General features: G+C 43.9%; 2 protein-coding genes across 6 annotated transcripts; one reads left to right on the top strand and one right to left on the bottom strand.

Moving 5' to 3' along the window:
- The first annotated feature begins 32,266 nt into the window (after window positions 1-32,266).
- On the top strand, window positions 32,267-219,627 carry ARHGEF4 (Rho guanine nucleotide exchange factor 4). Of its 4 annotated transcripts, XM_036388449.2 has the most exons (14): window positions 32,267-32,444; window positions 82,654-87,414; window positions 91,172-91,504; window positions 96,732-96,861; window positions 163,578-163,717; window positions 201,662-201,841; window positions 205,181-205,363; window positions 206,333-206,512; window positions 207,099-207,331; window positions 209,256-209,385; window positions 210,179-210,310; window positions 211,219-211,462; window positions 212,096-212,173; window positions 213,814-219,627. In XM_036388449.2, exons 1-14 carry the CDS (start codon window positions 32,406-32,408, stop codon window positions 213,969-213,971), a joined length of 6,921 nt encoding a protein of 2,306 aa, XP_036244342.1. In that variant the 5' UTR covers window positions 32,267-32,405; the 3' UTR covers window positions 213,972-219,627. The 4 variants fall into 4 exon arrangements, with proteins under 4 accessions (XP_036244342.1, XP_036244343.1, XP_036244344.1 ...); XM_036388450.2 differs by lacking the exons at window positions 32,267-32,444; window positions 82,654-87,414; window positions 91,172-91,504; window positions 96,732-96,861 and adding an exon at window positions 105,124-105,582; XM_036388451.2 differs by lacking the exons at window positions 32,267-32,444; window positions 82,654-87,414; window positions 91,172-91,504; window positions 96,732-96,861; window positions 163,578-163,717 and adding an exon at window positions 181,492-181,997.
- Window positions 219,628-222,017: 2,390 nt separating this feature from the next.
- FAM168B (family with sequence similarity 168 member B) lies at window positions 222,018-247,164 on the bottom strand. Of its 2 annotated transcripts, none has more exons than XM_036388453.2 (7): window positions 247,052-247,164; window positions 240,436-240,516; window positions 236,438-236,521; window positions 231,209-231,351; window positions 230,125-230,302; window positions 228,263-228,392; window positions 222,018-226,958 (listed from the first exon to the last, which is right to left on the bottom strand). In XM_036388453.2, the coding sequence occupies exons 2-6, from the start codon at window positions 240,503-240,505 to the stop codon at window positions 228,280-228,282; spliced, it is 588 nt and encodes a 195-aa protein (XP_036244346.1). In that variant the 5' UTR covers window positions 240,506-240,516; window positions 247,052-247,164; the 3' UTR covers window positions 222,018-226,958; window positions 228,263-228,279. The 2 variants fall into 2 exon arrangements, with proteins under 2 accessions (XP_036244346.1, XP_036244347.1); XM_036388454.2 differs by lacking the exon at window positions 247,052-247,164 and adding an exon at window positions 246,933-247,028.
- Between the last annotated feature and the right edge of the window lie 14,030 nt (window positions 247,165-261,194).

Raw genomic sequence — 261,194 nt, 5'->3', positions numbered from 1 at the left:
AGGGCTGTTCCTAATCTTTGATAATTGGCCCAGCTGCAAGTCCTTAGGGGTAAGATAACTTTCTACACTATCTTTATTTTCTTATTTTCTATCCTCCTACAAGTAAGGAATTGTTATAAATGCTGAGAGGACTTTTAAAAAAGCTATTATAGAGTGACTGTATTTTGCTGCCAAGTAGGTAGTGCATTATTTTGTGAGATTGGATATCCTTTCCTCTTTGTTACACTGAGTTGAGCAACCTTGAAACTCCAGCTAAACAAGTCTCCAGTCTTTCTGAATTTGTGTGGAATGACTAATCTTTGGCTGAGAGTTTTCTGACATGGCTCAGTCTGTTCATGTCTTTTCCTGGCTTCCTTTCTTCTCTGTGAAGGGCAAGCTCATGAGTAAGATGACTGGGAAATAAGAGCCAGCAACTTTTATATAATTACATGAGGAGTAACTCTGCAGCTCTTATGGCAAGGTTTTAAAGAGTTGCCATGTAATCACTCTTTTCAGAGCCAGCTCCTCTTTGAGAATTCTTGGGATATGCTCTAAGATGCTAAACCCCAAGGGCCCAAGTGAGGCGGAGTTTTTGGCTTTTCTAGTGAGAAATGGCTTGGTTACCTCCCCTGTCACCTGTACACACTTGTCACTGGCTGCTCCCTTTTATATTGCATCCATTGTCCCTTGAGCAGTGGCCAAGAAAATGTGGGTGTCCAGCCCTTTCTAGAGGCAGGTGCCTCTGTTTAGCTGTAATTACTCATCTGTGAACACTCTTCAAGTGACACAAGCCTGATAGTTTTCAATCTTTATGCAACAAGCATGCAGAAAAGAGCTGCCTGAATTTTTGCTTTTATGGTCTCTACCTCTATTGTAACTGACAATAATAGAGGCAAACTTTGGATGTAGAATAAATTTTTAGAACTAGGATTACACAGTTTAGAAATCTTTCATTTTGCTGTTAAACTATCCAAATGTGGTCTTGATGTATGCACTTTGAAGCTGTTTTGTTCCATAGCCCACATTCAAAGCAATTTGACATTGTTAAGTGCTATTTTTAGTGTGTTTTGATACAGGTCAACTTCTATTACATCTTCATTTCCAAAAATTACTTCTATTAGAACCCAAACAAACCTAAGACTGTGATTTTGCAGCAATGTAGGTTATATGTGCATACAGGTGGTCCAAGGCAGAATTTACTACAACCCTCTGTCTCTCCACCAACCTGTGTTCCCCCTTGCTTGCTACCTCTGTCTGTGCTTTCTTTCCAGACCAGTCTCAGCTTCCAGCCCTTGAATGCCTGCCTGCCCAACCCACCTGGGTGCTGATTATCTTAAAGAATTTCCTTTTTCCAAGTTCTTATTTTCAGACATAAGTACTTCTATACAGGGTATGGATTACACATGTTCTGGTAGCAGATTCTGGACTTCTAAAAGCAAAGTTCTCAGCAGAAATGTTATATTCTGCTGGACTTAATTACATCCAAGGCAGCGCTAGTACATTCTTACAAGAAAACAGATTTTTTTCTCAGAGAATGACTTGCACCAGGTACTGCCAAGCACTTTAAGCTGATCTGCTAAGCAATAAAGTGTTTAGGACTCACTTATGATCTGACACTAGAGTTTTCTAATGCTCACAATTTAGGGAGTTACACCTGACATATCACTATGAAGTCAGATAATGGTTGGCCATTTATATAAAGTTAGCCTCAGAGAGCTTCCAAACTGAACTTTTTGTTTTAAAAAATTCTTTTGAATCCCCATCCAGAGTGAGGTTTTCAAACGGGAGCACCACATAACATGGTTATTACAACATGTTTTAGAGGGTGTGTGATCCTAAAAAGAAATGGAGAGGATATTAAAGCACACACACTAACTGGGTACTGGTGGGCAGGAATTCTGCTCCCATCTTTTTTTTTCCACTGTGTATAGCTAGTTTCCTCTCCTCCCCCTTACACTGAGCTCCTCTCTAAGTAACTGCTTAGGTTAAGTTGGGTTTTCCTTTCCTGTTTTAACTGCTAGCTTGTCCCTCTCTTCATTTAACCCACCCTCTCAGAAAGAGTCCTGAATACATAAAAAGCTTTTGCAGTGTGCCCTGAAGCATGTCTGCTGATGAAGCACATACAGTGTAATTATGGATAGCACGATGCAGCATCATGAAGTGCCTTTGTTTACAACTTCTCTATCAGGAGAGTATAATGAATGGATTCACTGAGGAAATGCAAAAGCAGATGCCTTTGGCTGGCTCCTGTTGTTTTCTTTTTGGCAAAGACAGGGGGACGAATCTGCTCTGGGACAACCACACTGAAGTCAGATGAGTTACACCAGGCAGAAACTGGAACTTTTCTTTTCTTCTTCTTTTTTTTTCTTCTTTCCAATTTTTTTTTTAATTTTTGTTTTGTTTTGTGGGTTTTTGTTTGTTTTAAAGAACATAGTTTCCAGGTCTCTTTTTCCTGACTGTCACAATTTCTCTTTCCACAGAAAGCCTATGAGAAAAGACTGTCTGCTTCTAAAAAGGTAGGATATCCTCTTAGTCACTAATAACTAATTTCCACAGCTGTGTACATTCTATATATATCAACCAATTGATGTAATAATAAAATTAATATCTAACTATTTGTATTAAAAAATACTAAAAAGCTAAAATCTTTGTTACTGGGTGGGACAGTAAGAACAGATTGTGCTGTGAGAGGGATGCAGTGCTAACACACAGCTGTGCTGCTTCAAGGGCATGAGGTGTGCTCAGAGCTGGCCTAGGCCAGGTGTGGTATCACCTTGAATGTGTACTCATACCTGGCATGTACTGAGGTGTAACACTGGGCAAAGCTTCTGAGGGCAGGTGCCTGTGAAAGCACCCCCTTTCACATGGTGGAAAACCTTGAGGGAAGAGAAACCTGTGGCAACTCGTGGTATCTTGTATCTTGGCAAGGAATAATCTTTGAAACAGCTTTATTCAGGTAAACCTGGAATTGCACAGTGTAATAACAGAAGTTAGCAGGACTGCTGCTGCCTTCTGCCTGCTCATGCAGTGACCATACTTCTGGGGTTTTTTCTCCCACTGGGGGCCTGAATGGTGCCTCTCACATAAAACCTGCCATTTACAATTTGCCTTTTGCTGAGGCTCCCTTTGTGCTCACACAAGGCAGCTGGCAGGAGTGCTGACCTCCCTGGAGCAGAGCTTGCCAGCAGTGGCTAATCAATATTCAGTGGGGCTGGCTGCTCGTTTCAAAGCCATTGATTATCTCTGGAAGGTTACTCCCCCTGGGTGTCACTTTTCAGTCTCTTGCCTGTACCTCCCCTCCACCCCCACTCCAGGCTCTCAAGAGGGAAAAGTGCTGGGATAGAAATGAGGTTCCCATTCAGGATCTGAATACTTTGTTGTCAGATGTCAAAACAGTCTTTCAAAAGAAGGTGACTTCCTCCCTGCCAGTTTTTTGTTTACACCAGTTTTGTACTTTTAATTTCTGGAATACTTTTAATGATTAGAAGCTGTGGCACTTGAGGCATTAGTTGTATTTGACTCAGGCAGGTTGCACTAATCCTTGGTTTGCTGTGACCAAAGGAAAAAAACTCACATCTTTTGCACAGCTGTAGGTGACCTGTCTGAGCTCTTGTGTGGAAGGGGAGAGCCATGATTTCCTATACCATGCTATTGAAGAGTAAATGAACAGGGAGACTCATGAAAATGTAAAAACATGACACACACCCCTATTTGCTGGTGTGCACTGCTCAAAGCACACCCAATTCCTCTTTTCTAACCCAAGAAAGGAGGTCAGTGAGGTTTGTGTGGCACAATACCTGGCCATTACTCTAAAGTGTTTGGTAAAAATCATATCAAAGTCTCTCCTTTAGATGTGAATTGTCCAGTTAAGGCTGTATTCCGTCATTAACACATCAGTAGAGATCTGTGAAATAAATCTGCAAGTCTAAACACTTGAATTCATTAGGAATAATAAGAGTCCAGGTATATAGACTGATACTAAAGAGTTACTGAAAGAATAGTTTGATTTGGTTACTTTGATTATAAATATAACATTTACAATCACAGCAGAGATTACAGGGAAAAAGGCAAGGTCAGAGGTCTCAAAGGAGGGGAGTGGACAGGTGGAGCTAAGAGTCAGAAGGGTAAAAGAAAGGCCTTTGGCACAAAAGAATTGTATTCCTGTGTCCATGACACTGCCCAGTTCAAATCTGTGCCCTTTGCAAAGAGCAGAATTGCATTAGCAGAAGAACTGTGCTTGCAGCTGATGGGTAGTGATTCAGTGTCCAGCTTCCTGTTTGTATTAGGAGATTGAAAGTCAGTAACTCTCAACTTTATCCTGCTCGTCTCTTCTCAGTTTGTATTTGAGGTATCACTAAATCCAATCTAGACACCTCTGTCTGAACAGGAGTAGAGTCAGCAATGCAAGGCAAGGCCCAGTGGGAGTTACTAAGTCAGGGAAGGTGAGCATCTGTTCTTCTCCTGCCCTTAGCACCGGGGGAGGAGCTGTTGCTGCATGGGGAGCAGGCTGCTCTCTGCCTTTGTACTGAATGCTCCTGCAGTGGCTGCCAGGTTCATGGAACAGCACCTGGGCCACACCTGGCCAGCACCTTCACTGCTGTGTCTTGGTTCATCCCACAGAGTGGCTGTGCTTTGTCAGGTGCTGATGATTTAGCCCAGGTCCCCAAGGGCTTGTTCAGCAGCCAGCACTGTGACCAATGCCAGCAATCTGGTCCTGTCCACTGCTACAAACCAAAGAGAACATGACAGAGATGTGAAAAAATGGCAAGCTGGCGTTAACTGGGGCTTGTTTAGCCAAGGGGGTTTCCTGTCAGCTCCCCACCTTCCTGAACAAGACCTGTGACACAATGGACCTGCCTGAGTGCCAGAGAAAGTTTGTTTAATCATAATTAAGCGGTTAAAGTGAAAGTGGAAAAGGGAGAAACAGTTCCTCAGCTGACAGAGGGAGCTGTCCCTGGCACAGCAGAAGAGTGATTCCACATGCCATCCTTTTTCTCAGGAAGTACTTTCATTTTGGTGCTAGTTGTCAGCCCTCTGGCATTAGTTAGTGTTTTGGCTATTGTCTGTAAAAAGGCTGTGTTGCTACTAAAAGGAGTAGATCCCTGAGACATGGTTTTGTAGTAAGTTTGGAGCCAATGACATTTACATCCTGTTTGTCTTTCAGCTGTCTTTAACACACCTGAGATACACTTAAAGAATGAGGTGAAGGGCTAATATTATGCCATGGTTAGAGAATATTATTATTCTCTAATATAAATAGTAGAGACTATATATCATATATATTCTAATATATAAATTCTATTCTATAGAAATTATGAGACTATTACAAAGGAAATCTTAACAGAGAGCTTACAGCTCCCATTCCTCTATTTGGCAGAACCTTCCTGTCCCATTTACATTTACATGACTCTGTAGCAATCACTGCAGTGCTAGAGGGAAGTACTGAATGCACTGTGTTTCTAGCTATAGCTGCTGATGGAGCAAAGTAAGTCAGCATTTTGGGACCAAACTGGTCATACCAATCACCAGCAAATCTATCTGATATAGCAGGAATATCTGTCCTGTATCTCCTTTCCACTTGTGCTTTAGGATAGTGAGTGTTTAGGGAACCAGAGCTCTCTTGGGGCTGCAGTGACAGCCTGTGGGTTAAAGAGTAGAGACCTCATGTGAAAAACTGTATGAAACATCTTCAAAGAGACATGAAATGCCCCTGAAGCCATCTTTTGTGTTTGGCAAGTAAAATATAATTGGAGTACACTCACATTTCTCTTTCTGGAGTCTTCATTATGCTGATTATGCCTACGAGCTGCACAGGCATTCAAAGTGATAGAAAAGAAAGATTTCATGATGGTGACTGAGAATGTATTATGTTAAACATGAGAACTCTACATTTGTTTCAAGCATGTTTTTTTAGTGGAGAAGAAGTGTGTGTTTCTGTCCTGGCAACAAATGTGGAAGGAGAACACAGAGGTTAACTGTGTAATGACTTTTTGTAAAGTCCCATGTCAGTGTGGCCATGAGGACTAACTAACTGTAGGAGTGACTTCCACCAGTGGCAGGTGCAGAGCACAAGTTTGTACATTCAGTGTAGTGAGTGAAACATCCTTTGGAATTCATGAGTGTCAAAAAAAATTTGAAAGATCAAGAAAACTTTAACACTGGCAACAGTGTTACACTTGAATTTTTTAAAATCCCTCTCTCAAACAGATGTGAAGTAATGGCTGATATTTTGGGCTATGTGGATTCTCAGAGCAGCTGTAGGTCAGTGGCTGTCTGCAGACTTCAGACTGTTGTGGTGTAGGTTTAAACAAGGGATTCAGTTCATATTGGAGATAGCTGCAGCCTCTGAACACATATGGACCTCATTTTGTACAGGACTCCATAAAAAGCTTTAATACAATACTTCCTGTAAGTAATAAAACTCCAGCATCCAGAATTGTGTGTAAGGCCAGGCTTTTATAGCAGGTATATTGTATGTAACATACTGTTACATGTTACATGTCCTGACACTGTTCTGTACTCACCTTTAAAAGGACTGGGCAGAAAGTATTTTCTGTAATCCTTGTCCCCAAGCAGTGGGCTGTGCCAGCTGTTAGTGCAGAAGTCAGCATTTCCCGTTATAAACAAAATCTATGTCTAGTAGATAGAGATAAGCTCTTGTCCTGCATTACCAGACACTGTCTTTGATTAAATACTACTAAAAATGCCCACTAAATAATCTGCCTTGTGTGTTTGTAACCTGAATTATGGTAACAAAAGTGCTACAGATCCTTGTTGTCTTCCATTTTGAAGTTGTGCCAAGTATTTTCTCCTGAGTTGATGCAGTGTAGTGTTGGTTATTCTCTGTTGCTGTCAGTGCAAACTCTGCAAACAAAGGGAGAATCTGGGCTCATTTGTGTGCAGTTAGAACTTGCTTTCCTCCTGGTACTTCAAAGACTGATGTAGGAAGAGTGCAGAGGTGGTATGTGCATCTCAGTTCACAACAGGTGCAATTGTTACCATGCAGTGATTACACATCTCAGGTATTTTCTCTGCAGTCAAGAGAATGAGTTTGTTTCATTGCTCAAATTTAATTTTAACATGACATTGGTCTGTAATAAATTCACTTTTAGCTTTCTGATAACTTGATTAAACTTTCAGGGTAAAGCAGACTTAGAAGATGACTAACTACATCCTTTGCAATGAAGGAAAAGAGAATGATAAAAAAGCATTTGTTGCTTTGTAATTTTTTAGTGATAAATACCAAACCCCAAAAGATAATGCTATCCTAACTCTCTATAAATTATGTGCTTTTCTCAAAGTTCAGGAAAGCACATAGTTTATAGAGGATCAGGACAGCATTATCTTCTCTTTCAAAGATGCCTGTACTTCTTTGTATAGAGTTGTGGGTTTTTTTGTATAGAATTTATCACCATGGTGTCTGAGTGCCTTCTCCATGCATGTAGTTTTCCAGTATCTTTTTGTGAGGTAGCAAAAGGAGAGTGAGAAGTGAATACAGTGAATTATTTGCTCAAGGTCATTCAGCAAGTCTAAGGCAGAACAAGGAACTGAATGCAGATAACCTAACACTCATATATTGTCTATCCTTTATTTTAGGAATGAATGGATCCCAAAGATTGAAAGAAAACCACAATATTATTTCCTATAGCTATTCTCAGTCTAGATTGACTCAGACCCAGGCTTTTCCTTGGCATCCATTGGAAGTAGCAGATAAAAGGCAGATGTGCTCAACAGTGAGCCCCTGTTTACAGCATGACATTTGAGCTTGCATCACTGTTGCCTCCTTTTTGTTAGAGCTGTTCCTGTGCAGTGTCCTCTTTGCCTGCCTGGTGCAGGGAATCCCTTTCTATAGAAACTGGCTTGTAAACTGCTGGGCTTCTGGCCAGTGGGGACAAGGGGTTTGCCTGAGGGCAGCACAGAGCTGCTCCCTTCCCACACTGCTGCTCTGGCTTCCTGCAGCCATTTGGGAGCTGCTCCCCCTTGTCACCGTGTATGCAAACAGGAGCTGCTGCTCAGGGTGCTCCTCCTGAACCCAGGAGCTCCTCCTGGTTCAGAATGGGAGTAAAATGCATTTCAATATCCCCACTTCACATCAGCTTTGACATGTCTGTCTGTGGCTGTTGTAGTTGAGGAAGAGACAATACAGACCAACACACTCCATTTTCAGAAGGCTTCAAACTGGTTCTATTCTAGCATGCATGCTTTTTATCCATTCTTACAAAACTCCTAAGTTTATACTTTACTCATTGGTCAGGAGAGACAAAGTGCTCATTGGAATAGGCAGTTGCAGGTTTCTCTTATTTATCCTTCTTTCTTTCTTGGTTTCTATGTCAATGACCTTGGTAGAGAATTCTTTCAGGGGTAAACATGGATCCTCTTATCAAACTGCTCTCTGGCTCACAGAAGTGGCTGTAAAACCTCCTCCACATGTGGCACCATATAAAGAGCTTTCTTCCTGGGAGATGCCAGCTTTCTTCTTGGGAGATGCCAGCTTATGGTGGTGGTTTTCTCACTCTCTAGAGTTTGTAGCAAAAGTGTGGAGGTCCAGCTTGTTCATCTTTCCTTTGTGGTGTCCCTCAGTGGGAGCAGAGTGCATGGCCTAAAGATCCCCCATCCCCTCAGTGCTGTGCTAGCCCGGGACACCTAAGTCATTCTTTTCTCTCTGCTTGAACTCAGTTCCTGTCTTTCTTCAGGTGACAAAGTGAAAGATCCCTGGGGAAGTTGTGCTCCCATCAGGTACTTTACCTGATTCAGTATGATTCCAAATCAGAATTTGTCCACTAGTTTTAAATTTAAGTGGCAAATCACGATGCTAAGCAATGTGACTGCACTGTACCTGGATCCTACAATTTCCACCTGTTGACCGAGTGACATAAAAATCTCAGCTTCAGTCTCCCTCTAAAATAAAACTGAAATTCGTTTGTGGCTTGCATTCAGGGAAGAGGAATTGCATTCAGAACAGTGAGGAAACAAATACCAGAAATTTCTCAGTTAGGTGAAATTGATGAATAATTTCATACTCACTCTCAGCCGCAGCTGGAGTGTCTCATGGCAAATTCAGGATCATAATTAAGACGCATAATCTGTGGGATATATTGCTTTAAAAGTTACATATATGAAGTTATTAAACTACTATTTTCACCAGGTTTTCCTGGAGAAATATTTTCTGAGACTTTGTACTGTAGACAGCATGTAAAAATATATGAGGTACTTCAAATTATAATAAGGAAAACTTGAGCTCAGTTTTTGGAGGATGAATTGCTAAAGCACAGATTTCATATTAAATTTGCTTGTTTGTAGCAAGAATGTTGCAGTTATCATCTATGTAATTATTCACACTATATTGCAAAGAGAATGAGGAATCTGCTTTTCAAACACAGATTTACAGTCCATTAAAGACTTCTGGTTTAGTGTACAGCAGGAGATACATCAGGAAACAAAGCTTAATCATCACCATCCAGACAAAAATATTTTGAAGGGTGGAAAGTTCAGAAGAGCCTTAGATGTGTTTCATTGTTGAGACTTTGGATTATATTTGATGTCACCACTTTGCAGCTCTGACCTGGAAGGTTCTGTGCAATCACCTGTATCTGGTGAGCATACTCATACTTTTTAGACCTTGTTGATGTTTCTTCATTACATGCTGATGTCTGCAGTTTATCTGTGTAAAAAATGAATTCAGACTGAGTTCTTGCAGTAGACACTGCAGAAAATATATGAAGGTCTATAAAGTTGACTCTCTCAATTATTTGACTAAAAGAATCCCTAAGAATCCAGTGCTCTCTTCCTCCAGCACCTAGATTAAAATATTATGTATTGAAAATGGCCACTGCCCAGCCTTTCTAATTCACATACTAGGCACAACACAGACACTTTACAGATCATTATACACCACTTTCTGCTCTGCCAAGCTTCCCAGTAATTTATTGACACTTATTGAAAGTGTTTGGGTGCTCAGAGTTCAGCAGGATTTTCTTTTCCCATGTGGGGTTGGAATAGTTTTTATCAAAATCTGCATCCCAGGAGGGTATGGATATGTTTCTGTCCTTATGTGCATACCAATCTATGAAAAGTTAATCCCTGCTGCCATCACATCTGTGAAAGGAATGGGTTATTGGGAGTCCTGACTATCCCAAAATGGGCAGAGGGGGAATGCAATCGTAGCAAGGGTCAGCATTTACACTCCAACTCCTGAAATAGCAAAGGACCATCTTTTACAGTCCTGAAGATCTTGAAAAGTCACTTTTTAGAAAGGTTTGAGCTCATTCCTAATGAAATGAGGCAGCTGAGAGGTCTATGTCTGTTTGTTTCATTGCACATACCGTTTGAGATTACTGACAGTTTTTAACCAAATTTAAAAGAGAGGTAGTAGACTATCAAAGCTTTCTGCAAGTTTTATAAACACTGGCAGTTAAGTAATCAAGGAATATTCAAATTAGTGGTTTTACCAAGGGAACTCTCCAAATATGTGTTTTTAATGACAAGCTCCAACTGGTCAGGCAGCATTTCTGGGTAGGAACAGAGCTAATGTGGTGAAAAAGTGTATATATATATATTAGGGGGCAAAAATCTGTAGGAAACCGGGCTTCATCAGTTCTGTCTCTTGGGGAACAAGCTATTGTATAGCAGAGCACTGAGATGCTGCATAGATGTAAAATCTCAGTTCCAGTTTAGCTTTTGTCTTTCAGTAAAAGAGTGTGATGTGTAGAGATTCTTTCAACATTTGGACAGTGGAGCTGAACAAAACAGAGACCATTATATGCAATTTCTGTCAAGACTTGTGAATGGTCTGTGTTAGCCTGCCAAATGCAAATGAGGATTATCCATTCATTTAGTCCAAGAGAGAAAATGATATAACTTCTTTGCTTCAATTACTTTATTGTGACAAATAAACAAGGAAGAGAGGACTCCAATATGGCAAATGGTCAACTTCAGATAGCTGTAAGGGCTGTAGAAATCACACTGCTCTGATAGTAATCCTTATTTTACATTATTTGCTGAGACATAGTCCTTACATCTTCAAAGTGATTTATATGCTCCCCCCAGAAGTAGAAAATCTTGAAGAAGAATTGAGACCCAAGTCTCACTTATTTGCCTTGGACTTTTAAGGCAAGGATCTTGGTTGGAATGTGGGGTGTTCTCAAGCAGCCTGAGCAATCCTATTTTCTCTCTGCTGTATTTTCAGTCAAGGCACTAATGCAGTTTTGTACATCTCTGTCATGAAGTAGAGACATTCCACTATTTCCAAATGCTGGTCATGAGTGGGAGGGAAAGGGATGTAGAGCTGAAAAGTGCTGGCTAGTTTCCAGCATGTCAGTCCCAAGCACTTTGCAGAAAGAGGCCACAAGGAAAGGGTTCAGCAGCTCCTCTGCACCTCAGCCAAGTGTGTGAGACTCACCTGAGGAGTTGATAAGGCTCTGGGAGAAAGGTGGGTGGGCTGAGGGGAAGCAGCCATGCATTTGTGGTTGCTGATAAGGTTGACCCTCTCAGAGATAAACACAGTACAGAACAGCTGGGCACCCCAAAGCAGCAGGGTGGATGCCAGGCTGGTGCACTCTCCTGGCTGCTCTCTTGCCCAGAGGGCAGTCCCGTGTCACTGTGGGGGCTGAGGTGACAGACTGTGCCTGTAACCTCCAGGCAGTGGGTCCAACTCAGCCCAGAGGCCAACAAACTGCTACAAAAGCAGGCTCTCACCTGAGTGACCTGCCCTTCAAGCTGGAGCTTTCTTGGCAAAATATCTGTGCTTCCTGGCAAAGCCTCATGTCCTCAGCAGCACCACATTGTGGCTGGTCACCCAGGAGAAAAACCTCTAGTGCATTATACAGAGAGCACTGACCTCCAGTACCTGTAGCTTCAAGCAGGTTTCATCAGTACCCTTTCACTGCAAGACTTAGTTTAGAAAGTAAAAAGTAAGATTTGTTACCTTTGTCTCACAAGGATGTTTTTTTGAAAGATAAAGGACTATTTTGGTTTAAATATTTATTCCAGAAGCCTGATTTGGAGGGACACTTGGTTTGTGGTTCATCTTTCTTTCCCAACACTGGTGGGTTAGTGTCTTCCTCCAGATCTGTCTCCAAAAATGGTCAGATATTTTTGAAGGAAATGAAGTGGGGGCAGCTTGCCCTCTGCTGGCTGCTGGCACCCAGGCGTTAGAAGGAGCTCCAAACAGGGACTTTGGGAGTTGAACTCGTGATCTGCCTAATTCTGCTGGAATATAAACTGGTTAAACCCAGATGGGTGTTGACATAAAAGCGCCTTCTTTAAAGTGACTGCCATTGGAAGTGGAGTTGTCTCTCAGCAGCCAGCATGAGCAGTAGCATAATCATCCTCTGACTTGAGCTTGAACCATCAGGTGTCAGCCTAGTTCTGTCTCCAGGATTTTCAGTGCTGAGTTACAGCAGTTATCTCCTTTCCAACAAGCTCCCTGTCTCTGCCCCACCATGCACACAAGAATGGGTTCCCAGTGAAGTCAACAGCACCTTCATATTCCCTTGGAGAGGAAAAATGAAGGGTCAGATGGGAAGTCAGTAATGACTAGTACTGCTTCCTGCATCTGGCTGTCTTTTATGAGATGGTACAATGCACACAAGCTGTGTTCTCCTCCTGCTCCCTTGACCAGTTGCAGGGAAGGTGACCAAGGGTGGCACAGTGCATCCCAGGGCTCCAGTGTGCACTCAGGATAATATACAGCTTGTGCTTCCATGCTCAAACTTGTCTGCCCTACAGCTCCTCTGTCCTTGTGAGCTGGTTCTTCAGCTGCCCCAAATTTGTTTTGCCATGACCTTCTGTCAAAAAGAAAAGCTGTTTCTATAACTCTCATATTTCATGCTTTAATGTTAATCCTGAAATTCTTTACCTAAATCCAAATATGCATTGCTTTAACAATTTTAAAGGAAAAATACTTATCTTGGATCTTAAATGCCTAATTGCATCTGACTAAACAAGGCCACTTTTAAATAGACCCCAGGAGGAAAAGATCCAATTGTTGACTTGTTAAACACCAAGTTAAAACAAAACCCTGAAGAAATGGAGGGGCGGCAGTCAATGATGTTACAGTTGCACAGTGACTGATAGTTAGAAATGTGGCATACATCCAGAAGAGGCCCACAACAAAAAAGAGGGAACCTGGCTCTCATGGAGAGTGGGATAAGGTACTGCAGAAGCTGATTTGTATTTGCAAATGAAATTTAAGGACAAGTGTGTATATACTCTCTAGTTGGAAGACTATTCATTAAATGATATGAAAGAAAGTGAAGGAGAAAGTAATTATGATGACAAGAAAGAATGCAAAACACTACTGTAATTTTTCTTTAGCTCCCTGAAGACTGCAGGCTTTGTGTTTCAATGCATGAGCTACTGTTTGGCATGTTTCCTGAACCACTTTGTCTATTCACTTCTTGCTAATGTGAAAGTGCCCAGACTCCCTGGAAAGGCAGCTTTGTTGGAAACCTTTCATTATCAAGGATTAGCTGTTTGGTAAACCTGTGTCCCCTTTAACAGTTTGACGGGAAGTGGCGACTAATGAAGGGCTCATTGTGGTGCTGCTGTGAGTGTGGGACTGGAAGCTGTTTTATTGCTCAGCTTGCAAACCAGGGTCCTTTGTGCTCCCAAGGACTAAAGGGAAACTGAGTCATGCCCTTTGATTCTGCTGAAAACATGTGGTGAAAAATATGCTTTCCTTTCTTGGTGCTCTTGCCTTGTTTGTGGTCTAAAGGCTTTATGCATTTTGGGAATTTTGTTGATATGTCACAGAATTGTGTCTGTAGATTTAAAAAGGCCTGTATCAATGCCTAGGTACAGCTTACCTGAAACCTCTTCTTATAACACCAATACGAAAAACTGAAATACAAACTACTAAGTGCCTTTATCACCTCAGAGTGTAGTTGAAAAGCTTTTTAAAGAACTAAATCTGACATCCTCATCCCATCTCTAGTTGGACAGAAGGCATGGCAACCAAATACAGGATTTACATCTTCACTGATAAACTTCCATATGTGTGTTACATCTCAAGAGAGATTTCTTGAAATCTTTTATAAAAGTAATGGACTAGAAATCATTTTGTATGAAAAACATCCAAGTACAACTTAAATCATAAAGAAATACTACTGAAAATAATAATCAGAGTCTGTGATGTCAAACAGGATTCTTTTATCTCTACAATAAATCTTTCTTATTGAAACTCCCACACCACTCATAACCCCCAGGATGCCCAGTGCCTGCAAATGCAAAGGAGCAAAGAAAGGCAGCTCTGTAAACCACATGGGCAAGAAAACAAAGCCCTACCCACAGCCCCAACCAGGCTCTGTATGTTTGGGGAGGTGAGTGTGGAAGCACCCAGGGAACTGTTAAAGGTCCAGAGACTGTTAGGCACCAGTGCTGTTGGGTGGAGGGGCCAGGTCAGTATGGTACTGCTTGTTTTCAATTGAGAGAAGGTCCCAGGAATATGGCTTGGAAATTCTCTTCCCCTCTGTTAAAGCTAAGCAGGCCAAGTGCAGGGAGTGTCCCTGCTGATCCAGAGCACAGGTGACACAAGTGGTTCCTGCCAAGGGAAGTGGCTCTGGGTGGCTGTTATTGGCTCTGTCTGTGCAGAAAGGGCAGTCAGGTAACCCAGGGATGTGTGTGTGTGAATGGGGGAGTCACGGAAGAGATTGTGAGCTAATGCTGAGTTTTGAACTCATTATCTGTCCTGCACTCAAAGGCTGCAAGAACACTCATCATGCACATAAATGTGTGTGGTGGGAAGTGGCTGGAGAGTGGCCAACAACACAGAGGGTGCTGCAGCCCACATCCCATGGTCTCACTTCCCAAGCTGTGCCTGACCTCTGAGCTCCACACGGCTCCCATCCACTTATACAGAACTGTGTGAGCACATAAGGACTGTGTAGCTTTCTACTGGTGATCCTCAATAGTTTTCACTGCAAGCTTTTTATGCATTGATGCCAAAGTGGCTCCATACCATTCATAAAGAGAGGACATATGGTGCTCCTTTTATACATTTTTGGTGTAGGTATAGAAGGGAGCTTTAGGACCCCAGTTCCCAGCACAGTTCAGGGCTTTGTGGTGGTGCAGAGGGACAGGGCAGCACCAGAACACAGGACAGGAGCTGTGGCACTGCTGGTGACTGATGACAGCAGGGCAAACCAGGCTCTCCATCTTCAAAATTAAACACTGACCTGCCACACTGAGTTCCATTTGAGCTGCCCCCTCACTGCTGGGTCTTTTCCTCTGTCTTGCTTGGTCTTGGCTCTTTATTTCTATGGGGATGGGGGAAAGGAGGAAATGACTTCCTGCCCCACACAGCCCAGCCCCTCAAATGTTTGTGTGCCAAGTTTGAGCCTATTGCTTGCTTACCTGTCCTTGCTGTCCTGAATGATCAATCCTTCACCTTGTGTGGCCATGACTTTTGCCTGCAGACCTGGCATGGCCCTGGAAAGGGCTTCTATCCTGGTTTTTATCATTTCCTCTGTCACGGACTGAGCTTCTGTGGGCTTCCTGAGAAATGACTCCACAGCCATTACCTGTGTGCAGAAATTGGGGGTGGACTGGTGAGTGACTCCAGTGTAGGGCACCAAGCATGGAGCTGCCCAATTAAAGATTCCATTGGTCTCTCTGGAGATGAAATAGTGCCAGCAGGTAGCCACACTCAGAGAGAAGGCAGTAAAAAAAAAATCTATTGAATTATTATAGTAATTACAACTAGAGAGCCCCTCTCTGATTAACATGGAGATTAACCTTACTTTAAGGTATTGCAAACACAATCCTGGTCAGTTTTAGAAGTACTGAACATAAATACAGCAAGTGCTGAAACCCACTTGTCAGAAACCTGGTGACCACATAAAGAGAGCTGCTGCACTAAAGGGGGCTCAACCACTGTAGCTCAGCCTCAAAAACTCTCCTGCCTCTGAGCAGGGGGCATCTGCTCCGGGGTTGTTGATCCTAATTTGGTCCTTCCTGGCTTAAGTCACAAGTTAACTAAACACAACCAGCACTAAGATTTTCCTGCTCAGGGCTCTTCTGCAGAGCCTTCCACCAGAGGGCAGCTGGGGAAAGGAATGTGATGGGTTTGCCTGGCTCAGGATGAGAGCAGCTAATTTGATGCTAATTATTATGCCTGTAACTTCCTCCCTAACCAGATGCAATCCCCTTCAGCCATTTCCAATGGCATTATGCTTAGGGAATGCTTCCCACAATAAAAGCAAAGGCAGTGTTCTTTCCCAATTGCCCCAAGATCCATTCTCAGACGTAATCTGAGCTAGAAACAGTACAATTAGTTTTTTGTGTTCCTGAATTAGCAAAAGACTAATCTTTAAAAATCCAGTAATGCCTCTGAATGATGTGTTTGCAATCAGTTTATCCCTGAGCTCCATTAATTGCAGATCTGGTACATTTGGTACAATCTAAGGTGAGAAGAGCAGAGGAGTCAGCAACTTTTTACTCAGCACGGTATCTCCTCTCTCTGTGATCGATGTGGACACACTTTGGAGCCACTTCTAGATATAAAGAGCCTATGGTGAAAAATTATTGAAGGATCACAAGTAAAAATAAGTGACAGCTGCTGCCTGGTGTAGTCATACATGAAGAATATAGGGAATGGAGCAAAACTACTTGTGCTAAGTACTTATTTTACCTTTCCTTGTGATGAAAGAAGCTACTCAGCTATGAGACTTGGTATCCATCTGCACTACCATATCCCACACTCCCTGTGGCCATGATGTGTGCTTTAACTGTTACATCTTACAGATAATCACTGAAGACTGAAACAAAAGATTCAGTGTTTTTCAAACAGAGACAAGTAGCAGCTCTGACCACCCCCTAAGGACTAATCTCAGTCTAATTGTTTTTTTTCTTTTCATACTTTCTCTTTTACACTTTCTCTCATTTGGTGTCCCTTTTATTTATACTGTTACTTTCTCTGGGGAGAGAGATTTGCTCCTTCATCTCATGTTGAAGCTGAATTCAGCTAAAGTCAGTAAGATCTCTACTGCACTAATAGCAATTCTTACTGTGGAAGTGAATTGGACTTCAGAGAAGCTGCAGCTAGATGATGAATTGAAATATTATTTCAAGGTTTTCATGTCTCATGTTGTAAATGAGAAGCCACATCACTGTATTCATCTATCACAAAGGTAACAAAAACCTCTTAGTTATGACAAATTCCTCTCCCTCCAGAGATACACCCATGTTAAACCTGAATGTTTGTTATTTCCAAAGTTTTAATGAAGACCTTGCATTGAACTGAGATTAGGGTATGTACTCCCAGAGCTGAAGACATTCTGCCACTTGTTGCCTTCGTTTTAGGTTTAACTGGGAGCTTGACATTTGCGTCTTAGTTTGTGTGGCTGGTGTCTGATGGTCAGGACAAACACAGGAGACAGTTGGCAGGAATATCATCCCCAGATAAAAACAGGTTAGAGACAGATGGATTTGGAAAGAGTAGGGGGATAGGAACCTAAAAGAAAGAGCAGTTAACCTCAGAGGCATGCAGAAGAAGTAAGAAACTTGTTCCTGCCAGTTTACCAGACTGAGAAACAGCAGAAGATTCTTTCCTCCTAGAAACCCATGGGGTGCTCAAATGAGGCCGTAGGTTCTGCAATGGCTGCCTGCTGGCAGGGGAGCATGGGCTGTGCAATTCTCCACCAGCCTGCCCTCACTTCTCCATGGACACAGGGCTCTTTTGGTGCCTAACACAGTTGCTTGCTCCCTCTTTGTAACCAAAAGACAATAATAAACTCAAGTCTTAAATGAGTTCTGTCCATCTCTGTGTTAAGTGAACCATGGGACTTGTGAAAATCCATTTAAGTTATATAGTTAAGGACTCTAGTCAAATACAGAATGTCACACAAGTCAACTTCATTCTGGTGATTCTTAGTGCCTGAGAGCCTCATTTTGCAACCAGTGATGTTCCTTTAGCTCTAGTTTCCACGAAGAGTTTTCAGTTAAATCAAGACAGCTTTTTTTTCCTCATGGGCAAGTGGACTGAATCAATTGTATGGGTGACTCTTTGTTTTCTAAAGGTCAAACTGGCTTTTGAAAATTTCTTCCTCTATCTCTGCACAGGAGTGCCAAGGAAGTCCTGTAAGAAGGACTGTTGGAGAAACAGAAGAGAGAACTTCTGAGAAGACACAGTGCCACAGTGAGGTCAGAGCCACTTCTGTTTGAGTTGGGATTGTGCTTTCATTCATGGTATAGTCAGAAGAGCTCTTTGCAGGGACTGTAATCATCTGTGTTCTAACACTTTAAAGCAAATTCTGGCTCCTTTACATGGGGATATTTGAGCATCACAAGAAAATGTTCAGGAAAAAATATATTTCAACATGATCCATATCAGCTTTAAAAGTGGCCAGTTGTCTTTAAAGAAATTTTGGAACATCCTTCAGTGGAAAACTAATTTTATAGCATAATTTTTCTGTCAAGCTCTGACAATACCGAATACACAAATGTAAGTTCACTCATTCCTCATACATATTATGATATTGTATTATGATATTGAATTATATGATGGTACAATAAATTTCATGTACAAGTGTAACAAAAGTTAATTTATTGATTCATCTGAAGACAATGAACTTAAAGTTGTCCAGCCCTTCCTAGGATTGTCTCCCACATAGGTACAAAAACTACAGCTCAAAAGTTCAAAGCAGCAGTGAAATATTTTTTGCATGACTATGAGCTATGGGGAATTAGCTGTTGTTTGCATCTGTCAAACAATAAGATTCTAGAACTGAATCCTTTTTTTCATATTAAATTGAATTGGATAAGTCAGTGTCTCAAGCCTTGTACCTGGAGCCCTGTTTGATGCTGGTTTTACCAGTTCATTTCATTAATTTTGGTGGCATTATGTAGCCCTGTTTTATGAAGGTTCATAATGCTCCCAGAGCACTCACACCCTTCTGTGTAATTTGTGCCTCCACTGCCATAGGATGTAAGTGCCTTCTATTCTTTGTGTTTGCTGTTCTACTACAGCAATTCAGGGAAGCATAATTATCCTTGGGGAAAAGTTGAAGGGAGGTGCAACATCTATGATACAGCTTGTCTCTGCTCTCTTTTCACATAATTGTTCTATTTAAAGCTTGGTGCAGTTCTTCCATCTTGCTTCTTCTCTGTTTCTTATTTACTACTTCTCAGTTCTTCCCAAAGCCATAAAGTACCTCAGGTTCCATATGTGTATCTTTCCTACTTTCTCTAATTTGGCTTTTGTCTCTGCTGCCAAAAGGGTGGTGTAAAACTAGAGCAAAGTTTCCAAGGTATAAAGGATACTTACAAGAACATCTCATCAATTGTCCTTCTAATTTGACATAAATGAAATTTACAGCACACAAAATGAATGTGGTGATGCAAGTGGGACCATAAAAGCATCTGGCCAGGGAAGCTCCTTTCTGCCACGTTCCCTTCCTGCCCATGGAAGAGTTCACACTCTCTGTAGCTAAAACTGGCTCAGCTTAAAAGGCAAATTCTCTGTCTGGGGAGGAAGAGGTCAAAGGGCTGTACCTGCTCTTGTGTGCAGCTCTCCCAGGGAGTCTTGGGGGGACACCTGAGAAGTCCAATTTAGAACACAACAAAAAGTGAAAAAATAAGCTATTCACTGAATTCTGGGTAAGACTAAGAGGCAAGCCTTGTCAGCCAGTGCTGTCAGTGGTCTGCTGGCCTGCTTATGGCCTTTCCTAGCAAGCACCCATTCAAAGTTATTAATATGCAGTCTCTTCATTTGAGCAATTTTCTGTCAGTTTAATATTTGTGTATATTCTCCTAAACTCAGGAATTTTGTGGTGCAGATGCATAAATGTGTCCCCTTTCCTGTGTTCTCCTCACAAGAACCAGGACATCAGACAACACCCTGGACACACTTACCTTTGAAAAGGCAGAATGGTAAAACTGGTTTCATAGAGTTCCTGTCTGAGAGAATACCACTCTTCAAGCATCCTGGATTTTAAATGTTTCTGCTGCTCCCTGGGAAAATAAGTAGTAAAACAAGCTAGTGTGGATGTGAAACCAGTTACAGAAATAAGTTACTTACACATAAACAGTCTTAAAATGTGTTTTTTTTCACATAATGAAGTAATTTCTGTTTGCTTTTAACATGAGAGCTGATGATCCTTTCCTGTTGGAAAGGTGTAGCGAGTGTTTGGGAAGGTGAGGGCCTTGGTGTTTCAGTAACTGAGCAGCTTCCTTTGAAACCTATCATAATTCAGCTCACTTCCTTTGCCTGATCCAGAAGGTGCTGATTTACAAGCAAGTTCAGATCTTGCAAGCAGCACTGAGGATCCCTTGAGCTCAAAAGGAATATTCACATTTCTGGCATGTCAAGAGTGGAGAAGAACACTGCTTCTAGTGAAAGCTGCACACCATATTTTAAACTTAAACAGTTTATGAGTCCTGACCCCTGTTTGAAAATAGGGGTCCTAAAAGAAATCTGTGAAATGACAGCTGAGATCACCAGCCACTTTATAGAGATTAAAGAGCCTGTCTCTAGTGGTCCTGTTTCAAAAGTTTGGATTAGGTTTATAATCTCTGCAGGTCCTTTCTTCACAAAATGAAATTAGTTATTGATTCAAACCCATCATGGGCATTTATGGTTTACCAAAGTTAGGACTCATTGGAAACATTGCTTTCATTTATGATTAGAGCTCCCTAAGCTAGCAAATTTTCCTGGAATAATGCAGATTATCAGTGGAACTCATAAGAAAATTTGTGTTTCCTGAAATCATATCTCATATCCTCATAGCCCTTTCATTGATTTGCAGGAAATGGAAAGAAAGGGCTTCAGCAATAACTCAGAGATGAGTCACCTAGGCTTATGTGATAAAGGAAAAAGCTGTGGAGAAATTCAGATTGTTTTTCAATCCTCCTTTTCCTAGCTGTTGTTCAAGCAGATGTTACCTACAAAACCTGGGATCCTTGGAAGCAGAAACACAAATACTATTACTTAAAATAAGAATTGCATAGAGTTTAAATGGAACCAAACCAGTCTTGTGTGTGGTTTGAACTACTGGTAGGAGAATCATAATCCATATAAAGAGCTGTGCTGCAGCTGCTGACATGAAAATGATCAGTGTATAAAAATGTGTAATACAGACAGCATTAACATTGCCTTAATTAGAAGTTCCTTACTTGGAGATAGCAGCTAAATATGTTTCTTGAAGATTAAAAAAAAAAAAAAGCAGATTTATGCAAGGAAAGAGCTGTCCAAAGCTAAAATGATTTACCTGAGAAAGGGTCCCAGCATTACATGATTGGAGGTTATTTAATTTAAAGAAACAGAAGACAAAGATATTTCTCTGTGTGGATGTAGGACCGTAGTCAATTAAAAAAAACAGAAATTAATTTTTCCAGATTGAACTGGAAAGATCTAGAATTCATTTAATCCTGAATAACTTGGATCAAATGTATGGAAGGCTTTTATTTTCTAGTACACAGTACTTCAGTACAATAGTTGAGAGAAGAGTTTCAAGTATTATTATTTCAATAGTGTTGTCAAGACATGAAGCAACATAATGCTTTCCTGGTCTGTCAACAGTGTCCTAGGTAGTGTAAACTAAAGTGAACTTCTATTTGTAGGAAAGATTGTTGGGGTAGATTTTCCTAGAAACCAGCATATAGCTCAGATGAGAAAAAAAGTAATAAAATACTGTTAGCACCAATTTGCAGTGAAGGCAAGATGGCAGATGGAGAGCACAGCAAAAAGGAAGTTGGCTGCTTTCCATGGCACTCTACAGCTTTCGCTGTCCTGGGGCTGTGCAACTGGTTTTCTGTGCATGGAGCAGATGGGATAAACAGGCTTAATCTTGTTTTTCTTGATGTTGTGACTCACCTGAGCTTTAGTGTTTGCGATTTGGAGACCATGGTTAAACAGCAAGGGCTGAGAGGACGTAAGGATTGAAGACACCCTGTAAGTCAGGGGACAAAATGAGGCACCCTGTAAGTCAGTGGACAGTCCAGTGTGGTCTGGTCCATAGCTGAGAGCCTGACAAAAACAGCTTTTCTAATTTGATAAATTCCACAAGCACATGGCTGTTTGCTCACAACCATTTTCAATCTGTATCACACTCTGTAGGAAAGAACTGGTTTTGTGGGGAGCCAAAGGGAGCATCTGGCAGGCTATGAAACTGGTAGCTAACCCTTAATGACTCAGAAGAAAGCTTTGTGTCCTGCCTTGACTTAAAGCTAAATCATAGACAACCAAGCTGGTCTCAGTCCAATTCCTAATGCCAGGCACACACAAACAACGTAAAGCTTGGGATGCAGTGACATCTTCCCAGTTTGAAACGTTCACATTTCTTGCCTAAACTGCACTTTTTGGGACAGCATTCTCCCTTATCCTGATCTGCTCTGCTTTTACGCTGATTGGAAAGAGATTTTTGCAGGTTACTTCTGCAAGATAGACTCAGTGCAGTGGACGGGAGAAGTGATGATCAAAGCGGGTTTAGTGCTGACAGATGAACATGTACAAGCTTGAGCTTGCAAATGCTTAGAACTACCTTGGTGCATAGGCAAAGGCAAATCAAAATATTCTCATTGTCTGATATACACACTGGGAAAAGTTTGGCCTATTATTGTAAAAATGTTTTAAACTATTCTTCATGGCTGAATTATTTTTTTTTTACTTTTGCCTTGAACTCTCAAAGGGATCTAAAATATTCTATAGCAGTGTTTCCAAAAGTAAAAAATCATGAATCCTCTACAATTGGCTCATTTTAGAACATAGATTTTCCAGATTTTCAGCTTCTTTTGTGAGAAAAAATCAAGGGTCTAGCCAGAGAGCCTCATCTTCCATTTTTTTACTGACATTGGTGTTTGGGTTCTCTGGGACGTGCAGACAAAATAACCTGGCAAATGTGAATTCATTCAAGTGTAAAATGCTCTGCATCTCTGACTTTCTCAATTGCTGAGGTTGTCCAGGTCTGGTTTTCCTCTCTGGAGATGTGGTAATTATTTTAGTTTTACCTCACTGTCAACTTCTCAGACATTTTCATTTCTTGTTATGGAAGGCTCTTATGAAAAGGTTTCATAATGATAATGCAATTATTGTAGCTGCTTTGGGAAACCAGACATGAAGGGTTTTGTAGGTTGAAAAATGAAATTAGTTTTTTAGTTTTTATAGTTTAAAACCTTTCCCTGGGTTACTCCTGAGTACTTCAAGCTGAAGGACTGTTCTTGGAAAAGTTAAAACACTGTAAATGAAATTCTGTCATGCATGAGTCTCAGTGAGAACAATTAGTTGGTCAACCTAGTAAATTACTGGGCTGTTTTTTCTCCTCTGCTATGCTGAAATCCACCATTATTGTAGAACTGCTTATCTCAAAGAACAGAAATGGTTATGATATCCCTTTTGCATTGTCCCTCACTGTTTGTTGGGACATCCTGCCATTGGGCTCTTCTGGACAGGTTGTTCAGGGTGTTGAGAACACAGCATAGCAGTTGACATAAATTGTACCTTACTCAGTCTTGTCATTGAACAGTGAGCAAATAGTTGGAGTTCCACAGAACCCAGAAGAAAGAATGAATGTTTCTGGCCCTCTGGGTGTAGTAATTGTCTCCATTCAAATAGTGAGAAAAGCTTTAGAAGCTTTCAGGAGCTGGGGGAGATGTTGAAATTTGAACAGCCAGGTTTATAGCTGTATATTGAGTGAAACATGCATATTACTGAACATGGATCTCTGACAATTGCAGATGCCTTGGGCAAGATTTTGTCCTTCTCTTGAAGTCAGTGTGACAAGCCTGGGTATTTGGCTTCTTGGTATGTCACTTGACATGGCATATGTGAAAAATTCCCATCCAAAATACCTCAGATGAATGAGTCTGAAAATATATTAGTGTCAATTAACATAATGAGCTCTTATGGTCACCCAAACTGTTTCTGTTCACCCAAGCTTGCAAATACTTTACCAAACTGAAACTAATAAAACTGTCCCAGAGAGGAAATGGGGGAAGAGTGAAATTCCTGGTGGGATTGAAAATGAGCAGCATTACATGGTTATGATTAATCTCTTCCCATTCTACACGTGTGAGGCTTGTTAATACTCTGAGTGCACATGGACTTTGGTAATCTCCAACCACATCACTCCAGTGGATGCACAAATGCTTTAGGGCACAGCAGGCAGCAAATCAGCAGCAGAGATGCACCTCCAAGAGCAGTCATTTTTCCCACTAAGAAATACATTGCAAGTGTGTGGTACTGCTCAGTGGCTAAGGGTGACTTCTTAGATAATAATGTAATACATATCAGCTGCAGCATCAACGCACACATGGTTAATCCTTGGAACACATATTAAATATATGATGGTGACTTGGAACTGCTCAAAAATAAAAATCATGATGTTTTGGAGCCTGAGCCAGAGATCCCAACACATGGTGTGGTGCAGTATCAGTTCTGCAGCTGTAACTGCAACTTTTCAGTGTTGTGCATACCTAGAGCTTTATTTTTGTTTCACAAATTCATTGACTTGGTCTTGAAAGCAGAGCTGAGGAACTGATGCTACAGGAGCAAGTGAGGCTGGCAGTCTGTGAGCTGACCCCTCCCTTCTTTCTGCACTCTGCAGACCCAGCCTGCAGCAGCCCCTGATGTTGCAGCTGTCACTGCCTGCCTGCTGCCTCAGACATTTGCACTCAACAGGGTGCATTACACTTCTGTGACATGACCTAGTGAGGGTTGCCTGGGACTGTTCTGATGCCTGACCCATTCAGAATTCCAAGATCCTCAAGTTAGTGTGGTTTTGGGAGCTTTTGACTCCTACCCATGGAGGTGTTGCAATTTGCCATTTGTAGGGTGACTCAAATACCAGCTCTTGGCTTGCAATAACAACTGGGAGTAAGTTGCTGGAAGGAATTAATACTAGAACTGTTTGTCTTTAATTCTTGCCAACTGCCATGCCATGCTAGTAAAGAGATGTGTATTTCTTGTTTAATCTGCCATTTTCTCTCTGTAATGGACTGTTTGTGTCTGGGGAATTTACAGGAAAAGAGCTCTTGGTAGAGGCTGAGCAACACCTGGGTTTTGCAGTGGTGGGTAAGTGCCAATGCCAGCCAGGGAGGATGCAGCCAAGAGCTGGGTGTGCCCATTCTTAGACATCCAGCTAGTTCTGTGGAAGGGTGGAAACATGTATTGCTTAGCTTCTCTGTTAATAAAACAAACTGCTGAGTTCTCTTTATAAAACAAACTGCAAGGCAGAGTTTTAAAGATATTTGTGAAAAAACTACCTACTCAAAAGAGCTAAATCTATCATGAAGAAATAAAAATCAGAAAAGCCAGAAAATCATCTGGATGGTATAAGGCTGCAGGAAGAACACATGCAAGAGGGCAGACACAGTGAATGAATATTGCTGTTAGTCTAGGAGATGTATACAGTGATTTCTTTGAAGATTGGTGCCATATCAACAAAGCAGGAAGCAGGAAAGCAAGTTGGTCATCAACCTCTATTCAAGGAATACAGAGCACTATTGTTTCTTATGCCTCTATTCACACTTAGTGCTTACAGACTCAAAGCCTTGATCTGCATTTATATTTTCACTGTAAAGTGTAGCAACAGATGACAATAATGCCATATTTGTCTCTGAATATACAATCTATTCTGTGTTATGTAGATATTGTCTATGTGTACATGATCTAATTACTTGGCTAGAAGTGACAGCATACTAATGCATGTAAGTGTTGACACCTTGGTTGAAAATATGCTGGTTAACAAGAACAGCATTTACATGTTAATCAACGGAATAATTGTACCAAAAGTACAAGTACTTCAGGTTTTTTTCTCAGTTTTGAAGTATTTCTTGACTGAAGAACTAACCCCATCTTGAATAACTAACCTTGTGATGTCACCCACTCAAGAAGAAAGCTCTAGACTTTCTCACCCCACACCGATCAGCTGTGGGATCTCATCAGAGACACAGCAGTTTGTGGGAATTTCTCTGTTGTGTGTGCACTGTCTATTCCTGGAATGGTTGTCAAAGTGCTTTTCCTACAGACAAACCTGTCCATAAGCACTCTGCTTCTGCCTCACTTACTAAACTTTCTGGATTAGAAATCTAAATGTTATGAGCCTTTGAAATAGTAACATTGTCCTAACCAGAATATATCACCTAATAAAAGAATATTGTCTCATTCCCTGTCTTATTGAATCTCCCTGGAGGCTTTCTTTGATCAACTTCAGAACAGAATGGCCCTCAAAACAGGACAAGGACTCTGATCTGAAAGCAATCTTTTAGCAGCCTTGATATTGGCTGGCTTGGTTTTCATTCTCCCATCAGACTGGCAATACCTACTGCTGGGTTATGTCTCTGTGTGTCCATGTTCCTGATGCCTTGACATTTGACATTGCAGACTTATGACTACTGCTGTGTCACTGCCTCTCACCTTCCTGTGGGTGCCAGCACTTCCTCTGTACCTGGGGGGATGCAAAGACACAGAAATGGATTTTATGTCCCATGCAGGGTAGATTTGGGGTGATGGCTGGGACTCTCATTTGTATGACAGTAATACTTCCATCCAGGCAGAGAAAGTTTCAATGGCACACTTGAATCTGATATAATGGTTGTAACTCTGAGACGGTTGTCATGAGTTCCTGAATAACTGAGAATAAAAATACTGGATCTCTGCTTCATTATGCCCTGTCATTTCCATCACCTTCATGTGATAAACACCCCTCTGCCATTCACCTGGCTGGGACATTCTGGAGAATGGTGGGTGGAGAGGCCACTCGTGCTGCTTCTTACTGTCTGACCAGCAGGACTTCTCTCCAGGCACAGGAGAAATCACAGAAGCCTACTTCTACACTGCATTGAGCTCTCCATCTTTTTGACTTGTTCAGAGTGTATTTAGGGTAGAATTATCATTTGGACCTCAGTAGTTCTACTCTGGACTTCCTCTGAACTCTGCCAATTCTTCTAGAAAATCTGTTTGGAATTAACTTCACTGGCTTTATTAGGGCCAAAGGCAACTCTTGACCAGTGGCTCATTTTATCTCTTTTCTGCAAGGGATTTTTAAATGGACATGAATAAGATCTTTTCTAAATCCATAGCATGAGCTCCCTATTGGACTAGACTAAGAGGCATCTAACTCCGTGTTACCCATGCCTCTAATTCAGAAAAGAACTCCAGAGATCCAACCAGCTCTGAATTAACCTTGCAAGATTCATAGCAAGGCTCCTGGGTCTCCCAGCCTGGGCTCAGTCTTGAGTGGAAGTATCAAACTGGAGTAGAAATATCTTCATCTTCGTACCCCTGTGTGTAGGGGCTTGAGGAGGTAGAGACAGCAGTGAGTCCTCCTTTTGGCAGCACCAGCAACTCCCTATACATACTTTGACAGAACAAACTCCAATCAAGCTTTGATCCATGAGTTTTGATTTTTGCATGAGAAAATTTGATTTTTGCATGAAATATTTGATTTTTGCATGCTAAGATTTCCTTTATTGTTTTTCTTCAGAAGCTTATAATTCAAATCCTCTCTTAAACTGTCCTATCATTTAGAGCATTGTCCTAGGAGTTCTAAGTTAGCTGATTTCCATAAGAAATGGGATTTTGTTGGGCAATGGTGGCCAGTGTTGCTGTCCAGGGATTTAGTTTAGCAGCACAAATGTTCATCCAGCTGAGAGCTGAGGCTGTGGTAAAACACAGAAATAGCTGTCTCAGCTCCCAAAAGCTCAGTTCCCCATTATAACCCAGAATCTCTTACCTTCTATGAAGACAGAAAACGTAAATGCTTTGATTACAGGAGGGAAATTCAGAAGAATTTGAAGAGTCCTTGAACCAACATGTAAGGCTACATCAAGAGGTATATTTTTATGATAATGGTAATCAAATGAACTGCCTGAGGGAAAATAAGCAATTACAGTGGAGATGAAAGTGTCTGCCATGATCCTTCAGAAATTAGAATACCTGTTTGGTCACTTAAATCATCATGTGAAGATGCTTATGATGGCTGCCTGCAGCATGTCCCTTCTGCCCAGGTCGGGGTGACAGCTTAAAGCTTTCACTCTTGGAGCTTTTGATTTCAGATTGCAGTATTTCAAAACCTGAGAGTCTCTGGACATAAATTAATGTTCCACTGAACCATTTTTAATGCCTTATTTAATAGAGTATGGTTATGCCTTTACTGTCATGAAAACAATGAAATCTCTAGGCTTTGTCTTCCAAGGGAAAGGCAACATAGAGCAAAATTGTTCCTTGAAGGAATCTTGCAGGGGATATGGTGCTCTGAGAAGAGGCAAGAAGGCAGGCTCAGTCTCCATCCTCACTTTTGAGCTCTGCATAATGCATACAAACCTTGTCACATTTGGCCTTTGCAGTCATAAAGCTGGAATGATTTCAACATATTTTCCATCATTTAGTTTGGAAGTCAGCCTCACACAATCTACAGAATACTCAACCATGTCAAACTCAGTGAATGTTACATCAAGTAATCAAATAGTTGAAATGAGGGGAAGAAAAGCCTTCTGCTAGTGCAGCAGTGGAGTTTCAGTGTCATTGGCCTGCCCTCAGAGAATCCTGGCCTCAGTGTTCTGCAAGGTTTAGACAGGTGTTTTTGGTTCAGGCACTCCATGGAGTTGCTCTGCTGAAGGCAGTGTCACTTTAAATACTAACTTTTGGCTGTGGTGGCAAAAAGCAAAAAGGATATTTTGTTCTGAGTCAGGGATAGTTTTCAGCTGCTGTTCTTTATAAAGCAGAAAAGGCACGTGGATTTAGATAGTGTATCAGCAAGGAAAACGTCAACAGGAGCTGGCCTTGGGCACTTGAGGATTAACAGCTCTGAGCCTGTCCCAAAGAGAATAAATCCTCACTGACCAAATGAAACCTCAGAATCATACACTGAAAAAATGATTGCCAGTTTTGCAAGTGAAGCTCATGGTGAGTGATAAACTCCTCACTCTGAAAATGGACATGATAGTAGGGAACTCCAGATTGTTTGCTTTTAAAGGGAGGGAAAAAATGTGAGATGTTAGCTAGGAAAAAAGCTAGTCTATCAGCAGTAGGCTGAAATTCTGGAAAATATAAAGTTTTGGGCATCAGAAAGATTTTTATAGATTTGCAAATCAAAGTTATTATCAAGGACTTCATTAGATGTAGGATTAAGGGGGAAAGAAGATTTTTTAGGTGTTTGCACATGTTGTAACCCAGATTAAATAAGGTTTCAGGTGCTCTCTAATGCTTTGAGGTTTGTGTGTAGTCACAGTGCATGGTGGGTTTGACATGGGCCAGCTGCCAGCTGCCCACCCTGCCACCCTCTATCTGCCCCTCCTCAACAGGAAAGGGGAGGAAATAAGAATGGAAAAGCTCATGGGTTGAGATAAAGACACTTAACAATTACCATCATGGGCAAAACAGACTCAGCTTTGGGAAAAATGGTGAGATATGATGAGAAACAAAGTGGAAACTCCTCCCCCCACCTCTGCCTTGTTCCCCCCAAGGCTGATGTTCCCTCCTTCACTCCTGGCTTCTCCAGCTCTCCCCTGACTGGCCTGAGGGAACTGGGACTGGGGTTTGTGTCCAGCACAGAGCAGCCCCCTCCCCTCTCAGAGACCCCAGGGCACCTGGTCCAGCCAGCGTTTTCCAGGGCTGTAAAAGGATTTAGGTAGCTCCACAATGATCTGCTAAGATGCAGAATCACACAGGCCTGACTGTTAGAAAGCTTATTGCAATTTTCCTGGAGTTTTGACCAGCAGAGTTCAAATTGTGTTCAAGGAATTGCAGATTAAGGGAATATTGTGCAATTTGCACATCCTGTGTGGTGAATTAAATCAGCCCAAGAAATGCACCAGTCTGAGGGAATGGTCCCAGCTGCTTTACAGAAGGAGCATCCTTATTTCCAACCCATGAATTAGTAAAGAATGGAAGAATAAGAGCAGTCGAACTTTAATTTCAGAAAAGATAACCAATGGAAAGGGGAGTCAAGTCCTTTGGACAATGGCCTGCTTTGGCATGTTGTTTGTAAGAGACATTTCTGTGTAAATTAGAAATACTTGTAGATAAAAATCAGGCAGCAAAAACTTCCCTTTCAACATCTGTAGATTCTTATTTAAAACCCCTAATTCAAATATGAATAAAGCTTTATTTTCATTTTCATTTGGGAAAAATAAATGCCAAGGCACCACAGAGCTGGGCTTTTCTCAGTGGGCATTTCCCTGCTCAGAGTCTGATGTCAGGGCTTGGGCAAAGAATGTTTCACCTGAACCTTGTGAGCACAACCTGCTCAGTCAATACCAGGAGAGGCATGCAGGAAATAGAAGTGTACCTGCCACTTCTCAAATGAGCAGGTTTTAAAAGAGTAATTTCAGATTAAATGATAAAAAGTATTTCAAAATTATTTAAACTTAAATATTAACAAATCAAAGCATTGAAAATTCACAAGCCAGGCACAGTTTCCTCCAAGGAGAATTTTTGAAAACTAACATTGGATTTTTAGTTGTTTTGAGACTTTTTAGAATTTTTATCTGGAGTTTTCCTTCCATAATTTGGGCCAAAAAAATTCTGACAAAGATTGCTGTGGGTCTATAATATTGACATATGCCTATATTTTAGAGCTAGGATTTAAGATAAAACACTCCTTTTGCCCATGAGATTATAAGAATTGAAAGGACCAAACTTCACTGAAGCAGTATTGCCATTTGGCAGATGATATTGCATTTGTGCCTTGCGTTGCAATTTAGAAATTATTGGCCTGGTTTCTAACTACTTGTAGGTGTATCATTCTGTGTGACTGTGGATGTTTAACTCATGCAGTTCCCACAATGGCAGAAAAACTCTGCACATGGCCAATTATGGCTTCCTGCTGTGAAATATTTGATTTTTGCATGAAAAAATCTGATTTACATGTACCACCCAAACATCAGAATACCTGTCTGCAATGGACTAACCAGAAGAGTGGCTGCTGGGGACTACAGAGGGGTTTGCAGTACAGCAAACCCAAAGCAAAACCCAAAGTAGGGCTGTGCTTAGGGGGTGCTGGCCCAGAGATCCTGCATTGCACAGGGCAAGTCAAAGTGTGGCCACATTTCTCTTCACAGGGAAAAGCAAGGCACAACTTCCCAAGGATTTTCTGGGATTCACGTTCTCTGAACCTCAGAGAAAGAAAAACCAATTCTTAGCTCAATTGTGTTGTTCACAAGTGGAATGCATTGTGTAAGATTGCTCACCTGAAGGGAATTGGTGATTGGATTCTGGTGTGAGTGTTTTGATTCACTGAACAATTGAATCCAGGTGTGTGTGGGGACTGTGGGCTGACAGTCATGAGATTCTGGGCAGTTGAGTTGGGTACTTGTGCAGATTCAGTTTGGATGTAATGTAATATAGTATAGAATAATATAGCACAATAAAGTAATGAATTAGCCTTCTGATAAGATGGAGTCCTCCTCATCATTCCCCCTGTGCAGGGTTGCCTTGCTTTAGTATATCAAAGAGCAAATCCAGCCTCAGAGCTGGTGTTAGCTGTGGCTGTGCACTGGGGCACCAGCCATGCTGGGGGATGGTGCTCCCCTCCCTCCTTGCTGTGCTGGGGCACTGCACATTTCTCTGTTTCCCTTCCTTGTGCCAGCAGCGTGGAGCATCAGAAGCTCCTCTGGAGCTGCTCCTTAAAACACCTCTTCCTGGTGGCAGGATTTTGGTAGTTCACACACAGGACACAGCTAGATTAAAAATAAGTGAAGGCTTGCAGTGTCAGGCTGTGCCTGAGAGTTGCTGTACTGCAGAATGATCCCCCTCTGAGAACTTGCTTGCACTCTGGAGTTGTCTTTAATTCTCAGTGCACTGTGTGAGGAGGCTTTGCATAACTCTCAGTCCTGGCCACTAAATGTCTATAGATTCTTTGCTACGTGACAGAAGTTGCTTCTCTGTGCTGCTGAATGTTACTGAAGCACAAATAAATTTAAGGGACTTTATTGTTAAGTGAGAAAAAAGACGAAAGTGAAATTACATTTACTTTTCTGCACTTCAAAAGACTTGTTCTGCAATTTTTCTTCCCTTTAAAGATAGCAACTAGAAAGCTCCTAGTGTGGGAGCCTTTGCTTTTAAATGCTGCAGCAAGTGTAATACTGGGTGAACTTGGAGTTGGCAAAAGCAAGGGCTGGGGGGGATGTACGGGAACATGTGCTGTCCTTTGTAGTTCCAGTTCTTTTAGAAGCACTCACAAATAGCTTTAGTTTCTTTAGCAAATACAATGGCATCATTCTGGGCATGCCTAGTGGAAGTGTTCTGGGGCTAGTAAACTGTGAACAAACCTGTTTGCATTGCTGCACTGCACAGCACAGCACAGATAAGCCCTAATTGTTATGCAACTCCTTAGCATAAGCTCCTGGCATGGCTCATATGCTTCCCTTGTACTAAGACTGTCCAAAATAGCAACAAGAAAGCATGTAACTAAAGACACAGCAGGAGTGTAGGAATTCACCCAGGCCTTGGATGTTGTAAAGATTGAACAATTCTTCATTTCAAACTCTCCAAAATGCTAAGCATTATGTATTTTCTTCGGAGCTTCTTCAAGGTAAGCACTTTCAAACTTTTCCTGTTTGTTTGGTTTAGTTTTGTTTTGACGAGAGAGAAACTTGGATTTGAAGACTTTGTGCAGGAGTGTAGAAAGTAGTTTTCTTGAGAACTGATGCCCGGGAAGCAAATGCACTCACCAGATTTGCAATTTGCTTTGCTGTGTTAACATCTGATTTGTAGACGGTGCTTGTTTGCAGCTACCATAAAAGAGAAACACTTGTGTGGATTTGAAAGATCCTCAGAAGATGGAAACCCTGAAATTTATGGTGTAAGCTACATCCATCAACTGGGAATTGTTAGCAGTGAAAGATGCATTTTATGAGACAAATCCAAATCTTAACATCTGCTTTTATTAGGACTTCCTGAAGTGTTTTTTGTATTTTAAATGTGCCAAAATGAGCAATCGAACACTAACATAATTAAAAATATTTTAGGTACAAAGTACACTATAAATGGTTGTCAGTAAATGTAAGTTCATATGAAACAACCAGACAAAATATCTAATATTCAGTGGTGGGTATGCAACTCTCTGGGGACAGATTCTTTTTTGTGAGCCTGAGTAAGTTTTGTGGCAGAGGCTGTGCTGCTGCCTGCTGTTGGGCTGCAAGAGCTGTGTGAGATCTGAGCCCCAGCTGTGCCTGTCACCCTGCTCAGAGTCACAGCACGGGCTGCAGGTTTTGGCAGAAGTGTGCACTGGGAAATGCAGAGGTGATTTGGAGAAGTGTGCAGGGTCAAAGGAATGAAAGTTTAATCAGATTAGAGAATATTGGATTATTCTGAGATCTAAAATGTTAGAATTTGAAGCTCAATAGAGAATTATGCTAACTTAGAAGAAAAATACTTAAGAAATAGAATAACTGTAGTGAGATGAATTCCAGATTCTCATTGTGTTGTCACTTGCACATTTGCATGCCAAACTGCTTCTTGATAAAGTATGCTGCAGGACTGCAGCTGCAGTGCAAAGCCAGCAGTGAATCTAACACAGAATTGTTCTGTGGAGAGCAACTGTGTTGGAAATAAATATGAGAAAAAGCTTAATTTTGCTCCTAAGATATATAGCTACAATTAGCACGTGCAACCACCTGATTGTTCATGGGAAACAAGTAGCACTCCTAAGGAGGTGAACCCCATTTTCTGCAGCATTTCTTGGGGTCATTGTATAGAACTGATTATAAAAAATTGCTTACATTTTGTTTGAAAATATCTACTTAGTTTTTTCTGAATTACAGTGCTACTCTAAACACTGAATTTGAGAGGTAAAAGTGAGGCACAGGAAAAATACAATGGGAAGGTTTTTCTCTGTCACTGGGATATGGCTACTGACTCATCATAGTTGCATACTTGCTGTTTTATCACATGACAAACCTTGACTTTCAAAAATTTTAGCATAAATCATGCTGCTAAAGTGTATGTAAATATCCTCCTTCACATGGGAGAGTATACACTTCTCAGCACTTACAGGAGTATATTTCTCTATAAAGACCAGTCATCTACAGTCATCATTTGGAGAAAAACAGGACTGAGTAAAACTGTTAGCTGTCAGCTGTGTTGTGATGATGACTGGATTCATCCTGAATCATTTCAATGTAGCAGCTTTGTGCCATCGCTGTTGGTTTCAGTTTGAGAAAGGCCAGCTCATTTCATTCTGCATTCATTGACTTAAATCTAACAGTCAGCTAAGCAGGTCAAACTATGTCTGAAATGGAGGAAAAATTAACACCATTCCAATGCCAGTTTCTTCATTGTTTTCTGTTAAGTTTTCTTGAAATAGAAAGCTCTTAATTGAAAGCTGGCCAAATTACAGTGTATCTAGAGCTGTGTTTTAGGGGTCCTGTGCACACCATGCTGCACTCTGATGTTCTTGTGACGTGGTAGAATGACCCAAATAGCTTGAAATGCAGCCTGAGGCCTCAGCTATGTATCTCATTAGGATTTTAGCTACTAAAATCCCTGTGTCCATGCCTGGGAACTTTAAAAGTATCACCCTCATCTGACCGGAAAAAAAAATAAAAAAAGTAGGCTGGGCCAAATAGCAATAAACCAATAAACCTATAAACCTTCCCTTGGCTTTGGGATAAATGCTGCCATGGGAGAGTTACTGTGGTGCCTCTTTCTTCCTCTGGAAGCTGTAGCAGCACCTTTGCTGATAGGAGGAGCAGGAGGAAGTGGAAATAGCATAAACCTGTAAATTATAAAAACAATTAAAAAACAATAGCATAAACTCCCTAGAGCTGGGGGCAAGACTGTGGGGCAGAGCTGCTAGGAAGGAGTTCAGGACCCTCAGTCTCCCCCTGTTTGTGTCTGTTCAAGGCTTTCCTAACACAAGACTGAGTTTGCAGCACACAACTCCACCATGGTGCCTTCCAAGCAGACACAAAATTGCATGCACATCTCATCTTAGCAGGTTGATTGTTACATCTTGGCCAATCAAGTTTTTTGTCTCAAATAATAATCGATTTAAAGGCCTCATATTTTTTTTCTTTGATTCCAAGAGAAATGGAAACAGGTATTGGAGTTGTTGGCAATGTGTTACTGCATGTGTCTGAGCTGCTGGTTTTTCTCACTTATTTAAGTAATTCTCTAATTAAAATATTTCATGTAACTGTTCACTGAGTATGAAAATATTTGGTTTTGACTGAAAATATGCAGAAATCAAAGTGTAAGACCTTATTGAAGGAAAAGCCATAAATGGCTCACATGAGCCATAACTGGTTTTTTGAGAAGTGTGACAACAAAGTTTATGGAAGCAACTTCTTGCTTCCTTTAACTTTAAAACGAGAAGATGCTGATTAATACTGCTGGTTTTCATAATGATGGCCACCATAAGAATCATGTTTTCATATGGCAGGGAGCATTTCAAAACAGGCAGCCTGTTGCAGTCATTTCCAATTCCTCTCTAATAATGCCACTGGTACTGCAGTAAACAAGGCACGGTGCAGATTTGCCGCTAATACCTTTAATGCCTCTAAAATAGTACACCTATTGTTCTCTCTGAAGCAAAGCTCCGGGCCACTAATACCAGCTAAACAGTTCCTGGCCACTTGAAAAGGCCAGTGTATGCCTCAGCAGGACGGCTGTGTCACCAATGCAGACAGAGATTTTGGGAGCCCTGCTGCTGTCATAGGAAGCAGCATTGCACAGCTGTGGAACATCCTACATTTCTATCAGATTCTGCATTCAAAGTCTTGGACATTTCTCTCTCCTTGGCCATAAATTTAATTTAATTCTGCTTAGAATTAAATGAACATCATTTAATGATTAACCAGGGAAAATCGTCTCCCTGGTTAGATTTGCAGCCCATCCAGCTTTGACTTTGGATCTGAGCCAGACTCTGCTGGTTTTCTCTTTAAGCAATGTGCCAAACTTGCATTTACACAAATTGAACTGAAGAGTTTGTTCACAATTTATGTGTTTCTCTGAAGGAACTTTTGTTCTGATTTAAGAAATCAAGGACCTTATCAGTACTAGTTTTAGATCTTGCATGCATTTCACTGGTTATTCACCAATCCTGAAACTTTACGTTCCCACCTAAGCTTTGTGGTTTAGTTCCTTTTTTGTGACCATCAGTCTTTTTCCTGGGCTAATCTTTGTTAGTCTCAGCCTTGGCACCTGTAAGATAACTGTGAAAAAATGAGCACTAAAATACTGTCTGGTTACTCTGCTGCTGCTTTTTCCCTTCAAGTGAAAGAGCAGAGATTTCTAAAACACAGTCCTGATTTTGGTTGGATCTGTGCCAGACATTTAACAGAGGCAGGGAGCCTGCTGAATGGACATGGCCTTGGAAAGTCAGAATGTTTCTCATTGAAAATGTACCTTGTTATCTGCAGAAGCTTTGGTTCTGTTGTGTGCACTTGTAACATTGCTGCGTGGGGCCATGTCTTCACTGTAACAGTTTTGGCTGAATAATGACTGTGGATGTTTAAGGTTTTGTGTGGATAATTCAGGTTTTGCCTAAAAATTAGTTATGAGTGTAACTGGAGCTGTTCTGAACATATGTTTATCAGTTGTTTGTGATCTAATCTTTATGGTGTGGTGTATTAATGTGCTGTTCCAGTGTGCTCAGCTGTCAGGCAGGCAGATGCCACACAGGTATCTTAACCTGATCTTTGGCACCCTGTGAGTGTGTGGAGGTTCCAATCTCCTGGCCAGCGAGGTCACTCTGTACTCTGGGATTTCTGTGCACTGATGCTGCAGCTTTCTAAATAGCAACAAAAAGTATCAGGAACAAACAGAACATTTCAGCCGGCTGGGAACTGCTTTCTTGCAAAACTGGCTGAAGAAGACTGTCAGTGCTTATTTAATGAACTTCTTGTAGCATAAATTAAACCAAGAGAGCGTTGAGCTGGAGCTAAAGTGACAATCCCAGAATGTCAGCTTAGATCTTACAGTGATGTCTGCAGCAACTCACACTACCTGAGAAACAACTCTGCAAGTAATACCAGCATACACGCCTCTTCATTGAAAACTTAAAGAGGGTTGCTAGTGTCTCATTTAATATGCAAAACAACAAATTTGAATGATTGCAGATATGGTTGTAAGAACCCCCAGGATATATTGGCATGTAGAATGGGTATTGCAGTCAATGCTGTGAGTATTTGTTCTTGCAAAAATACAAAGTGAATTTTACTGGAGTTTTTAGGTGCTTTTAAAAAGACAGCTGTTTTAGGAGCATAGATTCGTGTATAAAATGCCTCTGTGAAGATCCTGCTTTCAGGGGGACTGAAGCAGCTGTAGACAAATACTTTTCAGCTGAGGTAATCATGAACTCTAAATTTTGCCCAAAGAAAGTAGCATGCCTTGACTAGAAGTGTTTTCCACTCAGACAAGCAATATGATGGCCAGAGTTAAATTTTCAAATAATATTTTTGATACAAGGAAGAATGGAAATTCACACATTTTATCCTTGCAATGGCTTCCCTCTAAAAAACACTGGGTCCCAGAACTGAATTAAGGGGCAAAGTGTATGGCAAATCATCAGGATTGGGAATTCCTCATCACAAACTGTTATGTGGTACTTTCTTAAACCAAAACTGCTGTACAGTGCATGGCAATGGGCAGTTTTCATGCAGAAAAAAAAAGCTGTAATGTGGGAAAGAATGTGATACCAAATGAGGGTACAGGAGACATCCGCTTCTGTATCAAAAGCAAATAATTTGATGAAGTTTATCTAAGAGTTCCCACATCAGAAGATTAAAATTAGCCTGAAAAGACTATTGACTGAAAAAATGGATGAGGTTTGGATCAATTGTAGTTACTGGGTCAGGAAACAAGATGTCAGATGAGCTCTGACTGTTTTAAGGAAGGAATACATTTTGCCTGGAAGAGGCTTAAGGACATACAAAGGAAAGCTCGTATTGCTTTGTATGCAAACTACCTGAATAATGAAAAGACAGAGTCTCTGAAGCACTAATGCATCTTTGAGAGTAATAGAAACTGGAATTTATGACAGCCAGGTAATTCCTGATTAACCTGCCTGCATGTATGTACATTAAAAGGGTGATGCACACACATTCTTCCTCATATGAAACACTGCTGCAGGAGCTGGGTTGTCTTCATCCTCAGTACAAGAGTGCTATTATTAGTCTAGGAGAGTGGAAGCAAATTCTGTATCCAAATTATTAACATTTGCAATTAATATTTATTTCAGTATATATTAAGGACTGTCAATTTTAAGGCAGGACAGATCCATGACTTACATGGCAGAGAATAGCCACTAAAATATAACAATGATTGAAAATGTAACAATGGTTACAATTCTAATGCATCCATTGTCAGGAATGAAGAGATATATCCATTTGCTCAGACCTTTAACTGAGAATCACTTTGACTTCTTGGCCACTAGGATCAGTTGCATTTTGCACCTCTTTATGTGACAACACACATTGTTTGTAGCCTCCACAAGGATTATCAAGCCCAACTCAGAAAAATACCCCCAAACCCAAAAACCAACTAACCAACAAACAAACTTGGCCCATTAAGAGAGTACATGGGAAAAGTGATATCCAAGAGGGAAGAATGGTTTGCTTACAGGTAAAAGTGGAGGGAAGGTCCTGAAAGTCTTGGTCAGCTTTTGTGTAATCAAAGCTTGTGTTATGTTGAGATCAAGATTTCCTGCAAGGTAGCCTTTGATGCCTTTTGGCCATTGGTACAATTTCCCAAATCACCAGAATGATGACATTGATGGCTCTGTTCCAAAGAATTCAGGCTGCTTGAGAGTCACAATTTTCTTTTGCCTTCAGAGATGGAATCCTGCACAGCTGGAGTAGGTCTTGAGGCTGAGAAACTTCTAGCAACATTATTGAGGTCATACAGATGAGTGTGTAATTACTTAGATAAACAGAGTTTCAATTAACATGATTGCAATCTAGTAGCACTTAAATAGTGTTCCTTAAGAAAAGGATTTCACCCTGTACACAGCCTATACATGAAGAATGAGACTCTGTGTGATTAAACCACAGCACATAGTTAAACATTACTAGAACCTATACATAGCCTTAGGTTCAACTTTTGACCCCACAAGAGTTATTGCCTGAATGAAAATCCCAGGAGACAAGGCAGGAATTTGCATCAGATTAATTGTCAATGACAATGTTTTTGTGGTTTTATGCAAAATGCAAGAAGATTAAAATAATGCACAGAGCCTTGCAACACGCCAGGTCAGCCTTCTTCTGGCACCTCAGCCAGCTGGAGCTGGGGCCTCTGGAGGCATTGTGGATAATTAGCTGAGCTGCTTCTCAGCTGAAGCAGCATCTTTCAGATTACACACATAAAACTAAGGTGAAATAGTGATTCTCTCTCTTCAGACTCCTCTCTTGGCAAAATTGAAGGTGGACATTCAGGCAAGCCTTGCTCCAGCAATGAATGACTCCTCCTTCTCCTCCTTCTTCTAACATTGCTCTGTGTCAAACCCCTCTGCTGAGCCAATTTTCTACACTGGTGCTAAATAGGTAGGGGCTAATGAGCAATCTGTTACTCTTGGAAATCTCCCATGGTAGGCATGCCACAGATACACTTGGCAGGTTGAGGAAACTGTTTAATTCTGAGTGAAATGCTACCTGGTCATATATGTGACCTCTCTGTAAAACAGAGCAAGTGCTCTTCCTCTTCAGTGCAGTCTCACAAGCATCTTTGCTTCCTGGTACAAACAAATTCTCCTTTTAAAACAGTTTTGTGGTCATGGAGGGCCTCAGCCAAGCCTTGCTTGCAGAGCATGGCTCTCTCTGCTGGCTGAGATTTAGCATTTTCAATAGACAACTTTCTGATCAAACTTGGGTTGGGGCCAGTTTTCAGTACAACTTCAACAAGTCTCTTTGTAGCAGGTGAGCATCAAGCCCTCTGTATTCCCTGTGGCTTATTAAAGAGGTCAAGTAAAATAATTTAAGAAGGAAATAAACAATAGTATAAAGAAACCAAAGTTTGAATAAAAATATTTTTTTGAAAAACAGCAGCAACAACAACAAAAAGAATTTGATGTACTTTCAGATGAATATTTAGAAATTAAGGAATTAAGATTGGGTTAGAAATGAGTATTTCTGCAGTTCTGGGACAGGAAGAAATTATTTCCTTCACAGTGTGTCCAATAGTGAATGCAAGCTGCTGCAGTATACAGAAGGATTGAATTCTTGTCTGCTTCTCAAATTCTAGCTTATATTATGGAGATATATATATATATATATGTATTCCAATTTTTTTTCTTTGACATTTAAATGGCAAATACATGTCATTAAATGGTATTTGGGATATTCTTTATGTATTTTCATGAGAATTAAGTTCCATGAGTTGAAAGTCTTAGAGACCTCTATAGTAGGAATGGTATAAAATAATGGAAAGGCATTGAGATAATTTCAATCAAGTGTAAGGGTAATAATATCTTTTCAAAGTCAATCTTTTGTGAACAGGATCCCTCTGTTGTTTTCTTTATTCTAGATTTCAGTTAATCAAATGCCATAATGCCATGGCAATAGAATCTTAGCAGACATCCCATGATAAAAAGATTCATTCTAGCCTCAGGAGACGCTTTTGAGACAGGTGGCTTTACATATTTGTCACCAATTACAACGGAGACAATTCTGTTTTCAGAGGGAGTGTCTGTTCAGGAGGTGCAGACCCTGCAGCCACCTCTGCTGCCCACACTGAGGGAGAGTGGGACAGTCAGGGATTGCTGGCCCAGCAAAAGCTGCTCCTGTGCCTGGGTAGAGAGAACCGAGCCTGCATGGAGCCACTGCTGCCATGCGTGTGCTCCCACCCTGCTGCCACCCTGCTTTTGGCTTGTGTCTGCAACTGGAGCAAGTAAAATTAGTCTGAATTTTGAAATTAACTCTCCTGAATCAGCATTTTATTTTATTTTATTTTTAAATTTTATTATTATATTTCATTCCATTTAATTTCATTTTGGAACAGCTGGCTGATTTATTTGAGAAGATATGTAAATGCTACCTTATTTCAATTTTGATTACCTTTGGAAGAATCAAGCTACTTGATTACTTTTCACTCATTTATAAAAAGAACTAGTTTTCTGATCCACAATAGAACATTTAATAATCCTGCAGGCAATGCTATGTGGCTCCTGAATGAACATGGAAATTAAAATTAAAACTTGTAAAATTCCCTTTATAAGTTTATAGCAAAGCTGGCCATTCTGGGCTGCTATAACAATATACACATAATAATGTGTGTAAATATGTAATTACATAATGTATACACTCTTACATTGCTGTAATCAACCACTGCATCCAAATAAAGTTAAAAGTACAAATCCTGTCTGTCCATAGGAAAGCCAGAGCAGGGGCCTTGCAGTCCCACCCTGGCAGCTGTTGATGATGAGCAGCCATGGCCTTGCTGCACTCCACAGGCTGGGATTTTGTTTCTGGTTTACTGCCAGTAAACAGAGCTGATAACACCGTGTTAGAGGAATCAACCAGATGCCCGAAAATTTTGTGCCTCTCCCTCTTCTTCTTCCTTTGATTGTCCTCTCTGAGAGACAACTGCTCACTTTGAACATTTAAAAAGGTTTGTTAAACCTTAACAAAAATACAACAAAGGACTACATAAGGAAAAGGCTGCAGTGCTGGGAACTGCCCCTCATGTACACCACACTGGCCAGTTCATCTTCAACATGGATGCTCAGTGTTTTATACCCCTGGGGTTGCATCAGCCAGCCCTGGCCCCTCCCAAAGGCTGTCACTCAGCTCTTCTTTGCCATTTATCACTGCAAACTGCTTTCTTGTAACTGCATTGGAGCTCAGGTGTTGCCATGCCTCACCCCCTGAGCACCCCCAAGCTTTTCCATTCCCACCTGCCCCGTGCCAGGGACACCTGTGCAGCTTCTTTGTACCTGTCCTGAGACAGCCCAGGCTGTCTGATGGCAACAATACAGGGGGAAAGGGAACTGTGGGGAGAACAGAGGACATCTAAACTGCAATAACATAACTGTACATCACTAAAGCTTTTCTTAATATTCACACAATAGTTATCTTGTAATTGTGAGAGCCAATCATCTCATTATCCATCTATAACACCCTCCAAATGCAACAGCTAATGGAGAAGAGAGCCCCATGCAGAAATCAGATGATTTGCTTCTTCAGCTCTTTTTTATCTCACTGGGGAGAGCTCAGTGCTGCTGGCTGCATTCTGCCAGCTCGGCAGGTTCAGCTGGAGCCGGCAGGCTCGGGGCTGTCCCTGTGCTTTGTTCAGCTCCATCCCACTGATGCCAGGGGGTGTCTCTGTGCCGGGACATCAGCCTCTGCATCTTCCTTCTCCTGGCTCTGAGGAGTAAACTCCTGGAACATGTGCTGTACACAGCTCTGGAAGGAGGAAAAGAAGCCAGTCAGCTTGTGCTCCTAGAAGCCTTACTTGATGTGAAGAAATCATTTAAGGCTGTTGCTAAAATCCATGGCCTTCTCCCCTGCACCTGGCCTCTCCCTGGTAATGCATCACGCAGCGGGCGGTAAGAGCAGGGGCCCTCACCCCTGTGTTTGGAATGCTCTTTCCTTCCTGCCCTTGCTGGGTTGATACTTTCAGCTGCCCATCATTCAGGCACCATAAGGTAATATAGCAGGTCTCTGCCAGAAAGCCTGAAAGAACTGTAAATGTTGTTGTTTGCAGTGTCTTAAACTTTTTCTAATTAATTTCTATTTTTTGTCCGTTTGTTCTTGAACCCCTGTGGCATTTGTTTCTCAGCAGGACTTCTGAAATAGGCCAAATTTTACCTAGCTTACTGTTTATTTATCCAAATCATGATGAAGGCTTGTGTAAAAGCAATTTGTATCTGATCTTGGTGTATCATTCATAGCTTTCCTAAGGCTGAGTTTCCATGACAACTAATTAATAAAGATTAGCTTTTCTTATGGAGCGTAAGACTCAAGTACATCTTGTTTTGTGATGTAGATAATCTCTCTATCTTGTTTTGGAGACTGAGTCTTGTCACAGAGATGCCACAGGCAATCTGTTCTGATTTACAGCCAGACTTGGATGACCATTAGGGGTGAAATCTTTCAGACAGTTTTTATTTTCCCAGTTCTTGCATTTGTCCACTTGCTCATTTGTTTACCTGTCCTGGGTAGGTGAGAGTTCCACAGCCTCTTTTGGTTTGAAGGACAGAGAAGGAAAACACACTTTTAAACTTTTGCTAATTTTAAATTAGCTGAAGAACATTCTAGATCTACAGGCAAATTATGTTATAACAAAGATAGTTAGTTGAAATACATGCAGCTATATTGCTAATAATATAAAAAGGTGTCATACTCCAGTGTAACATAATCCATATATTTCCTTAAAATAATTCTTAATCTATAACATACTTGCTATATCATCAAAATGTATTATTGGAACTTCAAAAACAGGCTGGATTTTGAATTGCTTTCAGTACTAAGAAGCAAATTTCATACTTAAACTTTTCTCAACTGTGAAGTTGCTGACAAGGCTGTTATTTTTGTTTCATGGGAAAAGGGAAGACAGGGATCAAAGCTTCCTTATTCTTAAGGACTTTTATGATCAACTGTGCTTGGGCAACATCTGCTGTGTGTTTCAAACACTCTTGAGTGACATTTGCCTGAATGGGAACCCATTTGTTTTTTTGTAAGGGTGAGCCAGGGACAATCTGATGCTTTACAATTGATTTTACTCAGATATTTGACCAAACTGTTTGCTAAAACAAAGAGTTTTAGCAGAGGAAGGCTTTAGATGAAATCAAAGATGGTGTGCTTCTATCACACAAGAATATAACCTTTTTGTCCACACATTTCTTGTCTTTCTGGATCAAAACTCAACCAAACTAATAAGAATGTCTTAAGCTTTGGGTTTGATCTCCCTTTCTGTCTGTGCCTTACCTTTTTGAATCAGTGAAGTACTTGGCAGCTCTTGAGGTTATGTCAATCCCATGTTAAGCCATGAGAAAATTCTCCCAGTGAAAACAGTGCAGGGCTATGTAGGAGTGGAGCAGCTCTCCAGTGACTACTCAAGAATTACCTTCAGCAAAAGGCTTTGCTTCATCTTGACTTGTGTACCTCCTTATTGGGCAAAGCATTTTCACAAGTGAAATCCTTTTAACTGCTGACACTGAGTTCTAGACCTGTTGGTTTGGCTTTCAGCAAGCCAGCAGGTACCTGGTGATGTGCTCACAATAGACTGAGTTGCATTTATCTATCATAAACCCTTTGGCAAAAAGCCAGTCTTAAAAAGATCTGAAAAAATCTCTCCTGAATAGATTTATTTTATCCTTCCTTTGAAAGAGCAGGCTTTCTCACTAGGCTTGCAAGCAATAAGCAAGGTCTGACTGATAAAACACTTTTCCACATAGCCTCCCTGCAGCCATTCAGTGCTGCATCCTATTTGCATGAACAGTGCCAAGTACTTTGGTGCCCTACAAATGAGGAGCAGGCCCTTCAAAGCTGAGACATGAGCCAAGACCACCCACATTTAGGAGGAAACCTGCATTTGCAAGCTGGAAATGAGCTGATGCAGCATATGTCATCATGGGGCAGTGCATTGGGCAGAATGGTGATGATGTGGAAGCTGGCCTGAAAGGCAGTAGGGAATGGGACTGTGAGAAATCCATGGAGAATCAAGTCATGAACTCTAGCAAACTTGCCAAATTCTCAGCATCTGTTTGCTAATACATCAAATTCAGTCTCTTCTTCTTTGTATCAGTATTTAGACACTACCAATAAGCAACTGAGTAGTAGCCAGGGTTGCCTTTGTGCAGATGAGCACAGCTGGATTGTGTCCTGCAGGGGCAGGTGAAGCTCCACTCCAGAGCCTGTTCTAGCCCTGGGTTTTGGGAGGGGAGTGATGCCAGGGGATGCCATGGTGGCTGCAGGGAGGATGCCATGGAAAACAGCTGCAATACTAGAGAGAGAGCAGGGCTAATCAGCACCCAGACCTGGACCCAGCCCAGGGCAGGGCAGCAACAAATCTGCTTTTACTTCCAGCTGCACCCTGGATGGACTGTGCTCCAGCCTGTCTCATTCCCTGCTGTGCTCCCATTGCCTAAGCAATACCTCTAAAATCCCTCACTGGCCTGCTGAATATTTGCATGTCTTGCCAGGAGAATTAGATGTCAGTGTAGAACACAATTATCCTACAGGGAATTTAACCCCTCATTTATCCTAAAACTCACCTGTGGAACTGCAATGCAAATAGTGGCATATGGTCTGTCAGTCAGTTGTGTTTGGTCTGGGTTTGTGACACTGGGTCTGTGACACTGGGTCTGGGCTGATCCTCTGTGAGCTGTCACTTGAAAATACATGAATTCTACCTTTGCTTCACAGTGTCAGTGACAGTCATCCCCCTGTTCCCCTCCCTCATACTTTCTGTTTCTCTTTTGATACATCTCTGCTGTTTTAAGGGCAAATTTCCACATGTTTTTGACTCAAGGAATTTGCTGTTTTAAAGGAATTGATTCCAGTGCTTTGTGCAAAGAACCACTAGATCTGAGATTGCTGTGCAAGGCCAGAGATTGCTTTCTGAGTAAGAAATATGCAGGAAATGTTTGTTGTTGGCAAGATGATGTTCACTACTGTTCTGGAGAGCTCATTCCCAATATTTTGCACTGGAAATTTTACAGAGTTAGAAGTTCTGCATCAGATTAGTTAGAAGAGAGGCTTTTCCTCATTTTGTAGATGAGTGTACTTATTCTGCCTTTTCTTATGATGAGAGATACATAACTCCTCCAGCTTTAATAATTTTAGACTTTTGGAATGTGTCCTGCTTCTTTATACAGGGACCTTTTTTCCATCAGACCAGTTTCTTGAACAAAAGTAAATACACAGTTTTGGGCATGAGGAACTAATGCTAAGTTGAAGTAAAGAAAACATCTGTAGGCACAAGTATCTTGCTGGTATGAAATTTGACCCAAAGTTTGTTAAGAAAGAACAATTTCTCCTGCTGAACTATTTAGACAATTTACATATGATTTTCAAAAGAGACTATTTTCAGCAGTGGGGGACTAACAGGCCTCATTTCTATGCTTCGTTCATTCTCAGTGTCAATTTATGAACAGCCTAAATTATTTAAACATAAAAAGCTTTGACATTAATCACAACAAACAGCAAATAGAAAAATTGCCAAGTGTTCAGTATCAGCACCAATAATTGTCTTCTGCAGGTCTGGCACCTCACATATTATCTCACCCTTCAGAATACCCTGCACTTGCAACCAGGTCCTCAGATACCCTGAATCCTCAGGACATCCTGCTCCCCTGAGGACAGGGAGGAGCTGGATGAGGCCCTTGGCAGTGGGTGCTGCTCCTGGGTACTGGGACCACATGAATAGGTGAACACAGAATATGGGCATGTGGAGCAGGGGCCATTGGGCAAAAGGTCTTTGAAGGAAAACATCTTTTTCTTATGCATTCTTGTACAGCACTACTAAATCTAAGTGATGTTATTATCGACATTTAAAAATGTATTTATCATCTTTAAAATTGCAGCATATTTGCAGGTTTTCACAGGTAATGTTTATGGAAAAGTTTGACATTGACAATGGAATTTCTCTATGCCACTGTTTTTTTCTGAAGGAGACTTTTAATCATGGAAGTAGAATAACCTTTGCTCTCTGAGAACAGTATTCATCCTATTCCAGTCCTTCTCATAAATGAAGCTTTCAAGAAAGAAGAAATAAGACTTTAATTCTGAATCAATAGGGACCTTTTTTGCCCCAAAAGTAAGGGGAACAAAAGACAAGGCTGTAGTCTTGCAAGTGGGATACTATTAAACCCCACTGAAGCAAGAATTCAGCCTTGGAAACAACTGAACCTTTTCAGATCTTGCTCTTGGTCACTTTCAGTCTTTGATACAGAGGTATAACATTTTTTTAAAATTATTTGTAAATATTTAGGGCTTGTTGTACAACACACACATTATACAATATGTACATTGTATATTTAAGCTGATTTCAGGAGAGTTATTTTTACCATGCTCTTGGAGGACAAGTCCCCAGACTCTGTAAAAGAAAACTTCAAAACTGTAATAATCTAAAGGAAGAAAGAGAAGAATTTGAAAACTACATTTAACTGCTTAAAATTACCAGAACTGTGTGTTTCCCTGTGCTGGCTTGTGTGTATGTTGTACTGGTGTGTTACCAGTTTCTTGGTGTCTATCCCTAAGGCAGAAGTTGCTCTGATAAAGTGTGATATTGGTGCTCTGCCCCTTTGGCATTTCCAATTTATGCTTGCAAACGTGAACTCATTGAAAAGCTTTGTCTCCTTGGCAGCACCAAATGGGGAAAAGGTGTTGGGAATGCCTTTACAAGCAGAGAGCTGCTCTGCTTCTGCACATCCTGCTGCAGCCAAAGTTTGGGGTGACTGTGCCCTCTCTGTTCTTGCTGAATCATGGCACAGGCCTGGATACTCCAGCCAGCCTTTTCCTGCATGGACAGAAACCACTGGGCCAGTTCTGACTCTGGTGATCACTGAGATGATAACAAATAGGGTAAATGTAAAATAGGCTCTCATGTTTTGAGCAGCAGAGGACACTGAATCTACTTGTTGCTTTTGAATAATATGAAGGAGACTCTGACTAGATATTTCATGGGTGTTTCAATAGCAGATCATGCTCTTCAGGTACCTGGCTTTTAGGTCATCTTTCTCTTCTTGCTGTATAGACAAACAGCTTTATCAAAGATGACTTTTGCATGCTGCTTGTTATCAAGCATATCCCTGCAGGAGATGCCTGTAAAGGTTTTCACCTATATGAAGTCCTGTGGCTTAAAACATAACAGGGTTGGTAAAAGGGTTCTACTTGAAAAGCAGTGGCTGCATTTGTTTTATGTCTACATCATTGCTCAAAGTGAGAAGCTCCAATATGCTCAGTGCCTTTTATTCTGTTGCAAAAAAAGTTCTGTGTTCCTCCTCTGACTTTAAGATCCTCAATTACTTTTGCCAAGAACAGTATATTAAACTGCTCCTAATCCAGATAGCTTAAAGACAGGTCCTTAGAGGACACAGTGCACATGTGCTGGAGTTTGATGTACCAATTTGTGTCTCTTGGTCATGCTTTTCAGTCCCACAGACAACCTGGCCTCAGTTTTGCAGCTCTGTGAGCTGGAAGTGTGTGACACATTTCTGTCAGAGAATCTCCAGAGAGGTGCTGCCATAAAGCTGAATCTGAACTGGTGTGTCCTGACTGTAACCCAGACAAGTGATGCACAGCTATTGGCACAGAGAACACATGGAGATGAACGTGAAGTTCATCCTATGAAGTTTGGACAGAAATGTAAGGTTACTAATAGAAAGCACTGACAGGACTTGTATCTGAAATCCCTCTTCCCTCCACTTTGAAACTGAAGAAAACAGTGGAATAATGTGATGTTTGGATTTTCATTTTTAGATTACTCCTTGAACTGTTTGGATTTTACAGTCAAAACCAAGGCAGTGGCAGCCCAGCTGCCAGAGGGAAACCTTCAGTGGGATGTGGTATCCTCTTTAGGAATGTATCAGCTGCCTGTGTCCTTTGGGTACAATTCTTAATTTTATCCTTTTGCAGTCATCTTCCTTGCTCTGTTCCTGTTGTCAGGGGTGTTGTGGAGATCTTTTAGGACAGCAAGGTGTTCTTAGTGTTGCCCCTTCAGTTACAGACAGCTCCCTGTGTCTGTTCTGGGTGGTTTGTGAAGTGGGATGGTGAGAGGATGGATAAGTGGACTCATTCTGAGTATAATGAAGTTTTAGCTGTTGGGGAATTGATGGGTTACAAATGTTAGTGATTTCAGTATGACATAGTAGTAAATATTGGATAGGAGGTGATTCTTGGTGTTGCTCTGAGGAGCTGCTGTGGTGACCCTGATTGATAGAAGTTGCAGGGGCATATTGGTACATTAAACTAGCAGAGGATACTTGGAGTAATCTACATAATGCAATAGCTGAGACTTAATGGCCTCTGCTTGGAACAGGAGAAACTTCCACTGGAACAGCATCACTGATGGATCACTTCAGGAAAACAGAACTGTTTATGGGGTTGTGGAAGTGTCAGACTTTTTGAGGAAGGATAGACTAGAGACCAAATATAACCCTATGGCTGTTTTTGTTTAGCCTAATCTTTTAAAAACACAATAGAGAAAACAGGCAGATGCTTCCTTTCTGGTTTGGTAAATATGGTAAAACCAGGTGATGTGTTGGCATAGCTGCACTTCTGGAACTCATTTCTGCATAGCAAAGCCACCCTACCTGCAGAAAAACTAGAGGGACAGCCCATTTCTGCCAGTCAAGGCAATAGATAGGAATCTGTTCTTAAATCCTGATGGAAGAGCATCCCACATGGCAGCTGTCCAGACACAGTTAATCAAATAGCTAATTAGCACCATCATGGTGATCAAGCAGTTGATTTGACACAGAGCAATAGGCTGAAACTTTGAGTTTTGTTTTGGAGCTTAGAGAAGCTGTGAAAAAGAAAAAAAAAATAGAATAGTTTGGAGGAGATCCAGGGGAACAGTGAGAGACAGGAAGTATCAGCTTTAGCTGCTCTGGGTTGAAGCCAGAGGAAGAGGTACTGTTCCAGTGCCTCCCTTGTGACAGAGAGCAGGGGTTTGGATGTGTGTGTCAGCCCATTCCTGAGAAAAGCACTGCAGAGCTGTGTGTGAGCTGCTCAGTACCTGTGCAAGAGGAGTGATGACTGACAAAAATGTTGCAGTGGTAAAAATGGTGCTGAGTTGGCTTTGGCTGCAGAGCTGTCCCTTGGGTTGTGATGGAGCCCTGCAATCCCAGCCACTGGGCATGTGGTTTGCCTTGGGGCTCCTAACTCCCTCAGGATGCCTGAGGAAAAGCTTCTGTTACTTTATGACTTCCTGCTGCCAGTCCCAGCTGGTATAACGGGCACAGTGCAAGAAAAGAACAAGGCTGGGTCTGCCCATGAGAATGTTTTTTGTTTGGATTTTTGTCTAGTAATAGAAAAGAATATTCCTGCTGCTGATAAATTACTGGAAACCAAAGACTACATAGACTCTTACTTGGAAGACCCACAAAAGAAGTGAATTTGTCAGAGAAGTTGAGGAAGTGTTTTCTGGAGTACTGTTGCATAATCTTGCATGTTTTTACATGCTGTATTTTGACATACACTGTGCTTTAGATGATTATTACCCTGTGTTGAATTTCAACTTTATGCCCAATACAATTCACCTGGAGTTGAATGTTTGAGCACATGAAATTCTGCCAGATCACTTGTGACTTGCAGAGATCCAGTCCAAAGCTGTTTCCCTTCTGCCAAGCCCCATCCTTCAGTATGTCAGAAAACTTCATGTTTTTTACTCTTTTGGAGGGAAAGTTATTATCTCAGTAAAAAATAGCTGGGAGATTTGGGGAGAAAAACAGATAGCCAGTCCCTTTGTCAGCTGTGACTGGGGAAGTCTGGCTGCACCTTCCTTTGCCTTACATCTATTCCCCAAGTAGCAATAATACACATCAGGATTTGAGGGCAGTGGGATTCTGAGGATGAGCTCTGCCCTGAAAGCAAAGCTGTGCAGCAGCTGTTTCTGGCCCAGCTGGCTTTGGAAGCTGTGTGTGCTCACCTCTGCTGGGAGGCAGCTCCAGTGTGGTGCAGCCTGGAGCTAATGAACTTCTTGGGGACTGAGTGAGCATTGGGCTGTGTGGGAGCAGTCCCTGCTCAGCTTTCTAACCTGATGTCCCCATATGGGTCACAGTTCCCAGTGAAAACCCAACGAGGGCCCTTTGTTGACTTTTCCTTTCTAGGACCAGGGATATTACAGTCCTGTTTCATAAAGTCTGTAAATTTGTCTGTGAAGTTTTATGAGGTGACTGACTTCCTTCTCAGCTGTGAGGGTGGTGAGGCCCCAGCACAGGGTGCCAGAGAAGCTGTGCATGTCCTCTTCCAAAAAGTGTTCAAGGCCAGGTTGGATGGGGCCAGGAGCAATCTGGTCCAGTGGGTGACATCCCTGCCCATGGCAGGGGAACTGGAACTAGATGATCTTTAAGGTCTGACCCAAACCTTTCAATGATTCCTTAGCTCCTCTATCTACTTTCCTTGGCCTCCTGAAGGGAGAAAATTTGTGAATTTGGGACAACAGCTCCCTTTCCCTAATGGGCTGGTCTCATTCCACACATAAAGTGTGAGCCTTTATGTGTGTGCAGGAAGGTTCTGCCTGCCTCTGTAGTGGGGGAACCATGCTGCTGTCTTTGCCCTCTGGAATCTACTCTGGGGTTCTCAAAAACAACTTGCTATGGCCAGGGCTTGCATTAATTTGTTCCTGTATCCTGTGTATGGATATGTGTTGTACTACTGATTGGTACTATTCTAATAGTGACAAAACCTGAGTCTAACCAGAAAAAGCCAAATATAGAACAGAGTAAGTTCAAGTACCTAAGTTCTGGCAGGCCAAGAGCCCTAATGTCTCTGTAAGAGCCTCCCAGGACTTCCAGGGGTGATGAAAAGCTGCCACTTCTCCTCAGCATGAAGAAGGCTGGGAGAACACTAGCCTGGCAGCTGAACAGGGACTGAAGAGTTGCCTGATTCACTGCAGGAGGGGAGCAAAGGAGCCTGAGGTGGCCTGCTACGAGACAGACTAGGGATAAAGAAAATAGAGACATATAGGGAAGAACAGGTGAGGTGAGGTCCAGAGAGCCTAGAGCAGCTCCTCCCTAGCTGGGAGGGGGAGGAGGATAACGAAAGGATTGAGTGCCTGGTGTGACAGAAGGTGCCTTTTTCCTTCTGTATGTCTTCTCATACCCTGGAGAGCAGCTCTGTCTCTGTGGGGGATGGCTGGTTGTAGAAAGCTTATGCTTTCCCCTGGGAAGGGCAAAAAGAGCAGGTTGAACTGTGCTTAATAGCTTCAATAAACAGGTTTTCCACTCTGGAGATTCCATCTGGAGCAAGCCAAGATAGGCTAAGATAGGATTGACTCTTGGCTTTTCCATGCATCATCAGGTTGTCAGGTGGGAGAACCATCTAGTCCTGGAGGGACCCCAGCATGGGGACACAGCTGAGCACAAGGTGTGAGAGGGACAAGGACTTTTCACAGTCAGTGTTGACTTCCTTTTCCTCTTTGGTCTAGAGCTCAGGTAGGGAAGTCTTTCAGGAGGGTTATAGATGGATAATGAGATGATTGGCTCTCACAATTACAAGATAACTATTGTGTGAATATTAAGAAAAGCTTTAGTGATGTACAGTTATGTTATTGTAGTTTACATGTCCTCTGTTCTCCCCACAGTTCCCTTTCCCCCTGTATTGTTGCCATCAGACAGCCTGGGCTGTCTCAGACAGGTACAAAGAAGCTGCACAGGTGTCCCTGGCATGGGGCAGGTGGCAATGGAAAAGCTTGGGGGTGCTCAGGGGGTGAGGCATGGCAACACCTGAGCTCCAATGCAGTTACAAGAAAGCAGTTTGCAGTGATAAATGGCAAAGGAGAGCTGAGTGACAGCCTTTGGGAGGGGCCAGGGCTGGCTGATGCAACCCCGGGGTATAAAACACTGAGCATCCATGTTGAACATGAACTGGCCATGTGGTGTGCATGGACCCAGCACTGCAGCCTTTTCCTTATGTAGTCCTTTGTTGTATTTTTGTTAAGGTTTAATAAATCTTTTTAAATTTTCAAAGCGAGCAGTTGTCTCTCACAGGAGAGAAATACAGCATTCATGATATCAGGTCTGAAATGTTCTCCAGAGGTTCTGGTCCTATAAATTTCAAATGTGTATGCAGGTAAATTCTTATCTAAGTAGCCTGAATCTCTTTTATGTCTGAATTGTTGGCTGTAGTCCTTGCATAGCTGTTGAACTTGGGAGTGAGATTTCTGGCATGTCTGAGGTTGGCTACAGGATTTTTCCTTCTCGGCTCCACACAGTTCTAGGCCAAGTTGTGAAAAACACCAATCACTTGTTTTTTAATACTTTAAAAGTTTACTAGTAATAAAATGGTTATAAAAATAGTAATACAATTAGAGTAATAATAATTTGGAAATTTGAATTAGGACAATATGAGACAATAGACACAAAGAGTTAGGGAGGTCTGGGTACCTTTTTCTGGGCAGCATAGGCCCAAAAACGGACCCACATTAACAGAGGATTAACCCTTAAAAGCAACAGCCTGTTGCACATTCATAAAGCTCATACAGGATACATTAATTCCATTCAAACACAGGATTCTGCCTGGGCAGTGTCAGCTTCTTCCTCCGAACCCTGACAGCATCTTCATGGCTGAGCAAGGCAGGAAGAAGTTCATTTCTTCTGCTAAGGGAGCAATAAATTCTCTTTCTCTGAGAGATTGAGGTGTCCTGTGGCTGCTGTCTCGTCGTGAATCCTTTCTTTAGGAAAAAAAAAGTATCCTACATAGCATAGTTTCTATTTTAACCTTATGTTATAACCTAAATCTATATTTACACTACTTAGGAGAATTAATACAGCATTACTTTCTAACACAACACATATAATATTCATCTTAATTTTTGTGAAAAGCCAATCATAAAATACGCATTTTTCACAAAGTGAACACAATTTTACAGTGTCAGAATAATCCAATTCTTCACTTCTGCCTGTCAGAATCTGTAAGAGGGAGTCTAGAGTTAAGAGCATCATTTCCCCGGCGGGAGCTGTGGCCGGGCTCCACCTGCTGCTGGCCGGGGCTCCCTGCCCGGCGCCGCACCCGCGCCCGCTCTCCTGTGCACCGAGTAAAAACCACGGCAGAAGGGAAAACTGAGTCCTTCCTGCCCTCAGCTGGCTTTAGGGGTTCTCCCTTGCGTGGGTGATGCGAATGTGTCGTGGTTTCTGCACATCAGTTGTCACCTGTATGTGTTAGGAAGATTTGTACCAGGTCAAGTGCCTGCTCCTGAAAACTGAGCTTTGGTTGTTAGCAGTCAGTCATCAGAGTTAAATTTTTGAGGTTTCTGCTACTGGGTGTGGAAAGATAAAGCTGAGCTCAGTATATTTTGAAGCATCAGTCAGTGGTTTTAATTAGTGTTGTTAAATAATATTGGTCTTAATACTTCTGTAGTTCACTGCAAGTATTCTTCAGAAGTGCTCATAAAACACTTGGTGCTGAGCAAAGGACACTCTAAAGAGGAAAACAGGTAAAATGAATCATTCTTTTGCTAGCATGATTTTGCCAAGAAGGAAAAAATGTCCTTAAATATTAACTATTAGTCCTTAGGGAACTCAATGAAGTTGCATTACAGTTCAGGCTTTGTGCCCACTCACAAAGTGTGAGATGGGCTTTCCATTTTGATTTCTTATCAACTCTTTCTGCTGTCTCTGCATGGAGTATCAGGACTCTGGATTATGAGAGTCTGGAAGCTGTGTAAACTAGATTGATGCATTGAGCAATAAATGCCATTTCAGACCACAAAGTGGCAGCATAAGCAATTTTATTCTCTCCCTCCCTTGTTCAGGTTTTTTTTTTTTTTTTTTTTTTTTAATTATGCTACATTGTGCTTTTAATCATAAGCAGAATACTTAATGGTAGCAGACTGGGCTGTATACACCACATCAGGTGCTGGCTGGACTGCTCACACATAGCTCAGGACTGAAATATTTTCAAAGCACTCACACTTGTTCTTCCAGTTCTGGGACTTGTTTGGGCAGAAATTTCTGCTTCAGTGCCGTTCTGGGTTCCTTTTGTGAGGGCTATGAGTGAACAGGACAAAATACTCACATTTAGTTTTCTTTGAGATGGACTTGGGCTTTGAATCCAGCTTTTAAGAAAGGAAAATCTGGTGCATTAAACTCTGAAGTACACAACATCCTCCAATATTGTTTTTGAAGAGGAACATCCCCTCTCTTCCCCCCCACTCCCAAAACAGAGTATATGTGAAGTGGGAAAGGCTGAATATGCCTATCAATGGAGTTGACTTATGTTCCTTAAGAAAAGTTCCCTTTGCTTCATGCATTTGGTACCAACCAAATAACACATTCCAAAGCTGAGAATTAGGATATGACAGGTAGAATGGCAAACCATAAACATTCTTATTTTCTTACTGCTGTCTGCTCCCAGTCCCTTTCTTATTTTTCTGCTTTCTGAAGTATGAGCCACTTGTCCCTGGTTAAAGGACTTTTCCTCTGTCCCCTGTGCTGTCACAGTGCATTCCAGTCTCTGCTGTGACCAAGTGCTCCAGCTGTCCCTGGAGCTGAGGAGAGCCTGGGAGGAATGAGTGCTTCTGGTTGTGAACTGCATCACTCCCACCCCTAAGCTTTAGTCCTTATTTTGGAATTTATTTGAGAATTTTACTTTCTCTCTTTTATCTCTTGGTGCTTCAGCATATCCTCTTTAGACCTTCTCATTATCTCCTGAAATTGCAGAGTTCAGACAGATAATCTTATCCCTTGTCCACGTCTCCAAGAGGAAAGGGGGCTCTGGGGCAGCCTGAACACTGTGGCACCCTCTTGGGAATGGTGGAGCAGCTGATCAAACACTACCACAGAAGGAATTTGGTTTTCTTTCCTGCTGCACTCATCTTACATTTCCATTTCTCAGCTGAACCGCTACCATTTATTTTATACTCTCCAGTCTAAACAAATATTTCAATTCAAGTGGTTTTAAAATTTGGTTTTGTTCCCTGAATAAATGAATATGGACAATTAATTATTATCATTTTAAAATAAACCACAGTTGAGGCTAGGATTGCTTTTTGTCCTTGACCAGCAAAGCTGAGTTTCTATTAATTTTGAGCCCTTGCCAGTGTAATTCTGTCACCTAAGAAAACCTAACTTTCAGAAACCTGGCTTTGCATAAAGAAGTTATGCAAAGAGCACCTTTGCAAAAACCCAAATTGGGAGTTTATTAACCACAGGAATTATGAGTTATTGTTGCATTTTCATGTAATCTCAAACTTGTGAGGTTTCCAAGGAACTGGGTAAGTGTCTTTGGGTACATACCTTTAGCTCAGCTCAAAAGTAAAATCACAGCTGCAGTTGTGGAGGATGAGAGCTGAAGGATGGCTTCCAGAGACCAGGCAGCTGCACTTTGCTTTTGTTCAGTTCCCAGTTAGGAACACACAAGTGGCCAAGAGCAAAGAGCAACAAAGAGAGCAGTCCATAAAGGTGGAGAGGACAGTGTCCTTCTCACCAGCCTTGAGAAGTTGCAAAAGCCCCATTTGGAGACAAACTTTCCATGGAAACTGCTGCTGTGAATAGAGCAGATGACTCTTCTGTTTCTTGAGGATGTGTATCTGTACTAAGCAGGGGTAAATCAAACTGCAGGGGTGCTGGCCTTACTTGTTCAGTTGGATTAATGTAGATCTGGTCTGTGGGTATGGTTCCCCAGAGCCAAAAATAGTTCCTGGCAGGCCTCATTCCAGAGGGATGGGAGCAGGAAGATGCCATGAGCCTCCTCCAGGGGTGCCAGCTCACTGACAGCCCGGTGGGGCAAAGCAGGGCTGAGTTCAGAGCATGTCACCTCTTGTACCATGCCAAGTGATGAGTCTGTGTCTAAGCAGTTTCCTCTGACTCATCACTGCTTTTTGTTGTAGGCTAAAGATAGTCCTTCATATAGAAGCTCAATTTGGAGATAAAAAGTTGTTTGCCTTTCTCTCTGGTTGCTTTTTAGCTTCTGCTGTTCATCTCCTAGCAGTTGTCACCAGCTGCTAGTTTCTCTCCTCTCCCATCCTTATCACTTTCCTCCTTGCCTTCTGAAGGGTTCACCTGGGAGGAACTCCCTCCATTTCCCAGTGCTGATTACACAGTGCTACTCACTGCCAAACACACCACATGAAACCTACTTGAAAATTACCATGGAGCAACCCCTCTGCATGTAAACATGAGGTACAAATGTGGGATTTTCTCTTTTAGCATTAAATCTTCCATTAATCATAGGTCTTCCTATGAAGAATCCCTGGTTCAGAGGCTCTGTTGTTTGACTGGAAATTGCATGATGAAACTCCTGAAGGGCAGTTCCTGTGATTCAGGGCTCTGTGCAGGAGTGATTGAGAGGCAGAGGCTTTGGGGACAGCATTTGTGGGCTCCATGCATTTGTGTGGTGTTTGTAAGGAATGGGTGGCTGTGCATATGGAATGCGGATAAAGCTGCTTAAAGGCCATGGGCAGGACACAGCTTTAGATGTTCAGGTTTCAGAGAAGCCACAGAAATCTGTAGTAGCAAAAAATATGGTTTAGTGTGCCTTTATTTAAAGCAGTGGCAGCAAGAATGTAGAGGCATTTTTAAAAGTAATATTTGCCTGAAAGATGCACTCCAAACCTTCCACATTTGTGTTCAGGATTGAATTATATATCTGAGGTTTCTTAAAACTATTTCTGTCTGACAACAACCATTGTGTCTGAAGATCCTTTAAAAAATCTGTCTTATGCAGTAAGGGTAAGTCACTATTCTGGTAGAAGAGAAACTAAGTTGTAATAAATGCACTCAAACTCATTTTTCAATGATGCTTTCAAAATTAGAAGCTGCATTTTGCATTGCAGACTTCAACCTTAAAAGTCTAAAATACAAGGACTTTACAAAAAAAAAAAAACCAACTAAGGAGAGCTAACAAAGACTCATCAAGAATCTTTTGAAAAGGAGAAGTTATTTCCATTTCTTTTTTTTTTGACAGGGATTCAAATGTTAGCATCCACATTGGGATAAAATGCTTTTGAAGAGATTGAGGAGTAGCTGTAGTGCCAAAAAATTAATATTTCTGTAAAAAAATGCTTAAGTAAATATATACTTAATATTGATTTAAGTATATACGGATTTAAGTAAATTTCTGAAAGTGAATATGTCTAAAAGTATGCTGTGGCATGATTTATAAAGTTCATGCTGTGTTTGGTTAGCATTGTGGATTCATTGTGGTAATTCACCTTGGATTACTATACAAGGGCTATAAATAAGATGTGCTTCCCTCAATCAGCTGTCCTGATTAATTATTAGTAGGGCAGTAATTGATTTGGCAATGTTTTCTGTTATTGCTGACTACTATCCAGTTTTCCTTGTGTTTGCATTGTTGAGGCTTAAAATTTGTATGACACAACTAGATGCCAAGTCAGCACATGCTTTCAGTCTGCCTTTATAAAGTTGTGCCAGGCTTCCCTTGCTTTTATAGGAAAGAAAAGAAATAATAGTTACATGGTTACTCACTGGGCTGGGAAGGTTCTCACACTCCTGTTTCTCAAGGGCTTTTTTCCCAAGGAGACACAACTTAAAGCACAGTCCTGTCTTGCAATACTGAATTTGGTGGAGTTTTTAAGGCTGCTTGAGAAAGGTAATTTTGTTCAGCTCTCAGTCTGTGAGGGTCCAATTGTCTCCTCTTCCTGTGCCATGCCCTCCCCAGCAGCAGGAAACATTTCAGCACTTACCAATGGATCCACTAAATTTTCTGCAAAACACAATCCTGACTTTAATCTTCTCAATACTCTGGAAGCAGAGATGTTCTTGAAGCCTTTCTAACCTTTGCCCCAGCCAGAGAAGTCAACCAGGTCCTCAAGAGTGGTGATTGAAGGAGTGAGCCTTAATCCCTGGGCTTCTCTTGCACAATGGCATTGTTAGCCATGAAGAGGGAAAAGAAAGGTATCGGTCTCTGATCACTTAGGAGACACAAATCCCCATGTACACATCAGTCATCGGCCTTTTCCTGAAAACTGCCCCTGGCCTCTGACTTCTCCTGGTTTGGGAATAAAAGGAATGTACTTGGATCTGGTGCTCTACAGGAAATGTGTTTCATCTCTCCAACTGCTGGCTTGGGGCACAGCTAAGATTTTTTTTTCCCTCAAATGAAAAGAATGACCCCATACATTTCAGATATGTGAAACTTCTGATACCAGACTTTTGAGAAGAAATGTTGCAGCGTACATGTCATATCTTCTTTTCTTCTGTGAGTTCTAGCAAGAACTTTACAGCAAAGGACTCGTTCAAAAATCCAACATCGGTGGAAATGAACTCTTTCAAGTTTCAGTTTTATCTTAATTCCTCATGCTTGTTTTACACCATATTAGATAAAGCTGACAGCACAAATTCTGCAGTTATATCTTAGATAAGGTGAGAGTCCAATGTACACTTGACCACACTGTTCTCAGAATCAGCCCTGCACTAGGGACCAGCTGGGTTCAAGTGGCTGCTGATCTTGCCATCAATCTGGTTAATTTTTATATTAATTTCTATATGAATATAATTCTATTTTTGGGTTTAACTTTTGTCTTGCACACTACAACCTAGAGAACATCTCCTAGCTATATACCTTACCCTCTCCCTCTTTTTAAATTTTTCTCATTCTCTTTTTCTTTCTCTCTCTTTTGACAATGCGAGATTTTTTTTCCTAGGGAAACATTTAATACAATTTTTGGCCTGTAGAGAGTGAAAGCAATACTTTTTTTTCTGTTTTCTATAATGGGACACCCAATAAGGCTGAACAGTGAAGCTCTTTTGTCTTTACCTAATGAAAAAAACCAAACAGGAAGATCTTCAGGTTTGCCCTCAAACCATTACCATTCATCAAAATACCAGTACAAGCACATCTAAAATATTCCCCTTCTATGAGCAGTTTTTGGCATTTGACTGTTAAAATCTTATCCCTTAATATTCCAATATTTCAGCCCTACTACAGCTGCTATGAGGGCAGCTACCATTCCTTCATGGTCAAGGTTTTTTCCGGCTTCTTGACACCTAAAGTAATATAGGAGAAATATGTACAATGGAGGAAAGAGACAGGGATATTCAGGAGATCCTCAGAGCACATCCAGTAATGGTTATGTCTTTAAAAAAGTAATTCTATTTCTGTTATCCTCTTATTTCAAAGGGCAGTGAATACCAATGGATTTGCACTCGCCCTGTGTTTGTGTTACAGATAGAGGCATTATGGCATAACATGTGGCAAGCCAAGGTAATGCTGGAAATCTGGCCAAGTCCAGCTGAATTTGTGTTCTTTAAATTGCCTTGGGTCCCAGAGGAGAGGTTAAATTAGAACATTGTTTATCTCAGCTTGGTACAGAGAGTGGAGCAGTGAAGCAGACAGAGCATTCTGCTTTGGAAATAAGCCATATATTCCAGTGACTAATGAAAACCAAAGAGAGCAGGGGTAAAAGTAGCAATTAGGACATGAGAAAATGTGTGGTTTGTTTCAGAGTGTGAGGCTTCACTTGTACCTAGTTCAGTGCTGCAAGCTTGGTGCAAATGTCACTGTACAGTAACAAACCTGAACATTTGCTTTACCTGAATTTGTGATCATATTTCTAGCACCATACACATTTCAATTGAACACCTCCTTAAAATTGTGCAAGGATCCTTGGTAAAAGCAGGCCTCAAGCAATTTCCTCACAGTTCTTTTTTGGTTTTGTACAAGTAAAAGAAGGGTCTTCTCCTAGCCCAGGAGGTGTTTCAGCAGTGCCCAGCACTGCAGACTCACACTTCTTGTAAGGTGTGCTCACTTCAGAAACTGAGGAGCTCCTGATGAGTAATGAGCAGGATTTTCTCAAAGCTTCTAGGCAGGACTGTTGGAGCCACATTCTGCCTGCCTCATCAAAGAGCCTTTCTAGTGAGCAGCATGCTCCTGGTGATAGCTCAGTGAAACCCAGCTGGTGGCTGAGGAGTGCTTCTCTGGGGCACTCATTTGCATCCAGTTTGCCATGCTGTCTGTCTCTCTGAGGTGTCTAATGAGCATTTAGCACACTGGGGCCAGCAGCCACTGAAGAACTGGGACAATAATCTTCTTTATCAAGGAGGTAGGTAGAAATAGAATTAATAAACTCCTCCTCAGCAGTAATTAGTGTTATCAGCTCTCATGCTGCCTGGGCCTGATCCATGATTTGCTTGCTGTCAGCAAGGGGCAGGAGGAAGGTGCATTGCATGGGAAGGGTGGCTCCTGTCCCCTTTGTCTGATGCAGTGACACCAGACCGAATTACTGCATTAGGTTAATAAGTCATTTAACAGATACAGATCTTCATGGGAATGTAACATTCCTGGGAGCCAGCTCCATGTATTTACAGCCTTAAAACTGAAGGAATTCTTGCAATTACAAAATAGGTGAGGCAGGTTTCCAGTGCAGACTGTTGAATTGCTATGGTGCTGTAGCAGCTCCTGCATTTATAGCAAGGTAGGCATTTCTGAACTGCAACCAACAGAACTGATCTCCTCTTGTGCTGTGCTTGGTTGCCAGCTGGGGTGAAACCATGACAGCTGTGAATGTGGGAATTGTTCTTTCCAGGAGGTTTAGATCATTAATATTAAATGCTTTGATATCTTACAAGAAAATCTTTATGGGACTGCAGTAACAGTCATGTTCTTAGCGTTACAGCTCCTCTAGTGAATATCACAATCATTTTGTGATGAAAACAATTTTGTGATAAAAAATTAATATTGCAAAAAAAATTAACAAGAGCACATTTGGAGAAGGCTGCCATTGTACCTGGATCTAAATAAACACTGGGATGTGGAATAAACAAACACCTGTCAGGCTCACAGAGACCAACTCTATAGTTTACATTTTGCCAATTCCTTGTATTGGTGACTTCAGCTCACTAGGGACAAAGTTCAGCTCCTCCTGAAAACAGTGGGTTTAAAAAGGGAGGTTCTGACAAGATCTAGAGTGATATATGAGTACGTATAGAGAGTTCTATGTATATTTCTAATTTAAAAACATAAATTGTGCATCTCAGCAAAGCAGGACTTGTTCTTCAAGAATGCTGGGCATTGGAAACAATCTACAATCGCTTTGAGTTTGTCTGTTTTTTGGGCTAATCTGAGCTTTCTTGGCTTTAAGTCATTGGGTTTTCTGGTTTATATTCCAATACCACTGAGGTTTCACAGTTTACACCTGATTGAGGGCCTGTCTGAAGGAAACCTGCTGGTAGATGTGTGTCATGGCTGGCTCGGGTAACCCAACTCCTCTGTACCTGATTAAACCTGAAAGGACTGGATAAATGTTGCATTCTCAAAGTCTGGCAAGTACTTCACTCCTTGACTGTTGAATTCAGAAAGGCAATAAATGGGAAAAGCAGACAGTGAAAAATTAGTCTGTGCCATGAGCAGAGGAGTTACATACCTCAGAGATATTTCTTTATACTATTTAAAATGAAGAAAACCTTGATATTAGTCTGTAGATTCTGTGTCATCCTGTCACCACAGAGACTGCAGTGCTTCTCAGAGAATGAAGTACTTTGGAAGGAGAGATCTGCTTACTGAGAACCTTGGAATGAGCATCTCTGAAAATCAACAGCTCTATTTCTGAAGGCTTAAATCTGTCTCAGGGGAATATTTGTAATAATTTTGGTATGGAATCCAAGAGAAGCCTTATGCATTTTTCCACATCCCACAAATACAAGGGAGCTTTTGTCAAGCTGTGAAAGCAGCCAATACAGAAGCAAACTTTGGGCTGGGCAGAGCTTTTTTTGGTGCTCTCAAAGTACTTGGCCTTGAAGTTGCACTGATAGAAAAAGTTTATCTAATTGTAGATCCTGGTATAAGTTGATACAACAGGCTGCCCAGCTCTCCGCCATCTGGAATGTTACTGGGAGCCACAATAAACTGCAGGGTAGTAATTCTTTCAGCTAATGTCCAATAAAGAGGGAATTTGGCCTCATGGCGAATCAGACTCTTAATTTTAGTCTGAGACTTCTTGACTGAGAAAGCTCTGTTGCTATTACAAGTCACATGGAATCCTAACACTGTTTACAGCAATGATCTTTTTCATTCCTGAGCAGGAATACATAATATCAACAGGGTTGGTTGGGAATGGATCATAAGGGCAATGATCTTGCAAATACTACTCATGTGCTGTGTCTTGGGACAAAACCCCAGGAGAGCAGCATCCCTTTCTCCATTGCTCTGAAATGTGCATGAGTACTGGCTGGATGTGATGGCATTTGGTACCAAATCTGTCTTCCCTGAGGCTACCCAACACTGGGAGCAGAGGCACAGAGACATTTCTTAAAATAATAGGCTTAGCTGATGTGAAACCCATATTCTGGCTTCTATAATGATTGAGTAGCTAATGCAGCAAGCTAAGATGGGAAATGGCTCAGAGCCTGTCCTGCAGAAGACAAAAAGCCAGGAGAATGTGGTCAGGATTGTTTCAGTGGTGCATTGCTAAGCCATTGAGATCCAAATGTCCTTTGGTTGTTGGCAAAGGGAAGAGCATTCTCCAGAGCCAAACTGCTTGAAGGACAGGCTTCTGCAGTGCATGAAATACCTGGGGTTACTTGGCCAGAACTGGAGAAATGCTGCTAACACTACTACCAGCCTGTGGAAATGTGCAATTTATAACCAAGGGGACTGCACATACATCCTGTGACAACTCCAAATGAAACGGCATTTCAGTCCACCTCCCAAAAGTAATTGGGTGAAATGGGGAAAGCGGATGAAATAAAGAGGAAGATGAAAGAGGATAAAATGAAATCAATTAAAAAATAAGTGCAGATTTTTTAGTGAAATGTGCTGTGATAAAAAAATCCATGTGGAAATTTTCATGCCCAGCAGGTCCTGTGATGTACAAGCTAGTGCAGGATTTTCAGCCAATGTGACAGCCAGTCTGTATGACTTGCCCTTGCCTGATCATGTTATAGTCATGAGCCTTGTTTAGTATGGTCAGACCCCATAGAGCTGGAAATCTTTAAAAGGAAAAGTGTTGTTCTTCAATTTTCTTTCACAAACCTATAAAATCCTAGCACCTTATTTCCAGGGAGGGCAAAAAAAGAGCTGTGTCCTTGGTCGTAATCAGTGTCAGCAGAGCTGAGTGTTTCTGGTTCCTCTAGTCCAAGTGTGATGTCTCCTGGTGGGTGAGCAAGTGTGGAGTCACTCTTGGAAAAGGAACAGAACTGGGTCAGCAATGACAGAAAATACCTCTTTATGCAGGGCAGCTGTAATTAGTGTTGAAAACTTCATGTTCAGTCACACCAGTGCAGGGCAAAGTAATGGTTACAGAAAGAAACTTGATAAAATACCATGTTTGTCATTCAAGATAGGTTTTTTCCTTCTTTGTAATGTGTTTGTTTATATTGCCAAGTCAACAGAGGTCAGGGTATGATGGAAAGCAGGAATATCTCATCTGCTTGCTTGGGTTTGTCATGTGGCATCCTGGTTTGTAGATGAGAAGTATGAGAGAGGCAGCAGTGCAGTGTTTCTAATCTTACCCAAAGCTTTTTGCATGTGTCTGTCCCATCAGGATTGTTACCCTGCAGAGGCATGAGGTGGTTTAGCCATGCTTTAACAGTGAGGTCAGAGTAACTGAGGCTGAGGATGAACCCAGCCCTTTGTACTTGGTCAGTGCTGTACTGTCCATGAGCCCCAGTGTCCCAATGTCAGTGCCATCCCTCCTGGCTCCCAGAGCTGCTCCTGACACTGGGAGTATTGGCAGTGACAGCCTCTGGGAACTGGGGGCACTGCTAGCCCTTGTTTCACTGGGGTTGATCACATCACCAGGATGTCCTGGGATTTGGAGTCAGACCCAGGTCAGATGGCACATGACCCACTACAGTGCAGCGAGGGAGAGCTCTTGGTTTGAGGAGCTCATGTAGTTCACACAAGGTCACTCTGCAATGTCTTTATTTCCTCTTAACCCCTGTTACTTTACTTGACTTTCCATGGTTCACAGTAAAAAGTTTTGCATATTCATTTTTATAGGCAAGTTTTCCAAAAGAGGCACCAAGATTCAGGTCTCCATGATTAAAAATCTGTCCTTAAATTTTATAAAGAAAGTTTCTTTTTGACATCATCCTATTTGAACTTGTTTTCTCCTTTGTGAAGTTAGAAAAAAGCAGCTGCAGTGGACAGATGGATCTATAATGTGTTCCATTTAGCTCAATATCCTGTCCAGGAACAGGTATAAAATTATGGCAAACATATTGTGAAGCTTCTCCTGAGCATTCTGTCTGCTCCTCTTCAGTCAGAGAGGCCTTTTAAGTAGGGTTGTTATTAAATGCAGGGCTGGCTGTCAGGAGCTGGGCTGGCAGTAGCTTTGGATTGCCTTTGGACTGGAATGTTTGTTTTCAGAAGCAGAGCTGGGGGAAGGCAGTTGGGTTGGTGAGCTGCTGAAGAAAGAGGCAGGGGATGCTGAATCCCTAAGTTCCTATCCTGGCTTTGTCAAAAGCAGATTCCATGGTGTCTCTGAGCTCCTTTTCTCTGTGTGAAAAGGGGAGTACTGATCTAGGGTGGAAAGAAGCATGGTGTGAAGATGCTTGATATGTTAAAGATTGTCTTGTTCAGTCCAGAAATAGATCTGTAACAGTAGGATTCAGAGTCCATCCCCTCTGCCTCCCCTCTACAGGATTATTCTTCTAGGTAATCTAATTTTTTAGGAAAGGAACCTTGTCTTCATATTCCTCCAATGGGCATGAACAGCAGTTTCCACCGAAAGAAAATCCTTAAAAATGTTGTTGAAACTTCACAATACTATTATTAATAGTATATTATTACTATTAATGTACTATTAATAATATAATATCTAATACTAATATTAATATACCATTAACATTATTGTGTTATTATTATAGAATACTAGTATTATCTAATCATATCGGTGTATTTCACGGATAGTTTTCTCCAGCTCTAATAAAGAGCTGTTATTAAGAGTTCTACTTCACAGCATTTCAGACAAAAATCTTGTGAATACAACACAACTGTACACTGGAGTGCTCTGAGCAAAGCCATTAAGGCACTCTGGTATTTTCCATTTTTAGCTTTTTGGGATGTTTACCTTCATCTCCTTTTTTCATTTAGCTTCCTACTTTCAAGTCAGCTGGCCCCATAAAAATAGAGGACACTGAAAATTCTGAGTGGCAGAAAGTTATGCCCATGGGGTAATGTTTGGAGTTCTCTTATGAAAATAACCAAAATCTGTGTAATTACAGAATCACAAAACAAGCTGTGTTTAAAGGGACCCTCAAGGGTCATTGGGTCCAACTCGTGGCCCTGCATAGCACCATCCCCCAGCCACAATTAATCTCTGTACAGTAAATCTTATTGCTAAAAATGGGTCTGAGACTCTCCAGATTAATTTGAACTTAAATCCTCCTTTAATAAATTGCTGGGACTATACTTTTTAAACCTCTTAAAGTTCAAGTCTTTAAAAAATGCAAAAGGTTTTAAGTATTTCAGCATTCCACCTCCACCTAAGCTTGTTGTGTGACCTAGACTTTACTGGAAAATCTAGTATGTTCCTGCTAAGGGGCACGGTGAGGCAGTGGGAAGGTATAAGTATATTTGTGAGCTTCTCCAGTGTTGCTCAGGAATAATTTTTTAGCCAAATAATTTCTTTTATGTTGCCATTATTACAAAATTGATCAGTGCTCCTGACTCAACTAATGGAATTGGCTGGTTCATTGAGAAAGGGTATCTTAAAAATGTGATCAGCTTGGTCTGTGTAGGGATTTGCTGCAGAAAACCATTTATTCTCCCTGATTGCAGGATGGGGTGCACAGACCCCTCCGGTCTCTGGCTGGGATACACCAGACACCCACAAAAGTATGAAAAAAGCCTAAAGGAATTTTTAGTACCACACATATTCACAAACATGCAGAGCATCAAAGCCATCTTCTTTCTCATCATCTTTCTGTAACACATACTTACAAGCTGCAGTGTTTCCAGTTGTACCTCCTGTGTGATTTCTGAAAAAAGCTGCAAAATTTCGGCAGCTGCAGACTCCATCCTGAGAAAGAATTGGTCATACAAAGGTGCTCTAGGGTTGTGCTGCTCTTCCACACTGTGGGTCTGCTGTCTGTCATTGCCGCTCTGGTCCTGCACACTCCCCACACATGTCCTGCTGACATGAGGGATTGTTTTGCTGTGGACACTGTGCTGTTAATTATTGCAAGTAATGTGTGTAAAACCATTATATATAAACCATTTATATATTATATAAACCAATACTGGGGTATGTGTTTGATTTCCAGTAAATATTTGACGAGCTTTAGTTTTAGGGCATTCAGCAAACATTCCTAGCAGGGGAGACAGACTTTCCATATCATCTTCTTATTTCCTTCCCATTTAATTGTCTCTTTTACTCACCTGCCCCTACCCTTGTTGCCTGCATGGGAGGAGCACTGTATTTCCTGCCCTGCCAGACAGCCTGGGCTGGAAGGCAGGAGCCTTTTGGGTGGCAAGTTCAGAGGCAGTGGGAATACGATTGGAACTTACACAGCTGTGGCATTGAAGACTGGGGAGCTCCCATTGCATCTTGCTGGCAGTTTTCAGTCCTGGAGCTGTGAGATCTCTCAGGTTCCCCATGCCAGTGGCTGATGGTGAGATTTGGCTGATGCAGATGACTGAAACCTGAAGGTTCTCTGAGAACTGTTCTTTCACTTTGGATGTGAAAGCTCAGAGGATTTTTTACACCTTGATTTCAGCTACCTCCTTTGAAGAAAAAATGAAGAAGATTTCAGGGCACATTAAGCCCACACAGAGTGTGGTTTCACAGAGGTTCCAGTTCAGGCAGAGGGAACAAATGCCAGGGGAAACTCTCACAACCTTTGCTTCAGCACTGCAAGAATTGGCATCAGCCTGTGCTTTTGGCTGCTGGCAGGAAGAGCAGATCCTGCATCAGCTGATTGACAAAGCAGCAGACCAGAGAATTCAGGAGCAGCTCTTGATGGAACTTGATACCTTGACTCTGGCCCAGGCAGTGGAGATGGGATCACAGATGGAGAGAGTGTTGCAGAAAAATTGCCCTGGGTTTATTGCAGTTCTGACAAAGCAGTGGGAGAACTTCAGCAGCACTAGTAAAATTTGGAAGATAAGAAACTTTAATTGCTGTAATCAGTGGTACTGCTGGAGACAGAGAAAACCTCTTGCCCTCACAACAAAATATGATCAGGAGAAGCAAAATCACTTCATCCCATTTTGTCACAGCCCAATGCCATCTGCAGCAGTTGTGAGGAGACAGCACCTGGGCTGGCAAGTGAGATGTCCTGCCACTACAAAAACAACCCCCAGGAGAGTCAGGAATATGCAGGTAGGCTGCTGGTTGCAAAGGGCTGGGACAGAGGGACAGAAAACTCTACATGGGCACCTGGGAGCTGGCCATTCAAACTGTGGGTCTGCTGTCTGTGCAGATCCCAACTCTCAGCTAAGTTGCAGTCCTCCAGGTGGTACTGCAGTACTTGAACACTTTCACATGCTTGACTTCTGCTTTTTCTCTTTTGCAAGACTTACATATTGCATGAAAGCTTTTGGTGATGTGTTAACAATTGGAAGAGCAGTGTCTGCACTGGCTTCGGTGTATTGATGTGATGACTGGAGGCTTCTGCTAAAGGACCTGGCAGAGAAGTGATGTTATAAATGAAGTTTTTAGATTGGTACTAAAGGAGGCTCTCCACTGCCTGAAGAAAATCTTCTTAACTCTTTATAACACGTAGGAATAGAACTCGCTTCTGTAAGAGCTTAGATTTGTAGAAATCTCCATTGCTCCATGTGCTTTGAACTGGTTGTGTAATGGAGCATCAGATTTATACAGATATCTCTAAGTAAAGACCATAAAGACTGATATATAAGAAGGGGACAGGCCAGTGGGCATCATAGAGTTGTATCTATATCTGAGGTACCTGTCAAATAAGATTGAGTCCAAAGAAGTTCTGCTGTAACATCTCTCTCTCTATGGTATTCTGCTCTATTCTAGCCTAAACTTCCTACTTCTATATAGTGGCAGAGGAAAGCAAGATCAGTTCCTATTTCTCTTTTTTCCTTTTAAAAGTTATTTTATTTTTTTATGTGTGTGTGCTTGGCTTGGTTGGTTGGTTTTCTTTCTTTTTCATTAAAGAAATGATTTCATCATCTTTGGTTCTGATAATCACCCTCTATTTGATCTCTCTTTGGTAGATCAGTGGAACTAACCATTTGTGTAAGATAATGTAACACGGTTAGGAAGAAAGGAAACAATGATAAGGAAACTTGATAGAGCCAGATCAAATAAAAGGACACAGGTGAGCAGAAATGATAGTAAAATAAGAGAAGAAAAAGCACATTTGATGTAGAATTAGGCTCTTTCAACGAGGTGATCATCTCTGGGCTGCACAGGAGCAAGCTGAAGTAGCTCCTCTCTAAAAGACTAAGAGGAAATATTTGTGAATGGTTTGAAGACATTTCTCCCAGTGCTTCTTACTTTGTCCTTGCTGAAATCTTCCAGGAGCTGAACCGACAAACTGCATCCCCTCACAGCTGCCCTGCCTTCCCTAAGGCAATTATTTGTGATTAGCTACCATAATGTAATTAAATGTTTAGATTGTCCTGAACAATTGAATATTGTACCTATAATGCCTGTTATTAGTGCTATTCCTGACAGGTAATGAAAACATTATTGAGGCTAAAAATGTCTGGTACTCTTTGTGTATTCAGCATTGAAGCAGTGAAAAGGCTGACTGAAGGGAAATGAGCTGTAGTGAGAAGTACTCCGACCTGAGGCAGTGCCAGCAGGATCTTCAAAGACTTGAAAATGTATGATTTGCATCTTTTTGTTTCCTTTTAAATGTCACTTGATCTTTGTGGTTAAGAGCAAAACTGAGCTCTGTTTTGTTAACCAAAGTTTGCAGCTTTTTGGATGTTCATGCAGGTCTGTGTGCCATTTTTCTTGAACTGACCTTAAGAGAGTATGAAATGAGACACAACTCCTGCAAGATTTTTTTCTGATCTTGTGATGGTGTTAAGCCAGTGCTGTGCCAAGCAAAATCATTAGGTAGGAGGCTATAGTTACTGTATTCCTGATTCTATGGTGCTGAAAGCTGGGTTTTGGCTTAAATGGCATATTTCTATGATCTGATAAGCTTTCAGATCTTTCTGTGCATTCAAGTTGGCCCTGGCTAGGTGAAGAATTGTGGTGTGGATTAAGTGACTGGATCTTTCTCCCATCTCCCTCTGCATTCCTTGCCATGTGAAGTAATTTGCTGATTCCTGGGGAGATACACAGGGCAGTCTGGGGGCCTGAGAACAGCCAAGGAATGAACAACTTGATATAACCATACCCACTCTGCTCATTCTTGCTGCCCTGGATTTTCTTCTGCAAGAGCTTTTTCTCCTTTCTAAATGTTACCAAGTTGGAGAAATTCTGTGTCACAATTTATTAGAGCTTCTCTCACATCCTCCAGCTGTCTCTCTAACCTTACAATGTGGGAGGCCAGGTCCTCCCCACTGAACCAAGGAATGACATGCTCTTGTAGTTAACCTTTCCAGGGCAGCAGTTTCTGCTCCTTGCATTTCAAAAAATAAATTACTGCTTCATTGGTAAAGTCTAGGGAAGCCAAAATGAACACTTGCTGCAATCCTAGAATCTCCCTTGGTGGTAAATAGGCCAAGGAGCAGTTCCTCCCTCCTGAGGAACTAAATGGACATAATTTGTGTTTCTGAGGGATATGAAATGCTTTCTGCCAGTGGAAGAATCTCCACCACAATATACATTTTCTGTGACCCAGAGGCACAATTCAGAGTGTAGGGCAGATGTGCCTAGGTGCACTGTGCCAAAGGATTTAGGAGGTAGACAATTTCTGTCCCTTTGGAGACCTTTTTTTATCATACTGCAGTTTCAAGCCTTGAATAAACAGCTTCAGTTATGAGGACTGGGTGGGATGTGCCATGTTGCACTGTGAGGTTTTCTCTTGGCTTAGCAACAGGAATTCAGTTTTTTCTCATGTCACCTTTTCTAGACTTCTCCTCTCATCTGTGGACGTTCTTGGGCCCTTTCTGAGCTCAGGACCTGATACATGGGTTGCCTGTAAATCTGGGTTGCTGCAGGAGTTCCTTGCTCAGGCCTGCTGTTCCATGTCTTGTCTGTTACAACAGTGCATCCCTCCCTGGCCTGTGTATCGTGGTAAAATAGATTAATAAGCATATACAAGACACTAATTACTGGATTGGAAGGAGCCAAAAAAGATCTTCTCACCTGTCCTAGCACTGGAGATCAGCTCTCCCTGAGTCACTCCTGCCAGGTGTGTCTAATCTGTGCTTAAACACTGAAAGTGATGGTTCCATGCTATCCTCTAGGCAACCTGTCCCAGTTTTTCATTATCCATATTGTTGGTGGTTTATTGATTTTGTTTAACTTCAGTCTTGTCTGCTTCAATTTAAATCCATTAAATCTTGTTTTATTTGTCATACACTCAGAGAGAAGATTGCTTCCTTGTATCAGCAGTTAAAGACTGTTTTCATAGTGTACTCTCTCTCTGGATGCACACTGTACTTTCAGTCTTTCCCCATGATTCATCCTACATAATCCTTGCTCTTATTTTGACTATTGCCACTTGCTCCACCTCTCCTGACGTAGGATACACATTAAGCTGTCTTGAAGGTTCCAGCTGAGACCTCACCTGTGCCAAGCTGACGTTCCCCATGCCCCTGTAACTGCTATAGCTATTGCTTTAGCCACCTGCACTGTTGGAAGTGCTAGAAAACCCCTGGAAACTGTTTACATGAGTGAGACAGGAGCCTTGTGGCAAAAGCACAGCTGGTAGATACGCTGGAGTCACTATATCCAATCTAAATCAAACCAGGGGGCATCACATGAAGTCAGCGCTGGGGTAAAAGGTTCTTGAGAAAAGGCAGGAGCTTGGAGAGAGAAGGGGGCATTTTGGTCACAGATTCATCCAACTCCTGTGGATTTTTAGAAATAAGGTTGAGCTTATGTGACCTCAGTTCATCTCATGAGTCAGGAGATTTCATTCCCCTGTGCCTTGTCACTTAATCTGGCATTACAGTGCAGCTCAGGGTCTGCAGGTGTTGCCACTGTTACACAGAGAAGGAACAGAGGTGAAATCAGGTACCCAAGATCAAAGGAGAAGCAAGGCATTAGGCTGGACACTGAGCAGCTGCACCAGAACAAAGCACAGGAGCCACTCCCTGAGCCCCAGCAGCTGAAGGGCTTGGGGTGCACAGGGTGCAGCACATTGCAGCCTCAGTGTGTCAGGGCTGCCACCCGGGCACCAAAGGCTTGCTCTGCCCACTTGGGCATTGAAAGGGCTTAACCCTGCACAGGACCAGGGCACCCTGACCCCTCAAACATCAGCTGCAGATCAGGCCTGGTGCTGATGCAGTTCTTGTGCCTCATTAAAATCCCTGTAAACAGCCCTTTTACTTCCTGTCATGAGAGAAGTGGAGACAGTGGGCAAAAAAGGTCTTTGCAAATGGCACAGCTTCAGGCAGCTGAATCCATGCTGTGCAACAGTGTTGCTAGCTAAGTTTTCCTTGAAAGTTGTTATTTTATATAAGCTGGCATGTTATTTGATCTCTTCTGCTTTGAAAAACTCATTGAGCAGATTTTTCTACCACTCTGGAGACAGGAGGAAGGGAGTGAGCAGACTGTTGGCTCTGGAATATCCCGTGTCACCCAGCTAGGCTAAACTCAAATAAGGTGGGAGAATGCAAAGTTGTGCTGGATTCAATTCACTTCCTGAGCTCATGAGCAGGACCTAGCCTGTCCTTGTCCCATGTCTGAAAGTCACCCTTCTTCCCACGTTCCTCATTTTTCTGCCGGCTCCAGATCTCATGTTGTCAGTTTTTAGGAGCTGCCTTTGGCTGCTCAGCCTGTCCTCTGAGTTTCTGTTTGTGTAACACTTGCAGGAGTCCAGAGCCAAATGCAGGGCAAATGTGTAAGAAACAACCACTGAAGGTCAGGAGGGGCAGCTGAGGAGGGGAGCCTCGTGTTTTATGCACATGGAGTGATTCAGACCAGGAATCAACCTGAAGATGAAGCACATGACACCATAAGGAGGAAAAAACCTTATCTGACTATCAAAACCTAGGCTGACTTTGTTAGCAAAGCTTTTACTTAAAGCTATCAAGACCATGCAGTCATGGCATATGTCTTAGATTGACATATGAAAAAATAATGCTCCTGTTACTGCTGGCTCATGGTATGGGTGCATGTTTCACTGAGTGTCACTTAGAGCCCTGCTAAAATCGCCTCAACAATGCAAAATACGGTACTATACTTTTCTTCCCTATTTGTCCTTTCTTTCTACTTAATTTTTCCCATTCTCTGCTGCCTCCACTTTGACATCATGCCTCCTTAAAATGTCATAGGAAAGAGTCTACAGTTGTGTTAGGGGCATTTCTGTGCTGGCAACCCAGAGAGGCTCCAGCTGATGTGTATATGCACAGCTTTTAGCCACATCTCTTTCCTTACTGTCCTGAGGTTTTCTCTCCTGTTTACACAGTATTCTGTGTGGGGAGCTCTCAAACCTTCAGAGAGTGATTAGACCCAACAGAGAAATTAAAAGATACAATTAATGAGCAGGGACTGAGGTGGTTGAATGTCTGGCTCTGCTGCAGGTGCTCTGGTATGACTAGAGCAAATAATTTCCCCTGAACCAGTTAATGAACATAGCACTTCCTTCCTCTCCCCATTTCCCTCCCTCTGTCTTACATAATTAAACACCATGGGGCAGACACTCTCACCATGTTTATCCAGCACTATTGCTCATGGGCCTTGCAGCATCTAGGAACTCAGCAGGATGTGCCAGAGGAAGGCTGTTTGGAGTAATCATATCAGCAGGGCTGATAAAAAGGACAAGCATGACCACAGAAACATTAGTTCAAAAACAAACAACATAATGAAGAGGGAGCTGCGGTGGCTGAGTGTATTGGGCAATTTGTGGTGATGTGTCCAGTGATGGCAGGAAGAAGTCAAGAAAGTCAGGATTTTGTATCAATCACTGCCTTGCATTTCCTGGGCTTCATGTAGGCCCTTTCCTTCAGAGTCCTCTTTAATTAACACTCTGATTTATAATTCTGCTGATTGAAATCTTGACTAAACAAAAAACAACTGGTTCTAAAAGTGGACTGAGTAGTTGGAGTGGTTATAAGAAAAACAAGCCATATATCTCATGACCTTCAGCTTCCAATTTCACTGCAGTTCCAGTACTGAACACTGAATTGATGACAACTGAGGGAATATCAGTGGATGTCTTGTGGCTACATCTATATGCACAAATACACTTGGGATTTCTTGAACCATTGTCTTCGGTCAGGTCTTTTTTTTTTAGAGGAGTTTGTCCTGTATAAAATATTTCCTGCCTTTATACTCCTGTAAGTCAGTAATCCTTCTATAATTTCTCAACAGCACTCTGAAAAAAAAACCAAACTAATTGAGTTTGAAAAAGGTAAATATGTCTGTTCTAAAGTGTAGTGACAAAAATGTAGTTGCAGCAGAGTTGCCATGGAAGGACACACTATCACAGCACTTGCTGCCTGCTCTTCTGGAGCAGAAGTCTCCATTTCTTTCACCAGGAATCCTTAGGATTCCCACTCGGCTAAGGGGTCAAGCCTTTAAACACTGTGAAGGGAAGCTAACTGTGGATGTTGTGTTCATTCAGTGCAGAGTAGCAGGTCAGAATGACCTTTTAAAGAGTATACACACTTCCACTGCTTGATGGATGTCAGTACTTGAGGCTCCTGAGCTGCAGAGCACCAAGTTCAGCACAGGCCCTGTCTTTGGAGGACTCACACAGTTTCTAGGTAGGACTTTTGGTCTGTGCACAGCTGAGTGGGGCCTCTGCCAGACAGCTTCAACCTCCTGTAAGAGCACCTGCCTCGCAGAAAGGTTCATGGTAAAATTCACACAGAGACAGATGGACATTTGCTTCATGACTCTGAGGCAGGACCTTCCCTTTGGCCAAATGTGTTAGATTCCCTTTTGGTACAAAAAGTGAGGCTTAGTCTCCCATTTCATGGGAGCAGCCATGCTCATATCTTTACACTCTATCTTCTACATAAACTTGTGATTATCTTTTGCTGGGACAGAACTGAGTTTTTCCTATTAAAATAAAAATAGAGAATGGGTGTGAGTGAGGAGGAATGTTACCCTGGTTTTATAAGGCAAGCAAAATATATCCCAATTGTCATGAAAAGATAACCAGCCATCTAACAATATAAGCTTTCCATGTGTTGAAGACAGAAGCACAATGAGGCAACAAGCAATATCTTCCCTTGAGATTTGCCAGCAGAGGGAGTGTTGCAGTGCAATGGTCACAGATTGTGTCCTAGAGCAGGGAAAATGCTGGAATCTGAATTTTAGCTGTGTTCCAAATTTTATTTGACATATTATATTGCCATATTGACCAAAAAAGGATCTTTTTATATTTCAGAACAGTAAAATATTAATTATTATACAGTCGATACTTTACATTTCAGGAGTGAAATGACACTACATAGCTAGTGCCATGGCTAAAATGTAAGATTTCATTTGGTACAGATCAGCTGTCACTTTGTGAGAATAAATCTACAAATATTTTCATAATAGTTACATCTCATATTGCTGCACTGATGAAAAAAATGTATTTCTGATGCAAACTGCAGCTTGTAAAACTGAATGGAAGAAATAAACCAGAAATATGAGACACAGAAGCCATGAACTTTTCAGTGTTGTGCAATAATTTTGTACAAATAACCTATCTTGCACACTTATCTTCTGCTTAACACAGGAAACCTTTATGCCTCCTCACTGCCTCACCTTTTATCTGCTGGGCAGTCCTACGTGTCTGGAGCTGGAGCTGAGGGGTTTGGTGATGAGGCACTGGAATGCAGCCTGTGTTTATCAGGGCACTGAGCATCGCTCTGCGCAAAGCTCTGCCCAGGCGCCTCTGCTCCTCTAGATGGCTCCCAGATCCCACACTCTGCAATCCCCCACACCTCGGCCAACATTTCTGCTGAGCTCTGTGTGGCAGCAGGAGGGGCAGCGTCAAAGGGGAGATGCTGCTTTTGGCTTTGGGCTATAAAAGTGGTTTTTTTATAAAAACACTACAAAAATGGTTTTATAGTTTTCTCAACTTTGTTATCAATGGGTAATGAGATGATTGTCTCTCGCAGTTAAAAGATAACTATTGTGTGAATATTAAGAAAAGCTTTAGTGATGTACAGTTATGTTATTGCAGTTTACATGTCCTCTGTTCTCCCCACAGTTCCCTTTCCCCCTGTATTGTTGCCATCAGACAGCCTGGGCTGTCTCAGACAGGTACAAAGAAGCTGCACAGGTGTCCCTGGCATGGGGCAGGTGGGAATGGAAAAGCTTGGGGGTGCTCAGGGGGTGGACATGGCAACACCTGAGCTCCAATGCAGTTACAAGAAAGCAGTTTGCACTGATAAATGGCAAAGAAGAGCTGAGTGACAGCCTTTGGGAGGGGCCAGGGCTGGCTGATGCAACCCTGGGGTATAAAACACTGAGCATCCATGTTGAAGATGAACTGGCCTGTGTGGTGTGCATGAGGGGCAGTTCCCAGCACTGCAGCCTTTTGCCTTATGTAGTCCTTTGTTGTATTTTTGTTAAGGTTTAACAAACCTCTTTAAATGTTCAAAGTGAGCAGTTGTCTCTCACAACTTTAGGTTGGGATTGGCTTGTTGATAGAACTGGAGAAGCTGTGGGGTGCAGCAGACCCACTGCTGGGGTGTTTGCCTGCTCTTGCAGTCCTGCACTGAACAAGTGTGATATGACAGCACCGTGGTGGAGGCCCAGGTCCCCTCTGGGGCCAGGTTAATCAGGGCTCTGAGCAGAAACAGAGCACTCCAGCTGGTGGTGGGTGGGAAGAACACACTCAAGTTTGGGATTCATGGTGCTGTTATGATGTTCAGATATTTCACTGATTCTGTGCCTTGTTTTGCCATTGGATCCAAACCCTCCCTCCTGCCTTCTCCTGGCACCACCACCCCGAGTGATGGCAGCTGCCAGAGCCTTGCTCACCTAGTCCTGCTGATTTTGGACTTGTTTAACCATTTGGAGCCTTCCCAGAGAAGGCACTAAAAACTGCAGTGGCACTAAAAGAGCAGGACATGCAGTGGATGTCCACGTGCTGTTTCCTCGTGCCAGGAGTCATTAGCATCATGCAAGTTCTCACAAATCTACACAACTGGCTTTGAGAGATTTTTTAACTGCACCTCTTGGGAACAATGAAAACTCCATCTTTTGTTCAAAAGGGGGATATATTGTTTAATTGATTTCATATATAAATGGTTCTGTATATAAAAATGTTGCCACTTTAGATTGAGAGCCCTGCAAACAGTGCTATTGCTGTGCAAAGATGATTAAAAAAACATCTGTGTCACCCAACTGCTTAGTGCCAAAATTACTTTTGGATGCCTATACATATCTGCACTGGAGCAAGAACCTCCTGGGAAGTTGCTTTTCTCATCCATCTGTGAATTTTGTTTCCTCTTGTGCAGTTAAGATGCAAATGTTCGTGTCCTGCATCAAAAACTGAATATGTTTTGCAAGGAAAATGCCATCATTCAGTGGTTATAGAGCACTTTCCCCAGTACCTGCAGAGGCTTTCATTTCTAGTGCCTTTCAGAGTGCCTGTCAAATTGCCATTTATGCACAGAGCAGAATCAGTGTGAAGGTTCAGAACCTCTGCTGACAACAGCATCCCTGCTCAGCAGTCCTCATCAAGGCACAGTGCTGCATCTGCTCTTCTTCATGCTGCTTTACTCTTTATAAACATCTGTAGCACCTGTAATATCCACCAAAACGACAGGCAATTCAGAAAAAGTGGTTTTCTGCTGACTAAGAAACAAAAGTTCTATTTGAAGTTAATGTCTTTCAATCAACTTCTTTCTCATTAAGTATAACAAGGTTTGTTTTTACAAGGCAGCAGTAAATAAAGGCAATTTAACAAAAGAGCTTGGGTATCTGGATTTGATCAGGAAGATAATTTGAAGCCTTGGGGACCTTCTGTGGCTATTTGACATGATGTTTGCTATGTAGTTCCTAATTTGAATCTCTGCTAGGTCATTTTTCCAGCCACAGTTGATCAGTGCAGAGGGATTTGGGTGGGTTGCAGCTACTGCACTGTACCCTGCACTGTCATCTTGTGTCTGAAGTCCTTTCCCAGAGGCAGCTTTTTGAGGGGTGGTTGTGTCATCATTAATTTAAGAGCCTTTCTCAAGTTCTGTGCTTCTGTGTTACGTGAACCCTGAAAATCACAACTCTGGGCATGTGGGAGGGCTCTCCCAAAGAATTTTATTTACTCTTCACAGAATAAATCTTTACATGCCAATTTATTTGCCACACAAAGTTCCCCTGAGGTGGACCTGTGTCTCTTTATACCATGTATAATCCAACCCCTGACTGGCATCCAGTTTGCTTTAAGGATTTCTGGACAGGCTTTGCATTAACTTAACTCTGAAAAAGTGCAGGTAAGTTGAGGCCATTAATTCTGAGTCTATATGTCCTCCCCAGATATGTGTGAAGGGCTTTTTTGTTATAGCTCTGTGGTGACTGAGGTAGTGTGGCTGGTTCCTTGGGATGGCAGTTCCATCACTGCCAGGAACCACTTCTGACCTCTGTGACAACACTTGGTGTGAAGGGAACACTTTTTGTGCCATGTTTGCTTTAAATCCAAGAACATCATTTAGTTCATGAAAAGCCATTTCTGTGGCTCTTCTGGAAAGGCTTGGTGGTCTTAGATCTTTTGAGGCATTTCCAACCTGGTGAACATCCAGTTGGAAATGGAACATCCAAGGAACATCCTGGAAGTAACATTATCTTGGGCAACCTTTGCCAGCGCAGCTGGAGAGACCCTGAGGCCAGGCTCCTCCCTCTCTCTCCAAGACTGTCCCTTTCAGAACAGAGGTGTATCAAAGTCACAAAAAGGAGAAACTGGGTATTTCAAATGCTGTTTGTGTCCTGGTACTGAACACACCTTTGTTTTTTTCCTCTTTGCCCTCAGCTCAGAATATCCATAATGACAATAGCAGTTCCATGACCAGCACTTTTCAAACCCCAAGGCCACCTAAGTCCCTACGTGGCTGTAGAAAAATCTCAGCTTTTTACAGCTCTCATTACACAGAGGCTGGATGAGTTTCATGCCAATGTATTAGAATATTAACTGTTTAGAATATTAACTGTTTAGCTATCATGGAAAGTTAAGAATTTAACTGAGTCAGGATCCCTGGGAACAAGGAGGATTTCCAGAGACTCAGTCACTTCAGTAATTCCGTTATTTTTCAAACATACCTGACACAAGTCAAACTAATACAAGTGACCCTAGACAACATTACAGCTGAAACCTGAGGCAGCTGTATCACCAATCTTATAGCACTGAAGGGAACACTTTCATTCACTACTTTTGTCTATCTTTCTTTCCTTTCCCGCTTTTTAAGTGGCAGAGTTCAGAGCACACAGCACTCTGCAGGATGAGACCTCCTGTAAATGATTCCCTCCTCCCTGCCCTGGGAATTGCACATTTCCTTTCCCTGATGTGCAAGCACTGAGCACAGAGCACTGGCTTGCTCTCACCTGTTAATGGGAACTGCATTTTAGTCTTATCCCATTGCAAATCAAAGACATTGGGCTGTGCCTTTCAGTCAAACAAGGTGTGAATGGAGATTTATGAAATGTATATTGATAGCAACTCGAGAGTTGTTACCATCACCTGTGGAGAAAACAATTGTCTGGATCCTGTGAAATACCAACTGAAATGCTTTCATGTTGTCTTGACTTCAGGGAAAAACTGTTCTGATGTTCCTTGAGCTGGAAATGAGGTGATAACTAGGGTCAGGTCCAAGTTAGTGGGAAAGCAAGTCAGCCTTGCTTAGGGAACTTGCATCCAAAGTAAAAGACATCTAAATGGTCAGATTCCTTTTGTGGTTGTGAAAATTAAGGATAAAATCCTTCATTGAAAGACTAGTTGAAGTAAAACAATTTTCTGTTTAACCTCTCCTGCCAAGTGTTAGGCAGAGAAAATTAGGGAGACACAATATCAGAGAAACTCACTATTGTTGCAATATCATATTGTGTGAAAAAATTATTCAAATATCAAATATGGAGAAAAAATTATACCTGACTTTCCCACCAAATGAAAAATGTTCAGAAGACAAGAGTGACTTGGCCCATGGGAGCAAATGTCACATGTGAGGGCAACCTGGATGGGAGGTATCTTCTTTTATGGAGATAAAGGTCTTCACCTCACACATCAAAGTCACAAGGTTTCCTTTTTCTGGTGACTTTAGTTTGACATGATTATATATGGCTGCATGTAATAACAGCAAGACAGGTCTGTAACTTCAATTTCATCCTATTTTCTTGGCACATTTCAGAGATGGTAAGAGACATGCAAGAGAAAAGCAGCCAGGGGAGCTTTGCTGTGTTTTGTGTATTGTTTGTGAAGTGTGAAAGCCTTATTTCAGTGCTCATTTTTCACATTTATTCCGGGCCCTTGTCTTCCAAATGTTTATCTGCTCTGAGATTGAAGAGATGTATAAACAAGCAACCCTGTCCATGGGTGCTGAGGGTTTTCTCAAGCTTTCTTCCCAAGAAAGCCCATAATTTGTCTTTTGAAATTCTCAGTGTAATCTCATGGAAATTAAAGGCACAAGGGCTGTTGTCTAATGGGCAGCCTGGCTGGGAATCACTGCTGCACAAATACTCAGCTCCCAAGCCTGTGATGGTGTTGGGAGCACAGGGCTAAGTCAGAGCCCATTGTAAACCTCTCCTTCTGCTCTGACTGAGTCCTTTAAACTCAATTTCTGCAGAAAAATCCCAGTAAAACACCATGAGAAGTAGTCCCAGAAACCCTAACAAAATACACACAGTACAGGTTGGGAGGAAATGAAACCACGTGTGACAGAGCACCTGGTCAGAGCACAGTCTGGGCTCCCACAGACACAGGGAGACCTGCAGAGGGCACAAAATGCAGGGTGCTGGCCCTGTAGGCATTTCTTCCTGGGCATTAGGGAAGTTCAGCGCGCTCACAAATATCAGATTTACCACAGGTGAGCTCTAGGCCTCTCCTTTGGCAGAGGACTTGGCTAGACTTGGTGGAAACTGAACCTTCCACATCCTCTCACTCCTCAGGGCAGCTCCATCCAGGCTCCATCTGGCAGCCTTGGCCCTGCAGGCTCATCCTGGCACTGGCTCTCATCCTCAGCAGCACTGGGGCTTGTGTTCAGTCCTGGGCTCACTGCAAGACTGCTGGTTGGCATTACTTGGGGCCCTTCATACCTAGAAGTTTTTTCCTTATTTCCCACAAGTTGTGGAAGCAATTGTGGGGCCTCTGTTTCTGTTTTAAATGCATAATTTTGTATTATACCCATTAAAAATAATGAATTTGGGAGGGGTCACAGCATGGATATCCTGACATAGCTATGTTTAGAATTATAGATGGAGCATAAGAGATTTCTGCCCTAATTTTTTTTGCAATTTAATTCATAATTATCCTTTAGCACAGTTGGGCATCTTCATGACTTTGCTTCTACTTGCCTGAATAGTTTTTATCTGAGTTTCTTGCCATCTGTAAGTTTGTGTTCAGAGCAGTGTTGAGGAGGCAGAGCTGGTGCTGCTGAGCAGCTGCTGCTGCACTCACTGCTGTGAGAGCCAACTGCTCACACAGTGAAATGCTGCTCTGAGCTGCTGCTGCTGCTCACTCCTGTCCTGGGGACACTGGCATTTGCCATTACTGCAGGACCTCAATTACATGTGTCACTGATTGCACACAGGAAAGGACACATTGCTCTGCTGGTTATGAGACTTGTGTTGCCACTGCAGTGCAATTTGATCAGGTTCAGAAGGGATTTTTGGACTTGAAGTACTGAATTCTCCTCCTTGCCTCCTCCATTCAATTTCTATTCTCCTTCTTCTGCCAAGAGAAAATTCTTCTTATTGAGAAATTCTCATTTGGAAATAACTTTTGTGTCTTTCTTTTTCCAATTCACATGCTATGTTTTGGAGTCTAAAATCAGAAACTCTATGACACGTTCTTTGATGTGATTTGCAATTTGTCCTCCCATATGAAGATTCACATTCCTCTGTGACCCTGGTGAATGTGATGTGCCACTCAGGCTAAAGGATCTTGTGTTCTAGTTTGGTGGATGCCATTCACTTGTGGTGTTTTTTGGGTTTTTGTTTGGTTTGCTTTGCTTTGTGTTGTGTTATTTTTTTTTACTTTTAGAGAAGTCTTTCATTGTTCAGTATCTCAGTTTTCAGATTTTAAAATATGCCAATCATTGTTGTGAGGACTGTCCCCAAAACCTGGGTAAAGAGGCACCCAGCATTAGGGTTAAAGGCTGCCATTTATATTTATGGGGCATCTCATTCTAGATGTGAAGGGACTGAAGCTGAAATCAGCCAAGTATCTCAGCTGGGTGCATTTGTAGAACTTCTGACAATAGCTCAACCTGAAGCTGACAGACAGCAAGTACTATTTTTACCTCAGGAAACTTTGAAGACACTTTGCTGTGACTTCATTTTCTGCTTCAAAGTTGAGAAATGTCCAGACTTCTGTTGAAGAAGACTGAGGCTCTGCCAGGGTCAGCTGTCGGTGACAAAAATATTTCCCAATACTGACAGTGTGGTTCTAATCCCTCTACTCAGAGATAATGATTTGGGTGTCCTCTGATAACTGATCCTGGTATAAGCCTTCTGGAGAATGAGATTTAAGATCTTTTTCACCTTTGGTTCAAGTTTTGGTATGGGTAATACCTAATTACTCAAGTGCAGTTATTCTGTTTATATTTATGCCTCACTTCTGTAATGCAGACACTGATATTTACTTCCCAGGTTTTTCATATAAACCTCCTCCCCAGGTTTGAAAATGTGTTCATTGGAGTTTCTACATCTACTGGCAAGGGATGATTTCCATTTGATGTATTTGAATGTGAAAAGTGTTTTGGTAATGGGCTATGAAAGATATGTCCAAAAGTAAAATTTTGGCCTCTGCAAAATTACATGTGAAAATGAAAAAGGGGTTAATTAAGAAACACTAAGAAAAAAAAAAAAAAAGAAGCAAGAATCAGAAAGACCTCAGGACCATCAAGAAGTAAGACACAGAGTATAACTTGCAAAGACATCAGTATGTATTGAATTAATTGTGTTCTGAAGTCCCTTTTCTAATAATAGTTCATGTCACCCTGCTGCTGTGGGACATCATTGCTAAATCATTCTTTTTTCTTTATTCACAGACCCCACAGCCAGTTGAAAACTACATCAGTGAAGGAGAGTTTGAAGACGATCTGAGTTCTTCTACCCCGAGCACAACGGAGCTGGAGGTCCGTGGATCCAGCCAAGAAACAGATGAAGATTATTTTGAAACTGTGTCACATCAGAGTGGATCTTTGTCAGATGTAAAAACTGAGCCTTATGAGAGTGCATCAGACACAGAATCCCTTTCCAGTGACATAACTGGGAATGCTTGCTCGGATTCAAACTGCCTGTTTACTGAAAACCCCCCCCTGTGCTGTAATCTTCCCAAAGAAAAGGCAGAAACCTTCCAGGAACAGAAGAGCTCCAGGCGACCAGAGTTCACCCAGCCTGTACAGCTAGAATTGTCCTCCAAAAGAAAAGAAGCACCCAGCAAAACTGAATTTTGCATCCAGTTTGCAGAGTTAGAAGGTGAAGAATTGGGTGATGAAGAGCTAACATTATCCAGTGATATTTCCACCACAGAGAGCCAAGTCTATGAAGAGAGCATTTTATCACAGGCAAAGAGAGAGTCTGTAACAGCACTGCAGAGTAAGGCAGAGTTAGAAAGCAGGGAAGTGCAGTCCTCTACCAACTCAGTACTTACAAAAAATGACATTGCAAGACTGAAGGAACACCCTGCAGTATTTAGTATTGCTTGTTTCAAAGCAAACTCAGAAAGTTGTTTGATTTTTCCTGAGGTACAGCAGTTTTCCTTCCAGTCAGGTGCAGCACCAAGCTGCAGTTTGCCTAATCTTCATTTTGAAACAAATGGGCCTAACTGTAAAAGTGACACTGAGACACCTGACTGTAAGTGTGAATTAGAGTCTATGTCCAGTATAAAATGCAGCAGGAGGAATTCAGCTGACAGTGAGGACACTACAGGTAAAAGGATAAAATATGGAAGTACAGAAACCATGTTGACATCAGATTCACTCTCCTACCAGAGTTGCTTCAACCCAAAATCCTGGCTACCACAAAAAAGGTCAGAGATTACAGAAAGTAAAACATGGCACAGTGTACCTGAAAATATCAGTGCTCAAAGGGAGACAGAATGTGTGGTGAGCTGTATTCACCCAACAGATAAATTTAGATGGTCGTGTTCCAGAATACATCTTCAAGAGCTGGATTTTGAATACACTTGGAAAAACTTAGGAAGGGTAACTGTAAGCCCTGAAAAGGCTATAGAAATAGAGGGCCAATTTGGGATGAAAAGATCTCTTCTTGATACTGACACAGACTCAAAGGTGTGTCAGGTTTCTCAACCAGCAGCCTCTCCCCAGTGCATCGATTATTATTTGCACTCTAAATCAGAGACGTGTGGCCTTAGCCCAGAGCCAGCTGGTACTTGTGCTGACAGCTTAACATGGAGTGATGCTTGTGAGGACAATCCAAACCAAGAGGAGACATCCTCTTCCCTGGATTGTGATCCAGGGATCATAGATACTGAGGAACTTACACAAAACAATGAGTGCACAGCTGAAAGGGATCTGGAAGAGAGCAGATTCCCATGTGATATTGATACTGAACTTACACAAAACAATGAGTGCACAGCTGAAAGAGATCTGGAAGAGAGCAGATTCCCATGTGATATTGATACTGAACTTACACAAAACAATGAGTGCACAGCTGAAAGAGATCTGGAAGAGAGCAGATTCCCATGTGATATTGATATTGAACTTACACAAAACAATGAGTACACAGCTGAAAGAGATCTGGAAGAGAGCAGATTCCCATGTGATATTGATGTTGAATCAGTCACTGGTGACACTGAGTGCCCTGCAGCTTCTCCTGCAGGTGTTCCTGCTGGTGTGGAAAGCAGAGACTGGGATTGTTCTGTAAACTGTGTTTCCAGTAGTGAAATACAGCACACACATTTGAAGGAGAATGGCCTTGAATCTGAGCTGTCAGATACAGAGATTGTGGCAGGAGAAAGATGGGCAGATGATTCTGATTCTTCTGATCTTGGCTTTGATTGGAAAGTCCTGGAAGCTGCAACACGACCAGATGGCAGTGACAGAGGGGCAGAGCATGGAGAGTCAGTGCAGCAAAATGCAAGTTGCAAAACTGGTGCCTTGAGGAGCCACTCAGAGCTAGGAACACATGAACATCCTACTCATAAAGGAAAGGATGAAGAGAGTGTCTTGGCTGTTGAAAGGACTCTCAGATCAGATGATATAAGGCAGGGAAGGGATTTAATGACTACTCCAGAATTAAAGCCTGCCCTAATTATAGTCTCTGTGGAAGAGAAAGGATTACAGTCCCAAACACTGAACGATAACCTTCCTACTGAAGTGGGAGCTGAAACATTGGGAAATGTAGTGAGTGAGGATTTGATGTACCCTTATACTGTCAGTAAAGCTCATGGTGAGCCAGCGAGAGTTCTGAGTGAATGCTGTAACTGTGAAGAACTAATTCTGGCCACCCACCCCATTCCTGGCAGTGCAGAGGTACTTTCTGGTAGGGATACAACTGAAGTAAAACCAGAAATTTCAGAAGAGAAAAGAGAGAAAACAGAAGCAGTTTCATCCTTAGGGCTCACCTGTAGTAATTCTGCAGTAGCAAGTGCAGAATTGGAATTCAGGGATGATGCTGTAGCACTAGGCAGTGATACACTTCCTGCAGAAATTCAGACAGATCCATGTGAAAAAACACTTGTAAAATCCCCCAGTGGAAGCAGTGTGGAGCTCTCTGAGGATGAGCACTGCAGAGCAAGGCCACTGGTGACTGGAGCAGTGCCACTGGAAACCAGCAGCAGTGTAAGCAGTGTGTGCCAGGAAGGTGGTGCTGGTGTCAGCCCTGAAGGGCCCAGCACTGTAAAATCACAGGGTAGAGGTGGTGTGATGGCCTTTAAGGAAGAGCCCTGCAGAACAAAGGAGGGTTTTGAATTTGGGAGAGAACAGTTAGGAAGATCAGGCTTTAGAAACCTTGGAAGAAGCAATGACCAGGTGTCTAAGGAAGAGGAATTCAAAGCACATGGAAGCACAGAGGAAGGTTTGACTATGACCAGGGCAGTGACAGTGGAAATGAGCAGCAGTGTAAGCAGTTTGTGGCAGGGAGATGGTGCTGGTGTCAGCCTTCATTGGCCCAGCATGGTCTCTGAACAAGCAGTAGGCAGGAGAGCAAAGGAAAGCTGTAAGGGCTCAAAGGAAGAAACAGGTGTTTGTGAAGAACCCTCTCCTAGAGAAGGAAAGGAGGCCTCTCCTGCAGAAGACATCTCTAGCCCCAGCAAAGACAGTGCACTCAGTCTGGATGTGTCTGATGTCTTTGATGAGTCTCTGAACAGGGAGACCCACAGCACTTTCATGCTGGGTCTGGACAATGTGAGCACCTGCAGCACTAACAGTGAGGAACTGGATGAGAACTCATCCCACATCCTGGGGAGTAACAGCAGTCTTCATAAAGCTGTACAAAAGCCAACAAAGACTGAGTATAGTGGGAAATCTTCCAGGTTTTTAGTATTCCCAAAAATGACATCTTTCAGGAAAACTAAGCCTGTCTCATGGGAAAATCAGGGAAGCAGCAGTATCTTTGGCAGCAAGGTAAAGATGGAAGAACTGGATGTTGGGAAAGATGATGACGACACTGCAAGTTTACTGTCTTTCAAAAGTTGTTCATCTGGTTTAGTCTTCCACAGAAAGGAAAGCTACACCTCTGAGTACTCCGATGATGATGATTTATTTTACGAGAGACCTGCAGGATTTTTCAGGTTGAGCCTGAGGAAGGCCTCTGGCTCTGGTCGGATACTGATGGAAGATGCAGATCGACAAGTTTCAGGTTCATCTGAAAACAATGACAGTGAAGCTGCGGAGCATTCAGGGATTAGAAAATCATTCCCTGAAAATGAACACAAAAGAAACAAAACCCCTGAGGGTAAGAAGTTCAGGACAAGGTTGGCCTTGGCCCACAAATCCCTCTCAAGCTTATTTGAGTCCAAATGTCCAGAAAAGGAAAACACTGAGCAAAGCTCAAAAGCGTCAGTGAAAAATGAAAAGGAGAAAGTCAAACTTCGCCAGAGTGCCTGGAAAGCTTTTCTAAAGAGCAAGGAGGCAGATGGACTAAAAAGGCCTGTCCTAGTAAGTTTATCATCCACACAGGAGGGTCTCAATGCAACCAGTGGCCATGTGTTAACACCACTAGAGCAACAGTATAGTTCCAACAGACACACTTTTTTAAAAACAGAAACAGATAATGGCTCCTCAACAGACTCCAACTATTTTGACAGCTCTGTGGAGCCTCTTGATGTCTCTTTACCTGCACGTATGTGGAGAAGACGAATCCAGTCCCATGACTTGGGTATCAGATACTCACAGAGTTCAGACTGTGATGAACAGCAGGAGGTTCTGAGCAACAGTTTAAATACTTCTCTAGAGGAATACTGGATTAAAACTCCATTTAGCCCCCCTGATTTCCAGCTGGCATTTAGTCAGTCAAGTCCATCATGTCCCCAGCTCTCCAATTCTGATGGTAAAGACATGCCTTGTAGGCCCATGAGTCCCAAACCTCAGAGCTCACGATCCACTTCTCAGCACAAGAACCTTCGCTACCCTGGGCGCGTTTGCGCTGCTTCTATGATCTCTCTTGGGAACAGCTCTGAAGTGGAAAGCAGTCTGGAGGCTCCTGAGAGGCCAAAGACACTGAAACCCAGAGGAAGTCTCTTACACTCGCTGGATGACTTCCAGAGGGATGACAGTGGCATAAGCAGTCAATCCCAGATCAGCTTAAATACAGCTTCTTCCATTACTGACATGCTCCGAGACGAGGTGAGCTGTTGTCAGGGAATGACCAGGGAATGGTTGGGTTTGCTCTACTATGGTTTAGGAATTCAGTGAAACTCTTCAATGGCTCATTGGTTAGATGAGTGCAAAAATATTTCTCTTGGTTTAAGACAGGTAGCACTCGTTCTTTCTGTTTCTGTTCAAGACTGTATGAATTGATGTGCTCTTAAAGGGAGGATTTGCTACAAAAACCCAAAGGAATGGAGCAATCACATCACCATTAAAGATTGCACAGACATCACCCTGTGTTATCTCAGTTTTAAGCTGGGTTTTACCCCTCTTAAGGCAGAATTCAGCCTTGTAACTGGTGTATAGTAAGTAAGTTTCTCATTGTGAAAGGCAACAAAGATATCAAGTCCTATGGCTAGCAGTCACTTTTTAAGATGTAAAATCACTTTCTTTAGACAATGAGTAGCTGTCTTTAGAAGTACCATATGTCTTCTGCAGTCACCATAAGTACCTTTTGGTTGCTACTAGAAGTCCTCTTTTGCCTTTTCTACAACAAACAGAAAAAAAACCCCAAACTGCAGGCTCACGGTCTCCTTTTCATGTTGTATTTTGTCTTAATCCAGGTAACACATTAAGTCCTTTGCACAGGCTGAATCTCAGGGAATAGATTGGATCTTCATGAGGAATTTTGTGATTGGCTGAGATTTGTATAAGCAGAGACTTCCTCTGTCAGTAGGCTTTTAATCCCAGAGAGGATTTCCCAGGTTGTGAGTGGCTGGGAGCTTAGGAATCTCTTTCAGTGGCTAAGCACAACCCCCAGAGTGACTGAGACTGAGCTGTAACTGAGATCCCAGAACATGCCTTGACCATGCTACTTTTTCACTATTATTGCTGATGAGTTTTGACATTAAAAAATGGGAGAATAATTTTTTTGAGCAGATTGTCAGAGGTGGTACTTGAGAGAGTGCATGAACTTTTGCATACCCCAAGCAGACAATTTTCAGAGGGTTCATTCATCTGAAGCAGCCTGATCAATTCATAGCAGCTGAGTGCTGCTTGTGTTCAACTCAAATGAGCCTCACACAGCTTTTGCTGCTGTTGCCTTTTGCCTCTCACACCTCAGCTTACATTAAGCCTTTAATGTACCCTCCAAGATGATCTTATCCTGCATTTTATCCATACTTTTTTACAGTAAGTCCCTAATTTTTGTATAGAAACAAAGATAGGCAGAACCATCTCTTTATCTAGCCAATTCTTGAAAACCTCCATTGCTGAAGGATTCACTGCCTCTCTGGGAAACACATTCCTTGAGATTTTTTTTTTTCCTAATGCCCAACAAGAACTTTCCAAGCTGCAGTTTCTGGCCACTGTCTTGTGACCCTGTCTGGCACTACTGAGAAGAGCTGGGTCCCATCATCCATGTAAATACAAAATTGTTGGTGACTGCTCTTACACTGCCTTTAGTGCTCTCTTATCAGCTTGAATAAACCCAGCTCTCTCAACCTCTCCTCGTATTCCCAAATGAAATTGTTTTGCTTGATTGGCTTGGGGTTTTTCTCTAAAGCTGTCTGGAATCCAAAGAAGTGTTTGGGTGGCAGTATGAGAGGTAAGAGCTGTAGTATCAGAATTGCAGGGGGGAAAAGGGGAAGAGAATTAGCTTTATTCCCTTCTGTGCTTAGCTTTATTTTAAAATATTTTGTTTCATGGGCACCAGGTTAACCTACAAACTTAATACTGCACACTGCATTCCAAACAAGAGACTGCAGCCTAGGAAAAAGCAAGAGACTTGGACTATACACACTGTCAACAGATGAAGCCTCTCAGAGGATGAATAAAATCATTGACCTGTAAATTACAGCTCAAAAGAACATCTAGAAAAGAGTGTAGAGATGAGGCATGTGTAAAGACTTAAAAAGGCAAGACTAGATGCTATAATGTAAGCATTATGAGCAAATAAATAATTACTTAAATTGATTGCTAGATTAAATTATTCAAAGAAAACCATAAAAAATTTAAATGGTATCTAAGACATATAAAAACAGTTTCATTTTCCTGATTCTTCTGGAGGCTGCAGAATATGATATCTGAAATTGGACAATGCAGCTGGAGCCTAGAAATTAATGCAAATGTCCCAGATTTCAAAACACAACATCTAATCTATTAAAATAGATAGGGCTTTATTTATTTCCCTTTTCATGACATTGTGAAATGAAGTAGAATTGCACCCTGGATTTTTAAGCAAAGCTGTATTTTCAGGAATCTCTGAAATTACAACAGACACTGGGCAAAGAGTATTTGTAGTGTTAAATCTTTCCAAAATAATTATCATCTATATGCTACGGATGGCCTTCCTTATGAATGCTGCTTCCTAAGGAGACCATAAAATTCAGTTTATTGGTGAATTTGAAGAAAAGTCCTTTTCTGTTCCACATGAGTAAAGACATTAGTGCAAAACATATCTGTAATAGTGAAGCTCTTGAGCTCACTTCCCACTGTGCCCTCCAGGGTGGGGATTTGTATTTACTCCCCAGCCCCAGCCAGGTATTTTTATAGCTGTGTCAGCATTATCTGTGTTAGTGCTGTGCCAAACTGCACTGGATCAGCTCACCCTGGACACCTCTGGCTACCACTCAGGTAAGTCACGCCCCTGAGCCTGGTGGAGCACACACCAGCCCCTCTCTCATTTCCTGCTATTGGTTAACATTGCCCAGGTTTCATGTAGGACAAAGATTTTATGCTGCAAACAGCAAGACAGAACCATGACCAGTTTGCCAATCTGCCAGGCCCTTCCCTACATGTTTAATTAATCTGTTCATGGTATGATTTTTTTTTTTTTGCATAAATTGTGTTACTCAGCAGGCAAGAGCAAAAATGTCCCATGTTTGGAATTCACATGTTCTTCTCCTTGCTCCTGTCCAGTGAGGTGGGGCTAGGCACAAAACACCTTTTTCACAGAATCTATTCTTTCTAGACTGGCATGTCTTATGAGGGGAGAAGAATAATTGACCTGGAATTGTTGGTCAGTTGAAAATAGAAAGGAAGTGGCTGCAGTGGTTTGAGGGTTGTTTTATTTGGGTTCTTCAAGTGATCTGTAAAAACTGGACAGATAGTATTGTCAGGATTTTTTTTTTGTTATGAGACTCCTGAGTTCACTCATTCCCCAGTGTTGTTATTGCCTACCTTAAATATTATTGATTCTCACACTGATGCTACCTGGAGTAGTAGCTGGTTGCCTAAGGGCACACTTGATTTCAAGTTGTTTGAGTATAAAAACTGTAATTTTGTGCAACCACTCAAAGAGAGTGAAGGGCAAAGCTCTGCAATTCCTTGCTCTTGGCTCAGCATCAAGCAAATAAAATGGACAGTGTAAAGAGCACATTAGGAACCACAGGGCTTAATATATCAGACCTGCAGGCATCTACAAAGCCTTTTCACATCGTATAATGAAGTGCAGTTGGAAAACCAGAAACAGACAAGAGGTCCTTTTTCTGTTTTCAGAGACATAGTCTGTCTTTGTAAACAATATTATAGAGACAGAGGGACATAAATCCTGGTGGAATGTCAGTGGGATATGCCATCTAAAATGAGGGTGAACAGGGCACTGTCCTGGGCACAGGGAGTGTATATTGCACCCTCAAAGGACAGCAGAGCTGCTGCTTCTGGGTGGAGTGCTCCTAAGTGTTTTCTTCTGAGTAGTTCTGTGGCTGAGTAACAGAACTTTGCCATCTTCTGTTCAAACTGACTTGAAGCAAACAAAATTTCCATCCAACAAACCCTGTGTTTTCACCTGCAGTTTGTAAAACAGGAGTCTAAACAGCCATGTCAAACAGCAGCTGGAAAGAGGCCAAATAAGAAATGGGTTCCCCATCGCAAAAGGAGGCCCCCCCGGGTCCCAGCGTGCCCCGTGGCCACCCTGGAGAGCAGAGCCCGCACGCTCTCCTTCCCTGCTCCCGAGGAAAAAGCCAAGGAGATGCCAGAGAGGAGGAGGAAGAGACCCAAACCCCTCTATAAGTGCTTCAGCTTCGATGATGTTTGGATGGAGAGGAGTCAAAAAAGGAAGCTAGAGAAGGAGACACAGCCAGAGGGAGGGGTTCAGTTGCAACATCTCCCACAGGACCCCTCAAAAGTAAGAAGCCACACACCGACCTCCTCGTTCTCTGGCATTGTCTTCCTCTCTGCTCAGGCTCTTTCTCTCTGCTGTCATCATGTTCCTGTCCTTACACTTTGTCTGGTACCACTTCTGTCAGCATTTCTGTGGGCCTGGTACTCTGTGGAGACTGCAGAAACACCAAACTGGCCCTTAAGTGATAACATCTGAAGGTGGTGGGTTCCTTAGCTTCTGAAATCGAACAGATCATGCCCTGGGAGATGGTGGGAATAGAATGCAAGAGAATCAGGTTGCTTTGTGAGCTGAGTGATGGGGAGGGCAAGGAGCAAATCAAAGTTTCCTTAAATCAATATAAATTAAACTGATGAAATCTCATTCTGTGCCCTGTGGTGTTGCTGTATAACTTTAATAACAGACTTTAAATTAGACTTCCCTTGTATCTGATGCCAACTCCACAATTTCTACTGAAGCAAATTCCTGCTGTGAAACACTCAAGAGAACATTGCCATTGGATTTTTAGCTATTAATATTCTCCTCTCCACTGAGGGAGACTTTTAGTTCAGCATTATGATTGCTTGTGAAAAACTTTGTGGCTGTTTGTGACTCACACTGATGGCATCTGTTACTTTTGGATCCAGAGCTAAGGTCTGTTCCCTTCAGGGAGAGTCACAAATCTCTATCCAAGAGCCAAAATTAGCCTTAACACATACAAAAGGACTTCTGGGGAAAAAAGACATGAGATCAAGGGATGCTCTATGAAGCCTCTCACGATGATATTGAGAAAGTTTCTGATCAAGCTTGAAATCACATAGCAGATACTCAAACAAAAGCTTTCCTCAGGGGTTTCTGTTTTGGTCTGTTATCTGTGTTTGTTTCCCTTTCTCTCTGTTGTCCTGGTTGACTGTCTCTTGTTGTTATTACATTAAAATGACAATTTTGGAGAGGAGATGAGGCCTCAGTAGTCCTATCACCACTTCAGAATGTGCTTGAGCTTATGTGCACAGATAGTTCTGTGAATGGTGAAGGGGAGACATTGGCTTGCCCAGAGAAAACCTGTCCACCTGGGAGAGCTCCCATCAACCTGACAGACACCTGGGACAGCAACCCCAGAAACAGGGGCTCTGAAAAACTGCTCCCTGTTCTCCCCTTCTCAAGGAAAGAGACTAAAAATCTGGGCTATTTTATATGTGTTGGGCTCTTCAACACAAAGTGTGGCCAGTTGCTGCCTAGATGAGTGCTGGATATGATTCTCTGATGTGTTTCCCACTTTCAGTTCAGTGAGGATGCTTCCCTGGTTCAGCTCCATACTACCTATGTGACGGAGACAATGAGTATTGCTCTTGAGGTTTGCGTATGTTAGGATAAAATAATTTAGAAATAAATGACTTGGGTTACTTCTCTACCTTGGCTGAAGTTCTGAGTGCTTAGTGCTGTGCAGGGATGAGGCAGGCTAGTGAAAGTGAATGCCTGGCTTACACAGGGTCAGGGATTAACAGAAATCAGTGAAATGTACTAAAAATATTTCTCACAATTCCTGGACAAGCATGGGTAGTGATGGAAATCCAGCCCTGTGCTGCAGGGCACGTGGGCCAGCACTGAGCCCATGAAGGCTGCTAAGAGCAGTGACCAGTTCCCTCAATAGCTTCCCCTGGAGCCATCAGATCACACAGCTTGAATGCTGTCTGCTTTGCTGATTGACTGCACATTTGGAGGCTGCCAGAAAACAGCTCCTCCTTTAAGCATTTCCACCCTTATTTTCTGGTGCAAACTCACCTCTAAATTGCAATCAGCTGCACCATGATTTGCAGCTGCCCCTGTGCCCATGAGGCCTCTCTGAACATCACCTGCCTGGGGGCTCTTGGACCTCAGTCAGTTTTTTGGCTCATTCTTCTCTGGCAGCAGGGTGTAGGTAGGTTTGGGGTTTACTGTTTCTGTCCACTTGTGTTTTGTAAGTTATTGACACTTTAATCTTTGTAGGCAGGCCAAGAAAGCAAAATGCTGGTTTAATGAGAGGACTGTGGGGATTCAAAGTCTCTTTTTTATGCCCATATAACTGAATTTCTTGGCCTGTGCTTTTTATTTATAATAGTGATCACACAGTTTATTTTTCATATCATTTTATTCTGTCTTTGCAATGCTCTAGTCCTGTAATAGTGCTGGTTTATTCATACTCCTAAGTGTCGTGGGAGTGCTGTCACAAGCTGCACTGTTTGAGGGCAGTTTTAGAATGATGCTGAATCCCTTTTAATAAGAAGGAACAAATTATCCCAAAAGAAGCTCTGTAAGATGTTCATTGTCTGTTGTGGTTCTGTGACTGCAACAAGGGGACTGTATGAAGCTTTGGAGAGCTGAAATTACAAGTCTGATGTTTTCTGACACAGCTGCCTTGGGATGTGTGGCTTCTGTTGTGACAAGTCACATTGTGTTAAGTCAAGATCAGGTCAGCCCTCAAGGAGATGTAATGCTGCAATATTGGGGAAACAAGTCAATGGGGCAGAGCAGAGAGGAATCCTTGCTTATTCAAGTGCTGATTTCTGATACCACTCTATCATTCAGATGAATGTACAGAGAGGAGCATAATGGAAATATAAGGCTACTCTGAGGGCTGGCAATTGGGACAGGGAAAATGGACAAACAATCAAGAAATTACCTATAAGCTAAAAAAAAAAAACCAAAATAAACCCAAACCCCAAAAACATTTAAAATGCCAATTCTAAACAATTCTATATATTGTGGATATTTTTTTGCTTAGGCCCAGTAAACTTCTCTGCTTCCTTAAATGGGTACAGCTTGTGTAAATTCCCAGTCAAACTCAAAGCCTGACCCAGCTGTCCCTTATAATGAGATGCTGCCGGTAACAAGCTGAGCAGCTTCTGATCTCAGGCCTTAAAGTCTTAATACAGTGCCCACCCCAAGGGGAAGAAGACAAACATAGCTGTGGATGAATCTGTGTTCTTTTGCTTGTCCATAGGCTGTGCCCTTCAGATGATGGTGGGTTTCAGGCTGTAGCCTGGGGTCCTCTTGCTTCTTTTTAATGCAGGAGAAGTTCCCTCACTGGAGCAGAGACAACGCCCCAAACCACTGCCATATGGAGTGCTGTAATGGCAATGGGCTCTGGTTTGGGAACTATTCTTGCTCTGAACTGCCTGTCTATTGCCTTCCAGTGCTTTCCTGTTTTGACAAAAATTTAAACCCTGGTTCTTAAACTTGATGCCTCTTGAGTGCACAGCAATAGAAACACAGACATGGCTTCTACTTGCATTTGTTTGAGGACAGTTTATGCACTGCCAAATTAGAGAGATTCCTAAAAGGCCCATCAGGGGGCTATACCCAGAGGCGGTATCGTGCAAAAAAAGCTCTTTTATTTTGAAAGAGAAATGAGAAGCAGTGAAAAACAGATCTTTAGCTCATTGCTCTGGATATGACTTCTGCAAATCTGATTTTACCCCATCCAAAATAAGAGAAAATGAAGTTTTGTTGTGTAGTACCATGGTTTGAGCACTGTGGATAACTCAGATAGATTTTGAGATGGAAATGAATACACTTTGAGGAGGGAATTTCATGAAAAAGGTCTCCCCCTGATGTGCACCTGACAAGGCATGGATACACAACAGAGCCCCTGCCAGGGACAGAACTGCTGTGCACAAGAGCATAGAAATAACCTCTGGAACCTCTGGCAGAAAATACAGGAGAGAGGACCTTTACTATGGTCTGCTCCCTCATTTCTCATCCTCTCCCTTGTAGGTTGTACAATCCCTGCCCCATGTAGCTAACACTGCTGAAAATGCTTCTTCTCATGAGTTAGGGTTGTACAGGCCTGCCTTCCATGCCATAGGAATCAAATGATGCCTGTACCAAAACTTGTTCTGATGTCCCAGGAATTAATAATAATAAAGCTTGCAGTTGTAACAGCCCTAGGTCAGGGTTCTGCTTTCTAGTCTTAAACAGAACAATAATGCTTTCTACCACCTTTCATGTAAATAACTTAGACTTTACCCTTGACATTTTCAGAGCTGTGGCCCAGTAAGCTTGATTTTCACTGTCACCAGAAGAGTGTGTGCTCCCACTGGATCTTTGCTGTGACTTTTCTAGAGAAACAGGCACTGCTGAGTTTAATTTGAACAGGATTCATGCTATCCCTCAAGAGATGGTGATTTGTGTTCTCTTTGTTTTAGGAAAGTTAAGTCCAGGAATAGAAAACCAAACCAGGCATGGAGCAGCAGCACTCTCAGCTGTGTGAGCACTGCGTGCTGGTTAGTTTGGGAAGGAAGGTTTGGCTAATGGCCATCACCAGGAGAGGTTTCAGCATCAAGGCTGGTCAGCAGACTTTCTGCTGATAGGACATGCTGTGTGCTGGTGGAGAGAGGGAAAGACCCTAGAGATCTCCTTATTTCAAGTTCCTGGCTCAGTGAAGGATGGATATGTTGTAACTCAATGTCAGTGGCAAAAGGAAGGGGCAATCGTGATGGAGGTGAAAAACTGGCCCATGGGAGCAGTGCTTACTGACCAGCTGATCTCCCAGCCACTGATGTTTTCTGCATGTGGCAGCCACGGGAGAGAAAAGAGAGAAAAGGAAAAAAGGATAAAAGCATACCTGCAGCATGCATTAATTAACATTCTGTATTAGAGGCCATGAGCTATGTGTATGTATCTCTATGTCTTCTCCTTTAAACCTGCAAAAGTTAGTAACTCAATGAGATCTGGCATTGGTATAGAGCTTTCAAAGTTCTAATAAGTTCTATAAGTTTTATAAAATCAATCAGCCAGGTAGAGGAGAGTGTGAGAATTCTTACTTATACCTTTAGCTGACGAGAAAACTATTGTTATCCACACTCTGTATGGCTGGTACCAATAAATCTCTGAAAGGAAAAGCTTTAATTTCATGTTAAATACCAGAGGAGGACCTATTAGTCACAAAGCTTCAGGAACAGTTCTGCAGCTGAGGGGATGACTCTTTGTAGTAATATGAAACCCCACAGAAACACTTCATAGAGAGGAGTGAAACTCTCTGTGAATGGAGGTGTGTGTGGCTGTATGTGAAGTATGAATCTGTTCTTATCACCTTGCAGTTTTCCTTGCCTTCTCACTGTTTTCTAACATTTCTAGCCACAGTCATCCATGTGTGTCCACTAACATGCTGCTTACTTACACGGGCAGGTGTCAGAGGTGGGAAGAGGTGCTCTGGGATGAATGCTGGGCATTTAACCTAATGTTTGTTGCCTTTGTTTTCCCTGTCCTGTTGCAGACTGGAATAAGTCCATCCATCACATCTCCTGTTGCCTTTGACATCCTGCCCCTGAAGCTGCATTCCTTTTCCAAGAGCACCCCGACAGGCCTGGACTGTGTGGGCTGCAAACGGCGCATCTCCGCTCCCAGTGCGTACCCTGGGCTGGGCTGGGCTGGGTGGGGGGCAGGAGAGAGTGAAGCTCTGCTTTACTGAGAGTGATGAGCATTGTAACCTGACCATGATGATTGCTGCATCCATGTCTGAGCAGAAATCTGCTTCAGAGTGGAATCTTTCATATGCTTTCTCTGCTTCAGAGTGGAATCTTTCATATGCTTTCTCTGCTTTAGAGTGGGATCTTTCATGTGCTTTTTATATTCGGGTTTGTTTTCTCCCTGAGTGGATGAACAGGGTGCTGTTTAAAGGCATGGCCAGCTTTTTAGTGAAGAACAGATCACTCCTTGCAGTGATAGTGTGCTGTAAGGATCCGTGCCTGGCGGGCTGTTCGGCTGCTATCCAGCAGCTATGGACCCCAGCCCACACGATCTTGCATGGATGACGGCGAAAGATGAGAAGCACTCTTCTCCACATGGGGACTAAGTCCTAAATCTATTTCCTTGATAGGAGACACCAGATCATCCAGCTGACCCCCAAGATGGAAATGTGGGCGTCACCTTCTCCGGGGGGATTTTGAGTTGAGGGGAAGGGGGACGGAGGAACGGGCGCAACAGCCGATGGGATCCAAGTGAGGAGGGGTGAGGGAAAGGGTAACCCAGGCAGAGAGCACCAACACTGATGGGGGAAAAGGGGGAAGACCCTGTGGTGACAGGATACAAATCACGTGAACAGTGCAAATTACCAAACACCCAGTGCAAATAACTAAATAACTATTTAGTGCAATACAACAGTGTGCCTGATGTAGAAACAGTGTGTTGTCTCGTGAGAACTGTCCCACCTATGATGATGTCACCTCTATCACACTCTTGAATTAGATTTCTGCAGATGAAATAGACTCTGCCTTGTGTTTGCTGGAGAGCACTACAGTGGGTATGGTGAGATTCCTCTCAGGTTGCTAATTAGGTACTAAAGCAACTAAATGAGCCTCTAGAGACAGAAGTTTCCTGTACTTTAAATCCCCCTAAAGAACAAGTATGCTGTGTTTTCATGAGGAATGCACATGAAGTATCATGTCTGCTTCATTTCCGATGACTGACACTTTCTCAGAATTAAAATGTAACTTGCACAGATTATTAAACTGTGAGATGTATCTTTGCCAGGTTTTTAAATTCTCCATCTGACAGCGCCTGCCCAAACACTGCTGATATCTCTATCACAGCACTTTGGGCTGGAATAAGGGAAACAGAATGCAGAGGAGTTGTTTGGTGGTTAGGAACCTAGCCAGGAAAAGCCAGCCACAGTTGGGTACCAAACTGCCATTTCTGCCTCAGAAGGTCTCTGTACCATTGATTAAACCCCGCTGGAGTTACCTAATTAAGGGACAATAACATTGTACTAATTACATCAGAGTTGACAATAACATTGTACTAATTACATCAGAGTTGAATGGTCATAGTATTTTGTCAAGCAAAACTGGTTTGTTTGTGCAGCTCTTGCACAGAGTCATGAGGCTTGATCTGGAAATAAGAAAACTATTTATTATTGTGGTGTTGAGAGCCTTGCCTTTGCTCTCTCAGCACTGAGGGCTTTGATCACTTGCTGTCACAGGCATCTGGTGCTGCCCCAATGCTTAGGACCAGCTCCCTGGCTGAATTAAAAAAGCTGTAGCTTTACTCCTTGGAAATCTCACATGGAAACCCATCACTGTCAAGTTGTCTGTGTATCTCTGACATCAGCTGAAATCCCTGAGCACTGCTGTCATAGAAGTACATTCTGAGTCACAGCTGAGACAAATTTCATGGTAGTTCCCAACTGGGACATGAGGGAGTTAAAAAATATGTATGAATTTCTGAGGGTGAATAGGGGAAATAAATGTATGCAGACTGACCAGCTGGCAGTGCTGTAGGTGTTTATATGCTGTCTAGAAATGGGGCCTGCAACCTGAATCATCTGTGATTCACACAATATTCCTGAGATAGGTACAAGTGAGTTTCATATCGTGACCTAAGAATTTCTGAGTAAATGTAGCAAAACAAGTGAAATCGAGCAGAATCATTTTCCCACCCCCAAAACCATGCTGCTGGGAAAGGAAACTGGTGGAGAGAGGAAGCAGGGGTTCTTCTCCCACAGCCATCTCTGTTAGCTGCTGTATGAGGGCTTCATTTGAAGCATTTTGGAGGAGATGAATGTGGGCACGTGTCCTGCCTGTGGTAGGATGTGGATGAGAAGAAAACTGCAAGTTACTGAAGTAATACTCTGAGGCTGATGGATCAGTTTTAAGATTGGCTATGTCCTTGAGGCAGCAGTAGTGGAGCAGAATGCCTTCTTTGGTTCTTGTACAGATTTGTCGTGATACCTGTTGTTTTTGACAGAGCTGTAGGGCATGTAAAATAAATATAAAATAGTCAATTAATTTAATCTATTTAAGATTTCTAACTCCAAAGCTGCAGCTCCTTGTATTAATGATCCCAGTCTACGTTGTAGTCATAAAAGACAGTGGATATAAAAGTATTATGCAATCTCCAGTGCTACTAGATACTTCCATGTTGAAAATACAGATAAATTTCCCACTCCCAAAGTCTGCACCTCTTCACCTTGTGCAGAGAATACTGCAGAGACTGGGAGGGATGGAGGACGGAGACCTCTCTAGTTCTGCAGTGTGAAATGATGGCTGGGATGGTCTCAGCCCAAAAGGTGCCATGCACAGCTCTCACACCCTGTCATGCACCTACCCAGGGGCTGGGACAAGAGCTGGGGACAGCCTGGCTATCCTGGCCTGGGCTGGGTGCATTTTGCTGGAACAGCATGACAGACAGCAGAGAAATTTCATTTTAGCGCTGGATGTGCTGTGCCCGTCCCGGCGCTCCCCGCAGTCGGATCCCCCGCTCTCACTGCCTCGGGCCCTGCTGGCAGGGACGGGCAGGCTGAGGGCTGGGCCCGCAGCGGGGACAGGCACTGCCCGCCGGGGCCTCAGCCCGGGCAGGCCCTGCGGAGCCGGGCGGCACCGGCAGGTGGCTCTGACCGCTGTGGAATCACGGAATTCACAGAATGACCAGGTTGGAAGAGACCTTCAAGATTCTCGAGTCCAGCCCAGCCCCAACAGCTCAACTAAACCCTGGCACCCAGTGCCACATCCAGGCTTTGTTAAACACACCCAGAGATGGTGACTCCACCACCTCCCTAGGGCAGCCATCCCAGAACTTTATCACTCTTTCAGTGAAAAACTTTTTCCTAATATCCAACCTAAATTTCCCTTGGCACAGCTTGAGGCTGTGTGCTCTGGTTCTGTCAGTGCTGCCTGGAGAAAGAGCCCAACTGCACCTGACTGTAACCACCCTTCAGTGAGCTGCAGAGAGTGATGAGGGCACCCCTGAGTCTCCTTTTCTCCAGGCTGAGCACCCCCGGCTCCCTCAGTCGTTCCTCATAGGGCTGCCCTTCCCAGCCCCTAAATGTGGTGGGCCAGGCCAGGCTGTCCCCAGGCCGGGCCGGGCTGTCCCTGGGCCGGGCTGTCCCTGGGCTGGGCTGTCCCTGGGCTGTGCCGGGCTGGGCTGTCCCCGGGCCGGGCTGTGCCTGGGCTCGGCTGTCCCTGGGCTGGGCTGTGCCGGGCTGGGCTGTGCCGGGCTGGGCTGTCCCTGGGCTGGGCTGTGCCGGGCTGGGCTGTCCCTGGGCTGGGCTGGGCTGGGCTGTCCCTGGGCTGCTGCCCGGGCTGGGCTGTTCCGGGCAGGGCCAGGCCCAGCAGAGCCCCCGGCGGGAGGTGCAGCTGAACCCCCTCCAGCACACACGGGCACCCCAGGGCAGCGAGCTTCACCGTCCTGCTCAAACATCAGAACACCTGAATGGTTGGGAACAGCTTTCTTGGCTGCACACACACTTCAGTGGAGAGTGTTGGTGAATATCGAATGTCTTTCCCCTTTAGTTCACAGAATTCTGGTTTTTAAAGGATCCAAAAGGATCATCAAGTCCAACTCCTGGCAGTCGCCACGAGCCACAGCATGTGCCTTGTCCAAATGCTTCTTGGACTCTGCCTGGCTTGGTGCTGGGACCACTGCCCCAGTACCCAGCCACCCTCTGAGTGAGAAAAACCTTTCCTAATATCCACATTAAACGTCCCCTGACACAACTTCAGGCCATTCCCTCAGGTCCTGCCACCGACTGTTAGAGATGAGAGATTGTTGTCTGTCCCTCTGCTTCCCCTTGCAACAAAGTCTGACTGCAATGAGGTCCCCCCTCAGTCTCCATTTCTGGTTGTCTGGTTGTTTTCTGGTTGTCTCCCATGTCTTCATTTGTACCGTTCAGTCTGTTCCTTACTGCCAGGTTAGGAAGCAAGCCACTTCCTAAAGTAGGTATGGGAATACTTTTCTGCTTTTTAGCAGCCTCTGGAGACCTTTTGACACAGGTATTGCACCAGGAAAGGGGTGGGAGGAAGGGCCTAGTATGTACTGGATTGAGCAGTAGCAGGATAATGAAGCTTTGGGTTAAAGCAGTGGACCAGTATGTTTGTCTTTTAGGCTATGAGACCTATTTTCTCCTTCCCCATCTCTCCTGAGTCTGATACTTGTTTATTTATAGACTGAAGACTGCCTAAAATTGGGGATGTTGCTGGGAAGCTGTTTGGACAGTGGCTGCAGCTGTGAGAATGTAGCTGCAACAAGGCTGAAGCCAGGAGAGGGGCAGTTCTGGGTGTGAGAGCTACCAACCCATGGGACTAGAGCAGAAGGAACATTCAGGGCAGATGCTGCCATTTCTGAGCTTTTCCTTAGGGACTTTCCAGCAGGAGGCAATCCCAAGGTGACACAGTGACAGACAGACACAGGTAATTGCCTGAGAACTGGAGTTTCTTGACATCCCTGCTCTCACTGCTATCCATGCCTCTCAGGCAGAGACTTTCCTATTCTTGTGCCAGCTTGTCACCCTTTCCCAGATGTTTCCCTCAGTCTGCCTCTCAGACACTCTGAAACTTTTGAACTGGGACAGGGACACACACATGACCATAGACCTCCAGGGTTTGTCATATCCTCATAGAGGGAGGAACCTGCAACCTGTGTATTACAAGATAGGTTTGTAGCTGCCCTAGAACAAATCTCATACCTGTAGATTTTAAATCATTGTCTAAATGCAGATCAAATCTTTTTGGCAACTTTCCACATGTCTTGTCAGATTGGAACAGCCTCAGATCTTTGAATTTTCCATCAGATATCTACAAGAGATGCCCTGGAGTTAGACCACAGAACTGTGGTTGGCTGTGCTGAGCCGAGAGGCATGAATTCCCTGTGCTGATGAGGAACATACTGGTGGCCTTGGAAATCCTGCAGCAAGAATAGGCAAGCCAAGTTCTCAAGGGCTGAATCTTTTGTGGATAGTCTGGAAAACAGTGACCACTTAGTGATACTGAGTTATCCTCCAGCCTCCCTGGTGTAGTGGAAAGTATTTCTCAGAGGCAAAGGGACTGTTTGTTTACTCAACATCATGTGGACATCTTTCATCTTCTTTTCCCAGCTATAGATGTGCTGTTAAACTCACACTTGGCAACAGTTAATGTGAAGATGTTTGACAGCCACTGGAGAAATCTGTTCAAGAGGGAAAATATTAGCTCAATAACAGGACTTCATTATGTCTTATAAATATTTAGCAGTCCTGTAGTTCAGCAAAATAGCAAGCTGAGTTATTTATTCCATTTTTGTCATTTTAGCTCTTGAAGAAAGTGGTATGCAAGTTCCCAGAAGTGCATCATGGTAGCTGTAGCATGAAATGTCTGTTCCATCCCCATTAACTAGAAGAGTATAATTGAATTTAAGTGGCTAAAAAATAATCACATTGCCTACTGTATACTTTTCACTTTGTCTCTTAATCACAGAAAGATTAGACCCACTATGTCAATCTTGGTTCTGTTTAACCACAGCCACAAACATTTGCCCTCTGTGAGGTCTTTGATAATGTGCTCACTCAAAAGGTTTCATCCAGTCTTAAAAGCAGAGCCTGGTAGTGGCTGAGTTCCTGAAATTTGTCTTAGCAAGTTGACTGGGATTGTCTGAGGTGAAAGATTTAGCATACCAATAAAAACCTTCTCTGTGGCAAACAGAGAAGAAGAAGGTCCTAGGAAATCCTGAATGATTCTGGTAATTACTGTTCAAACCTACAAGATTACAGGAGAACCCAGCAGAGGCTAAAAAATCCAGCAAATATTTAGGATCAGGTTGTCAAAGGCTAGCTTGGCTATCTTTACCAGGCAGTGCAGTGAGATTCTTAATCTTTAGTTGGAGTCAGTTACTGCTACATCAACCTTAGATAACTTCTTTTCTAATGTCACAGAAGAAAGTCTCCATGTAGATTTTACAACAACAACAACAAAAATCTGTAGTTGGTGGAACCCATCTATGATGGGTTGCAGTCTTGAACTCTGACAAAATTTTTGCTTTCCACAATTTGGCTGTGTAGAATTTTTCTTCTTTCCATTCTATCAGAAAATTCCTCTCCAGTGCATTCCTACAACAGACACACATACATGAGGATAATTAGGATTGAATTGTAGCCTCTCTTTAGCACCTCTGCTGTCTGAAGAGCTGCACTGCCTTCTTCTCAATGCCTTGTTCTCCAAATCCACAGAACAGCTGCATTTGTCCTTGTTGTCAATGTTTAATTTACCTTCCTCTGATTATTGTGATCAAGAGGAATTTCTCTCCAGTTGTACTTGAATGCAGGCAGTTCTGGAAGAACCAGATCAATGCAGGAGAATGATTCTACTGCAGTCAAATCAAGAACACATTTCCATTTCTCTGTTAGGAAGTATTAGATATTTTGGTTCATTCAGAAGATAATTGAAGGAATTATTTTGTTACAGATCACTAGAAATGTAATTTTTTTTTTTTTACTGCTGCAGAGACCATTATTTTAAAGAATAGCTGAAATATTTAAGTTGGTTCAGCATTATTGGGTGCTTTGTGATATTCTCCAGTGATGGAGTGTGGCATTTTTTTCCTTTTAGGAAATACTCAGTAAATCAGAAGTCTTACTGCACTGAAATAACTCTGCTACTGCATGGATAGTGAGGCAAATTCAAAGGGGTCTCTTGCAACAAGCTGTGATGGCCTTATTTACTTTGCACAGAGCCACCTTGCATACAAATTGTAAAATAAGCATTTTCAGTTCTTGTGTGAAATTGGGCTCCTGGGTTTGGATTTGGGTGTCTGGAGCCACGTTCACTCTCCATGTGACAGGAGCAGTGTGGGGTTTTCCTTTGTGGCTGTCCCTCTCCCACATGTGCCGGGGGAGCTGATCTCCTCCTTTGCTCCAACCCTACTTGCAGTCTCACCTGGCTAAACTTTCACCTGGCCTGGGTAATCCCACACTGAATCAAGCTACTTCTGGTCTTACACTCTTTTCTTCTGCACAGGGTACAAACCATGTGGCTGCTCTTAAATTATTTTGGTAGTTTGACAGATCTGCTCTGTGCAAGGTCTTTGAGCAGAGTGGCAGCCCAGGAATGTCCTTTATTACAAAATCTCAGTGGTGCCTCAAAGCTCTTGTTAGAGTGTACAGGTATTTCTGCATTCCCAGGAAAGTGGGATTCTTTCAAGATCCTTCTTACAGGGATACAGGGATTCTCCTCTTAGGTAATGAGAATATAAAACTTTCTAGTAAATGGTAGTTGGGGATGCTGTTTCAGTTGGGACTGAGGTCTCTTGCAAAGATCACACATGGAAATCGGGATCATACCAGGTCTGCAGTCGGGAGTGGATGCTAAATGATTTTTCAAAACTCCCAGCTGCAATCTTCCTAAATCTCAATCTGTGTTTTTCTGGCTTTAATTTAATTTTGAATTCTTTTTCTAAGTACTTACAAAAATAGTTTTTTAATAGCAGCAGCCACATCCAGTTCTAAACACGATTAGTTTATATGTTAAATCCTTTCTGAGTTCTCAGGGGAAGCAGATAACACAAGGTCTCTCTCACTCGGGCATTTTTAAAACGCATGAAATTCTACTATTTCCACGTCGTTATTTTTAATCTGACAGTCCTGCTAAATTAGGAGGAGAGATCTCTGTCTCACCCCTTGCTTCCTTAATGCCTTGAAATCGGCTTTAATAAAAATCAGCCGCTGGAAGCTGCGGCCGAGCGCAGCGGAGCCGCCTCGGAGGGAGCCTCCTTAGCGGACCCCTATGATGTCAGGATGCACCGAGGCGAGCGGAGCGGAGCCTCGGGATCCAGCGCAGAGCTCCGCCGGCGCTGCCCGCTCCCGCTGCCCTGCGAGGGCTCCGCCGGAGCCTCGGGATCCAGCGCAGAGCTCCGCCGGCGCTGCCCGCTCCCGCTGCCCTGCGAGGGCTCCGCCGGAGCCTCGGGATCCAGCGCAGAGCTCCGCCGGCGCTGCCCGCTCCCGCTGCCCTGCCCGGGCTCTGCAGAGCGCTGCCCGCTGCCGCTGCCCTGTGAGGGCTCCGCAGAGCGCTGCCCGCTCCCCGCAGAGCGCTGCCCGCTGCCCTGCCCGCTGCCGCTGCCCTGCCCGCTGCCCTGCGAGCGCTGCCCGCTCCCCGCCGCAGCCCCCTGGAGCCCCCGGCTCCCCCTGGCATTCGCCCGCATGAGGACCCAGCAGTGCCCCAGCGAGTCCAGCGGGGCTCACAGTGCCGAGAACTGCAGCAGCAGCGGCAGCTCCGGGCTCTCGCCGGGCTCGGATTCAGACAGCAGCGGGGTGGTGTGTGGTGGTGGTGGCATGAGAGGCGTCCTGTCCAGGTACTGGAGCTTGGAGAGTCTGCACTCTGCCACAGGTAAGGGGCTCTTCTCTTCCTTTTCTTTTTTTCCTTTTTTTTTTCCTATGATATTGCACTGACCTTGAGAAACCAAACCAAACCTTCTGGAAAAAGTATATAATTTGGAAATGCAGTATCTTTATCTGGAGAGATAACCAAAGCATTCAGTGTTTGCTAGCTCTACCCTCTGCAGACTTAAACCTAAACCAAAACAGCACAGACCCTTAATAGACTTCTTAAATCAGGAGGGAAGAAATAGGGTTTTAATGGCTTTGGAAACAGTGTGTAGGCTTCTACCTGATTACAGCTGTTCTTGCCTATTGGAACATTTCTCATTTCAGCTTAATCATACAGAGCTGAACATTAGAGTTGATATTTCTCTGTGTAAATTCCAGTGCAGAGAGTATCACTGCCTCTAGAAAATGCCCAGGCAAGTGCTGTGCAGCAGATGAGAGCTAGGTAGGGTTGCACTGCTGTGCACTGAAGGAGGGAAAGGCAGTTCCCTGAGCCAGCTGCTCAAGTTCACTTTTTGCTTTCCCATCCATTATTTAAAGTCTTTCTGAACCAGAGATCTTGGAGGCATGTTCATGTAGCCTGGACCTGTTCTGGCTTAGCCTGTCTGGATCTGGCATTCTGGTTTTTAGTTACTGGTGTGCCTGTTTAGGGTTTGAATGCTTGAACTGCAAGCATAGTAAAGAAGCTTTCTCATTCCCATCTGATCCTAGCAAAGGATCCTGGCAATGATGTTACTGGCCAATGACTGCTGAGCTGTTCAGCTGTTGCTGTTTAGAGAGATTTTTAATAGAGCTGCAGTAAATTAGTTCCTCTCTTAGATAAATTCAGACAAGTGCCTTCAAGGCCACCAGTGACTGCCATTTCCTTAGTAAGAATACCCAGTGCTACCAGCTAGAATCAAGGCTTGGGAAGAATTTAGGGTGCAGTTCTGTGTAATCTGCTTTAGTTGTGTGTACTTTTAATTATTGGAAGGTTTTATCATTCCATCTGCTACTGTAGATTCAGAGCTGTTTACTAAAATCTCCATTGCAGCTCTGGAGTCTCTGCTGAAGCATGAGTAACTGCACAACCATAATCAGGAAAGGGCTACAGCAGGGTGGCCAGTCTCCCTGACCTTCCACCCTGCACACTCACCTTCCAGGTGGCCAAAAGCACAGTGCATCCTGAGAGTCCAGGGACAGGACAAAAGCTGAGGTGAGATCAAGCCATTGGTGCTCTGTTTTCGGGGAAGACCTGGGCTGCAGGTACAAGATGAGGTGCTTTTGCATTCTCAGTTACATCTGCTGGCTGTTTTCTCCTGTATCTGGGAGTGCAAATTAACCCCAGCATGCTCTGACATTGGCATGAAGTGTAAGTGTGGCACAGGGTCTTTGTGCAAACTCTGCTCAGAGTTCTGGGGGGTTGCAGAGGTGGCTCCATCCCCTCTATGTCCCAGGGTTTGCAGTCAGCTGCCCTCCCTGGAAGCATTCTTGGGCTTAATCAGGTCACTTGAAACAAATGATGTACAGTGATACAGAAGAAGTGAGGTGATGGCAGAAGCAGGCTCTGAAATTAAGTCTGTTTTTCTAAATGCTCTTTCATTTCCACAAGTCTTGCTCGCAAGGCTATGAGGCATTGGTGTCATTTTGTGGACACTACATGCATTTAGCAGGAAATACAGAGATGAGAAGAAATAGAACAGAAAATGGGATGGAGACAGACCGAGGACAGGGAGAAACCAAATTAAGTTTCATAATTACTGTATTGATATAAAAATACCATAATAAAAGCAGATCACTGCATTTCAGACTCCTTGCTGCCTGTGTGGTAGGTGTCTTCTCATGGTAAAAGATTTCTGAGCAGTTTGTCTCTAACTACTAACACAATTCAGGTCAGAATTAGGATTAAACTTTGAGAAAAATGGATCACTAGGAGGAATTTCTTTTGTTTTGATTCTTCTCTGTCAGAATTCTTCTTTGGCTTAAACTTAGGAAGTTGTGGTAGAACTGCTCCTCTCCACCATCAATTGCCTGTCTGAGGAGTGAGGCAGGATTTCTTAAAAGCTTGTGCTAAATAACATTTTTGAATGGTAAAATTTAATACACTGTTTAAACCAACCAAAAAACCCAAACAGAAAACCCAAGGGAAAAAAAAAAAAACCCAGCAGGAGCAGTAGCAGCTGGCAATGCATGAGAGAAGCAGTCAGTAAAATGTGTGGCAGTGTCCTCTCCTCATAGGAGCAGGGAGCCTCCAGCTCCTTTCCATGTGATACATCAAGGAGTTAGGAGGAAAACAGTACAGACTGTATGGAAACACTAGGAAGTTGTATTAAAAAAGGTCTGAGGCATGAGTCAGTCCCTCTCCCTGTCTGAAGGGATTCTGCATGTCCTTAAGGCTGCACAGGTGCACTTGGCAGAGAGGGTTTTGCTTTTTGCCCTGTGTGTACATCACCTTTTCTTTAGGGGTCTTTATCCTGAGTCTGTTGCTGTCTAAGAGTTCAGGGAAGATTAGAAATGAACCAGATTTAAATGACTGAAATGTGGAGGTGAAAAGAAGGTGGGAGGTACGATTGGAATGCATCCATTGGAGTTTTTCTTTTAGATAATTTAGATTCCAAGGAAGTGAAGAGACAGAGATGTATGTGTGCTTATGTATGCATACATTTGACAGTGTGTGATTTCAGAAATACAAACTGACATCCCCTGTGTAGAAAAAACAGAGTTTTCTGGGCTTCACAGGAACAAAAACTGTCTTTGGTTTGTGGTTTGTTATCTTCCTCTGCAGTCAGTAATGAAGTATACAATTCCTTTTGGTTTGGGGTTGACCTTGTTGTAATATATTGATAAAGAGGGAAAGCTAAATGTGACAGTTGAAAGAGAAAAGACCTGTTGTTACAGCATAAACTTCTGTGCAAATGTTGCTTGAAATACAACTATGCAAAAAATCCCCATGGTTCAGGCTTATAGGAAGTGAAAAAAATCGACTGTTTTTTAGTATCAGTGGCATTTATGGTCTAAATGTCAATAAACACTACCTTACACGAGAAGGCCCTTCTCCCTGAAGCTAAACATAAACATGAAAATAAGGAATGAAATAAATAAAATGAAAATAAGGAATGCTTTATTCTTCTACCAAGCTCTCCATTTGAGGATGCCAGAGGACTTTGCAAGCATCAGTAACCCTCACAGAGGACCCAAAAGACTTTCAAAGCATGATTTAGTATAGATAAAAGGTATATTTGGTACTTAGACAGTATCCTTGCTATTTTTAAATACTTATGAGCAGTGTCCAAGTCTGGTCCCTGAGAGAAAAGGACTGGGAGCTGGGGTGGCTCAGCAATTCTGAAAATGGGGCTGTAAGTATCTCAGCTGGCCAAAACCCCATAAGGCATCCAGATTAAAAGTCACTTTTAGTGCCAGTGCTCCAGCCAGTGATTCAGAGGCACTCTGGGTGCTCTAGCCCTGGTTTCCTAGGCAGGACTTTGTACCCCAGGGCTGCCTGTATCCCATTCATCACTGTTGTACAACTCCACTGAAAAGTTTTTCCTTTAGGATGTTTCCAGATTCAAGCCTGTGAACAGCTCTCTTTGCCTTTCCAGCTCCTTTGTTGCAGGTCCAATCCTGAGCTCATTAACACTTCTGTTTATTCTTTTTCTTGTCCAAGTTGGGAAGGACTGGAAGAGCAAAGTAAGGTAGGGACAAAGGGGGAATCACAACCTGGAGGACTAGTGGTTGCCATAGTTTCCCTGGGATCCTCTGTGTATTTGTGCACATGTAGCAATTTAATTGTACAGGCTCCACTTCAGTGAGCCTCTGCACAGATTTGTGGCTCCTAATATGCAGATATGCTCATCTGCTGCCCTTGGGAATATGGCCTTTAAACAAACAAGAAAACATGAAGCATGGGTGTGGAGGGTTTTTTTCCTTCATTCAGAGCTTAAAAAGAAAATTGTGGGTTTTTTAGGAAGGTTTTTTCCAAGTCATTCATTTCATTGTTGTGGCTGATGAGAGAGCCAGTAATAGAGCTGTGGCAAATGCTTTGAGTCTTTCTTGTTTGGCAAGAGATTTTCTTTTGAGCATTTTCTTTTTTTCTTTTTCTTCCTCTAGCCCTGTCTTTTTGGTACTGATGTCTTCAGCTGTGTTCACGGACTGCAGTGCATAATTCCACTGATCCTTCTTTCTCTAGGGTCACTCAATCAGCAAGAGTTAGAGGTCACCCAAGGGGAGATTGATTTAAGGTTCAAATTGCTTCAGAATGCATCCAAAGGAGAGCAGGAAGGGAAAAAAGTGAGTGCCTCAGAGCATCCAGTGCAGCATCAGGTTGTGTTGCACCATTACCTTGGCAAATCCTGAGCTAGGATATTTCAGCTGGATTCATGGCTTGCACTCTAACATGTCCCATGTGTTCCCTCATATATCTCTTGTCACCTTCAGAATAACTCCCACTCATCTTCTGAACAATAATCAATGGATTTAGGAACAAACAAACAATAATCCATGCTAAATTCACTTGGTTTTTTTTCCTCTGTGTAGATTAATTTGTCGTGGTGACTGTATGGTAAGGTTAAACCTAAGGGCAATCCTGAACTTTTGAGGAAGAATTACAAGATGCACATCTCTTGGACGAGCTTTTTTAGTGCCCTAAAGCTCAAGTTAATATTTCTTACTTGAAAATACATCTTCCAAGTAGTGTTGAGTGTTGCTAACTGTGACTTGGCATCACATTCAAATAGTGAGGGCATCTATATTAGTAAGTGGTTGAGTTCATTCCAGTAAAGGGAATTTCAGTCAATGCTAACTGTGTGTAAACTTGGCCACCTGACACATTTTGTACACTTACAGAAATGTTTTTTTCAGTGAAAAGTATCCTCTAGCATAATGTTTTCCATTAAAGGGAATAAAAATAGTGTTAATATAGGTAGGAAGTCTAATCAGGTTTCTGTACCTCTCTTTGCAGCAGAACCAGATTTTGTAAATTCAGCTACTTTGGAGTTCTAATTACATGTTAATGTATTGGGGGTGCTTCTCGTTGATTTTCCCTTGAGATTTTCTTGTGTTGTTTCAAAAGGAGTAAATGCTTATTCTCATGTCCCTGTGAGGCACAGATTAGCACCTGTGACTATCAGAAATAAACATTCCCATCTTTGCTGATGCTATGTTTGCAGCAGGGAAAGATAAATCTTTGGAACACTGCCTGTGATACTTCCCCAGGTGTCACAGGTACACCATCTTCATCCTTTGCCTTCTCTGCCTTCAAAACAACTCCCATGAAGAACATTTAGGTTGTGATCACTGTTCCCTTTGCTGAGGAATATGACAACTTCTGAGGCTGTATTTTCTCAAAGATTCACTTATATTTAGAGTAGTCTTTCAGACCAGCACTTTCCTGGGATTTATCCCAGCTTCAATTGCTGTATTTTCCTGTATGGAGTGAAACAGCTTTAAGCCACCTGATTTCAGTGCTGCCAGCATCACAGCTCTTGCAGCAGGAAACTAGCATGGCCCAAGAGAGTGAAGGGAAAGGGAATAAGGAGGTGCCATGAAGCTTACCTGACCCTTCCTTTCTTCTCTGCCTTTAGGCACACACCCAAAGGTTGGCAGAAACTTGACCATTCCTTTTCATTTGTGTAATCTGGGTCTAGTTCATGTAGGTAAAAAGCCCAGCAAAAATAGATTGAGAGCATGGGCTGGCAAACAGTGTCTGTGCCCAGTGCTCACAGAGAATGTGTGTACTTGCTGCCTACACAAGATGCAGCTTTGCCATGCCTGCTTAGCAATGAGTTCAGTTAAACAATGTAGGGAACAATCCTGCCTGTCCTTTGCCATTGGGATGTGGCCTTTAAATTACTAAGCTTGTCTGTAACTGAGCTTATTCCCTACTAAGGTCTTGTTCTCCAATTCTTCTGGACCATGAGAAGTGTCTTTGAAGGATTAGAGAAATATAGCCCTCTTCTGAGTGTCAGTAATTATCTGTGGAGGCTTCTAATTTAATTAGAATCCTGTCTCATCTCACAATCCTTTTGTGGCTTGGTGTTTGTTAAACCAACTAACTTGTTCAGTGATTTGTTTAAAAGTGCCAGGGACAAGCTGGATGTGCTGGACTGCACAGGACGTTGGTCTGAGCAGGCCCAAAGTCTCAAGATGAGCTGTCTTATTGGATAATGAGTGCCTTCAGTGGCTGTGCCATTCTCAAAAAGCTGCTCCTACAAGTGTGTGTCTGCACATGAAAGTGAGACAGTAGCCTGGTGTAAGCTGAGAGGAACATGGTTTGCACCTGGTTAATGGCTTGGATTACATTGTGTGAACATCCAAGTGTTGGCAGCTCATACTACAAATATCCCTGGGGGTGTATTTGCCTAAACAGGTAGAGAGAGAGCTTTGCTGCTGTTATTCTCAGTCCCTGCTAGTCAAGGAGCAAGAGATTCCCTGGACTATGATGTTGGCTCATAAGAGCTCAAATAAACCTTTTCTTTTTCCTTTTTGCCATGGAGTACAGAGTAATTGCTTTGCTGGAGTAATTGAGCCATTTCCAAGTTGTGCTGTATCCCAGGGAGTGCTTATGGATGCTCTAATGCATCACCCCACGTGCAGCTGAATCCTGCACTCCGTGGCCTCCAGCAGGGTGAAGGCTGGCAAGTGGTCATAGAAGAGGAGGGAAATCAAGTGCTAAAGGCAGCTGAGTTTTGAATATCCTCCTTGTTCTTACTCTGTTGAATTATATTTTATCTCATGTTTAAGTGAAAGTGTGTATATATATATATGTATATATATACACATACATACATGCACAGATATAAATATATACATACACACAAGGTTATTAATTAGTTAAGTTTGGAACATTCCTCAGTGAGGTTGCTCAAAAACAAGCATTTCTAGGTGTGGACTCTACTTTTTTTTTTTTTCTACCAATGGATAAGGTTTCTTTCAGAGCCCATCTTAAAGGATCTGATAAATGCCTCAATAATAATTTGAAACCCATTTCAGGTGTACTGTTAAGGTACCTGGTACCATCCTCTTGCTTTGGAAGATAAATTACATGTGAGTATTTATAAAAGAACTTGTAAAATAAGTTTTTGTGTCAGGAAGATGAGGTAAATGCAGAACTTTAATTTTTTAAAAATTTCTTTAAAATACAAAAAAAAAAATCATTATAATGGAATTGGAATGCTTTGTGTTGAGAATAAAGGAAGATGATAAGACTAATGATGTTTTAAAAACACCTGGCAGAGATTTATTTCTATGGGGGAGTGAAATTGCAAGAGTTTCTCTTTTGGCTAACGGAAATAGTTCCCATTAGGTAGTTTTGAATTAGGCACTTTTCTTTTTTTTTTTTTTTTTTTACTTGAAGTGTCCCTAAAAATGCAGGGAAAAGGCAGTGAGCTAGGAAATTCAGTGTTAACACAAAATGATCTGTTGGAATCTGTAGGATGGAGCTGCTCTGCTCTCCCTTGGCCAATGGAACCTTTCCAGGCCAGGTGTGAGGAGCCCTCAGCTCTTTGTGAGCCACAATCACACCCAGCTGGGGTGTACATGCAAAAAGACAAACTTGGCATTGGGAAACTGCAGTTCATGGGGTGTTCCAACAGGCAAAGGAAGCCACAAGCAGGGCCTGTGCATGTACTGGCCGCAGCTCCCTGTTCTGGGAGCTGCCATTAACATTATTCTGCTCCCTCTAAGGTCATTCTGTTCCCTATTGCAGGGATCTTTACAAATGCCAAGGCACATCCGAGTTCAAAGGAGGAGAAGCTGTCTACATAATTACTGCAGTCTAAACAAACCCATGCTGAGCTGTTTGGGAGCTCAGGGCTCAGCTGTGGCAGGAAGATGCAGCACGCAGTGAGAATCAGTCTCACCTGCTCAACCCAAGGGCTGCTGGAGCTGCTCCTCTGCTGTGACTTCCCCTGCTGGCCCTCAGGGTGATACCTTAGGGTTTAAGCTTTTCTGTTCTGTTTTGGTGAGCAGCTCTTAGCTTTATATCAAGTGTCACTGGGATCTTTGCACAGGATAGTGGAGGCAAAACAATCCTATTCCAGCTGGAGACTCAAGGACAATCTCCTCAAACTGCAGGCCCAAAGCATGAACAATGTGAAAAGAGGAGGGTGGGCAAGCAAGCAAGGAGGGTGAAACTTCATCATTTGAAGCTGTTAATTGGGCAGTTAACTCCTATTTGCAAATGGACTAAAACCTATAAAAATGTGAGATCTCATGACCAATCCCTCCTTTGCTCCCACCTTGGAGCCCCCCAGGGCAGAGCCAGGACTGTGGCTCTGGTACTGCCAGGGTGTGGCCTCTGAAGGCACCTCAATAAATGTGAATAAATCTCCACTTTATTGCTCTGAACTCCTTCCAGCCTCTGCTCCAGCTCCTTCAGGCATCAAGGGAAGTGACCACTCTGTGTGACACTGTCCCTGGTCTGGGACACAGTGACCACCATGTGTGACACTGTCCCTGGTCTGGGACACAGTGACCACCCTGTGTGACACTGTCCCTGGTCTGGGACACAGTGACCACCCTGTGTGACACTGTCCCTGGTCTGGGACACTGTGACCACCCTGTGTGACACTGTCCCTGGTCTGGGACACAGTGACCACCATGTGTGACACTGTCCCTGGTCTGGAACACAGTGACCACTCTGTGTGACACTGTCCCTGGTCTGGGACACAGTGACCACTCTGTGTGACACTGTCCCTGGTCTGGGACACAGTGCAGCTCTGGAGAATCACAGCAGCCCTCTGTGCTCAAGTGGCCAGGTCAGAGGTTGTCCAAAAATACACTCCTCAGTGTTCAGAGGTGAGCTGGGTGCCAGCTGGGAGGTGTCACCAGCTGGGAGGTGACAGCAGGGGGCTGCAGGCAGGTGAACAATCCCAGAGTGAGGCACTGGGCTGTTCCCAGCCCTGCAGCAGGCGAGCTGCTCGTGGGGCTCCTGTGCAGATCCTGCTGGGTGGCTGTGTTGAAACTGTCACAGTTTCTGCCAATACAGTGACCTGGATACGAGAATATCAGTCTGGATGCTGGAGCTGTTGTTTGAAGCCCTGGCTTGGCTCAGCTCCTGCTGACTCTCTCAGGGCCCAGTCCCTGAGCAGAGCTCTGTGTCAGCTCGAGGTCACTGATGGTACATCCTGCTCAGGGCAAAAACCTACTCTGCATGCCTGAAAGAAGCTTTGACAATAAACCTTTTAAGAGAGTTTATTATGAAAACACAGCGTTACTAATACCCCCCCAAACAGTGGATTTGGATCAATTTGAAATGTGGCATTCTTATCAACCTTAAAAGCCTGAATAAATTAAAAATATGCAGAACCCATCTCTACTGAAACTTGTTGATTGGATATGTCATTTCTCTTTGGAGAGCACAAAATAATTTAATTTGGGCTATTTTTGGTCCCAATTCTGAGCTTCACCACAATCTCTATGCTGTCATAAACCTAGGGCCTGGCAGTCCTATTTCATGCTGTCTTACTGTCAGTTCTCTGCCCAGGCTGAATTCTGGGGGTTGGTCCAGTTTTCTTCTGTGAATCCATAGTCACAGTTGGTGATATAATGCTCACCTGTGTTCATGCTGCTTTTTCTGGCTCACTTGAGAGCACACACTGCATGGCTGGGACTTCTGCTTGGTCCCCAAATGCCACTTGGCCATCATTTTTGAGCCACTGGAGGAAATCTCCAAAGTAATTGTATGTAGGACAGCCTATGCATCTTTTAGGCAGCCACTTGTGATTGTCTGATCCAGATAACTCCTCTGATCTGGAGAACTTGGCTTTCAGAAGGAAAAAAAGTACTTCCAAGGCTAAGACAAAGAAATGTCACAGTGTTTCAAGCCTGTGACTTGACACTTGAACAGAATTATTTAAAAATACACTGAATTAATTATGTCCAGGTCATTAGTCTTGATTCATCTGAATCATTCTTGATGTCTCTGAAATCACAAATGTAGATGAGTGTGAGCACTATTGCATCAAAGTCCTGAAAGGCTGCTTGGCCAAATACATGGGGTTTTTTCTGAATAAGAGTGGGACCTGCAACCTGGGATTCTGTCTTCCTCTCAGGTGCTATCTTTCTTTCAGTTTTCATTTTTGAAAAAGGCACCTTGACTGCAAAGACTTTTCCAGTTGTAATAAGAAAAAGCCAGAGGATGATTTATGATTTTTTGGGAATATAGGGAAGAGGAGAACCATTCTGCCCACTTGTCAGAGGACCAGGCACCCATTCTTGTGCTTTACACTTCTTTTGAGGTGTTCACTGACTTGCAGTGGCACCAGTGCTTCAACTTTACAGCTGACTGTGACCCAATTCCTTTATCATACCAAGCAAAGAAGGGGCAGCTCAGCAATTCCTGAGTGCTCAGAGGAAGATGAGTCTTGGCTAGGTGCAAACTGGAAGCAGGTGAGAGCAAGAGTAACTTCTTTCTGTTACTTCCCAAACTTGTGACAAATATCTTTAATGGAAGCTTGGCTTGTGTGGTTTGCTGTGCTGGCTGGAGCATTGATCCTTTTCCTTCTCTGATCCTTTTCCTTCTCTCATCAGGCAGCAGGGAGGATGGAGTTTCCCCCTGCCTGACTCTGCAAGGAAGCTGACTTTGCAAGGAAGCTGAATTGCATGATTGACACTGATTTTCTTTAATCATATTAGAATTTCCAGAGTCCTGGAGAGCTGAAGCATCCTCTGCCCTGGGCTACTCCTGAAAACTTTACCTGCTGTAGATGTTTCTAGTTTTGCTTGAGGGCTTCTAAACAGCCTGAATCTCAGAATGCTTTAGGCATCCCTGTAGGCTGTCTAGTCCTACTCCAATGCTCTAACCAGAGTAACCTGCAAGAGCAGTCAAGTTTGAATATATCCAGGAACAGACTCTGCAACCTCTTTCAGGCTGTGGCTACCCTTAGTGTAAAAAAAGTTTATATTGGAATAGAATTTACTGTACTTTGGTTTATATCCATTTCTTCTTGTCCTTTTATTGGCCACCAGATCAGAGTCTAACTTTGTCTTCTACACCTCCCTCATGAGGTACATAGACACATGGTTCAGGTCTCCCTGAGCCTTCTCTTCCCCAGGCTGAAGAGCCCAAGCTCTCTCAGCCTCTCTGTGTATGTGCCTTAAACACACCTGACCTTTAGCTGGACCACTCCAGGAACATCCATATGTTCCTTGCAGTGTCATTTGCACTGGAGTCCTGGCTGAGTTGAATGTGGTGTGTTTTTCTGGACTCCTAATCACCTTAAGGATCAGCTGGTATCACATCTGTAGCTTTATCTATCAAGTGCTTTCTTTGGCAAGGCAGGTAGGGAAATAAAATTTTCTGAAAACACAAAGCAGAAGCAAATTTTTCCTGCCTTAATCCTGAGGGTTTGCTGACAGCTGGATCATTGCAGGATTCACAAGTTGCTTCCTATTGATCAGCTGAGCACATAGCTGGAGAGGAAGCTTTGAGGAGCCAAGACAGGTCAGAGTGGCTTGGTTGCAACAGATATTGTAGCTGATGGTTCATTAGTGCCTGTACAGTGTTTGGTGCCTAAATCTCTGAAACAGCATTTAATTCTTCTAGGGTATGAATTGATGGTATTTTGTATGTTTGTCGTGGGGTTTTGTGGCCTCTTGCTGCATGTTTCTGCACTTGCAAAGCTTGCCAGTGGGACATGGGGTGTGAGCATCTGACCAGTGCTGCTTTTCTTTTCCTGAGAGTAATGTCAGATAGCAGCTGGACCATGGCCTCAGGCATATGTCAGGCCAGGCTTTGGTGCACATGTGGGAGGGATCTGGTTGTACAAATAGTTTATGCAAAGGTGGAGCCTTGTCTGGAGGATCCTTAGAAAGCACTGAGGCTGTGTGCTCTTCTGTCAAGCCTTGTATGTGGTTTCTGCACTGTGTACAGACTCATTCAGTCCCTCTATTTATAGCACTCCAGAAGTAACAAGTCATAGCACAGAAGGGATCTGCCATATTGGGCACAACAGCCTACAGTTTTGTGCTGCAATACTCTAATTATCAATCCCAGGAATCTGTGTGAGAGGCCATTGTGCTTGTTAGAATGAGCCCTTGTGAGTAAATTCCCTGGATAACCTCATTTAAACACAACATCCCTTGGTTGTGAATATCTTTTCTCTTTGCTCAGCCTGTTGTGCTCAAAGGGTTTTGATCTAACAATTTCCTTGGACAATTTAAAGCATTGCCATTAAAACAGGGCTTTCTCCTGGAAACACTGATCTCAACTGCTTTCTTCTTGACAAAGCACCTGAGGCAGCAAGACTTTGGGAGTTCCTTGACACAGACTCTGGAAGTAGATAGGAATGCTGGGAGGAAAGGGGTTTTGGCAGTCACTCACTCTGTGTGCTCTCTGTGGCAGGCAGGCACATTACCTACATTCCTGCTCTGTTCTGCTCTCCTATAAAACCTAAATACAGGGGGGTTGTGTGGGTTGCTAAGTGCTGTCTGTAAGATAATCAAAAGGCAAACAGAGCTGGGCCATAGACCAAAACATTGCTCCAAGTACCTTACAAGGGCCACAGAAAGAGTTTGAACTCTGCTGCAGGTTGGAATTTCCTGCTCCCTGCATAGCTCTGATTCAGGATCCAGAGCCCTGTGCTGGAAGTGTTTTAGTGGGCCTTTCACTAATTCACTATGTTAAATGTATTGATGTTAAAATGCTGGGCAGTTCACACTGTGGTTCTAGATCATCATTGTGCTGGAATGATGTTACAGTGCAGCAAGAAGAGCAAGGTTTTGTCTTATAAACTGGACTGTGTCCCAGGCCAGGCTGGATGGGGTCCTGGGCAACCTGACCTAACTGGTGGCATCCCTGCCTATGGCAGGAGGCTGAAACTAGGGGAGCTTTGAGGTCCTTTCCATCCCAACCCATTCTGTGGTGATTCTGTGGTAAAGCAGCAGCTGACACAAGGACCTCAGGTCATGTTCTGCAGTGAGAGAAGCTGCTTGCAGTGCTCTACAGGAGTCCTCCCTGCTGTGTGAACCTCACTTGGCTAGGGGAAGAAAAATACTGCTGAAACCTTCTGAAGCGACTTAAGTTGTCTTTGCTTATGGGAGTCTTCTGTCTTTAAAGCAGGGCTGGTGAAATAAAATGAGCATATGAACCTCAGCTTTTTAAAAATGAGGGTGGGAAACAGATTTTAAACCTTTCTTCATCAGCAGTTAATGATGAAGAACAGCTCAGCTGTTGGGCTCTGTGTTGGAGAGCTTAGGGTGAAGGCAGGCAGCTGGTTCCCTGCCTTCTGCAGCTGGAGAGGCACCGGGGGCAGAAATGAGACTGAGAGAGCACTGCTATCCCAAAGGGCCCCGTTAATTCTTCTCTGAGTGTTTACCCACAGCCATCAGGAAGGAGTTGGGTTTAAATGCAGTGAGCAGAACACCCTCTAGTCATGTGTCTCTTCCTTCTCTGTTTGTTGAAGTCCAATGTCTATATTTGGCACATCCTAGGCTGTTGTCATGGAAATGGTTGTATTGACACATCCACGGCAGAGCAGCTTTGTTCTGTACTGAAGGATCAGGGCGATGGGTGAGAAAGGAAGAGGCCTCTTCTCAGCACTCAGGCATACATAATATTTGTTCTTCAGCTTCTTCACTCCGCTTGGAAGGCACAGAGCTGTTGAATGAGTTGTTTTGAGCTAATATTGAAAGGATTGTGTGGGACAATACCATTACTTGGACACAGAGCATTACTGAACATCACAAAAGATAGGATCCCACATGGCTGGGATCCCCAGCTGGATCCCCAGCTCCAATAGCTGTGTGCTACTGATTAGCACCAGTGCAGAGCACAAGCATCTCTGCCCAGTCTTTTTTACCCTGCATTTCTAGTTTGTGGGAAGTCTTATGTGTACCTGCTATTTTGAAAATGGTACAAGAGAAGACATCCATTTGAACATTGTAGCTGGAAATGTCAGGGACTGAAGCCAGATATTTCCCACTTATCAAAGGGAAAAGAGGAATATTTGAAGAGTTAATGAACTTGGAGAGAAGAAGTGAGTAATATTGGCAGATTTCATTCCTAGTGTCCTTTCTGCTGCTGCCAGGCCACCCTGCATTTTCTCAAAGATAGGTCCTCTGCTGTGAGAAGGGGAAAGAATAGAAGAAAGAATGTTGGATCTGTTTGCCTCAGATCAGAGTGTTTTCACAGCCTGTTGCTACAGGGAGCTTCTCAGCTTCGTGCCAAGAAGAGTCAGAAGATAAGGAACTTCAGAGCAGCGAGGGAAGCCACATCCTGCATCTCGGAACTGAGCTCTGCAGGGCTCTTTCCTCCAGTGCCTGGATCTGTGGGAGGAGTTCCTCCCCCTCCTGTGCATCTTGAACGTGCTGGGAGATTATTTCAGAGCATTTCATCAGACACTTGGTGGGTTTTAGTTCTCTGTTAAACGTGCACGTGGAGGCTGGTACGTGCTTAGTGAAAGCCATGCTGTTTGTGATGCAGTCTGTGTCCAAAAATCACCCCAGTCTGACTGCAGAGAAGGAGGGTCTTTTCTGGTTGCCTGGACAAAAAGCTGCACTTCTCACAATGGCCTGGACAGATGAAACAGAATGCAAGCAAAGGCAGCTCCTGTCCTGCACTGTAGCACCATGGGGTTTAGCTGGTGGTTGCTGCTACCTGTATCTTACTCCCCAATAAGAATCTCCTGTGGAAAGGCTGCTTGGGGACGCATTCAGGCAAAGCAGTCAAGTGCACAACACCCCACACTCACCAGGACTAGCTCAGCCAAGAGAGGCAGGAGGGCCTGTGATATGGTCAGTTCCAGTGAGGTTTATCCCAGCAGGATGAAGGGAAGCCAGGGAGAAAAGATGAGACCATGTGCTGTGCACAAGGTTAAATATGGGAGGGCACAGGGGTGGCACAAAGGGCATTGCCCTGGCCACCAGGGCTACCACAGCCAATGAGGGAACAGGGAAAGCAGAAACCATGAGAATTTGGGACATATGGGGAAGGGAACTGGAGTGGTTCATGGTGTTGTGCAAAACTCCATGGGGAAGTCCTTTCTGTCTGCCTAGGTGGGGAAAACTCAAAGGTAAATCCTTCCAAGGCAAGGCCCTGGGGATTTCCTGAAGGGGAAGGATTCCTCAGCAGAGGAGGAGGCTCTTTTCTGGTTGCACTGACAAAAAGCTGCACTTCTCACAATGGCCTGGGCAGATGAGACAGAGTGCAAGTAAAGGGAGCTCCTGTGCCTGCACCACAACTGAACTCCAGGTTCAGCTGCACCCAATGCACTCCAGGTCCCCCTGTAGGAAGACAGAGCAGGACTTGCTCAGAATCCACTCCTTTTAGAAGCTTTGATGAATTTAATCTTTTGAGATTTCAGGAATGTTTTTTTGTTGATCAACTTCCCAGATACTGTTGAGTATGAGCAATACATGTAAGGGTCATAAATGTATTTGTAATTAGTGCTTCCCAAACTCCAAGCTTTCTAATTGCCATTGCATATTTGAATTTTAAAAATATAGGTAAGCAGAACAAAAAAGGTTGATTTTCTTTTTGTAAGGTTTGATGCAAACGTCTGTTTCCTGGTGCTTTTATTTTGTATATGTAAGAAGGGAACCAGATGGGAAGGATTTTCATTTTGTGTAGAAATTTGCAATGTTAAGAACATCATCTTAATATTTTATCTGCTTATATCTGTGCCAGCTGTTCTGCCTGAGAAAGCTGCTGCTCCCTTCAGGGTTCTGTGGCCCTAGCACAAACTGGTCACCCTCTAAATACTGGCAGATTAGAATTACAGAACCTGTGCTATTGCATTGACAAATGCAGAAGCATCAGCAGCAGCAGCTGGTAACTTACTGTTTATCTCTGATAAAGCCAAATACTGAAAAATATTCTGTAAATTTGGCCTTTAATTGTGGCAAGTGAAAAGAAAGATGGTCAAGATTTATTATTAGATGCCATTATCTAATTACTATTAGGTGACATGTTTTATTATTAGATACCACTAGTTAGATAAAGTGCATCCTAATTTCCACTCCTTCCTAGGAAGGGAGTTCTCCTGAAGAGTGATAGCATATCTGTATTGCTGCTCTGGGCACAGTGGGTGAAAGCCTTGGATGGCTTTTGTCTGCAGGATATGGTTCTGCTTGAATAATGGAATAAACAAAATATGGGGTATAATTAAAACAAGTTCCCAGACAGTTTTTCATGTTAGAAGTTTGGGAAGACCTCAAGAAGAAATATTTTCCCTTAAAAGCCATTTTTACATACATTTTCTTGGAGCAAAGTGACTTTTGCAGATAACCCTAACCAGAGGTAATCTTTCCAGATCAAGGAACTTCAACCAGGGAAGAAGTGTTGGTTGCTTTCAGATCATCTCTCTGGTGAACTTTTTGTATGTCAGAGTGCAATATAGAGAAAACAACAGTGTTCCTTTTTGATTGGGACCACCTCTGAGGCAAATACCAAGTGACAGCACAGCAGAAAAGGTGAAGGATTCACTGGAAACTTTGATATATATTCCGTTGAGCTCTACATTGCCTTTGGTAAAAAGAATGAAGGCAGTTGGCAAGCTAACCTTTTTATAAAGATAACAAAGGTATAGAACTGGTGTCCTTATCTGGCTTCTTCCAGGGGAAGTAGAGAGAAATCTCTCCTGACACCATGGTGGAAAATTTGATGTGGTGCAGAAGCAGAAAATGCCAAATGCAAAAATGTCATCATCCCTATTGCAGGATGCCAACTTGGCTAACACAGGAAGTCCAACTCTGTTATTTAGCAGCATGAGGTGTTTGACACACAAGCTACTCTGTGCAGGCAAACCCAGCTCAGTTCCACACTGCAGCTCCCCAGTCCTACAGTGTGTTCCCCTGGCACCAGGTGTACCCAGCTGGCAGGTGGTGGATGGCTGCAGCCATCCTGAGTTGTGCAGGACCATTTCCATCAGCCAGAATTTCAGGGCTGGGCAGCCTGTTCATGAGGAGCAACAGAAAGCTTTGTAATCAGATTCACATAAGCAATTAGTTCTGGTTAAAACAGGTAAATGTTTTACTGTCTTGTTTTGGTGTGACCTCCCTGTCCCCAGGGAATAAACTGACATATTCTGCAGTGCCCACAGCTTGTGACATGAGTGAGAGAATGGGATTTGGTGTCTGCTTGGTATTTCTGATTGAGAAGTTAAATGTGCAGATGATGGCAGCAAATGCTGAAGGTGTTGGTGTTTTAAGGTGGGTGCTCTGGGTGTGGAAGAGTAACATGTCCTGGATCTTTGTCAGCGTCGTGTTCTCCCCTGCACTGTCCAAAGTCTGCTCCTTCACTGGTGCTCCCACCTTTTCTGCTTGCATGGCCACTCTCCAGTGAGTGAATTTCCCAGCTTCTTGAACACAATGATTTCTTCATCCTGCCACCCATCCATCACCGGCTTCAAACAGCTCTGTTCCCTCCAAAACTTTCTCCATTATTGCTTTCCTATTTCTAAGCATCATTTCACATGCTCCTGATCCAACCTGTCATTTTGGTTTAAGTTTTTTAAGGCATGTGGGGAGAAATCCTTCAATTTTACTGGACTCCTGAAAGCTTTAGATGTAGAGGTGAATTGTCCCTGTTCTCCAGAAACCTCCACCTCTGTTGGAGAACCTTAAACTCTGTGTAGGTGATCCTATAACAAACCTATGGCTTGGCTGCAGGACTTGGGTCGCCTTTCAGCACTCTGCCTCTGCTCCATGAACAGCCCAAGGCTGTACCCTCTGTGTCTGTGTAGCTGCTGCAGATTCAGGTTTAGCTAAACTGTCAATAAGGTAGAACTGAGCTTTGCTGGGTGGAGATCAGACCTTTGTCTCAAAGTGGATCCAATCCTTGTGTTTTACAGCTTTCAGGGTAACCTGCTCCCAGCTGACTTCAATTAGCTTCTGCTTTTCCAAATGGAAACCTTAGAAGTGTGCCTGGAATTAAAATGTAGGTATTCCAGTGGGTCTTACTCTGTTTGTATTGCCATGAACTGAAATCACCTCCTGCAGGAAAGAACAGTGTGCAGGTGAGAAGATGTTATCTCAAGGAAAAACAAAGTTTCCAAACCAGTTGCATAATATAGAGTGACATTGAAAATTAAAAGCTAATTTGCCTGCAAAGTTAGCTCTGACTCACTAGAACTTGCTCTGCTCAACTCTAAAACTGTCTAAAATAGTGATTTTCACATCAGGTGTCTCAGCTGCATTCCAAGATCCTCATGCTCTAGAAGGGGGTTGTGTAATTAGCTCTTCTTATGACTGATTAAATCAGTTTTCCTCCTTCAGCTGCTGAATACAGTTGTTGATAAGTGGCAGTTGTGATTCACAACATAAGCTGGGAGTGGCTCTTACCTGCACTCTCTTCCATATGCACTGTTACTTTCCATAAAGCTATTCATGCCATCTTTGATATTCCACTTGGAATCCAATTTTAATGCCTTTGCCTTATAACCACAGGAAGTAAACCCAATTTAGCTGTTTGATGTATGGATCTCCTATGGATCTCCTGGCTTTCAAGGAAAAGCATTTGAAATTGGTGACTTGCTCTGTGAACAAGTAATTAGTGTGAGCTATCAGGAAGATAAATTAGCTGCATTTCAGTGCACAGAAATGAAGACTTTCTGTGGCATCAACAGGAAATACCAGTGGTTTACAGTGGGCAGCTTCTCAGTGTTATTTTAATGCAAATAGGCATGAGCTAATTGGTCAGGGATAGAGGGAGCTCCTAATTGGAATGTATAAAGAAGAGGCAAACATGCAGAAGAAAATTTCCAGTAGAGCACTTTTCCACTAGGGAGGAAACTGCAATGTTAGGCTATACCTGCTGCACAGCTTGGCCTGCTTCCAGTGGAGAATTTTGTAATACACAGATTTGATAGACAATCAGCATTTCTGCAGTTAATGCCAATTTATGACTTAAAATAATCTTACCTCTGCTGTGTGACAGCTGTTGCTTGTGAGACTGGGTCAAGTGAGGACAAACCAAGGCAGCAGGAGGTTTGTGTGACCCAGCAAGGGTTCTGGGACTGGGATGGGAATGTCTCTCCATCCCTGGAGGTGTCTCTCATCCTGTGCCCCAGGTTGAGTGGACATGCTCGCTGCCAGGCTGGCAGAGCTGCCTCTATCCCTCGCACAGTCCTGCAGGCAGAGGCATTTCACTTCTGGCAGTGCTCATGCAGAAAGGAATTCAGGGAGTGGTGGGTATCCATTTCACACTTGACCAGGCAATAAATTCAGGAGGCAGCACACAAAGCTGCAAGTTCCTGAGGGGGCCTGTGCTTCATTTATATTGATGCTATTTTCTGATGGCAGACAGAAACTGTATCTCATGTCTAAAACGAAGCATCCACTTGTAGGTTGAATAATTGCTGGTTTATTAGTGATAACAGGGGATTGATGCACTGGGAATTCAGTTCTGCCCATTTGTGTCATATTCCTATGCTGGACTTCTGCATTTTGTGCATTCTCTCAGCAGCAGAGACTGTGAGATAGTGAAAAATGTGGGGTTTGGTTTTGGGAATTTTTTTTGTCTGAAAAGATAAGACTTTTCATGTTGTGTTTAATGTAATTGCTTCAAAATTGTCAATTAGCCCTTACAAATGATGGAATTAGCTGGTCATTAGCTTTTTATGTTGCCAGAGGAAGGACATAGTTCAGCCCCTGGGGTCATGAGCCAGTGGATGGATGTCTTAGGTGCACTTCAGCTAGACCACAAAGACTACCACTGCCATGGAAATCCTCTGGTATTTCCTGGCAGCTGGCCACTAGTGAAGGCCTTGAGCTAGATAGCTTAGGAGCTTTAAGTAAAATGAAGTTGGATGAATCTGGTCCCTAATCCCTGTTTACCTCAATGTTTTCATCTGTGGTTTGGCAGCTTCAGTTGCTGTGCGTGCTAAGGCTGAGGTCTTGCTCATTAATACTGAAAGAGATTGAGGACTCTTATTTTCCATGCATGGTTTTCCACAGGTTCCAGCAATCTGGAGACTAAAAGAATTTTGGTGCTCTTGCTGGGGTGGTGGATCTCTGTGTTAGGGTCTGTCTGTGCTGGGGGGAGGAACTGTCACTCTTACTGGTTGTGCTCTAGGACCTTGGTTGGTGGGAGATGTAAACCCAGCTGCAGAGGTGTAACCTTTCCGTGAGGTTTGCCAGGAGCAGGAGTGGGGCTGGAGCTGCTGAGGGGAGCCCACGTTTGGAGTGAAATCTGTTCCCTCTGTGACTGGGAGCATATGGAGTGCCTTCCCTTCTGTGTGTGCTCAACACATCAGACATCAGCACTTGGTTGTGTTCATGCTCTGCTTTCTTTGAGACCATGGGCAGCCTGGGCCCAGCCCTGGGAGAGTTCGTGTTCAGACTCAGGTGTTTATTATTCCTTATCAGTAAAACAGCCTCACTACTGTGAGTGCAGCAGCTTTTCATTAGAAGGCACAAAATGCCCAACAATCTCTTGGTACAAGGTCTTTAAAGGCTAACCTATCCAATTAGAACTGACACCTGGATTATTTTCCCTTTGAACCCAAGAACTGATCCCACAGAGCCCCCAGTGCAGACTCTTCTGCCCAATTCCAAAATGCCACCCAAACCCATGGAGAAGAAGGAAGAAGAAGCATGAAGAAGAAACCCAGGACAACACCCTGTGCCTCCATCTTGCTGCCATCCACAACACACTAAAAACCCCAAAACCTCAATTTCTCACCCAGTGATGCACCTGCACTGCTCTCTATAATCTATTGCACACTTTTGTGGGTTCCAGTCTATCTTGAAGTCTGGGAAACTTTCTCCATGGATGAGGGTCAGAGTCAGTGCTGCCCTGGGGGTCAGGGCAGCCCAGAGCAGAAACAGGAATATTCCCAGTGCCCTGGGTTTCCACATGGGAGGAGAGACAGACAGACAGGAGGACTGCAAAGGGCACTTGGCCAATCAAAATGGGCATCAGAACTTTTGTTGCAAATGGGATCTTTTGTCTAAGCAAGAACAACAATCTTTGGTGCCTCTTTTTATAGATGCCAGCTGAACTCTTGAATAATTCTGTGCAGTTCTGCTTTCAGGGGAGTAGGAATGTTTAATGATAATGACTCTTACCTGAGGAACTGAATTGAGAGCATCTCTAAAATGTTAGCTTGATGCCTAATATGGAATGCAGAAAAGGGCTGTAATTCCTGAGCCCAGAGCAGAGATAAAAGAAGCTGGAAGCATTACTCTCCTAAGCCTGTGTGACAGCTTTTTTCTATTTTATTAATGTTTACTTTAGAAACAAAGATGCACTTGCTCAGTTTGCTCATTTTCTGAGACTAATTTATGTTCTGAGTTCAGCCATACTATTTTCCTTACCGCTATGGAATTTGGTTGTATTAACAATGAAGGAAAATTCCAGAGGATTGATCTAGAGAGAGACATAATTTATGGAAGGAGGAAGCCCTGTGAGACGTCTTACCATGCCAGTTTTCAATAGTAGAAGTGAACTCCTCAGCTCTTTTGTCCAGATGTCATGGTAGACAGACCTCCCGAACTCTGGCTGCAGCAGTTGCAGAAAACAGAGTTAATCACTTTGGCACTTGGCAAACTAATTTACTACTTGACTCTGAAAAATAGGGAGCATGGGAATCTTGATGCAAAGTATAATGAGGAAGAAATAACTATGATGAAGTAAAAATTAATCAGCTAACTCAAACCTGCATTAAGTTAATATTTTTGAGCAAATACTACAGACCAACTGCATTGTTCAAACATTTCAGGAAGGGTAATATAAATAAAAGGCTCTTACTTTGAGGAAATTTCATAACTGCATAAAAAAATCCATTTATCTAGAGGTGACAAATACCACTTCTGTTTTCCCCACTTTTTTGAAGAAACTCTTCACTATGAAAACACTTCATTTTTCATTACATGTTGTTGTACAGTGACCTAAGAAGAGTTAAGGGCGCAAGAACATGAGAAGTTCTGGACCCACTTTGTACATCACAGAGGGAGTTACTTTAAATTTAGAAACTGGACAAGCTGTGTAAACTACTTGTGCATTTTTGGTTTTGGTTATTTGGTAGGTTTGCTTGGATTGCACAAAAATTGTTCCAAGTTCTGTCCTGCTCCCATCTGTTCTTGGCTCTGGTCAGCTTCACTGGGAGCAGAGAAATGTGCAGTTAGATTCTGTTTGTGCAGAACACATCACCACAGAAAGTTTTGGGTTGGTTCTTATGCCTTTAAATAAAAAGACAAGATTCTCATGTTTATATTTTACCCATGAGCCTGAAACACCTCTCAGTGCCATGTTCCAGGATAAAGGACTGTTTTTGTCTGCCCTGGGTCAGTGATCACCAAGTTTTTATTCCTGACAAGGTTGGCTAATTGGAAGAAGAAAGCACTGCACTCAATTTTAGGTTAAAATACTATTAATATAGTGTTTTATAGTCAATTATTATTGTCAATAATTAATTATATAGTCAATAATTGATATAATAATTGATATAATTGATTATACAGCCAATTATTATTGTCTATAATTGATATATCCAGGCATTGTAACATTACCCCTGACCAAAATTAACAGTAATCTGGCCTGTTTAAATAAAGATTGGGAGAATTCAGTGCTTGTAAGTGTGGTTTTACAGCAGGGCTTCAAAACATGATTAAACAAAGATAACTTCCAGTGTTTGAGGTAGCAGTGAAGGTTTGGAATGTGATCATCTGCTGAAAACATGAGTAGATTTCTTCATGTGTAATATGAATTAATCTGCAACATATCACTGTCCCATGACAGCGTTAGGTCTGTAAAATGAACCAGGAGAATATTATCTGCTAATTACAAAGATCAGACCTTTCTCACTGAAGGGCTACAAGGATGCAGCTCTTGGGGCAGAGCAGGATCAGGTGGTTTTGTCCTGTGCCTGCTGCAGGTCACAGCTGGCTCTGGTACCATTTATGGAGCAGCCACTGGGGTCAGTTGTGCAGGTGGATAAGGAAGCTTTATTTAGCCATTAGTGTGGAGCCTGCTCACTGTCAGCCCTGCCCTCAGGACCAAGTGCCCACATCAAGATAGACACAAAGGGGGGGTTCTCTTGTCAGACTCCAGAGGACATTTTTCAATTCTTCTCAAGAGGTTCCTTCCTAAATAGGACTGAAGAGCTTCAGGCTCTTGTAGACAGCTCAGATGGTTTCTGCTTTTGCTCCACCTGCTCTCAAAATAGATGGTGAGCACTTTAAGGGATTTGGCAGCCTATCAATGTTTCTCAAGTGCTCACTTCCCATTGGAGCTGAAGGTGCTGTGTGAGGACATGCTCTTACTAACCTTGAATTGAAGTGATCACAGCAGGAACATGAACTAACTCACTTTAATTCTTTGTGTTCTGTGTGAATTCCCTGTGCCTATGGCTAGGCAGCAGCTTGTTGGCTCTGTTTCCTGTCTTGTCTTTTATCTTTTCATCCAGATTCACTCTCTTTCATTCTTTAGTATTTTGATTTCTCAAAGAGAAAGAAAGGCCTCTCTGATGAAAGAGTTGGGCATGACCATCCTTTTAAGAGAGGAGAAAAAGAAAAAGTGAAGTATTGTGTAGCATGAGTGAGCATTTGCTGAACAACATATGATTCAGTGGCACCAAGTACTCATGGTTTTATTGTGAAGCAGAATGAAATTCCCAGTGGTCACAGCTCAGAGCAGCAGAAGCCCTGATAGGAATGTGGGGTTTTTTTTCTGAGAATTTTTCTATGTGAATAAATTCAGTTTGCATAATGGAGTGAGGAATACCTCTTTTTTTAACTGACCTCTTTTTGGCTTCTCAGCTTCTTTCACTGTCTGCTAGCCAGAGACAAGTCCTATCAGAAATTCCCACAGTTCTTTGCCCCTTTCATTCTCCAGACACCTAGAAATCACTTGCTATTTATGGATTAGTGCTGGGAAGAAGTTATCTGGGGAACTTGAGAGTAAGAGGGTGCATTTCAAACTTACCTCTGGATCATGCTGCATACATGTGTATTGGCCAAAACTCCCAAAATCTGTTCTTATATCCTGGGTAATGTGCAGAGAGCAAGAAACAGAGCTGGCAAATACAGTATAAACAAAATATAATCAGATTTATGGCAATTCTACTGGAATCCTGGAGTGAAATCAGAATTTCTACTTTAACATCTGTAGCTATACTAGAATGTGTGTTTGAGGAAGAAAGCAACCAGCCATTTTAAACTGGATTCTGATTCCTGCACTAATTCCTCAAGCTGTCAAGAACCATACCTGCTCTCTTTAAATAATGAGGGAGAAGATTATAGAACTATGCTGTGATCACTCTTCTACTCTTGGTGTTGTGTTCCCCCCATCCTGTCTGTGTTTCCCCTGGCCCTGATCTTTTGGTGAGGTACAGAAACAGAAAAGCAGCATATGGTGCTTGAGACCATATTTTATTTTCTGAACATTTGATAAACGTTTACTTTTCTTGTTTTTTTTTTTCTTTTTCTTCCCAGAAAAACATTAGTTGATCATGTTTGAATCCATTTGCCAAGACCAGTTCCTTGGCACATTTCAGATTGCCAAAGAAAAACACATTGTCTCATCAGTCTTTGCTTGGTACCAATCTTTAATCTACTGAGCAACCCTTTACTGCACAGCATTTTCCATGAGATGGTGATTTACTTCTTGAGTCACTTATTACTACTTTTTTTCCCCCTTGGAATGTATGCTTTGGCTCTTACCTTTGAGAGTTTCAATCTGCAGTGTTGTTCTGTAGCCAGAATGTTTTCATCCTCTGCTGGGTGACGGGTGGTTCTTGCTGGGTTTCTGGAGAGAAGTGCTTTAGAAACCAAGCTCACCTCTGTGTGCCCAAACTCAGGCACTGTCTGTGCCTCCTGAGCTGGGCAGCAAGTCCAGTCCAAACTCATGGTGCTGCTTAGCATGTTCTCCTTGGAACTTGGAATTGTGTGTAAGGCACACAATCACATTTATAGTGAGGATTTGAGGTATTTTTGTTACTCTGGAAATTACACATGGAATGTAGGTCATGATTTCACAGAGAAAAAAATGGGTTCAAAGTCTTGCTGAAGCAGAGGGGGTCCCCTGGTGCTGTAGGTGTGCAGAATGATCTATCCTGTACATGCCTGTAGTGGGATTGCAGCTCTCATGCACACAGTGTGAGGAGATTGAGGTTTATGATCGGAAGCCCTGACCCTGTGCTGTCCATACCCAGCACTTGATGGCCTTAGGGGAAGTCTGTGATGCACAAGCAATGTGGGTTTGCTGCCAAGTGCTGTAAAATGCAGAGATGACAGCTCTGTTCCACAGAACACAGTCCAGGAAGATGCAGAGACATCTTTCACACGATGCTGGTATTCTCCTTTTGGGCAAAAAGACAACACAGACTAAGAAATCCAGTGCTAAAGGGGGCTGAAGAGTTTTATTGTCTTAAACTTGTATCTTCCCTTAAAAAACCAAAACAACAAGCATGGAGTGTTTGTATAGTTTTCTGGTGGTTTGTTTCTGCCTTGGTGACTGAGGCTTTCTGCTAAATGGGATTGTTGATTGTAACTTATCAAAAATCAATTAAAATGGTGTGTGAGTTCCATAACTTCCATCCCTTAGTTACGAGCACTCTTACTTTTTAATTTTTTTCTGTTTGTCAGTAACATGGGCTTCTCACCACAGATTGAGTTAAATTGATTAGGTTGTTAACCACTGAAATGATTTTGAGTTGGAATAATTTGAATCAGTTTCCCAGACAGACTGCTTCATCACCAAGTTTTGAACAAAAATCCATTAATAGCACAGGCTGTGGTAAAGCAAGGACAATGTCCTTCCTTGCCACTTCTCTCTTAGTAGGAAAAAAGAGATTTTGATGCATAGAATGGTTGTCAGTGGCAAACAGAATAGGGAGAGGGGTCTCACAAAACCCTGAGATTTTGTGGCTGTTACAGGCTGGTCAAACCAGTGCTGACTTTCAGCTGAAACAGAGCTCTTGGAAACACTGAGGCTAAAATCACTGTTTTTTCTTGGAGGAGAAGTTACTGGGGAATAACTTTCAAGTCTGTCCAGACATTTGTGAGCTTTGGGTTCTGGATTTTGTAGTGACTATGGAAGCAGCACATAGAATTTTCCAGAGGGCTTGTTCTGCAAAACCAAGCCTTGGGTCTGGGATCTATCTTTCAACGAGGTCCTTCTAGTGGTGGAAGCACTTCTGCTCACAGTTGTCATGAGTGGAACGAGTGATTCTGTTGGAGGCTGGATGCTGAGCAGGCAGATTTAGGGCTGCTTTTGGGGCAGTGTGGCTGTGTGTGCTTGGGTGTCCTTCTCTCCACCCCAGCACAATTGGCCTGGGCTGGTACCTCAAATGTTTTTCCTGCACACATCACTAAAAACACAGTTCCAGAGGCTGACTGCACATCCCTTGTTTGCCTGTCAGATGCTAAAGGGAATTTGTGGAATATGAGCTTCCTCTGGGACAGACCTTCAGGCTGAGCATGCTAATTAGTACTGCAGAAAAGGGAAGTCTGAGGGGAGCTGCTCAGAAGGAGACTTTTGAACTAGGCTGGCTTTGTGTTTTGATTCTCTGGAAAAGAGCAGCTTTTCCATTTTATAATACTGTTAGTTGGGAGAAGTCATGCTCGTGCAAATGGCTGCTGTGACTCTGTTGGCAATGATGTCTCTGCTCTGCTTCAGACAAATGCACCCTTCTGAAAGTGGTGTCTGACCCACTGCAGCATGTTAATAAGACTGATGGTGGGAATGGAAAATGTTCTGTTGTCTATACAGGCTAAAAGATAGAGTCAGTTTGGCTTCAGACTCTTCTTTTCTTTGCACTAAACAATACCTCAACTTCACTGGCTGATTTCCACACATTGGCCATGAATCTGTCATTTTCTGTGCTGACATAAAAGCAAAAAATTTGGTTTGGACTGTCTTAGAGGTTTAAAATTAATTTAAACAATCTCTAGTGGGTGTTTTTGTGGCTGCTTTCCCACACTTTTGCCTGCATCACAGCAACAGACTGCTTCAGTAATTGGAGAAGTTCTTTGCTTTATGGGGCTGAAATGCTCTTGCAGGTTGATCTCTTTTGCCAGGTGGTGGGTGTGTGTGTGAGTAACTGGCAATTGGAATTTCTGCATCAGTGTCTGTGCTGCCTTCGTGGCACATCTCAGTGGCACTCCAGCAGTACAGAATCCAGAGTCTTTGCAAGGCTGCACACAGCTCATGGGGTGGGGATAGAAGTACCCCTCTTCTCTTTCAGAATACCTCTGTGCTGATTGGTTTGGTTTAGGGAACTAACAAGTCTCCTGACATAAATCTGAAAACGTGTTAACAGCTCAACTTGAGCACCTGTTACCTTAAATTAGAAGAAAAAAAAGAAAGAATGCATTAAAACAAGAAAGTGTCAAACTCGGTAAGAAAATGTAAAGTTTTGCCTAATGAAAACAAGTATAAAGGTTTGGACAGTGTAAACTTTTTTAAAAAATAAATGGAGAGAGAGCTTGTTTTGAGGTATTAGTAGTTAGTAAAGAGCCAACTCATAATGTGAAGACAAGCCCCCTGCCAGACAGCTAAATTCAGGCTTTGGCCTTTTAATATGTCACAGCTACCTCACCCTGGAATTCATCATCTGAAAAGGGAACGTGGATATGCTCTGGCCTGGGGCCAGCTTGCATTTCTTCCTCAGCTAATCAGGGCTCTTTATGCTACATGGTCAAGTTTGGCCTTGGGTTAGTGTCTTGGTACCTTGATTCATACCTTTGATTCCTGAATTATGGATCCATCAAAAACCTGTTGCTTTCAGCAAGAGCAGGGTAGTGTCCCACAGAGCATATCAGGCCACTAGCTGGTGGGGAAATACTGCTACTACAGTGAAACATTTGTGAATCAAACTTATTGCCTCTTTCCCTAGGTGGTGGTATCCAAGATGTCCACAGGGAACAATTTACTAGCTCATCTGTAACTGACATGAACATTTTGTGCAAATAGATGCCTAATCTGATAGCAGGCTGGCAAACAAACTTGAAGGGTAGGTTGGTCAGCAGGCAGAAATGAATACCAAATATTTTCCTTGCTGCCTCACATATTTTTTGAAACTTTAGAAGCCAGAAATGTTCATTGGAAATGTACATTAAAATGATCCCCAAAGTGGATTACTCAGCTATTTCTGGAAGAACACTGCAAATTCGTTTCTGTTGTGCTGTTGGCCTCCTTGAATCACTATTAATTAGGAAATTTAGCTCTTTAGCAGGCTGCTTATTAAATTGAGCTGCAGTGATACAGACAAGTAAAGGACCTCTTTCTATCCTCTGCCAAGATAGTCATACATCCTGGGGTTGTCATGAGGAAAATCCAGCCAAGCTGCCAGTTTCCCTTCCTCTAGGGATGACGTGTCACATTTCATTTGACTACCTGTCTGTTACAGTGGATCTCTCCCTCCTTTCCTTTTAATTTTAGAATTGTTTATCTCATCCTTTTTCAAGGCGAGAGTTCAGCCCAGCAGTGCCTTTTGACTTGGTCTGTGGGCTCTTAATCAGTCAAGTATGTAATTCAGTTCTGTCCTGAAGGCACTGCTGGCCATAGTGTGGAAACTGAAGGCAAGGGCAAGAAGTTCCTAGCAGTAGCATCTCTGTAATCATAAACACTGTCCCAGTTCTACAGATCTCCTGAACTTTGATGTTTTTCTCTTGTGAAACTTATTTAAGCTAAAGGTGCCTTACAAAGTGCTTCACTCTCTCCAGACACAGCCTCATTTCTCTGACCTCATTGAGGAGAGGTGATGGTTTACTGCACTGTATTGATGCCTCAGGTTTCAGCTTTTATATTTTTCAGATTCTGGGCTGCTTTAGTGTGTGGGTCTGAGTTTCATATTAGGGGATGGTGAGCTCTGTGCACAGAGCAGGGAGACAAAACAATTCCTGCTCTAGCTGGGCACCAGGGACAACCACGCAAATTTCAGGTCTAAGAGCATAAATAACAGTGGGCTGGAGAGAGAAAAACAAGCAGGGTGGGACTGCATGGGCTAAAGGTGGAATTGGACAATGAACTGCAAGATGCAAATGGAGCAGAACTGATCACAGTGACAGACCCCGTGCCCGCTCGTGCATTTTGTGCCCATTTTGGTTCACCTTGGGTGCAGCCCTGGCTGGGCTCTTGTGCTGCCCAAGGTGGATCCATGGAAGCCTTTTAATAAATCCCTGCTTTATTTTTTAGCTCCATGTAGACACTGTTCTAGATCAGCCTTCACAAGACACCAGGATGACCCAGTTTGCTGTTTGCTTTACCTGAAGTTACATGATGATGGAGAAGGAGTTTTGTGGTTACTTGACTCTGTCCTGTTTGATGATAAAAGATGCTAAAGGAAAAGAAAGTTCCAGAAGAGCAGTTTAGTGTCATCTTGGTGAAAATAGCTACTGGCTGTTGGCTGAGGTGCTGTGGGAGAGGATTTGCACCCTGTTGTGGGGTTCTTTGTAGCTTTAAGTTGGGAAGTCCCTTCCGTATTCCTTGCTGGCCTATTGCTAGGAAACTCTAGCACAATATTTCTATGCCACTATCTCCCCAGCTTATTCTCTCTGTGAAAGAGAACATTTAAGATAAACTGATGTTTCTGTGCTTCAGAGAGTGTAAGGCTTGTGTGATGGTTGGCTGCTCCACGTCCTCCTGAGCACCAGGGGAAGGCTGTCTTGGAGAAGTGAGGAGACAAACACAGGGCTGCAGTGAGCAAGGAGTTAAGTTTCATTTCCCACCTTCCAAGTGTTGAATTCCAAAGCCCTTTTGAACAGAAACTGCAACATGCTTGCATTTTTGCTTGCTAAGCTGTTCTGATATTGATCAAATTCTGTTCTTGCATTCACCATCTTACCTAGAGAGCTGCTGTGCTATCTCTGAGATGGTAATCTTTTCTACCAAGAAAAATCCCCACAAAACCATTTAACTTTCCATGTTCTCTTGTTCTGATCTAGAGCTATTTTTCCTGATAATTTAAAGCTCATCTAGCAAGTTCTGTAGGTAGGATTTTCCAGCTGAAGAATATTAAAGGTGTGGTGTGCTTGTGACCTTCTGATCCAAATCACAATTTAAAGCACATCAGGGGATTTGAAATTTGGTTTGTACAAAAGGATTCTCACAGACTTGTGGCCTACTTTGTTTTCACCCTTACATTTGCATCATATTTACCATCAGTATATGAGAAGCATATTAATTATTATTGGTTTTCATTGAAAATTAAAATTAAATATAATATAATCTTTTTTCTCCCAAATTCATTATTTGAGTTTTCTTGTGATTTTTAGCTTGGGATAACTTTGGGATTTTCTGTCAGATTTTCTTGTTTGACTTTCAGTCTTTGAGAGATATTGGTATCTTTCCTTGCCAGACTGAAATACACATCTGAGATTGTTACAAACAGCTAATCAGGCACTGGAATTCTTCATAGTATAGGAAGCTGCAGTCCCAACACTAAATTGTGCTTTCCTTTTACAAGACTTACCAAGATTTGAAAATGCCTACAATGGGATATTGAAACTAAACATAATGTGGATTAAAAAATCCTGTGAATTAAAATCCTCTGTTTAAACAACAAAAAGCCTTAAAATCCTTAGCATGAGGAGACTGCATAATTGTCTTTAGAGAAATGCAGCCCTTCAGTGAGTTTATTATACTGAGATCACAAGGTTAGCCAGTGCTGAGCATATATGAATAAAAAACAAGCTGACCAAAGAAAATTCAGGATAGGGTTTGCAATAAATTCCAAATTGCCAGCCTAAAGAAACTAAAAGTGGGAATTTTTCTGTAAATTTGGGGCAAAAATGTCCCTGTGAACAAGGATACTGATTAATCAAGGCTATATAACATACCTAAGGAAGTAATGTGTAGTCATATTTTTTTCTGCTATATAACATACCTGAAAATTTAATGTATAGCAATATTTTTTCCAAGCAAGTTTCAAATGTTTTCAGGCAGAATGTTGTTTAGTCTTCCATTAACTCCATTAATTCAGTAGATGCTTACCCTATTCAAAAGGGAAATCTCAGCTCCTTGAAAAACAGATTAGTGTGTCCAGTCCAGCCTCTACCATGCAGGTATCACAACTGCTTTGTTTCACAGAAAGGACTCAAAGACCTCTGCACATTTCATATGCATGAGAAGTTTCCACAGAGTATCTTGTCACCAGCATTGTTCCAGGTGAGCACAAGAGGAGGATCCTGGCAGACAGGTGATGGTTCTCCTGAGACAGAAAGGGAGGCAGGAAGCTGTGTCACAGGGCTGATCTTTAGGAGAGCAGAGGAATTTCTCTCCTGGTTCCAGAGCTGGGCTGTTTATCATGTGTATGGATGGGGCAGAAAGATCTCTTCAGCTGGTTCCTAACAATACCTGTGTAACACTGTGACTTCAGTTTCAACAGGGGAACTTCTGAATTCATTCTGCCCTCCCTCCCCAGTTCTGCCTATTGCTTTCACACTAGTAAGGGGAGAAAACTAACATCAGACTACAGACATGAAATCTTTAGTAGTCACTTTTTGTGTGTCTGGCACTCCTGCTTCCTCCTGTTCATTGCTGAAATCCCAGAGTGGTGTTTGTTGCCTGCTGGCTGCAGTTGGCTGGCCCAAAGTTTTGGGGATTTGTGCACCTCCAAAACTCAGCATTGCATGGGTTTGTTGTTCAGGGTAGCACAAAAGATGATGCTGTGCTCTTGCCCAAATGATGTTCAGCAAAACTCTTCAGTGACCCAAAGCTAATCTTTGGCTTTCCTTTATATTCATACTGTCAGTTCTTATCTGCTGTTTCTTCATATTTCCACTGTAATCAATCACCTGCTGTGCTCATCTGAATTTGTTCCTTGATACAAGAAGCTCCAGTCTTTAGCTCTCTGCTGTGTTTCTGCTGTACATTTTTGGGACCATATTTGGACACTGGCCAGGCTGCCTGCAGAAGGTGGGAGTGTTTGGTTACAGCCTTGGTAGCTCGGTGACAGGCTGCAGCCTCTGTTCATCACTCTGCTATCCAGATGCTTATCAGCTGCTCTCAAGCTCCAGCCCTTGTTTGGCTGCACTAATTAAGGCTCCATTGTTCCCAGGGCATTGCTGCAGCCCACAAGTGGGAGGGAGGCCCACAGCAGCCCCAGTGTGCTTCTGTTTGCCCCCCACGCAGGCTATGGAGACAAGCAACTCTTGCCTCTTGCAGAGTTCAGGAAAAGTCTCCTCACTTTCTGCTCTGCTCTCTGGGGTAGCTGTGATCCTCTGCCAGGAGCCTCAGAGCTAAAGGCCACCTACCCCAAAGGAGCTTCAGGTAGGGCTGGGAAAGCCTTGCACGAGGGACAGGCAATGGGAGGACAGAAAGACAAATTGTCCCACTCTGTGGTGTTGTAGCCTCACCTCAAGTGCTGGGTGCTGTTGTGGGTGCCACAATAGAAGGAGGATCTGGAGCTATTAGAGAATGTCCAAAGGAAGCTATGAGGATGCTGAAGGGCCTTGAGCAGAAGCCATACAAGGAGCAGCTGAGGTCACTTGGCTTGTTCAGCCTGGAGAGGAGTGAGGGGGAACCTCATTGCAAACTACAACTTCCTCCTGAGGAGAAAAGGAGGGGCAGACACTGGTTTCTTCTCTCTGGTGACCAGCAACAGGAGCTGGGTGAACAGCATGGAGCTGTCAGGGGAGATTTAGACAGGATATTAGAAAAAGCCAGAGAGTGGCTGGGCACTGCAAGAGGCTCCCAGGGCAGTGCTCCCAGCACCAAGCCTGACACAGCCAAGGAGTGTTTGGACATCAGTCATGGCCACATGGAGAGTGACTCTTGGGGTGTCCTGTGTGAGGCCAGGAGGTGGATTTCTTGTGGGTCCCTTCCAACCCAGGTTATTCTATGATTCCATGGCAATAGATGATTGGGACTTTTCCCCCTCCTATCCTTTACAAGGTAGAGCTCATCCAGTTTCTTTGAAGGAAGCAAGACAGAACTTCTGGGTTTGAATCAAACAATGGAATGGTTGTAGCAAAACCATTTTGAACATAAATGTTGTCATGCAGGAAATGCTTCACGAACTTGGATGAAAAGCTGAGAAAGATTCCAGTCTTGTGTCCCTTAGTCAGCCAGAAATATTATATCCTGGGGTGTGTTAAAGGACAGAGCTGTGCAGGCAGGAGTTACAGCCCCTCCTGTAACTTCCTCCTGCAGAAAGGAAATTTGATCAATTCAATTCAGACTAGAGAAACAAAATGGCAAGAAGTTCTTACTTCTTTCATCTTTATTAAATTCTGGAGTATATTTCCTTACAAGACTTAAGTGATCGTAACATTTATTGCATTGTATGCAAAGCTGTTTAAAATACTACTTTTAAAGAATCTGGAGCCCTACTCTGGCATTTGGGAATATCCAGATTCCCCTACAGTTTAATGAAGCTTTGCTGCACACTGTCCAGTAACCCTTGACTGATAAGGGAGTTTATGTGTCTGTTATTTGGGGGTGCCAGGACAGACATTTGAATGTCTCACAGTCAGAAAGGCAGCCCAGGCACAGCTGAGCTTGGAAGCCCCTGCCTGTTCACTTGGCTCCTCAACATTTCTTCTGTGCATGTGGAGTTGATGCCTCAGGTTTCAGCTTTTATATTTTTCAGATTCTGGGCTGCTTTAGTGTGTGGGTCTGGGGTTCATATCAGGGGATGGTGAGGTCTCTGCACAGAGCAGGGAGACAAAACAATTCCTGCTCCAGCTGGGCACCAAGGACAAATGATCCAAATCTCAGCCCCAGAGCACAAACACCGTGGGCTGGAGAGAGAAAAACAAGCAGGGTGGGACTGCATGGGCTAAAGGTGGAATGGGACAATGAACTGCAAGATGCAAATGGAGCAGAACTGATCACAGTGACAGACCCCGTGCCTGGTCATGCATTTTGTGCCCATTTTGGTTCATCCTGGGTGCAGCCCTGGCTGGGCTCTTGTGCTGCCCAAGGTGGATCCATTGAGGCCTCCTAATAAATCCCTACTTTATTCTTTAGCTCTGTCTGATCTCTGTTCTAGAGAAGAGCCTTCACAAGGTATCAGAGTTAACATCCTGACAGCTCTGTGCAAGGGTTTGGAACGTGCAGCAGAGCAGAACCCATCTCCTCACAGTGTTCAGCACAGGTGTAAGACTTGAGTTCTTTGGTCATGAAGGGTTTTTCTTGTTTAGTTTGTTTCAGTGCTGACTGATCCTTCATTTGTCATCTTTAGTTAATTTTAAAATAAAATACAGGACCATCAGGGACTTGCTGTGTCTTAGAGTCTCCAATAAGAGCAGTCCTTTTTCTCTTATAGCTGGGTCTGTTCTGGGGCACTTCTATAACTCATTTTCCAGCAGTGTCTCTAAATTAACTAGATTGTCCTGCTTTTATCACTCCTGTTTAGGAGGCTGTTCCAGGAGCTTACAGCTCTGAGAGTTACAAGCTCCTGCAATGAAAATGTCTCCCCAGTCTTAAATTCCCTTCCAGCAAGTTTGTACATGTTTGTCCTTGTGCCAGAGCTGTCCTTCCACTTGAAAAGCTTCTCCCTCTCCATGCCCCAGTTGTGTAGGTGTTTCTCTTCAATACACCCCTCTTATTCTGCTTATCACAGGGGGCCCTCCATGTGCCAGGAGAGCTGGGCTTTGTCCTTAAAGGTTATTCCCTCAAAGAAGGATACTTGTGCTTTGTGAGTTTTATGTCTGCAGTTGAAAAGAACCTCAGCTCCCTCTGACCCATGGGAATTCTCCTCACAGCATTTGTCCTTCTAAACTAAAACTCCTCCATCTGGGACTTCTCAGACCCCTGTTGAGGTTTGTGTAGCAAAGAGAATCCTCAGGTAACACACAAGCCAGATGTTCAGATGTTTCTAAGTGAAAAAAGGCTTGAGTGGTAGAGGGATGGGAATGTCACAGTCAAGCAATAATTAGAACTGCCAGCATTTAGTGATCCTTTTGCCCTGAAAATACTCTTACCATTGCATTTATATCATAAGCACAAATGTCTTCCAGAAACACTGTGCACAAATGAGATATTTTGTTAAAATATCTGGCATCCTCTATCTTGCCTGCTTTTCAGACAGTTAATGTCAAATTGAAGATTTGAAGCTTCTGGGTCCTGTATTAATGGCCCTGCTAATTCTTTAGATTCCTTTAAATTTGTTTATGTCTGTGGAGGCTAAACAGAGTTGATGATTAAAGAGACTATATTGTAGCTTCAGCTGTACAAGGAATAAAACTGAATTCCACCCTTTCTAAGCAGGTCTTTGGTTAATTGTGCTGAGATCAGCATGGGACTAACCTAGGAAGTCAATTTAGAACAAGTAATTCTCACTCAGTGATCAAGATTTTGCTTATTATTGTTTCAGCCATCATGTTTAGGTGATTTATTTGAACACTTGAGTATAAATTTTGCTTTGATTTTTTAAAAATAATATTATTAATATGTGTAGCATGATTGAAGCAGGAAATCCCCCTTAGCAAGAATGGGATGTTGAACTAATTGTTGGCTAATATGTTTGCATTCCTGTCAGATAACAGCTAGATTTTCAGGGTCCTTGGTTTTGTGGACAGATTCCTCTCTTGAGACAAACTGACTTGCATTTTGCTAAAAAACTTGAGATTCAGCTGAAATGTAAAGCAAGTCTTCTTTGTCTTCCAAGGTAACATGACATGAATGTTATAGGCTCTATAAAATAACAGGGTTTGACTCTTTGTTTTGAATTTCCTTAGTGTGTGTATGCTATTGAAGGAAATCTCTCTCTTTGTTCTCACTCCCATGTTCCTCCTAAGAGGAATGTTTTTATAGCTGGGATCCTGAAGATCTGAAGCAATGTCAGAAAAACAGAAAGCACAGGCTAAAAATCATCCTAACCTCAGTGATGGCCTCAGCCTGGAGCTCTCTGCCACTGCTGCTCTCAGGTGTTTGCTCTGCTTCTGATTTTCAGGCTCTTTCCCCACGCTTGGTTTGCAGGAGAGGCACTGCTCCTTTCAGTAGCAAACACAGGTGGTGTCTCCTCCTCATGTGTGCAATAAAGTTATCTATCCACAACAGGTATAAGGTTTGTGTTTTACATACACCAAGGATTGCCACAGGAAGAACAGTCTGTTAAATTACCTTGGAGGCTTCTCTTGTGAGCCCAAATCTTTGTACATCTAGAGTGAGGCAGCTTTTAGACCAGACTTTCTAAGATAAATTTTGAGTTTCTTTCATTGCCTCCCCTTCCCAAAAACCCATAGGGGAGACTTAAAATTTAATTTAACAAAAATCCATAGGTGAGACTTAAAATATAATTTAAAGTACAATCTAAATAATTTTAAATATAATATAATTTAGTTAAATAAGTTATAATTTATTTGTTCCAGATGAGGATAATAAAGTCATTTAAAGTAAAATTTCCATGCTTTTCTGTTACTCTGAACTTGAATGTTTCTACAGTCTCTTGATGCATTCGCTAAGTCTAGAAAAGGGTTCTCCAGAATTTTTTTTCTCTTTTATGTTTTGTTTCCTGGTTCATCCAAAGTTGCCTAAATAGCTGGAAATGTGGACAGCCCAAGCTCAGAGCTGCTGAAAGCATTTGGAGTTCCCCCCAGTCAATCCATAGCTGAGCATGGGATCACAGAGTTGGTCTGGTGCTTGTTCCACAAGGCCTCCAGGATGGAAGATTTGCAAACTGGGAAGTATGAGATTCCAACTTGGAGAGCTTTCTGTGGCTTTGGGTGGAGAGAGGACTTCTTGCCAGCATGAGTCCATGAGAACAATAACATCCTGGCCTGCTGGAGGAGCACATGCCTGGTGTGCATCAGGAAGCTGCTGCTGCACGTCCTGAGCCTGGCTGCTGGCAAGGCCCTTGTGCTCCCCAGCAAAACCAGAGCAGCCTCCTGGCATGGCTATGGGTTGAAGGGACAATGTGCAGGCTGAATTACAGAGAGTTGATCCCATGGGTATTTTGAAGCACAAATGTATGTTCTTCTGTCATCCCACCACTTGATTTTGGGTATTGTCTTCTTCCCCTGCTATTTTCTTTCTCTGTTGTAATTACTGCTGGGAATGTGACCCAGCTTGCTGGCTTTGGTGCCATGCCCACTTCCTGTGCAGGCAGCCATTCTGGGTGGCTGATCGTGATTATTAACAAAAAAGCAAAGCTGAGCTGTGCCCAGCAATGGAAGGACCACCAAATGCTGCAAGCACAGATTTTGCTTCCTTTTTGCAAAGCATAAATTCAGGGGTTTGCTGCACCCTTTCATTTGGTCATACCATGTATATGGATGGTCCCCCACGTGGGCTTCCTTCTGCAGCTTGAAAAAGTGCGGCCAAAATAGCAAATTTTAGTCCATTGCAATGGTTGTGTTGCAGCAGCAGTGGATCCCTGCCAATCCACAGCTCCATTCCAGCCTATGCAGTGCAGGCAGCAGAGGAAACTCTGCCCGAGAGGACAAATCTTCTCTGAATAGTTGGGCTGTATGGCAGGAATGTGAGTCCTGCTGCTGACCTGCTGCTGACCTGATCAGACAATAACCAGATCAATAATAATGTAATCCTTCTGGCCAGACTTCTTGCACAGTTGCCTTTTCATTTAATCTATAGCAATAAAGCCAAGTCTTTGCCTAGGTATTTTTATTAATAGTTTTACAAGCAGAAGAAGAGTAGCCTTAGGCAAGTCTTTGCTATCTGCATGTCTCAGGACATTATAATCTGAAAGGATGCTGTCATGGCTGATAGCAGTTGTGTAAGATGATTACAAAACCAAGGGAGCTTTCAGGCCTGTTTACAAAAGCTATGTATGCTATTGTGGCTTCCTCCCAGTGGTGAGAGCTCCAGGAGTCATTTTACTGTGGAGCACAGCAGGGGAATTGGCCGAAATGAATATTTATTAATTTATTATTTTTATTATTTGTTTAATTTATTATATTGTTTAATTTAGTATTTTGTTTAATTTATTATTTATCTCTTTATTAATATTTATTCCTATTTGGGTCTGATTGCAGGTAGTGACACGGGTGAGTTAGTGGTGCAGCAAAACCTACAAAAGTAAGAATGAGGAGATCTTCCTTCAGTTTCAGGGAGATTACCAGCAAATGGCTTTGCCTGGCTCTGCTTTCCACTGTCAGCTTGTTCCCTTGTGTACTCCCACCTAGCAGAGGGTCTGTGTCCCTAAACTGCCTGGTGTTTAGAGTGGTGGTGAGATCAGTCCCTTTGCATTCTAGTGACACAAGGAGCTATTCAAAGCTTTTCTTTTTGAAAAAACCCACAAAATTCCTGTAACAGTTTTGGAACATCCTCATGCTGTGCATCTTGTGCAGCAAAAAGTAATTGTATTCTTGGAGTAAGCAGACAGTAAAATTGTTTCCAAGGGCAGCTTATGGACAATGACTAAGATGTGACTTGTGTGGAGCTTTGTTTTAATGACAACATATTGCTGCATATAAAACACATACCTGGAGGTGAATTCATAGCCTCTGGCAGCAGCCTCTGAGAGGTTATTGCATGCTCAGGGTAACCAGACAGGAACAAAAATTTTTATCTTGAGTTGGCCTCTAAGCAGCTTTGGGATTATATTGCAAAAAGCTCTGTGATGCCTGGATTTTATGCATTTACATTAAACCCCAACAATTCCAGGAAGCATCTGAGTTCTTGTGCTGCTGATCACTTGTCTTACTCCTCATTAAAGACTTCATGGAAGAGAGAGAAGCTGCAGTAATGGCATAAATCATATGAAAAAGTAGAAGAATATCTTCCTCAATTATTTTTAAAATTAGTCTGCAGCTTTTCTGGCATGTAACTCCCATTCTTTCAAAACACAGCTTGCTTAAGCAGGAGCAAAACACTGTAAACTACCACATTTTCCAAGCTCACAGTCCCCACTTGCTGTGCTTGGTTACACAGCCATAGTGAAAATGGGAGTAAATTCCAGGGCAAATAGCAAAATAGGGCAGCTGAGGTTGTGTTTCCAGGGCCTGGGGCTGGCAGGCAGGCTGGATTTTGTCCTGGACTCTGCTGTGGGCACAGTAGGAACTGGGATCCACTTACTTGGGCTGCTGAGCTCATACTCTCTTGTGACAGGTCACTGGTTTACAGCACACAGCTGCAGAGTTTTATATACTAAGGTGAGCAAAGGATTCACAGTTTAGTCTTTGATGTTGAATTTTAGTTTGTTCAGGGCCTTGATTTACAAGAACTTTAGATGGAGTTGGGCATTTCTTTCTTTTTCCTGGAAAAATCTGTGGATGGAAAGCTCCAAAGTTAGTTTCTACCTGTCAAAACTGAGCACTGTGAAGGACTTCCAAGGTATTTACACATGAGCAGAGATGCCTGGGTGGGTTAGATCTTCACAGCCAGGTTGTAACAGGGTCCTGTCACAGCCTGGCTAGTCAACCTGGCTGAAACACTCAATTGATGTATCCTTGCTCCTTCTGGAGCTAGGTCACTGTGGGCTAATTTGGATATTGATCCTTCCAGCCTTGAATTAAAATTTTAAAATCACCTTGTACTTCCTGATGCATATTCTGTGACTGTAAGGTGAGCCTCTCCCCTGAATTAATAGCTTTGTTCCTGGCCCTGGCATCTTCAGTTCTGCTGGCAATAAGATATTTGGTGTGATACAACCCCAAAAGGCATTTTGTTCGCTGCCTGTGTGCTCTGCCCATCCTGGAATTGAGGAGAACATTAAAATGTGTGCATGCCCAACTGAGCTCTTAACTGGTCCCAATTATCTGCCTCAGCTGAGTGGCTTGTATAGAAGTGGCTTCAGGCACTTGAATTCTCTGGTCTCTACAGACATGGTGCTGTCAGAGTAAAACCAGCAGGAAGGTTTATTGAGAGATGAAAATAAAAATTGGAAATTTTTAAGAGCAATTTCCTAATGGTGCTTGAGGTGAGGTTGGAAGTCATGCTCTGACTGCAAAGGGCAGCTCTCAGGACAATTGGCTGGTGAGCAGCCACAAGCTAATTGGAGCAAGACAGAATTTCCCAGTGCAGCTGTTCTGTCCTTGTTTGCACAGATGAAAACCACTCAGAGCAAACCTTGCTGGCCAAAGTCTTTCAAAATCCAGTGAGAGCAGCAGGCTTGGGAGTGTGGTGAGCTGCTCCCTGCTCCCTTGGCTGGAGGCAGGCTGAGTGGGAGTATCTGCTCAGCATGAATCCCTGCCCTGAGCATTCCTCCTTCCCTGCTGTGCCCCAGTGATGCTGTGCTGCATCAGATTGTCCTAATCCCCTTCTTCCCATGTCCCCTTCCCTCTGGGGGCTGGGCAGCTCCCTGACAGCCTCTGCTGCAGCTTAACCCAGAGCATTAGTGCTCCTGTGATGGTATTTGACAGGCCTCATGTTTTATCTAGAGGGGGAACTTTCACCAACACAAATAATAACATCTCAATTTTTGTTGCTGGTGACTGAGGGCAATTAAAAGCTAAATGTCACACAGCAGTGTAGGCTGCACTTTCCTAGTGAAAATATGACATGGTGATTTGGTGGCAGCAGTTAATTAGTTTGGGCAAATGATCTCTTGCTGTGGATGTTTATCAGTGCAATCACATTTATAGTCAGGCTAACGGGGTAGAAAGCAGGGAAGGGAATACTCTGCCCTTTTGCATTAGGGAGAGCAGATCATTGGGCAGTGTGATCTTGCAGGACCTGGCTCTGCGCTTTTCTCCTCAGTTCTCTGCTGAACAAAATGCTCAGCAGCAGGACTGTCTCCTGAAGGTCACTGAGCTGCACACAACAAGAACTGACAGGTCTCTCTCCAGGATCTGGCTGAGCTGCAGTAAATAAAAGGAAATGAGAGACATCCAGGTTGAGCAGAGCTCTCAGGAGGGGTGCTCAAAGTTCAGACCAAAATGGGTACCAGCAATTGCTTTCTGTGCTCAGTGCACATGGAGAGGCACAGTGAGTCAGAGGACTCCCAAACCAGAGCGTGGCTGTGTCAGGACACGTTGTGCTGGGTTTGCAGAGCAGGGAAATGTCTGGCACTTTCCTCCTGGAACAGCACTGAACTTGGGTGAAGGCAGCAACTGCTCCTGGGGCCCAGAAACACACTGCCCTCAATTTAACTGGATTCCAATGAGCTCACAGCAGATGCATTCTTGTTGCCCATTCTAGTCTAAGATGCACTACATCAATCCACTCTATAATTTAAAATAAAGCTGTTCTGAACTCCTAACAACGTCAGTTGAATGTGCTTAGCTTGAAGCATGAAGCAGTGTGTAGGCTGACTTGTTAAGTGCATGTGTAGTGGTTTAAAGGAGATACAGAGCATATTTTTGGGCACCACAATGAGAGTGCTGTGGGATGAGTTGGAGAGGATCCAGAAGAAAGTAATGAGAGTAATTGAGGGCATGTGATCTACAGAAGAAGTTTGGATGATTTTAGGTGTGTGCAGTAGAGGAGAATGGAGGAAGACATGAATCTTGAAATGCCTGTAGAGGCTGTCCTGAAGGTGACTATTTGATACTTATTTATATGTTGGGGATAGTGAGGGGGGAGAAATCTGTGGCAAAGATGTTTCTGATTGGATGCTAGGAGAAACCCTGAAAAAGATACCTGGAGAGACTGTGAAGGCTCAGTCAGGAAAGGTCTTGAGGAGGAGATTGGGGAAACCTTTCTCAGAAACTACTACTGCTGTTGATTCAGGTTCAGAGCAGATGAACTGGCAAGGAGATTTGGTGGGGGTCCCTTCCAGTCTTGCCCTGTGTAGACAAGGTCAGGATGAACACTGGGCTACCACTTATGCTTTGACCTGCAATTCAAGTAATTGGCTTCACTGATTTTTTTATTTCATTACTACACAGTAAATCACTTTGGTTCCATTCCAATATTCCTTTACTCCAGTAAAAGCTGGATTAAATACTTTCTGCACAGTTAGGAGCACACTTATGTTTCCAAGATATTTATTCCCTACTAATTTATGTATTCAAAAGCCTCCTGTGTATTTGTGTAGAATGAAGATGACTTCACAGGCTCCCTCTTTCCACTTTCAGTGCCATGTTGTGTGGATGTTTGAGTTGTGACAATTGTAGACTCAGTAGGGTACCTGGAAGGTCTCATAGGTAATTAAAACTATGTGAGTCATGTAGGAAGAATTGGATCAAGTTTGGTATTCTAGGCAGCTCAGTACCCCCATCTTGGAGAACTTATTTGTGGTGACTCTCCATTCTGTTCCAAAAATGAACAAAAAATATCATCCAAGCATACTTTAGATATGATAGTGTTTAACTGTTTTACTGGCATGGTCAGTTCCTGGTTTGTGAGGCCCAGAATGCAGATGCCAGACCTTATCAGGGAGTGCTTTCAGCAGCAATGTGCAGAATTCAGGCTCAGTGCTCAATGGTACATGCAGGTTTTGGGGTTGTCTCACACTCTGTCTTCTGCTTCTGTGCTACATCTGCGTTTTCTTGCCTTTCTGACCCCATTCTTCTTGCGGACACAGGTCAGCAAGTACTGAAAATGGTATTGTGTACCCACAGGGAATGGGAATTCCAGATTCTGCTTGATGCCTCTGGGGCCATCTCCATGTCCCTGTTAGCTCTAAGAGCTGCATTTGCTTCACCCTTGGTCCTCTTAGAGCAGAGATAACTGGGGAGGGATTGAAGGAGATGTAAATCAAATGCTGGACCAAAAGAAAATTGAAGCAGTCCTTCAACATCTTTCTCATCAGAACCCAGCACAGGATGTTTGTGGGCCATGGAAATACAATTTACACGTTGTTCTCTCAAGCCCAGATTTGCCTGTCATTCCTTGCTGGACAAATGCAAGACATTAGTTAGAGGCTGAAGAGGCTTTTCCACTGGTCAAATTGTTTCAACCTGCTTCTGAAATATATTTATGTGCTTTCAGATGTTGTTTTTAAAGTCCAAATCCTCTCTTATTGCTGCAATGGCGATGAATATCTATCAGGTTGAGGCAGCAAGAGCGAATCTGCCCCTTCTGTACAATCCTGATGGTGGCTCAGGGGCTGGGGATGTGTTCCCTTCCTGGAATGAGGGCAGGGAAACAAGCAGCGTGTGTTGCTGGCATCACCTTGGACAGGGGGTCTGCATTGCTTGTCCTCCTATCCATCTTGGTCCTTCTCAGCTTTTTCCACATCACCAGAAAAATGGGATTATTTGATGCAATAACAGCTCCACTCACTGATGTCAGAAGTATAAATTAATAACTGGGGGGGAAATGTTTTGCATCATGGGTCTTTTTTGGGCAAGATAGATCTGTTATGAGATGAAGCAGCCTGGAACCTCCCTCCCCTTTGCTAATGTTACATAAAGCTCTTGCTGCTCTTGTTCTGCTGGAAGAGAAGGTCCTCAGCTGAGCCCACTGAGCAGACTTTCCTCTCTTGCTGCTGACTCCTGTGTGATCTCACCTTTATGGTACCCTAGGGATAGTGTCTGCTCTGGACTCTCTTTGCACACTGTATAATTTTGGGATTAAAAAATTAACACTGTATAATTAACACTGTGTAATTTTGGGATTTGTTGTCTTTTTGACTATTTGTGGAAATACCTGGAATTTCAATGTAAGAATTTTTGCCTAAGACTCCTATTTCCACGTAACCATTTCTGTGAGCATGATGAAGATACTGACTTTGTGCCTAGCAAAACACTGTCAGGAGACTGAATTAGGTGCAAATTTCTCTTTTTCCTGCAGTTTTTTCCCAAAGGGAGATCTAACTGAGATTATTCTTAGGAACAAAGTGGATGCTTAGTTGAGGAAGTAGCGTCAATTGTGGTGAGATTGAGTTCACACTATTTGCATTCCCCAAGGGAGAGGAAAATATTTGTCAAGTCCAGGAGCTGTCTTCACACAGACCAAACTCAGCTCTCCCTAGGGTTTGACAGATTTCAGTGGTTCTGGCAATAGCCAAGGCCACAGGAATCCAATGTGTTCTGTACACAGGGATGCTGCAGTGCTGTCACCAGGAAAGCAGAAACCTTCTCCTCATGATTTCCAGATCAGTTCTCCAGCTGTCATCATTTTGGAACTGAGAAGACCTACTGACTTCTTCACCAGCCCCAGCCTCTTTTTTGAGTCCTAGACCCCATTGCTTGGAAATGTAACATCTTCACAATGTGCTTCTCTCCTCCCCAAAGGCTGGATGAGACTGGAGCTGGCTGAAATGTGAAGCTGTAGATTTAGTGGTGGAGTCATTGGAACTGTGGTGACCCATGACTGTGGTAGCTGAGTGTCAGCCATTCCAGCTGCCGGTGCCCAAGCCCTCTCCAAAGTCACAACTCAAACCTGTGGTGATCCCAACCACTGCAGAACATGAGGAGAAATGATGGTTTCAGGTGAAAACTGCTCTGTTGTGCCTGCAGTATGGAGGAGGCCAACATGAAAGGATGCTATTTTGTTGCTTTAGACTGGGAGCACTAATTAGAATTGAGGTATTAATCATACCTTTTATCATCTCTCTGCTACTACCTAGTTTAGTTGTGAATTCCTCTGTTCTTTTTGTCCCTCCCCTCTAGGATAAATCTGTTCCCCATTAGAAGGGATCTGTGCATTTTTCTCTCCCCTCTGAGGGAGCTCTCCAGCCTCTATCAGACTGGAAATGCTGCTCTGCACTGAAACCAGGCAAGCACCGTTGGGCCTGCTCTGATTGCTTTGCTGTTGACATTTTTGAGATTATGCAAAGAAGGATCTGTGCAGTGTGGTGAAAAGAATGAACCCAAACCTTTAAGGTTGCTCTGAGGTTAGTAATGAAAACTCATACAGCTCAGAAAATGTGCCTTGGTATCGACTGGAGGCAGTGCTGTGTACAGAGCAATTATTCCCAGGAATGACAATTTCCAGTTCAAACAAGCTCAGACTGTATTTACAGCAGAGGGATGCTGGAGTCAAGGGGATTGTTTAACTTCTGATACACTTTGATGACATTTGCTCCGTTTCCAGCAGCAAAGATAAGCAGACGCCAGGAACAGGGTCTAGAAATGGCAATTTCCTGCCCTCAGTGGAACTGCACCTGCTGAGTTCACACACGGCCTTGAGGGGAAGAATGTCCCACTTCTGGAGCCTGGCCTTTGCATTTGTGTTTGAAAGGAAAGAAGGCAGACAGAAGAGTAATTAATCAAGGTTTGAGGAAACAGGATTGTGAAGAGATTTATATCCCTCATCTCTGTGTATAATGGCTCTGTCAGCTGCACGATGGGCTCCTTGGAGGGGCTGCTCTCTAATGGGGTGGGCTTTAGAGCTCTGCTGAGGGTGGGGAGGTTGCTACAGGTCCCTATTACCCATCTTTTGGTTTTATTCCGGAGAAGAGGTGGTCAACCCAGTTTGTTGATACAAGCAAAGAGCTAACTTGTAAAGATTCCTGAGTTTGCTTTGGGCCAGTGTGTGAGTAGAAGGGTCAGAGCTGAATGGCTGAAGAGTGAGTGTCCTCTGCACTGTGTGCCCTGGTGCTGTGCAGGCTGCAGCTGGTGGCAGTGCTGGCTCTCTCCAGGCAGGGTGGGGGACAGGGACAGGTCTGTTCATCACTGTGTGCTGCAGTGCAGCATGGCCCCCAGGGCAGGTGACAGGAGAGCTGCAGCCCAGAATGCAGCATGCCACACAGCACAGGCATCCTGAGGGGTATCTGGCATTGCTGCACCCAAATGGCCTGGTGCACTTGATGCCTCAGGGTTCAGCTTTTGTATTTTTCTGTTTCTGTGCTGCTTTAGTGTGTGGGTCTGGGGTCATATCAGGGGATGGTGAGCTCTGAGCACAGAGCAGGGAGACAAAACAATTCCTGCTCTAGCTGGGCACCAAGGACAAATGATCCAAATCTCAGCCCAAGAGCACAAACACCGTGGGCTGGAGAGAGAAAAACAAGAGGGATGGGATTGCATGGGCTAAAGCTGGAATGGGACAATGAACTGCAAGATGCAAATGGAGCAGAACTGATCCAAGGGACAGACCCCGTGCCCGGCCGTGCATTTTTGGAACCATTTTGGTTCATCTTGGGTGCAGCCCTGGCTGGGCCCTTGTGCTGCCCAAGGTGGATCATCTGAGGCCTCCTAATAAATCCATGCTTTATTCTTTAACTCTGTTTGGTCTCTGTTCTAGGTCAGCCTTCACAAGGCATCAGACTAACAAAGCATTCTCAATTTTTTATGAATTTTACAGCATGCTCAGCTTCCATGGTCCCCACTGCGTGCTACATGCCTCACTCACTGATTTTAATCACTAGAATAAGCCTCTTTTAAAGCTCTTTTAGAATAAATCAACAACACTCACTGTTCCCACCTGTCCCTGAAGATCTGATTTTACAAAAAATGAGGCGCAGCAGAGCAGTATCTCCTCTAGCTGCTTTTGAGGAAATATCTGTGGCTGTTGAGGGGAGGCACAGCAGCCCTGTGCAGGGTGAGCCTTGCCCTGCTGCTGTTTCCCTCCTCTTGGGCTCTCCAGCTCACTCTCCACACCCCTTACTTGTCAAGTGAAACAAATGTTTTTGGTGCTGAGAGCACTGGTCACTGTCACAGCAAAGATGGATGGCTTTCCAGGATGGATGGACATCATCTGGGAATTTGTTTTAGAGGTTGGGGTAGGGTTTTTTTCATATCAGAGGAAGAAATTTATATCTTTTGACAGTAGTCTCTTGAGGGCCTCTTTCCTTTATTGATACTTCAGTGTTGTCCTTTGATGTAATAATCCTGCATTACATAGGCTGTCACTCAGAAATGATGAAGTTGGGCTTTTGGTGCAGGGGAATACCACCAAAGCTGAACATAAAAATAATTATTTGAATTTATGAGACAGAGACAGCTATACCTTAACTTAAAGGAAGATGTTTCTGCACAGAACAAGTCATGATGAATATGAAAATTAGCCAGGAGCTTGGTCTTACAGAAATATGATCTAAACTGACAGATTTTGTGTTTACACTTCATCCAGGCCATGTGTCCAGCCAGTTTAAAATACACAGATAGCATTCAATAGCAGTGGCACTGTGGAATTCAATGTTTTAAAATTTGGCTAAACACAGGGAAGATCACATTTGACACACCTGCCCTTGAGTGAAAGGATTATTGTGCTTGTTTCATAAATCCAAACAATTGATAAGGAATTGCAGGTTTGTTAACCAGGGCAGTGCATTAGAACACACAGAGGCTTGCTCTGAAGGGATGTTCCTGTTTTAGCCTGGGTGTATTTTGCAAACAAGCTCCCCACTGGTGTCAGATTTGCAAGGATGGCTTTGCTGCAGCCAGGTCTCCAGGAGAATGTCCCTTTTCTGACCAGTGCTTACATACAGCTGCCTTTGGCTGTGCTTCATTCTTCATCTCCAGCTGGGCACGGGCTCCACTTCTAAATTAGATTCTAAAGCTCCAAAATATTCTGTGTTGCATGCAGTGATCTGGAAGTGGTAATGTGTCATTTGGAATTCACAGTTCAAAATGCATGCTTAGCATCTCAGGCTCACAATTTGCTGAAATGCTGATCTGCCCAACTCTGCTGTTCTGATTTCCATCTCCAGGCCCACAGCAAACATCCTAAGTGATGGATTTAACTATGAAAGGCACCCTGGCCAATGTCACCTTTCCTTTTAAAGGGGCTATTAATAATGGTTTTGAATGGAATACTTAATGGATTTCAAGAGGAATAATGTTTTCCTTGGAAGAGTTTTCTTGCTGTAGGCTGAGATTGCATCTGACACATCCAGCCACAGTTCAGACCTGGAGCTGAATGTTGTGGAAGAACTCTGAAATGAGGCACCTTCTCACACCAGTTTCCTAGGAAACTTCATTTTATTGAAAGCAAAGCCTCCTTTTGTTCCTATGATATTAGAAAGTTTATTGAGATACATCAATCAGTAGGCTCAGTATCTTGAGGATAATTCTTTAAATCTGATTTGCAGTAATCTATCATATCTGCATCCCCAGACTCCCAGGGAACAAGTGCTTCACAGTGGGCAGCCCATAAGAACAAATCAACAGCATAAGGCTGTAAGGCCTGTCCTTGAGTTCTTCAATGCATTTAATAAGAATATCAGTGTCCATGTACAGTGATATCGTTGATATTATTTGATTTTATTATTTGATATTATTTCAGTGCAGATTCTCTCACTTTCACACGTTTCACTGGCAGGAAGGTGTGGAGCCCCTGGGGAGGAGAGGTGTTGGGGGCTGGCAGGTGTGGGCTGCAGCTGGATCTGCTGTGAAGGGCACCCCCAGCCAAGCCCTGAGGGCAGGAGACTCATCCAGGGCACCTCTGGGCTCCAACCTTCTTGCCTTGGTTTGTGCACCTGCTCTTCAGCACAGGTATTGATGATTAAAACCAGCCAGTCCTGTCTGGCAGCAAAGTTTGTGCGAACAAAAGTGTAAATATGCCATGTCTGAGTGGGTTTGGATTTCCACCTTGTCTCTGTCCAGCAGGTCCCTGAGCTGATGTGGTGCCCTGCTGTTCTGCACCCACCTTCCACTGGCAATGCTCTTGTGGCTTTTTCTACTCAGCTATAAAAACTGGATTACATTTGGCCATGTTCAGCATCTGTCCTGTAGCTTGCTCAGAGCTGATCTCCCAAATCTGCTCTAAATAACACCAAAGAATTCCCCTGACTAATTCAGAGCCTGGCTTTGACTCCTTTGTGTAGCATTGTGTGATTCAAATGTATGCTGCAAAAAGCCTGATCCCTTAGCTATTGTGGCACTTGTAGTTAAATAATATTAATCCTTGATTTTCTGTTTTCCTCTCAGAAATATTTGGTAGCTTCATCTCAGGGATTTTCTTAGAACTCAGATTAAAATATAAACTGGGACAGAGGGATTTCCTATAGGTAAAGCAGTTTTAAAAGTATTTTTTAATGAAAATATTGTATCCCCAGCATGAAACCTTCTTCATCTGACTGCTCATGCAAAATAATGTCAACAAAACAATCTTGCTGCCCCTCGAGACTTATACTTGATAATGCACAAGAGCAATTGAAAGTCTTCTCATGGCATTCATTTTTAATTACTTCTGTGGTCCAAGGTCATAGATATAAGCCACTTGTCAGCCTGGATAGCTTCACCAAGATAAAGACTAAATTTATGGCATTTATGCAGAATTCTGGGAAAAACCAAAGGTCACATTTTTCAAATTGAAGTGTTCCAAGTTAGCCTCTTAAACGTGTCCTCAGACACTTGGATAAACAGCCTGCCTTCCCCAAGTGCCAGCAGAGGCTCTTTGTGCTGCAAACAGCCCCTGCCCAGTGCCTGTGCCACTCACCAGCCCAGGCTGGGGCTTGCAGGCCTCCTCCAGGCTCTGCTGATAGTTTTACCTTAACCAAAGTGGCCACATTGCCAAGGCTTTAAATTATTATGAAAACAATTCTTGATTTTTAATGGTTCAAGTTACAGTGTGGATGATGCCATTATAAGAAAAACCTGTGTCTGTTTTTTTTTCCATGCAAAGTTGGCATGACCAAGTGGAACATTCTAGAGACTATTGCGATATGAAATGTTTGACATCCTAGTGACAATTCTTCATAAAAAATATCTTAGCCCTCTTTAGTGTGTTTTTTCAGGCCAGTAGTTAAACTTTGTGTGTAGTGGAATTTTCTTGTTTCTAGACTGTGACTTAGAACTGAAGAAATTTTTTTGCTTTTGGCAACAAAATCTTTAGCAAAGACTTAGCTACCAAGCTCTTGGTCTCTTGAGGGTGTGCTTGAATGTAGAGACAGAACAAAAATGCAGAATCTTTGGAAATATGGGTTTCATTTTTTATTTTTGATGGTTTGACAGCAACTTGTGTTCACTAATTCCTGGCACTTGGAATGTGTGAGGCAGATCCATCCTTGAGAGAGGAGCGGAGCACAGATGTGAGGAACTGCATGACCTGTACTAGGTGACATTAGTCTCAACTGAACTCAGGACAGCAGTTAACATTTGTTTTCTGAGACCTCCAGGAAATAAAAGTCAACCAGAATTTCCTGCAGCAGGTCTGTGTTCTTTGCTTTGTTTAATAAAGCACCAGGTATAAGAAAGGAGGCTCTGTGAGAACCCAGGATAGCTGAGTTCCTACCATGCTCCTGTGAGTGCTCTGAGGAAGTTGTTTTAGAGGTGAAGCAAATCATCACTAAATCAATAGAATTAAAAGAGACAAGGGCAGTGTGAGATTTGGGACATAACAGCACTTGCATGAAGAAATCACCAATTAAGTCTTTGGAAAGCAGCTGCAGAGGCAGGAGGGACAACAATTCCTGAGAGAATGGGGGAACATTTTCTGTTGGAGGTCTTTATTTGAGGGCTGGTGATGACTAATAATATTGTTCTCTCTGAATTGTTTAAGGGTCTTTCATTTGCATTCTGGAAGAGAAAAAAAGAAATAAAACAAAGATTTTTGGAATGCTTGAGTATGCACCAGGGCTTTGGTTCAGATGAGCACAGATTAGGTGAAGGCAGAGCAATAAGACTCAGCAGCAGCAGGATAAGTGTGGCTCCTGTGTTTGCACATTCCCACAGGCAAATTTCACATATTTGTGCAAACAAAAGCTGAGAGAAGCCCAAAGGTGATTCCAGGGGTGATGCCGCAGTAACCATGCACTGAAAGAGTGGCAAGTTGAGATCATATAGGGGAGTCTGTGGGAATAATCTTTTAAATAAACAGCTTTTTGCCAGATTGCTGATCTTCCAACTTGTGGGATGTGCTATAAGGTTTTGAAAATCTGGAGCTGATGCTCTTCTAAAAACAAACAGATAAAAACAAATAAATTCCTGGAACCTTTTTGACAAAATCTCTTCCAGTCCATTTTTGTCAGGCTTGTCAGCTGTAATAACACTCTTTGATGCTGCTTTACCTTCCATGTTTGCTGAAGTAGGTGCTGCCCACTGTAAATAACTATTGTTCTGGTTTCCTGGCCCATTTGCTTGAATTTCCTCAGTTTTTGTTACATTTCTAGATAAGAATGGGTGGATATGGATGCAAGGATGGAGCATTTTCAGCTTTGCAGGTGAGCTGGTGGCTCACTGAGGACTCTGCTGAGCTGAGCTGCCTCTGGTCACGCTCCAGCAGGAGTGTGCTGCTCCCCAGGCAGCATTTTGGGACGCAGTGCTCTGAAGAAGGGACAGCTTTGGTGCTGCTGGTGGTTTTCACATCAAGGGAGAGCAGTTTGGTCTGATTTTTCCTCAAATGTAGCAGGCACAGGGCTAAGCAGCAGAGTGGAATGGACAGGTGAGAATTCCACATGAGTTTGGAGTGTCAGTGCTTGTTACCTGTTAGAAATGAGAAAAGCAATCATTTCAGTCTTCACAGAGGAAATGTTCCAAACATGATGGTGGATTGTCTCACCTAGACACACACACATCCAAACTGCTTTAAACTGCAGCCACTTCAATGAATAAAAGTCATTTTTGGGGCAGTAAATGACATGCCAGGTATTTATTCCAACCTGCACACCCTGCCAGGGATGTGGTAAAGAGTGTGCCTGGATAAGGATTTGTCTGCTGGCTTTGATTGCTGCCATTGCCTTCATGCTTAGATTGTGATAGGGCTTAAAGGACTGAACTGAAATTGGCCCCTGTTGTGTTCAGGGCTGCCCAGACATAAAGTAAACAGCATTTGCAGAGATGTTCATCTGCAAAACCAGAGCAAACAGTCACTCTGGATGAGTAATCCGACCTGAGCAAACAAACAACAAATACGTGGAGGAGGAGGACGTGCCTGCTTTTTTCCAAGTCAGTAGCTGTGATAGGAACAAGGCCAGTGAATTAATAGTTTGTGTGCAGCACAACAGAGGCACTTCTCAGCAAAGGATCAGGCTTTGGATGAAAGTATATTTATGTGATTTCCTACCTGTTTTCCCCACTGTGTCCACTCTTCCTCAAAGCTGGTTGAATCTCTGCCCCTCTCCCAGCTGTGCCATCACCCAAGAAGCCAGGAGGGGCTGGGGGCAGCTCTGTGCCCCATGTGTGCCCTGTGTGCCCTGTGTGCCAGGGCAGAGTGGGCCAAGCTGCACGTGGTGATGTGGGAGTCAGAGCTGCAGAGCCATTCATAATCCACCTCTCTCTTCCCCATAATTGTCTCTGCTACCCGAGAGAGCTGAGAACTCCCTTAAGCCTCCCTGCAAGTCATTTAGATTCTAATTGGGATTTAAAAACTCTTGAAACCTGAGTGGGTGGCTCAGTGCATTACTGCTGATGAATGGTACCCTGGGTGATGTGCCCAGCAGACCCACAGAGGATCTGTGCTTGGTTTCCCACTGAAGAGCTGTCCTTTTTTGTTTTTTTCAAGCATAGATTTGCTCCTTACCTCAGCTAATTAGGAACTGGCTTCATTCACAAAAGAAATTCTGTTTGTGGCACTATACCAAAATGTTAATTCAATTTTGTTATGATGAATCCTTTCCCTTCTTAATGTTTCTTTGAAATGGAGGGGATGAAGCTTGCTTACTTAAATATTTTCTGTCTTTCCTTCCCAGTCTGGATTTCTCCTTCAAAGATTGGCTTAACATGGTTTTGTCACCTACTCAGAAATGTCATCCTAATGACCTCAGCTCTCTAGGCTTGGTTTTGAAGGACCAGGCTCCTGGTGATTTTCTGTTTTGTTTTGGTGTTTTGTTTTATTAAGTTTTTTCTCCTCATGAAGGTCATCCTAACTGGTCATTGTTCCCTTGTTACCAATTCCCTGCCTGATTTCCCTCTCCCTGTTAAACTGGCCCACAAGCATGAGCAGAATGCTGAGAGAGGGTCCATGAGCGCAGTGAGAGCTGCAGAATTGCACTGCTGGGGCAGGGCTGGGATGACATCACTGATGGATTTCACTGTGGCAGCTGCAGAGGGACCTCTGGACCAACATCTGATAAATGAAGCACATAATTGAGAGCAGGACTGGTGGAGGCTGCAGCTCTATTTCCAAGGAGAAAAGGCTTCAGCAACCCCAAAAGGGTGAAGAGGAAGTAGAGGGGCTCTTCTCACCTGAGCCATGGAGTCTGGGTGTGGTTCCCAACCCCATGCTCCACTTGTTTATCATCTTAAATCTCTTGAAGTGCTTCCTGCACAGCTGCACTGAGCTTTCCTGTGGGCTGCACACAACCACAGCAATCTCTGCTCACTGAGGCAGAGGGGATGATGTTGTTAGCTCTGAATTAATTTGCTCTGTGAGTGTAAATCAGCCTCCTACTGTTGTTTTGGTGAATTATTTTAAATGTAAATGCTGCAGAGACAAATGAAATGGGTGGATGTGGAAAAAGCACACTTGAAAGAGAGAATTCAAATACAGGAAAAATTGTTCCCTTTGTCAATATAATGTGCTTTTAATAAACTATGGATGCTCTTGGCTTTCCAAGCTGTCTGTAATCATCATGGATTCCTGTCCCAGCCTTGCCCCTAAAAGCTGTAGACTGTAAATCAAGTGAAAACAGATAACCAACATTTTGGGAAAGTGCCTGCAGCCCATTTTCCTTCAGTCCTGGGTCATTGTTCAGGCTTGTGACCCAGACACACGTCTGGAGCTCCTTGCCACTGGGGAGCTGCTGGGGTTTATTCCAGCTGAGACATAAACCTCTGTGAGTTTGAGAGAGCTCTGTTAAGAGACTGTGCTAAATTTGGGGCTGTAGTGTCCAACTCCTCCAAGGAAACTATTCTAGAAATTTATTCTGTGAGAATAATCTTCCACTGAGAAGGTGGGATTATATTCCTTTAATTTATTTTTTTATGGGGGTAGGTGTATGTAGTTTTTTGGGTGTTACTTTGATTTGGGGTTTTGTTTGAGCTTATTCTTTTATGATTGTTTGACAGCAACTTATGTTCACTAATTGCACATGGAATGTGTGAGGCAGGTCCATCCTTTGAGAGAGGAGCAGAGCACAGATGTGTGGAACTGGTGACATTAGTCTCAGCTGAACTTTGGACTGCAGTTAACATTTGTTTTCTGAGACCTCCAGTAGATCATCTAATTCCAACTTCATCTTCCCACCAGTTTGATGAAGAACACAAAACCTTTTCTCTGTTTTCCCCTCCCTGCCATCCCTGTTGGTGGTGAAGATCAAGGCTGTCCCAGTGCAGCCCCACTGGTTTGTTCTGCAGTGTCACCTGGGGATTGTGCAAACCCCCCATGCAGGCAGCTGCCCTCCATTGACCCAATTTACCTCTGAGCAGGATGGCAGGGTGGCAGTGAATTGTCCAGCTGTGGCTTGTCTCTCCCTCTGGGCACTGAGTGAAGCACAGAGCTGGTAACAGCTCCAGAGGCTTCCTGGTGCCATGGAGAGCTCTGGAACTGTGTGCCTGTACCTCCTGGAGCTGCTTGGCATCACCTTGCAGCAAGGCAGGGGCACAAGCAGAGCCCAGGCAGGACCCTTCCCACTGCTGCCTGCTCACACCTGCATTCCAGACCCTGTGGGGAGGTGGGAGCAGGGTCAGCCCTTCCCCTGGACCACCTGCCCAAGCCTCACTTGGTTTGCACAGAACCCTTCCCTTTGTCCCTGAATGCAGCCCAAGTGCTCTGCCAGGCACACAGAGCACCTGTGCCACTCCCTGCTTCCAGTGACATCTTATGTATGAGTTTCAAAGCTTCACAGCCTCAAGATAATTCTTCATGGAGTCAGGTTTTTGACACTTTTTCTGTGTGGATGCATTTAAAAAGAGTTTGTGTGGCATCCTTTTGTGAGCTGCTCTTGCTAGCATTATCCATCTGCTTTTGTACTGGAATGACATAAATCCAAGCTTGGGCTAGGACTAACAGCAGCAGGAAACAGTTTTAGTTCTTGCACATATTGGCTGTAGTACTAAATGTTGGTTACTCCCCCTCCCTAAGTTCCTGTGTGTGGGACTTGTTGCCATATTTAGTGAAATTTATCAGGACAGAGGTATAAATATGAAGAAATCTGCTTGAGTTAATTGATGCTTGGCTTTACTTTTGTTGTTCCTGGGTGTGGCCTGACTGCCAGGCAGGGCCAGGTCAGGTCAGTGTCCCAGAGAGGCCAGGCTTGACTGTGCCACTGAACTTCAGTGTCAGACAGAGATGAGCACTTGGGGGTGGCAGGAATGAAGCACCTGAGTTATGCCCTGTGCAGTTTCACAGTGTCCAGCCAGTGCTGTGCTCTGGGCAGGCTGATAGGCAATCCAGCAATCTCTGCTAACTTGTCTTCTCAGATTTTTCTATAGTGCTTGCCTCTTTTCTACTTGACCTAGTTTATGCTTTGCACATTAAGTCAGTTCCTACACTAAAAGCCTTCACTCTCCTACTCCTTGATGGCTTTCTAGTGCATTGGGTCACCATTCCAGACTACTATTTTATTTATTTGTGGTCATGTGGTCATGTCTTTCATCTAACCTGCTTCAGAGCAAACACGTTTTTTCATGAATTTAATTCTTCCCTGCAGCGTTAGTTTGGGAAGATGTGCAATGGCTATCCTGGGCCATTCTTTCTCAAGGATAGAGAACATTCTTATGCCTGTGAAGTATAATTTTGGTGCAATATGTCTTTTTTTTTAGCCAGCAAAACTAATCCCAAATGCAGTAGCAGGTCTTGAGACAGCAGAGAATTGATGAGCTTGGTAAGATCAGAGAGGAAAAACAGATCTCTAGTAAAAGCAAGCACAGCTTTCAAGGCACTTAGCAGAGGTATAGAGCATTTTAAGTAACACAGATAAATACCTCCCTGGAGCTTTTGCTTTTTCATCTAAGCACAGATCAGAGAACAAATAGGAAAGTGTGGGGGCAAAAAACAAAAGCCTTAAAGATGCCAATAAACATTTTTCAAGCTGAAGGTTACTTTCAGCACTGAAAATAGCAGAAGATGTGTAAGGGGAAAGCAATGAAGCCATGTGTAAAATAAGGGAAAAGAATGAGATCAGAGGGCTGAAGACGAGTTTTGAATTAAGTGACTGCTGACTTGCTTCTTATAAATGATTTATTTTTATTTGTTCTTGAAAAACATTTTTAATTTGTTTCTGTGCTACACTAACACACTGGAAATTACTATCAAAGGTTTTTCAGACAGTGTGTGAGCAAAAAGTGATACCTTTAATGCCCTTGAATTTAGTTTTAAAAGTTCCAGTAACTCTGCATGAAATGATAATATCAGTGGTATTCCAGCTGGTTTTGAGTTTTATATTAATGGACTAGGTCTTAACCCCAGAATTGCTTTATATGCAATCTATACTACTGGCACACATTCAGTGCAGAATTTCTGTATAATGAACATGTGAGGTGTCAGAGCAAAGCTAGGGGAATGCTTGATTTTTGTGTGAAATGTCACTTAAAGTTGAATGGTTGGGTAGTTCCATACTTGCTCCGAAAATTCTGCTTTAATCATAAGCTCATATGCACCTCTGTGTCCTGAACTGCCATCAGTACCAAGTGCAGTCCCAGCTTCAGACAATCTTTGCTGTGTTGTGCCTATCTATTGAATTCAAAGCATAAACAAGCAAGTATTTAGTTTAAAAATAGCTCATACTCATCATTTTGATGTCAGGTCACTGCATTGAACTGATAGCTGCTACCCTGAATTTCCACCTCCCTGTAAATAGCAGAGATCAGGTGGTGCAGCCTTAACAAACCATCCCAAGTACTGAGAGTGTTGATGGGGACAAACTCTGCAGGTCTGGCTGGAACCTCTGTCAGCATTTCATTCAGTGCTAATGCGGTGCAGCTTTGGTTTCAGGTAATTAATAAGCTAATAAATCATGGGGTGCTTTTTTTGACCCAATGGCACAATTATGTGCATAAGATGCACTTGCATTATAAAGAGAAAGGAGGGCTCAAGACCAGCTTTGTGAGTCTCTCCCTATTAAAGCTCTACAAGGTCAAGCTCAAAAGATTTTTTTCACCTGTTCTGCAAAACTTTGGAGGGTGACATCATGGAACTGGCACAGCCAAGACTGTTGCCAGGTATGCTGATAGCAATTTCTGTGTTTTCATTCAGTTTTACTCCTGTAGCCATGTCAAGTCCATTTACTGAAATTACAATTTATATAATATTCTGTTGTTCTCTGCACCGTGTCTGTGTAGGTGCTTCATGCACAGGAATCTTTGTCAAGCCCACTGCTTTGTCATGGAAACTGTTGCCCTGGCAGTTGCTTATCCAGATGAATATGTCAGCATGTGGTTTCTGTAATCACTGTCATTTTCCACAGATTTGAGAACAGAAGGTTCATGTTCAGTAACCAGTACAGGGATGGGATGAATGTCACACATGGCACTGCAGGGTATTTGCTAATACCTCAAGGAGACTTTAGGAAAAAGATCCTGCCCATGAAACAGATGAAGTGACACTTTCTTCTGTGCAAGGAGCATAAATGCCACATTTTTATTTCTCTCAGGCTTGAGATTTCAGTGTTTGCTGCAGCTGCAGACTGTGAACCCTCCATTATCTGTAGCTCACTTGGGGCTGTGCTGAGCAGAATGGCCTTCCTGTGGGAATAATGGATCATTCTGGAGCAAACACCCTTTTAGGCATCAAAAAGGTTTCTCAAATAAGTGTGTGGAAAGAAGGTGAAGGTTTTTCCCTAAGGCTGAGATTTCCTTTGGCCAGATAGGATTTGGTAAATCATAACCCTCAAAGTATGAAGTGGCAGACATGAGCTCTTGTTACCTAGTCCAGTTTCCAGTGAGGTCCTAATAAAATCACATTTGTGCCATCATTGCCCTGTGCCCTTTTTCAGACCTTGTTTTGCTATTCTTGCTTGGTCTTTCCTTTGCAACATGCAGCAGTTGTCAATTTTTTTTAAAATCATATTTTCCAGTCTAGAAAAAGACACAATCATTTATGGGGGTTAAACATGAGTGGAGAAAAATTCTCTGAAGAACAGGTGTGCATGAGGGTGGAATTCTATCCCAAAATTTCCTACAGTTTCCTTGTCTTTTTCCCCTTTATGCTGCATTATGGTGCCCCTTGCCCCAGTGAGCTGCCATCCTCTTTCAGTGCTACTGAGGCAGCACTGATTTTTTTTTTTAAGTTTTAAGGTTTAAAGTTATTTTTATATTTTGATTTATATTGATGGATAAATAATTTTTTGTGTGTGTTTTACATGGGTAATTATTTTAATATTATAAGTTAATAATGCAAGTTTTTTAAATTATATGGGTTATTTTTAATGTTTGATGGAATAATAGGTTACATTTTATTTTTGTAAATGAAAAAATATTTTTTGTGGTAATTGAAGAGAAATAGAATTAAATGTAGATGAAATTTTAGAAGTGCTAAATTAAAAAAAATGGTTTTATATATAGAGTGATGTGGAGAAATATATGTTATTATTGATATTTTTTTTGAATGCTGTGCTGTATGTCAATATGTGCATTTTGCTGTTGCAGTGATCACTGACGGAGGCCTGGACAAGACAGCCCTGACGGACGATGTGGGCAGCGAGGAGGATCTGTACGAGGATTTCCGCAGCTCCGCCCACCGCTACGGCCACCCCGGGGGCGGCGGCGAGCAGCTGGCCATCAACGAGGTGGGTGGGTGTGCTCCTGTCCTAGGGCCAGGGGCTGCTGGCCTGGGAACGTGGCCAGGATGCTGGGTCTGACCCTGGGACCATGGCCAGGCTGATGGTGCTAGAACCATGGCCAGGCTGATTGTGCTGGAACCATGGCCAGGCTGATGGTTCTGACCCTGGAACCATGGCCAGGATGATGGTGCTAGAACCATGGCCAGGATGCTGGGTCTGACCCTGGGACCATGGCCAGGCTGATGGTGCTGGAACCATGGCCAGGCTGATGGTTCTGACCCTGGAACCATGGCCAGGCTGATGGTGCTGGAACCATGGCCAGGCTGATGGTGCTGGAACCATGGCCAGGCTGATGGTGCTGGTGCTGGAACCATGGCCAGGCTGACGGTTCTGACCCTAGAACCATGGCTAGGCTGATGGTGCTGGAACCATGGCCAGGCTGATGGTTCTGACCCTGGAACCATGGCCAGGCTGATGGTGCTGGAACCATGGCCAGGCTGATGGTGCTGGAACCATGGCCAGGCTGATGGTTCTGACCCTGGAACCATGGCCAGGCTGATGGTGCTGGAACCATGGCCAGGCTGATGGTGCTGGAACCATGGGCAGGCTGATGGTGCTGGAACCATGGCCAGGCTGATGGTGCTGGAACCATGGGCAGGCTGATGGTGCTAGAACCATGGGCAGGCTGATGGGTCTGGTGCTGGAACCATGGGCAGGCTGATGGTGCTGGAACCATGGGCTGGCTGATGGTGCTGGTTCTGGGACCATGGCTTGGCTGATGGTGCTGGTGCTGGAACCATGGGCAGGCTGCTGGGTCTAACCCTGGGACCATGGGCAGGCTGATGGTGCTGGAACCATGGCCAGGCTGATGGGTCTGGTGCTGGAACCACAGCCAGGCTGCAGGTTGTGGAATCACAGCCAAGCTGCTGATTCTGCTTGTGTAACCACAGCCAAGCTGCTGGGTCTGGTTCTGGAACCACAGCCAAGCTGGTCATGGCACAGCAGATGGGGCTTTAAATGTCATTTACTGTGGGCACCATTTACAGCCTGGTGACAAAGGGGCTGCTGCCCTGTCCCCAAGGCAATGCAGAGCCACAGGGCCTCTCCTCTTGGGTGTTGTTGATTGAGAAGTTTAAAAACACTAATGAACTTGTTAAAAACGTTATTGAACAAGTTCAGAATTGGAGTGTGTTGTACTGAAGGCATAATGGAAATGTTGAAAAAGTCCCTGGTCTACCTGTTTCTTTTTCATAGATAAGGAGGGTGCAAAGTTTGATACAGGTTTGGTCTTTGCTGTTTCTTCCTGCTCCCCAGTATATTCACTCTGGGGATAGGCCTGTCTATTGAAATAAATCACACAGGACTCCATTTTCTTCATGGTGGAAAAAGCCCATTCTTTATTCACATATTCACTCCTTTTTATACAATTTTACAGACCTTGTGTGTCACTCCAATTGGTTACTACTTTTCTTGTTTATTACTTTATTGGTTAGTAAAAGGTATTTTACTTGTCCATCGAATCTCTCTACTCTTAAATACTTTACACGTTTTGTTCACTGGTTCTCACGGGATAGATTTAATGTTTATGTAGGTGCTAGTTGTTTTTCACCTAGGAATAGATTATGTTAAGGAACTGCTCACACCAGGATTGCTTTCACATGGGAATTTGTAAAGTGCTAGCTTTGCTTAGAAGAAATGACAGGCTAGACATCCATTTAACAAAGCAGGCCTGATTTTGTGAGGCCTTTCTTTTATAATTTTTCTACCTTACTGCAACACCTGTCTTTTAGCTATTTTCTTTTATAGTGCTGATCCTGATTAAGTTGACATCAGCAGTTTAAAAATGTTCTACTTGGTCTAAGCAATGCCATGAGCACCACACACTAACAGATCTAAGATGGTTTTTTCTGTAAAAGTACTATTTTTCATCTTGTACATTAGAGTTGGCGTCCTGCTACACACAGAATGCTTTTTCTGTGAGGTGAACATGAAAGTGTGGAGCACGTTCACCACATGAGTGATCTCTTGAACTCCTACACCTTTTTCTCTTTCCTCTACTCATGTGTATTCCTACACATGACCTTCCCAAGATGAGAAGGCAGGGATGAAAGAAGTATTATATTTTCTTGTGCAATACCTTCTCTAACTGAAACTGTGTGGCTCTCAGTGTGTGTGTTTGATACACCCACTGATGGTGTTCCTGAGGTCTGAAAAAGCTCCAGAAAGCTGCACAGTGAGGGCAACAGCTTTTCTTCAAAAACAACAGCAGCAAATGCTCTTCCAGCAGTTCTCCTGCTCCCACTGCCCAGAGTCCCCACCTACAGCCCTGGTGCCTGGGCTAAGGAAGGGAGTTGCTTTATTTTCTTTTCCTATTGCTTACATCCAGGGGTTATCAAACCATGGCCAGAGCTTTTTAATTTAAACTCAGCAGTCTTGGGCTGTTGTCACTGGCAAGAAAACACGAGCAGAACACCAGAGAATCTTGAGTTGTGTTCTTCCATGTTTACCTGGTGTGTTTATGAGAGTCCCAGGCACACAGGGGTCAGACCCAAAGCATGCACTGAGTCTGTGGGAGGAGGATTCTGCTTCCCTCCCACTCAGGTGCTTGCATCAAATAGGATATGCTCTGTACCTTTCCCTTCCCTTCCCTTCCCTTCCCTTCCCTTCCCTTCCCTTCCCTTCCCTTCCCTTCCCTTCCCTTCCCTTCCCTTCCCTTCCCTTCCCTTCCCTTCCCTTCCCTTCCCTTCCCTTCCCTTCCCTTCCCTTCCCTTCCCTTCCCTTCCCTTCCCTTCCCTTCCCTTCCCCTCCCCTCATTTTTAAAATCAAGAAAAAAAAATTGCCAGCAGGTCTCACCATTGTGCATGTGGTGGGTGTTTCTTTCTTTATTCATTACTATTGAGAACAATTGCTTTTCTTTCATTTCTTAAAAGTTCCTTTTATTAGAGTAAAATCCCCTCACTTGTAATCAGGAAAGCAAATGGCTGTGTCCAAAGCAGGTGTAATTTGTATAATCTATGAAGTCTATGTGGGGTTTTGTTGGCCAGTTGACTTGAAAGAGGAAAGATTATTTTTGGCTTGTTCCCTAGAATCTTGCCTGTTCAGGAGCCAACAAAACTGTAAGAACAAACAGTTCATTATTTACTTTGTCAACTGGTTCCTAGCAGTAATTAATCCATCACTTGGTTCCAGTGAGCCCCAGCAAAGCTTCCCAGAACAGGAGATTACAGAAAAGCACAAAATCTCTGCAGTGAAACACTGAATCTGTGAGGTGGGAATTCCAAAGCAGCAGACATCCAAAGTGTTGGAATTGATTTATCTCAAATAGCTGGTAGCTGGACAGGCTTCTCCTCATCTTCCCTGCTGCACCAAAAGGTGGCTATTGATTAGCCCTGAGTGTTTTCCATAGTGCTGGGAGTGATGTAGGGTGAAGATTTCAGTATTCACTCATTCAGTCACATTTTGTGAGTAGTCTCAGCTTTGTTTTATTGTATTCCAAGCTGCATTTTATTGGTTGTGGATAAGGAAACTATGGTAACCACATTATTCTTAGCCTTCTTGGAAGAAACAGCTTTCAAATAAACAGAGAAGGCTGAAATACATTTTCAAGGCTGTTGGCAGACCAAATGTTGCATTAAAGAACAAAACACTCAACCACTGAGTTTTAGTTCATTTTGGATCAAGAGAAAATGATTATGAAATAAAAAAGAAACCTTTCATAAAACTAGAATAACTTATTGGCAAGAACACTAGAGGGATGAAAGAAAGCTGGGAAGGTTGTATAGAGCCCACCTAAGAAGATCAGCATGAGAGTGTGTAAGAGCCAAAAAAAATCAATCAAAAAGTAATAATAAGGGTTTGGGATGAGAAAAGAGGCAGGGGAAGTAATTTTCTTGGGGCATCTGTTTGACATTCTTTCAAATGCTTCTGTGATGCTCAGGAAAAGAGATTTTTGTGTTTAGATTGTACTTGGTAGAGTTTACTTTGTGTTTGCTCCAGATAAAGACCCCGTCCTTGTATTTTATTGCATTCAGAATATCACTGGCTAAAAATGCAGCAAGAGAAAAATCTGTACTGCAAATGCATCGTGATTCTGTCCTTCCAGTTCTCCAGAGATGTTATGTATAGCACAGATCCAGCTTCAAGCTTCATTCAATGTGTTAGATGCAGTGTGAAGTGGAGAACAGGAGGGATTAGGCACACACAAACCTGGCTCTGGAGTGACCATGGATGATAAGCTGTCTAGTTTTCCCCACTAACTAAGTAGTTGGCCTGGGTGAGGAAGCTTGGACCTCTTTGCTTGGTAATATCTGAGGTGTTCTGAGGGTTTGTTGTGTCCTGCTGTGGGAAGGGTCTGTCACCATCATATTTTCTGAAAAATCCTCTTTGCCCAGGATTCTTCTCCTGGGAAGCTGAGAAGCCTCAAAGAAAAAGGAAAACAATATTATCTCATTTGCTTCTCCTGTGTTTTGCTGCCTTGGAATGTGGTTTGGAGATTGTTTATCCAACATGTGAATTGTTTTGACTTAATGACCAGTCAGTGTCAAACTGTGTCAGACTCTGAAGAGAGAGTCATGAGTCTTTCATTATTATCTTTTAGCCTTGTGTCTGTATCCTTTCTCTATTCTTTAGTAAAGTTTTAGTATAGCATTCTTTTATATAATAAAATAATAAATTAGCTTTCTAAGAACATGGAGTCAGATTCTCAGTTTCCTCCTCCATCTGGGGACCCTGAAAATACCACAGGGCCCATGCAGCTCCTGCTATGCAAGAAATGCAGTTGCAGTTCAGCATGGCCCTTGCAGCCCTCCATGAACAGCACCATGCCCCTCTTGTGAAAGCAAAGCTCTGAGTGTTCAGAAAATAACAGCAAACTCCCAATTTTTTCCTTATCTCTTATGGCTCTGTGCCTGATAAGTTTGGAATTTGGTATGTGAAAAGGCACAATTCATTGCTTCAGCAGGCCAGGATTTTATCTAAGACACGTAGCCACTGCTGCCCTGTGCTTTAAAGTAACAATATCATAGTGTCCTACAGATGTTTGAGCTACCCCGTGGTTGTTGACAAGATGCAATTAAGCTGATTGGTTCCATCATATATGTTTCTGATTTAACAAAGTAATTAGTCCAGGAAAGTGTTCAAAGTAGCACAAACAAAGCAGCTGCCATGCACCCAGGGCAGCAGGCACTGTGGCAATACTCTCTCCATCTTACTGAGTGTCTCAAACATTGCTCTGGTGCTGAGCTCTTTGATCTGTGCTGGGTTCACCCAGTGCTTCTCTCAGATCAGCCAATTTTAAACAAGACAAACTTTTGAACTGTTGGGGTTTCTTAAAGGAAAAAACCAAAACAAAACAGCAAAACCAAATCAAACCCCTAAACTCATAAAATATTAATGCAGATGAAATCAGAACAACTGATTTTTATTTTGTTAAACATGAATAATATCCTTCATAGCCTTTTTCACTGCATTTATCTTCATTCTAATTAATAGAAATCTCTTGTGTACTACATGAAGGCAAATTTCATAAGACAGAAACCTTTTAAAATAGTGCCACAAAATATTGCCCTTCCTTTTCTTTAAACGAGTGCAGAATAGATTGCAAAATCTGTGGTCACCACAGATTTCCAGACTGAAAACAGAATGATTGATCATATGGAAGCAATATATAACATTCTTGTGTAATCTAGGAGAAGAGATTTATTATCACTTTTGTATCTTAATGTGAGTATATTGCTAAAGCAAAAGAAACCCGTTAACAAATACCTGCCAGCATCCATTGAGTTGTTTTTTGGGTTTTTTTCCCTTCTGGAGGACCCAATTCCTGCTTTTGTGTCCCATGTATTCCTGCAGCCAAGGTTGACAGCTGTGCTCCAGAAGCAGCAGATATGATTTATTTGCAGGATACAGTATAAAGCTCAGTGCTGTCAAGGACAAGAAATAATGTTCTCCTGAGGACATAAATCTTTACTGGATCCTGGTTTTGGTCCCAAGTGCTTGTGTAACTTTGTGTAGGGCTTAAATGTGAGTGTTCAGAGTATGGAGCCAGAATTGTAACTTCTTTTGCTGCCTGGTGGATTTTGTTTTTAGAGTTTTCTGGTCTGAAGACTCTGAAGGTTGTTTCAGAGGGCTTTTTGCAATGGATTTAAAGGAAGTCAGTATATTCAAATGCTCTATGCAATTATGTCTCATCAAACACCAGGATCAGTAGCTAAGTGCTCCCAGGGGTTTCCAGAGCCATATTTCTGCCTTCTACCATGGGCAGCTGGGGCTGCTCTGAGCCTTTTCTCAGTCCTCCTCAGCACTGGGACTTGGGCATCCCCTGAGCAAGGGATCCTCCCTCAGAGGCTGAAGATGCAGAGAATGTGATGGAAGCCAGTGTAGCTCACTCAGCACTGAGGAAAGGCTGTCTTGAGAGTGAATGTCAGGGTTTTTTGGAAAGGTGAGAGAAATGGGATGTGCTTTCACACCTGCAGTCAGGCAGTGAGCCCTTATCCATTCAAATGCTTGTTCTCAGCCATGGGAGGTGAGGGCAGGTAGCTCCCCTACCGTGGGGCTGGGACAGAGACTCCACAGGAGTTCAATCCACACAGAAGCATTTCTAGAAAATATTTGGCTTTTTTGCTGGACCATGCTTTCTCTGAACACCCCAATTAATCTGACACACATTAGGAACAAATAAAATACCTCCAGGCTTAGCATGGGTTTTGAGTAAGAATAATGGGGGGCTGTTAGAGTTTTAACTCCCAAACCAAAACTCTGTGCTGTGACAGTGCTGCAGGTGTGTGGTATTTTCAGGGTCCCCTGTCGTGGGGAGGAAAGAGTGATTCTCTCCATGTTCTCAGAGGGCTAATTTATTATTTTATGATATTATATTATATAAAAGAATGCTAGACTAAAAATATGCTAAAGAATACAGAAAGGATACTTACAGAAGGCTAAAAGATAATAATGAGTCTCATGACTCTTTCCAGAGTCCTGACACAGCTGGACCATGATTGGTCATTAAGTTAAAACAATTCACATGAAACCAATCAAACAACCACCTGTTGGATAAACAGTCTCCAAACACATTCCAAAGCAGCAAAACACAGGAGAAGCAAATGAGATAATATTGTTTTCATTTTTTCTCTGAGGATTGTCAGGAGACGAAATCCTGGCAAGGGGATTTTTCAGAAAATGTGACAGTGCCACAGGTGCAGTAGGGAATGTACCTCTTTCTCCAGCAGCACTGACAGAACCAGAGCACACAGCCTCAAGCTGTGCCAAGGGAAATATAGGTTGGATATTGGGTAAAAGTTTTTCATGGAAAGAGTGATAAAGTTCTGGAATGTTCTGCCCAGGGAGGTGGGGGAGTCACCATGCCTGGGTGTGTTTAACAAAGCCTGGATGTGGCACTGGGTGCCAGGGTTGGTTGAGCTGTTGGGGCTGGGTTGGACTCGATGGTCTTGAAGGTCTCTTCCAACGCAGTGATTCTGTGAGTGGGTATGGGCTCAGTGTCTCAGGGAATCTGACTCCTTCCAGGAGCCAAGCTGGAGCAGCAGAGCAGGAGAGGCAGCCTCTGGCTTTCACCTCTTTGTGGGAACGGGTGTGCCCCACATGCACACAGACGTGTTTGAAGAGTGGCAGGGGCTGCCCAAACTTTCATCCCCAGCTGTAGAACAGAGCTAAATACACCACTCAGAGGAGATAACTGGAGACAGTGTGGTGGCTTTGGAGCTCTTACATCAGCCCTGCCAGCTATTAGATTGTAAAGACTAACAGCTTCTGTTAACACTTGTTAATGATCTCTTGTGAGTATTAGGGGACTCCATAAAATGTCTGGGTTTTGTCTGCATTAAATATGTTCCCAGTTACTGGGGTGGAAAGAGGGGCTTGGCTCCACAAATAGTATTCTCTTTGGAGAAAAAGTGATCCAAGAATGTTTTAACTCCTGAAGTAACTTGTGCCAAATCACCCCAAAGACTGCCTGTATTATATGCAGTGTGTCCATGGGTTCCCAGAGCTCTCTCTGATTCTCCCCACCACTTAAAGACAACATGCTGTGTTTACAAGAGGTCTCTTTACCCTGAAGACAAATGCTTTGGCATCCCATTAAAAGGGCTCCTTTAACCTGTGACACTGTGTCCTGTAGGGATAAGGGCTGTGTTGCAGAAGGTCTTGGCTTCCTGCCTGCCACTTTCAGCTCCTGAGGGCCATTTCCCACAGTGCCACTGGGGTCTTCAGTCCTCCCATGGGGCAAGGCAGGCTCTAACCCCTCGAGGTCCTCATGGTTCTACCTGCTGAGGGCTCTCCCCTGCAGCTCAGGGTCTGTGCCATGAAGCCAAGGAAATGTGCAGCTGAAGGGGAGTGATTTCACCATCCATGTGTGAAGTGGAAACCTTTCAAACCTGCCCTCTCTCTGATACAAAGAAGGAATTTACCCTGTCCTCAGGAGCTCCTTGTTTGCCTTTCAGGGATCTTGGCTTGGTACCTAACTCTCCAGTGCTGTTTGATGGGAGGAAGGGCATTAAAAGCACTGTGATATTTGCAGCCCTAAAAAGATTTTAGTTCAGAAGTGTAATAAACTGCTTGAAACGGGAGCCTGACAGTGTGCAAAGACAAGTCTGTTTTGCAGAGTCTTGGTGTTATAACTTGCTCTGACACTGTCTTTATTTTAAAAAATAGATGTGGAGATGTCCATACCCCGGTTTAGCAGTTCAAGAAACACCTGGGATGGATAACAGTGCAATAACCAAGTGGATATTGGAGTACAAAGATTTCCTGAGAGCAGGGGATAAGGAAGGAATGTGAGAGAGTAGGAATGCTGGGTAGTGTAGAGTTTATTGCAGAGGTTATTCCAGGCTTAAGTGTTTGCATGGAGACAGGGAAGTGAATATCTCTCATTTTATACCATACTTATCTCAGGTTCCTCTCAGCATGGTTTTGATATCAGAACATTTCTTGGATTTGTTCTCTTCTCCAAACCCTGATTTGGAGCAGCTTTTCTCTGCAAAGAATTTTCCTATTTCTCCAAAGACAATTGATCCCAGTGGTGGAAAAATAAAATCCCTCCTGACTCTTTTGACCCTTCAAAGAGCACTGTTAATCCCTCAAGAGATCTTCCCCATCAAGTAGGGGACCAAGGCCCCCTGTCCTACACTTGGTAAGTTGGGGGCTGAGTTAGCAAAAATCTGGCCATGGTTTAACAGAGTGAAGGCACTGACATATTCCTTGCAGTTTTATTTTCCCACTCTGGTGAAAGCAGAAAGATCAACAACAATAACCAACTGCTCAAGTGCCAGCCCTGCTCCTCCTGAGGCTTGGGGAAAGTCCCCTCCCTCTGGGGCACTGGGGCCAGCCCTCCTGGGTGCCCTGGAAGAGCCAGGTCACTGAGCCTCCCCCTGCAGCCAAAGGAGGAAATGTTCCTGCAGTGACCCCGGGAAGGCTCCAGGGCAAGGAACAGAGCAGCCTTTGTCCCCAGCCTTTGTCCCCAGCCTTTGTCCCCAGCACTGGGGCTGTCCCACACCCCCTGTGCCACTGGTCAGGCTGTCCCCAGGCCTCAGGGGACATCGAGCTCAGCTTCTTCCTTCAAGTTTTGGGTTACATGGAACAGTGACCTAGAAAGGTGTTGTGGGGCTTGTTTTTGCAGTTCTCCTTCTGGCTGATGTTATCTGGGATCTCTAGAGAAGATCCTGTTTCTGGCTGTTCCACTGCCTGGCAAGTCTCTGTGGCAACAGGTTTTATGAAACGGAGCCAGGGTGTGGGAGCTATCCAATCCAGGCTGAATGCCCTGTTTTTTCCACATTCCTCTGTCCCTAAAGCATGCTTTGCTGGTAAAGCAGAGGGGCACCTTGTTCATTTACTGCTGGGGCTTGATAACCCATACTCACCTTTCTGATTATCTCAACAGCCACTCACCAGGTTTGCATCTGAGCTGTGTCTTAGACTCTTACTCATTTTTGGGGCAGTTTTGGGAGAACTGCCCATCAAGGTTTGATCTTCAGGGTGTATTGTTCTGCTGCATTTTGTCAGCCTTCTGGCTAAAACAGAGGTACCAGGGGAGATGTCACCTCAGAAGGCTGCTTGATCAATTAAAATTTCTGCCCTGCTTTTTTGTCATGTAGGACATAGGAATGCCTAGCCTGATTCTTATACACAGCTTATGTTTTTTATCCTCTTGTGGCCTTTCTCATTCTCATGGAACCTGTTCTCATCTATGGAGCATATTCTTCTCCCCAGCCCTCCTGTGGCTCCTTAACTTACATCAGAATGCAATGAAGGAGGGCTCCTAAATTAACAATTCTACAGACCAGCCTGGAAGAATTTTAGAGACCTGTCACTTGAAAGCAGTTTCCCTATTTTCTGCCACCTCAAGACTGGTGAGAGGTGAGGATGCTGAACAGTAAGAGAAGGGTCAGAACACTGCTCTGCAACTAAATGCATTATTTTAAAGGTGGCAGGTAAAGGAGCACTGTACTTGTAATTTTATAATGTGTGGGCTCAACAGATATCTGAGACAGCCCAAAACTACATTGCTTTCTTGTAAACCTCTGTACAGCCAGAAAGAAGGGGAACTACTGGTCTAGAAACAACCAGAAAAATAAAGCTTGGCCCTGTTCCCCTCCCCTCTCCAGCCATCTCTTGTAGGAACTCTTACAGGAATTATCTGTTAATGTTTTTCCAACTTTGTACATAGGCATCTTCCTCTACTCCATGTTCCCATGCTCACCTTGTCACTCACCTTGTCCTGTGATTCATCCCCTCCTCATCCACTTTATTTGTTTCACTGGCTTCCTGCAGCTTCCTCTGACCTCACCTGCTTCAGGTCCCACAACTCTACCTGTGCCTCTTTCCTCTCTACTTTCCTTGACTTTTCTAGGGATAATTCTCTGACTGTTTTGCCCTTATTTCTCTCTTCCAGCCCACACAGTGCCCAAATCACCATTCCTTGTTATTCTATGTTATCCATGGCTGTCAAATTTTCAGCTCAAAAACAGGATATCACAAAACCAAAAAGCAGTCAAGTAATTTCAGGAGCCCAAACACCTCCTCTCTCAGTCACTAAGGATGTCATTGCCAGCATGTCTGTTCCTCTGCCCTGTAACAAGAGTGGTGTGCTCATTTTCTATTCTGACCCCTTCCTATATATTGCATTCAGGCTCTTAATCTTGCTGGTCTCCAAGATGCAGCATTTCCTTTCTTTCCATCAGCCTTACTGCAGACCCCATTCAGCCTGTGTTTATTTCAGAGCATCATTATTACAATATCCTCTGTTCTGTGTCCAGTTTGTACTGAAAATATCCACCTTCCTAGGCCACTGCATGGGCTGTGCCAGCCTGTATTTGCTTCTCCCTGCTTGTTCCTTGCTTTGCCACATCTATCCTGACATGCTTGGTTTTGTTTCCTAGGCCATTGCTGTCTGTATCCCTCTCCTGCCATCCCAAAATCCCCAAAGCATGTCCAGCTCCAGCCCAGCACACCTCCTCAGCTGCCAGGGTGTGTGGGATGTGTTGTGTCAGCACCAACACCTTCCCTTCACACTGGAGCTCCAGGTCATGCTGGTAATTCCCAGATGCTTCAAACATGTGAACAGTTGCTGTTGCTACTCTTGAAAATAAAACTTGCTTTGGGAGAATTTGGAAGATTTTCTAGATTTAGTCATGTCTGAAAGCAAAAGACTGGTTGCTAAGCAGATTGTCTCTTTTTCTTCTATTTTTTTTTTTAATTTTTAATTACTTGTAGTCAGGGGTGGCCAGTCTGAATGGCTGCTTTTCTTGCAGTCTCCCAGTGGGGTCATGTTTTAATTTATGCACTCCATAAGGAAATGGTCAGGCCATTTTCTTTCCATTCAGAGTTATCTCGTGAGTCGTGGTACTCCAGCACAAGAGCAACTTGTAAAGTTTTGGCAGCACTGCCTGAGGAATCTGCCCAGGGAAGAACTGGCTGTAAAAGCTGAGTGGGCTTAAACCATGCAGAGCTAGAGAAAGATGCAGTGGGAGTAACTGTGCTCTAGTAACACAGTGTTACACACTGTAAAAATTCAAAGCAAACTCTGACAGACTGTTTTCCATTTTAGAAGTACATGTTCATATGCAGCTGAAAAAGCTATACTTATTCTGATGTTGTCTGGCCCTGACTCAAAAGGAATGCTGTCCTTTTGGGGGGTGTTATCTGCAGTGTTACTGAGAGCTAACTCAAGGCATAGCAGGGTTGAGAGTTACTTAGTTTGGATGCTGGGAAAAGTGTAATTGTGGGAGTTAAGGAAACTTGATTTCCTTGGGATGATTTGCAGGTACAACTGCTTGCCCCTCTCACAATTTCACTGTCAGCCTTTTCAGCTTCTGAGCTGTCATCCACTGAACATCCACTCAGCCTGGATTCTTTTTTAAAAGATGCATTTGAAATGGTTCATCACACCAGTGTTATAGATAGAAGTATTTTTATCACCCAATTGAAAAAATAAAAATCAACAGAAGCTTCTTCCCTAGGAAGTTCTTCATCAGTTCTCTGTAATGGAAAGGGCAGTAACAATTAGCTGATTTTTATGTCAAAGAGAAGTTGAAGGGGTAAAAATGTCCAGTCCTGTGGACCCAGGTGAATGTGGCTGTTGCAACATTAAATGTTTCTGGATGTGCTGAACATGTTCTCTTCCTCTGCAGTTCTTTATGCCCAGCATTCCAACAGCCAGGGATGGCACCCAGAGGGACAGGGGAATTCACATTTGTGTCTGTGCCTTCAGTGGTACAACAAGAGAGAGGAAAGCTGCCTCAGAAGGTGTCCTCTTTAGGAATCCCTTAGGGAAACTTGTAAAGGAGTTCACATTTGCTGTGATTTACACTCACAGTGCCAGCAAACCCTGGAGCTGCCTGCCTGGTGTCCGTGAGCTCTGCCCTGAGCAGGGGCAGGAGCTGTCTGTGTCAGCTGGGCCCAATCCAGACTCACTTCTAGCACTTGCGTCTTTGTTAACATTTAGATAATATCCTTTTCACCTTGTTGGAGGGGGAGTGTTGATAAATGACCCAGTAAGAGCTCTTTTTCTGTCTATGGATATTCAGAGCATGGTTTACTAGTGCCTACAATACTAATGAATCCTTGCCTTTTAGAGGAGTTGAATGGTGTTGTTCTTGTACTTGTAGCAAGCACATTCCTATTTGTGACAAGCCAAGAATAGGAAGTCCTGGAAATGTGCTCCAGTATGGTGTGCAGTGTTCTACTTGGAGCTTTGCTTTCCAAGCCTGCTCAGCAGGAGAGAGGGGAAAGGTGCTGAAGGAGGGGCTGGTCCCCCATAATACTGCTCTTGGTGGCCTTGCTGTGGGACAGGAGCTCTTTGCTTTCCCAGCATGATGGATCCAGCTCCACTGCTTGTCTGCTCAGTTATTTATCCCCGTTCTATTGGTACACCTGTAGGTCTTACTGCAGGTCTTATTTCTTCACATCTGTGTGTGTGCCTTGCAGTTCCCACTACAGCTGTTATATTGTATTTGCTGGGATGTCCCAATGAAGGCAGGAATGATGGGTCTGACTCCATGTTCTCAGAAGGCTCATTTATTACTTTATTACACTATATTATATTAAATAATACTATACTATACTAAAGAATACAGCAAGGATACTTACAGAGGGCTAAAAAGATAATAATGAAAACTCCTGACTCTTTCCAGAGTCCCAATTGGCCAAAGAGTGAAAACAACTACAGCAGAATCCAATGGAACAATCACCTGTGGGTAAACAATCTCCAAACACATTCTACATGAGCACAACACAGGAGAAGCAATTCAGATCAGAATTGTTTTCCTTTTCTCTGAGGCTTCTCAGCTTCCCAGGAGAAAAATCCTGGGTGAAGGAATTTTTTCAGAGAATGTGAATGCCACAGTGTTACAATATTGAAACACCCTTTTCACTGATAGACACTGGGCTTGTCTGTGTACTCCTGGCCTCCTAAAAATCACACCTGCTTTAGGTGTGATTTTTAGGAGGCCAGGAGTACACAGACAAAAAGCTTAGGCCTCGTGTGCTGTGTGGTGATGAGTAAGGACTGGACAATATTTAGCATCGTTTTAGTGAAAAATGAAGGCATGTCTTTTGTTCTCTATTTTATCTAATATTAGACTGGGGGTCCTTGAATAGCTCATTCCCTGAAGCCTTGGTCACTGAGCAGCTTCTGGGACTGCAGCAGGGCTTTGTGTGTGTCCAGGCCTTTGAGGCTGGGATGTGCTCACTTCTTACTCTCTTTGAGTGGCAGCATTATTCCCAAGGTGCAGTCCTGGCTGAGGATGGCTCTTAGAAGAATGAGTAAAAGGAAATTATTACAATTGCAAATTAGATTCCAGTGGAGATTGTGCAACAATTATTTGAAATATGCTCCCTCAGTGATAGTTATACAAAGTGAGCCCTGCTGTATTACAAGCCACGAGGTAAAACTTGCAACTATTTCATCCTTGCTGGTGCCACCTACCACAGAAGCATGTCTGATCAGTGAGGAATAAGAATGAGGCTTTATTTCCATGATGGAAAAATGCCACATGATGTTTAGCAGGGTGCAGCAGTAGCTGGTGAGCCCCCCCAGTGCAAACACTTGGAGTTACCATGGAAGTGACTCCCCCATGCAGAGTCTCTGCCCCAGACCTTGGGAGGGCATTCCCTGTGTGGGGGTGGAAACAAAAGCCAGGTCACAGCTAGAGTCACTCTGCAGCTTTTGTCCTTGTCCAGTTTCTCTTCCCTGAGGGGTCACAAGGGTGAACACCACTTAACATTAATTGTGCAATGCTCCAAGATGTACATGAGGCAAAAGTGTTATTTGTGCCCAGGCAATGCAGTGCAGGGGGGCACTTGGGTCTGCACATCAGAAGAGCAAAGGAATGTAGCTGGGCCTTATGTGTTTCTTAGGTACCAGAGTTGGATGAAAATGTACCTTCCACTACAATTTTGTACCTTTTATCCCCCCTGCAATTTCTTTCTGCCATGACTTCTTTTTCCAGGGGGGCTCATAGCAGTGTCCAAGAAGTGAACTGCTTTACCCTTTCACATATCTTCAAACTTTCTGTGCTTTCACCCCCAAATGTTTTAGTATGTTCATAAGTGGCAAAGATTCCAGGAGACTAGAGGAGAATTCTATCATGGATTTTAGAAACTACCCCATACCCTGCAATACCAACAGTGTAGCTCTGCCAGCCTTGTTGAATCACTGGAGTTTATCCATTTCTTTTCAGTGTAACTGCACTTTTCAGTGCTTATAGAAGATAGTAGTTGCTGTGCAGGTTTAGAGAAGTGGGTGTGATCATGCTCTCCATTCACCATAATTAGCTTCTCCTGAAGATCTACATCCCACCCAAATCCTGCTTGGTGGCTTATGTCCAAACTCAGTCAGGCATAAAAAGCCTTCAAAGCCAGACAAGATTTGCAGAATGCCCAGGAGTTGAACAATGCAATGATGTGAGTCAACTGTGGACTCGAAGAACTTTCAGGAAATTGAAGTCTGCAAGCTTTGAAGTGTTCTGCTGTGGTGCACATGGAAGGGAGAAAGAGTTTTTTAAAGCTTATCAACTTTAAAGCTGGTTATCAGTCACTGCAGGCCAAAAACCTCAAGCACAATGAACTTGGGCAGCCGGTGGATCCCAGCAGTTTGCTCTGTTTGTGGGGTTTTCCTGCAGGTCTTGAAGCTGCATTGAGAGCACAAGACCTCATCCTGTACATCATTCTCCTTGTTCTACATTTAGGCTAAAGACAAGGAGATTTGCAGGATCTTTGTGTTCAGAAACAAGAAACTGAAATAATTTTTGATTTGATTTTATTATGACTAAGCAAGACAGAAGCACATGGAGACATTGGAAGTTTTGACTGCCCTTTCTCTATAGCCCCTGATGAGGTTGGTGCAATTTGGGGAAAAAACCTCCAAAAGTAAAGGAAAGTACCACTAGCCATAACTCTTAAACCATTTCCCATTTAAATATCCTACCTGCTGTTTTCCAGGAGCTGTACAGATCCCCAAGAAACACAACAGGCTTTAATGTGCTGACACCTGAAAAAACCTAGTTTTTTGTTAGTTTGTTTCTTAATTGTGAGAGAGGCTGAGAGTGTTCCATTTGTACCCAGGTAGTGTGGCTGCTCCCACATGGCCCTTCCCAGAGAGGGAGGCCACCAGAGGTATTCAGCAGTTGTTTAGGGAGGGACCTTGTGTTCTGTTCCTGCTCCTAGGAATGTGTGTGGCCCTGTTGGAAATGTGTGTGTAAAGTGCAGAGTCATCCTCTTGGATAACTCCATCCTCCATCAGCTCCAGTCTCACCCAGCCCTAAATCCAAGGTCTGGATTGAGCCCATTTCAGTATCAGGATTGCTGGATTTGTATTTCTCAGTTTCACAAGGGGGAATGTGTGGTGTAAGTGAGAACTGGAAGATGTGAAGCTGCCTGCTGTCAATGAAGGATCTGAATTCTGAGTCCTCCTCCTCTCCTGGGAAGTGATTGCTGCTGGCTGTGGAGTAAGAGGTGGGCTCTGCATTGCTGGCTAGAAGAAACAAAAGGGCTGCAGTGGACTTGATTTCGATGAAAAATGAAGGCATGTCTTCTGTTTTCTATTTTATCTAATATTAGACTGGGGGTTTCTTGAATAGCTCATTCCCTGAAGCCTTGGTGACTGAGCAGCTTCTGGGACTGCAGCAGGGCTTTGTGTGTGTCCGGGCCTTTGAGACTGGGATGTGCTCACTTCTTACTCTCTTTGAGTGGCAGCATTATTCCCAAGGTGCAGTCCTGGGCCTGTGCTGGGTGCTCTCCATGATCTATCCCTGATCCTTCCAAGGAGGAGTGCCTTTTCCCTGTTCCTGGCCCAACAAGGGTGGGAGATATTAGCTGGGGCATCTGTGAGTGCACCTGAGCAGCTTGGTGATCGGTGAACTTTGCAGTCCAGCAGCAAAAGCTAAGTTCATAAAAGCACATTTAGGGCTCTGCAAAGCTGAATAGAGGTTTTGATTGCAGATATGTGGAGATTTGCAGTGACTCAGGCCCAACGGAGATGTTGGCAGAGGGAGCCAAGTCCTTCAGACTTTCTGGCTCCGTGATGCTGCCGGGAAGCGAAAGACAGAGTCCAGCAGAACCTGCTACTGCTGTGTTCCCGGGCAGAGGCAGGGCTGGATCTGCTGGGCTCAAGGGCAGAGGCAGGGCTGGATCTGCTGGGCTCAAGGGCAGAGGCAGGGCTGGATCTGCTGGGTTCCCGGGCAGAGGCAGGGCTGGATCTGCGGGGCTCAAGGGCAGAGGCAGGGCTGGATCTGCTGGGCTCAAGGGCAGAGGCAGGGCTGGATCTGCGGGGTTCCCGGGCAGAGGCAGGGCCGGATCTGCTGGGCTCAAGGGTAGAGGCAGGGCTGGATCTGTGGGGCTGCCGGGCAGAGGCAGGGCTGGATCTGCCGGGCTGCAGGGCTGGATCTGCTGGGCTCCCGGGCAGAGGCAGGGCTGGATCTGCGGGGTTCCCGGGTAGAGAGGCAGGGCTGGATCTGTGGGGCTGCCGGGCAGAGGCAGGGTTGGTTCTGCAACCCCCCTGCCCACACCCCGCACCTGTTGCTGTCTCAGGTGCGCGGGAAGCCGCCTGTGCCCTCACCCGAGCAGGGCCGGCCCCACCGAGCCGGGCATTCCCTTCTGGCGGCACTCGGCTCTTGCTGGGCCGCCCTGAGGGCGGTGGGAGGATTTAGAGAAGCGTCGCTAATCCCGCGCTGACCCTCCTTAAGAGGCTCCTCACAGGCGGCTCGCCCCGCGTTGCCAGGGCCCGGTGTATCCTGGAGACGGAGCGCAGCGAATCGCGGCGCCGCTCTCTGGGAAGCCGACACCGCCGCCGGATTGCGGAGCTCCGCCACAAGGAACCCGCTGTCCTCCTGCTGCCGGAGATGGCGACGGCTCCGTGGGCACAGGGGCCGCGGAACGCCGGGGATCTGCTGACAAACCGGCCCTGAGCTGAGGGGGCGTTCGGCACACGTGCTGCGGCCGTGCCGAACCCTTTGGACTTCTGCTTCTGGCAGCTGCAAACAGCTTTTGTTCACAGCCCTCTGCCCCATCCTGCCCTGGCAGGCACTTAGGCTCTTTTATTCCTTTTTTTTAATATTTTTTGCTGAAGCCATGGCAAAGGTCCCCGACAGAAGCAGGCACAAATGGAGTGCGCTTCACACTTTCCTCCGCTGCAACATGAACCCGGAGACCCAGCGGGTAGTGGTCTTTGTCATCCTGCTCTTCCTCATCATCGTCAACGTGGTGCTGATGTTTCTTTTGGCATTTCACTGAAGGAGGACTGGTGCATGGGGTTTTCCAGGACTGGGCAACAAATCAGCAGGTCAGCTTGTCGTTGTCTGCCTCTGGTCTGCTTGTCTGCTGTCACGGTGACTGTGTGTCTCAGAGTATTCCTCCCGTGTTTTTAATCATCAGCTCCTTCCCCACCCTGCTCCCCTCACTCTCCTCCTGTCATCACTTGTGCCTTGCGCTTTGGATCCCAGGTAAACAAGAGAAAGGGAGAGAGATAACAGAGGCAACTTGCTTAATCATAACCTCTCCGTGGCACTAATCAGCCTTGATTCCTAGCCATGAGGATTCCGTGCCTGCACGTAGCACTTGTGAGCCCTGGAGGAGCCCGAAGTGGTGCTGCTTTGTTTGCAGAGGGACAGCCATCCTGTAAGGAGCCCTTGCACACGGACCAGCTACATGTAAACACCTGCTGGAGAAGCTGAAGCCTGTAACGCCTCCGCTGCTCTGTCACTGTGAGCACTGCACTGTGCTGTGCCATGAGTAATGCCCAATTAGCCAAAGAGATTGATTAATAGAGTCCATCAGCAATTCAGGCTGAATAATCGCTGCAGCAGTGTGGAAGAAGGGTTTTGTTGGCTTTAATCCCATTTCCTTGATGATACCTCAGTGCTTATCAGCTGTATGTATCAAAATGGCTGGCACAGCCATGCACAGGACACTGACTGCAGACCACTGGCTTCCCACGGGCTGGGACAGCCGTGCCCAGCGCAGCAGCAGCTCCAGGAGAGCTCCTGTGGGAGGGTAGGAGGGAAGGGCAGTGAGGCAGCCTGCCCCATGCAGGCCTGCTCTGCCTGCCCCATGCAGGCCTGCCCACCTCTGTGATGTTCCCAGCACCCTGCCCATCACAGCACATCCACACTGGCATTGGCACCCAGTGGAGCAACCCTCGGCTTGATGGTGATGGAGGAGACCCATCCCTGGAGGAAGACAGACTGGAGAGGAAGGCACGGTGCACTGTTCTTAATGACACTGCTTGCTTTTGTGCAGAAGACTGCAAAAGATGCAAGCCCTTAAAATTCAGCAGGATCCTTCATTTTGTGTGTTAGGTAATCTGCAATTTAAGTACAGCTTTCACAAGGGCAGTGTGTTTGCTGGCACTATTGGTTGAGGCTACTGCAGTTCTTTCAGACCTGAATATTTATGGCTCCTGGAGTCTGATCTGGTGTTGAGAAAGGCTGGATGGTGGTGTTGTCTCTGTCATCATGAGTGATGTACTCTGTATCAGTTATTTATGTGATTGTGTAACACAATAGTGTCGTACAAAACCACGTCACTTTAGCACGCAGAGAATGGGATTTGTACCTGTGGAGCTCCTTTCTGTCACACCTGAGGTGCAGAACATCTTCTCCCTGAGAGAGAACTCTCTCTTGCAGTTCTGGGTGTGGGGCAGCAGCAGGCCCCAGCCCCCTGCAATTCTCTGGGAATCTCTTATGTAGATGAACAGTTTTGAATTATTAAAAATCTCTAACTAGGCTATAAATTCTGTTATCTAGCCGTTGTGATAACAGCCACCAAAACCATCCAGTCTATGTCATTTTCTGAAGTCACTATGAAAAAACCAAAAGCTAACTACAGCTCACAACTTGGCTTTCAGACAAATCTGTTTTTGCTCGCCTCTAAACTTTACTGAGGTCTTAGTTTCAGCTGGAATCAGAATGGAATGGCACAAGGTGGAGAAAGGATTGTTTCCTGGAGAGGCCAAGTGAGTGATGGGAATGTATGCCTCGGTCGTCAAGTGGCACATGAGGGACCAAAGTACAGCTTTGGGCTCAGAGGTGTCAGTGACAGAAAGCTTTTGGCAGCTGCCTATGGAGGCAAATCCTGTACAAGGTTTGAGCAGGTTCTGAAAGGGCTTGAGGTCCAGAAGCTCCCAGCCCTTGTCAGTGGGAGCAGTGAGAGGCCTCAGCATCGTGGCAGCCCCTGCAGCGAGCTTGGACTGCCAGTTACTGCTGTTGTGCCTGCTCTGTATCGTAAAATACTGCAAAAAACCCCTGATGTTAGATGAGAAGAGCAGTTATTCACATTCATGTGTAGCTCTGAAGAGGAGCTGGAGATGGGCTCCATTCATAATCCCAGGGCTGGGCTCAGTGGGGCAGCTGGGAAGCTGAGCACACGTGTCCGCCAGCCTGGGCTGAGCCTGGGTTCACAAGTGACTCATGCTCTTGTTCAGCTTGGTGCCACGGTCCTGAAATGTTCCTTGGGTGGCTTTTGTCACTGAACTGGAGATGTAGCTTCCTGTTCCACTCTGCCTAGGAAGAGACTTCTTTTTATTTATTGTCCTGTGAAATTGGTTAGCACGGAGCTGGTCTTGTGGTGATGGTGTCACTCACCCTCTGCTACTGCTGCATGCTCAGTTTGGGATGCCTTATTCCTGCTGCTTGCTGGAGAGCTCTGCTAAGTTGGGGATACCAAACCTGGGAAGGCCTAGGAATGCAAATGTGAGTTTGGGCACTTGGTGCCTCTGGGGTGCAGAGCTGCTTCCTGCAGGAAGCATTGCAGTTGCTGATGGAAAGTGCCCCAGCTTTCCCCAGCAGCAGGAGGCCTGCTCACTGCTAGAGAACTAAAGGGAAGAATTGTTTCTTTCAAGGGCTCTGGGGAGTGCAGGGGAGTGAGGAGAAAAGTGTGTTATAGGAAAGGGTAATGTGCCCTCTGGTGAAATTGCCTTTCCCTTCCCTTCCCTGCTTGGGGCAATTTGCATTACTCCTGCTTAGGACAATTTTGTACCAGAACAGTTGGGAGCAAAAAAGTAGAATTGTCTTGCATTTAAAAATTCTGGTAAGAAAAATATCAAGATTACAGAGAACCCTTTGGAAATACATGTTCCAATGCTGCCTGCCACAGGTGTTAGCTTGGGTTGCTATGAGCCTGGGAACACTTTTCCACTTAATGTTTGGTGAATTTTAATTTCCTCTTTCCAATGCTTGGCTAGATTCTTGATACCTGACTAATGCTGAAGTGTCTGTGCCAAGTTTTGTTATGGGGACCTCAGTGTTTTCCTCCTTCCTCAGCTTCCCCTACAGCTGTATGCATTCAGCTGGAAGCTGCAGTTGACCAGTAAATGTTCATCAGCCTGGTGTTAGCTGTGACTCATTCAGTCCTGCCTCACATCTTGGCTGAAGAAGCTGCAATGGCCAATAAAGCCCAGGAAAAACAGAGCTGGTGAAGGACCCCTGAATTGTGTGCAGGAGCTGTAGGTGGTGATAGAAGGACAGTGGGGAAGGAGAGCCCTGGGGGCAGGGAAGAGGCTCTGACATTTCTGGCGGGTTTCTAGTTTGTTCTCAGTGCACTTATTTGCCAGGAGAGCTCTACAGAAGGGCTGGGATTGCCTTCCATGAGCTCCAGGCCCTGCCCTGGCACTGGGGCCACAGCCCCAGGAGGGAGCAGCTCTGCCAGGCAGGGGGGCAAGGCAGCTGGGGAGCCCTGTGCCCCCTGCCCCCTGTGCCCCCTGGTGCCCCCTGCCCCCTGTGCCCCCTGCTCCCTGTGCCCCCTGCCCCCTGTGCCCCCTGCTCCCTGGTGCCCCCTGCTCCCTGGTGCCCTCTGGTGCCCCCTGCCCCCTGTGCCCCCTGCCCCCTGTGCCCCCTGCTCCCTGTGCCCCCTGGTGCCCCCTGGTGCCCCCTGCCCCCTGTGCCCCCTGGTGCCCCCTGTGCCCCATGTGCCCCATGTGCCCCCTGCCCCCTGGTGCCCCCTGCTCCCTGGTGCCCCCTGGTGCCGCCTGCCCCCTGTGCCCCCTGCCCCCTGTGCCCCCTGCTCCCTGTGCCCCCTGGTGCCCCCTGCTCCCTGTGCCCCCTGCTCTGTGGAGTAGGGCATGGCAGCCAGGCCCTTGTGTGGCCACTGGACATCTTCTCCTCCTTCTCCTCCTCCTCCTCCTCCCTGGGTGCAGAGTGAGGCTGTGCCTGCACTCTTCCCATGCCCTGTGGTACTCTGTGAGACAGGGACAGGGAAAGGGATGTGCCCTGAGCCCTGCAAGGAAAGAGTCAGGGATGTGCTGTGTCCCCTGCATGGGACAAGTCCACCAGAACATTAAACAGGCAAGAGCTCTGCTTCTGCTCTGCTTTGAGCCTTGTGAGAGCAAAGAGCGTCTGTGAACAGGAGAGACCAAGACATCATTTCCAGAGGGGCTTTAGATTATATCTTTGCTTAATTTGTTCTCCCAGGCTAAACTCATTTCTGTGGTGATATGTGGTATCTGCTGTCTTTGTGATTTATTCTTGGAATCCAAGGCATGAGCTGGGCAGATAAGAAACACAGTAAGCACTTAGGATGATACCATCAACAATTACTTTTAATTACTCCTTCCAGTGTTTTGATTGAAAAGAAAATAAAAAATTAACACACAACAAAAGAAGCCACATTACACAGGTTAAAGAAAGATTTCTAGAGGGAGAGTACTTGTTATTGATGCTGTCACTGGCCTTGTTAACTCCAGAGTGTGCTGCAAACTGGAATAAAATGATGTCTTATATGAATCTTTGTATGTGTTCTTTGGCCAGGATTACTCCAGGCATGACTCTTGGTGTCACATACAGTGCACCCACTCTGTCTGTGTTTGGCAGTGGCAGAACTGGAACTCAAAGAGGTGGTGTGGACCTGTCTCACAGCACAGTGGCTTTCCCTGTCCTGTTGTGTGCATGCAAGCTTTCTGCATTTGTATTGATAAATGTGATAGCTCACCTGTGTTGGAGGAGCTGAAAGAAAAATGCCCCCCAAAGTACCAAGAGGGTGTTGGTCAACCTTTCAGCAGAGGAGTCAGCCAGGTGAAGGACCAGAGAGAGGGAAATTTGGGAGTTTGCTCTCCCTTGCAAGGGAGAGCAAGGGGCTGGTCCTGGGCTCTGGTCCTACCCATCCTGCTGCACGTCCTGTCCTGTCTTCCCCTTGTCCCTCCCTGGAGAGAGACCCTGGCACAGCCCCTTCCAGCCCCTCCAGAGAGCACCAGTTTCACTCTGGACACCTGGATCTCTGCTGTCCCTTGGTGGCAGAGCAGGCACAAGGGGGGAACAAGGGCTGCCTTCAGCCCCCTCTGTCCTTCCTGCAGCCCCTCCTGCCCAGAGCTGGCCAAAGCCAAGGTGACACAGGGCCCACAGCTGGAACCTTGTGCTTGTCCAGTGCTGTGTCTGTTTGGGATATCGGCTCAGGAATGGGATCAGTTGCTGTCTCTTGCTGAGCTGGGCTCGTTTGTGGTTCTCAGTACCTGAGTGGTTTTGTGCTGCTACAGCTCCAAGCTGCACAGGCACAGCAGAGCTCCACTGCTTGTGCTTGTTGTCAGCCATGATCTGGTCCCTTCCTGGCATGTTGGGTATCTGCAGTGCTGTGGAAAATGTTCTATGGAAAGAAAAACACTGGATAAGGCATTGGGTGAATCCAAGCAGCTACAGGGACATCTCTCAGCAGCAGCCCAACTCAGCTCTCCTCACCTCAGCAGATGAAATGGTTCCAGCAGGAGATTAGGGAAAGACAGGCTGCTAAGGAGTCATGGCTTGGTATTTTTAGCATCCCAGTTCACACCTGTAGTGCCCAGGAGCCAGCACTCGTTATAATAAGCATAATCTAATTACAGAGTGAGAAGATCTGCCCTGGATGCCAGGAGAGGAGTGCTGGCAATGGCAGGAGCCCATCACTGCCTGCCCTACCAGAACATGCTCAGCTGAAACTGAGCTGCCTGTGCAAAACCACTTTGTCCTGCTGGAAAAACAGCCAGGATCACTCCAGGCATGACTCTTGGTGTCAGGGCTGTGCAGGGAGTCGGGGTGACAGGAATGGGCACTGTACACACCACGAGGTGTGGGATTTCCTACCTGGACTGAAGGCTGTGGTGGTGTTTGAGGGTCCCCAGGATGAGGGAAGAGATGAGAATCTTGACTCCATGTTTCAGAAGGCTGATTTATTATTTTATGATATTATTATATTAAAAGAAAATTATATACTAAAACTACCCTTAAGAAAGAGAAAGGAGACATCAGAAAGCTAGAAAGGAAAAAGGAATGAATAATAAAATCCTGTGACTGACCAGAGAGTCTGACACAGCTGGCTGTGATTGGCCATTAATTAAAAACAATTCACATGCTGGGTAAACATTTCTCCAAATCACATTCCAGAGGAGCAAAACATGGAGAAGCTGAAGCTTCCCAGCTTCCCAGGAGAAGAAATCCTGGCAAAGGGGTTTTTCAGAAAATATGTTGGTGACAAAAGGCCACTGTGGGAGGGCTGTGCAGGGAGTCAGGGTGACAGGAATGGGCACTGTGCACACCAGGAGGTGAGGGGTTTCCTACCTGGACCAAAGGTGTGCCCTGCAGGAGGAGCAGCAGCTGCTTTGGTCTCCTGAAGCTAGAGGACTTGTTTGCCATGTGCTCTTGGAAACAGGAGTGTGGTTCTATTTCAATGTTTAGGCCATTAGATCTCCTCATCCAGGTGGTGTGGCTGTGAGACAAATGAAGAAAATGGATATATTCAAAAGCAGAATAGTACAGGGCCTCAGAAGATCCCAGGAAGCTGCTGCTTCCTGAACGTCTCCTTCACCTAGCGCAGGACACTTCCAATAGGAAAAGGTGGGTTTGGATTTTTTTCTAGGGTGTACAGAACTTGAAGAACCTTCTGCAGGGGCTACAAGAGAAATGACTCATTTTTATATTTACAGATACTAACCAAAAACAAAGGCTTAGGCAGCCTCCTTTGCCTGACAGTGAGACATTATCAAGGTCTTTTTTGTTTTTCTCCTCTGTCTGTTACTCAGATTTTCCTCTGCTCCATTTTCAGACAATAGGACAAGCAGCAGTTCTTAGTTCTGTGAAGAAAGGATCTACCCAGTGTGTGTACATGGCAAAGACATCACCAGGCAGGGTATGGGTGGTGGTGGCAGGGGTGGAAGTTACAAGTTTTATGTCACCAAAGCACTGCAGGGTTTCTCTGTCAGGAAAAGGTGAAGAAGGAAAATGGTACTGAAGTGTGCATGGTTCTTTGAGGCAGGGAGAACATCTTAGAGCCACATCATGGAAACTGATAAACAATCTGTGCTGGCCCAGCACTCCTGCCAGCACCTGCCAGTGCTGTACAGACTTTGGCACAGTTTAATGCAAGGGAGATGTTTTCACAGGAGACAGGAGCAATAAAAATGATTTCAGCATGTTTTTGCAGTGGGTTCCATTGCAGTTAACTCATGCACACACATGAAAAGGAAAGCCATGAACTGTGTTTGGAGTTTGAGGCTGATGCTTGGATGATTCAGAAGGGTTTGTTATAGCAATGCAATTTGTATCTGCTTTTAAATGTTTTCTTTAACCTTATTTGTAAAACAAATTTAGATTAATTTGCCTTCAAGCTACAAGTGATTCCGTAACGTGCTGTATCTTTTGGGGGAAGAGTCAGCAGCAGGCAGAGAGCCTGTGGCCTGCATGGCTCCTTTTCCTTTCCTTCTTCAAGGAGCCAGGGTGCAGCATTTATGCTCAATGAATCTCTGTGGCAGAATAGCTACAGCTGAACTGGTTTGGATACATTATCCTGAGGGATCTGTGGAGTACATTCCTCATTTGTGCAAAGAAATAATGATGAAAGAGAAAGCAAAAGAGGAGGTAGATAGGAAAAATCCAGAATTAAGTCATAAGAGAAATGGTGGAAGCAGGAGCCGTCCTGCAGAGAGGGAAAAGGAGAGGAAATATCCCAAGGGAATGTGCTGGTGGGAGTGCACAGAGGAAGGGTAGTCCTGCAGCAAGGGGAGAATGGGGAAAGCATAAATGACAGAGAAATATGTTAAATATGTAGCATTAAATACAATTTTATGATGAAAATAATTTCTACTTGGGTGTCTGAGAAATGGCAGTGTAAAAAAGCTGCAACAGCAATCACTCTTAAATGTGTGAACAACCAAACAGAAACATTCTGGGCCATTTCCATTCCCAGGATGCACAGTTAAAATCAGGGCATCAGAAAATGTGACAAATTGTGGTAACCAGCTTTGCTTCATCCTCTGCAGTGAGTGCAGACTTCAAACTCTTGGTGAGGTCAAGTGGGGAGTCAGGCAGACTGACACAATTTTCATGTACAGCCAAACTGCAACCAGAAACTACAAACTTTGTAGCTGTGTGAGCCCTAGGTCAGAGTCTTGTTCCAACCTGAGAGTTCAACCCCAGGCCTTGCACCTCTCCAGTCTTTGAAACCAAGGACAGCAGGGGAAGGGTACATGGACAATTTCCAGGTGCTTTTCTGGCAGCATCTGGGCTGCCTGGGGTAACTGGGTGGGTAACTGGTGCCTGGGGTGAGGAGTGAGGGGTGGGAGGGGAGTGCCTGAGCCAAAAGTTAGAGATCTTAAACCACTTTTAAGCCTTAGAGTATTTCAAGCTCCTTAAGCCACTTTAAGGCTTTAGATGGGTTTAAAATGCTTAAAACACTGTAGGGCCTTAGATGAGTTTAAGCTGATTTAGAGCTTTGGAATGACTTAAGTTTTGTGTCTTTAAGGAGGTTTTGAGGTCCTTTGAGCTCTTAATTGCAAAGAGCTTTTTGGACATTTTGAGTGAGGATGTGGCACGTGCCTGCTCCTGTGACCTGTGCTCAGGGACTCCTTCTATCCCTGCTCAGCCAGGTTTCCCTGGCTACACCTCCATCCTCCTTTCTGGAGGAAAGAACAGCATGGCAGGAGTCAGACATCCATGTGTAGGGGTGGATGGTGCTCCAGATGGGTGTCCCTGGTGAGGGTTGCTGCTGTAGGATGGAATGTGTGAAATGCTGAGGAGGCCCAGCCAGGAGAGGAGCAGCCCTGCCCCAGGGGACATCCCAATGTCCCTGTAATTACTGTGCTGATTTTCCACCTGAGTGCCAGTGTTGCTGCTCCTCATGGGATGTAGCTGTGCCTGCCAGGTTAGCAGTGCCAGGGCTCTCTGGTTTAAGAACAGTTTGTATCTGTGGGTAGTACAGATAATCAGCATTTCCTTCCTTCTGTGCTTTTCCCTCATGCTCTAATGCTCTGTGAGATTAATGTTGCCACCCTAATGCCCAGGTCTGTGGGCCCAGTGACACTTTTACCTGTGACTTGGGCATGGCCTGGCTCTTTGCCTTGTGTGCCTTCCCAGGTGTGTTTAAGGCCCTTGGTGGGCTGTATCCAGACAGGATGTGTTTAAATGTCCTTGAAGGACTTACATTTACTTAATCTTTTGTAAAATCACCTTTTAAAATCACAGCCTTGGGCTGTGGGGCTTCCTGTAGCACAGGCTCAATTATGCACCACAGGGAAAAGGTCCTGCTTTTGTGCCCAGCTTCTTGCCTGGTGGTTTCACTGGGTGCCCAGCAGCCTGGATTAGAAATGACCTTTTTGTGAGCCTTCAGCTCATGGCCACCCTCCATCCACCTGTCTCTGTTGCAGCTTCAAGGTCTGTTTAGCTTGTGCTGGCCTAGAAACTTCTCCCACGTTTGATTCCTGCTGCTCTTTGTGCCTTGCCTGCTTCTCCTCTCTCTTTCTGAGTCATTCCTGATATTTGGGCTTCTGACCCTGGTGGAAAGCGCTGATGTTTTCCTAAATGGGTCTGCAAAGACCTTCTTGAGGAGCAGCTCATTTAGTCAGCCACTTGTGATAGATATTGTTTGTGTTACATTTGAATTTCTGTTGCCATTTTGTCACCCTGTCACTCAGCGTTGTACCTACTTGTTTAGAAAGAGTGAAAATACATTTCACTTATACCAGAAAATAAATGTGTTATACACAGAATTTTCAACAAATCTCCTCTGGAAAATTGCTTGACAGGTTAAAATGGAAGCTGCTTTTCAGCTTTACTGACTGTACATGTTACCAGCTACTGCAGTGTGCAGCTATAAAATGTGACACACACAGAACCTGCTGCAGAGGTACCTAAAACTTTGAGAAGGGCTTTGCTCCTGGTTTTTCCTTATGCCAAAACTTAGGGATCTTAGTTCCCCAAATTAGCAGGCTCCTGGACAGACAGGCCATGGGAGAGTGATGGATGGAATCCTGAGGGCACTGCCAGGGTTGAGGTGATTTAGGTGTGTCACATTCACATTCTCTGAAAAATCCCTTCACCCGGAGGTTTTCTCCTGGGAAGCTGAGGAGCCTCAGAGAAAAGGAAAACAATTCTGATCTCATTTGCTTCTCCTGTGTTGTGCTCATGTGGAATGTGTTTGGAGATTGTTCACCCACAGGTGATTGTTCCATTGGATTCTGCTGGGAGTTGTTTTCACTCTTTGGCCAATCAGGGCCAAGCTGTGTCGGGGCTCTGGAAAGAGTCAGGAGTTTTCATTATTATCTTTTTAGCATTCTGTAAGTATCCTTCCTGTATTCTTTAGTATAGTATAGTATTCTTTAAAATAATATAGTATCATAAAGTGATAAATGAGCCTTCTGAGAACATGGAGTCAGATGCATCATTCCCTGCAAATACAATATAGGTGTCCTCCTCAGCTGCAGGTGACTGTCCCCTCTCCTTCATAAGGACTCTCCTGAGTTATTTCAGACAAAAGCAAAATGGTGGAAAGCAATTTTCAAGTTGTTTTTTTTTGCATTGTAATAATCAGCTCCCCCATTTTAGGTGAGGAACTGTGAGGTTCTTGCATCGCTCTGGGGTTTGAGGGATCCCCTTTAATGGCACCCAGGGATGTGCACCCCTGGCAGGCCTTCTCAGGCCAAACTCTTCACTCTCAGGTTCACTCAGCACAGCTCTGCCCCCTGCACTCCCCTCAAGGCTTCCCTGCCCCTGCAGCACTGCAGATTTCACAGCCTCTCCCTGCCTGCTGCAGGGGGGACCCTCCTCCTCCTCCCATCTGCTTAAATCACTTCTGAGGGGGAATCAGGACTCAGATGATATCAATAAAAGGGAATAATGTAATTAATGCCAGTCATAATGGTTTTGTGGAAAATAGTTCTTACCAAATAAATGTGATGACAAATGTTGAATGTTTGGTAAATGGAGGCAGCTGTACTAGATGTCACATGAGGAGTTTAACTACAGGCACTGATTAAAAAAGCAGCACTGTGGAATATCCAGCACACTTAGCTGGATTAAGATCTTTGTCGACTGACATTTTAGATCTGTTAAGGAGAATCACTGTCAAATTAAAATATTTTGAATGGAGATCTGCAGTGCTTGGTAAATGCCTGAGAGTCCTCCACTACCCTTAATCAGTCTCAAAAATCTCTGCTGAAAAATATGCAGCTTCCAGTGCAGGCAAAGGGCAGCAAACGCCAAGGGCATGGCTTGGCAGGGGCACAGAGCGTGGGCTGTGAATGAGGCAGTGACACGAGCCCTGCCCACGAGGGGACGCGGGCACAGAGGGCTCCTGGTGCCCGGGCACGTGGGCAGAGGAGCAGCAGGGAGCACTGAGGTGTTCGCTGTGCCTGCAGAGCTGGCTTGGTGCTTCTGGCAGCCTGCAGGCAGGCAGCAGCACGTCCAGCCCAGCAGGGGCAGCCCAAATTCCTGCCTGGCAGTGAGGGAGGCAGGGAGCCCCGGGGCTGGCTTAGCTCATCATGCTCAGAGAGGTGAGCCCTTCCCTGGGGTGCCTGTCTCCCCACCAGGGGGATGCTCTGAGAGCCAATCCAGATAACTCCTGCAGACTCAGTGCCTGCTGCTCAGATGGCAGGAGCTCTGTGAGATAAATTCCATCTCTGGTGCTCGTCATTAGACAGTGAAGCTCAAAGTTTTGAGAGGAAGCAAGAGCAAGCTGTCAGGACAGCAGTGTGCCCTGGTGGCTAAGAAGGTCAATGGCAGCCTGGCCTGATCAGGAATGGTGTGCCCAGCAGGAGCAGGGAGGTCATTGTGCCCTGCACTGGGCACTGCTGAGGGCACACCCTGGGTGCTGTGCCCAGCTCTGGCCCCTCACTTTGGGAAGGACCTTGGGACACTGAGCACATCCAGAGGGGACAAGGAGGCTGGAGAGGGGCTGGGAACACAAACCCTGAGAGGAACCCCTGAGGGAGCTGGGGGTGCTCAGCCTGGAGAAAAGGAGACTCAGGGCTGCCCCCATCACTCTCTGCAGCTCACTGAAAGGTGGTTACAGTCAGGTGCAGTTGGGCTCTTTCTCCAGCAGCACTGACACAACCAGAGCACACAGCCTCGAGCTGTGCCAAGGGAAATACAGATTGGATAGCAGGGAAAAGTTTTCACTGAAAGAGTGATAAAGTTCTGGGATGGCTGCCCAGGGAGGTGGTGGAGTCCCCATCCCTGGGTGTGTTTAACAAAGCCTGGATGTGGCACTGGGTGCCAGGGTTTAGTTGAGCTGTTGGGGCTGGGCTGGACTCGGTGATCTTGAAGGGCTCTTCCAACCTGGTCATTCTGTGACATTTTCAAAACTATCCCATGGGTTCAGTTCAAGGAAGAGGCCAGCTTTGGCTTCTGCTTATATTCAGAGAAAATAAGTATTTGTGTGAATGTAGCACAAATGTGGGGCATGTGTGTAAGTAATTTTTTTTCACTCCTCTGCTGCGAGAGAGGCAGGGGAGAAGCTCTGGAAGCAAAGTGACTGCTGAAGGATCTGGAGCTGTGGGAGGGCTTTGCCTCTGGGGTCAGGACTGCTGCAGGGCTGAGGTGTTTGGTGTGCTGCACCAGTTCAGCTTCAGTCTGTTCCACACAAGTTCAGGGAGGACAGGCAATGAGCACAGGCTTCATGGCAACCATTTTAGCTCACCAGGAAGGGCTGGGTTCAGGTGCTCCTTGTGGAACATGTCTCTTTTAGGGTCACAGAGCTGAAAAAGAAATTCCATTCAATTGGTACCTTCTCCCTGATCTTCCCTTTTCCCAGTTCTTTTGATGCTCCTGGGTTTATTTTTTGGCTCTGCATGATCCAGTGTATTTGGCATTGTCAAGAGAAAGCTATTCAAATTTTATTCAAATGGAAACAAGTAGCTCAAAGATAACTATTTCCTGAAGGCATCTTCATCCCTCCTTCTGTAAATTGCTGAGATCTTTTATCTCTGTTAACATTGCCTTGAGGTCCTGTCTAAACAAGACCAGGACATACAAGGTAATTATGTCAAGGTGTCCAGCCTGAGACAGACAGGGACAAGGGGCTGCAGTGCCAACAACCCCTGGCATGGGCCTTGGCATGCCAGGTCTGTCTGCCCACACAGAATGGGCTTAATCTGGGGCAGCTCTGTGCACCAGCCCTGGCTGTGTCTCCTCCTTGGCAGCCTCTGTGTAGACACTGCTTGGAGGAGCCATCCATCAATCCTCCCCTCCATCTGTGCCATGGGAGGAGCTGCCCTGATGCCTTAGGATTTCAGCTTTTATATTTTCAGATCCTGTAGTGCATTAGTGCATCACTCCAAACTCCACACAGAGTGTGACTTACTGTCTTCACATTCTGTCAGACAAAACAATCCCTCTGGGCCTGGACCCAAGGACACCCCACAGCCTCAGGACCCAAAAAGTACAAAAAAGTGAATGGGGGGAGCAAACTGGGGGTAAATGACTTCATTAGCTGAGGCTGTAATTGGAGAATAAACCCCTGATATGTGAATGGACCAAACTTATAATTGTCTGAAAAACTGGTGCCCATTGTCCAGCTTGGGTGTAGCCTCTGGGAGGCTGTGACTGCCCAAGGTGAACCTGTTTGAGGCCTTTAATAAATCCCCACTTTATTCTCTGAACCTTGTCCAGCCTCTGTTCTAGGGAGCCGCTCCAAGGCCCCTCCAGTGCCTTCCCCTTGCAGCAGGGAAGGCTGGAACAGGAGCTGGGACACACAAAGGCCAGGGCAGTAACAGAGCTGCCCTCGATTTTCAGATCCAGGCATCTGGGCTAGTGCTGCCTTTGGGTTGCAAATGCTGCTGTCTACAAAGTTAGATGTTTCTATAAACAAAGAAAAAAGTTGATTTCTGATTGTTTTCCCCACTGCCAGCTGCAGGAGCAGCTGTGGGATGGCTGGTTTGCATTCTCTAACTTTTCCCTGCTCTACACTTGTTTGGGCCTCTTCAAGAGCATGTACTGAGTTGTCCTTGACATACAAAGCCAGCACATAAATGTTGTTTCACATGGAAATTATTAGTTGTTTTCCAAACCTTGCTTTAATTGCAAAGATCAAAGGTTGGTGATCTGAGCCCTTTGAGCTGAGGAGGTGCTTGGCAGGGTGAGCATCCCCTTCCCTCCAGCCCCTCTGCGAGCCAGCAGCTCCCTCTGCAGAGCTGCTTGGTGCTGCCACCTCAAACACATTTTGCCAAAACCCTTTGACCTGCTGGTGTGTTTTATCCTTCCTGGGGTAGGAGAGCCCTATGGGAATAAATCATGCAGGACTCCATTTTCTTCATGGTGGGAAAAGCCATTCTTTATTCACAGAACTCCTTTTATACAGTGTTACAGACCTCGTGTGGGGCTCCAATTGCTCAGGAGATTTCTTGACAATTACTTTATTGGTTAGTAACAAGTTGTTATCCTGTATTGATTGGTCACTCAAACTGTGTATACCTGCAGGGAAATTGTTTGTAAAAGATAGTTTTCATTTTTCTATCTGATGATGCAAAAATAGTTTATACAGGTACAAGTTGTTTTTTTTTTTTTTACCTAGGAATAGATTGTTATGTTAATGAACTGCTCACACCAGGCTTGCTTTCACATAGGAACTTGCAAAGGGCCAGCTTTGACAAGGCCAGGCAGTGATTCCAGGAGAGCAGGTCTGGTTTTATGAAGCCTCTGTCTAGGATTTCTCTCCCTTACTGCAGCAGTGCTGCCCCTGTTTCCCCGGGGCAGCTTGCCCTGGGGAGGATGGGGCAGTGCTGTGCCCCCAGCTGGGGCAGCTCTCCTTGCTGCAGTGCCCTGTGGCACCCTGGCTGCTCCTGTGCCATGGAGGTGCCAGTCCTGGCTCTGAGCTGCCCACCTGTACCTGCTCTGGGAGAGGAGGGGCTCTTGGCCTGGGTGTGGTGGGTGTTTCTGCCCAGGAGCTGGACTGGACACAGTGGGAAATATCAGTAAAAGGCACAGCCTGAGCTGGGGAGAGAGGAGCAGAGCCCTGATCCCTGATCCCTACTCAGCACCCAGGTGTGCCCTGCCCACCCTGGGGTGCCAGCACAGGAGGAGCTGGGCAGGGAGGGTGCCATGTCAGCCTGAGCACATGAAGGGGTGTGCAGGGCTGCTGTATTACAGTAATTGAGATAATTCCATGAACAGATGAAATATTTTTTTGCTCTTTATTTCATGCTTTATAGATCATTCCTCCTCAGAAACATGGTGTTTGTTGTCAGTTATACAAATCCTGGCCTGTTGTTCAGGTGTATTTTATTTACTCCTTTGCCTGAGAACTGGCAGTGCCAGGCTGGTGATCCCACAGTTGTGACTTCCTGTGTTTTCTAAGTCACATCCACAGTATGGCTGTTGTTGACTAGAGAAAATGTAAGATATTAATATTAATGGATGGATTAAAATACCAGCTGAGGATTCCCTACCCAGCCCTGTGGATTTCAGTGACTCTGAGTAGAACCATGTGGCTCTGTGAGCTGAGTGTGTCAGCCCTCTGTGCTGTGAATGCTGGCTCAGGCTTGGTCTCTTTTCTTCCCATCACATTACCAAGCTGTGACAGTGTGGTACTGTGTGGCATTAATGCCTTCACATCATCAGTGCTCTGTTGTGTGATCATCTCAGTGCTAGAGGGAGTCCCTTAGTCTCTCTCTGGACATGGCCACAGTGTGTGCCAGCCTGCACATCACACTCAGAGCACTGATCCAGGCTGCCATGTTTGAACACACAGAGAAGGAATTTTGTCTGAGAAAGAGCCATGTTCTCTATGTGCTGGTCACAGTTTGGATGCCACTCTTCTGAGGGTTCAGCAGGTTCTGCCATTTCCTGAGCAGCAGCCATCCTTCCCACAGGGATGTGTAACTCAGCAGGGCGTGGCAGCAGCTGCTGTCCCTGCTGTGTGCCCAGCTCTGGCAGGGAGAGCTGAGTGTTCAATCAGCTCCCCTCCATGGGGCTGCCCAGGAGCTGGGCTCCAGCCACCCCCTCACCCTGTACTGCTCTCCCTCCCTGGGGTGCTGTTCACAGGGGTCCCAGGATGAGAGAAAAGATGAGAATCTTGACTCCATGTTTCAGAAGGCTGATTTATTATTTTATGATACATATTATATTAAAAGAAAATTATATACGAAAACTCTACTAAAAGAATAGAAGAAAGGATTTCATCAGAAGACTAGCAAGGAATAGAAAGGAATGGAATGAGAATAAAATCTTGTGACTGACCAGAGAGTCTGAGCCAGCTGACTGTGATTGGCCATTAATTAGAAACAACCACATGAGCCCAATCCCAGATGCACCTGTTGCATTCCACAGCAGCAGATAACCATTGGTTACATTTTGTTCCTGAGGCCTCAGCTTCTCAGGAGAAAAGATCCTAATGAAAGCATTTTTCATAAAAGATGTTTGTGACACCTCCCTGCAGCAGGAGGAGCTGGGCTCAGCTTGTGCTGTGCACAGGCACCAGTCAGTCCCTGCAGTCCCAGAGCAAATGGATTGCTCAATGCAGCAGCAGAGCCCTTTGTGAGAGTGGCTACACCATCTTCACCCAGGGCCCAGCTGCTCTTCTGGAGCTGAAATCTGAGAGCCAAGTCTGGAAAAATACACTTTTACATCCGCTCTCTTCCCTACTCTAGTTGTCACTGCTTTATGTTAAAAAGCTATGACCTCTAAATTACTGAGTGTGCACTCAATCCCCTCATCCAGATCATGGATAAATATATTTAGAGAATCATAGAGTATCCTGAGTTGGAAGGGACACACAAGGATCATCAAAGTCCAACTCCTGGTCCTGCACAGACACCCCAAGAATTCCACCCTGTGTCTGACAGCGCTGTCCAAACGTTCCTGGAGCTCTGGCAGCCTTGGGCTGTGACCCTGGGGATCCTGTTCAGTGCCCCACACCCTCTGGGGAAAGAACCTTTTCCTGATATCCAGCCTAAAGCTGCCCTGCCATAGCTCCAGGCTGCTCCTGTGGGTCTGTCACTGGGCACCAGAGAGCAGAGGGGGAACACTCACCCCTGCCATCACCATCATCAAAACACTCCCTCACATCCAGGCTGCCCCCACTGCCTCTCCTTCCATGGCTGCTCCTTCTGAAGGGTTTATGGCCACCCCCTGCAGCCCTCCAGTTGTGAGAATCATCCCACTGTGGTGGCAGCTGTATCCCAGTTTTCCTTCCACACCATAGCCCTGGGCTCCTCCTGTTTGTTTCCCATCCTGTGTGCATTAGTGGATGCACTCACTTGGGCTGATCCCACCACCTTTTGGGGGAGGAGAGGCTCTAATTTCTACATGACCATTCTGAGGCACTTCTGTTGTTTTTAATACATCACTAACCCTTTTGGCTTTGCTGCCACATGGATCCATCCCCTATTTTCACAGATACAGCATCCCTGCACTGCATCCCACCTAGCTCTGGCTACACTGGCTGTGTAGATAAGTGGGAACCTCTCACCCTCTCCTTCCCCATCATGCTGTTATTTCTGTCAGAATGGAAACACTGCATTAAGCTGTTTCTGGTTCAGTGCAGGGCCATTTGCTATCCAAAGGCAGACTGCATTTCAATTTGCTTTCAAATGCCTCGTTAACCCTCTTCTGATTTACTCAGCTGATGATTGTGCTGAGTTCTTTTCCAACGTGCATCTCTCCTTTGTGAGAGGCAGCAGCAGTGACCCAGAGCAGGGGAGAGCTCTGGGTGACTGAGCAGCCAAGGGCCAAGGGTGGCCATGCCCTGTGTGCTGTGGTGTCACTGCTGGGACACCTACCAGGGACGTTGGCTTTCCTACAGCTTCTCTCTTTCTCCTGTGTGCCTCCCATACTGTCCTCCTGTTTTCTTCCCATAATTCATCTTTGCACCAGTTTCCCTGGAGAAAAACAGGCCTTCACTGCCACTCCAAGTGGCCAAGTGCTTTTTGGCAGAACTCCAGTATGTACTCCATCTTCTTGGGAAAACCTTTGGTGTCCAGGCAGTCCCAGGCACACTCAGGCCCTGAGAACCCTGTGAGTGTGCTCTGGAGTTGTGGAAATCCAAGGGACACTGTCCTGATAAACCAATGGCATCAGGCACTGCTGCTGTGGTGGCCAGCAGGCCCAGCCCACAGACACCCCTGCAGCAGCACCCAGGTGTTAGCTGGGCACCCCCCAGCTGAGGTGGGGATGGTCAGCAGTGCTACCAGGCATCACTGAGCTCAGAGCTCCCTTGCAGCTTCCTGCAAGACATGTGGCTTTGGTTTTGGTTTTGTTTTTTTGTAATTGTTGGGGGTCCTGTTTTTCCTAGAGGGGAGTCTCTATGGGGCATGTAGTAAATAACTGTTGTTCCTCAGTATAATTGCTTAAAACTCTCCAGGAGTCTTATTTTAAGCATCTTAAGTGCAACGTTTAACCACCTTACAGGCTTCAGCCGCTACCCATTCCAGAGTAGCTCTGAGGCCTCTGAATGCTTTTTCACAGCATCACAGAATTCACAGAATGACCAGGTTGGAAGAGACCTTCCAGATCATCGAGTCCAACCCAGCCCCAACAGCTCAACTAAACCCTGGCACCCAGTGCCACATCCAGGCTTTGTTAAACACCCCCAGGGATGGGGACCCCATCACCTCCCTGGGCAGCCATTCCAGAACTTTTTGCTGTCTCTAAATATTGATGCTCAAGGTTTTAGTTGAAGGCTTTCCAAAGCAGAGCTGCAATGGCAGCACCAGAGCATCCTCCACAAACAAGGTACCACTGAGCCTTTGTCATGGTTTGATGCTGGTGCAATGCCAGTGCCCCCATATATAAAATATATTCTCCCCAGTGGCTGCTGTGAGATGTGACCAGAAATAGAGCACAGCAGGCTCCAGCTTAGGAATAAAGGAAAGAATTTTATTAACTTACAATATGAAAAAAAGGAACACAGAGAAATCAGAATGAAACCCTTCCAAAACCATTCCTCCTCCTCCCCCCCTATTTCCACCACCACACAAAATAGAACTTTAGATTCTCAATCCAGTTACCACCCCTCAGATAATCAACTCTCATTCATCACCACCCTCCAGATAATCAACTCTCAGTTCATCAAGGAGAGAGGAGTCCCTCTTGTACCATAGGCTTCCCCAGGAAACACAGTTGAAACCTCTTTCACTGACAGGAAACAGCCTTGTTTGCTGGCTGAGGCAAAGCCAGCAGGATGAAATACCAGAATTTATGTTTTTATGGTGGTAAACATAGTGTGTGCCAGTGATTCTGAATAAATGCTGTTGATAATATCAGTTCAGTCCTTAAGAATAGTATTTATTTGATACAGAAAATGAGTTTGGGCTAAAACTAGGGATTTTTTTTTTCCTGCCACACCTTCTAATTATTAAAGCATCTTATAAAATTTCCTTGAAACTTATTTTTTTAAATAATTCTTCTGTACTTAGGTGACTCTGATAAGTGGATCATCTTGATTCTCTATTACTGCAAGGATCAGTAGCAGCTGAAGATAACAGACTTTGGGGCACAAGATGCAATGGGCCATTATCAGTTCTATATAAAGAACTGATTTTTCTTTATTTTTAAATGAAAATGAAACTTCTGTGTATGCAGGTTCATACTCTGACACAAAGCTCCAGCCAATAATTCTGAAGGGAGAAAAAATGCAAGTGAAGGCAAAGCAACTGCCAGCCTTGTAGCCAGTCCTCATTGCTCATGGGGCACAGAGGTACCAGGACGTGTGCCAGGGCTGCAGCCAGGCTGGCACTGGGTGCTGCTGCCCTTAGGGACTGACACTGTGCCTCTGTGCCCACAGCTGATCAGCGATGGCAGCGTGGTGTACGCGGAGGCGCTCTGGGACCACGTCACCATGGATGACCAGGAGCTGGGATTCAAGGCCGGAGATGTCATCGAAGTGATGGATGCCACCAACAAGGAGTGGTGGTGGGGCAGGATTCTGGACAGTGAAGGCTGGTTTCCAGCCAGCTTTGTTCGGGTAAGATCTTCATCTTTCCTTGTGCCCTCTCCATGAGCAGCAGGTGTTTGTCCTTCCCCAGGTTTAATGTTCTGTGGTGACTCCAGAGGACTTTCACTGCTAGAGATGGTTCAGCATGTCTTGTTTGTATTCCTCTACAAGGGCTACAGTACAGGGTGCCCTCCTGGGCTGATCCCAACACCTTTTTGGGGGAGGAGAGGCTCTAATTTCTACATGACCATTCTGAGGCACTTCTGTTGTTTTAATACATCAATAACCCTTTTGGTTTTGCTGCCACATGGATCCATCCCCTGCTTTCACAGAGATACACACAGCATTACTGCACTGCATCCCACCAGTGTGGAGAAGTCCCTCTACAGGAGTAAATCAGGGCAAAAGGTTCAGCTCCAGACCAGAGCAGAGCTGAGCTGAGCTGTGCCAGCTGGGGAGCTGCCCTGTTTGCTGGTTTGCAGCCTGGCTCCTGCTTTCCCATCTGTACATTGGCTGATTTGTGCCCAAGCACATGGCATCCACTTCCAGGAGCAAGCAGCACTCTCCTGGAGGAATCCCTGATACAGACCCCTGGATTCTTCACTCCAGTGTCCACTTAGACAATAGAGATGAGTGTGGCACCAAAGGCACCTCTCTGCATCTGGTGCTGGGGCCAGTGCAGTGCCACAGCCAAAGGATGCACCCACCTGAGTCACACATGCACCTCCTCAGCCCCACCAGGCTGCTGGCACTGCGAGCCAGGCACTAAAAAATGGAGGAGAAAACCCCAAGAAATGTCTGGGCAGTGATCTGGGGCAATGTGAGACACTCAGTTCTCGTGGGCCAAGGCTGTCCCCTGGTGCCAGCTTCAAAGCCCACACAGAAGAGCTGTGCAGAGCAGCCCAGCGCCCTGCAGAGGCTTCATTTCCAGCAGAGCTTTCTGAAACACATCAGGGCAAGCAGGGGGAAAGCAGGAGAGTGGGAGGTGGTAACTGCTGTGCTCGCTGTCCCGCTGGGAGGAGAAAGGCTTTTTTCCTTTCTCCTGCCTGGGACTGTCGCTGTGGGTGCCTGACAGCTTTCCCCAGCTCGGGGCAGGCTCCTCAGCGCTGCAAAGGCAGTGAGGTGCCTAAGGGCAGAGATTCTCAGCCCTTTAGCTCTTTATCCAGGTCACTTCAGATCACAAGTGACCCAGCACCAGGTGGAGCATGAAAGGAGGTGACACGAGGTCATCCGGTGTCTGTAGCAAAAGTCCTTGCACAGAAGTGGGGCGGTTTTGAAATGCTTTGTTAGAGGTTGCAGGAGATAGTCTCAGCTGCATAATTAATACAAACAGTGGAATGTTTTGCAAATAAGATTACCAAGACCTCGGCACTGCTTTTTCTTGCAATGAAAACACAGAATTTTTTTCTTTCATGTTACTGATAAATTGAATTGTCCTGGCTGGCAAAAACTTGTCATCTTAGAGTAAAGCAGACTAGTACTAGGCATTGGGGATACAGAGTAAGAAATTCTTTTAACAGAGGAATCCCAACACTTAGTCAAGCATCCAGCTGAAGATTTCCTGCTAATTACCACTGGCTCAAGCTCACTGCAGGGAGGGCTGGTAGGTCTGGAGGCTCGGCTCAGACTGCAGGACTCTGTCACTCCACATTTGAGTTTCAGGCCGAGCTCTGAGTTTAAGAGCTGCTGATGTCCTGCTCACAGTGAAGGAGAACCAGGGTTGTACATCTTGAGGGCTTCAGCAGTGAGTGAATTAACTTCAGCAGTGAGTAAATGTAACTTCAGCAGTGAGTAAATGTAATCTGTGCCTGTGCTGGCAAGGGAGGGTATGTACTGTTTTTTATATGTAGGTGTATTTATATCAAGTGGTAAATTATAGAGCCTAGAAGAAACTACATTAAAAGTTTAAAGCAGTTCTGTGTCACTGTACTAAAAATTCCTGTAATTACGTGTGGTTTATCTTCCTAACTTTAACTCCTTCTCTGTGCTGGGATGGATCCTTTGGGTTGTGTACAGAGTATCCCCAGGGCACTCAGCAGTGCCAGAAAAGGAAGCCCAGAGTGGAATGCTGCAGTCCATGCCCTGAGCTGTGTGGCAGTCTCCCTTTGGCTCGGTCTGTGGCAGTGTCCCTTTAGCTCAGGGCTGTGTGGCAGTGTCCCTTTGGCTCAGGGCTGTGGCAGTGTCCCTTTAGCTCAGGGCTGTGTGGCAGTGTTACCCTTTGGCTCAGGGCTGTGTGGCAGTGTCCCTTTGGCTCGGATCTGTGGCAGTGTCCCTTTGGCTCAGGGCTGTGTGGCAGTGTCCCTTTGGCTCGGATCTGTGGCAGTGTCCCTTTGGCTCGGGGCTGTGGCAGTGTCCCTTTAGCTCAGGGCTGTGTGGCAGTGTCCCTTTAGCTCGGATCTGTGGAGTGTCCCTTTAGCTCGGATCTGTGGAGTGTCCCTTTAGCTCGGATCTGTGGCAGTGTCCCTTTGGCTCGGGGCTGTGGCAGTGTCCCTTTAGCTCGGATCTGTGGCAGTGTCCCTTTGGCTCGGGGCTGTGGCAGTGTCCCTTTAGCTCGGATCTGTGGCAGTGTCCCTTTGGCTCAGGGCTGTGGCAGTGTCCCTTTAGCTCAGGGCTGTGTGGCAGTGTCCCTTTGGCTCGGGGCTGTGGCAGTGTCCCTTTAGCTCGGATCTGTGGCGGTGTCCCTTTAGCTCAGGGCTGTGTGGCAGTGTCCCTTTAGCTCAGGGCTGTGTGGCAGTGTCCCTTTGGCTCGGGGCTGTGGCGAGCAGAGCAGCGGTGCCCTCCAGCCGCTGCTTCCCTGTGCCCGTGCTGTGCTGCCCTCTGATGGGGGACACCGAGAGTCCCACACCGCCCTGCCGGGCTCTGCCCTTCTTCCCCACCTCGGTGCCCACGGGCAGCTGATCTGCTTCTACTTTAGCAATGAAGTCTCTTTAAATAATCCTGGGGAAGCAGACACCGAGGGGCCATCTGTTACTGACAGTGTGAGAACAATGAAGTAGTTAAAAAACCAACCATTTACGGGTTCTCCCCCTCCCCCCCCAAGGTGTTCCTTCAAATATTTAAGAAAATTTCAATTGATAAACCATTTCTGTCCTGATTTTATATGTATTATTCCTAAAGGACTCCATATTATTCCTGTAACTTCTGTGCACTAGAAATGCCTGCATAAACCCACCCATGTCAGGGTGGGAGCAGCTGCCTTGTGCCCTCCCCACAGTGACTGTCTGGCCTCAGCCTCCCCGGGGGGAAAATGTTTCCAGGCAATACACACAGCCTGCTCTCACCTTGCCCAGCCCAGTGTGTGTCTGCCATGCAGCCCTTCCCTGGCAGAGGTGTTTGGCAGTGGGAGCAGTGAGCATCTTGTGCCTGCAGCTGCGGGTGAACCAGGATGAGCCCATGGAGGATTATCCCCTGAAGGTGGAGGGGGGCAGAGAGGAGGATTCCCGGCGCTTTGGGATGGGCCAGACCACCAAAGACCAGATGAGGACCAATGTCATCAATGAGATCATAAGCACCGAGAGAGACTACATCAAGCACCTGAAGGACATTTGTGAGGTAAGGACTAAAGGGGGAAGGGACTGTAAGAGCTCCTCTGAAGGATAATGGACTGTGTCCCATGCTTGCCCAGAGAGGCACCCTAAGCAGGTAACTTTTCTGAAAATGAGACTGGATTTTCATCAGTTCTGCTGAATGCCAGTATATGGTCAGAAAACAGAAGACAATTCATTACAGCAAAATCCCAAATGCCTCTGCATTTGGAGCACTCACTTGTGCTCTGATTAAATGGAATTAATTGAATTTCCCAAGCCAGAGAAAAGTAAATGTCTAGCACTGCTGTCCTCTCTAATATATGTTCTGGGGTAATATAATCAGCAACTCCAGCCTTCAGGCAAGCCATGCTCAGACCAAAACAACTGGGGATGCTCAGCCAATTGGATCCTTTACTGTCAAATACGCTGAATATTGTGCCACCTCTTCTAAAAGAGATCCATCCTGTACACTGGGGGAGGAAGGCAGTTGGAATTTTTGCAGGAACAGAATTCTCCACTGCAGTGGTACAAAAGTGGCTCCCAGCAGAGGCAGCTGGGGCAAAGAGCACACATTTGTAAATACAAATAAGCCTCTCCTGCTGCAGTGTCCCCCTGCCCCTCGGAGCTCTCCTCTGCTGGAGTCATGCAGGCAGCTCCTCACACAGACACCAAACCAGGTCCACACCTGGACTTAAATGGTCTGAATCTACCAGTGCTGGGGCCAGAGCACCTCACTGCAGACACAGAGAGGCTTTTTCAGCAAGAGAGAAAGCAGCTCTGTGACTCCTTCAGCAGCATCACCCAGGGCTGCCATGAATCTGTGGCAGCTTCTATTTGTACCATGTTTAGGGTAACATGAGAGGAAGTAATAGTTACAGATGGGTCAGATCTGCAGGAAGGGAATGCAGAACCTGGTGTACACTGAGTGCAATCCTTGAGGCTTTCTGTGCCACAGAGCAGATGCCCAGGAGGTTTCCAATCTGGTTTTCTCCAGGGTTACATTAAGCAGTGCCGCAAGAGAGCCGACATGTTTACAGAGGAACAGCTGAAGACAATCTTTGGGAATATTGAGGACATCTACAGGTGCCAGAAGAAATTTGTTAAAGCACTAGAGAAGAAATTTAACAAAGACCACCCACATTTGAGTGAGGTTGGCTCATGCTTCTTGGAATATGTAAGTAAATTTGACTTCATGGGAAAGGGGTAGTTGAGCATGGATTGAGCCAGAGGATTTAGAAATTGATCTGACAGAACTGAAGCTTTTTTAAAAAAGACCCATCCAACCAAACTAAATTCCACCACCTTCTATCCCAGCCCTGCTCAACCACTTCCCAAAGAAATATCCTGTAGCTCTTGTGGCTGTGGAAAGAGCATTTTCAAAGCACCTTATATTCTGAACACTATAATCCCTGCCAGCCCTTGGTACCTCAGGGAAAATGTAGGAAGATTCCAAAATCTCGAGCAGGACTGAGTTTACAGTAATGGTATTTTGAGGTCAGTGAAGGATCAGCTGTGACTGGTGTGGGCACTAAAAGCCCACATTCAGCTGAGCCCAGAGCAGGATGTGTGGGAATGTCTGGGTCTCTCAGATGAAGCTGTGACACACTTTGCCAGCCCCCAGCTTTAAGTCTCTGGGTTTGAGAGCCTGGGGAGGACACAAATGACCAAACAGCTCCAGTTAGAGCATACAAATCACCAGGAATCTGTGGCAGGGCATGGCCTGAGGGACAGGGCATTAACTCCCTCCCTGTGCCCTGCAGCAAACAGAGTTTCAGATCTACTCCGAGTACTGCAACAACCACCCCAACGCGTGCCTGGAGCTGTCGCGCCTGGCCAAGGTGAACAAGTACGTTTACTTCTTCGAGGCCTGCCGCCTGCTGCAGAAGATGATTGACATCTCCCTGGACGGCTTCCTGCTCACCCCCGTGCAGAAAATCTGCAAATACCCCCTGCAGCTGGCCGAGCTGCTCAAGTACACCAACCCCCAGCACAGGTAGGACAGTGAGGGGCGAGGAAGGAGCCAGGATGCTCCCATGGAAATGGGCTCGTGCATGGAGGGCACTGGCTAACTGCAGCCAGCTCAATTCTTACAGGTTACCTCACAGAAACCTGGAAAAAAGTATATTTATGTAATTTTATAAAGTATACTTACATAATATATAATATAACGTACAATATGCTTATATAATTATATAACACAATATTATAATGATATTATACTTATATACATTTATATTAATATAATATTATAATATAATATTATAATAATATTAACTTATAACTTATTATATGATAAAAGTATATTTACATAATTTTCCACTACAGCAGCACTCAGCTTTCCTGTCACAGATCGAGAGTTACAAGGTCCACTTTATATAATGGCCTTTTTCTATTTTATTTGGCTCATGTATCTGTAATACCAGCACACACGTACTTTGGAGCTTGTATTTGTCCTGGTTTCTGTCCATGTTTCTGGTGGTGGTGTTGAGAACTTTGCCTCCAAAAGCATTGGTTGAATATATCCCAAGATGCCCATACAGCTGCACTTCCCCAGTGGGAAGTTGTGCCCTGCAGGAGCCAGGCCATGCACACTTGGTGCCCTGGCAGTGCCAGCTCCAAAGTCTCCAAATCCATCACCCACTTTCAGGGTGAGGGCACTGCCTTTGGCTCAAATAACTGTCACTTAATTAAGTGCCTGAACACATGAAAAATCTCTACGAAAGTGTTGGTATCGGTCCACTGTGGTTTGACTTAATTTCACCTTCCTAATTGCAGCCCTGGTGCTTCCAAGAATGGTTTTAAGCATGTCTTGTTGCTTAAGGAAGTGCAGAGATGTTTGAGAGTTGCCTTAGAGCCAAGTTGTGCAGCTCAGCTCCTTCCCAGCAGCTCTGAACTCAGCAGAAGTGGCTGGTGGCCACAGATGGTGTGTGGGGGAGGGCAGCTCAGCCTCTGTCCTACCCTGCCAGATAAACCATCAGCTCATGTTTGAAACAAGCCAGGCACTGTTGGACTGCTTCACCTCTGCACCACAGACCAGTCCCTGCATGGCACAGCAGCATTGTGAATGAGTTGTATTATGTTGCAGAAAGAAAAGGAGAACCTGCAGGTTCTTCCAGCAATTCCTATTTACACCTCTGTAGCTAAATTTGATTACTTAGCCCCTTCCCTTCCCCAGAGGTGGCCTAGATTTGTTACCAGACTCAATAAACCCACACTGTCTCCCTGCCCAAGGATGACAGGCTAAATTCTTAGCTCCCTGCTTATGTGCCTCCTTTATACATAAAGGGATGGGATGTCTGGGATGGAGCAGCTTTCCTGAGCAGACTCCCTGGAAAAAGAGATTTTCAAAAATGTAACACGCTATTGTTCTAATCAACATCTAATCTGTGCCTCAGAACCAAGGAGTGTCTGAGAAGCTGCCAGAGGAGCAGGGACAGAACAGCTGGGACAGACTGCAGGTGGAATCCTGCTTCCATCCCCAGCTCTGTGCCAGGCTGCTCTCCTCTGCAGTGCAGGTACAACACCCCAGTGCCATTCTGCCAAGCCTGAGGCTTTGGTGTTGTGAGGGCTTTAGGGCAAGGTGAGAGATGAGAATTTGACTCCAAGTTCTCAGAAGGCTGACATATGATATGATATTATTATACTAAAACTATACTAAAGAAAGAGAAAGGATACAGACAGAAGGCTTGCAAAAAAAGGGATCATGAAAGTTCATGACTGACTCCTCAGAGCCTCGACACAGCTGGCTGTGATTGGTCATTAAATTAAAACAATTCACATGCTGAGTAAACAATTCACCAAATCACATTCTAAAACAGCAAAACAAGGAGAAGCTGAAGCTCCCCAGGAGAAAAAGTCCTGGAGAAGGGATTTTTCAAAAAATATCATGGTACCATGAGGCCTGTGTCTGTCCCCAGGGATTTCAAGGACGTGGAGGCTGCCCTGAATGCCATGAAGAACGTGGCCCGGCTCATCAACGAGCGCAAGCGGCGCCTGGAGAACATCGACAAGATCGCCCAGTGGCAGAGCTCCATAGAGGACTGGGAGGTAGGGGACTCCCTGCCCAAGGAATTCCACATTGCTCCTCTTCTGCCCTTCCTACAGCTTCTCTCCACAGTGATATCTCGCTGTCTGGCCCCACCTCAGCTCTCTGATTTTTATTTATACAGTTATGGGCTTTTAGTACAGCTGAGCAGGTCTGCATATAACCCAGCTAGAACAGCTGCCTTTGCACATTCCCTGGGATTCTTGTTTCCCTGTTTTTCCTTGCAGAATGAAATCAGCATGTAGGTTAATGAAATTCTATTATTTTTCTCTTGCCCCCCATTTTATCTTGAGTGAGTTCAAACTTTCAAGAAGAGCAGAACTGCTCCTTAATTCTTAGCATGCCAGGTTATTGCTGCAGAAAGGCGACTTCTAGCATAGTCACAGTGGAAACCAAGGTTCCCTGCAGGCTCATTAAAAGAAATTGCTAAATAAAAGAAACAAAATACTGATTTTCTAAATCCTAGACTCAATAAACCCACACTGTCTCTCTGCCCAAGGGTGTCAGGCTAAGTTCTTAGCTCCCTGCTTATGTGCCTCCTTTATGTCTGGGATGGAGCAGCTTTCCTGAGCAGACTCCACGGAACAGGAGATTTTAAAAAATGTAACACACTATTTTTCTCATCAAATTCAGGTCCCACCCCCTGGGTGCCAGGGGCACAGTGTCTCCCTGATGTGCCAAGGACTGTCCTCCAGCACAGAGCTCTCTCATTCCCACACAAGTTCTGGCAGCAGGAATTCAGGCTCCCACTTTGAGATGAGGCTGAGACCAACCTGTTCTTTGTGCTGTTCTCAGGGAGAAGATGTCCTAGTCAGAAGCTCTGAACTCATCTATTCTGGGGAATTAGCCAAAATCTCCCACCCTCAAGCCAAGAGCCAACAGAGGATGTTCTTCCTCTTCGATCACCAGCTTGTCTGCTGCAAGAAGGTAACCATGAAACCTGGCTGCTGCTGTCCTGGTGGATTTAAGTGAGCTCCCTCTCCACCCCTTTGTTTCCTTAATTCTTGCTGGCCTCACGTGCTCCTGGCACTCTGTGCATTCTTTCCTCTGACGTCCTGGGGTGTTCTGTGCACCTGAGCACAGCAATCAGCTACTGGCCTAATCCTCACAGCAAAAGAGGAAAGCACTGCACAGCTTCTGGGGTTAGTGTGGGGTTATTCTGTACAACTCTGTTATGAGTATTGTCACACAAGTTCTTTTAAATACCTTGTTCTTCATCTGAACTTCCACCTTAGTGTTGTATTCAGAGAAAACTGCAGGTTTGATGAACAGCTGTGGGCCTTGGCAGTCAGTAAGGCCATGCTAACAGCACATGTAAGTCTGTAAGTACAGCTTTTTTTCATAAGCTGAGTAATAACAGAAATCTTCCCTCTTGGAGCCAATGAACAGCACCTTCCACTGGAATTTCAGAACTGAATGTGCCAACTATTTTTTGCATATTCCACAGCATGCAGGTAGCTCCAGGTAAATTAGGTATGAAAATCACTGTCCTCAAAGTTACTTTTCATTGTCAACAAAAACCCAAGAGGTAAGTAGTATTATTTTTGCTTCTAACTGGAACTGAAAGATTCAAATAGTGTTTTCTGTCAGAGGCCTAATGAGGATTTGGGATCATGTGTAACACCCAAGCTTCAGGGCAGCACATAGGCCCCAACACAGCCAGCAGCCAGAACAAGCACTGTGGTTCCCTGCAGTGCCCACAGCAGCTCAGCACTCTGCAGTTCCACAGACTCAAATCCAGTATGATTTCTTTGACAGGTCTCTGATGATAGCAGGAAGGGTAAATTCCCCATCACACCCAAGAACAGCCCCATGTGTTGTGGTCTCTCTTACAGGACCTCCTGCGCAGGGACATCTTGTACTACAAGAGTCGGATCAGCATGGATGACATGGAAATACTGGATGTGGAAGATGGCAAAGACAAGGACTTCAATATCAGTGTGAAAAATGCATTTAAGCTGCACTGCAGAGACACTGAGGAAGTCCACTTATTCTGTGCAAAAAAGCCTGAGCAGAAACAGCGCTGGCTGAAGGCGTTTGAGAATGAAAGGAGGCAGGTGCAGCTCGACCAGGAGACAGGTATGGAAAGAGCAAGGCTGGGAGACTTTTGTTTTTTAATAATTATTATTATTTTTGGTTTTTCATCCTTTTTTACCCATTGGCTAATGCTTGAGGAGTGAAAGAGTGGGGAAGCCAGCCCATGCTCAAGGGCAGCTCTGGGCTGCTGTATTACACATTGTGAATGAATCTGTGCAATTAAAAAACTGCAAACCACCATAAGCCATCACTGCAGTTTGTCCTCAGGGAGGCTGATGTGTCTTAAGGAGTTCAAGCAGGGCTGACAAAGTAGTCAATACATTACATACAGGGTCCAGAGCAGTATAGAACAGCTTCAGTCAAGGGTTCTCACTGTCCAAGAGGGTTGGTGTTGTTTTGTCCAAATCCTTCTCAATTCAGCCTAGTGTGATCTGAAAGATTTCAGCCACCAGTGGCCTGGAGTGGTTTCTCCCCCCAGTGCAGCATGGGCTGAGGGCAGGCAGCAAACCCTGCAGGGGGGTTTGTGCAGCCCAGCACAGGCTGGGGGAGCAGGCCTGTGCCCCCCAGCCTTGGCAGCAATTGTGGCCTCTCACCTCAGGCATCTGCCCACCCCTGTCTTCTCCTGAGGTACCAAATGATGACCTGCTGCTGACAGAAATCTGCTTCATCTTCCAGGGTTTTCCATCACAGAGGTGCAGAAAAAGCAGGCAATGCTGAATGCCAGCAAGCAGCACCATGCTGGGAAGCCCAAGGGTGAGTCACACCTGAGCACAGGAACACTGGGGGAATGGGGGGTGGCTCTGTATTTACTACACGGGAAAGGCTTCAATGAAGTGACAGTTAACAAACTCTTGGGAAGGCCAGATGGTGACAATCTGCACTACAGTTCCTGGTAGATTCAGATGGCTGGAGTCGGTCATTCCTAACTCCAGGAGAGCCACTTTGCACATAATCAGCACTCTGCCAGAACCCAGCAGCTTCTGCTCCACGGCCAGTGCACAGCATCTCCCTAGGAGCCAGGCTTTCCCAGCAGTGTGGCATTCCCTTTGGCAAAAGGCAAGGTTTGTAGCAATCCCCATGGTGCACAGAGGGCCACAGAGCTCTGCAGCAGGGACTGTTCCTGCCCGTGGAGGATGCTCTGAACCTTGGCCAGGGTGCCAGGGTAGGTACCATGCTTGGGCAGAGCTCTTGGTTCAAGCTGCCAGAGACAAGGACAATTAGCAGCAGCCAGGGGAGAGTGAAGTCAAGCAAAATAAAAGTTCCTGTGCCCACAGCACTGTGGCTGAAGACAGCCCTGTTGCTGCCACCTTCCCCTTCTCTCTGCTCAGAGGAAGAGGTGTCACCTGGTTCCTCTGAACCCACAGAGGCAACCACTTCCTCTTGGTGGTACCAGCCAGCACTTAAAGCTCAGCCACATCTCCGGAAAGCAAGCTTGGCAAAATGTCAAAAAGGGCCAGAAATAAGATTTGGCTGCAAACAGGGGGAAGTTTGGAAGGAGGCCAGACCATGCCAACAGAGCAAAGCCCTTGGGGCACAGCATTAGAGGAGACAGCACAGACCAGCCTTGTCCTCCACACAGGCACTGACCATTCCTAGTCAGAGATCCAGCCCAGGAGGCTGTAACAGGCACCAGCAGCACTTGCACAGCAGCTGCTTCTCCCAGCACAGCCAAAAGCACCAGCTAAGTTTGTCACCAGTCATGAGCTGCAGCTCTCTAGCCCTGCTGTCGTGCTGGCAGAACACCTGACAGCTGTACAGCACATTTCTGGGCCTTCCACATGAGCTCTAATCCTAAAAGGCACTGCTGAAAGTAAGGATAAATTGAAGGAAAGGTTACACTAAGACAAACCCAATTCACAGCCCTGCAGCTTTAACGGGGAGTGGGAAGGCAGTAGAGTGGGGGAAAGGAGCTGTGTTTGACTAATGAGTAGAAATCCATTTTGATTTAGGTGAAATGTACATCTTTGAGTTAAGTCTGTAGTTTGAAAACATAGCTGTTTAGTCTAACTGCCTGTTCTCATAGAAAGCCTAAGCTCAGAGAGAGGCACTGCTTCAGCCAAAGGACAGAGCAAAGGGGGGAGACAGAGAGACTGCTGTGAGAGCAGGTCAGCCTGACCTAGGAATTCTTTTGGCAAATGTCACACAAAATTTGTAAAAATGAATATGTATGAACCTATTGTGAAATTTCATAAGTATGGATTTGAGAGAGAGGTAAGAAAAACAAACCTAGAGTTCCCAGAGGCATGCATGTCTTTTGGAGAGGAATCTCCACCTGCGTCCAGCGCTGTAATAAACATTAAACATACCGGCTTTACAACTTCCACAAAGTTGTGGAGTTTTGTTTGTCTCCACAAAACACTAACACGCTTCCCACCTCCTCCTCCTCCTCCCAGCTGTCACCAGGCCCTACTACGAGTTCCTGCTGCGGCAGAAGCACCCCACGCTGCCCAGCACGCTCCCTCAGCAGCAGGTCTTCATGCTGGCAGAGCCCAAGCGCAAGCCCTCGAACTTCTGGCAGAACATCAGCAGGCTGACGCCGTTCCGGAAATAGGGGCAGCCCCTGTTTGTGCCTGAAGCCCTTCTGAGAAAGCACTTTATCCCTCTGCCGGCAGGTGGAGCCCAGGTTCAGCCAGCCCTGTGCTCACAGAGGATGGCACAGGTGCTCCTGCCTTCCCTATTTATTTTGCAGCCCGGCTGACCCGCTGGCTCCCAGGTGAGGCTGAGTGCAGCGGTGCCACGGAGCCAGCCCTGCCCTGCCCAGCAGGCAAAGCTCCAGGAGCACACAGCAGGGAGCTGGACAGGCTGCAGCCCAGAGATTTACCTTGTCAGCTGTACTTGGACTCACTCCTTCCCGCTGTGCCCGCCACTGCTGGCTGGCAGCTGCCACAGGCCAGGGCAGCCCATGGACCCGCTGGCCCCGTGGCCGCTGCCGCGCTCAGAACAGCTCAGAGTCCGTGGTGAGGAGGGATGAACCTCCTGCTCTGCCCACCCCATGCCCTGCATTTCTCAGAGCTGTGATCCTCCTCCACGTGTCCAGCTAAGTCAGCAGCCTCTGCAGGCCCTCAGAGCACAGTGAGCACTGCACTGTGACCTCCTCCCTTCCTTTAGTCCAGCAGCACCGGTGAACGGTGCCCCACATTAAACTGTGCCAACCTGCAGCATGAGTCAAGTCGAAGAATCTCTCTAGTGGGTTTGAATTACATAAGTTAGAGAAAAATGTGCCTAATTAATACCATACTCAATTCTTTAGATTCTCGTCTCTCCATCATTCTGCCATATTTCCTGGCCAATGAAAATGCTCATTGTTTGTAATGTGTTTATTTATGGTAAAAATCAGAACTGTGTATTTTGTAAGTCTGTAATTGTTCTTGTCAGATGTTGTTAACTTGATGCCTGTTTTGTCTGTTTAATTTTTCTTTTCTTTTTTTTTTTTTAAAGAAAGGTCAATATTTGCAAACCTAGCTCCCAGAAGTCAGAGTCTGCTGTTCAACTCTGCAACGTCATTGTTATGCAAACTCCCACAGACTCTCAAATATAAGGAGTGTTACTGACACTTTTAAAAGTGGAAAACCACTTGATAAAGGCCTAAATTTGGCATAAAGAGCCTCACTTTAAGTACCCAAGTTTCAAATGGTGGCCAAAAAGAATGAATCTAAACCTTGGTTAGCAAAAAGAAAGATTTGCCTTACCATAGTGAGAGTTAGAAGCCATACTGACTGAATTCCCTAGCTTAGGAGACATCCTGTGACAGTGGAAGGAAGACACTGGCTCATTCCAGCCCAAGTGTGAGTGAGCACTAACTGTCTGCAGAGCTCAGAAATCCAGTGTTTGTTGATGCTGTAGCTGACCAAAGTCTGGTCATCCAGGGATATCTGAATTCAGTAGCATGTACAAAGTCCTTCTTGCACTATATCTTCCCCCCAGACCAGGGGCAACATTTAATTTCATAAAGAAACTTGTAAAAGTGACTCTCAGCCTGTGTTTGTCTCCAGCCCGTCTATCTGTGTGAAGCTGTTTCTTTCCAAAGCCACTGTGGGGATTGTGCTCTTGCAGCTCCACCAGGGGCTGCTCAGCCACAGGGGCCCTGCCAGAAGGTGACCTCAGAGCAGCCATCCCAGCTGTGGGGACACAGGGACCCGACCAGAGGGGTCACTCTCTGCTCTGGGGAGGACACTGGGTCAATGCTGGGGGGGAGGGGGGGGCAAAAGGAGAAAAAATTTAAAATACTCTCTAAGAAGCCACTGAGATGAGGCAGTTACAGCAGTATTAGCAGAACACACACAGACACCAAGAGACAAAGACATGGGGACACTGAAGGACACCCAGAGACACACTGAGGCACTGCCAGGTGTGTGCAGACACCCAGGGGGGAGATGGTGACCTAGAGACCCTGACACACACACACACACACACACAGAGCTATGTCAGCCAGCTGCAGCCAGCACCACTCATTAACAGAAGGCAATTGTCATTTCTGTGTTTACCCTAAGTGTCTGCACCCTCCTTTCCTTATCCATGGCATGTTTGTTTTGATTGGCCAGGAAGAAAAGCTGTTGGCACTGATATTATCAATTTTCTGAGCTTATCATCAGCTTTGTAGTAAGTGGAGGGGGGTAGAGGGGCAGAGGACAATCCTCTCCCCAACACAAATACAGGATCACACCCCACACTGAGCGTGGCCAGCTGTGACAGGTTGCTCATAGTCTTGTCCAGTTGCTATCTGGATTCTCTCAAGGATGGAGATTCTCCTCAAAGCTCTTTACATCCCTCTCAAAACCACTCTGTCCCCAGTGTGAAGGAAGTGCTGACATCTATTCAAAGCTCCCCTTGCTGCAATGTCTGATCTGGTCTTAGGCAGAATGTTGCTTAATATACTCAGCTTTACATCTACAATGAAGGCACTCTGGTAGAAATCCTCACCTCTTCTCCCAAGGGAAATGGGGTGACTGTGACACAGGACCCTGGAGTGCAGCAGCTGTGAAGTGCAACAACCCTGCCCTTCCTCCCTATTGAAACACACACAAGAATTGGCTATTATTATTACTTGCCTGTGTAGCAATACTCTGAACAGTAAATATGCATCCAGTGGTTAAAATAATCACATCATTTATCAGCTCTTCCAGAACTGGCTGCACCTCTGACCAGTGCACACAAAGGATTTACAGAGACACTTTTTTTACAGACATTTCTGAAGTGCCAAACTTCTCTGGCCAGACAGCATCCCAGTCAATGGGCAGTTAATGACTTCTGGAAGAATTCTACTCTCCACTGGACTATCAGTACTCTCTCTAAAAAGTGTCCTCAGTTTGGATTCTAGTCTTGCACGCCACATTTGGAGCTAGGATCCAATCCCCTATGCAAGACTGAGATCAGGTAAAAAAGCTGCTCACACAAAGTGATGGAGTTACAGCAGCAGCACAGAAAGCAGGTAAGGCTCAAACCCATAAACTCATTTCGCTCAACATGCCCACCCCACAGACTGCTCTGAAAAGGATTTCATCACAAAATACCATCCTTACTTTAACAGCCAGCACCACCTCCCAACTCTCACCATAACCCTCAGTGCTTCCTGAACAAACTGTCACAGAACAGGTGGGACCTCCTTAGGTTTAAGTGATCAGACACTCAGAGTCATCCCCCAAGATATTCATTAAATGGCAAAGTGTACTCGTGTGTGAGATGGTAGCAGATTAGCCCAGCCCAGATTTCCCTGCTGCACCTCCATTTGGGCTGGAGTGGCCAATGGGCAGAACTGGGGTGAACCCGTGTGCAGGCTGGACTGGGCTGTGCACAGAGAGCAGATCCCAGGGCATCAGCTAAACCTGGGAGAATGGGGCTCCTGGCTGGCCAAGAACAGCTCTGGCAAGATCTCTGAGCTAAATGGACAAGAAGTGCCAGTTCCACAAGAAGTGTCCATTTGAACCATGAAGAATCAGAGCTGTGAGATATCAGGAACTTTTCTCTGGAGCTGAACTTTCAACAGGGGCCAGGAATGCAGATTTGTGTACAAAACAAACTGAAGCTCCTGATGTGAGTCTGAACGACACCAACCCTTCTGGATTTTAGGGTAGAACCAGTTGAACTCCACAGAAAATCAGTTCTGCATTGAGGTACATGAAAAGGACAAAGAGATTGTGTCAGGGGTGATTTGGGGTTTTTTTTAGGGGTGTTGGTTCTATCTGTTGCTCTCCTACTGTAGATATCCATTTAGGAAGCTTCTTGTGAAAACAGCCATGATTCTTGATTACCTAAATCTGCCCAGATTTCATTTGGTCAAATAAAACAAAGAATTATGTAAAGGATGTCAATCAAATGACAGATGATTTCCTGAAGCTACCAGTTAAGTGAACCAGTGGCTACTAAATAACATAGTCTCTGCTCTGACCAAAAAAAAAAAAAAAAGGAAAAAAAAATCTATTTTAAACTATTAGTTTAGAATATCTGATTCAGGCACTGTGGGTGTATACACTGTTCAAGTTCTAACAGCATCAGAACCAGCACAAACTGTCTTTGTGCTATCTCAAAGTAAGAACTAGGTCAGTTCCCATGGAGAGAAGAGTTCCCCCAAAGCAGCCTGTACTGTCTCTCCTGTTTTGCCCATTCCCTGAAGGACAGGGGGGTGTGAGCTCAGAGGAGCCCCCTCCGTGTCCAGCAGAGTCCTTGGATCAGCAAGTGTACTGCAGGAGATTCCCACTGTGCAGGACACTGCTCTGCAGAGCAGCACAGCTCTGTCATCCAGGAGCCAACCATGTGCCAGCCATCTGCACCTGGGTGTCCCAACAGCTTCCCAAAAGCACCTGAAAACCAGGTCACCAACAGGGATAACTCAGAATCCAAGCACCTGCCAGTAACAAAAGAATCTCAGCTTCACATTGAGAGCACTTCATTTCTTGGGATGCCAGAATGACAGAAATTAGCGTTTTTTCAATGGAAAGGCCTTTCACCTGATGAGTCAAAATATCAGGCTGTGCTCCTCCAGATTCACTGCAGTGGAAGCACACCTTCATGTAACAGCATCATTCAAGAAGTCTGCGGCAAGACTGGTATGCAGCCATCAGAGTTTTGAACAAGGACTGCACCACTGCCCTCCCAGACTCTGAGCTGCAGCACCTGGCAGGTGGGGCAGCACCCAGCAAGTGCTGATTCCTTCTTCACTGTTATTACTTCAGTTGGTTTAATTCTCCTGTCGAGTTCCACATGTACCTGCTCATGAGGGTTATGGGCATTGCAAAGCCCATCTGACAGTGAGTATGGTACAACAGCAACTGCTCAAGCTTTAAGGAGGGAACTACTCACACCTCACTCAACTGCTGGAGCCTCAGCCTGTGCCTGCTGCTGCTGCTGACGTTCTCTACCACAGGGGAGGACTCATCACTACTGACATCAGCAGCACCACACTGGTACAACCCAAAATATCAGCCAGGATGTCCTGTACCAGCCACCAGCAGGAACTCCTGTCCCAGAGCTCCCAGCCCAAGCAAAGCTGAGGCTCAGGCCTTCAGGTAAGTAATGGGTTAAAGAACTTTGATAGTGGATAAAAATGAACTGAAAAAACCACAAGTGTTTTCAGCTGATTTTAAGCCCCTGAAGATACAGTGGTGCTCTTTCAGCTGGGCAGTGTGGGGAGGGAATCAATCTTCAGGCTGCAGTGACCCACCAGTGCAGCTCCTGTCACAGTGAAGCAGTGCAAGGTGCAGCCAGCAGTGTGACCTGGCACAATCCAGAAATGCCTCCAGGACCACAGCTCCAGGCAGCAGCATGGAGTCTGCTCCTCTCCACTGCCAGGCACACAGCTGCAGGCTCTGCAGAAGCCAAGGTGCTCCTTCCCAGCCTCACAGCAATCCCAGCTGCCCTGCCTTGCCATGAACACCTCACACCTTATTGCTCCCATGTGTCTCACACATGTCCTCAGCAAGCTCCATGACTCAAATCCCATGGCTTTGGCAGTGCTGGCACTTCTAGGAAAAATGCAGGCTGCTTGTTCTTTTTGCTCAACACTCCTGTCATCTTTCCCCCTGCAACTACACCCCTCCTCTCCCCACGTCCTGAGCTTCTCTTTTGCACAAGTTTGCCACCAAAGCAGCTCCCTGTTCACAGCCTGTGCAAATGAAATACCTGTGGTACTGACCCCAGAGCTGTGTACCTTTGTGTGTGACTGCCTACATTTACACTTGTGAGATGGGAAATAAACAAGCTATCAACTCTGAGTCTTGCATCATTCTGTAATCCTCCCAAAAAGCATTAACTACTGATTATAGAGCAGCTATGGAACAGAATTCTGCTTACAAGTTCCTTCTATCCTTCCACACCTACTTCTTTCCCTTTTCTCCTAAGCAGCACCCACCCATTACCCAAGCTGGATAATAATTTATGGCTTTTTTCTTTAACCTCCAGTAACCTGAAATAATATACTTGCTATCTATATCACACCATCAAGAAAAACCTTATCCACAAATACAGCCACGTGTTCACTGAAGCTGAGGGAGCTGCATTTGAGCTCAGCTGGGCACTTCACATGATTACAATTCCTACAAGGCTGGCAAAAGCAAAACTTGGGGAAGGTGTGTTCCCCCTCCCCTGTCTGAAGCATCAATTTGCCCACATACTTTACCTTTCTTGCCCAGAAAAGAAAAAGCTATTGTGAAACTCTACAAAGTAGATTACTATAGCCCAAAAATGAAGGCCCAACTGTGGTAATTTAAGCTGCCAGCTGAGCTGCCCATTGTCAAGTTCCTTCTGTCACATTTGGATTGGAAGGATCTCTTAGCCCACCAAGGACTACAACTGGGGTTCCTGTACCAACAGTCTCCCCTCTGCATCTGCAATTCTCCCTGTGGCACAGCCCAGCTTCCCACAGCTGCCACAGACTTCTGGCTGCTGTTTCAAATAAACATTACAAACCTAAAGTCATCACATGGCCTCCATTCTATTCTGGATGATTAAGACAGGATAGCTAATAGCCTGATGGATACTAAAATAAAATCCTAGAGTGCACTTAGCCTCCTACACACGAGTCAGACATTCTATCCATGCAATTCAGCAACGCTGACATTTCCTACACAAAAAAAATCCCAAAATCCCATCTAAGTAAGTACATCATTCCTGATTCCAAAGAGCTCACCAATGAAACTTTCTGTTACCTGACTTCGTTTACAGCAAGCCACAGAGTTTAGAATCTAAAACAAGATGTTAGAAACAGCAAGTTTTGGTTTTGCCCAGAATTAGTTACAGGAAAACTTGAAACTCAAAATTTCTTGCCTGATTTCTATGAATCACTAACTGAGCACTGGAGGGGGCTCTGGTTGTTCTCAGGTGTTCAGAGCTGCCCCTAAATGAGGGAGTTCTTATCTCCACAGCAAGTGGAGCCACCTGTCACTGAGGGGAGGGTAACACACATTAACTACACTGCCACTGCAAAATCCATCTGGCAAGAGGGAGAAGTCAAAGCATTACTGAGCCACCATTCTGGCAGGTCTATGGATAAATTCAGAACCACCACGACAGAAACTCAACCTAGAGACTGAAGAACTCAGTACCACGTCCTTGCAGGTGCTGAATCCAGTACAAGGTGAGGTTTGACAGCAGCAGACTCCCAGAACAGCTACATCAGAATCCTTCTAGCCTGGGAGTGATCAGCACCATTCTGAAGAACAGCTTTTCCCTTTATAGCATCCCAGATTTCAGCAACCCGCTGGTTGAGGATTATGAATTTTCATCAGCTGCAGTGCTCTGCAAAAAACACTCCCAAACCTATCTACCTGTAACATGAAAGCAATCCCAGGATAACTGACCAACAATTAGCTTGAGGAAAAACACACTGAAAAAAAAAATCTGTCCATGGCATCCCTTGTGCTCAGCTACAATTTTAGAAGCTCAACTACTTAAAACTACCTGTAGCAATAATCCTGACAACGAAACACTATTCCTGCAGATTGATACAGTCACGTTGCACCTTCCTCTTCCACATGTGTTGCTTTTTTCCAGAAGGTTATCAGGTAAGGTATTGTTATTTTTGGAGACCTACAATAAATGAAAATAGCCAGTTAGTTCAAGCAGCTTAGTTGTTCCCCCAGAGCTTTACAACCACCCACACACTAAAGAAATAGGATAATTACCCACACTTCACACCTACTCAGCTCCTTTCCTTCTGGGGAACACTCAAGACACTGATTTCTAACAGCTTTCTGCTCAGGGCTGTCACCTCTCCAATCAAACAGCACGGCTTTGGTATGAAGCAAATGCTCAAGTATTGTCAAATTTTACATCTGTTCCATTTCCTTTGTTTTAAGCTATAAAATAAAACCTCTCAAACCCCAGAAATGTCTCAAAAGGGAACAAGGCAGGGTTGAACATCTTTACCACACTCTCAGACAGGACAACTTAGGGCAGCTTAATTCCCCACTGGGGAGCCTTGGCCACTGTGTTCTGTTAGGCATCAGAACTGAGCAAAGGCACTCATCCCATTTCAACATTTTGCTTTGCTTCCATCAATCACCAGATTCCAGCAGCTTGAAGAGTTTAAATGCACCATACTGTTCTCCAGCACAGAATGTTTTCTGGCAGGATGTCACCAAAAACAGTAGGAAGGAAACCACAATAAGCAACACAAGTCAATCTTTATTGAAAACTGAAGTATTAATACATAACAATTCTTGTTACAATAAACGTGCTTTTAAGAATTTAAACTTGAGCTCATCTACTCATTGAATTGCATAAAAAATAAAAAAAAGTATGAATTTTCACAATTGAACTGGCTCAGAATGGAATCTCCACTCTTTGTGTTGATGCAATAGTTCAATGCAGGAGTGAGTGATGCCTTAAAACTTATTCTGGAAGACAACATTGACCTAAACTTAAAAAAAAAGTACCAATACAACTGTTCCTAAGACAGTTTTAAAAAAAGTCATAAAAAGGAAACCTGTGTCTATTTCATAACAAACATGGAGAACTATTACTGGGGCCTCTTGTACTTCCATTGCATGCACTCACTTTTTTAGATCTTAGGACAGGAGGGCAGCCAATAATAGCATTACAATTAAAAAAACCCACTAACAAATCCCTTCTACTTAAAACAAGTCTGTACAGCAGCCAGCTAAAAAAGCTTTCCCAGTTTGCCTGCTAAGTGCCCAAAAGTCACAATCAGTTTAGAAAAGTCATGTTCATTTTCTTGATGTTGAAACTTCAGGGCCCATGAATTGTCCAGATGTAAAAGTCACAAATGGACCCTTACTAGGAGTGAAATTCAGATGTTTCAGTGTTATATGCAACCTGCACAAGAAAAGGTTTCTTGTCCCCACTGTTCCTCTTCCCTCCCTGGTGCCTACAGGACACCTTGCTGCCCTCAGCACCCTGGGCAGAGGCTGCAGAGTGCCCAGAGTCCTCCCAGCAGATGGGAACCAGCTCAGCTCTGGGCCAGCCCTGCACAAACTGCCCACCCTGCTCCTGCCAGGAGCTGGGGCATTTCACCTCCTCGTGTGAGGGGCTCTGCAGGAAGCCTCGAGCTGACACAACACAGGATTAGAAACTGACACTTCTGAATGAGAACAAGGTGAGTGAGCTGAAATGGCCGCGTCTTTTACAGCCTTCCCAAAGGCTGCCTCCCAGGGCTGAGGAAGCTGGACTGACACAAGCTGGGGCTGTGTCCTAAGGAGCACTGCACAAACACAGCCCAGGGCAGCCATGGAGCAGGCACAGCCACAGGCTCTGTGCCACGCCTCTAGCTCCAGCTGGAGCATCACTATTGCTCACCTTCCTAGGATGGGAGGTTTCACACACACAGGAGTGTGGTAACACACAGTTCCCACCCCTGGTTTGACCCTAGAGTTAGGTGGTGGTGTCAGACTGATGTGCTGACCTATTTGAGCAAACCCACGTGAGCAGTGTGGAGCACTGTGCTGAATGAAGCACTGGGGAGTGGTTCCAAGTCAATGCTCTTGCCTTGCTGGCCAAGGAGCAGTGAAGGCAGGACCCTCCAGGAGAGCAGCCCATGCTGAGTACCCTGGAGCACAGCTCTGAACCATCAGCTCTCCTGACAACACCCAGACACTGTGGTACTGGTGGGTGCTGGTTTGCCTGTTGTTTGGTTAGCTTTATCAGTGGATGGAGCGATACAAGGAAGAACTTCAATGAAAATAAAGGACTTTTTCACCTACAGCTGCATCTAAGCATTTAACTTGCATAGTACACTCAAAATGAAGCTTTCTTGAGCAGCAGTCCTGCATGTCTCCTAGAAACTCCAAACAGGAGAGGGTTACAACAAGCATAAGCAACATCTAGCAGTAGGTTGTCTCTTTTCCTTCCTGGTGTTCAGTACCACCACCACACTGACTAGGGCTATGTGGTTTTGGTGCCAATTAGCCATTTTTCTTTCGCTGCTGCTACATTTAAAAGACATTTTCATCAGCTGTTACTGACATAGGGAATACCTTGGTTTTTAAAAAATACTTTATCTAGACGCAACACTTGAAATTTGAATTAAAAAAAAAATTCTTGGACTTCTCTTTGTTATTGCTGCAACAGTTATTTTCAGTTCCAGGTTTATAGTAGTACTTTTTTTTTAATCATATAAAGCTGCCATAAAAGTTTTCTTTTTTAAAGAGAAGCTTGATCTGAAACGTCTTTACTGCACTAGCTCTTTTAAGTTGCTGAGGAGCTTTAGTGCAAACACATACTGCGTTTTCATTTATAAAGGAATTCTAAATAGGGAATGTTATATAAAAAGCAGGAGAGAATGTTTCGTAAGACCCTCGCTGTGTAAACGCCTATTTAATGATGTACAGTTTCCCCCACTGCAGTTTTATATCCATGCTTTCTACTATTTGCAACAAAATACCATTGAGATAGTTATATATACACATATTCCCCCATCCCCCTGCACTGTGCTTTTGGTTACTTTTCAGAAGAACTCCTGGAGACGAGCTCCAGCCTCCCAGTAGGATCAGAATCGCTCAGGACTGGAAGGTGCAGTACCTTTGGAAAAGGTACACTTTCTCCCTCCTGGATGAATCCCATCATGCAACTTAGAAAAAAAAGTGCTCAAGTAAGTGAGACTGCCTAAGTGTTATGGAATACTACACGGAGCCCAATTCCAAGATGACATGGAGGAATCTGAAGTTAGAGCAAATATACAGGAAGTTATATTCATTCCTTGACTACTTCTCTATTGCAGCATTCACGGAAGGTCTCTCCTATGACTTTAGTTCATGAGGATGAGACAGGAGACAGCAAAACTTCCAGCCTGGCCCTCACAGCTCCTCCTCAACACAGCACTGCTCCAGCCCTCAGCTCCTGGTCAGGACCACGCTCAGGACGAGCGCCCCGCGTTGGTGCTCACTGTGCTCTGCCACACCTGACTGATCACAGCTGCAAATCTAACACACACATGGAATTGTTACACACACTGAACAAAGCAGTACACATTCAACTAAGTTTGTCTTGGATCATTTTCTGCTCCATATAAAAACATATGGAAATCCCTAAGCTGCAGTAAGTGCTCATGAGTAAGGTTGAAAGTACTTATTCCAACAACATAGTTACGTTCAAGGCATTAGAAATAAGGGGGCCATCCACTGACAGTGATTCATGCAAAATAAACCTAAACTTTATTTAAAAAAAAAAAAGGGTACAAAATACAGAGAGTGCTTACTGAAAAAAATAAAGTTACTGAAGGCTCTAACCACCAATGGGGTACGAAGGTACACAAGCCTCTCACCAGGGCAGAGTACTGGGATGGCAGCACTAAATCAGCACTGATGCTACCCCAAATCAGCTGCCAAACCTGTACAGGAGCAGAACACCCCAAACAAAGCATAACTAAGATACACAACTTCAAAAAATTTAATTCTGAATGGAAGTTAACCTACGAGAACAAGACAGCCTGATATACCTCTGTGTAAATGCTTAAAAGGGAACAACATTTTATATCCATTTACTGCATAATTTATTGCAGGCAGAATGTATAAAAAAAAAATTGCATCTTTCTGGAATTGTAAATCAAGCAGGTTTAAGAAGAACCTCGGTTTTAATGTGCAATATTCAAATTTAAAAATTTAAAATCTCTCCCATAACAATTTTGGTATACAAATGGGTTCCAAGGCTAGCCCTTTATCCCCACAGCATTTGCTTTGAGGTACTTTAAAAATTGAAGTTGCAAGAAAGAATATCACAAATGACTCATTGCAATGAAATGCTAATCTGCAGTCGAGTCTTATTTTACGTGCTTCCAAGTGCAATTTAGGAAGTTAAAAAAAAGAAAATACTAAGAAAACACATCAAAAGGCTGTAACCAACAAATGGCTCCTACTTCAATTACAAATATTTTCATGAAAAAAACCAAAATGAAACTGCTATTTAAATCCTCTATATTCTGGCAGCCCTACTACAGAGTATCCATAGTCCATACTGCAAGTAGATAATAAGGAAATTGTGTTAAAATGATTTGTTCCCCTTTAACATACTCATCAGGCACACAAGCTTTCCTCAGAATAACATGCAGCTGAACTCTGTTGCAGAAAGCCCTTGCACCTCTTAAGTTTCTGGAAAGCAAGCTGGATCAACTGCACATATGTTTTCAACTGACTACAACATTCTTTAGGAAAAACAGCACGAATTTGCTCAACTGAGAACTAAAAGGAAGAGTTTTTCTATCAGTCTGTGTGGCAGTCTCACTTTGACACATCTTGCATTATCTGAAAGATAGTACTGGATAGAAATCTCCCCAGGACATGCTATTCATTCTGCAGGTGATGCCACCTCCTACTATTCCTAAGAGCCAGTTTTGCCTCAAGGAAGTTTGCCTTATTTACTGGCACACACAGCATTACCTCTGTCATTTAATTCTGATCCTTAAGAGCATCTGTATAACACTGATTCCATACAATGAAAATGAAAAGGTATGAAGTAAACTAATGGTGTGCGGGATGTCTACAGCTTGTCTGACTCATTTTCCAGTCACTCCAATTTATTAGCTGAATTTGAAAAGAACACATCACTTAAACAAAAATATGCCCCTTTGAAACTGGCAACTCCATCAACCTGAAACAGGCTGAAGCACTCATCTAATGTATGTTATGGCATTCTAGAAAGAAACTCACTTTCATGATTCTACCTTGTCAGACCCTGCATACATTACAACAGTGCATTAGTGATACAAGTTGTAAAATACTTCTCGGCTCCTTTGGATTTGCATATGATGGTTTTTGCATCAGTCACTGCAGGTAGATTGAGCAAGCTTTGTTTTTGTGTTTTAACATGCATTCAACTAGATATGGATCAGAATAAATTTATACTCCCTTTTTATCATTATAATTAGCTAAAAAATTGCAAGACAGTCCACAAAACAGGATTTGCTTTAAGACTAACTGCTGGAGTTCCAAGATGTAAGATATGCAGCACTGGAAAATCTTCAGTGATCAGGAATTAGTAGTGTTTAGCCAAGTGTTGAAAGCATTCAGAAGGAAAGTCCTGGTTGGAGGCATGAGGGCTTCAGCACCAACTTTTAAACCTCAATTGCTTGATTGCATATCTCCCATCTTTAAACCTACATTAAGAGGGGGAAAAGAGTGGGAAATACTCTCAATTAGGTGAAATACCATTTGAGTGTGGCAGAACACACTAACATTGCATGCACCACATACACCAATAAATGCCAAGTTTAAATAATGTTGCCCTAGCAGTTATCCTGCCTCATTTTGAGGTAAGAACACACTACATGGACTTGCTCTGGTCATGTCCAGTCCAGCTTTCTGTCAGCACCACCATTGTTTTTAAGGTAGAAGATGGAATATTAAGAAGGTATTTTGTGCTACATTTAATTACCAGCAGTCATGAGTTTATTAGCAGCATAAGTTTCACTTCTTGTATTTGTGTGGTGTGAGACTCTTGGCTGAAATACTTCATGAGAAGCATTTTAGATCTGCAGACAGCTGTGTACCATCACAGCAAAATGAGGAATGGCTGCTACATTACTAACTTAAAGGGAATGGTCACCTGCAATATCAGAACTCAGCACTTCTAACTGCTGAAACAGAAATCCAGAAAAAGTTAAAACAAAGCTCACTTTTGTCAAAAACTAAATGGACTAAAAGTGAAAATTTCAAGTTCAGTTGGTCTGACAAGTCACTAATTCAAATGAAGCTGTTTTCAACTTATGCTAAGAATAACCAAACAAACTAGAAATTAAGTGGGTATCACAAAAACATGAGTCCTTTTGTCAGTTTGACACAGATTACACCACCCAGATCTATCCCACTTTATAGCAGATTTCAAAATGAAGCTCCTTTTCTAGAAGCCCACAATCTAAATTTTGGTTCACACTAAAAATGCTTCTTCCATGCTGACTGCAAGAAGTATGAACTGATACCTACCTGAAACACATGAAACACAGTGAATATATGAAATCATCTCAAGGTTATCTCAAATCATCTCAAGATTTCAGCAGCTTGTGACAAATATTCACCCTCTGAGCAAGGCAAAACACCTTGCCTACATATTTAGCCAATCACAGGTAATTTGACTACAGAGTCAAATACATTCAATTTAGGAATCACAGTACTGCTGAATTGAACAATTACCAATGATTCCAAATTACTGAATATATTTAATTCCAGATGTATTTTAATAAGGCCAACTTAAGGCTCATTCTTTCACATTTGACAATCACACATCATGAAAATGATTCATGACTTGTGAAGAGACAGACCACTCAAGAAACCCCAGCAGGATTTTTGAGTATTCCTGCTCAATTAGAATACTGCAGAAGCACCCCCCATTGCAAAATGTCCCCCAGAGAACCTGAAATGCTGTTGTTTGTAAGAAAGATTAACTGCTTTTAATGCAACTTACACTGACTGCCAGGATGATCACCACTGTGGGGGCACATAACTATAGGTTGGTGTTCCTGGAGCCCGATACGTGGGCATAGTGACTGGATGAGGGGCTACTGGAGTTGGGGAATGAGTTGTCAACAAAGTACCTGGAATGAAGAGAACAGTTTTTAAGTAAGCAAAAATTCTACAAGATAGGGAAAAAAAAAAAAAAGGAAAAAAAAAAAAAAGAAGAGGGGAGAAAAATGGAAGTAATTTTAAAGACAATTACAACTTACTCATCTTCAAAACTACCAGAATTGCTTTGCATTCCAGTCCCAATCTTCTTCAAACCTTTATGTCAGGGGGCCATTGTAGCCCAGTGGATGTTTAGGCCCATGCATACAAAGATATTCAATACTCAAAAATAGCTCTAGCAGAAACCCTGCAACATAAGCAACTCTTCCCACAGCAGGCTTTATATGCCATTAAGAATATTTGATGGTAGAGATAACTTGACTATAAATCAGAATAAATTAGCTCTTGTTTGCATTATTACAGATAGGCTTCTTCCCCACTAATAAAGGAAGCTCTGTTAGTGACACCTAACTCCTCTAGTTTTGAAGTTTCTCAAATTAAATTATAACTTTGACAGGATAGAAACCAGAATCTCAAAACAAACTTATGGCTTCTGTTTATTAGATTTTTAAATTAGCATCCCTTGAGTGAATGTGGAGTTTTCTTTGTGAATTACCCAGGGAGTAACAAAGCATGACATCCCCTCAGCAAACACTCAGAGATGACACTGAATTTTTGATTAAACACCATTCTCTCCAAAACACTACCACCAAATACTGTGGCAATAGGAAGGTGACATCCCCAACCATTTCCCATGACACAGAGGACCTGCAGGTAGTACAAACACACAAAGTGTTGTATCTCAAGACAAGGAAGGTCTGTGATATGAGGGGTGAGCCCAGCACAAGGCATTTTCCTGAGCTCTAAGAGGCTGCCTCTTTCAAGTGGCACAGAGAAATGCAGTGGGAAGAGAAAGTCCCACTCTTGACACTGATATAAGGAGAAACAAAGGGTGCAAGAGTAAGTGATATTCCACATAGACATGAAGAAAAACTGCTGTCCCATAATACTAACTCTGGAAAAAGGATATGGTACCTCCATCCTTAGAGGTGATAGGAACTGCTGAACAAGAACAAACCCTGACTTAGCTGGACTCACTCAGAAGTGCACTGCTGAGGGCACACCTGGAGTGCTGTGTCCAGCTCTGGCCCTTCACTTTGGGAAGGACCTGGGGACACTGAGCACATCCAGAGGGGACAAGGAGGCTGGAGAGGGGCTGGGAACACAAACCCTGAGAGGAACCCCTGAGGGAGCTGGGGGTGCTCAGCCTGGAGAAAAGGAGACTCAGGGCTGCCCTCATCACTCTCACAGCTCCTGAAAGGTGCCTGTGCTCAGCTGGGGCTGGGCTCTTTCTCCAGCAGCACTGACACAACCAGAGCACACAGCCTCAAGCTGTGCCAAGGGAAATTTAGGTTGGATATCAGGAAAAATTTTCACAGAAAGAGTGATAAAGTTCTGGGATGGCTGCCCAGGGAGGTGGTGGAGTCACCATCCCTGGGGGTGTTTAACAAAGCCTGGATGTGGCACTGGGTGCCAGGGTTTAGTTGAGCTGTTGGGTTGGATTTGATGGTCTTGGAGGTCTCTTCCAACCTGGTCATTCTGTGAATCTGTGAAGACACACGACCTGCACGAGTCCTTCTGAACTGACATTTGCACCATTTTGTCAAGTGCACCTGTGGCATCACATTTTGCAATGTAGCTGTGCTCCTCCCAGGCTCAAAGGAGAGCTGCACTGAGAAGAAGGCCTGGTGTGAGTGCACCCACCTGCTGACATTGCCATGGTGGTCCCAGCCACCATGCCCATGGTGACCCCGTTCCCTCGGGGCGGCGGGATCGGAGCAGGGTACATGGTTGCTGGCATTCCATTGGGCTGCACGACTGTGGTGTGGTGGATTACGTGGGGTGGTGCTGCATACAAAGGCTGTGTGTAGTAAGTGCCTTGCTGTTGGGGAAAAAAACAGTACAAGAAGTAATTACAGTGTATCTGTAGATAAATGATAGCTTCTTTCACAAATGTATCATAAAATAAAAGTATTACTCTAAATGCAACGAATTTACAGAGCAGAAGCTGAAACATTTATTGTAACTATTAAAATAGTTTCATTTGCAATTTAACATTTCATCCCTTTTTAAGGCATTTAGGATAACATGTGAAGTAGGGACCTTAGTAGCTCAACCATAAGGGCTCATTCATTCCCTTCCTTTTGATCCCTTTCATATATTAATCCATAACAGGACTTTTCATTAATTCACAACTTTTTATTCAGTTGCTTTTAGTAAAAGAATCCAATGGTTTTGGCAAATCCAAGTACACAAACCAGACTGAGTAAAACTTATTACATGCTTATTAATCCTCTTCAGCTAGTCTTTACATGCCAGGTGAGTTTCCACTACACAAAGAAGGCCAACTTTTCCCTAAAATATCATATTTACTGAAGTGTCTTAATTCTATCCTTTGTAATAGTTTTCAACAGCTTCCCTAGCATGAGACTTGGTAAATCTGTGAAATTACAACAGAAACTTTGTAACAAAAATTATGATAATTTTTACAAACAAAAAAAACAGGACACTGGTAGTTATAGGATCCAGCAGGTTCTGATTAACTGCTGAATTTAGTGTCTCTTCAAAAAGTGAGCACATTACCAGTAAGTGCTGAGTAACTGTCAGGCAAGAGAGGATGTAAAACTGCAGACACACTAAATCACTGTACTAAGAATTCTTACAGCAGGCAGCTAAACATTCTCCCAATGCACAAAGAAATGAATGAGATGAAAAGTTCAGAGTTCCCAGAGAGATGCCAGGGACACAGAGGTGCCCCCAGAGGCACTGTGTGGCTCTGCCCACGTACCTGTGCATACGGGTTCTGCTGGGGGTAGGCACTTCGGACTGGGTACACAGCAGTCTGGTAGGGGTTGGGTGAGGATGAGTAGGGCGGCACTGCCCCACTGGTGGGTGAACAGGACACCTTGTACGGGGTGCCTGGCGTGTAACCTGCAACAGAGGAAACCTGCAGTCACACTCTGAGCATGCTGCTTGCCAGAAGCAGCTGCAACCATTTTCATACTCCCCAGCTCCATAAGCTTCATGGGTCTCAGAGCCTCTGCTGGCCACAGTGACTCTGAGATACGTACAAGCTTCTTTTCCCAGCCTGGCAGTCTAAGGAGGAGTCAGGATTCCTTGTTCTCATTCTCAAGGTTGTTTATTGTTTCTTATCTAGAACATTCTTTCTCTGACCTGCTGAGATCTGTCTGGCAGGTCAGACAGAGGCACACTGCTCACCTCAGAGGTGGTGCTATCTTTTTATACTAAAAACTACATTATTTACCATAACTTCCCAATACCTATCACCTACGTTAGACACTGAGCTTCTACTCTAAACAATCTAAAAGTGCCACCATCACAGCAGAAGATGGAGGCCAAGAAGAAGAAGGAGAAAGACTGAACATGCCCAGATTCCTCTATCTTGCCTCCTGAACCCCCATTCTAAAAACCTCAAAAAATCTATTTTTCACCCTGTGATAAATACACTATCATTCTACTTAAACTTTCATGGCTGAAATCCTCATATAAGGTTGGTAATTTTTTCCATGGGTCAAGATCAAAGGCAGAGGGGTCTTGGGCTTTGTGCCAAGGTCTCTGAGCCCCCTGACAGAGTTTCGAGTCCTCCAGGGCAGTCAGAGGAATTTCTTGAAGGATTTCTTGAAGTACTCACATGGGAGTACTTCATTGTGGCTGTTGGTTTGAGGGATCCCTGGGGAGTCCCTGGGGGCCCCTAAGCTGGATGTTCACTGGTAGCAGCAGGCAGGCAAGGAGACTCCACATGGCTTTTGAGGGTGCTGATTAATGAGGGTTTATTGGGGGTCCCACCCCCAGGAGCAGCAGGGCTTCTGAGGGGGAGAGAGGGAGAGCTTAGGGGGAAAAGGGCCAAGAGAGAATCTGTGGTGTCCCCCCACAGCCTAACAGGGAGATTCAAAGTGGGTGCAGAATAAGCCTTGGGCCAATGGAATTACAGATCCATGGTACTGCAGGGGAGGATCACAGGCTTGGAATAAACTGTACATTTTCAGGGGGTGAGACACAGCATGCCATTTAACAAAAATGTAACACCACACTTCCATTTAGTCCCAATATCCAAGCACAAGGTCTATCATTTGCCTAATACTGGCAACAGACTGGAAACAGTATTTGGCTGTGTCAACTAAGCATGAAAAGGTAACTGTGTACTTGCACCACTTATTTTTCAAGTCTGTGGATACAGGGCAAAAAGCACATTTTCATAATAACACATTAAATACCAGGATGTGGCATATTAGGGAGCACCCCTGCATAGGGGGACTTAGCACATGTGCCAGTCAATTCTCCACACAGCCCCAAATCATACTGGCAAAACACAGCAGCAGTCAACAAAGCTGCTGTAGGGGATGATACAGCACAAGAGTAAGAATTTCAAAAGCCAAAATCATCTAAAAACCTCATGATGGATTTTCAGAGAACAGAGACAGAATCTGCAACCTGTACTTCAACTTACCTTTATTTCTGTTTGTTTTCTGGCATTTTCTGAACTGGCTAAAATAAACATGAAATGCTGTACCTTTAAAACACAAACACTGCAAAGTTCAGTGCAGCTGCAAATTCAACCTGGAAGGCACTAAGATCCTTAAATCTTCTTTTTGAGTATTATATATGTAGACATATCCTTAAACATCACTTAAGAATTGCTTTTATACTACAGTAAGACTTCAGATGCCCTCAGAATGTGGTTGGCATTCCTATTACAAGGCCCCCAAAATCAGCCTGCCTTTTTAAATGTTTGGAACTGTGGAATTTTTAGAGGGATAACTGGCAACTGCTGGTTCATACTGCCCAAAGACAGCTTTTCCTTAATTCCTCCAGCCCTCATCAGACAAGGTCTCAGAGTCAGAAAAAGGGCTTGAAGAGGTATGGAGGAGACTGTGATATACTGATACATATCTATCTATACATAATGTTTATACATATATTTTCTATAATATGTATAATGTTTCTGCATGCTACACTCCCAAGATTATTCCACGGCCAGTGGGAATATGAACACCTCAGCAGCAGCATCCAACAGCTTTAACATTCAGGCATGTTAACACAACAGGCATGATCGAGTCTGGAGAAGGCATCAAGGCCCTTCCTGTGCTGCTGTGAAAAGATCTTGGATTTCATGCAGGTCTCTACCACAGTGGGAGACACAACATCCACAGGTACAATTTGTAATTAGTTGGAATTGAATAAATTAGTACCAAGGCAGTGCAAGAAAGAACAGACACTTGGTAATTATAGAAAAAAAAAAGAGTATCAGAGTAGAGATCAGGTTGATTTTAAAAACTGCCTGGAATGGGCTGACTTCAATATAGAGAACAGATCTGAAGTTGTACAGCAGAGAGAATTTGTGGCATTTGTGCTGTCAAAAATCAGCCTGTGCAAACAGCATGATGACACGTGACCTTCATTCTTCTTGAAGAAGTCTGGGCTTCTTTGCAATTTCATGACACCCTTCAAACTAAAAGTTGCTTAGCTAACAAAGAAATAGGCTGACTGTTTCTTTGTAATAGAATTTTTACCTTTAAAAAAGCTCTACCACAGCACTTACTCTGAACTCCTGCTTTTAGAGATCCTAAGTATTTCACAGATCCAGCATGCTGAGGAAGTAACTTCTATTAGTATGGAGAGCTATTTGTGGTGAAAACCTCAGCTACAAAATGCTGAATGTGAAGAATCACTGCAACCATGTCCTCAGTGAAGCCCACTTTCATTCTAAAAACCCACTGATGCAGCTGCACAGGCAATTTCCCTTTCATTCTTGCAAAGGGGTAAATCTGCACAAGAGGTATTCTGCCATTGCATCCATTTTTTCTTCTCCATAATATGGAACAAAGACCTTAACAGTAAATGACAGGAGAAGTCAAAACCACAGTAATTTAAGACAGTTACCTGTAAAAAAGCACCCTTTTGTAACAGCAGTGGCACAGCACATTCAAATACTGCTGTGTAGTATGAATTTACAAAAGCTTTGATTCTACAAACAAGCTGTTACATCAGAAAGGTTAAAAAAAGATATAAAAACATCCCAGCTGTTAGGACAAAGTACTCTAAGTTGTTATCTGCCTGAATTAGAGGTCTGTACATTTTGAACTTTTGTTCACAGATTGAAGAGCAGCTAAAAATGAAAGCTATTCTTAGCTCTGAAATAAAAGTGTACTTCCTATTCAACAGCAATAAAGACTCAGTACTAGTTTTTAAAAAATTAATGATATTCAATGGCAGAATATGATTTTTATGCATCTTTATTTATTTCTTTTTCTTAGAAGTGAAAAGGTTCTTTCTTTGACTTTGGTATATAGCATGAGATATATTCCAAGATTAATCAATGCAAACTAATATTACAACATGACTAAGTCTAACAGGTCTAGAATCTTTGCCAGAATTCCCATGGTTTGTTCAATTGATTCCATGCAGCTTTTCCTCAGCTTCCTGCAGCAGGATTTACCAACTGCAGCCTGTACTAGGACTGGAGCTACCTTCAGTTACCTGCTCCTAGCATCAGAGCCTGCAGCTCCTGCTCAGCACAGCTGCAGGATACACGCAGGGCAGCACAGAAGGCAGTGAAACTGAGAGGCCTGACAGAAATAATCCAAATAATCAAAACCCACGTGGGGCTCTGCCACCTGAGCAAAGGGATCCCCCCGATGGGAACTGCTCTCCCTTGAACATGGCTCTCAGGGTGAGCTCTGGAGCAATCCAGTGCAGATGCAAGCTGGCATCACCAGATATGATACTGGCACAGCGGCAATACCCAGCCATGGGACTGGATTTTTTTAGTTTCTGCTATCTCTAACATTAATCTGCCTCCTTACTTTAAATTCAAGGCCAAAGACAAGACAAAGTGCAAGCCTGCACTCATTCTGCCTCTAAGCAGCAAACTGAACAGTGACAGAGGTTGTACCAACAGAATCCCACACAGTTCCAAGGAAAGCTACACACTTTTAACAGGTTCTGCAGGCAAACATTTTACATGAGTCTTTTGTCTCACTAATTGCTGCCATACCATGAGGAGTCTCCTGGTAGTTAATGAAGTCCAACCATTACAAACTGAACTTCAATACCAAGCAAGCTCCCACAGCATAAGATTCCCAATTTCAAGCAGAATCCTTTCCTACTGCCAGAAATTACACAAGGGCATTCAGGGACAGATTTGGTTTTGTGCCACATGTAGCTCTGGAAAACTGGCATGATACATGGAAGTGGAAGAGTTCTGAGGATGCCCAGCTCTACATTAACAAAGCAATGTAAGGAATTCCTTCCTATACAAAATAACCATAGGGAGAACACTGTTGTCTCAGCATGTTCCTGCTTTAAGTGGAAATTAAACACTACCAGCTTCTGTTTGGTTTGAGGACTAGCACATTAAAATCATGTTTTACTAGTGAAAGCAGAACTACACAAAAAAAACTTTGGTGAGTGCCTTGTTCTTGTTTGTTTTCCCACTCCCCTTTTGCTAGGCTCATCCCATTCCCTTCCTTAAATGACACCCATGAAAGTGCAGTAACCTGAGTCCTTGCCCTGCATCCACAATGGTGAATTTATCCAGCAACCATCAGCTTGTGCAAGACAATCCTAAGGGCAGAGAGAAGCCAGCAAGCTGAACTTGGAAAGATACAATTTAAGAAAGGGATAAAATAGAAAAGTCTTGAGGATAATAGACAGAAGAAAAAACAGGAATCTGGAAATGACCAGAAGGATGCAAAGCAAGCAGAGCCATGAAAGAAGCAGCAAAGAGAAATGCAATGCAAACCTCAAGAATCATCTGGAAATACAGAAAAAAACAGCTAAAACCTCAGGTGTTCCCTTCTTGAAAGGTGCATGCAGTATGACTTAAGATTATAATATTTTTAATTTATCAGATGATTCCTCATGAGTCATGTTCAAGGCAATATAAAACTTATCCCACAGTAGAAGTGTTGTTGTGAGCCCCTACAGCTTTTCCTCATTCTTGCCTCCAAGCCCTTGCAAAGGCCAGTCCCTGCTGTGAGCCCCCAGTCCCACATACCTGTTTGGAAGGTAGGATTTGCTCCAGGATACATGTTGGGGGAGTAGGCAGGAGCAGCCGCTGCATAGCCCATTGGGAAGCCAGCTGGGAGAAAGAACACACCACAGTTACCTTCTAGGCTGACTTTACTCTCAAAGCTCCACTGCACATGCTTTAACTGAGGCAAGCCAACAGCCTTCAATCACATCTCCTCAAATAAAACATTGCAATCTTCCTCTGCCAAGCCCCCTGAAGATGAATGCTAAGTGAAGAGAGCAGCTATGGTTTCACAAGTCCATTCTCTCTTCCAGCCCTCTTCCAGCCATCTCTGTTGGTCAAGTAACTCTTAAGTTAGTTGCAAAACCAAGTTTTGTGTAACTGTCCTGCACTCCTCCTCCTGGTGTGACATACAAACAATGCCTTAAGATTTTCACTTTTGTGTTTTTCATATATTTGTAATCCTGCAATTCTTTACTTTCTAGCTCTAAGCTCCATATAGAGTATTAGCTACTGTCTTCACATTTTGGTCAGAAAAAACAATTCCCCTCCAGGCCTGGCAATCAAGGACACCTCACTGCCTCAGGCCCCAGAGATGGAAACAAAAGTGAGTTGGGGGGAGCAAACTTGAGGCAAATGATTTCATTACCTGAAGCTGGAATTGAAGATTGACCCCCAATATGCAAATGGACCAAACTTACAAAAGTGTGAAAACCTGTGAGCCATGGTCCATTTTGGGTGTAGCCCCTGGGGGGCTTTGTCTGCCCTGAATACCCTGGGTACCTTAAGGCCCTTCAATAAATGTAACTTTTGATTCCCTTAACAGTCTGCCTTCTGTTTTTAGGTAGCCCCCAAAAAGGCATCACATACAGTACTTATCTGAATGGACTTTTTCACAGAAATAAATCCCTAGAAGTCAGAGTGACTCTGGCTCTCCAGATCAGAGGTATCTCAAGTAGAAAGTACAAAGCAGTAGCAGCCCAAATTGCTTGCTGAATTTGACACATATTTGCTACTACACTGGGTACTAAAGAAGCTCCCCAGGTTCAGACACACACTGTGACAGCAGTAACGAGTGATTCACAGAGGTACTGGCAAAATGACAGTGAAACACTTCTGCACCAGAGAACACTGTGATATACTCCAGTGTAAGGCACAACACAGCACGAGCAAAAGCTTGTTACCTGAAAGACACAAAGCTTGTTCAGATTAAGTGAAATTTCTGAATTAATCATAGCTATTAGTTTTCCCAAGAACCTATTTACATTATTCAAATCTGTAAAGCCAAGTAATGTCTGTATTCAGAAAGATGGAGTTCCTACCACGTTCTGCTCTCTACTTAGAAAGATTTCAGCTCCTTCAGATAAAAGGCAATTAATATTTGCATACCCACTGTCAGACTCAGAGCTCAGTTTTAAACTGCTGTTCAAATGGGAAGGGTTTTTTTTTCACTATGAACCCCAGAGTCCTCAGCAATTACTCCCAACAATAAGAATTACTTAGCTCAGGACTATATATGCTAACCCAGTTTTGTAAAGCACTCTGTAAACATATCAAGTGACATACACTTGGCACTACTGTGAGGTGGTCAGCATGGAGAAGACTAAGAAAAGCCTTAGGCTTAAAAATCAAAGTTAAAAATAACATCTCCAAGTCGTAACAATTTTCAGAGTGTAAATAGCTCTTCAGTTTTCAAACTCCCAAGGTGCTGGTGCAAAGCTTTAGTACAACTTAACCTTACTCAAACACACTACACATCTGCAACAGTGTGTGTGGGAAACACTTTCAGTCCTTTCTTTCTTTGTTCACAGCTTTAGGTGCACTGAGGAGCACTGAGCTACACAAGAAACAGGTCATTTGTGGAAAATGTAACTACAGCAAGCAGCAGTTTTAGCTTCTACAAGGAACTTCCATCCACATAGAACATTTGAATATTGATTTCTTGCTGCTGTAAAACTATCCAGCAGTCTAAAATAGGTGTAGTATAATATAAACAGTTATTAAATATGCAACAGCTTTAGAAACACATTGCCTTTCAGTAATGCATTCCACCTACTGCTGTGTTCCTCACTTTCTATCACCATGCAACCCATGTAAATGCAATGATTTGGAGTGGAGAATCTGCAGCTTTTAATTTAGGAGAAGCAAAGAAGAGGGAGTTAGTCATGCAACATTTAAAAAAAATCCTAAAATGCAATTCTACTTTTCATTTTAGAGAATGTGCTTTGTATTTATCCCACAATCTTAAAGCCTGGACCAGGCACTCAGCAAACTATCTAATGGAGTAACACATCATTGACTAAGCTGAATTTAGGGGTCAAAATTGCATGAACTGACACATCAACTGCTGCAAGGGAGAATTCTAAGTAACCACCTTGTAGCATGACATTTAAGGCACTTCTGCAACAATTCTATTTCAATTCCAGATATTTCAGTTATGCAGAATAGCAAGCAAAGTACTTACATAATTAAAAATATAGTCTAGTATATATAATAGTAGAATAAGATATTGGAGATTGTAATGTTGTTTAAACTGCTATTTATGAATTTACAATAGTATTTTGTCCTAAATAAATTAAGATACAACTTAGTTTAGTATAGACAAAAGCCTCAATGCAATATGTAGATACTGATAAGTACAAATCCCAACCTGGCTAATATAAATCTGAGTTTAGAAAATGAACAGAGCTAAAGATATGAAGTTATATTCAAATAATCCATAATAATCTTTATCTAAAACAAAGGAAAGGCTGGAAAAAGCAATCCATTATAAATACAGAAATTACTGTCCCATATATTACATTAATTAGTAAGCCTCTGCTGCTTGCCTTGTTATAAGATTACTACAGCCTTTATAACTCAGGGAGTAAAACCATCCTGCAGGACTTATGGTTACATAGTGCCAGCTTTATAATTTATTACTGCACCATTCCAGTCGCTCAACAGACCTAAAAACATTGAAACACATTTTGTGTTTCCCTTAAAAATACTGTAGAAATCAAGGGAGGTACACTAGTTTGAGGAACATGAAAAGCAAAAAAAAAAAAAAATTAAAATGCTTTTGAGACAATCAAGCCAATAAGCAGAATTCATTCATGCACCACTGTTTAGAAGGAGGAACAGAGAAAAGTAGAACAGGAAAATGAATTTTAGTGCATTACCCAAAGTGAAAAACAGATTTAGGAATGGTAAATACCACTAGGAAAATATAGTACAGCTACCAAGAATATAAACAGTAGCAGCACAGAATAATTTCTGCCTCCCAACACAGATACCAACTAAATCATAAAACTGCCTCCCTGTAAAAGCTAAAGAAGTTTGACTTCTTATGAAATGCAAAGCTGAGCAGAAAAGACCCTGCAGCCTCTCCCAGGATGGAAACTCCCTTCTGTCAGATAACAGAAAAAAAAGACAGCATCAAGACATGCTGCTTGAAATGTCTCCCAGAGGCACCCAGGCTTCTCTTCAGCCTTCCTGGAAAGTTCTGTCCAAATCTAATTTTGCCTCATCCAACTTTTAGACTATAGAGACATCAGAAATGAAGCCTCCTTGCACATACATTAGGAGATGGGGGGGTGGGGGGGAACCTAATGAAAAACTGTAAGTCAATGAGAAGCAGATAAAACAATAAATTAAATGTATTTCCGTTTCAAAAACATTTTCTTGGTGCCACCTTTGATGTCATGCTTTGGGCAGTGAGAGAACAGACAGCATGAACAAGAATTAGAGGATAAAAAGGTTAACAGTGCCAGTCAACTGGCAGCAGAAATAGATTGCCTCCTCTTCTTGCAGGGCGTAATTATTAGAACTCCTAAAATAAGCTGCATTGGAAGAGATACTGAAGTTAGAAATATAACAGAAGAAATAACATCACTCTTGAAATGTCACTTTTTAAATTTAAAAGCAACCTCATCCCAATCCCAAGACAGATTTACATGAAGGCATTCATAAGTGACTGTTTCTTCTTGACCATGAGCAAAGAGCAGTGTAACCAAAACTCGGCAGAAAACGGAGCTGCTTACCTGGATAACCAATTCCTTTGGCATTTGCATAGGGAACCCCAGAAGATCCCGGGCTATACACAGGATTCATGATTTCAGTAACTGAATCAGGAAATAAAGAAAGAAAAATAGGATTTACTTCAGTGTAGGCAAAGCTTGAAATTGCAACAATTAATATGAAACTGGAAACAAGTATTGGAAGAAAATGTAACAAACGAAAAAGGAGCAATTCCACCACTTCTCAACTTTAAAACTGTAGCTACAGGCAGGAAAGAATCACTGCAGGAAGAAGTTTCAAAGCATCCTAACCCTCAGTCAGCCAGAGAATGTCTCAGGAATGAAACATTCCCTGTTGTGGAGCACGCTTTCAAAATATTTCCATAGCCCAGAGCTGCCCCGTGGTGTGCAGATCCAAACCCACTGCAGGGGTTCTCCTGTGCTGGACTCCTCTCCTCCTGCCATCTGTCAATCACTCAGCACCTCCCTGCCGTTTACCAATCACCCCGCTCCTCTCTACCATTTATCAATCACTCAGCATCTCTCTGCCATCCACCACCCTTGCTCTCTTCCCAGCTCTTTCCTGAAGCCTCTAGCCAAAGGATGCAAATAAATACTCATGGTCTGTTCTTACTGGCACTTGGAGCCTGGCATTCCAGTCCTTTGCCAGCACTAAATTATCAAACATCCAACTGCTACAGAAGCAAGTGGCAAAAGGCTCTGTGCATTTAGAGACCAGCCCACATCTCTTTGTTTACTTCCTGCCAAGTTCCTCAGAGCCTGTGACAAGCCAACAGTCCTGTCCAGTCATTTCTGAATGATGCATTCACACAAAACCCAGGCTCCTACAGCCAGCATCACCCACAGGAATAAAACCAAATCCCTTTTCAAAAAGAACTCTGTATGCAAACACCAAGGAAAATAAAATTGCATTGAAGATGCTTCTAAGTGCCTCATACAAGAATACTGTTTGCAACCATTATTCCAATATTTTAGAAAAAAATCCTTCATATTTAAAGCTCAGTATCTTCAATCATCTGACTTTCTGCATATATAGGCAGACATACACAGATCTCCCAGGAGAGGTTTTCATATACATAGATCTATAGGTTTCTATACACAGACCTTCACAGGGGAGGTTTCCATTGGGTATTTGAAAAAGGTTCTGCCCCCACAGGGTGACTGGGCACTGAACAGGCTCCCCAGGGCAGTGCCCACAGCACCAGGCCTCACACAGCTCAAGGAATGTTTGGACAATGCTCTCAGGACATGGTGGAATTCTCAGGGTGCTGTGCAGGGCCAGGAGCTGGACTGATTGTCCCTGTGTGTCCCTTCCAACTCAGGACATTCAATAATTCTTCCTGCAAGCACCCAAGACAGAAAGTCACTCTATGAAACCAGACTTTCTTATTAACTGCTAATAGCTGACACCTGAACTTCCTCTTCTACATCTTGAGATGCTGTCTTACTTAAACCAACTGGGTGTTAAGCAGTTAAACACAGTTTAGGGAAACTTTGTAAATGAAATTTATGAAACAAGGAAGTTTAATTACACATGCACTACCTTAGTTACAGGATATGTTATGGCAGGAATCCAAGTGGAGTTTATCAGTATAGCTGCACTGATAAACCCAGGGTAAGTGACTCTATAAAGCATAAATAGTTTGCTTTTTAAAGGAGCACTAAAACCAGCTCTGTGCCAAGAGAATTAGCAGCACCTGGTACACAACAGATATAAAATTGCCATTTGTGCAAAATTAGGAATCAGGAAGCGCTGTCAGAAAGTTCATAACCAGGTTTCACAAAACACTCCAAGTCAATATAAGATAATTAGAAGATTCATCAGTTTCATGGGCTTCCTCCTCTCACTTTCCAACAATACTACTTACACAGAATTGCCTTTTTTATTCAGATTCATATGTGATTACACATCAAGAAAACAGAATCCACTGAGCTACAAACCAAACAAGCTGCCATTTACATCACTCAGGATGAATAAAGCTCCCCAGAGCAGCATGTTTTAATCACCTGACCCACACCTAGAGCCATTTGAAACAAATCTCTTTGAATTGTATACAGCAAGCTATACTTCAAGAATAAAAAAGTGCCTAAATATAGTGCTATATATAGTGCTTAAAGTGCTATATTCCACTGAAGCCCTGTGGAGTTTTAGCAGCATTAACTCTGTGCCATAATCAACAGGTGTATTTTGCTGGAGCAGCATTTTCTTTTAGCAAGGCTGCTCTTTTCTCCCTTACTTTCTTCAGTGTATCCTTCTCCCTCAAGTACAACTCTCACTTACTTGTAAACTTTCAATCTGTTCCCTTTATATCTCCCTGCACTTTCTTCTCACGTGCATTTCTGCTCCTCTTTCAATGTTGATTTTGTCTGTAAATTTACAAAATCCTTAGGGGCTCAAGCTTCACTTTGGTTTCAGCATTTCCCAGTTATGGGGTTAAAGCCTTAAGGAGATGGATAAACCTTTCCACTCAAATAACACAGTGCTCTCCCACAGCCTCATATCCCACAAATGTGCTGCTCCTCCTTGCAGTCCCCACAGCAATTAGGAGAAAAGACTCTGGAACCTTCTCACCATTCTGAATGGCACTGAACAAAAAAGTGTCAGGTGGAAAACCAGCAAGGGCCTCTTGTGAATATTTAGGCTAAATACACAAAAACATCCCAACTATTAGAAATATCAGTAGACAAGGACTGCAGAGCAACACATGGACATACACTATGGGAGATGGCCTTAAGAGGAGCCACACAAAAATGAAGAGGAGGAGGAAATGGATAGAAAATGTCAGACAACACAGATCTGATCTCAAAGGAAGTACAGACTGACAGAGAGGAACTCCATCTAAGTAAGGGGGGAAAAAACCCCTATAACACTGGTAGCTTCAAGCTGTTCACTTCCACTGCAAATGAATCTGTGCTTCCAACTTCTCACACACAAATTAATTCAACTTTTGGTGGGACAGGGATGTACTTTCACCACTGACAGACAAGTCAGAGCCACCAGCCTACACAAAGTGCTCAGAGTCTGTAACGCAGACAAAATGTCAGACCACTTCTAATTAAAAATAATTATTTTCAGGTCTGCTCTGAAGGACCCAACATGTGTAAGTATAATTATGTAGTATTACCCAGTGGTTGCAATCATCCCACTCTTACCATAATTTGACTTGGAAGGGCATCTGTTACACTGAGATGTGGAACCTTGCAGTCCACTTCCCTGGAATGCTCCAAGTCCACATCAAACACTAGGGAGGACTGGTATAAAGGGAACCCAAAGAATTTGTGTCTTTCAACTGCTTTGTTGGCATTCCCTCCAAAGCATTCTCATGTTAATGAATATGCAAATCAGTGTCTACAGTGCATCATCTGTATATAAATTGCACAGAGCTAACTGTATATGAATTCCTCTTTCAGCTGAAATGAAGGCAATCATACTTATTAAAGATGCTCTGATTAAAGAGTGCACAAGGATGCTGGGAAGTGCAAACCTTCACCTTTCACTCTTGCTAAAGCCAGGCAATCAAGCTGAGTTCTCATCAGGCCTGTGAGATCTCATCTTGGTGCAGATACCAGGACAACCATCCTCCTCTCAAACCCAGGTTTTGGGAAGCTGAGCACAAAGGCCAAGCGCTGCTAATGCTGAAGCTCTAGCACTCCCAGTTGGATCTGTTCTGCACACAGCTTTTCCTGCTACACCCAGGAAAAGCATGCTTCTAGGGAACTCTGCTTTTAAACATCATCTCACAGAGATGAATGTAAGAACCCACAGATCAATGCAAACACTGTGAGACAAACTGCACATCCCTTTGCAACACATGCATTTTGTTACTCCTGATTTTCACATACCAGAATAATAATCTACCAAATGCCATTTAATGCTCTTTTGATGACAATTCCACCACAAGAGTTGGGGAGGAATCACCAAACACCTTGACTAAAGCACACTGCTGTGGCCCAGTAATGCTTTCCTTCTAGGATCTGAAGCAGACTCACACACACCAAGCCACTGCAGTGTTTAACATCGATCCATTCTGGAACACTTTCAAAATGCCATTTGCCATGAAATTGTACAAATGACCCAATTTGCACTTGCTAAGTTACTTACCATCTTAATAACACTCTACATTTTACCCGTTTGACTTCCAGTCAAAGCATAATACAAGTAAAAGACATAAGAGCCTGGTAATGTAAAAGAAGTAATTTCCACTGCTAAGTAACAAAGAAAATAGTTCATGACACTTCAGCTCTTCAAATAACTGACAATTAAAGTCTGGTTACACTATGTTCTCTTAAACCTTCAGCCACCAAACAGGCCATTAGATGCAAATCCAAGGCCAAAAAGCAGGTACTTTTCTCAGAATTAGTTAAAAAAGGGGGGATCATGCTATAAAGACCAAGACAAGGCACCCCATGCTGTTCTGGTACAGGCAGGTAGCACTCAGTTCCTTCCATTCATCCAAAGACCTCAAAAGCAGTCTCTGAATTTCCCAGGAAGGAGGAGAAGCCTGTTCAGAGCAGAGCAGAGCAGAGGTTTGTGGCAGCCCAGGAGAGCAGGCACTGGAATCAGTGCTCACAGAGCTGCCATGCAATCCCTGCACTGGGACCCCTCACCAGCTGAGCAGATAAGCTGCCTGCCAGGATCCTGGGCTCTGATGGAGGAGGTTTGGATAAAGGATTGCTGGTTTCCATCTATCAGCTTGAGAAAACTGAGACACACCCCCAGATGGCCAAGACCAGCTCCAGTGCAAGGGAGGGAGCAGGACTGGACAGTGACAGCACAGACTGAGGATGCAGAGCCACAGCCAAGAAAAGGACAGTTATCAACTTTGCTCAAAGCTCACACAAAGTAAAATACAAAGCTGGAACTCTCATTCCCATGCAAGCCTTCCTCCCCTGCTTGAGTTACAAGATGCTGTCACAGAGAAAGAATAAGACACCTCCAAGCACTCCATGTTTTGTGTGCATGCCTCTTTTTTCCTAAGCCTAAACCCAGGAATGGAGCAGTTCAGGCTTTGCAATCCTTTCTAGTGAATACAACTCTCACCTGCAAGCCTGATCTACCAAGGGTTTGTTAGGGGTGTTTTCCTATGTAAAATACACCTACATTAACACCAACACTGCTTGTGCTCAGTGTCAGTAAGGACGGAGACAACATGATCAGATGTGAAAGACTCCACAGTTTCATGTGTCATTCACACGAACAAAACCCACACAGAAAACATAACACAAAGATCCTGCTTGTGATCCAACTTCATTTGTACATTGTGGCATTGCTCTAGTCTTCAAATTATCACAGAACATTATCAAAACCTTCCTTTCTTCAAAAAAACCGCTCTAACTTATGGAAACGTTAAACAAACTGCATAATATTTCTCTAAGTCTATAATTTCTGTTGTTGCTATGGCACAAGGGGATAGAAGTTGCCAGCTCCAATCCCTGCATCTCCTGTATAACTTCGAATTTGCAGGTATTCTCATCTCAAACAGGTCCTCAAATCACCAAGTCCTTACTGTAAGAATCATAGAAGCCTGTCTATCGCCAAATTTAGGGAAGTTCATCAACTACGAGAAACAGAAAAAAATCAAATTGGAAGAGTACAGCTTCACTACCTGAAAGAATTGTATTTAGAACTTGCATTTAGCCCCAGAGCTCTGCTTCTTCCTAAAATCCTAGAAAGCATTTTTTCATTACATTAATTTTCAATTTATTCCCTATTATTTTTGAAATAACATGAAAGTGTCACAAACCACAACGGACACAGAATTTCCAAAAGCCTCCCGAGCCCTCCTCCGTTCCAACCTCAGAGTTAAAATGTGTAATTACCACCCCAAACGCGCAGGAAAGGCTGAATTCTACCAGCGTGGAACTTTTATGACACTGACAATTACACATCTTGCAGCAAAATCGCATCAGAGCAGACAGAAAGTCTGCTCGCAGGAGGGAACACGCACACGGAGATTCAAGAACAAATCAAGTTTCACAGACGTGAATGTAAAAACCCACAGATAATGCAAACACCGTAAGACAATTTGCGCATTCCTCTGCAACACATTTATTTTCTTCCTCCTGATTTTCACAGTCGTGCAGAAACACCACCAGAAGAAGATCTGCCCTGAGAGCTGGCTGGCTGCCCTCATGGAACCCTGACTTTTTACCTCTCTCACAGCACTGATTTCACCATTTGCCCGCTGTTCCTACGGCTCCAGACGATGCAGAAAAGCACAGCAAGCCCCGTTAGTACCTCCTCCCTTTCCGCCTCCCCAGAGACCGCCGAGGGCCGAGAGGGATCGGTGCCTGCAGCTCCCGAAGCCGCGGGCACACACGGCCCCCGCACGGCTCCAGCACCGCTCCCGCACGCAGCCGCAGCCCCGGGGCGCAGCCGGCCGGAGCCCTCATGACGCCGCGCTCCGTTTGCACCGAGTTCGCACCCGGGCGATGCCGCCAGCGCCCGGCCCCGCCGTGCCCCGAGTGGGCCGGGGAGGCCGCGGGCCCTGCGCAGGTACCTGTTACGGCCGGAGGCGGCTCCCCTCCGCCGGGCGGGCCGCGGCTGTCCCGGGATGGCGCAGCGGGGCGGGCCCGGCGTGGCCGCCCGCGTCCCCCCCGTTCCCGGGCCCGCACTCACCGTGAGCGGCGGCGCTGCGTGCGGGCGGCGCGGCGGGCGCTGGCTCGGCCGTGCGTGCGGGTGCCCGCGCCTGCGTGCGTGCGTGCGTGGGAGCGTGCGCGGCCCCGCGGGCACGGGACGGGACGGGACGGGAGGGGGCGGCCGCTCCGCGCCGGCCGCACCGCACAACTGCGCACCGACCGCCCTGACGTCACTTCCCCCCGGCGGTCACGGGTGCGGAAGGCCGGGGCACGTGAGGGCGCGGCCCGGCGCCATGGCGGGCGGGGCCAGCGCGGCCCGGCCCCTCAGCGAGCGGGGGAAGGGGGGGATCTGCAGCTCCGGGCCCGCTGTGGGACACAAAGGTACCGCCATGGAAAGTAAATAGGTCAGCGGAGTGGTCTCAGTGCACGTTTCAGTGTCGCTGCGAGCCTCAGTGGTTTGCTGCATATTTCTAGTAAAGCTCCTGGCAGCACAGCTCTCTGGCTCTTCCCTCAGCCTTGGTTAGATGCATAAAACCAATGGCCTGGGGCACAGCAGCTTGAAGAAAGTGCTTGTGTGGCACACGGTGAAGAAAATGAGGCTGTCTGGCACGGTTCTGGAAGTGCCATCTAGTTTTCACGTCTGTTTTTTGAAAAAAATCCGCTTCCATGAAAGCCTCTCCAAGTCCTGTGGAAAACACGGTTTGGGAGCTGTACAGAGCTTTGTGAGCTGCTCCTTCCAGGGGGTGCAGTGTCCCAAGGATCAGGGACCTTCTGCTGAGGGAAGAGGCAGAGCCTGAAGGTCTGTGTGAACTGAAAATTAGGGAAAAGAGGGTTTAATCCTGAAAGCAGGATTGAACAGCGCCTCCAAGGGTGCAGCAGCCCAGTAAGGCACTCCTGCTGAGACATGGGGTCAGGGCCTTACTGGGCTACTGGGCACGCTTTACGACTTCTGCAAGCTGTGGAGCTTTTTTCCCTGAAAATCACTGCCACGATGGAGACACCTCCTTAAAATCCCTGCTTCCCCAAGTTTTTGTTTGCTCAGCAGGCAAACCCAGAAAATTTTCTAGAGGTTTGAACTGCACCAAGCTATGTACAAAACTCAAACAGAAGTACATGGCAAATTAAAACAGGTATGATTTATAAGAGATTTATAATTTATATTTCTGACTAATTCTCCATTCTCCAGGTGATGGATGCAAGCCAGCCCTACAAGTGTTACACCTGCCTGGCTCTGTCAAGGTCATCCTCAGACAAAGCACTCAGAGCTCCCATCTCAAGAGATCTAAAATTGAGCTTTTGGGTACCTGCTGAGGATGGGCCAAGGCAGCAGTGAGTGGCAGGTGAATTTAGCCCAGAGCCTGTGGGCATTGCTGAACATGGCAGCACAGGAGAGCCCAGGGACAGCTGGGCAGGATTGACATTGCTGCCCCTCAAAAACCTGAGTGTGTCCAGAGGAGGCTGGAGAGGGGCTGGGAACACAAACCCTGAGAGGAACCCCTGAGGGAGCTGGGGGTGCTCAGCCTGGAGAAAAGGAGACTCAGGGCTGCCCCCATCACTCTCAGCAGCTCCTGAAAGGTGCCTGTGCTCAGCTGGGGCTGGGCTCTTTCTCCAGCAGCACTGACAGAACCAGAGTTCACAGTCTCAAGCTGCACCAAGGGAAATTCAGGCTGGATATTGGGAAAAAGTTTTTCCCAGAAAGAGTGATAAAGTTCTGGAATGTTCTTCCCAGGGGGGTGGTGAAATCACCATCCCTGGGTGTGTTTAACAAAGCCTGGATGTGGCACTGGGTGCCAGGGGTGAGTTGAGCTGTTGGGTTGGATTTGATGGTCTTGAAGGTCTCTTCCAACCTGGTCATTCTGTGAATCCTGTGAAGACACAGACCTGGAGCAGCACACACCTGTGGAAAGGCCCAAGCAAGCCAACACTGCCAGTGCCCAACAGCTGGTAAAGAAACAGGACTTTATAATGTCTGAGCAGAGGGGATTTGTCCTGAAGTCAGTGCGAACAGCACCACTGGGTCTGGGGTGCTCCTGGCAAGCACCAGACTGACAGCACCACAGAGGGGCTGCTGCAGGACAGCAAATCCATCACTGCTGCTCCTGGGCTGCACAGGAGCACAGAAACAGGGAGGGCCACACTGGCATAGGGCACACACAGCTGGGGACAGGGTAGAGCCGAGTGGCCCCGTGCCCAGGCCCTGCTGGTGTCCCTGGGCTGCTGAGCAAACCACAGATGGGGATAAAGCAACACCTCCAACCTCAAGGGGAGACAGTGAAAGATTCCAGGTCATGCTTTGCTTACAGAAGGTCCCAGCACAACCAGTGGAGGAGCCCTGGGCAGCCCACCCAGGTCAGCCTGGCACCCAGAGGGATGTGACACCCCTGGGGTTACAGGGGGCTCAGGAATCACTGGTGTTTCCTGTGGTGCTTGTGAGGGTCCCCAGGATGAGGTGAGAGATGAGAATTTGACTCCAATTTCTCAGAAGGCTGATATATTATATTATATTATATTATATTATATTATATTATATTATATTATATTATATTATATTATATTATATTATATTATATTATATTATATTATATTATATTATATTATATTATATTATATTATATTATATTATGCTATACTAAAACTATACTAAAGAAAGAGAAAGGATACATCAGAAGGCTTCACAGAATGAATAATGAAAACCTGTCACTCCTCAGAGCCTCGACACAGCTGGACCATGATTGGTCATTAAATTAAAACAATTCACATGCTGGGTAAACAATCTCCAAATCACATTCCAAAGCAGCAAAACAGGGACAAGCTGAAGCTTCCCAGGAGGAGAAATCCTGGTGAAGGGATTTTCCAGAAAATTTTATGGTGACAGTTTCCCTCACTTAGGGGTGTGCAGCACCATTAACACCCCCACCAGTTACCCACTATGAAAACCACAGGGCTGTTGGTCTTTGTGCCAGACAGAATTCTGCAAACCGTTGTAAATTCAAGGGTAAGTTCCAGCTTGTCTCCTGGTATAATTCCATCCATCACAACAGGAAATATTCCAGCCCAAACAAAAACCTGATCCCAAAGAGATGACAGAGCAGCGCTCTGAGCTCTTCCACCCTGGCAGCACATTCAGAAGGCAATCTCTGTCTGGTTTGTGCAATTATTAGTCCAATCTATTAACTATAGATCAGTTGTATGGTGCACAACCCCTGTCAACTAGGCAAATACACACATATAAATGTGGTTGGAAAAAATTATAGTAAAATGGATATTATTGTTAAAAATGAATAAAACTGGAGACCTTCTGATACTTCCCTTGTGCAGTGTCATATTTTCAGTAGTACAATGTAGAAGTGATAATGTTCTCTATAGGAGAAATGCAAATTGATTCTCAGCTTGCTGACATTTATAACAGGTAGGGCAGCTTGCACTTTTCTGATTACCCTCAAATGCCTCCCTCTCATTGTAACACACTTCCCAGAAATGTGAGCTGACATTCATCCCTCGTGCTGCTCACCTGCAGAGGAATGTTGCAGTAAATGGCAGCTGCAGACAAGAAGGGTGGTGGTGTTCACAGGGGTCCCAGGATGAGGGAAGAGATGAGAATATGGATTCCATGTTTCAGAAGGCTGATTTATTATTTTATGATATATATTATATTAAGAGAAAATGCTATATTAAAACTACAAGAAGAGAAGAAAGGATTTCATCAGAGGGCTATCAAAGAAAAGGAATGGAATGAGAATAAATCTTGTGACTGACCAGAGAGTCTGAGACAGCTGGACTGTGACTGGTCATCAAGTACAAACAATCCACATGGACCAATCAAAGATGCACCTGTTGCATTCAACAGCAGCAGATAATTATTGCTTTTCTTTTCCTCTGAGGCTTCTCAGCTTCTCAGGAGGAAAAATCCTAGCAAAAACATTTTTCAGAAAATATGTCCATGACAAAGAAGAATGGTGCCATTAATAGCTCAGCAGGAATGAGCAGGAAGGTGACTCAGAAACAGTGCCCAGCACTGCCATGCAACCATTCTGGGTGTGGATGGTCTGAGGAGGAGGAGAGGGACCTGTCTGGGGATGATGAGAGGCCATCACTGCTGCAGTGGCACCAAAACCTGCTTGCAGAGGTGTGGGTGTGGAACCTGCATCTGTCTGCTGGGGCTGTGAAAAACACCAGTCACTTGTTTGTAAAATTTTAAAAGTTTAACAGTAATTAAATGATAATAAAAATAGTAATATAATTAGAGTAACAATAATTTGGAATTTGGATTAGGACAATATGAGACAATAAGAACAAAGAGTTGGGGACAGTCCGGGTACCCTTTTCTGGACAAAATAAGCCCGAAAAAGGACCCACGTTAACAGAGGATTAACCCTTAAAAGCAACAGCCTGTTGCATATTCACACACCTCATACATGATGCATAGATTCCATTCAAACACAGGATTCTGTCTGGGCAGTGTCAGCTTCTTCCTCTGAATCCTGACAGCGTCTTCAGGACTGAGCAAGGCAGGAAGAAGTTCGTTTCTCCTGCTAATGGAGCAATAAATTCTCTTTCTCTGAAAGATTGAGGTGTCCTGTGGCTGCTATCTCTGTGGGAGTACCTCGTTCTGCTCTTTAAAGAAAGTATCTTACATAGCATAGTTTCTATTTTAACATTATGTTATAACCTAAAACTATATTTAACACACCACTTAAGAAAATTAATACAGACACCTTTCTAACACAACACATATAATATTCATTTTAATATTTGTGAAAAGCCAATCATAAAATAGGCATCTTTCACAGGGGGACTCAATTTGCAGTAATGAGGATATGAAAACAAAGGCACTGCAGGGAATTGTGCCATCTACACTGAGGTGATACTTGCTCCAAAATGATTCCCTGTGTTTTGTGGGATTTTCCAGAGTATTTGAAGCCCCCAACATCCCACTGTTCTGCACTGCTAAGAGTCTGGCTCCCTTGGAATTGCTCAGGAAAGCTGTGCATCTCCAGTCCCCTGGGGGCTGCCTGAAGAGGCAGATCCCTGCCTCGGAGCCCCCACCCAGTGCCAATGAAACCTACTGCAACACTCTGACATTTTCATCCATGTAAAGTCTTGTATGAAACAAATAGTCACCTAATTACTGTCTTTTTAGTGCTTTGCGTGGTGCGTTTTGGTGGTTTTTGTGAAAAACACCTTTACTTCCTTGTGACAATTTTAAAAGTTTAATAAAGGACAGTAGGAGACAGAAATAAAGGGTTAAAAATGGCTGGGTGTTGGGTATTTAGTTAAGGGTACTTGTTATTTGGAAATACTTTTTGTATATTATTTTTCTTACATCAGTTTGTAATAAAATATATTTATTAATATATTAATAAAAACATATTTTTCAATAATTATGTATAGTAAACTTTTTTCCCAAATTAGTTTACATATTCTAAGAACTGTTTAGTAAGGCTCTTTTTTTGTTTTTATTTTCTTAGAATATCCTTTGATTGTGGTTTTAGTTTATTTTTATCACTTTTAGTTTTTGGGCCTTGGTCTTCACTGTTTTTAGGCAGTGAGTGTTGATAGAATATCTGTAGTAGGTGTTTTCTTTATATGCTTATTGGATGTTATTTCATTTAAGTAGGTATTTTAATATAAGTAAACTTGTATCAGCTATTTTATTAAGTTTAATTAACAATAGAAAGAAAAAGTATATTTTTATAATAAAAATATTATTTTTCTAATGTAATACATATAGAATCTATTTTAATATTTGAAAAGCCAATATTATAATAAAATATATAATATATAATATATAGTATATAGTATATATATAATATATAATATATAATATATAATAATATGTATCTATAACAATTTTGAATGGTACTGTCTGTGTATTTTAAACCCATGATACAAGCTCTAAAAGAAGCAAAACTTGTAGTTAAGAACACGGAATGGAGACGTGTGGAGGCTCATGTTAATTCAGGGTACATTTGCATTGCTTGTTCATATTGTTCAGCACTCTCAAGTGGCCCTGTATTTAAAAAAATATCCCTAAGAACTGGCAAAAAGGTAATTGAAAAGTAGATTTTAGGCAGTTTTGATTGTCCTCAATAAGACTGGTGAATGCTATAAAAGTATTCAAAAGCATTTCTTATTTTTAGCTTCTTCCATTCCTACCCCTTTCTTCACCATCCAGGAGTTCCCATGCTTTTCCTTTTTATTTTCTCTTTCCACAAGCTCAAAATGACACCTCCTTAGGCTTTATCACTCCTCTTCATTAAAAGTCTTCAAAAATATCTATTTTGATCAAACACTTTGGGTGGCAAACACATTTCAAAGGGTGGCATACAGAAAAGGAAATGTGCAAACTCATTCTGATTTTTTGAGAACCTCACTGACCCATCAGCCACATAAAAATAGCTCAGGGTGTTACTATCCCTCAAACTTGCCCTTTCTCAGGAGTGGACACATTGCCTTTTTATACAAGTTTAATTTCTGTATGGGACACGTGCTTTCCTCTAATGTAAAATCCCTCACAGGTATCTTTGTGAGGTTCACAAAAGCCTCTGAAAATAGCAGTCCATGTGGCCACCAGCTGTGGCACAATTCTAACTCACATCAGACATGATTTATTACTCACCAGAACCATTTCTTTTGATTCTGTTTTATGGGCATCAGAAGTATTTTCACTCAGCACCCCTCCACACAGCTAACACAGTGATACACAGGGGCTGATAACAGGCACTCAGCCTGGCTCTTAATTCCCAAACACATCGTGATAAAAGTAACTCATACATGCAGTTAATTCACCAGACAAAATACCAGTTCCATCATACTGAGGATTGAAGATGTGGGATGGAAAACATGGTAAGAACTTCATCATGATCCCTGACATCAAAAAACCAGGGATTACAAAATTAAAGACAGAAAATGAAACAGATTTTGGAGTGTATGTAAATATCACTGTGTCATAAATAGCTCAACTCTACTCTGTGTATCTGTAGGATCTGTTACTACACAGATAAATGAATCTATGAGGTAAAATCCTTGATTTCCTGGTTAGATTTCTTTTGCACTAATTGGAGACAGATTTAAAGCCATTGTGTCCTACTGATAAATGTATGGACAACTTTTGCAGACAAACTATATAGCTGCTTAAAGATTGAGGAAATAATAAGGAAACAGATATTTCTGTGTTTCTGTTGTGAGAGGTTACAGTAAGGACCAGAGCCTTGGGGCATTTAGTGAGGCTTTACAAATGTTTGTTACTGTTGTGATTTATTTTAATGATGCAAACCTTCAGCTACATCTTTGCTGAGTATTGTTGGCAACGCTGTAATAATCTGCTTTCGTTTCAAAAGCAGAGACCCTTCCCAGACCTGCAGGCCATCAGCAGCTGTTCTGGCACAGAGAACACCTGCTCAGATTTTATAGAGCTCTGAGCCACCCCAAGCCCCTACAAACAACACTGACAAATTATTTTGTTGGAATTTAACAATAAAAATCCAACATAGAACTCCTGTAACTAACAACTAGTCAGCTCCACCCCCAAATTCAAGATAAGTAAACTGCAACAGATAAATGTTTAACATCATTCAGTCTGGTATCAGCAGAATATTTGACAATTCCCAGAGAGTGTTATGGAATACTACATTCAATTTTCCCCTGTATTTGCCAGAATCAGGAGGAAGAACCCTAGCACTGAGAAAAGGAAGCTAATTTGTATTCCCTGTCACTGATCTATTGCTGTTTATTTGATGCCAACACTTTGCAAAAGACAGAGAAGCAAGGTTAATTCAGTGCTCTGAAGAAGAATAATGTTATAATTTTCATATATTAAAGAAAAAAATCTACAATTTATGCTTCCTTTTTCATTTGTTCACTACTAAAGTGAATGAGTATATTTAATCTAACTTATGTTTAAAGTAACCAAGCCTCTTTTCTGTGTATTTCTCCATGCACCTCAATATAAATGACTTAAAGCAGGAGGAAGTTGGGAGCTTTGCAGAATCTGCTGAGACAGATCCCAGATTCTATTGTCTGTGTTCAGCCCCCTGGGAAGCAGGTAACAGAACTCCTGCAGGAATCACCCAAAATTAATGTGCCTCACTTCAGGTGTCTATCTGCAAAAATTAGGATTATTTCCTAGAATGTGAAAGGGAAAAAAAGAAAATATTAATATTTTTCTAGTATTTCTAAGTTTTAAGCATGTTTCAAATAACAGGCATTTCTCATTAATTAATTTTTGCACAATGGAACCGTTTAACTTTGGTTAAACAAACCTGCAAGGACTTTTCTGTTGCTATTTTTTCTTTAAAATGATGTCCTGTTGTGAGTGAGGGCTGTGTTCCAGAGTCCATGGGTACAACCAGTGACCTTTTAGGCAGGATAAATGTAGGAAAGACAGGTTTCTCTGTGGAATAGCTTTAGGATCGTGGCCAGAATGAACTTCTCTGGCCAAGTACAAACTGGGAGGGACTAGATGCTGAGTAAAGCAACTCTTTGTTTAATTCCTCCTGTGCCCAAGGAAATGGACCTTTGTGTTTTCTTTGGAAAAGAAAAGGGTTACATCAAAGTAATCCCCCACTTCATTCTCCATTTCTCCTAATGGAAAACAACTGACAAGATTCCAATACAGACCACTGAGTGAGATCAAACCCAAAAGCTGAATTCTTGGTGTTTAATTCCACAGGAAGAGGTGTTCTGGGGATGTAAGGTGGATGGGGTAGAAATAGGAAAGAGGCTTAAGTTTGCAAGGGATGAGATTTGAGATATTCAGGGAAATGGCTTTGTTAAAAATGCTCTGTTTCCTTACTCTGGAAAGCCTTTAAATACCTGTTTAATGTTAACCAGATGTTCAGGTCTCACAGCAGAGTCCTGCTGCTGCTCTCTTGCTCCCTATTCTGTCCCCACTGCTTGTCCCCAGTCTGCCCTGGAGCCAGGCAGAGGCAGGAAGGCATCAGTGTCATTCCATGCTGGAGCAGCACATAGGAGTTCTTATGGACCAAAGAGCAGATAGAAGAAGATAGAAACCCCAGCAAATTCCAGCTATGAATTGTAGGAAATCTAGATTGTGTATATGAGAGATAAAAGTTCTCAGAAGATTAAAAGTTGGCCCAATTTGGGATAATTCTTAGTAGGACAAGAAAAAGCTCTCTCTGTGACAGCAAGGTATCATCCATGGTATCATGATATCATCCATGGTATCATCCATGTTTTCATCCATGGTATCATTCATGGTATCATCCATGGTATCATCCATGGTATCATGATATCATCCATGGTATCATCCATGGTATCATCCATGTTATCATCCATGGTATCATCCAAGGTATCATCCATGGGATCATGGTATCATTCATGGTATCATCCATGGTATCATCCATGGTATCATCCATGGTATCATCCAAGGTATCATCCATGATATCATCCATGGTATCATCCATGGTATCATCCACGGTATCATCCACGGTATCATCCATGGTATCATCCAAGGTATCATCCATGGTATCATCCATGGTATCATCATATTATCATCCATGGTATCATCCATGGTATCATCCATGGTATCATCCAAGGTATCATCCAAGATATCATCCATGGTATCATCCATGATATCATCCATGGTATCATCCATGGTGTATCATCCACGGTATCATCCATGGTATCATCCACGGTATCATTCACAGTATCATCCATGGTATCATCCAAGGTATCATCCATGGTATCATCCATGGTATCATCATATTATCATCCAAGGTATCATCCATGGTATCATCCATGGTATCATCCATGGTATCATCATGTTATCATCCAAGGTATCATCCATGGTATCATCCATGGTATCATCCATGGTATCATGATATCATCCATAGTATCATCATGTTATCATCCAAGGTATCATCCATGGTATCATCCATGGTATCATCATGTTATCATCCACGGTATCATCCATGGTATCATGGTATCATCCATGGTATCATCCATGGTATCATCCATGCCCTGTTCCCAGACTTGCTGAAAAAGCTGTAAGGATCCTGTCCATAAAGGCAAACTGTTCTTTTCTTCCATAGCCACATTTTTGGCCACAACTGAAAAAAGTTAGTTGAAACTCCAAAAGAAATCTCTGGAATGTGAATTGGGCCAAATGCGATTCAACCTGAGTGGCCTGGACTTGGCAAGATTGTAAGAAGTTGAAAAATAAAGATCTATAATGGGATGTGCCATTGCCAGAAAATGTTCATTATGTGTCCGTGCATGTACAGACCCCCACACATCTGTATTATATACAGATGTGCTACTGCATCACTGAAGATTTCTTACACAGAAATATCCCCAAAAATTATCTATACTGACAGAAAGATTGTAAGAAGATAAGAGTTGGGCATTTCAAGAATGTTAAAATTGTAGCAGACAATGTTCAGAGTGGCTGTGAAGTTAAATGGGTAGTTGCTATTTACAAATATGATGATTACATACTGTTACCATGGAAACTTGAGATGGAAAATAAAAAGTGACTTTAGCTTCATCTTGAAACTGCCCTGATTGGGAGGAGAACAATAGCTGACATTCCTCCAGCAGGAGGCTAATCACCCCTCTTGAAGAATGTACAGCATGTTTTTCTGTATTTTTAGCTACCATGCAAAGTTTTAAACCTGCAGCCAACTGAAGCTAAGGCTTGGATAAGAGACACATCTGTTATTAGAATCACAGCACAGTATGATTTATTCTTTTTCCTACTCTATTTACTGAAACACTCACTGTTCAACATTTTCTCTAAGACTGCTTCAAGTGATTTTGGGTCCTATCTAAGCCCATGGCCTGGTAATTCTCCCTAAGTACATTTTTTCATTATCTGTGTTTATGCTTTGACAAGATAATGAGTGAAGCATGCTCTAAGGATGTGACTCATTTCCATCAAAATGGGCTTCCTGAGAACTACCAAAGAGGCAGGGACATGACAACTGGCCCTGGACATTTTTAGGACAATTCTAAATGTGAATCAATTGCTGATTAATAAAACGATATATTTATACCAATAACTGAACAGGTTATTCCTAAATAAAATTTGTACCCAGTGAGGTGACTGCAAGCACTGAGGCTGGAAGTCAGAAGACTGCACAGATGGTACCACCTGTCTGTCTCTTGGGCATCATTAAGTGCTGAAAAAGCCCTTCTGAGGCAGCTGCTCAGAGCCAGGGAGGTGTTTGCTGACAGCCACTCCTGCTGCACCTGTGAGATGTGGGGCTGTGAGTGTACCTGCACTGGTACCTGCACACCAGTGGGGCTGGCACGTTCAGTGTGTCACACATGGAAATCAGAGGTGGGAAGTGCCATTAAAAATGGGATTCCAAGAAGGGCAGCAGACCAAGAGCTGCAGGCATGTGGATGGACACAGAAACTTTAGGATGAGTTTTTCAATTTCTCTGATATTACCTTTTCTTGTATTTGCAGGGTGCCCTGAGGAAGGAAGGAATGATGAATCTGACTCCATGTTCTCAGAAGGCTAATTTGTTATTTTATGATACTATATTGTATTAAAGAATAGTAAACTAATTAAAGAATACAGCAAGGATACTTACAGAAGGTTAAAAAGATAATAATGAAAACTCCTGACTCTCTCCAGGGCCCCAGACACAGCTTGGCCCTGACTGGGCCAAGAGTGAAAACAACTCCCAGCAGAATCCAATGGAACAATCACCTGTGGGTGAACAATCTCCAAACACATTCCACATGAGCACAACACAGGAGAAGCAACTGAGATAAGAATTGTTTTCCTTTTCTCTGAGGCTTCTCAGCTTCCCAGGAGAAAAATCCTGGGCCAAGGGATTTTTTAAGAGAATGTGAATACCTTTTCTTGTTTATACACTAAGTTTGTTCCTTTTGTTATCTACACCAGCTTACAGGCCAGTAGTTCATTTTATATGGACACATAGAATCTAATTTACATCAGTTGCAATTCTTGCCTATTTAATTCTAAGTGTTGTTCTTGCTACATGGGAACAACATTTGTAGAGCTGCTGAACTTGTATTTTTCTTCTTTTGGGGGATGAATACCTTTCCAAAAGCTGTGCTGTTTGACAACTCCTTTGTACTCTTGGCTTTTTCACTTTTCACAGTGTTTTTAGAGTTCTTCCAAATTATTAATATTAACACCAGTGAGACACTTTCAAATGACACTGATTGTACACTTCTGCTCTGATGGGTACCTGTCTCACTCCAATACACATTTGAAGCACTTTAATGCAGAAACATCCACTAAGATTAATAAACTGAGTTTCTAGTCCAAGTGCTTGCTGTAGAAAAGCAAATGACAATTATCTGCCAGACATTTCCATGACATTTTCAAGAGAAAGTGAACATTCAGTATGTTCTTTGCACCTCCTCTGTGCAGTGATTTCCATTTGCTGATCAATACACTGCACTTGGAAAGTTCAGGCAATCCACTTAAGTGCTGACACTTCCATGACAGTAATAAGGCCCTACAGAGAACTGTTTTCTTCCAAAACTACTGCCAGAACTTTATTAGAATTAGGAGCACATGATTGCCACTAAAATGACTAAACAGCTCTTCCTTGTGTTCCATCCCTGTCAACCTTGTCTCTAAAACCTTGCTTGGTGCCCAGTGCTGCCAGGCCTGGTGCCATGCAGGGCCAAGCCTGTGTTCCTGTAACACCATTCCCAGCAGCAGCAGCAGGGATCAGGTCATGGCTGGGCATTGGCCCCAGGGCAGACATGGAGCAAGCACAGGGAAATTGAACTTAGCTATGCCTGCCTTGGACAATATTGAAAATATTTTCCTTCTCTGTGCAAAGCCTGAGCCACCACATTAGTGAGCTTCCTCTCATTTTTAATTACCAATCCCAAGTTCCCCAATCTAAATGCAGCCTTTATCAGGTGAGCACATTTCCCACACCACACTCTGCAATGCTTTTTTCTTACTGTTGAGCAATATCCAGGGAGGTACTAGATACTGAAACTCCATTCAGTAGGGATATTTTTCATTATTTATTCAGGTCCAGAAAACATTTTTTATGATGAAGTTAGGCTACCCTTAATGAAATAGCTCATGTTTATAGCCCTCTACCCAGGAAAATGCAGTTCTCAGTTGATGTCTTTGTTTACCAAGTGCTATTTTGCATTGTTTAGTGAATAAGCAAGGAGGGACATTTCACTGAGACTGATCCATAAGACATTAATTACATAAAAATACTGTGTTGTTTGTCTTGATATAAGCAATATTTTCAACTGCATTCTCTGATCTTTGATGTTAAACTACCACACAAAACTAAGAGTTTTTCCAGTCTTCATGGTGCCTTGGATTTTACACTGCAATTTCTGAACTTGCTAACTGACATGTTAAACATCTCAGGCAGAAACTCTTCCTACAGCTATGGAGCTAAGTAGTGCCTAGAGTACAATTCCTTGTACCAAGTAAAATATGTCACATTTCAAGATAAAAACAGAACATTCCTGCTTTTCCAGAGGTTTCATGTGAATAACTAATGTGTAAGGTCTGCAATTACAACAAGAAAGTTTCTGTATCAACCAAGGGGTTTTATGCCTTCTCAAACCTCTGGAGTACATTTTGCTGATATCAGTCTCTTTTCTCCTTTTCCTTTCCTTTCCTTTCCTTTCCTTTCCTTTCCTTTCCTTTCCTTTCCTTTCCTTTCCTTTCCTTTCCTTTCCTTTCCTTTCCTTTCCTTTCCTTTCCTTTCCTTTCCTTTCCTTTCCTTTCCTTTCCTTTCCTTTCCTTTCCTTTCCTTTCCTTTCCTTTCCTTTCCTTTCCTTTCCCCTTCCCCTTCCCCTTCCCCTTCCCCTTCCCCTTCCCCTGCTGCAGGAAGGTGTAGTCCTTCACACCTGTGTGAAATGCTGGCTGCTCTCATCAAATTTAACATTGTCTGTTAGTAAGTGCTGCTTTCTGTGGGGGCCTTGACCTTGAATTCTTTGTGACTTTCTGATGCTTGTGTTTTTGTTCTGGGTTATCCAGACTTTGTAAATTGGTCTTGGCATGAAAGTAGTGCCTGACTTCCATAAACTGAATTCTGGGCTAGGTGACTCTTTGGTGGCTCTATCAGAATTACTTTGCTTATGGGTTAATGGTACATGTTCAACCCTGCCTGTCTCTAATAAAATTTTACTTTTCAGCATAGGTAGTTTACAGGATTTAACAGCTGCTCTCTTTCTACAAAGTCAGCTTTCTA

This window comes from Molothrus ater, chromosome 10 (genome assembly GCF_012460135.2).
Source record: "Molothrus ater isolate BHLD 08-10-18 breed brown headed cowbird chromosome 10, BPBGC_Mater_1.1, whole genome shotgun sequence".
NCBI classification, from domain to species: Eukaryota; Metazoa; Chordata; class Aves; order Passeriformes; family Icteridae; genus Molothrus; species Molothrus ater.
This window is presented reverse-complemented; position numbering and strand designations above follow the sequence as displayed.

Coding starts and splice junctions, on each gene's coding strand:
- ARHGEF4 (XM_036388449.2), top strand. CDS start 32,406: ATGCTAAGCATTATGTATTTTCTTCGGAGCTTCTTCAAG. Junction 207,332..209,255: donor TACACCAACCCCCAGCACAG/GTAGGACAGTGA, acceptor GTCTGTCCCCAG/GGATTTCAAGGACGTGGAGG. Junction 210,311..211,218: donor AGCTTGTCTGCTGCAAGAAG/GTAACCATGAAA, acceptor TCTCTCTTACAG/GACCTCCTGCGCAGGGACAT.
- FAM168B (XM_036388453.2), bottom strand. CDS start 240,505: ATGAATCCTGTGTATAGCCCGGGATCTTCTGGGGTTCCCTATGCAAAT. Junction 236,522..240,435: donor CAAAGGAATTGGTTATCCAG/GTAAGCAGCTCC, acceptor TCTTTCTCCCAG/CTGGCTTCCCAATGGGCTAT. Junction 228,393..230,124: donor CACCATGGCAATGTCAGCAG/GTGGGTGCACTC, acceptor TCTTCATTCCAG/GTACTTTGTTGACAACTCAT.